At 45.6% G+C, this 238,980-nt stretch overlaps 4 protein-coding genes and 1 long non-coding RNA gene across 9 annotated transcripts; 3 read left to right on the plus strand and 2 right to left on the minus strand.

Annotated features, from left to right (window-relative positions):
- The first annotated feature begins 896 nt into the window (after positions 1 to 896).
- Positions 897 to 17,577, plus strand: LOC147102847 (uncharacterized). Of its 2 annotated transcripts, XM_085963732.1 has the most exons (6): positions 897 to 1,327; positions 5,374 to 5,520; positions 9,692 to 9,771; positions 11,165 to 11,544; positions 12,274 to 12,446; positions 17,444 to 17,577. In XM_085963732.1, exons 2-5 carry the CDS (start codon positions 5,465 to 5,467, stop codon positions 12,400 to 12,402), a joined length of 645 nt encoding a protein of 214 aa, XP_085819858.1. In that variant the 5' UTR covers positions 897 to 1,327; positions 5,374 to 5,464; the 3' UTR covers positions 12,403 to 12,446; positions 17,444 to 17,577. The 2 variants fall into 2 exon arrangements, with proteins under 2 accessions (XP_085819858.1, XP_085819857.1); XM_085963731.1 differs by lacking the exon at positions 17,444 to 17,577 and having other exon boundaries at positions 900 to 1,327; positions 12,274 to 17,372.
- A 10,968-nt stretch (positions 17,578 to 28,545) lies between these two features.
- On the plus strand, positions 28,546 to 41,572 carry LOC147102848 (uncharacterized). Its single transcript, XM_085963733.1, has 9 exons — positions 28,546 to 28,667; positions 29,083 to 29,202; positions 30,691 to 30,756; positions 31,786 to 31,905; positions 33,636 to 33,759; positions 35,133 to 35,157; positions 35,630 to 35,786; positions 36,233 to 36,400; positions 38,125 to 41,572. The coding sequence occupies exons 2-9, from the start codon at positions 29,194 to 29,196 to the stop codon at positions 38,839 to 38,841; spliced, it is 1,386 nt and encodes a 461-aa protein (XP_085819859.1). The 5' UTR covers positions 28,546 to 28,667; positions 29,083 to 29,193; the 3' UTR covers positions 38,842 to 41,572.
- Positions 41,573 to 57,221: 15,649 nt separating this feature from the next.
- On the minus strand, positions 57,222 to 70,661 carry LOC147102849 (uncharacterized). The gene is made up of 5 exons (XM_085963734.1): positions 70,330 to 70,661; positions 65,499 to 65,645; positions 61,413 to 61,492; positions 59,074 to 59,453; positions 57,222 to 58,348 (listed from the first exon to the last, which is right to left on the minus strand). Exons 2-5 carry the CDS (start codon positions 65,552 to 65,554, stop codon positions 58,220 to 58,222), a joined length of 645 nt encoding a protein of 214 aa, XP_085819860.1. The 5' UTR covers positions 65,555 to 65,645; positions 70,330 to 70,661; the 3' UTR covers positions 57,222 to 58,219.
- A 23,052-nt stretch (positions 70,662 to 93,713) lies between these two features.
- Positions 93,714 to 219,109, minus strand: tmc6b (transmembrane channel-like 6b). Of its 2 annotated transcripts, none has more exons than XM_085963736.1 (21): positions 218,597 to 219,109; positions 160,648 to 160,805; positions 156,351 to 156,496; positions 155,338 to 155,442; positions 153,463 to 153,618; positions 151,023 to 151,125; positions 145,081 to 145,174; positions 141,614 to 141,865; positions 139,430 to 139,605; positions 136,155 to 136,299; positions 134,013 to 134,168; positions 128,733 to 128,908; positions 124,620 to 124,704; positions 122,069 to 122,166; positions 120,638 to 120,733; positions 120,149 to 120,224; positions 119,686 to 119,819; positions 118,170 to 118,346; positions 101,268 to 101,346; positions 100,014 to 100,112; positions 93,714 to 96,198 (listed from the first exon to the last, which is right to left on the minus strand). In XM_085963736.1, exons 2-21 carry the CDS (start codon positions 160,701 to 160,703, stop codon positions 96,178 to 96,180), a joined length of 2,430 nt encoding a protein of 809 aa, XP_085819862.1. In that variant the 5' UTR covers positions 160,704 to 160,805; positions 218,597 to 219,109; the 3' UTR covers positions 93,714 to 96,177. The 2 variants fall into 2 exon arrangements, with proteins under 2 accessions (XP_085819862.1, XP_085819861.1); XM_085963735.1 differs by having other exon boundaries at positions 155,338 to 155,451; positions 218,597 to 219,108.
- Positions 174,262 to 184,706, plus strand: LOC147102851 (uncharacterized). 3 transcript variants are annotated; one of them, XR_015073130.1, is made up of 3 exons: positions 174,262 to 174,510; positions 177,128 to 177,210; positions 184,111 to 184,706. It is a non-coding gene; the product is annotated as an uncharacterized LOC147102851 (long non-coding RNA). The 3 variants fall into 3 exon arrangements; XR_015073131.1 differs by having other exon boundaries at positions 174,262 to 174,421; XR_015073132.1 differs by lacking the exon at positions 174,262 to 174,510 and adding an exon at positions 174,852 to 174,939.
- Positions 219,110 to 238,980: the final 19,871 nt, after the last annotated feature.

Here is a 238,980-nt window from a genome sequence, read left to right on the forward strand (position 1 = left end):
TAGGACTAGTAGAGACAAAAGACGGCTCTAGATTAGGTGTGAAATGCGCTGGCAGAATGAGAGACAGCTGCCACGTGGGAGAGAAAAAAAGGGGGAAGGGCCAAAACAAAGGTGTGGATAAAAAATATATGGAAGAATGTAATAGGGACCGAGGTTATGATCTGAAGTTGTTGGACTCGATATTGAGTCCGGAAGGCTGTAAGGTGCCTAATCGGAAGATGAGGTGCTGTTCCTCGAGCTTACGCTGGGTTTCCGTGGAACAATGCAAGAGGCCGAGTACGGTGAGGTCTGAGTGGGAATGGAGCGGTGAATTAAAATGACAGGCAACTGGAAGCTCACGTTCACCCTGACAGACTGAACGGAGGTGTTCCACAAAGCGGTCACCCAATCTGCGTTTGGTCTCCCCAATGTAGAGGAGACCACATCGTGAGCAGCAAATACAGTATACTAGATTGCAAGAAGTATAAGTAAATCGCTGTTTCATCTGGAAGGGGTGTTTGGGGCCCTGGACAATGGGAAGGGGGGAGGTATAAGGGCAGGTGTTGCATCTCCTGCACTTGCACAGGAAGGTGCCGGGCGAAGGGGAAGGGGTGCTGGAGGAGTGGACTGGGGTGTCTCGGAGGGAGCAGTCCCTATGGAATGCTGAAAGGGGAGTGGAGGGGAAGATGCGTTTGGTGGTGGGATCATGTTGGAGGTGGCGGAAATGGCGGAGGATGATCCGTTGAATGTGGAGGCTGGTGGGGTGGAAGGTGAGGACAAGGGGAACCCTATTGTGGTTCCGGGAGGGAGGGGCAGGGGTGACGGCAGAAGTGCAGGAGATAGAACGGACACGGTCGAGGGCCGTGTCAACCACGGTAGACGGTGGAAATGTGCGGATCTGCAATGTTGGAAATGTGCGGATCGGCAATGTTGGAAATGTGAGGATCGGCAGTGTTGGAAATGTGCGGATCGGCAACGTTGGAAATGTGCGGATCGGCAATGTTGGAAATGTGCGGATTGGCAATGTTGGAAATGTGTGGATCGGCAATGTTGGAAATGTGAGGATCGGCAATGTTGGAAATGTGAGAAATAACAGAAAACGCTGGAAAAACTCAGCAGGCCACGCAACATCCGTGGAAAGAGAAATGCAAGTCTCTGCAACGTAATGACGTAACAACGTATTTCAGCTTATTTCCAGCCACTTTGAGGCAGTTGGTAGTTGCGCCATTTTGAAGCATCAGGAACAGAGCTCGGCAGGCACAGTCCGGCAGCGGACAAAAGAAACAACAAGGAATGATTGTGAGAAGATTTTAAAACCTCACCGTGTCACTCTAGGTCTCCCATTAAGGTAATTAAATTGTTTTAAAATCGTGATTTACAAAAAAAATACATCGACTAAAGTTGTTGCGCACGCGGAAGCGCGGTGTTTTTTTTAAAAAAGAACTCCAATTTTAATCGCAGTTCAATACTTTTTCGCGTGTAATTTAATTATAGTTTTACCCCTTAAAAATAAAACTTTTTTTTCAATATAGATAAATACCACGATTGCGAGGGGGGGATGGTCAGCGGTCGATGGGTAGAAGGGCGCGCCGCACATGCGCGGTGCGGTCCGCCCAGCAGCGCCGCTGATTGTGAAACGTGGGTGCGACTGTTCACAAGGTCACAACTAGAAGGGCGGCGGTGGTAGATCAGCCTGTTTACCGGACCCAGGCAGTAGACTTCATTTAGAGGGCCTTCCCTTTTCTGATATTTCTCACTCACTGTTGGGAATCTTGTGTGCTCAATAAATACAGTGTCTGTTCCTCCCGACAACAGCAAGTCTGAAGTTAGTGTCAGTGCCACACTTGCATCCCAACCACGAAATATGGCTTAAATTAATCGATTCAGGGAGGGGGTGGCAGATTAGCCTTTTTATTGGATCCAGGCAGTAGACTTCCTTTCAGTTGGCTTTTTTGACCGTCCTTTCTCATTGTTGGCAATGGTTATGTGCTCAGTAAATCCAGTGAAGAGTTGGTTAAATGGAACAACCGGCTGGCTGTCTTTGATCCTCTCAACAGCAGCAAATCTCAAGTTAGTGTGTTAGTAGCACAGCTGCGTCACCACCACGAAATATGGCTTAAATTAATTGATTTGGGGTGAGGGTGTAACTTTTTTTAGGATATGGAAAAGTGGTTAAAATGAAGACCCATTGTTAGTATGGTATTTAAACAATGTAGTAACCAATTATTTCACAGTTGGTTCTTGTTTCTCCCCTGCCCCCACCCTTTCCCTTGATATACCACATGTGTCTAGATATGGTTGTGGCCAGGCAACGTGGTGAAACCGTTGCCACTTTTCAGAGTGACCACTAGAGGCGGGTGAGGGTACTGCAGAGGTTGAACCCTCTGGTTTTTCCCTTCTCAGCGTAACTACTCTGCATTTTTTAATGTGGCAGATCCCCACTTTTTTAACATGGCAAATCCACCCTTTGCTACTGATGAGTGTCTCCCCTTCCACTGGTATGGTTCCTATGGCTCAGCTGCTTCCTGGATAAATTTGCTACCCTAGGGAAGGGGGAAGAAGCCTCCTTGTACTTGTATCTATGCTTGTGTGTAGTGTGTGAAATGGCTTATTACACGAGGGCATTTATTGTGTTGATTTTATTCCCTTTTGAAGTACAGTCCCCACCACTTAACACCATCCCCGCTTATCGAGGACAAATACCTATATCGGGTGAATGGTGTTAACCATTTGCCATTGCTATAGGTGTCAATTAGAAAGGGATCGCATTAAGTGCACAGGCTAGTTCGGGCAGTTCAAGTAGCTGTTCCCACAATCTCTTGCTTTACAATCCCGGTTGTAAGTTCCAGGCTCTGTTTTACGAGTTCAAATATGAGCTTTAACTGCCTGTACTAACTTCCTCTTGTCCCGCGTTGCCCATCAGTTCCAGGATCTCGGCCCCGAGGCTTTCACTCGGGCTTGAGGGTCCTGATCCTTCTCGGCAGAAAAGTGTTTAATATCGTGCTTGCAAATTAGCTTAACATGTTAATATGCTGAAACTTCTAATGGTTGCAAAAGACTGAGGCAGGGCGTATCTGAGATTTAGCAGCTAAACTTCAGATAGTTCTAAAGGCTGACTGGTTCAGAAACATTTGATGAAGACAGCATGGAACTTAAAAAATAGAAATCAACAGCGAGTGATTACAGAGTGCTTTTTATTGCTGTGTGGGGAGATGGGATACATCAACATTTTCAGTTTTTATTTTAATCAGAAAACTGCAGTGTTATAAATGAAACTTGAGTGCTTTTTTGGTTACAATGGGGATTTTGTATCATTCAACTAATCTAAATCTTGTTTTACTTGTTTCATATTGGCCACCATTTTGTGGTAAGAATAGCAGGTGATGTACATTGTACAGGAAACTCTTTGGTATCCAGCACCGACGGGACCGGGATGGTGCTGGTTGATTAAAAATTCTGGATGACGGAGAGGGCTATCTACCGAGGCTATTTTTAACAAACAAAAATAAAAAAATCAAGAAGTGTGCAGTATACAGTAATTGGGTACTCAGCTACAGAATGTTGTGTTAAATGGATGGTGGAAGATGCTTGATTAAGTACAGTACTGCCAGTTGAGGGTAATCCATAACTCTTTATAATTACTTAACAGTAAAACAAAACTTATACAGTAAACGACTGTATACAGTACTGTAGTTGACTGTACACTTATTCCAGGTCAGCTGGTTCATCAGGAATATCCATGCCAGCTGGGTCATCAGGATCATGCACTTCAACAGATTCTTCAGGCACTTCCACTGCTTCAACTCTTTTTTGGAAGCTTTCCTAAACATGTCCCGGATGTCTGCTTGCTTAGTGGACTCTTGCCTTTTTAGAGTCAGACTCCTGTTATTAAGGTGTTCGGACTTTCGACAGCGCCAAGAAGCCGAGTAGTGGCAGTTTGGAGAACTACCCCCCACTGACTAACTCGGCCACCGCGGGAGACTCGGACTTGGCAACATTTCCGGTTATTGAGGTGTTGTTTTCGGAGTGAGAATTTTGCCGGTTAATAGAGAATTCCAGATATTTAGGTGCCGTTTAAACGAGAGTTTCCTGTACCTGTTAAACCCTACTTGTAATTTTGTTTCTAATTTAAATAACTAGCTAAGCATCATAAACCTGTTTAATTTAAAAGTATTTAGCTGAAGTATTCCTTCTGAAAATGTTTGTTTATTTTTGGAACTGTGGATTATAACAGTCTCATGGTATCTCCATGTATGAATAATTGTTGGTGGAATTGTCTGAGCAGCAGAGCGATATTAATTTTAGATTTAATTTAATTGCAGGTGAGTGCCAAAGACTTCAGAAATGTTTTTAAATTCTCCTTTCTGTGCTGTGGTTGCCTTTGCTTAGAGATTTATCAGAAGGTCTGCTTTTGGGTCTCTCGCTGCCATTGACTTGGGGTGAGAGGAGGAGTTGTTTGCTAGAAAATGCCTTCAAGTTTCTTAGCCATATTAACCTATTGTATGATAGCAAAATACTGTGGCTGCTGGAAATCTGAAATAACAGAAAATGCTGGAAAAACTCAGCAGGCCTGGCAACATCTGTGGAGAGAGAAATAGTCAACGTTTTGGGTCGAAACCCTTCGTCAGGACTGAGAGAAAACACAGGAAATGAAACCAATAGTTTTTATATAAAAAAAAAAAAAAAAAATTGGGGGTGGTTCGAAGCTGGCTTGAAATGCCATACGTTTTTATGCATTAACAGCTGATGGGACTATTTTCTCGTTAATTTCAAATGCCCTTATTACTATGTCAGTCAGTTTATTGGCATTTTCAACTTTTAAATTACTTTATCTCCTTTTAAGACCCACCTATCAACCAAGATTTGGTCACCCTTATCTCTGCTTTGGCTTGGTGTCTTGTTTTCCTTACACCTCCTGAAGTGCTTTGAGACATTTTCCTACCTTAAAGGTGCAATATAAATGCAAATTGTAGTACAGGAAACTTTCTGGTATCCGGCACGGACGGGACCGACGTGTTGCTGGTTCATCAACAATTCCGGATAACCGAACGCTATAGTAAAAGATACGGAGCTCAGCGCTCCGTATAAAGCAACAAACCCAGCTTCAAAACAATCGGCACAAGTTGCAAGCGCCTCTGTAGCTTAGCAACAGCTTCAGCTACACCCTTGCACAGCAACAAATGGAGTAATAAAAGTTATCTGAACCAACTCCTGAATTTTGCCGGTGGATAGAGCGTTCTGGTTATTTAGGGGCCGGTTAATCGAAAGTTTCCTGTAATTTAATTGTACATGGGGCACCTTCTAAATTAGTGATTCTTTGCTTTTTTTCCCCTGTGGTATTATGTTGGAATTTGCTGTTTCAGTATTTTACAAGCCTTTGTACTTATTCTACAGGGTGGTGTAAATATTTCTGCTGTGAAATTTATCCTTGCCTGCTTGGCTCAGTGAGCTACAGTTGCAAAGAGCATTGGAAAAATCTTCAAGCATGAACATTGTTGTGAAACCAGGTTTTGATGTTATTTCCTCTGGAGATAAAAATCGGTAAGTTTTTTTCAGATGAAAGAGCATAAGTATTGGGAATAGGAAAAGGCCATTCCTAAAGATAGCATGGTATAATCTTTTCAATGAGTAGATAATTTGAATCCTATTGCAGCTGAACCCATTATTTTTCACAAGCACATGTACAACAAGGGTGGTGGATAGAGATCTGGCCCTGCTACACTTGACTGGCTATTCCGCTTCCCCTCCTAGCCCAGGGGTTCTGGAGTAGTTTTGGGTTTTCTTTATTGTACAAGCTGAATTCGGGCTACCCAAGAAGAGAACAAGGGTCAAACACGGGACTGTGTGCTCTTTTCTACCCATTCCCAAATCTTCTGCCCCATCTTGTCTCCTGGAACAATGACTTGCCTTTAGTTTCACAGCGAATATTAACTTTGACTTTGGGAAGCAGTACTGCGGAACTAGATCATCTCCCTCTCTCCCTTCACTCACACCTGTCCAGTGACACTGGAAAGTAATCGAGCAATCCCTGGGGACATTGAGGCCAACAGTAATCATCCCTTTTCCCATGGAGTACACAATGTTTTGCCAGATTTGGTACTCTTGCCATTTCAGTACCCCACAGCAAGTCATGAATAAACTACTGCACCAAATACAGCAGGAATCGACAGGAAGCAGTGACTTTAGACATTGATACCTTTTGAAACTTAAATTACAAATGGAAAACCTCTATCAAGATTTATCAAAATACTTGTCTTCTAAAGTCCCGAATGTAGTGAGAAGAATGGGAGACAGAAAATGTTATCTAAATTAATCACCGAGACTGATGAAATCAATTTCTGTTGTTTTTGTCTGGGATCCTTGGGTTTTTACAGGTGAATGGGGGTTGCATTTCCTGAATCCATCTCTTCATTATTTGAGGCACTGATTTATGTTGACTCCATAAGTAACAGTTTATTACATGGGATTTTTTGGACTATTTACTGGTGCTTTGAATATCCTGGTCCACGATTTTTCTGAGAAAACTGCAAATGTAGTGTTTGCGAAGTGAGAAAGTATAATTTCTTGTGCTTGGTGACTGTATTGAAAAGCAATATAGAATTAAATGCTATCCCTGGAAGTGACTGGTTTGACCATGATGACCAGAATTAAGAATGCTGATCTCTCCAGGATACCAGCTATTGCCTGATGAGCTGAAGAACTGCATGTGAAAACCAAAACTGCCCTTTTATTTAAAAAAAAAAGGTAACTTCTTCCTCGGCTTTGAACAACTTCTTCCTTGAGATAGCTATTGATTACGAATGGGACTGGATGTTTGAGTGTTTAATGCATCTAAAGATAAGTCTCTTTGGAGAAATCAGAAGAATGATACTTAGAAATAATTCAGAAATGTATTAAACATCAAGCCATTACAAAGAACTGAGACTATCTTGAAGAATTCTGTATTTTGCACTTGTCTTGCTGTCTTATCCCAAAGAACAACTGAGCTGTTGTCTAATGGACTGACCTCCCAGCTTCTCCATCTGTTTCAACTCGTATTTCACCTGAAAAAAGTTCTACAGTGTTTGACCTATTCATGTTAGTCCAGCAGGTGGTGGTATAATAAACTGCACCATCTATTGATGTCCTCTGAAGATGAGAAATGTTAAAGATGATGAGAAGACAGAACAAAAGTAGATACCGCATTTGAGTTGGTGGTAAGGCTGCGCTCTGCTAAACCTACATTGGTATCGTCTTGTTAAATTTGAGTTTCAAAAGTGCATGTGATTCCCTGGACCCCTCTTCTTGCCAACTGTATACCTATCACCAAACTCCTTGACTCTCAAATCTCTGCCCGTCTCTCCAATTGGGTTTCCTCTCTGCCAAATCACCAAAACAGCCCTGACCAAAGTTACAAAAAGCTTCTTGTGACTAGTAAAGTGTCCTTGCAGCAAACTGCCTTGTAAATACATTTTTCTACAACCTTGTACTTTAGTTACTTTGTTCCTGTGATATACGCATGCGATTGTAGTATACATTTATTGTAATGAGTGGCGTTTATTGTAATGAATGTATTAATGGTAATATAAGGAATATACATTTGTCTCCATCAGGGCTACAAAAATATTATCTGTTCTTGGTTCTATTCATGCTCGATGTTGAGCATATATATTTGCCTAACTTGTAGTGTACCTGTTTCATTGTGTTTACAACTTCATGCGACCATTTTTAGTCCTAAGACTGAGTTGGTATGTTCTGTAAACCGCCTGCTGCTCCCAGTGTTGGTTACTGATTTGAGGAGGCAAGCTTCTGTGGAGCAAGATTAAAAGCACCATCCTTTTCATCCCTCTCCTCCACACCCCACATCAAGATAAAACATTGTTGTGAAGCACTGTGGATCCCCAGCTAACTTCCCCACAATTAAAGCAAATTTTATTGCCTCAACACAGAAACCTGGTGCCTCTGGAAGCAAATAACTTGCTATCTTTCCAATGTAAATGGAAATTAATTGATTACTACTGCAGATTAAATCGTAGACTGAACTTGTAAGAATGCATATAATTGGTGTTAATGGGCTTTAGGCTGGTGGTAGATGATCCCATTTTGTTGGAAACAGTTGATCAATTTATCCTTGAACTAAGGGTTTTGGTGGGGGGGGGGTGGAGAAACGGGTGGAGTTCTGCTGCTGTACCAAGTTTACAATTTTCAATGTGGCTAATCTAAGACTGTAAATTCACTTACTGTATCATGTCTTCTTGCAAGTATGCATGGGATTAAGATCATGCCCAATGCATTCTAATTCTGTTAAAGAATAAAAAGTGTTTGAGAGATGAGTTCAACTGAAGGGAGAGTATAGAATTGCTACTGTATATTGTGGCGGTACCACTGGTTGTCCCTTACATTGAGACACATAATTCCCTTTAACTTACCTTGCTGTATGTTTAACTTACATTTTGGGGCCGTTGCCCTTTTAACTTGCCTGTTGGGGCCATTGCCCCTTAAGGCGCGCCCTAACGCGCTGACGTCACGTCACGTATGACGTGATGTGCGTGCGCCGGCTCAGCCCGGCCTAGCGTCTTCGGCCTCAACGGCCAGCCGACAGGAGCGACGCGATCTTCCGCTCCTGCAGCAAGCACAGCCCGGCCTAGCGTCTTCGGCCTCAACGGCCAGCGACGCAACAACGCGCATCACGTGACGCCCAAAGCGCGGGAACACACACAGCAGAGCGTGATGACGTCATCACGCTCCCCACAGGACTGCGAACTCAGTCCTCGTGGAGTCCCTGCTGGGACAAGACCTACACCACGGTGCTCCTACAGTCAGCCATCTTACCTGCTATCTTACCTGCTGTAATTAGCCTGTTCCTGTAAATAAACAACTTATTTATAGTTCGTCGAAGTCAAACTCTTATTTAGTGGCGATCTACATGAACCGCTACAATATCTCCTTTAACTTTTGGTTTTTGTGCTACACTTTGCATGACTTGAATAGAAGTGAGATCAGTGAATATTTTGAGCGTGGATATTGTCCTATCTCCTGTTTTGTAAAAGTACAACAGTCTCTTGTACTTGTTCTGTTTTACTAATGAAGATCATTTTATTGTACAAGCTGAATAAAAATTTACCCCACTTTGTTTCTGGGTGTCCTCAAAGGCCCCTGTCCTTGTTTCTAAATTGTGACAATACAGTTTTAGGTTAATTCTGTGTGATGTCAGCGTGCTATTGTGCAAATCTGAAGCACAGTTCACAACAAAACTAGGGCTGGAATGAGTCGCACCCAGTTTGGTTTGTATTTTTGAGCTAGTTTTGTCTACTCGTTCCTAGCAAATGAAATAAAGTCCAGAAGTTCTTAGCATTTTGTTGTGGTAACCTCCTAACATACATCAGGATCTAAAGGAACAAATTAAATACAGTAGTTAGATTTGTGCCATGATCCCAATAATTGAAAGATTTAATCCTAAATACCCCCCCCCCCCCCATGAGAATGTTGTGCAATATAATTATTTTTGACTAATTGACTTGCGTTCATCCTCGCTAGCTATTTAGAATGTAGTCAATGTTTTACATCATATAAAATACATATATTTGTGACCCTGCTGCATTAGTTCACTGCTTTACATATACTGATAGAATACAGTTCAGGAAACTCCAGAGTTTGTGACTCCTGCAGCAGTTTCACAATTTTTTGTGTAGTGGTGTATAAATAAACTTTATTTTTGACTGTTCTTTATTAGGAAGGGCAGTATTGAGAACTTCGAAAAAACAAGACTGGGTGATCAATCTTGGATCAGAGATTTCTCCCAACTGAAGCCAGGTAAAGGACTTTCATCATTTATATAAAATGATGATTATTGTACATACTAAAGCCAGGTTGATTTCAGTTGTGTTCCTTTTAACAATAAATGTTGTGGTTGAATAAGTGCCTCCTTTACAGACTATTAAAATAAATTGATCTCTACTATTGCTGTCTTTCAAAAGGTGATGGCACTCTTTGGTAGAAGGTTGGAAATTCAAGCTCTACTTCAGGACTTGAGCAACTAATCTAGAAACACCAGTGCAATACTGACCAGGTGGACATTCAGGGTTGTTGGCACTATTTTGAGGAATATCTTTTTTGTTTATGGGACCTTGGTGTGTTCAAAATAACACTGAAGCACTATGGGATACCCTGACAGTGTGAAAGGGTGATTGAAGGTTTTTTATCTTTAAAAAAAAAATCCTTTTTCTGTCCATGCTCCTTCAATTGTAGAGATGAGAGTTTTTTCTTTTTCCTGCATGCTGCATTGTTCTTGGTGCACAAGAGTGATGTGTGGTGACTCACCTCAAATCTCCTTATGGGAGCCTTGACTTTCAGCTTAATAAACACACCTCTCGATCGACCCGACACACCTCTCTCGGTCGACCGACCGACCTCCCTCTCGGCCACCTAGCAACCCAGTGTCTAATTTTTCAATATACCACTACCGGAGCAACTAGGGATGGGCAATAAAGCTCAGCATTGCCAGAGACACCCGCATCCCAAGAATGAATAATATATTTATTATTCTCTGGGAAGCACTGGAATTTAATGGCTTTCAAGTACGTCGCCCAAGTGGCCATTCTTCATGAATGAACTTGCGCAGTGAGCATAGCATGGTTGGTACTGTTAGTGCCTAGTGGCCCACCTTGGGAGCATATTCTACATGTTGCGCCCCCCCTCCCCAAAAAGCTTCCTCATCTCCTTCCCTGAAGGTGGTCTAAAGTTGTGCTGGGATTTAGGTCTACAAGTGCCAGCAACCTTCTTGCAAAAAATGGCTGCTTTATAGTTAGTGCGGTAGCCTGTATTCCCCACTCATGATGGCGTCATGTGGCGCCTGATATCCACATATATTCCTTACAGGGATCACTGGCTGACAGTCAGAAGCAGACACGCTGGGTGATTAATCCTCCTTCATACCCCAACGCTACTCATTAAATTAAAGTACAGCACCTGATTGCTGCCCTAGCTGTAATTGGCTAGCTCACTTGGGGGGGGGGGGGCTTGCATTTATATAGCGCCTCTCAAGACCACTGGACGTCTAAAAGTGCTTTACAACCAATGCTCAGCACACAACAATCAAATTGCAATCTTTCTAAACGGCATGCTTCAGTACCATACCATGTCGTGCATTTCACCGCTGAGTGGGTATTTGACTTCAAAAATGTTCATTTGCTCTTGTTCAATCTAGGTGCAAGGTATCTACTGCTGGTAACCAACCAAGTGAGTAAACACAGAAGAAATTTGTGCCATCTTTCCAACGGCATGCCACTTCGAATTGGAGACCTGGATGACACGGTTTATTGGGGAAGGCCTGATATGCTTGAATCTTGGGAAGATCTCTACCTGCCAGAGAGAATGGACATGGTGGTCCTGGGTACGATTGATGGTCTTCCCTGCCTAGCTCCAGGACTTCAGCTCGTCATTCTTGCTGGAAAGGATGGTTCCGTATTTGCTTATGAAGAAGAAATTTTGTACAAAATTGCCAGTAGTTTACAAGAGCTCTTTGAGAAAGAAGTGATAATTCCTGGAACTGAGATCTATGAATATGGTAAAGGCTTCAGGCCCAAGGTAAATACTTCTGTTATGATACTGGGGTTCAGTTTTCTTGTACTCCAGGTATTGTGTGAAGGAAAGAGGATTATATTCAAAACCAGATTCAACATAATCCATGAAAAGGTTTTTTTTTTTTTAGGAAGGAACTTATGAACAGTTAAAATACTTTAACCTATTTTATATTGTATAAAGTTTAGCTTTACGTCCTTTCCTGAATGACTGACTAATTACATCGAGATCTGTGATTACCACTAGCATAATTTTATATTTATGCATTTAACAGCTGCGCATTGCAGTGCGGTAACTTGAACTCACCATTGCCAGGATGTAAGGAATGGAATTTATTATTGCAAATCCATGTTTATAATGCAACCCCATAATTCGGCAAAACAAGCATTCTAGCCCTGATTCTCAATTCGAAACCATTTTTGGAATTGGAGGTTCCCCTCCCACAGTTGTGCTTGGTGCAGTGTTGTTCCACTTTGTCGCCATTCTGCTCAGCTAAAGGCTGTTGTCCAAAAAACATCCCCTGCTATTGCTGATTCTTTAATTGGCTTTTGCCATAACAATTAAGCTTCATGTAGTTCATTTCAATATTCTTTTATTGGTGTATCTTCTGCAGTGCACTCTAGGACTAAAGTAACTGTATAATTGAGGTATATTCTTCATCATCATCTCACTATTTGAACCGCATAATGTGATCACCATAGAAATCTAACTCAAAGCTGTTTCAATTATTTCCAGACCAATGAAGAATATCTAGCAGCCCTAAAAGAAGCAGGATTGGAAAAGATTTCTCCAGACACAAAAGATTTCGTTAGCAGAAACGCATCTGAAATGAAGGAGCTGATTGATGATTTGAATTTCTTGTAATTTCTTAATCCTAGAGGGTTAACAAATTCATGGCATCCAGTCAGGTTTGTAACCCGTGCAGAGAATGCAAAACAAACTCCTTTTCTTCATAGAAAGACTTGCATTGATATAGCACCTTTTCACGACCTCCAGACATCCCAGCCAATGAAGTACCTTTTTGTAATGTAGGAAATAAGGCAGCCAATTCATGCACAGCAAGCTCTCTCTCACAGCACTGTGATATGACCAGAGAATGTTTTTTAGTGATGTTGATTTGAGGGATAAATATTGGCCAGGACACCGGTACCAATGCCCCTGCTGCTCTTTGACATAGTGGCCGTGGGATCTTTTACATCAACCTGAGAGCAGACAGGACCTCTGTTTAACATCTCACCTGAAAGAAGGCACCTCAGACAGTGCAGCACTCCAGTACTGCACTGGAGTGGGACTTGAACCCACAACCTTCTGACCTGGAGGTGAGCGTGCTGCCAAGTGAGCTACAGCTGATGTAAGAAAGCCTTCAAATATGCAGACTGGCTTTATTCCAATATCATGAGTTAAACATTTTACTTCTATTTGCTCTCTCCTTTCACTCCTATTTTCTTCCCCTTTTTTAACTTTTACTACTAATTGAAAGTTTTTTCCCTTTTTCAAGTATTCCTTTTTTCCTGAGCCTCTGCATTTTCCATGATTAATCTGAAGGTGGGATCCATGTTGTCTAATTGAGAGTAGACTTCAGTCCTTTCGCCTTGAGGTTTAGAGTGACTTGATCAAAGATTTTTCTGGACCAGGCTGGAGATGTCATTGTTTGAAGTACTTATTCGGCAGCAATGATTCGTTTTCTACATGGCCCTGTTTCTGGCGGGGGTGGAGATCACCCCTTTCAGTAGGTAAGTAATGCCGGGAATTTGGGACCAGAGTGATCTCCTGGACTGGTTTTGATCATCCAGATGGGTCGGAGAGGAATTTCCCAGATTCTTCCCCCCCCCCCCTCCCCCAAAATGGCCTGGGGTTTTTATCTTTTTTTGCCCCTCTTGGGAGATCACATGGTTTTGAGTGGCGTGTATATTGTGTGATACACAAGGTATCACAATTGTGTGGGACAAGCTGGATGGACCAGAGGGTCTTTACCTGTCATTGTTCGTAAGTTCCTATTGCAACAGTGACTACACTACAAAAAAGTACTTCATTGGCTGTAAAGCGTTTTGGGACGTCCTGTGGTGGTGAAAGGCGATATATAAATGCAAGTCTTTTTTCTTTTTTGCCCAATGATGATGAAGGAGCAGCGCTATAACTTGGGGAACTTGGAGGTGATGGTGTTCCCATGCGCCTGCTGCCCTTGTCTTTCTAGGTGATTGAGGCCGAGGGAGGTGCTGTTGAAGAAAGCCTTGGCGAGTTGCTGCAATGCATCTTGCAGATGGTGCACACTGCAGCAACGGTGCACTGGTGGTGGATGGGGTGCCAATCAGGCTTTGTCCTGGATGGTTTTGAGCTTCTTGTGGTGGTAGAGCGTCACTCATCCAGGCAAGTGGAGAGTATTCCATCACACACCTGACTTGTTCTTTGCAGATGGTGGAAAAGCTTTGGGGAATCTGGAGGTGCGACACTCCATAGAATACCCAGCCTCTGACATACTCTTGTAGCCACAGTATTTATGTGGCTGGTCCAGTTAAATTTCTGGTCAGTGGTGACCCCAGGATGTTGATCGTGGGGGATTTGACGATTGTAATGGCGCTGGTTAGACTCTTGTTTAAGATGGTCATTGCCTGGCACTTGTGTGACACATCTTATTTGCCACTTATCAGCCCAAGTCTGATTTGCACCCCATCCATCGCTATTCACAGTATTTATTAATGACTTAGATAATGGCATCGAAAGTCATGTATCCAAATTTGCCGATGAGACAAAGCTAGGTGGCATTGTAGGCAGTGTAGATGAAAGCGCAAAATTACAAAGGGATATTGACAATGGGCAAAACTCTAGCAAATGTGAGGGCATCCACTTTGGACCTAAAAAGGATAGAACCAGGTACTTTCTAAATGGTGCAAAGCTAAAAACCGTGGGGGTCCAGGTACATCGATTGTTAAAATGTCATGAACAGATACAGAAAATAATCAAAAAGGCTAATGAAATGCTGGCCTTTCTATCTAGAGGACTAGAATACAAGGGGGTAGAAGTTATGCTGCAGCTATACAAAACCCTGGTTAGACCACACCTGGAATACTGAGCAGTTCTGGGCACCACACCCTAGGAAGGATATATTGGCCTTCGAGGAAGTGCAGCGTAGATTCACCAGAATGATACCTGGACGGCAGGGGTTAAGTTATGAGGCGGGATTACAAAAATTAGGGTTGTATTCCCTAGAATTTAGAAAGTTAAGGGGTGATCTGATTGAAGTTTTCAGGATATTAAGGGGAACAGATAGGGTCGATAGAGAGAAACTCTTTCCACTGGTTGAAGCCTAGGACTAGGGGGGCATAGTCTAAAACTATAGAGCCTGACCTTTCAGGAGTGAAAATAGGAAACTCTTCTACACCACACAGGGAGGTAGAAGTTTTGAACTCTCTTCCGCAAAAGGCAATTGATGCTAGATCAATTAATTTTAAATCTGAGATTGATAGCTTGTTAACCGAAGGTATTGAGGGATATGTGCCAAAGGCGGGTATATGGAGTTAGGTCGCAGATCAGCCATGATCTCCTTGAATGGCGTAACAGGCTCGAGGGGCTGAATGGCCTACTCCTGTTCCTATGAATGTCGTCCTGGTCTTGCTGCATGTGTGAATGGACTGCTACATTATCTGAGGGAGCTGCAAATGGAACTGCACACTGCAGTCATCAGCGAGTGTTCCCACTTCTGATCTTACCCTGGAGGGAAGGTCATTGATGAAGCAGCTGAAGATGTTTAAGCCTAGGACACTGCTCTGAGGATGTCCTGGGACTGAGCTGATTGACCTCTAACAACCACCTTCCTTTGTGCTAGGTATGACTCCAGCCAGTGGAGAGTTTTCTCTTTTTTCCCCCCCCCCCCCCCCCCCCCCTCCTGGATTCCCATTGACTTCAGTTTTACTAGGGCTCCTTGATGCCACACTCTGTCAAGTGCAGTCACTCTCCCCTCACCTCTGGAATTCAGCTCTTTTGTCCATGTTGGGACCAAGGTTGTAATGTGGTCTGGAGCAGAGTGGTCCTAGCCACAGATTTATATCTTATCTCTCTGTCCGGCTATACAATCAAAAGTTAGAGCGTACCTACACATGTTATATCAAAAGAAAGCTTATTATTAGGGGGCTCTTTGTAGGCGTATTTACTTTTTCGTGTCACACACATTGTTTGGACAATATACAAAAAAGTTCAAAAATCCTACCTGTCATTAGCGTTGACTGACTTGCTGCTTGACCAATCCTACAGTTCACTCACCTGATGGTTGACCAATCAGTGCGTCACGGGCAGGTGCGTCACGGGCAGGTCCTAATCCTCCACTCTCCCTAAACTTCGCCGCCATTTTTTCCATCCCCACAGGGACAGCAGCACCAAAACAAACCCCCACATTCCGGATCCTGCTCCCGCCCCGCCGGAGCGGCAGGTAAGTTGGGCTCACTCGGGCCGTGCCTTGCAACCGCTCGGCCCGACACACACAGCGGTCAGGGGAGCCGCAGCGGTCAGCCGTGCGATCCGCGGGGGAGCTCGGCTCGGGTCCGTCTCGGCCTGACAGCCCAGCCGCGCCTCAACCGCTAGGCCCCACACGGCTGCTATCACAACGGCACCGGGCCTCAGGCGCTAGGCAGGGAGAGGGGAGGGAGGGAGAGGACAGCACAGGGAGACGAGGAGAGGGACAGACGGGCACGGAGACTGCGCGGCCCAAAATTGCCCTGGCAATGCCGGGCTCCCCTGCTAGTGTGTGTGTGTGTGTATATAATATATATAGTACTGTATATGTGTTTATAAAATAGTCAAGACAGTCCCTAAAATACTTGTGAATTCTTTAATGTAAAGAAAATTTGATGGTTATTTTGTGTTCTCCATTCATGTGATGTATAAAGTTAAAGCTTGACTGAAAATTGTATGAATATAATGGGTGCACACTTGGCACTATTGACTTTAATGGTATGTGCACACAACACTGCACATAAAGCAGGGTTGTGCAGTACAATTTTCTAATTCCCATCTTGACTAATTTGGCTATGTGGAAATTGAGACTGAAGTAGGCATTTCTACTTCCTTAACTGCAGCACATTGCTCACTTTTGTCATTTTGCATTTAGATCACTTCCTCAGAAGGAGGCACCTAATAGCAGAGAATCTTTACTGTACATCAATTAATGAGCCCTCACTGGGTCATGGAGTGACCAATTGCTATGCTGTTTTTTAGTGTTTCTTTATAAATCCCTATCTACAAATTTCCCAGGCCTCTGGCAATACTATTCATGAATGAGCTATTATGCATGTTTATCCCCCCCCCCCCCCCCCCGGAGCAGTGTAATATGGGGAATTCTAGCATGTGGATGTATAATATGCAAAATTCACAGGCAGGAAAAGACCAGCTGGTCCGCCAAGCCTGCCCAGCACTCACGATGACTGGATCATCGTGACTAGACACTTTCCTCCCTCCCCCCCCCCCCCCCCCCCCCCAACGCAGCCATGTAATCTCTTGATTCTATGGTGCGACAGATTGGGAGTTGTTTTGATTTATAATGCATTTATATAATGTATATAATTAGCTGATTATTTAATACCTGCTCCTGTTGGATTTTTAAAAATGTATTTGGGCTCTGCTGATTGCTCAGTTGTTAAAGAAACTAGGGGAAATGTTCCTGGATTGTTTGAGTATAATGGCTGGAATACCTATTAGAAAATCTGACTGAGAATTGCCCACCTGACATTGCACCCACTTAAACTAATGTGGAAAATGGGATGAGCTGTAAATAGTATGCAACCTAATTGGCGTGATTTTTTTTTTTTTTTTTTTTTGCTGTGTAAATAAAATGTTGAAATATACTGTTGTCTATTTATGTTCTATGTTCAGTGCTGGGAAAACTATTGGGATACATTTCTTTTGTTCTTCACAGATTTTCAACAGATCACGACACTAACTTTGTAAAGGAATCACTGGACAACTGAATCACTACATTTTTTTGGCAGCTGAATCCATTTTTCTTTTTTATAAATCATGATAATGCACCAAATGTATGACTGGGTGGCTGGTCTAGTTACAGTCCTGGTGTCAATGTTTGGGAGAGAGACAAAATTAATCAAGAAAAAGCATTCCAAGTTTAAAAATTATTTTAAAACATTCAGCTGAGATCTGGACATCCAACCACAAACATCTTAATGGTATAGTTCCTTGCATTGAATAAATCCAAACCAGTTCTATCCACTCATTGAAAATTGTGTTGATTGAATAATTTTAATTAAATTCTTGTGAAGTTGATACTTTTTGGGTATTAACATATTTTACAGACCGTATTAACATATTTTACAGACCTTACAAACCAAAAACCAAATTGTATAGTTTGACTCCTCCACAAACTGGCTTGGATTCTCCTCTGAATTACTGTCCACTTTAGGCTGCGAAACAGGAGAATGCGTTAAAGGCTACTGCCTCAATCTGTCACCAAAAACTGCACCGGAATTCACCCCAAACAAAATGCCAGTACCCTTTCAGGCCCATCACATGACTGTTCTGTCAGATTTAGATGGAGTGACTCTGGCTGTAATAGCAGCTGCAACATATCTGTGTGGCAGATACCACATTGATGGGGGCATTTTGTGTGATGTTCCTGTAGGTTGGTGTTCATTTGCCTGTGGAGTGATCTTTTTTAGTACTTTGGGGCTTTGGTCAAAGCATTGGCACTTACTCTGCTCAATATAGCATTACATAGAGGCTACAGCATAAAAAACAGGCCATTTGGCCCAACTGGTCTATGCTGGCATTAATGCTCCACACCCCTCTTTAAAGTTGGAGGCTCTTGGAGTTAGGCCTAATTGAACTTCTCATCATCCCTATACATAGACACTCGCCCCATAGCGTAAGGAGAACTGGAACAGAAGAACCTGCTGGCAGAGCAGAAATAAGAGCCCCAAACTTTCAATAAAGTAGCTTCACAGCTGTTCTATCTTTCTTACTCCACTCACACATGCATATACACACACACACACTTGCAAAGTCCTTCACGTTCCAAGATTTCTACCAAGTACTGCCTGAGAATTTTACAGCTCCCCAGTCATTCAACCCCCCAAAGTTGCAAGTGTACAGAAATTAACTCCGCTCTTGTGATCAGGCAGTGCTTACTTTAAAAAAAAAAACACATTCACCAGGGAGTGCCAGAGAAATGTTTCTTCCCTATATAACTAGAGTTCTGCCATTTATAGCTGGTGCAGATATGAATTGCTCACTCCACTACAGGCAATGGCTGGTATAAAGGGGTCAGTACTTTGACGGTATTCTACTTGTACTCCACTGTTTTCAGTGCAAGATACCCTTTAAAGAGGTGCTATTTACAGGTACTTATGATTGTTACAAAAGCAGAAAATGCTGGAAACACTCAGGTCAGGCAGCATCCGTGGAAAGCAACAAGTTTCAGGTCAATGACCTTTTCATCAGAACTGGAAGAAGTTAGAGATTAACAGTTTTATAAGCAAGTCTTCTTAGGCAGTCCCGAGGATGACTTGCTTCCATGTTAAAAAATGTGTTCTCAGGTGTCTTGAGTCCAATGTGGGACCTACAGTTTCTGTCACAGGTGGGGCAGACAGTGGTTGAAGGGGGTGGGTGGTGGGGGTGCTTGGGTTGACGTGCGCTGCCTGCGTTTGGCTTCCGCTTGCTCCCAGCGAAGAGACGCGAGGTGTTCGGCGCCTTCCCGGATGCTTCACTTTGTGCGGTCTTGGGCCAGGGATTCCCAGGTGTCAGTGGGGATGTTACGCTTTTTCAAGGAGGCTTTGAGGGTGTCCTTGAAGCGTTTCCTCTGCCCACCTGGGGCTCTCGTGCCGGAGCTCAGAGTAGAGCGCTTGTGTTGGGAATCACGTATCGGGCATGTGGACGATGTGGCCCGTCCATCGGAGCTGATCGAGCGTGGTCAAAGCTTCGATGCTGGGGATGTTGGCCTGAGCAAGAACACTGACGTTGGCGCGCCTATCCTGCCAATGGATTTGCAGGATCTTGTGGAGCCAGCATTGGTGGTACCTTTCCAGTGCTTTGAGGTACCTGCTGTACATGTTCCATGTCTCTGAGGCATACAGGAGGGCGGGTATCACTGCTGCTCTGTAGACCATGAGCTTACTGCTGGGTTTGAGGTCCTGGTCTTCAAACACTCTTCCTCAGGCAACCAAAGGCTGCACTGGCACACTGAAGGCGGTGTTGGACTTCATCGTCGACGTAGGCTCCCGAGGTATGGAAAGTGGTCCACGTTGGCCAAGGCCTTGTGGATTTTGATAATCGGGGGGGGGGTGCCAGTACTGTGTGGCAGGGGCAGGTTGGTAGAGGACCTTTGTCTTACGGATGTTTAGTGCAAGGCCCATGCTCTCGTATGCTTCGGTGAAGGTGTTGACGATGGTTTGGAGTTCGATTTCCGAGTATGCGCAGACGCAAGCGTACAGATAAGCAAGTACAGTGCCAGGGGGAAAGGAGGTGGGGGGTGGAGTGATTTAACAAAAGGGATATTAATGGGGCGAATAATAGATGTGTAAATGGTAACAGTAGAACTATTACCACCTATTGTCCCAGAGAATGGGAGTGGTGGTTATGATCTGATGTTGAATTCAATGTTCAGTGTGATTTGCCACATTGTGTCAGCCAGTGGGTGGGACTTCGAGCAAACAAAGTCTATTTACTCGGCAAACAAAATTTATTTACCGCTGTGATTATTTCCACGAACACCGGATCCCAGAGCCACGCATGCGGACTCGATTCCCCTTCTGTGCATGCGCGCTGTTTACCGAAGCTGTGCACACGCAGTACCCACCAGTTGCGGCCTGCACTGTTGCCCACATTTTCCTCGGCTCCGTAAGGAGAAGGTCATTGGCTCCGTTGGTGGATGGGATGGAAGGGAGTAAATTGGAGGGGTAGAGACGGGGAGGGAGGGAGAGGTCAGAAACTTGGGTGGGGGGGCGGGCAGAGCGAGATCCAGGTCTCCGGGGGGGGGGGGGGTGAGAATGTGATCCAGACGCTAAGATGGATCATTTTCTTCCAACCCTACACCCACACCACGTTCTCCCTCCTCCCCCCCAAGACCTGGTTGATTTTTCGGAAAGCTCGGCAAGTGACATTGGACTGGACAAAATTCAGAAGTCATGACATTGTCACTTCCCCTCATACCCAATAAACCTGTTAAAAATCCGTGACCCACACACAATGCCCCATCTATGTGGGGGGGGGGGGTGTGAGGTCAGGAACCCAAGGGGTTGGGGCGGGGTGAAGGTCAGAAACCGTGGGGATGGGGGGAGAGGAACTCGAGCAGGGGGAGAAGGTCAGGAACTTGGGCGGGGTGGGTGAAGAAGTTCAGGAACCCATGGGGCGGAATAGATCAGGAACTTGGGAGGGTCAGGAACTTGGGTGAGGAGGGGAGGTCAGGAACTTGGGTGAGGAGGGGAGGTCAGGAACTTGGGCAAGGTGGGGACACGATCTTGGGCAGGGGAGAAGGTCAGGAACTTGGGGGGGGGGGGGGTTAGGTCAGGAACTTGGCGGTGGGGGAAGGTCAGGAACTTGGGGGGGGGGGAGAAGGTCAGAAACTTGGGCAGTGGAAAAGGTCAAGAACTTGGGAGAGGGGAGGTCTGGAACTCGGGTTGGTGGGGTGGAGGTCAGGAACTTGGGCAGGGGAAGAAGGTCAGGAACTTGTTGGGAGGGAAAAGGTCAGAAACTCGAGGTGAAAGGTTAGGAACTTGTTGGGAGGGGGGCAGGAACTTGTTTACAGGGTGGGAGAAGACCTTAACCCACGAGGGCGAGCCCTGTCTGTTCTGTGTGAACTCTGTTCTATCTGGAGCCTGGCAGTCAGAACGGCTCAAATTACACTTTGCAAGTACTTGATTACTTAGGCAGGCAGGATCTAATTATACATTCCAGAGAAGCTTCTGGGTATGTCTTGTCCCCCGAGGGGACCAATCAGAAATTTGGTGTTGGACATATACGCGACCTTTATTTACTCGGCAAATAGAGCAGGTTGTCCAACAGTTTGTCTTGAATGTGTGATTTGATCCTGCTTGCTGGAGTAATCAAGATCTTTGCAATGTGTAATTTGATTCATTCATTGTGACAGCCAGTCTCCAGAGCTCACAGTGCTAACACTACTGCTTTCAGAGAACAGACAGGGCCCACCCTCCCGGGTTAGGAGCACTCACAGCACTTGCACTGCCGAGTTCAGATAGGAAGGGGTGAGGCCATGGAGGGATTTTAACATGAGGATGAGAATTTTAAAATCAAGGTGTTGGTGGACAATGTTCCCCCTAATTTTGGGGGGGGGGGTGGGGTGGTGCGGTCCTTTTCAAAATTTCACGCATGCACAAAATCTCCCATTCAAAAGCCGGTAAGCGGCCTGCGTGGGACTTCCAGACAGCCACGCAGCCCAGCGGGAATATTGTTGGTGGACCATGAGCCAATGTAGGCCAATGAGCACGGATGTGATAGGTGAATGGGACTTGCTGCCTGTTAGGATACGTGCAGCAGAGCTCACGTTCATTTGAGGATGGAAGATGGGAGGTTGGCCAGGAGAACATTGGAATAGACGAGTCCAGCAAATAACACGCAAATGTAGGGGCCTGAATTTGCGGTCGGAGGCTTCCCGCGGGGAAACGCCTCCGATCCAGAAATAAGATCTGCGCCTACCTTCTGCTGTGAAGGAATAAGCCATATTTCTGAAAGATACACCATAATATGAACAGAATTCTGATATTTATTAATGCATGATATACTGGGTTTAAAAATCTAAAGCCTCGGAGACACAGGCTGCAAACAGAAAACAGGCTTCTGAGATAAAGATCAGTTGTTTAACAAAGTTGTAAACATACAAGCTTTGAAATGAGAATTAGTTAAATATACTAAAACAATGACCCTATTGAAATGGCAGTTTGGCATCCAAAAGGTCTGGAGTTTGGAGGGAACACAATGAAATGCCCAGTTTAAAGTGTTAAAGAACTAACACGTGAAACAGAAACACAGAATATTAAAAAAACCATGTGCCTTTGAAAAGATGACATCAAGTAAAAGAAACACCTGCTGGTCAAATAGTTTTTTTGTTAAACTTGGAAGACAGGAAACATAAGATTAAATATGCAACCAATTGAGATAGCTAGAAAACAAGTAAACACTCAATCAAATATAATAGCAAAATACTGTGGATGCTGGAAATCTGAAATAACAACAGAAAATGCTGGAAATACTCAGCAGGCCAGGCAGCATCTGTGGAGAGAGAAACAGAGTTAACGTTTCAGGTCTGGGACCCTTCTATACATAGTAAATATGATACCAACAAGAACACGATACCAACAAGAACACTTTGAATATATGACTTCAATAGATACACCAAGCAATTACATTGTGTTTGTATTGAACTTGGAGCAGTTAGGAGACTCAACGTCTGCTAAAACCAGTAAAGCCAATATTAAGAATTGAATGGAAAACTTTCGGTAAGAATGGCATCAAACAGAAACCATTGCTGTCATACTGTTTTTATGATAGTTTTTGGAACACCTAAAGGTAAGAGACATAATTATGCATGCAATAGTTGAATTGACAGTAAGATAGAAAGCGTTCAATAGAGGTATCAATAAAGATAATTAGCTTACATCAGCAGAGAACTTCAAAGAATAAACCACTACAAAAAGGGTATAAAAGATAGACCTTTTCAAACAGAAAGTCAGAAGTCGCTGAACGGGCCAAGCGTTTCTCAACTTTACAGGCACCATCTGTAAGCTTTTAACTTTGAGTCTCGGGGATCAAACGGCACTATCATTTGATTTTGTTGGATGTTCTGAATTTAGAGATAAGTAAGAAATGTAGCGAAGTAAAGATTTGAGAATAAGGATATCTCAGAAATAAGAAATGTAAGCTATTTGTATTTTGAATTGTTAATGTTGCAACTGACTTGACAGCTGTTAAATGAATGTCGGCTCTTAAATAAAACTATATTTTTAGAATTGTCTCAAAGACTATTTCTGTATAAACTTGCGAACCCAATTTCTGTACACTCTTTTGTAAGGAGTTGCAGAATTCTGGGGGGTATTCCGGACCCTCATAATATCCGGAAGGTTACAGTCTAGTTAAACTTATTAAAAGTGCTATCTGGAGGACGGTAACATCTTCAGTCGTTCCTTTCCTTTAGGGAGAGACAGCCTGAACCTTTAGACCCATTTAAGTGTCTTATAGAATTCGGCTATCTCTAACTTTAGTTGAAGGTGAACGTCTGGGGAATACGCCTGATCTGGGGTAGCCCGAAAAGGGCTAGGGCTTGTAATTATCCCTTCACTGCCTCGGGATCCACGGAGACTCATGCTCCTGGGCCTCTATGCACAGACATGCGTAGAGGCTCACGTATCCCGGGGCACAGGTGGTTCGCAAGCGCCCCTGGGATCACGTGGGCCGGCCCAACCAATGAAAGAAGGGGATCCCCATTCATACTTATAGGGATTCTGTACGTATGGAATTCCTATAAGCATGAATAAGGATCACATAAAAAACACATTTACATATCAAATACATTTATTAAAAAATTACATATTTAAAATGAATTAAAATACAATTTAATTAAACATTTAAAACAAAAATTTAATTTTTTGAAAAATAAATTAGGGCTAAAAATAATCTTAACTTATTTTACAGGTATTTTAATGTTTAAATAAATAGCCCAACTCTCTGCCCGCGAATGCCATTTTCCCGGGCGAACACCCAAAACTTGCGGGGCCCTTATGGGTGTGTATGCACCACATACACACACATAGGCCCCGGAAAATACAGGCCTTTATGTTATGCATGTTGTAGGACCAACACCGATATGCTCTCATTTTTTAAAATTCCTTTATTTATTGCCCATCCCTAGTTGACTTTGAAAGGGTCATGATCTGCCTTCTTGAACTGCTGCGGTCTGGGTGGGTGGGAAGGAGAGGGACAAAGAGGGTGGGGTGGAAGAACATGATCTAGGCCTAACAGACGGCGGGAGAACTCATCTATCTTCCCATCTGTTGCTCTCATCCCTCCCCTCCCCCTTTAGACCTGGATCACGTTCTTCACCCCTCTCCGCACCCCTCTTCCCACTGTTCTCGCTGTGCTCCCCCCCCAACAAGTTCCTGACCTCCCCCCTCGAGTTCCTGACCTCCCCCACCCCCTAGTTCTTGACACCCACCCCCCCAAGAGTTCTGATCTTTTCCCCCTCCTCTCCAAGCTCGTCTCTCCCTTCTCCGAGCTCCTCTCCCTCCTTTGATCCCCTCCTTTCTTCTCCCCCAAGCTTTGATCTGCTCTCCTCTCTCCCCGCCTTCGATCCCCTCTCCTCTCTTCCCCTCTCCGATCCCATTTACCCCCTTCGATCCCTTCTCCTCACCCCCTGCAATCCACTCTCCCCCCCCCCCCCTTTAATCCCCTCTCCTCTCCACCCCACATCCGATCCCCTGACTTTCTCCGCATGGAGTTGAGGAAAGCGTGGTGGCGCTGGCAGCAGCCGCCGCACCGTTTAGATCGGGTCGCACATGCGCAGTACCAAATGGACGCACATGCACAAAAGCACTGTGTAAATAATCACTCTGAGTAGGGTATTCAAACAGCAAACTCCAGCTGTCTGGAGATAAAAACAGAAAATGCTGGAAATACTCAGCAGGTCAGGCCACATCTGTGGAGAGAGAAACGTTCCATGTCAATGCAGTTTGGAGAGTCTATTTAAACCGAGTTAATGTTCCAGGTTGATGCAGTCTGGAGAGTCTATTTAAACTGAGTTAATGTTCCAGGTCGATGCAGTCTGGAGAGTCTATTTAAACCGAGTTAATGTTCCAGGTTGATGCAGTCTGGAGAGTCTATTTAAACCGAGTTAATGTTCCAGGTCGATGCAGTCTGGAGAGTCTATTTAAACTGAGTTAATGTTCCAGGTCGATGCAGTCTGGAGAGTCTATTTAAACTGAGTTAATGTTCCAGGTCGATGCAGTTTGGAGAGTCTATTTAAACCGAGTTAATGTTCCAGGTTGATGCAGTTTGGAGAGTCTATTTAAACCGAGTTAATGTTCCAGGTTGATGCAGTCTGGAGAGTCTATTTAAACCGAGTTAATGTTCCAGGTCGATGCAGTTTGGAGAGTCTATTTAAACCGAGTTAATGTTCCAGGTCGATGCAGTCTGGAGAGTCTATTTAAACCGAGTTAATGTTCCAGGTTGATGCAGTTTGGAGAGTCTATTTAAACCGAGTTAATGTTCCAGGTTGATGCAGTCTGGAGAGTCTATTTAAACCGAGTTAATGTTCCAGGTCGATGCAGTCTGGAGAGTCTATTTAAACTGAGTTAATGTTCCAGGTTGATGCAGTTTGGAGAGTCTATTTAAACTGAGTTAATGTTCCAGGTTGATGCAGTTTGGAGAGTCTATTTAAACCGAGTTAATGTTCCAGGTTGATGCAGTCTGGAGAGTCTATTTAAACCGAGTTAATGTTCCAGGTCGATGCAGTCTGGAGAGTCTATTTAAACCGAGTTAATGTTCCAGGTTGATGCAGTCTGGAGAGTCTATTTAAACCGAGTTAATGTTCCAGGTTGATGCAATCTGGAGAGTCTATTTAAACCGAGTTAATGTTCCAGGTTGATGCAGTCTGGAGAGTCTATTTAAACTGAGTTAATGTTCCAGGTCGATGCAGTCTGGAGAGTCTATTTAAACCGAGTTAATGTTCCAGGTTGATGCAGTCTGGAGAGTCTATTTAAACCGAGTTAATGTTCCAGGTCGATGCAGTCTGGAGAGTCTATTTAAACCGAGTTAATGTTCCAGGTTGATGCAGTCTGGAGAGTTTATTTAAACCGAGTTAATGTTCCAGGTTGATGCAATCTGGAGAGTCTATTTAAACCGAGTTAATGTTCCAGGTTGATGCAATCTGGAGAGTCTATTTAAACCGAGTTAATGTTCCAGGTCGATGCAGTCTGGAGAGTCTATTTAAACAGAGTCTTTAGGAACTAGAGTAAACAGGACTGAACTATCCAATCATCTCCATTCTGGCCCGGAGTAGTGGTGTCACTCGATGCAGCCTCCAACGTTTAGGCCGGAAAGAAAGACTTCCATTTATGTCGCACCTCTTATGACCTCAGGATGCCCCAAAGTGCTTTACAGCCATTGAAGTAAACAGTGTAGGAAGCCGAGGGCAGAGTTGGGGGAGAATTGAAGTGGTGAGCGACGGGAAGTTTGGGGTCACGCTGGTGGACTGAACAGCGGTCAAAGCAATTGCCCGATTGCGTTTGATCTCCCCAATGTCGAGGAGACCCCATCATAAGCAGCGCCTACAGTGTATTAAGTTGGAAGAAGTACAAGTAAATCGCTGTTTCACCTGTCCTAATATCTCCTTATGTAGCTTGGTGTCAAATGTCGTTTGATAACGCTCCTGTGAAGTGCCGTAAGATGTTTTACTGTATTAAAAGCACTAAGTGCAAGTTGTTGTTAGGGCCTTGCAATATTTTATGAAAATACAAGAACTAAAACTATATAAATGCTGGAAATCTGAACTAAAAACAGAAAATGCAGGAAAAACTCAGCAGGTCAGGCGGCATCTGTGAAGAGAGAAACAGAGTTAATGTTTCAGGTCGATGACCTTTCGTCAGAACTGGAAAAAGTGAAAGATGTCAGGTTTTTAGCAAGTACAGAGGCAGGGAAAGGGGGGAGGGGAGGAAAGAACAAAAGGGAAGGTCTGTGGTAGGGTGGAAGGCAGGAGAGATTAAATGACAAAAGGGATGATGGTGCAAGGCAGAAAGGAATGGTCATGGGAAATGTAAAGGAACAAAAGATGGGTCTAGCGGTGATGTAAATGGGAATATCAGAATCACCAGCAACAGCTGCCATCTGAAAAAATGGGGGCCGAGGTTATGGTCTGAAATTGTTGAACTCTATGTTGAGTCCGGCAGGCTGTAAAGTGCCTAATAGAAAGATGAGGTGCTGTTCCTCGAGCTTACGTTGAGCTTCATTGGAACAGTGCAAGAGGCCGAGGGCGGTGAGGTCAGAGTGGGAGTGGAGCGGAGAATTAAAGTGACAGGCGACCGGACGCTCGGGGTCACTCTTACAGACTGAACGGAGGTGTTCCGCAAAGTGGTCACCCAATCTGCGTTTGGTCTCCCCAGTGCAGAGACCGCATCGTGAGCAGCGAATACAGTATACTAAATTGCAAGAAGTACAAGTAAATCGCTGTTTCACCTGGAAGGAGTGTTTGGGGCCCTGGATGGTGGGAAGGGTGGAGGAAAAAGGGCAGGTTTTGCATCTGCTGCACTTGCACGGGAAGGTGCTGTGGGGAGTGGGTGCTGTGGGTGATTAAGGAGTGGACCAGGGTGTCACGGAGGGAACATTCCCTTTGGAATGCTGAAAGGGGAGTGGAGGGGAAGATGTATTTAGTGGTGGGATCACGCTGGAGGTTGGCAGAAATGGCAGAGGATTGAATGTGGAGGCTGGTGGGGTGGAGGTGAGGACAAGGGGAACCCCATCGTGGTTCTGGGAGGGAGGGGAAGGGGTGAGAGTAGAAGTGCGGGAAATGGAGCGGACATGGTCAAGGGCCGTGTCACATCTGTTCTGACGATGCCACATTCCACACAAGCGCTTCCGATATGTCTTCCTTTTTCCTCAACTGAAGATTCCCCTGCACTGTAGTTGACAGGGCCCTCGACCGTGTCTGTTCCATTTCCCGCACTTCTGCTCTCACCCCTTCCCCTCCATGACATCGGGGAGACCAAATGCAGATTGGCCACTATATCTGGCCCCTGTATTCTGTACCTGTCTCCTGTTATTAATGGCCTTGTTTGACACTGGCCTTCAGTGTCCAATTTTTGAAAGATGTTCTATTCACTTGCATGCGTGCAATAATTCACTAAAGATAAATTTAAACGTAAATATTCCAACCCACCTTAACTCATTGACTCAGATTTTAAAATTAAATTATTCTGCAACGTGAACCATTTCACATGCCGAGTCTTTCATAAAGTGATTTCCCCCCCACCCGCCCTTCAGAATATTTGATAGGCGTCGTCACAGAGGCGGGACTTGTATTAGTTTCGTTTTCCTGGTTCTTACGCACTATTGTGTATTTGAATATCAAAAAGAAGGCTTGATTTCTCATTTCCGACTCTGGGTTCTTTCCGAAAGCTTCCACTGCACAGGTTAGTGATTCTTTACTTCAACTCAACACCTGAAACTTGTCACTTAGGACAGAGTGGACAATGTCACATACTGCGGGAGTGATTTGGAATTTCAGTGTCTTTTTCAAATAAGGTTTTTTTATATTACTCATTCTATATTTATGTAAATATGTTTAGCTGCATATGTAGCAACAAAATATATAAGAACCAATAAAGCTCTTTTCTGTTGGGTTATTTCCGGACTAACCCCGCTTCTAAACTTGTTGGAATTACAAAAACAATTTTAGGAAATAACAATGATGGCTGATTCACGGGGAAACAGATTTTGTATGAATACTTTACGGTATCAGATTTGAGATTCGGATTGAATTCATTGCTTATCGTTCTGCATTTGGCAAATACATTTGGCATTAAATGTTTTTTTCTTAATTGACAGCTGATTTTGCAGCAATGCTTATTTGGAATATTGGTGAAACGAGAGAGTATAATTAGCTTCAAAAGACTCATCAACTTGTTTCTCTTAAGGAGAAGATCCGTTTAATACAAAATGGCAGAGGTAAGCTTTCACTCTGGTGCCCTCATATGTTCTTCTCCATAAATTTATAAAACAGCTAAAACCGAGTCCTATCGCTTTTAATTTAGTAGCAGCGTGGACATTCGGTAATGCAATACCCAACTAAAGGTGGTCTTTCCGCCTGTGGCCTAAGTAATTCTCATTTTTAAAAAAATAATCTTTACTTTCAGGCATTTGTTTTGCTAACTTTCTCCCCACTTCTGAAGTTGGTGACTTGTTGCTGGGGAATGGTTCAGTGGTCACCAGGCGCCCTCTGGTGCGTGGCTCAAGTAACAGCAACATATTCAATCGCCACTCCTCACACAATGCACACCCGCACACTTTCAGCATGGGCCACCAAATGGCGATCGGGAGCAAGGTTTGCTCCTCCCCATCTCAGGGGTGCTGAGGCGATTGTAACTCTGGCGCACTCCTACTCTTCCTGGCACAGCCGTTTACCGGATTCCCCCACCAGAGGAAACATTTCTCACTACCCTGTCTCTGCCGTGGCTCAGTGGGTAGCACCCTCGACTCTGAGCCAGAAGGTTGTGGGCTTCATAGACCCATTTCAGAGACTTGAGCACAAAAATCTAGGCTGACAGTGCAGTGCTGAGGGAGTGCTGCACTGTCAGAGGTGACATCTTTCGGGTGAGACATTAAACCAAGGTCCCATCTGCTCTCTCAGGTGAACGTAAAAGATCCCATGGCACTATTTCGAAGAAGAGCAGGGGTGTTATATTGGTGTCCTGGCCAATATTTATCCCTCAATCAATATCACTAAAAACAGATTATCTGGTCATTATCACTTTGCTGTTTGTGGGAACTTGCTGTGTGCAAATTGGCTGCCGCGTTTCCTACATTACAACAATGACTACACTTAAAAAAAAAGTACTTCATTGGCTGTAAAGCGCTTTGGGACGCCCTGAGGTTGTGAAAGGTGCTATAGAAATGTAAGTCTTTTTTCCTTTCGAAATCCTAAAAACCTTAATCAAATCACCCCTTAACTTGCTATGTTCCAGGGAATGCAAGCCTAGTTTATGTAATCTCTCCTCATAATCTAGCCCTTGGAGCCCTGGTAACATTCTGGTGAATCTGCGCTGCCCTGCTTCCAAGGCCAATATATCCTTCTTAAGGTGCGGTGCCCAGAACTGTACACAGTGCTTCAGATGTGGTCTAACCAGGGCTTTGTGTAGCTGCAGCATAACTTCCTCCCCTGTATATTCTAGCCCTTTACACTTGGAGGTCAGACTGCTGGGATGCCAGGCTTCTCTGAAAATCCCACTAGTTTCTCCCAGCGTAGATCAATAGTGATTACACAGTTAATGGGTCCTTTAGTGCCATTTTAATATAGAAATAAATCTAGGAGAACAACACATCATTGATGGATCAGCTAGTCGTGAAATAGAAAAGAGCTTTAAATGAGTAGTAAGTCCTTTGGACTGAGTTACTTTTGATATTTCTCCCATTCATTATGTTACGTTTGTAATACAGAGAAATGATTACCAACCAGAAGACATTGACTGCTTTTACTTTCAATACAAGGCTCGCTGTAAAGAAGTAAGTTTTATTCATCGCTTTGTTGATGTAAATGACCAGAATATTTATTTTGTGCATTGAAACTTTCATGAGTAAATATTTGTTCTCAGGATATGGGCAATGCTGGCAAGGCCACAATTGTTGCCCATCCTCAGTTACCCTGAAGAGGCAGGAGTGCGCCTTCTCTTTGGACCATTGCAGGACTTCTAGTGTTCACACAATGGTATTACTGAACTTTGTAGCAATTGTTTACAACTGCAGGGACTTGCGAGGCCACGTCAGACTATTTTTCTGGTAGCTAGCGCACAAATTACCAAATTTATTGAATTTGAATTTCATAGCATGGCGGGGTGGGATTTGAACTTGCAACCCCTGGGCTGCTGGTACGGGTCATAGCTACTACGCTACCATACCTACCCATGATTGACGAGCTGGAGGCGTATTTCACTGGGTATATCATAAATGGTCTAGATACAGTGCAACCAAATCATTCCTTCAAAGTACACCAAGAAAATAGAATCAGAGGGAAAATGGAAGTGAGTGATTAGTAAATTTAGATCAAATAGCAGAAAAAATGATTTACTCAAAGCTGGAATATTTGGAATGATCTACCAAGCAAGGTAATAGAGACAAACCCAATGCAAAGGGAATAAAAGGGACAGAGGTTAAATGGGGTTTTCTCATCCCTGGGTTTTCTTATATTCTTCTAGTATGTACTTGATAGTTCAGTGATTGGAATTACTTAACCATCTACTTTCCTGAATTTAAATCATCTATGTGCTCAGTAAGTTAAGAATTGTTTATTGTTCTGTACATTTCTCCAATTCTGTGTTATAATATTCAATGTTAGATGTGTACAATCATCTATATGTCAAAAAGTCCCTGCTCATTTTGAAAAATAAATTTGTTATTGAAAAAGTTTTAATTAAATCTGCTTTATACTACTTCCTGTTAAACAGTACATATGAAGTAGATATTTTGGCTGGGAGTAATGTGATATCTTCAATGTTTCAGCATTTAATCTTAAATATCATAAATTTGATTTGACAGGAGCAATGTAGGTTTCTACACAGAGAGAGCTGTAAGTTATCAGAAGATGTCTGCCCAGAGTGGCATCACCAAAAGAAGTGCACAAACAGTGCCTGCCCCCAAAAACATTTAAATCGAGAGGTACTGCATGATTTGTTTGTTGCTGTTTTTATATATTGACAGTTTGAACCTGTGTTCTTTTTAAAGATATTTTCCTCCCAACCCAAAACCGATCTTCCAATGCCACACACTATCTACAGCCAACAAAATGGCAAGCAACCAGTTCCCAGGCCTCCATCAATGTCGCTCTAATACCAGCCACTGGGACGTGAATGATAACAGCCCATGACTGACTTTCCCATTGACTAACACCACCCCCAACAGCAACACGGCTGAAATCAGGAATTCAGCACTGTGGGAATTCCAGACATGAATCTACATTCCACCATTCTGTGGCACAGTCTGTTCGTTTTCCAATACACTCCGCCATCACATCACTGATGGCATCTCTAATATCTTATTATTTCCTCATTATTCTTTACAAAACCACTTGAAAATACTCTCCTGAATTATGGCAGCATTAATGTGCATGAACCGTGACTGACAGTGCAAGACCTAAAGAGATGAAATATTATATTTTGTAGAGTAATATATGATTAATTGTGTAGCACCAATGTTAATTTTATGAAAAAGCAACATAACAGTCATGAGTGAAGAGCCCATGAGTTTTGCCAGCTGTTTGAGTGAGCTAGTGGTTGGCATATGTTGTGTGACTGTCTTTTAATATGTGAAACACTGTCTTAATGAAAGGGGAATCAGGTCAGTTCAGTACAAATGTTAAGGATTCCAAAAACCGCCGTCATTGCACTATTGCTAAGAGGAAGATATGGCAAATATACAGTTTGTGTCAGTAAACACTAGTACCAGCAACAACAACTTCTATTTATATAGCGCCTTTAAAGCAGTAAAACATCCCAAGGCGCTTCACAGGAGTATTATAAAGCAAAAAATTTGACACCGAGCCACATAGGGAGAAATTCAGGCAGGTGACCAAAAGGAGTAGGTTTTATGGAGCATCTTAAAGGAGGAAAGAGAGGTAGCGAGGCGGAGAGGTTTAGGCAGGGAATTCCAGAGCTTAGGGCCTAGGCAACAGAAGGCGCGGCCACCGATGGTTGAGCGATTATAATCAGGGATCCTCAAGAGCGCAGAATTAGAGGAGCGCAGAAATCTCAGGGGGTTGTGGGGCTGGAGGAGATTAGAGATAGGAAGGGGCGAGGCCATGGAGGGATTTGAAAACAAGGATGAGAATTTTGAAATCGAGGCGTTGCTTAACCGGGAGCCAATGTAGGTCAGCGAGCACAGGGGTGATGGGTGAACGGGACTTGGTGCGAGTTAGGACACGGGCAGCCAAGTTTTGGATGACCTCAAGTTTGCGTAGGGTAGAATGTGGGAGGTCAGCCAGGAATGCGTTGGAATAGTCAAGTCTAGAGGTAACAAAGGCATGGATGAGGGTTTCAGCAGCGGATGAGCTGAGGCAAGGGCGGAGACGGGCGATGTTACGGAGGTGGAAGTAGGCGGTCTTTGTTATGCTGCGGATATGTGGTCGGAAGCTCATTTCAGGGTCAAATATGACACCAAGGCTGCGAACAGTGTGGTTCAGCCTCAGACGGATGTTAGGGAGAGGGATGGAGTCAGTGGCTAGGGAACGGAGTTTGTGGCGAGGACCGAAAACAGTGGCTTCGGTCTTCCCAATAGCAGCACACGTGGGCACGTAAATGAGATCAATCATGAAGTTAGTCATTTTATTTAGTAATTGCATTTGTTTTTAGGAGGAGGCTAGTGTGTAACAGGAAATGATTGTCTATTCACAGACCCTGAAGAAGTACTTCTTATGTGATAAAGAAAAGCTGAATAATTACTGTGAGCAGCAAAACTGCCGCAAGTACCATGAGAAAGTCAGCAACTTAAACAGAATTTACTGTTCTGCAATAAAAGGTACAGCTGTATTTGTATATATCTATGCACTGGTATTTTAATTTAATGGACTAGTAGCATTTAGCAGAAAGTGAACCTTTTCTGTCATTCTCCAGCTTTCACTCAGATATACTTAGAAACCAGAAGCTCCAGCTCATTCAAAGCTCTGTTCCTTGTATCCTGCCCTTCAGCAAGTATTCCTCACCATCACTTGTATCCTTGCTGACCTACACTGACTCAAATTTAACATTGTTATCCTTGTGATTAAATCCCTCCATGGCCTTGCTCCTCCCTCCTCTAGCCCTCCAACCCCCATTCCCTCAAAATCTCTGTTTCTGCGACTCTGGCCTCTTGTGCATCTCTTTCCTCCCTTTCAGCCACCTAGGCCCCACTGTCTCCAACTTCTTCCCTAAACCCCTCCAATCCTCGCTCCTCCTTTAAGGCTCTGCTTAAAACCCATGTCGTTGACCAATTTCTTGGTTATGCCTCCTAATCTCTCCTTTGTACTTTGCATCTATTTTACTTATATTTCTGTGAAGCGACTTGGGACATTCATGGTTTCTAAGTATATCTGAATGATAGCAAGTATCTTGCTGATAAGTCACTTCCCTACGTGTGAACAAAGTCAGAGGATCTCCCACGCCCTGCCTTAATCTAATGCAGATAAATTCAAAATATGAGTGACCTTCTGGTATAAATGCATTTACCTCTCAACCAGAAGGTCACACGATAACATCAAATTGTCTGCCACTTCAATCTGCCCACCTTAGATTAATGAGTGTCATTAGTTCTCAGCTGGCTACAAAGAACTCCATTTGGCAGATTCCATCAGAGATTCCATACTGGGGTCGGAAAAGCTGGCATTGTCCGCTCTGTGAGCTTTCTTTAGACCACCTACCCTCGCTGGTCATAGAGCGACATAGACTGTGGTCATTGATAGCTCCATGGCCTGCTCTATCCTACCTCACAGAGTTTGATATTGACCATCAATGGTTGCAGGTCAGAGGCAGTTTTTGCCTTTGAAGGTAAGGCGGCAGAGTATTATTTGGACATATGTTGCTCTTGGAGATTATTTTTATGATCTTTCAATCTAACAATGCACAATAAAAGATTATTTTTCTCCTTATTTTGCCCCAGATAGAAAAATCACAAGATGAATATCACAGGATATGATTCCTGTGTTGAAATGTTGTTCTTAGCTGTAAGAAATGTTTGTGCATCTACCAGGTTTTGTATTGAATAAAATTGCCACTGGGACACCAATAAATAGCTTTCAATCAGTTAAACGTTATCAGATCAGGATTTAATATTAAGTGTTTTATTGGTTGGTAGAAATTACTCACAATAAACTTATGGAATATTCAGCACTAATACAATCTGTTTTATCTTCCTAGTTCCAGTGTTAGCTGAAGAGAGAAGGTGAGATGGTTCACCATTTATATCTGTTTGACCATTTGAGTCCAGACTTTACATTGTTCAATGGAAAGTAAAGAAACCAATTTGCAATAATCTTGTATCTCAGTGAATTATGCTATGATATAGCACTGTGATGAATGTTTTAAATGGCAATGTAAAATTATTACAAAAGCAATATACTGTGGATGCTGGAAATTTGAGATATAAACAGAAAATGCTGGAAATACTCAGCAGGCCAGGCAGCATCTGTGGAAGGGAAACAGAGTTAATGTTTTGCCATGGTAGATACCTACAATCAATGTGCTCCATATTGTTTTTGCATTGTTTATCACACTGCAGGATGAACTATTATGAGACAAACAAGTGATAATCTACAGTTGATTACTGTGAAGTAATGTATTCAGTATATTCATTAATAAAATTGTGTTGTAAATGCAACTTTTGATATAGATTTCTGTGTTTTCTCTTTCACTAGAGTTGAATGTAATAATTTCATGAAAAAAAACTACACACAGACACAGTTCTCTCTGAAAAGTGCAAGCCAGTTTTTAAAAATAGCTGTGAAATTCATTCAGACTGCTGTTCAAGACGAGAAGCTGTCTGGGGACAGAGCGAAACAATACATTAAAGAGGTTTGGGTTTTGTTTTATCAGCACTGAAAAAGCATTTTGAAAGTTATTTTCTGTACTTATCAAAAACTTGCTTGAATTTCAACCAAAAAAATCAGTGCTATATCGATATATTCGCTGACTTCAGTGCGATCTTTGTTGGACAGAATTCCAATTTGAAACCATTATAACTTAAGTGTTAAGAATGTATTTTTAATTTCCTATAAATGCTCAGAAAATTTACCTTATTATTTCTATGAAACTTCTGTTTCTATGAAATGCGGAGACGTTATTGCATTTTTAACCTTTATGAGAGTGGGACAGTATAATTTCTTAATACAATTTCTCCCAACATCATTCACCTACCGTGGAACTAAAACACAGTTCCGTGCTCAAACTGCATCTTAACTTATAACAAAACCCAGAGAGTTGCTAGTACTCACTGAAATTTGTCATTCTTAATTTTGCAGATACTGCACACGATTCTTTTTTTATGTCATATTAACCAGCCTTCTTTTGAACCACGAGACCTATTGGAAAAATCGATGGAACTTTGGTCTCGCAAGCTTCCAGATGTCTTTGAACAATACAAAACTCATCTTCCAACTCGACCGCCTTACACAATTCTACTTGAAGCAGTGAGTACAAGTGGCAGCAATCTGTGCAACTAATGTATCACAGCACAGTTACAGATTCTGATCATTTTACTGGTCCCATTATTTCATAGCTTTATGGCAAATTTAAATAAACATTGTAAAAATTCTTAGTGCAGTTTGATAGGATAGGAGGGCATAGTAAGTGGGTGAAGCATGTTCCGGCTGCATAGTGACCAGTCCTTGGCTCACACCAACAGATCTACACCACTAACTCAGAAATTAATTTGGGAGAGAAAAAAAAAGAAAATGCCTTGATGTGTGTGGGAATTTTTTTAAGTCAGAGTTAATTCTACTGTAAAACATCAGGAAGGAACAGTGATGTACTGAATAGTGAGCATAAATTGAGACTTATAAAACTTGCATGAGGAGTACTTTTTGTTCTTAGCTGATGTGAAAGATAATTGGCCAGAATTTTTTGTCAGAATAACGGCTAATGGTGCTCACTGTTATTTGTGGGTAAATGGTACAGCAACCTCCGGCAGATACGCGGTTAAATGTGAATATCCAAAAGTTGCGTCGCTCCGCTGTTAGCTTCGCAAAAATGGCACCTCCCCCTTAGCCTCCCCTTTTTTTAGGAAATATCTGTATTTGCATATTAATTGCCCATTAAACTTGCCACAGAAAGTTGAATCTTGTCATTACAGGTCTAAATACCCTTTTAACAATATGATCGTTATTAAAAGCAAAGTACCCTTTTAACCATGTGATAAGTGTTAATGACTACCAATCATCCTCTCTGGCACTGAAAATTAACTATTACAAGTGTGGAGTCTACCTCCTTCAGGTTTTACATTTTTCGGGGAGATTTAAAAAATGTTAAATTTAAAAAAAAAAAAATTTATATGGTAAAAGCTCTATTTAAATGCATGTTACTGTTTTTGTTGAAGAACTTGCTATGTATTTCCAGCATTTCCTGTTAAAGATAGTTAGACATTTAGTAATTTTATGTTAATTAAACTGAGATTTAAACAATGAGTTTAACTAGTTTCTACCATAATACTACTTACAACCGAGTTGAAAATTTACCATGAGTCATTGATGTGACTGAGTGACACAGTGAATTAATCCACTGCCCTTTTAACTCTAAGAACTGGGTTCGATACTAGCCCAGACTGATTGGATGAATGTTTGCACAAAATAAATTGGGATACTTTCAGCCCAATTCTTACTCTGTGTGAGTACACAATACAAAACAGCACCAAAGGGAAATCTTAGTTAGAGAGGCCTCAGGATCATCCTCTGTGGGAAATGGAAATGTCACATTAATGTGAAGAGAGGTGGCGTGGTCTTCCTAGGCCAGGGCGAAGGCACATCCGCGGTGCAGAGCAGAGGAAGCTTACTTTGCAACTGACATTACTAGACCTACCTAGGAGTGTTTGAAACTGACACTGGGTACCTGAAATGAGAAACTCCAGTGCTAACATCCCACACGTTTATGGCACAAAAATCATCAAAGAAAACAATTATTTCATTAGCCACTAAACAAAGTTTATGATGAGCCTAGAAATTAGTTTGCAATATTACCTTACAAATGCTCCCTGCTGCATTAGTGGAGGTTCTAATCTATTTCAAATAAACTTGTTAAGACCGCCGTTAAAATAGTGGGCAAAGGAATGTGATATAAACATATTAAGTGTTCATCCACTAATATTGGGAACAGACATTTCTAGAATCTTGCAAGCTAAGAATTCTATCTTCTTTCTCAGGTGGTTGACTACAAAGGATCAAACAACACTAAAAGAATTTTAGATCTTCTGTCGAAGCTAAATAAAGAAATGATTGTGGAACAAAGTACTGAAGAATGCAGGAAGTGTGGGAATGGCCTTTGTTTTGTGTCAACAGTTATCAGCTGCTGTTTCTTCCAGGACTTGGACCACAGCACAAAGACCAACAATTATTTTGGTGCCTCAGTTTCATGTTTTGGAAAACATCAAAAAGAAATCATGATAGACATATTGTGCTACCGAACATGGAATGAAGACATTAGCTTGGCAGTGTGTATGGCTTTAGAATGTCATAGACAGGCTATTGAGTTTCGCCCTGAGGTGCATTCTATTGCTTACCCAATGAAAGATAGTTCTAACACACAGAGAGGAGTGCGCACAGCCAATGGTAACCATCAACAATATACTCTCATACCACCCTGCAGCAACTGCCTAGTCCTGTTCCCAGACATAGGAAATGATCGACAACAAAGAAACAATGACCATCAATTTTGGCAATACGGGAACTGTGCTGAGGTAGAATCTTTAAGCAGGCTTCTGAATGCCCACGGGGACATTTCCATGATATTACCCGCTCCTTCAGGGGATAGATTCACCTGGAGATCTCTTATTCTTAAAAGAAAAAGAAGACTTGTACATAACCTAAAATTATTCAAGTTTCAATTGGGAAATGATCTTTTATTTTACAGACCTTCTTAACTACAGAATACAGCTTAATGCTGGTTGACTTAATGTACGAGTGATTTGCGATTGTTAATCTTTAAAGTGCCAATTGGTTTGAAGACTTTCATGTTCCCTTAACCAACCATTATTTAAAGTTTGTAGCTCACAAACTGTGACACACAATATTACAGTAATAACGCTATTCAGATGTCTGGAATCCCCTTATTGCTGTAGTGTTGACCCTTTGCAACTAAAATAAACACTTAAAATACAATTTAAAGTTTAGAGTAAAATTTACATATTTTATACATTAAACTGGGATGAATTTCTGTGTTAGCATCTCTGCAACACTTTCAGCCCACTGCACTCTGAAATAAAAAATTAATTCCAGGTTCTGTAAGGGTTAATTAATTGATAATGTACTTTTATTTGTTTGAACAATTTTGTAAATTAACCCAAAATAAATATTCAAAATAAACACCAGAATTCTGAGGCTGCTGCTTGACGATAACTAAATGATAAAAGTCCTTCAAATTTCACTTGTGAATTTCTTGCTTAGACTGAGAAAGGAAACCTAATGCTATGTTTCTGGGTTTCTTTGCCCTTTGTACATTCTATTCTTTTGGTCTCTGTGTTTCAGGCAACTCTTGTAGGTGAGTCTGAGCTCCCTATGTCTTTTAGAGTATCTCCACTTCTCTTAAAATATCTCGGCAAAATATTGTAGCACATTAACGCTAATGAACAGAGAACCCATTTTTATGATAACTTAAGATACTAAACCTATCCTGTGTCTGCACGGGATCCCCGTTGATTTTGAAAGTGGTAGAATACCATTATACTAGAACTTGTTTTGGGCTTAAACTACCAAACAAATTCATTAAACAGCAATAGAACAAGTGAATAGTAGCAGTAACAAAGCATATTTTTATAGCAGTGGTTAAGCATTGCCAGCTCCTCGCATTGTAGAAAATGATAGTGTGCAACTCTGTGCTAAACCTATACTGTAATTTATTTTCTTATGTAGTGATTCTTCTTACCTTTTTTCTTATCAACTATGGAAGTTCTCTATCTCAAATAACTCTTCAGAAGTTTCAGACCAACTGTCTTCTTTTCAAAGGCTCCAGATCAAACTCACTGGGCTGGATTTTACTCACCGAGACGCGTTGGGGGCGAGACTGCTGCCTTCTGGGTGCTACTCCCACCCCCAGTGACGTCTGACAAACAGACGCTATTTTGCCCTGATTGGCCTTGTTAAGCCCGCCCTGCAGGCTTGCCGGCCAATTAAGAGAAAGCCGATGTGAGAAGACATCAGTTGATGATGCTTCATTGCCGGTTTTCTTAAAGGCATATGCAGCACATTTGTTTGACAGATGATTTGACAGTGTTTGACAGCATTGAGGTGCTGTCAAACACTGATAATCACTGTCCAAAGGTGAGCCCTTGCACCCAGGCTTTCCAATTACTCTCTCCTTAGGATAAAACCGATGGCAGCTGCAGCTGAGATTGCAGAAGCCATCTGTCACTTCTCCCGATGAGATGAGGCTACACAAACACTTCACAGCTTCTCACCTGCAGAAACATCTAACCACATTAAAAATTACTTTCCCAACATTTCCTTACCTCTGATACTAACCAGTGTCCCATTGCATCCTTCACACCACATCTGCAACTGTCATCCAAACACCAACATAACAACAGACCCACAGCATGCCTCACTTACCCTGGCCGGGTTCCCCGATGTCGGGAAGCCCGCAGCAACAGTCGAAAAATTGGAAAAAGCCTCTTAACTGCCTGTTAACTACCTGTTAACAGGAAGTTAAGTAGCTATAATCCTCTTCCCGCCGCTAGGAGTCGGGTCCCTGCGCAAATCGGGGACCCAACTCCCGGGAAGATTGGTTGGAGGTGGGTTGGGAGCGGGTTTGGGAGCCGCTCCCATTTTGGGGGTTTTCCCAGCAGTCCCGCCTCCAGACCTGCCTCCTCCGGGCTGGTAAAATGCAGCCCAGTGATTTGAAAAGTGCTGGAGAATATGCACCTTGAAATTCTAACCGTGGCTACAAACCAAACACATATTTTGAACAAATCACACAGAACATTTATAATTGAATTGACCGGCTTGGCTCCTCCCTCACTTGGACACTTATTTTACAGACAGATTGTAACAAAATGTAACAAACTGAGCTGGAACATTCTTCTCCGAGTGAAACTGGCTTCCAACCTATTTTTGTGCCATGACAGAATCTTATAAAACAATGCCAAGCTAAATATTAGGCAAGTCACACATAATTCTGCATTGCCTACACTTTAAACTATTATAATAATGGTTTTAAAAGGATTGCGCCTTTAAGGCAAGTGCTGCCCCTATTCCCAAGTTTCTCCTGCATGTGCAATTTTGAAGATTTTTCACATATTGTCATTATTGGATAAACTTATATTTTTACTATAGAATCGATTGTCTATATTTTTGAGGAATTTAGCGTGCTGTATTAAACTGTACAGGTATATTTATTTTGCTACTATGAATCCTTATCTCACTTTGAATTTTTTAATACTTCTGTAACTAATGGAGAACAAAATTGGAATGGCTGGGCACTCAAAGTGTCAACCTGCCCTGTTTCTGACAGAACACTATAGTATTCACTTTCTCCCATTTGTGCCGGTGGGGCAAGAATCTTATAATGAAAGCTAAAGCTATGATTGCACTTGCCTGAGTGCAGTTTGTAACCTGAGTGTTGTACTGTACATAAATAAAAATACACCTTTTGTTTTATCTTGTGTTTTTCATGTTGATTAGTACAAATGCATTGATCCTGTGTTGGAATTCTTCAATTGTTACATTTCAGGTGCTCAGTAATTCACTCAGGACAGTATGCAGTTTTAAAAGCAAGGAGGATTTACAACTCTTAGGCCCCTTAAGGTTCACAAGAAACACCCCTTAAATCTTTGTGGCATCTAAAAACACCCTTGTGTCTTCTCTAAGTACAAGTGGATGAAAATATGGTGAAGCTAAAACAAAACTCATAGATGTGTTGGATTGTCCTGAAAAATATTCAGAAATATCAAAGTTTATAATCCAACTGTACAAACTATGAGCAGGTGGAGACTGAGCTACAACACCACATCTTTACCTTTAGGATTTGAGTTTGAATTCAGGACATAAAGGCCCGGAAGTTGCGATCAGCGGCAAAGCGACGGGGCTCGCCACTGACCTCGAAGAAAGCGGCCCATAAATATCTAGCGATGTCTGTGGTGTGAATTTCAGCTCTCCCGACCTTTGAATCTGGCACCAAATCAAGCAACTCTCCAGCATCCAGCAACAGTGATGTCAGCAAGCAGGCTGAGCAGCCAATCACATTGAAGAATTCTCACAGACAGCAAACCAGGAAGTAAAATGCACTGATTATAATTTACTTTTTATAAACTTTACAGAGAGTGAAATAAAGATTGGGACATACACGTAGGATTAAAGTAAAAGCTGAAATATAAGCAAACTTTTAAAAAATTCTTATATTAAAAGCTATATAATTCTTATATTGGAAAAATTTGTCATTCCACAAATATAAAATTAGCTTTTCAGGGCCAGAGTGGTTGTGCAGCAGACAATATGCCATTAATAACCCAGTTACCACATAAAAAGTTACTGCACAAGATAAGAGCTCACGGGGTTGCGGGTAATATATTAGCATGGATAGAGGATTGGCTAACTAACAGAAAACAGAGTGTTGGGATAAATGGGTCATTTTCCGGTTGGCAAACTGTAACCAGTTAGGTGCCACAGGGATCAGTGCTGGGGCCTCAACTATTTACAATCTATATTAATGACTTGGATGAAGGGACCGAGTGTAATGTAGCCAAATTTGCTGATACAAAGATAGGTGGGAAAGCAAGTTGTGAAGAGGACACAAAGAATTTGCAAAGAGATATAGATAGGTAAGTGAGTGGGCAAAAATTTGGCAGATGGAGCATAATGTGGCAAAATGTGAGGTTATCCACTTTGGTAGGAAAAATAAAGCAAATTATTATTTAAATGGAGAGAGATTACAAAATGCTGCAGTACAGAGGGATCTAAATTCTATAGATTCTGGAACAGTTCCCATGGATTGGAGGGTAGCTAATGTAACCCCACTATTTAAAAAAGGTGGCAGAGAGAAAACGGGGAATTATAGACCGGTAAGCCTGACATCGGTAGTGGGGAAAATGCTAGAGTCCATTATAAAAGATGTAATAGCAGAGCACTTGGAAAACAGTGACAGGATCAGACAAAGTCAACATGGATTTACAAAAGGTAAATCATGCTTGACTAATCTGGAAATTTTTGAGGATGTAACTGGTAGAATAGATAAGGGAGAACCAGTGGATGTGTATTTGGACTTTCAGAAGGCTTTCGATAAGGTTCCGCATAAGAGATTAGTGGGCAAAGTTAAAGCACATGGGATTGGGGGTAAGGTACTAACTTGGATAGAGAACTGGTTGGCAGACAGGAAGCAAAGAGTTGGAATAAATGGGTCTTTTTCCGAGTGGCAGGCAGTGACTAGTGGGGTACCGCAGGGATCGGTGCTAGGACCCCAGCTGTTCACAATATATATTAATGATCTAGACGAGGGAACTAGATGTAATATCTCCAAGTTTGCAGACGACACAAAGCTGGGTGGGCGTGTGTGCTGTGAGGAGGATGCAGAGAAACTCCAGTATGATTTGGACAGGTTGGGCGATTGGGCAGATGCAGTATAATGTGGATAAATGCGAGGTTATCCACTTTGGTGGCAAAAACAGGAAGACAGATTATTTTCTGAACGGCAATAGATTGGGAAAAGGGGAAGTGCAAAGAGACCTGGGTGTCCTTGTGCACCAGTCGCTGAAGGTAAGCATGCAGGTGCAGCAGGTGGTTAAGAAGGCAAATGGTATGTTGGCCTTCATAGCGAGAGGGTTCAAGTACAGGAACAAGGATGTCTTGCTGCAGTTGTACAGGGCCTTGGTGAGACCACACCTTGAGTATTGTGTGCAGTTTTGGTCGCCTTATCTGAGGAAGGATGTTCTTGCCATGGAGGGAGTGCAGCGAAGATTCACCAGACTGATACCTGGGATGGCAGGAATGACGTATGAAGAGAGATTGGGTCGATTAGGCTTATATTCACTAGAGTTTAGAAGAATGAGAGATCTCATTGAAACTTATAAAATTCTAACAGGACTAGACAGACTAGATGCAGGAAGGATGTTCCCAATGGTGGGGGAGTCCAGAACCAGGGGTCACAGTCTAAGGGTAAGGGGTAAGCTATTTAGGACTGAGATGAGGAGGAATTTCTTCACCCAGGGAGTGGTGAACCTGTGGAATTCTCTACCGCAGAAGGCAGTTGAGGCCAATTCATTAAATATATTCAAGAAGGAGTTAGATATATTTCTTAAGGCTAAAGGGATCAAGGGATATGGGGAGAAAGCAGGGACAGGGTACTGAATTTGGATGATCAGCCATGATCACATTGAATGGTGGAGCAAGCTCGAGGGGCCAAATGGCCTACTCCTGCTCCTATCTTCTATGTTTCTATGTTAATCTACATATAGACTGGCCAAACCAAATTAGCAATAATACTGTGGAGGATGAATTCCTGGAGTGTGTACGAGATGGTTTTTTAGACCAGTACGTTGAGGAGCCAACTAGGGAACAGGCTATCCTAGATTGGGTATTGTGCAATGAGAAGGGGTTAATTAATAATCTCGTTGTGCGAGGTCCTTTAAGGAAGAGTGACCATAACATGATAGAATTCTTCATTAAGATGGAAAGTGAAGAATCCAATCCGAAACTAGGGTCCTAAATCTAAACAAAGGAAACTACGATGGTATGAGGAGTGAGTTGGCTATGATAGATTGGGGAGCTTCATTAAAAGGCATGACGGTGGATAGGCAATGGCTAACATTTAAGGAACGAATGCATGGATTGCAACATTCCTTTCTGGCACAAAAACACAAAAGGAAAAGCAACCCAACTATGGCTAACAAAATAAATTAAGGATAGTATTAGATCCAAAGAGGAGTCATATAAAGTTGCCAGAAAAAGTAGCAAAACTGAGGATTGGGAGCAGTTTAGAGTTCAGCAAAAAAGGACCAAGAGATTGATCAAGGGGAAAAATAGAGTATGAGAGTAAACTTGCAAGGAACATAAAAGTTGTCTGTAAAAGCTTCTACAAGTATGTAAAAAGAAAAAGATTAGTGAAGACAAATGTAGGTCCTTACAGTCAGAAACGGGAGAATTTATAATGGGGATCAAGGAAATGGCAGAGCAATTAAACAAATACTTTAGTTGTGTCTTCACAGAAGAGGACACAAATAACTTCCCAGAAATGCGAGGGAACCAAGGGTCTAGTGAGAAGAAGAAATTAAAGGAAATTAGTATTAGTAAAAAAATAGTGCTGGAGAAATTAATGGGACTGAAAGCTGATAAATCCCCAGGGCCTGATAATTTGCATCCCAGAGTGCTAAAAGAGGTAGCCATGGAAATAGTGGATGCATTGGTTGTCATCTTCCAAAATTCTATAGATTATGGAACAGTTCCTGCAGATTGGAGGGTGGCAAATATAACCCCACTATTTAAAAAAGGAAGGAGAGAGAAAACAGGGAACTACAGACCGGTTAGCCTAACATCAGTAGTAGAGAAAATGCTGGAGTCTATTACTGTATAAAGGATGTGATAACAGGACACTTAGAAAATATCAACAGGATTAGACAAAGTCAACATGGATTTATGAAAGGGAAATTGTGTTTGACAAAGCTACTGGAGTTTTTTGAGGATGTAACTGGTAGAATAGATAAGGGAGAACCAGTGGATGTGGTGTATTTGGATTTTCAGAAGGCCTTTGATAAAGTCCCACATAAGAGGTTAGTGTGCAAAATTAAAGCACATGGGATTGGGGGTAATATACTGGCATGGATTGAAAATTGGTTAACAGACAGGAAACAGAGTAGGAATAGATGGGTCTTTATCGGGGTGGTAGGCGGTGACTAGTGGGATACCGCAGGGATCAGTGCTTGGGCCCCAGCTATTCACAATATATATCAATGATTTGGATGAAGGAACCAAATGTAATATTTCCAAGTTTGCTAACGACACAAAACTAGGTGGGGTTGAGTTGTGAGGAGGATGCAAAGAGGCTTCAAGGCGATTTAGACAAGTTGAGTGAGTGGGCAAATACATGGCAGATGCAGTATAACGTGGATAAATATGAAGTTTTTCACTTCAGTAGGAAAAACAGAAAGGTAGAGTACTTTTAAATGGTGATAGATTGGGAAATGCTGATGTACAAAGGGAATAGGTGTCCATGTACAACAGTCACTGAAAGCAAACATGTAGGTGCAGCAAGCAGTTAGGAAGGCAAATGGTATGTTGGCCTTCATTGCAAGAGGATTTGAGTACAGGAGCAAGGATGTCTTACTACAGTTGTACAGGGCCTTGGTGAGACCACACCTGGAGTACTGTGTGCAGTTTTGGTCTCCTTACCTAAGAAAGGATATACTTGCCATAGAGGGAGTGCAGACTGATTCCTGGGATGACAGGACTGTCGTATGAGGAGAGATTGGGTCGACAAGGCCTGTATTTACTAGAGTTTAGAAGAATGAGAGGGGATCTCATTGAAACATATAACATTCTGACAGGGCTAGACAGACTGGATGCAGGGAGGATGTTTCCCCTGGCTGGGGGGGGGGGGGGGGTGTCTAGAACGAGGGGTCACAGTCTCAGGATACGGGGTAGGACATTTAGGACTGAGATGAGGAGAAACTTCTTCACTCAGAGAGTGGTGAACCTGTGGAATTCTCTACCACAGAAGGCTGTGGAGGCCAAGTCACTGAATATATTTAAGGAGATAAATAGATTTCTAGACACAAAAGGCATCAAGGGGTATGGGGAGAGAGTGGGAATATGGTATTGAGATAGAGGATCAACCATGATCGTATTAAATTGCAGAGCAGGCTCAAAGGGCCGAATGGCCTACACCTGCTTCTATGTTTCTATGTTTCTACGCTACACCCGCATCACCTTCTCCCTCCCCTCCCCCCAGACCTGGTTGATTTCTCGGAAAGCTTGTTTCGTGTGTGGCAAGTGACATCATTGGACTGGAGGAAATCCGGAAGTGAGGACGCTGTCACTATTCACTTCATACCCAATAAACCTGTTAACAATTCCTGACCCACACACAATGCCCCATCTATGGGGTGGGGGAGAGGAAGTCAGGAACTTGGGATGGGGGGTGGAGAAGAGGTCGGGAACTTGGGGGGGAAGAGGAGGTCAGGAACTTGGGGGGAGAGGTCAGGAACTGGGGCGGGGAGAGGAGGTCAGGAACTGGGGGGGAGAGGAGGTCAGGAACTGGGGGGGAGAGGAGGTCAGGAACTGGGGGGGGGAGGAGGTCAGGAACTGGGGGGGAGAGGAGGTCAGGAACTGGGGGGGAGAGGAGGTCAGGAACTGGGGGGGGGAGGAGGTCAGGAACTGGGGGGGAGAGGAGGTCAGGAACTTGGGGGGGAGGAGGTCAGGAACTAGGGGGAGAGGAGGTCAATAACTTGGGGGGAGAGGAGGTCAGGAACTGGGGGGGAGAGGAGGTCAGGAACTGGGGGGGAGAGGTCAGGAACTTAGGGGGGAGAGGAGGTCAGGAACTGGGGGGGAGAGGTCAGGAACTTGGGGGGGAGAGGAGGTCAGGAACTGGGGGGGAGAGGTCAGGAACTTGGGGGGGCGAGGAGGTCAGGAACTTGGGGGGGAGAGGAGGTCAGGAACTGGGGGGGAGAGGAGGTCAGGAACTGGGGGGGAGAGGAGGTCAGGAACTTGGGGGGGAGAGGAGGTCAGGAACTGGGGGGTGAGGAGGTCAGGAACTGGGGGGGAGAGGAGGTCAGGAACTTGGGGGGGAGAGGAGGTCAGGAACTGAGGGGGAGAGGAGGTCAGGAACTGGGGGGGAGAGGTCAGGAACTTGGGGGGGAGAGGAGGTCAGGAACTTGGGGGGGAGAGGAGGTCAAGAACTTGGGGGGGAGAGGAGGTCAAGAACTTGGGGGGGAGAGGAGGTCAGGAACTTGGGGGGGAGAGGAGGTCAGGAACTGAGGGGGAGAGGAGGTCAGGAACTGGGGGGGAGGGGAGGTCAGGAACTGGGGGGGAGAGGAGGTCAGGAACTGGGGGGGAGAGGAGGTCAGGAACTGGGGGGGAGAGGTCAGGAACTTGGGGGGGAGAGGAGGTCAGGAACTTGGGGGAGAGGAGGTCAATAACTTGGGGGGAGAGGTCAGGAACTGGGGGGGAGAGGAGGTCAATAACTTGGGGGGAGAGGAGGTCAGGAACTAGGGGGAGAGGAGGTCAGGAACTGGGGGGAGAGGAGGTCAGGAACTGGGGGGAGAGGAGGTCAGGAACTAGGGGGAGAGGAGGTCAATAACTTGGGGGGAGAGGTCAGGAACTGGGGGGGAGAGGAGGTCAATAACTTGGGGGGAGAGGAGGTCAGGAACTAGGGGGAGAGGAGGTCAGGAACTGGGGGGAGAGGAGGTCAGGAACTGGGGGGGAGAGGAGGTCAGGAACTGGGGGGGAGAGGAGGTCAATAACTTGGGGGGAGAGGTCAGGAACTAGGGGGAGAGGAGGTCAGGAACTAGGGGGAGAGGAGGTCAAGAACTTGGGGGGAGAGGAGGTCAATAACTGGGGGGGAGAGGAGGTCAAGAACTTGGGGGGGAGAGGAGGTCAAGAACTTGGGGGGAGAGGAGGTCAAGAACTTGGGGGGAGAGGAGGTCAATAACTGGGGGGGAGAGGAGGTCAAGAACTTGGGGGGGAGAGGAGGTCAAGAACTGGGGGGGAGAGGAGGTCAAGAACTTGGGGGGGAGAGGAGGTCAAGAACTGGGGGGGAGAGGAGGTCAAGAACTTGGGGGGAGAGGTCAGGAACCTGGCAGGGGAGAGGAGGTCAGGAACTTGGGGGGGGGGAGAGGAGGTCAGGAACTGGGGGTTGGGAGAGGTGGTAAGAAACTGGGGGTGGGGAGGAGGAGGTCAGAAACGGGGGCGGGGAGGAGAAGGTCAGAAACTGCAGGGGGGGAGGAGGAGGTCAAAAACGGGTGGGAGGCGGTTAGGAACCTGGGTGGGGTGGGGGGAGAGGCGGTCAGCAACTGGGGCGGGGCGGGGTGGGGGGGAAGGCGGTCAGGAACCTGGGTGGGGAGGGGGGAGGGAGGCGGTCAGGAACTTGGGCGGTAGGGGCAGGAACATGTTTGCGGGTGCAAGAAGGTCTTAACCTGCGAGGGTGAGCCCTTTCTGTCCCAAGTGAGCTCTGTTCTGTCTGGAGTAGGCAGACAGACTGGCTTGAAGTACACTTGGCAAAGTAACTAGTTACTTAGGCAGGGAGGATCTAATTACACGTTCCAGAGAAACTGCTGGGTGTATCTTGTCCTCCAAGGGGACAAATCAGCAATCAGGACTTGTCATCCAAAGGGACCAATCAGAGCTTTTGGGTGTTGCGAATAAACATGTCCTTTTTAAAAATTCATTCATGGGATGTGGGTGCTGCTGGCAAGGCCAGTATTTATTGCCCATCCCTCGTTGCTCTTGAGAAGGTGATGGTGAGTCGCCTTCTTGAACTGCTGCAGTCCGTGTGGTGAAGGTACTCCCACAGTCCTGGTCGGGAGGGAGTGCCGGGATTTTGACCCAGCAACGATGAAGGGACGGTGATATACTACCAAGTCAGGATGGTGTGTGACTTGGAGGGGAACTTGGAGGTGGTGGTGTTCCCATGCGCCTGCTGCCCTTGTCTTTCTAGGTGATAGAGGTTGCAGGTTTGGGAGGTGCTACCGAAGAAGCCTTGGCGAGTTGCTGCAGTGCATCTTGTAGATGGTACACACTGCAGCCACGGTATGCCGGTGGTGGAGGGAGTGAATGTTTAATGTGGTAGATGGGATGGCAATTAAATGGGCTGCTTTGTCCTGGATGGTGTCTAGCTTCTTGAGTGTTGTTGGAGCTGCACTCATCCAGACAAGTGGAGAGTATTCCATCACACTCCTTACTTGTGCCTTGTAGATGGTGGAAAGGCTTTGGGGATCAGGAGGTGAGACACTTGCTGCAGAATACCTAGCCTCTGACTGCTCTTTTTGCCACAGTATTTATGTGGCTGGTCCAGTTAAGTTTCTGGTCAGTGGTGACCTCCAGGATATTGATGGTGGGGGATTCGGCGATGGTAATGCCCTTAAATGTCAAGGGGCGGTGATTAGACTCTCGCATGTTGGAGATAGTCATTGCCTGGCACTTCTGTGGCGCGAATGTTACCTGCCACTTATCAGCCCAAGCCTGAATGTCATCCAGGTCTTGTTGTATGCGGGCATAGACTGCTTCATTATCTGAGGAGTTGTGAATAGCACTGAACACTGTGCAGTCATCAGCAAACATCCCCATTTCTGACCTTATGATGGAGGGAAGGTCATTGATGAAGCAGCTGAAGATGGTTGAGCCTAGGACACTTGCCTGAGGAACTCCTGCAACAATGGCCCAGAAATTCGGGTCGGGGGCTTCCCGTGGGTGCAAGCCCCCGACCTACACTTACCTAGCGCGCCGGCAGTTGACCTCTTGGCCTGCATGGAATTCCTCTCCGAGGCCTGTCCCAGAGGCCGGCGCGCTATGCTGGCATGTCCCAGGGGCGTAGTTAGTGCGAAGCGTCCCCTGGGATCACGTGAGCAACAGGCAGCCAATCGGAGCAGGGAATGCTCCATTCATAAGTCTTGACAGATAGACCTGTCAAAACGTATAAATGCTGAGGCTGTAAAACTGTACTTTACCTTCAAATAAATTTTTAAAAAAACATCACACTTTGTAAATAAACTATAAATGACATTAAATAACTATTTTAAACAAAAATTTAAATTTTTGAAAAAAGTTTTATAAAAAAACGGGGCTAAAAATAAACTTACCTTGCTTTAAAGTATTTAAAAGTAAAAAAACTGTGGAAAAAATGTTTTAATTTTAAATAATTGACCACTTACCTTTGAAAATGAAGTCCTTACGGCTGCTTTTTACATTTCTAAAATGTACAGACTTACCCGCACGTTAAAACCTGAAAAAAAAAGGAAGTTCAATGCGCACGCGCAGACTCCCGCGCGCACGCGTTCGACCTCTGAACCCCTTGGTTCAGAGGATCGGAAGTGCCGGTTTCCCGCGCATGCGTAGTGCATGCAAGATTCCGGCACTTCCTTCGGGTCCACGCGTGAGTACTCCGTCCGTACTCACGCGTTGGGACCCGAATTTCTGGGCCAATGTCTTGGGGCTGTGAAGATTGACTTCCAACCACCACGACCATCTTCCTTTGTGTTAGGTATGACTCCAGGCAGTGGAGAGTTTTCCCCCTGATTCCCATTGACTTCAGTTTTACTAGGGTTTCTTGATGCCACACTTGGTCAAATGCTGCCTTGATGTCAAGGGCAGTCACTCTCACCTCACCTCTGGAATTCATCTCCTTTGTCCATGTTTGAACCAAGGCTGTAATGAGGTCTGGACAGGACATATCTGGGCAATTTTCCAAATTGTCGGGGAGATGCCAGTGTTGTAGCTGTACTGGAACAGCTTGGCTAGAGGCACGGCTAGTTCTGGAGCACAAGTCTTCAGCACGACAGCTGGGATGTTGTTGGGGCCCATAGCCTTTGCTGTATCCAGTGCGCGCAGCCGTTTCTTGATATCACGTGGAGTGAATCGAATTGGCTGAAGACTGGCTTCTGTGATGGTGGGGACCTCAGGAGGAGGCCGATATGGATCATCCACTCGGCATTTCTGGCTGAAGATGGTTGCAAAAGCTTCAGCCTTGTCTTTTACACCCACGTGCTGGGCTCCACCATTATTGAGGATGGGTATATTCATGGAGCCTCCTCCTCCCGTTAGTTGTGTAATGGTCCACCACCATTCACGACTGGATTCGGCAGGACTGCAGAGCTTTGATCTGATCTGTTGATTGTGGGATCGCTTAGCTCTGTCTATAGCATGCTGCTTCCGCTTTTTAGCATGCACCTCATTCTTAGGTACGCCTGGTGCTGTTCCTGGCATGCTCTTCTACACTCCTTATTGAACCAGGGTTAGTCCCCTGCCTTGATGGTAATGGTAGAGTGAGGGATATGCCAGGCCATGAGGTTACAGATTGTGGTGGAATACAATTCTGCTGCTGCTGATGGCCCACAGCGTCTCATGGTTTTGAGCTGCTAGATCTGTTCTGAATCTGTCCCATTTAACACAGTGGTAGTGCCACATAACACGATGGAGGGTGTCCTCAGTGTGAAGACGGAACTGCTACCAATGCGGTCATGGACAAATGTATCTGCGACAGGTAGATTCGTGAAGACGAGGTCAAGTAGGTTTTTCCCCTCGTGTTGGTTCTCTCACCACCTGTCGCAGGCCCAGACTGGCAGTTATGTCTTTCAGGACTCGGCCAGCTCGGTCAGTAGTGCTGCTACCGAACCACTCTTGGTGATGGACATTGAAGTCCCCCACCCAGAGAACATTCTGTGCCCTTGCTACTCTCAGTGCTTCTTCAAAGTGGTGTTCAACATGGCGGAGTACTGATTCATCAGCTGAGGGAGGGCGGTAGGTGGTAATCAGCAAGAGGTTTCCTTAGCCATGCTTCACCTGAAGCCACGAGACTTCATGGGGTCCAGAGTCAATGTTGAGGACTCCCAAGGCCACTCCTTCCCGACTGTATACCACTGTGCCGCCACCCCTGGTGGGTTTGTCCCGCCGGTGGGACAGGACATACCCAGGGATGGTGATGGAGCAGTTTGGGCCATTGGCTGAAAGGTATGATTTGTGAGTATGACTATGTCAGGCTGTTGCTTGACTAGTCTGTGGAACAGTTCTCCCAATTTTGGCACTAGTCCCCAGATGTTGGTGATGAGGACTTTGCAGTGTCAACTGGGCTGTGTGTGCCTTTGTCGTGTCTGGTAGCCGGTGCCGAGGTCGATGCCGGGTGATCCAGTTTTATTCTTATTATTGTTTCTTGTAGCAGTTTGTTACAACTGAGTGGCTCACTAGCCATTTCAGAGGGCAGTTAAGAGTCAGCCACATTGCTGTGGATCTAGAGTCACATATAGGCCAGGCCAGGTAAGGACAGCAGATTTTCTTCCCTAAAGGGCATTACTGAACCAGATGGGTTTTTATGACAATCCGATAGTTTCACGGTTACCATTACTGATACTATCCTTTTATTCCAGATTTATTTAATTAACTGAATTTAAATTCCTCAACTGCCATGGCAGGATTTGAACTCATGTCTCTGGATCATTAGTCCAGGTCTCTGGATTACTAGCCCAGTGACATTACCACTATGCTACCATTCTGATGGGCAGGGGGAAAAAAATCACTTTATGAAAGACACAGCATGTTGAATAGGTTCATATTGCAGAATAATTTAATTTTAAAATCTGAGTCAATGAGTTATGGTGAATTGGAACATTTACATTTTCATTTCTCTTTAGTGATTTATTGCACTAATGCAAGTGAATAGAACATCTTTCAAAAATTGGACTCTGAAGGCCAGCGTCAAACAAGGCCATTAATAACAGGAGACAGGTACAGAATAGAGGGGCCAGATAGAGTGGCCAATCTGCATTTGGTCGCCCCGATGTCATGGAGGGGAAGGGGTGAGAGCAGAAGTGCGGGAAATGGAACAGACACGGTCGAGGGCCCTGTCAACTACAGTGCAGGGGAATCTTCAGTTGAGGAAAAAGACATATCGGAAGCGCTTGTGTGGAATGTGGCATCGTCAGAACAGATGTGACACGGCCCTAGACCCTGTCTGCTCCATTTCCCGCACTTCTACTCTCACCCCTTCCCCTCCCTCCCAGAACCATGATGGGGTTCCCCTTGTCCTCACCTCCACCCCACCAGCCTCCACATTCAATCCTCTGCCACCTCCAGCGTGATCCCACCACCAAATACATCTTCTCCTCCACTCCCCTTTCAGCATTCCAAAGGGAACGTTCCCTCCGCGACACCCTGGTCCACTCCTTGATCACCTCCAACACCCACTCCCCTTCCCACAGCACATTCCCGTGCAAGTGCAGGAGATGCAAAACCTGCCCTTTTACCTCCCCACTTCCCATTGTCCAGGGCCCCAAACACTCCTTCCAGGTGAAACAGCAATTTACTTGTACTTCTTGCAATTTAGTATACTGTATTCGCTGCTCATGATGTGGTCTCCTCTACACTGGGGAGACCAAACGCAGATTGGGTGACCACTTTGCGGAACACCTCCGTTCAGTCTGTATGCGTGACCCTGAGCCTCCGGTCGCCTGTCACTTTAATTCTCCAGACCACTCCCACTCTGACCTCGACCTCCTACACTGTTCCAATGAAGCTCAACATAAGCTCAGAAACACCACCTCATCTTTCTATTAGGCACTTTACAGCCTTCCGGACTCAATATTGAGTTCAACAATTTCAGACCATTACCTCTGCCCCCATTTTTTCAAGATGGCAGCTGTTGCTGGTGATTCTGATATTCCCATTTACATCTCCTCTAGACCCATCTTTTGTTCCTTTACATGTCCCATGATCATCTCTTTTCGCCTTACACCGTCATCCCTTTGTCATTTAATCTCTCCTGCCTTCCACCCTACCACAGACCTTCCCTTTTGTTCTTTCCTCCCCTCCCCCTTTTCCCTGCCTCTGTACTTGCTAAAAACTTGACATCTTTAACTTTTTCCAGTTCTGACGAAAGGTCATTGACCTGAAATGTTAACTGTTTCTCTCTCCACAGATGTGGCCTGACCTGCTGAGCATTTTCTGTTTTTATCTCCGGACAGCTGTAGTTTGCCGTTTGAATACCCTATTCGGAGTGGTTATTTCCACGGCGTTTTTGTGCATGTGCGCCCATTTGGTACTGCGCACGCGTACTTGATCTGGTCGCACATGCGCAGTACCAAACGGTGTGGCGGCTGCGGCCAGCACCACCCCACTTTCCTCAGCTCCATGCGGAGGTCAGGGGATTGGATGGGGGGGCGGGGCAAAGATGAGAGGGGATCGGAGGGAGGAGAGGGGAAGGTGGTCAGGAACTTTTGGGGGGGGGGGGGCGGAAGCACGTGATCCAGGTCTAAAGGGGCGGGATGAGGGATGAGAGCAAGAACGTGATACAGATGGGAAGATAGATGAGTTCTCCCGCCCTATTAGGTCTGGATCACGTTCTTCCACCCCACCCTCTTTACACCTGAACCACGTTATCCCTCTCCTTCCCCCCTACCCTCAGACTGCAATTCAAAAAGACAGCTCACAACCACCGTCTCAAGGGCAACTAGGGCTGGGAAATAAATAAATGAATTTTTAAAAATGAGTGTATTCGGTGCTGGTCTTACTACATGCATATTACATGTATGTGCTATTTGCCAGACTTGACTATTCCAATGTTCTCCTGGCCAGCCTCACTTACACATTCAAGACAAACTGTTAGGTCCCTTGGAGGACAAGACAAGCCCATCAGAAATCTGGTCTTGTCCTCTAAGGGGACCAATCAGAAATTTGGCATTGGGTCCCACTCTATATGCCGATTAAATACTTTGGTTGCTTTAAGTCCCACCCACCTCCAGTACATTGGTGACAAATGACACTGAATTCATCATCAGATCATAATCACCGATCTCATTTTCTGGGACAACAGGTGCTGGTAATGGTTCTACTGTTACCATTTACACATCCTCTAGTACTTCATTAATACCCCTCTTGCCTTGCCCCTTCATCCCTTTTGTTAATCACTCCTTCCCTCCACCCTATCACAGACCTACCCCCCACACCTTTACCCCTGGCTCTATACTTGCTTATAAACTGTTAATCTCTAACTTCTTCCAGTTCTGATGAAAGGCCATTGACCTGAAACTTGTTGCTCTCGACAGAAACGGCCTGACCCGAGTGTTTCCAGCATTTTCTGTTTTTGTAAGTCGTAAGTAACTGTAAATAGCACCTTTAAATAGCCCCTTGCACTGAAAGCAACAGTAGAACACTGTCAAAGTGCTACTGCCTTATACTGACCCCTTATATCAGCCATTGCCCGTAGTGGGCAATTCACATTTGCATAGCTATAAATGGCAGAACTCTAGTTATAGATAGGGAGAAACATTTCTCTGGCACGCCCAGCCAAGTAATTTTTCTTTTTAAAAAAGGTAACCTACTTTAACCACAAGAGTTGAGTAAATTTCTGTACGGTTTCAACTTCTGGGCGTTGAATGATGACTGGGCAACTTTAGACTTATCTCGAAGAACTTGGTAGAAATCTTCGGTGGTGAAGAACTTTGCAAGTGTGTGTGCAGGGGGAAATAAGAACAGGCAGGTGTGAAACTACTTTATTCAAAGTTTTGGGCACTTGTTGTTCTGGCAGCAGGTTCTTCCATTGCATTTGTCCGTGTGCCGTGGGGTGAGTGTCTATGTATAGGGAAGAGATGCCTTACTAAAGAGCCTCCAACACAACCTCTTCCAATGATGGGGTTAGATTTAGATGAAGAGGGGTGTGGAGCATTAACGCTACGTTCATCCTCTTTATAACATTAAAATAAATGTAATTCCCATAAAAATCCATGGTTAGAGTTCAATATGGCACTTTGAGCAGAGCTGAGCAACAGTAACAAATGTCTTGGCCTCATCCCCAAAGTACTAAAAAAAACACTACGCAAAGAAACACCAACTTACAGTAACAGTACATACACAAAATGTCCCCATCAATGCGGGATACCTTGCAGCCGCTCTTACTGCCAGAGTCACTCCATTTCAATGTGACAGAACAGGCTTGGTGATGGGCCTTAAAGGGTACTGGCATTTTTTGGGGGAAGTCAGGTGCAGTTTTTGGTGGCAGATTGAGGCAGTAGCCTTTAAGAACACATTCTCCTCGGTTTCACAGCCTAAAGCGGACAATAATTCAGAGGAGAATCGAGGCCAGAGAGAGATGCATTTTGTAGAAGAGTCAACTATACAATTTGGGTTGTAAAGTCTGTAAAATGTGTTAATACCCAAAAAGTATTGACTTCACAAGAATTTAATTAAAATGATTCAATCAACACAATTTTCAATGAGTAGATACACTGAATAAATCCAAAGCACTTGTAACGAACTATACCATTATTAAATTGTTTGTGGTTGGATGTCTAGATCTCAGCTGAATGGGTGTTAAAATAATTTTAAACTTAGAATATTGCTTTTACTTGATTATAATGTTTGGGAGAGAGACAGAATTAAACTTTGGTTTTGACACCAGGACTGTAGCTAGACCAGTCACACATTTGGTGCATTGTCATGATTAATAAAGTCTTTAAAAACCAAAAAAAAGTTTTTAAAAAAGCTATAAAATGTACAGATTCAGTTGTCCAGTGATTCCTTTACAAAGTAGTGATCTGTTGAAAATCTGTTAGGAAGAACAAAAGAAATGTATCCAACAGTTTTCCCAGCACTGAACAGAGAACATAAATAGATAAGTGTATTTCACATTAAAAAAATATTTTTTATTCACACAGCTGATTAGGTCGCATATCTTTACAGCTCAGCCCATTTTCCACATTAGTATAAGTGGGTGAAATGTCAGGTGGGCAATCCTGAATGCTAGATTTTCTAATAGGCATTATAGCCATTCAATGATTTATGCTCAAATTCCAGGAACATTTCCAGAGTTTCTTTAGCAACTGAGCAATCAGCAGATCCCCAATATATAAAAAAAATATCCAACTATTAAATCATCAGCTAATTATGCATCATACAGGAAACTTTCTGGTATCCGGCACTGACGGGACCGAGTTGGTGCCGTCCCATCAAAACTGCCGTATAAACCAGCGCTAATGTTAAAACATACGGAACAACAAACCCTGTAGCAACAGCTTCAAAACAGTCGGCCGCAGCTTAAAAGCGTCTCTGTAGCTAAGCAACAGCTTCAGCTAGACGCTTGGGAGCCACGACTGGAAAAAAAAAGCAAACGAGAAGTAAAAAAACTTATAGGAAACGGCTCCTGAATTTTGCCGGTAGATAGAGCTTTCCGGACATTTAACCTCTGGTTAAACAAAAGTTTCCTGTATAAAGTAATATAATAATAAATCAAAACAACTCCCTATCTGTCGCACCATAGAATCGAGAGATTACATGGCTGCGGGTGGGGGAGTGCCGAGTCACCATGATCGATCCAGCCATCCAGTGTGGGTCAGGCTTGGTTGGCTAGCCAGTCTTTTCCTGCCCATCAATTTCATCCATCCACATGCTCGGATTCCCCATATTACACTGCTCGGGGAAAGAGAAGAACACCACACGCAATAGCTCATTTCCTGCATTGCAAAAGTGCTTCATTGACTGGGAAGTTCGGAGTTCGTGAAAGGTGCTATATCAATGCAAGTCTTTCTTTCTATGAGGAGTAGCAGCTTGTTTTGCCATCTCTGCACGGGTTACAAACCTGACTGGATGCCATGAATTTGTTAACCCTCTAGGATTAAGAAATTACAAGAAAGTCAAATCATCAATCAGCTCCTTCATTTCAGATGCGTTTCTGCTAACAAAATCCTTTGTGTCTTGAGAAATCTTTTCCAATCCTGCTTCCTTTAGGGCTGCTAGATATTCTTCATTGGTCTGGAAATAATTGAAACAGCTTTGAGTTAGATTTCTATGGTTATTACATTATGCGGTTCAAATAGTGAGATGAAGAATATACCTCAATTATACAGTTACTTTAGTCCTAGAGTGCACTGTAGAAGATACCACAGCAGTAAAAGAATATTGAATGAACTACATGAAGCTTAATTGTTATGGCAAAAGCCAATTAAAGAATCAGCAATAGCAGGGGATGCTTTTTGGACAACAGCCTTTAGCTGAACAGAATGGCGACAAAGTGGAACAACACTGCACCAAGCACAACTGTGGGAGGGGAACCTCCAATTCCAAAAATAGTTTCAAATTGAGAATCAGGGCTAGAATGCTTGTTTTGCCAAATTATGGGGTTGCATTATAAACATGGACTTGCAATAAATTCCATTCCTTACATCCTGGCAATGGTGAGTTCACGTTACCGCACTGCAAAGCACAGCTGTTAAATGCATAAATATAAAATGATGCTAGTGGTAATCACAGATCTCGATGTAATTATTGTCATTCAGGCATATATAAAGGACGTAAAGCTAAACTTTATACAAAATATAAATGGTTAAAAGTAATTAACTGTTCAAAAGTTCCTTCCTAAAAATAATAACCTTTGCATGGATTATGTTGAATCTTGTTTTGAATATAATCCTCTTCCCTTCACACAATACCTGGAGTACAAGAAAACTGAACCCCAGTATCACAAAAGAAGTATTTACCTTGGGCCTGAAGCCTTTACCATATTCATAGATCTCAGTTCCAGGAATGATCACTTCTTCCTCAAAGAGCTCTTGTAAACTACTGGCAATTTTGAACAAAATTTCCTCTTCATAAGCAAATACGGAACCATTCTTTCCAGCAAGAATGACGAGCTGAAGTCCTGGAGCTAGGCAGGGAAGACCATCAATCGTACCCAGGACCACCATGTCCATTCTCTCTGGCAGGTAGAGATCTTCCCAAGATTCAAGCATATCAGGCCTTCCCCAATAAACCGTGTCATCCAGGTCTCCAATTCGAAGTGGCATTCCCTTAGAAAGTTGCGCAGTCTGTCCTCTGTGTTTACTCACTTTGTCGGTTACCAGCGGTAGATACCTTGCACCTAGATTGAACAATTCATGAATATTTCTGAAATTAAATACCTACTCAGTGGAGAAATGCACTACATGGTATGGTACCGAAGCATGCCGTTTAGAAAGATTGCAATTTGATTGTTGTGTGCTGATCATTGGTTGTAAAGCACTTTTAGACGTCCGGTCATCATGAAAGGCACTATATAAATGCAAGCCCCCCCCACCCCCCGCCCTCAAGTGAGCTAGCCAATTTCAGCTAGGGCAGCAATCAGGTGCTGTACTTTAATTTAATGAGTAGCGTTGGGGTATGGAGGAGGATAAATCACCCAGCGTGTCTGCTTCTGACTGTCAGCCAGTGATCCCTGTAAGGAATATATGTGGATATCAGGCGCCACATGACGCCATCATGAGTGGGGAATACAGGCTACCGCACTAACTATAAAGCAGCCATTTTTTGCAAGAAGGTTGCTGGCACTTGTAGACCTAAATCCCAGCACAACTTTAGACCACCTTCAGGGAAGGAGGTGAGGAAGCTTTTGGGGGGGGGGGGGGGGGGGGGGGGGGTGGGGGAACATGTAGAATTAGAATATGCTCCCAAGGTGGGCCACTAGGCACTAACAGTACCAACCATTCTATGTTCACTGTGCAAGTTCATTCATGAAGAATGGCCACTTGGGTGACGTACTTGAAAGCCATTAAATTCCAAGTGCTTCCCAGGGAATAGTAAATATATTATTCATTCTTGGGATGCGGGTGTCTCTGGCAATGCTGAGCTTTATTGCCCATCCCTAGTTGCTCCGGTAGTGGTATATTGAAAAATTAGACACTGGGTTGCTAGGTGGCCGAGAGGGAGGTCGGTCGGTCGACCGAGAGAGGTGTGTCGGGTCGATTGAGAGGTGTGTTTATTAAGCAGAAAGTCAAGGCTCCCATAAGGAGATTTGAGGTGAGTCACCACACATCACTCTTGTGCACCAAGAACAATGCAGCATGCAGGAAAAAGAAAAAACTCTCATCTCTACAATTGAAGGAGCATGGACAGAAAAAGGATTTTTTTTAAAGATAAAAAACCTTCAATCACCCTTTCACACTGTCAGGGTATCCAAGTGCTTCAGTGTTATATTGAACACGCCATGGTCCCATAAACAACAAATAAGATATTCTTCCTCAAAATAGTGCCAGCAACCCTGAATAAGAAGGTAAGAAATAGGAACAGGAGTAGGCCATTCGAGCCTGCTCCGCCATTCAATGAGATCATGGCTGATCTTCTGCCTCAACTCCATTCACCAGCCCTATCGCCATATCCCTGATTGCCCTTACTAGTCAGAAATCAATCGACTTCTGTTTTGAATATACCCAATGACTGAGCCTCCACAGCCCTCTGGGGTAGAAAATTCCAAAGATTCACCACCCTCTGTGAAGAAATTTCTTCTCAACTCAGTCCTGAATGGCCTTCCCTTTAACCTGAGGCTGTGGCCCCTGGTTCTAGACTCTCCAGTAAAGAAAAACATTCTCCCAGCATCCACCCTATCAAGCCCTGTAATAATTTTGTATGCTTCAATGAGACGCCCTCTCATTCTTCTGAATTCAAGAGAATACAGGCCTAGTTTACTCAATCTCTTCTCATACGACAGCCCCACCATCCCAGGAATCAATCTCGTGAACCTTCGTTGCACGCCCTCTATGGCAAGTATATCTTTCCGTAGGTAAGGAGACCAAAATTGTCCACCTGTTCAGTATTGCACTGGTGTTTCTAGATTAGGTGCTCAAGTCCTGAAGTAGTGTTTGAATTTACAACCTACTACCAAAGAACAAGAGTGCTATCACCTTTTGAAAGACAGCAATAGTAAAGAGTTCAATTTATTTTAATAGTCTGTAAAGGAGGCACTTAATTATTTAACCACATAACGTTTATTGTTAAAAGGAACACAACTGAAATCAGCCTGGCTTTAGTATGTACAATAATCATTTATATAAATGAAGTCCTTTACCTGGCTTCAGTTGGGAGAAATCTCTGATCCAAGACTGATCACCCGGTCTTGTTTTTTTGAAGTTCTCAATACTGTAATTCCTAATAAAGAACACTTAGTCAAAATAAAGTTTATATACACTGCACTATACAAAAAAAATTGTGAAACTGCTGCAGGAGCCACAAACTCTGGAGTTTCCTTAACTGTATTCTATCAGTATATGTAAAGCAGTGAACCAATGCAGCAGGATCACAAATATATGTATTTGCAACGTAAAACACTGACTACAGTCTAAATAGCTAGCGAGGATGAACATAAGTCAATTAGTCAAAAGTTAATTATACTGCATAACATTCTCTCATGGTGCGGTTAGGATTAAATATGATTATATCTTTCAATTATTGGGATCATGGCACAAATCTAACTACTGTATTTAATTTGTTCCTTTAGATCCTGATGTATGTTAGAGGTTACCACAACAAAATGCTAAGAACTTCTGGACTTTATTTCATTTGCTAGGAACGAGTAGACAAAACTAGCTCAAAAATACAAACCAAACTGGGTGCGGCTCATTCCAGCCCTAGTTTTGTTGTTAACTGTGCTTCAGATTTGCACAATAGCACGCTGACATCACACAGAATTAACCTAAAACTGTATTGTCACAATTTAGAAACAAGGACAGGGGCCTTTCAGGACACCCAGAAACAAAGTGGGGTAAATTTTTATTCAGCTTGTACAATAAAATGATCTTCATTAGTAAAACAGAACAAGTACAAGAGACAAAACAGGAGATAGGACAATATCCACAGATCTCACTTCTATTCATGTCATGCAAAGTGTAGCACAAAAACCAAAAGTAAGTTAAAGGAGATATACAGTATCAATTCTATACTCTCCCTTCAGTTGAACTCATCCCTCTAAAACTTTTTATTCTTTAACAGAATTAGAATGCATTGGGCATGATCTTAATCCCATGCATACTTGGAATAAGACATGATACAGTAAGTGAATTTACAGTCTTAGATTAACCACATTGAAAATTGTAAACTTGGTACAGCAGCAGAACTCCACCCGTTTCTCCACCCCCCCCCCCGACCAAAACCATTAGTTCAAGGATAAATTGATCAACTGTTTCCAACAAAATGGGATCATCTACCACCAGCCTAAAGCCCATTAACACCAATTATATGCATTCTTAAAGTTCAGTCTACAATTTAATCTGCAGTAGCGATCAATTATCTCTACCTACATTGGAAAGATAGCAAGTTATTTGCTTCCAGAGGGACCAGGTTTCTGTGTTGAGGCAATAAAATTTGCTTTAATTGTGGGGAAGTTAGCTGGGGAGCCACAGTGCTTCACAACAATGTTTTATCTTGATGTGGGGTGTGGAGGAGAGGGATGAAAAGGATGGTGCTTTTAATCTTGCTCCACAGAAGCTTGCCTCCTCAAACCAGTAACCAACACTGGGAGCAGCAGACGGTTTACAGAACATACCAACTCAGTCTTAGGACTAAAAATGGTCGCATGAAGTTGTAAACACAATGAAACAGGTACACTACAAGTTAGGCAAATATATATGCTCAACATCGAGCATGAATAGAACCAAGAACAGATAATATTTTTATAGCCCCGATGTTCACAAATGTATATTGCTTAGATTACCATTAATATATTCATTACAATAAATGTACACTACATTTTCTACAACAGCATGCATGTCACAGGAACAAAGTAACTACATATAAAATGTATTTACAAGGCAGTTTGCTGCAAGGGCACTTTAACATTTACACCAGCTAGTAGATGGCTGCACACAAACACAACAGTTGTTTGAAAAGCAGAGCACCTAATGAAATTAACTGTTTGCATGATTACCATCATTCAATTTCACAGCTATAGTTTTAGTCAAGAAAATGGATACAATCCAAACTAACCAAATAATTCTCAGTGAAATGTACCAGTCACATCAAGCTTTTTGTAACTTTGGTCAGGGCTGTTTGTGATTTGACAGAGAGGAAACCCAATTGGAGAGACGAGCACAGATTTGAGAGTCAAGGAGTTTGGTGATAGGGTTACAGTTGACAAGAGGGGTCCAGGGAATCACATGCACTTTTTGAAACTCAAATTTAACAAGACGATACTAATGTAGGTTTAGCAGAGCGCAGCCTTACCACCAACTCAAATGCGGTATCTACTTTTGTTCTGTCTTCTCATCATCTTTAACATTTCTCATCTTCAGAGGACATCAATAGATGGTGCAGTTTATTATACCACCACCTGCTGGACTAACATGAATAGGTCAAACACTGTAGAACCTTTTTCAGGTGAAATAAGAGTTGAAACAGATGGAGAAGCTGGGAGGTCAGTCCATTAGACAACAGCTCAGTTGTTCTTTGGGATAAGACAACAAGACAAGTGCAAAATACAGAATTCTTCAAGATAGTCTCAGTTCTTTGTAATGGCTTGATGTTTAATACATTTCTGAATTATTTCTAAGTATCATTCTTCTGATTTCTCCAAAGAGACTTATCTTTAGATGCATTAAACACTCAAACATCCAGTCCCATTCGTAATCAATAGCTATCTCAAGGAAAAAGTTGTTCAAAGCCGGGGAAGTTACTTTTTTTAAATAAAAGAAAAGGGCAGTTTTGGTTTTCACATGCAGTTCTTCAGCTCATCAGGGAATAGCTGGTATCCTGGAGAGATCAGCATTCTTAATTCTGGTCATCATGGTCAAACTAGTCACTTCCAGGGATAACATTTAATTCTATATTGCTTTTCAATAGTCACCAAGCACAAGAAATTATACTTTCTCACTTCGCAAACACTACGTTTGCAGTCGTCACAGAAAAATCGTGGACCAGGATATTCAAAGCACCAGTAAATAGTCCAAAAAATCCCATGTAATAAACTGTTACTTATGGAGTCAACATAAATCAGTGCCTCAAATAATGAAGAGATGGATTCAGGAAATGCAACCCCCATTCACTTGTAAAAACCCAAGGATCCCATACAAAAACAACAGAATTTGATTTCATCAGTCTCGGTGATTCATTTAGATAACATTTTCTGTCTCCCATTCTTCTCACTACATTCGGGACTTTAGAAGACAAGTATTTTGATAAATCTTGATAGAGGTTTTCCATTTGTAATTTAAGTTTCAAAAGGTATCAATGTCTAAAGTCACTGCTTCCCGTTGATTCCTGCTGTATTTGGTGCAGTAGTTTATTCATGACTTGCTGTGGGGTACTGAAATGGCAAGAGTACTAAATCTGGCAAAACACTGTACTCCATGGGAAAAAGGATGATTACTGTTGACCTCAATGTCCCCAGGGATTGCTCGATTACTTTCCAGTGTCACTGGACAGGTGTGAGTGAAGGAGAGAGGATCAAGTGCCGCAGTACTGCTTCCCAAAGTCTAAGTTAACAATCTCTGTGTGAGTTCACACATAAAGGATGGACACCTTGGCATTTAATAGTGGGTATTTGTGAAACTGAACACAAGTCATTGTTCCAGGAGACAAGATGGGGCAGAAGATTTGGGAATGGGTAGAAGAGAACATAGTCCCACGTTTGACCCTTGAACTAGAGTGGTGAACCTGTGGAATTCTCTACCGCAGAAGGCAGTGGAGGCCAATTCATTAAATATATTCAAGAAGGAGTTAGGTATATTTCTTAAGGCTAAAGGGATCAAGGGATGTGGGGAGAAGGCAAGGACAGGGTACTGAATTTGGATGATCAGCCATGATCTTGTTGAGTGGTGGAGCAAGCTCGAGGGGCCGAATGGCTTACTCCTGCGCCTATGTTTCTATGTATTCTCAGGTAGCCCGAGTTCAGCTTGTGCAGCAAAGAAAGCTCAAAACTGCTCCTACAACCCTTGGGCTTGGAGGGGAAGCGGAATAGCCAGACAAGTGTAATAGGGACAGATCTCTATCCACCTCCCTTGCTGTGCATGTGCTTGTGAAAAATGATGCGTTCAGCTGTAATAGGACTCAAAACATCTACTCATTTGCCAACTTTAGGATGGCCCATTGGGCCCAATAGCTTTTTCCTATTCCCAATACTCGTGCTCTTTCATCTGAAAATGTTTTTTAAAAAAAAACTTACCAATTTTTATCTCCCGAGGAAACAACACAAGAACCTGGTTTCACAACAATGGTCATGCTTGAAGTTTTTTCAAATGTTCTTTGCAACTGTAGCTCACTGAGCCAAGCAGGTAAGGATAAATTTCACAGCAGAAATATTTACACCACCCTGTAGAATAAGTGCAAAAGCTTGTAAAATACTGAAAGAGCAAATTTCAGCGTAACACCGGGGGTTGGGTGAAAAAGAATCACTCATTTAGAATGTGCCGCATATATAGAACACACCAAATACAATTAAATAGCTACAACAATTTGCATTTATATTGCACCTTTAAGGTAGGAACATGTCTCAAGGCACTTCAGGAGGTGTAAGGAAAACTAGACACCAAGCCAAAGCAGAGATAAGAAAGAGATCTTCCCTCCATAGCCGTCAACTTCACAGTCCCCAAACCCCGCTTCTACCTCCGTCCCAAGATCCACAAACAGGGCTGCCCCGGTAGACCCATCGTTTCAGCCTGTTCTTGCCCCACGGAACTAACTTCTTCCTGTCTCAACTAATTTTTTCTCCTTGTCCAGTCTCTTTCCACCTACATTCGCGACTCTTCTTCTGCCCCTTTAACAGTTTCCTGGCCCCAGCCGTCTCCTTTTCACCATGGATGTCCAATCCCTCGACAACTCCATCCCTCCCCAGGACGGCCTGAGAGGGTGCGCCGCTTCCTTGAACAGAGGCCCAACCAGTCCCCATCTACCACCACCACCACCCTCCCCTGGCTGAATATGTTCTCACATTGAACAACTTCTCCTTTGACTCCACTCACTTCCCCCAAATTAAAGGTGTTGCTATGGGAACCCGCATGGGCCCCAGCTATGCCTGCCTTTTCGTGAGATATGTGGAACATTCTTTGTTTCAGTCCGACTCAGGTCCCCGCCCTCACCTCTTTTTCTGGTACAAGAAACTCTCTTAACTGGCACCTAAATATCCAGAAATCTTTCTTAACCGGCAAAATTCAGGAGTAGGTTCAGGTAAGTTTTACTATATAGTAGTGGCCGTGTAACCGGGGTTTCTGCACCTGTGGCCGTGCAACAGGGACACCTGGATCTGTGGCCATGTAACCGGGACAGAGTGGCCGTGTACGGGGCTCTCGTACCTTGGTAAGTATACCCCTCTGTAATCCGGACTTTTTGATCAACCGGCACCACGCCGGTCCCGGATAAAAAAAAGTTTCCTGTACATTGATGACTGTATTGGTGCCGTTTCCTGCTCGCGCCTGAACTCGAAAATTTCATTCACTGTGCTTCCAATTTCCACCCTTCCCTCACCTTCACATGGTCCATCTCCGACTCTTCTCTTCCCTTCCTTGACTTCTCTGTCTCCATCTCTGGGGATAGGCTAGCATCAAACATCCACTATAAGCCACTGACTCCCACAGCTACCTGGACTACACTTCCTCCCACCCCACTTCCTGTAAGGACTCTTTTCCATTCTCCCAGTTTCTCTGTCTCCGTTGCATCTGTTCTGACGATGCCACCTTCTACACCAGTGCTTCCGATATGTCTTCCTTTTTCCTCAACCAAGGATTCCCCTCTACCGTGGTTGGCATGGCCCTCAACCGTGTCCGTTCCATTTCCCGCACTTCTGCTCTCGCCGCTTCTCCCTACCAGAACCAAGATAGGGTTCCCTTGTCCTCACCTTTCACCCCCCACCAGCCTCCACATTAAACGGATCATCCTCCGCCATTTCCGCCACCTCCAACGTGACCCCACCACCAAACACATCTTCCCCTCCCTTCAGCATTCCGAAGGGACTGCTCCCTCCGCAACACCCTGGTCTACTCCCCAATCAGCCCCTTCCATCCCCACGGCACCTTCCCGTGCAAGCGCAGGAGATGCAACTTCTGCCCTTTTACCCCCTCCTTTCCCCACTGTCCAGGGCCCCAAACACTCCTTCCAGGTGAAACAGCAATTTACTTGTACTTCTTGCAATTTAGTATACTGTATTCGCTGCTCACGATGCGGTCTCCTCTACATTGGGGAGACCAAACGTAGATTGGGTGACCACTTTGCGGAACACCTTCGTTCAGTCCGTGAGGGTGACCCCAAGCTTCCAGTCGCGCTTGTCACTTTAATTCTCTGCTCCACTTCCACTCTGACCTTGGCCTCTTGCACTGTTCCAATGAAGCTCAACGTAAGCTCAAGGAACAGCACCTCACAATTAGGCACTTTACAGCCTTCTGGACTCAACATTGAGTTCAACAATTTCAGACTAACCACCTCCCCCCCCCCCAAACCCATTTTTTCAGGCGGCAGCTGGTGATGATTCTGCCGTCCCCGTTTACAACATTTAATCTCTCCTGCCTTCAATCCTAGCAGACTGTCCCTTCAGTTCCTTCCTCCCCTCCACCCACCCCCACCCCTTTCCCTGCCTCTGCACCCGCTTAAAACCTGTTACATCTCCAACTTTTACCAGTTCTGACGAAGGGTCACAGACCTGAAACATTAACTCTGTTTCTCTCTCTACAGAGGCTGCCTGGCCTGCTGAGTGTTTCCAGCATTGTCTGTTATTTCAGAGATAAGAAAGGGTGACCAAAACTTGGTGAAAGAGGAGTTTTAAAGGAGGTGATAAATAATTTAAAAGATGAAAATGCCAATAAACTGACCAATATAGTACATAATAAGATCATTTGAATTTAATGAGAAAATAGTCCCACTGGCTGTCAATGCATAAAAATTTAGGACATTTCAGTCCAGTTTTGACCCCCCCAACCCAAGTTATTTTCTAAAACTTTTGCAAACTTTAGCCTGGATTAATTCAAATACATTTTCCATAGTCCAATAAATAACCCATCATACAATAGGTTAACATGGATAAGAAACTTGAATAAAGACTCAGCTTTTGATTTAGGTATTAACATGCTTTACCCAATTATAGCTAACTGCACTCACCAATTGGTGCAATTATTACACACGACATCAGGATTGCCTCGTGATTTTTAATTTATAGTAGTTTGTTTCTCAATTATAAATCACAGAATCATACAGCACAGCAGGAGGAAATAGCTATCCAATTAGTCCCATTCCCCTGTTCTCCTTTTCAAGTATTCATTCACTTCCCTCAGTTACTATTGAATTAGCTTTCTCCGCCCTTTTAGGCAGCACATTCCAGATCATAACTTGTAAAAAAGATATTACACTATTTATAGACACAATAGACATAATTTTTGCAAGTGACAAGCAACATGTTAAATACTTCCTTCCAAAAGAGGGAGATCTGACATGTACAGGCTGGCCAAATTCATCTTATTTCATATGTGCATATAATTATATTAGTTTTATGATATATAAACAGTTTGTAAAATAAAATGTTCATAAAAACATCCTAATTTTCTTCACAATAGTGGGTATTCTAGGCAGTTGTATGATTAGAGTTCATGCTTGCAATTGCCATTAAGTCAAGATGGCGACCGAGGCGGTCCGGAGGTACGCGCTCTCCCTGCTTCAGACGGCCCGCTTCCCCGCCGCCGGAGCGATGTGTTCGGCGAGTCAGGCGGAGGCAGCGCAGCAGCAACAGCCACGACGACCCGCTACAGCACGTCGGCCGGCAGCTCCTCGGCGGGAAGCTCGCAGTCTGACTGGGAGGAGGGAGAGCCGGGCATGGTGGCCAGAGGCCGGACCGTGAGAAGCAGGCCACCACATCGTGGAGCCGGCAACAGTGAGAGGAGGCCGCGGTGACAGAGTGGCTGAGGGACATCGCGTTCCCACTGCCATTGGATGCCATTGAATTGACTTTTCTGAACATGGCGCTGGAGAATAGCGACGTGTCTCTGTGAGCTCCCACAGCAGGAGTGATCGGGGAGTAAGCATTCCATTGTACTAGTTACATATGGCAAATAAATAAAATTGAAATTGAAGTAATTATCCCTCTCACTGGGCTAGTACCAGGGGCTGCTAACAGAAGACAAAGGCGGCTCCGAACAAACACAAAATCTCCTCTCACCTCTCCCCACATTGTTATAACCTATTGAATTCAGAGTTTCAAAAACAATTAAAAAATTCAAAAGGAATATTTTAGCTGAACACTTTTTAAAATTATTTGGTTGATGATGCTTGGCCAGTTATTTAAATTGGAAACATAAAATTACAAGTGGGGTTTAACAGGTACAATGTACATCACCTGCTATTCTTACCACAAAATGGTGGTTAATATGAAACAAATAAAACAAGGTTTAGATTAGCTGAACAATTCACAATCCCCAATCGCTTATAGTAGGCGCGTTGGTGTCAACGTGGACGCTGTAAACAAAAAAGCCCCCAAGTTCCCCCAGAACACTGCAGTTTTCTGATTAAAATGAAGACTGAAAATGTTGATCTCCCCACACAGCACCAAGATGATAAAAGCACTCTTAATTACTCGCTGTTTGCTTTCTATTCTTTTTCATCAAATGTTTCTGAACCCGTCAGCCTTTAAAACTGTCTGAAGTTTAGCTGCTTAATCTCAGATATGCCCTGCCTCAGTCTTTTGTAACCATCAGAAGCTTTGGCATATTAACATGTTCAGCTAATTTGCAAGCACGATATCAGACACTTTTCTGCTGAGCAGGATCAGGGCCCTCAAGCCCGAGATCCTGGAACTGGTGGGCAACGCGGGACAAGAGGAAATTAGTACAGTTAAAGCCCGTCTCGCAATCGCGGTATTTATCTATATTTAAAAAGTTTTATTTTTGGAGGGGTAAAACTGGAATTAAATTACACACGAAAGGTATTTAACTGCGATTAAAAGTGATTTTTTAAAAAACCGCGCTTCCGTCTGCGCTACAATTTTTTTTTAAATCACAATTTTAAAGCTATTTAATTACCTTAGCGGACAACCAGAATCACAGTGGGTTTTAAAAAATATTGAGAAGCCTTAGTTTGCTGTATTTTGTTCCGCCGTCCAGCCGCCCTTCCTGTTGTTCGCTCTTTCAGGCTCAAAATGGCGGCTGCTCCAGATTTTCAGCTGCGTCAAAGCGGCCGGAAATACGCATGTGTTACGCTGCAGAGCCTCACACTGGGGACGACGCTGATGAGTGATGTTTATTCTTTTGTCCGATCGCAGCCCTGCCTTCGATCTAGTTCCTTTTCTCTCCAGTTTTGAAGAAGGGTCAAACCCGAAACGTCAACTCAAATTTCTCTCCACAGATGTTGCCTGACCTGCTGAGTTTTTCCAGCATTTTCTGTTGTTATTGCTGATGAGTGATTGTTCATTGGAAGTTCCTGCGGTGTGATAAATCACTCGATCCCCCGCCAGGGCAAGAATTCACTCGTGCTGATTCATTTCATAGGAAGCCGCCGGAGTCAAGGTTGGCACGAAGAGTGATGCCGTGCAGAGTGAGGTCGATGATCGCATGTAAAAATCGGAAACGTCAACAGAAAATGTTGGGTTACACTCAGCATAGGAACAGGAGGAGGCCATTCAGCCCCTCGAGCCTGTTCCGCCATTCAATGAGATCATGCCCGATCTGTGACCTAACTCCATATACCTGTCTTTGGCCCATATCCCCTAATAGCTTTGGTTATCAAAAAGCTATCAATCTCAGATTTAAAATTAACAAATTGATCTAACATCAATTGCCGTTTGCGGAAGAGAGTTCCAGACCAGGTCTGTGGAGAGAGGAGAAAACTTTAACCTTTCAATTTAAAGCCTTGTTCCAGGTCTGCCTGGCTCGCTGAATGTTTCCAGTTTTTACTGCTTTTGTTGCATCAAGAATTTTTTTTTATTCGCTCCTGGGATGTAGCTGTCAATGGCACAGTCAGCATTTATTGCCCTTGAGAAGGTGCCTTCTTGATCTGCTGCAGTCCATGTGGTGAAGGTACTCCCACAGTGCTGTTAGGGAGGGAGTTCCAAGATTTTGACCCAGCAACAAGGAAGGAACAGCGATATATTTCCAAGTCAGGATGGTGTGTGATTTAGAGGGGAACTTGGAGGTGATGGTGTTCCCATGCACCTCCTGCCCTTGTCCTTCTAGGTGGTAGAGGTTGTGGGTTTGGGAGGTGCTGTCGAAGAAGCCTTGGCGAGTTGCTGCAGTGCATCTTGCAGATGGGTCACACTACAGCCACATTGTGGAGGGAATTAAAGTTTAAAGTGGTGGATGGGGTGCCAATTAAGTGGGTTGTTTTGTCCTGAATAGTGTCAAGCTTCTTAAGTGTTGTTGGAGCTGCAGTCATCCAGGCAAGTAGAGAGTATTCCATCACACTCCTGACTTGTGCCTTGTAGATGGTGGAAAGGCTTTGGGGAGTCAGAAGGTGAGACACTCGCCGCAGAATACCCAGCCTCTGACCTGCTCTTGTTGCCACAGTATTTATGTGGCTGGTCCAGTTAAGTTTCTGGTTAATGGTGACCCCCAGGATGTTGATGGTGGGGAATTCGACGATGATAATGCCGTTGAATGACAAGGAGCACTGGTTAGACGCTCTCTTGTTGGAGATAGTCATTGCCTGGCACTTGTGTGGTGCAAATGTTACTTGCCACTTACCAGCCCAAGCCTGAATGTCGTCTAGTTCTTGCTGCATGCAGGCATAGACTGCTTCATTATCTGAGGAGTTGCGAATGGAACTGAACACTATGCAGTCATCAGCAAACATCCCCACTTCTGACTCTATGATGGAGGGAAGGTCATTGATGAAGCAGCTGAAGATGGTTGGGTCTTGGACATTGCCCTGAGGAACCCCTGCAGCGATGTCCTGGGGCTGTGATGATTGACCTCCAACAACCAACTTCCTTTGTGCTAGGTATGACTCCAGCTAGTGGAGAGTTTTTCCCCTGATTTCCATTGACTTCAATTTTACTAGGGCTCCTTGATGCCATACTGAGTCAAATGCTGCCTTGATGCCAAGGGCAGCCACTCTCGCCTCACCTCTGGAATTCAGCTCTTTTGTCCATGTTTGGATCAAGGCTATAATGAGGTCTGGAGCCGAGTGGTCCTGGTGGAACCCAAACTGAGCATCGGTGAGCAGGTTATTGTTGAGTAAGCGCCGCTTGATAGCACTGTCAACGATAACTTGCATCACTTTGCTGATGATTGAGAGTAGACTGATGGGGTGGTAATTGCCCAGATTGGATTTGTCCTGCTTTTAGTGGGCAGGACATACCTGGACAATTTTCCACATTGTCGGGTAGATGCCAGTGTTGTAGCCATACTGTAACAGCTTGGCTAGAGGCGCGGCTAGTTCTGGAGCACAAGTCTTCAGCATGACAGCCGGGACCTTGTCGGGGCCCATAGCCTTTGCTGTATCCAGTGCACTCAGCCGCTTCTTGATAAGACGTGGAGTGAATCAAATTGGCTGAAGACTGGCATCTGTGATGGTGAGGACTTGAGGAGGCCAAGATGGATCATCCACTCTGCACTTCTGGTTGAAGATGGTTGCGAACGCTTCAGTCTTGGATTTTGCACTCACGTGCTGGGCTCCGCCATCATTGAAGATGGGGATGTTCATAGAACCTCCTCCTCCCATTAGTTGTTTAATTGTCTACCACCATTCATGGTTGGATATGGCAGGACTGCAGAGCTTTGATCTGATCAGCTGGTTGTGGGATCGCTTAGCTCTGTCAATAGCATGATGTTTCTGCTGTTTAGCATGTATGTAATGCTGTGTTATAGCTTCACCAGGTAGGCACTTCATTTTTACGTTAGTGCTGTTCCTGGCATGCTCTTCTACATTCCTCATTGAATCAGGGTTGGCCCCCTGGCTTGATGGTAATGGTAGAGTGAGTGATATGCCAGGTCATGTGGTTACAGATTGTGGTGGAATACAATTCTGCTGCTGCTGATGGCCCACAGCACCTCATGTTTGCCCAGTTCTGAGCTGCTACATCTGTTCTGAATCTACCCCATTTAGCATGGTGGTAGTGTCACACAGCACGATGGAGTGTGTCCTCAGTGTGAAGACGCGACTTCATCTCCAGAAGGTCAGTGCGGTGGTCACTCCTACCAGTATTGGACAGTTGCATCTGCAACAAGTAGATTGGTGAGAACGAGGTCAAGTAGGTTTTTCCCTCGTGTTGGTTTTCTCACCACCTGCCGCAGGCCCAGTCTGCCAGCTATGTCCTTCAGGACTCGGCCAGCTTGGTGAGTAGTGGTGCTACCGAGCCACTCTTGGTGATGGACTTTGAAGTCCCCCACCCAAGTATGTTCTGTGCCCTTGCTATCCTCAGTATTTCTTCTAATTGCATTTCAACATGGAGGAATCAGCAGGAGGCATTCGTCAGCTGAGGGAGGGCAGTAGGTGGTAATCAGCAGGCGGTTTCCTTGCCCATGTTTAACCTGATGACATGAGACTTTATGGGGCCCAGAGTCAATGTGTAGGACTCCCAGGACCACTCCTGACTGTGCCTGATTGTCCAGGAGTCTCCAGAAATTAATGATTAATCTCCTGGACACTGTTGTGAACAACCTGGATTTAAAAAAAAAAAAATTCTTTATAAACTTTCGTTTTTACTTAGAAACATACTGGAGATGGGGGAAAGGCTGTTTTGAGTGACAGGCAGGAATCATCCAATCAGGTAACAGAGTGTTGCTTTCCAATTGGTCTGGGTAGGTGGTGTGTTGCTAGGATTGACGTCTCGGGCAACTAATGGCAGGAGTGTGGGGGCGGGGTGATTGGAGTTGGCGGGCCACGTGATGAAACTTGGAACACGTCCAACCAGAGTTGGTAGCTCTCGGCTCAGTGACTGGTCGTATTCTTGCCTATGCAATGTCAGGTTATGGTTTCAAGCCCCACCCCACCAGTTCAGCACATAATCTCAGCTCGGTTCGAGTTGCTGCCGCTCAGATACTGAACTAAGGCGTCCCTGGTGTTGACCTGCCTTTACCTTGCACCACACCCCTGGGCCATTGGAGCTTGCTCTGCTTTGGTGGGATTTCATGATCCCCCTTTCCGACTTAATGAACCTGCTTTAACTATTCACACATTCTCCAGTTTGATATATCTCTCTTATTTCTCTCATCGTGCCTCCTTTTAACTCGCGCTATTATCCTTTCTGTCAATTAACCATCTGCTGTTCTCCACCAAACCAGTTTACAGCTCATCATTTTCTTTTCTTGTCTATGTGTCTTTCTTTCCCCCCCCCTCCCCTTTCTTTCACACTATTGCTTCTTGCAAGCCATTTATCTGTAATATTTTCTGGTACTGATGAAGGGACACGCCTGAAATGTTAACTTATCACCTCTGTGCAGATGCTGTGCCTGACCCGCTGAGTGTTTCCAGCAGTTTCTATTTTTGTTCCACCGAAACTGAGAAACTAGTCATTTATCTCATTGCTGTTTGGGGACATAACAGCAGTGACTGCACTTCAAAAGTAATCCATTAGCTGTGAAGCACTTTGGGACCGTCTGTGGATGTTGCAGGCGCTCTATACCGAGTTCTGATGAAAGGTCATCTCTCCACAGATGCTGCCTGACCAGAGTATTTCCAGCATTTTCTGTTTTCACTCTATAATGAATGTTTCAATTATTTGAAATCTTTAATTCTGAAGTAACAAATGTTATAAAATTAACCAGAATGCATTATTTTCAAAAGCATTTCATTTCAAGAAACCAATCATTTAAAGATTACAAATTGAAACAGGAAAACTGGCAAACATTTAACACTTGATACTCTTTTAAGTATATATAAAAAATAAATGTAACATTTGTTTTACCCAAGAGATAAATCATACCCTGGTTACATATTGATCTAGCTGTGCTATATATTAACACAGCATTTACAGTACACTGACAGCCTAGTTCTTCATATATTGACAGTAGTTTAACATGCTTCAAGATGGGGTGGGAGGACACAGCCTGATAGGGGATGCCCAGGGACTATCCAACCTTTTCTTGGATGTCTGTGGGTTGGGTCTCTTTGTACAGCTAGAAACAACAGTGGCGTGTTCTTCAGAGCATCAGCTGTCTCTCCTTCTGCAGGGTTTGCGAAAGGGAGCTTGTTCAGGCCTCTGGGAGAAGGTCCAGCCTGCTTGATACAAACAGTAGGCGCAGCACTGCGGGACCTGGAGCAGAGGGACACGGCACTTGCACAGGAGGCAAGCATCCAACAGGGCAGGGCTGTCGGAGCTTAGCTTGAGGCACAGGCTTTCACACGAAGAGCCCCCCCACCAACCCCCGGAGGCGTCGAGCAGAAGACTTGGACACTGATCTATTCAAATTCAAGAGAGATTCATTGCAAGATATTTAAATCTCCAACTGATAAATAGAAACACCATTTGCAGCTCTCAAAATATAACTATGCACAAGTGCGAACATTTCATTTAACAATTTGTACGGCCAAACGAAGTAACTTTTAAAAAAAATTAGCTAACTTGGCTGCATATTGTGACACCGCTAGTCCCGCCCCGAATTGAGATCTATTGATACCCTTACCTCATAAAAATAGTGGCCCGGAATTTGCGGTGGGCAATAACAGTGAACGAACAGCATTTGCTGTGATTACCCCTTTGAACCTGACCACAACTTCAGGATTTAGCGCATGCGCATCCTAACGTGGAAATCCTGAAGTTGCGGTCAGTCATTCATTGCTCCGACACTGGCTGCGCTGTGGACACCCCGCCCCCATAGATGGCAATCCGTGCAATCAAGTAAATCAGTAAAACTGACAAAACCTTCAGCTTTTCCGCGGTAGTATCGCTGTTAATTACCCCATTAAAAGTTAGACCCTTTTGGATTAGGTGTAACTGGAGTTTTAACAGCGTATTGACTGCTAAACAAACGTTACGGCCCTGAAAAACTAATTTTAATTTTGTGGAGTGTCAAATTTATCCATTTTAGTAAAAATAAAAAAAATTATAATTTAAATTTTTTTAAATGCTCTTTTTTCAGGTTTATCTTTTCACAGTGTGAGAACCTCAATCTTTGTTTTGATCTCTACAACATTTAAAAAAAGTTAGAATAAAAGGAGCTTATTCACTTCCTGGTTCCTGGTCTGTGAGAATTCTGCACTGTGATTGGCTGCTTAGACAACCTGTTGACATCACAGCAGCTTGCGTTAGGGATTTCCCATTAATTTACACGGATCTCAACTGAACGTCGGAAAAGCCGAACTTCTCGCCTCAGAGATCACGAGATCTTTGTGGGAAGCTTACTTCGGGGCCAGCGGCGAACACTTTGCTTTGTCGCTGACTGCAAATTATGGGACATTTTTATTTAACATAGGGCACCCCACAGCTGGAACATGAGCATCTGCAGGAGTATAGATTAATGAGAAATAGTCATTTAGAAGCTCTGTCATAACCTGAGAATCAGTTTGAATCTGTGCTATACCGTCTTTCAGTGGCCCTATACAATCTTTAATGGCCTTCTGACTCCTGACATTGCTGAAAAAGCTTTTACTATATTGAGGGTATTGTTAAAACTGAGGAAGACTGATAAAATTCAAGAAGATATTAATAAACTTGCAGAATGGTCATGTAATTAGTTTTAATATAGCTAAGTGTGAGGTGGTGCATTTTGGTAGGGAAATTAATGAGGCCATTTACTCCTTGGAAAAATTAAAGTCTAGAGGAGCAAATGGATCTTGGGATACAGGGGTCCAAATCACTAAAACGAGACACGCAGGTTAGTAAGGCCATAAAAAAAGCAAGAAGTCACACAACACCAGGTTATAGTCTAACAGCTGACGAAGGAGCAGCGCTCCGAAAGCCTGTGACTTCAAATAAAGCTGTTGGACTATAACCTGGTGTTGTGTGACTTCTTACATTTGTCCACCCCAGTCCAACTCCGGCATCTCCACACCATAAAAAAAGCAAACAAAGCACTGGGGTTCATTTCAAAAGGGATAGAATTGAAAAGCAGAAAAACGATGTTAAAATGTGTATATAAAACCATGACTGGACTACACTTAGAGTACTGTGCACAGTACTGGTCTCGATATTATAAAAATGATAGGGAGGCACTCGAGAAGATGCAAAAATGATTTACAAGGATAATACCAGAACTGAGAAGTTATACCTATCAGGAAGGACTGACCAGGCTGGGGCTCTTTATCACAAAGAGAGGGCTGAGGGATTACCTAATAGAGGTGTTTAAGATTATGAAAGGGTTTGATACGGTTGACGTAGAGAAGATGTTTCCACTTGTGGGGAGACCAAAACTAGGAGCCATAAATACAAGATTGTCTTAATAAATCCAATAGGGAATTCAGGTATGAAACTTCTTTCCCCAGAGATTGTAGAACTCACTACCAGAAAGAGTAGTTGAGGGGAAAAGCATAGATGCATTTAAGGGAAGCTAGATAAACACGAGGGAGAAAGGAATTGAAGATTATGCTGATGGGGTTAAATGAAAAGGGGTGTGAGGAGGCTCAAGTGGAGCATTAGCAGTGGCATTGATCAGTTGGGCCGAATGGCCTGTTTTGGTGCTGTGCATTCCAAGTAATATGCAGCCCACAAAGCACCAGTGCCTGCAGGCTCATGTCAATAATGGGCATACCCCGCCTGCAAAAACCTGTCCTGCAGCAACAAGCTGCTGCCCAAGTGTCAATTCATTTTAGTTCAAAAACAAGTGTCACGTGTCTTAATAAAACAGACCCGCCCACATGGAAAATGTCACTGATAAACAATTCCTGGGGCACAATCTCATAATTTAAACCATATTGTGAGGGAATTTCCCCTTCCCCCTGCCCCCCATGACGATTTTCTTCATTTTACTGTTTTCCCCCCTTTCTCTGCTTTTGCTCCTGTCTACAGAACATGCAAGAGGTGGGAGGATTAGGAAATGATCTGCTGCTTGGCCTCTGCCTCTGTTGTTGAGTCATTAGCTCGTGTACAGTACACCACAACACCCTGCCTTTTGATTTTTCTTTTATGCCTATTCAAATGCTATGAGTAAGATCATAAATTTACTGATCAAATGTGCAGGTATGAACCTGCACCTAGTCAGATGGAATGCTGCACCACACCTATTTTACTTCATCTGTGAAATACCACAAAAACGATATTTTAATGGAGAAAAAAAATTGGAATTTTATTTTTCAAGCTTGGTAATAATAAAGACTACAGGTTTAGCCGGGACAAGATTGTTCCTACCTTTACGGCAGGGAGGGATGTTTTCCCATCCAGATTGTTTCTCACAACCTACAGTCTTCCTTTCCCACAGAGTAATTAGTGCTATCCAGCTCATCCTATTTTAAATTATCTCCACCATTGGAGAATGTAATGTGTTCTGCAGATCTCCAGCTCAACGACTTAGTTTTCCTTTCACTGTGATCCCTGGAGAAACACCATGTTGATTATTAAGTACACTTACACTGCAGCTACTTGTCTGAACCTGGTAGCTATCACTCAGGTTCCAGCCAGGTAGGAATTGTAACCCGCACATCTACATATACACAGCTCTCTCTGGTTACTTAGCAATTTAAATGTTGAGAATCCCTGCTTTCTAAACATTAACATTTTCATCAGGTAGGTTTAAAAAGTGCCCGGGGTGTGATGGATCTCCCAAGCACTTTGTAAACCAGGTTTGCCATCACATTGGTAGCATAATGGTTATTGTTAGTGGACTAGTAATCCTGAGGCCTGGACTAATGAGCTAGAAAAGGTGAGTTCAAAGCGCACCTTGATAGTTGGGGAATTTAAACTCAGTTAATTAAATAAAACAAAGCTAGTATCAGTCATGGTGACCATGAAACTACCGGATTGTTGTAAAAACCCAACTTGTTCACTAATGTCCTCACCACCATCTTCTCAAGGGCAAACAGGGAAAGGCAATAAATGCTGGCCTTGCCAGCAACGCCCACATCCTGTGAATTACACCATGCAAAGCTCCTGTAGCGTGAGACTACCACCTCAAGGGAAATTGCTTAGTGCCAACACAAACCCTACAGTGTAAATGTATCCCGTGAGTGGATGTAATTTGAAATTCTTTGAATGTGAGAACCTGTTACACACTGCCATCAGCACAGAAAAATCACTTCTACTCTAATTTCATCTTAACAACTTCTTGAAGAGGTTCAGATAAATATTAAGGTTGCGATTTCACCTACCGAGGCGGGCTCAGTGCTGCCGAGGTAGGTGGCAGATTGCCACCCCACTCCCAGCTCCATCCCGCTCTGTGAGAAGAATTTAACCTTGATTGGGCTTGTTAAGCCTGCCCCGCGAGGTTCCTGGCCAATTAAAAGGAAGCGGATTTGATGATGCGTCATCCGTTGGCTTCCTTAAAGGGACCATGGCCACATTCATTAAGACAGATCAGCTGTCCCTCTTTTAATGGACCAAGTAAATTAAACAAATAAAATGTAAATAAACCTCTAAAACTTTAAATAACCCTTAGCAAATCAAATTAAAATTTGGTTGTCCAATCCAATTATGCACTCCAGTCCCCGCGGCGCCCACCGGTCACGGAAGTGCTCGAGCACGCCGGCGGACACCGCGTGCTCCATCTCCAGGGCCACCCGGGCGCGAACATGGCCGCGGAAGAGAGGGAGGCAATCTGGCTGGACGACCCCACAAATCAGCTGTCAGTGTTCTGTAGCATTGAGGTGCTGCAAACACTGACAAGCACTGCACAAAGGTGCATGGCTGCACCCAGGCTCTCCCATGACTCCCTCCATATGCTTATGGAGAGAGTCACAGCACGCAGGGAGGTTCTCGTCCCTTCCAATGGGCGGAAGAGACTTCCCCAGGACATCAACGCAGCCTGGTTGCACATTGCACAAGAGGGCACAAGTAGCAGGACCTGACTGCAGTGGCGCAAACCTTTCAATTATCTCAGTAGATTATGAAACATTAGTACAAAGCCACACTCAACCTCATCCTGCTGTGCCACTCATCACATTCCCATCACTCTGCCTTCCCTATCCTACTCCTGCACATGCTTAATCACACCAACTTACCTTGCACTTCTACCCATCCCTCTACATCATCCCAGCTATCGTGCTGAAGACTTGTGCTCCAGAACTAGCCACGCCTCTAGCCAAGCTGTTCCAGTACAGCTACAACACTGGCATCTATCCGACAATGTGGAAAACTGCCCAGGTATTGTCCACAAAAAGCAGGACAAATCCAACCTGGCCAATTACCGTCCCATCAGTCTACTCTCAATCATCAGCAAAGTGATGGAAGGTGTCATCGACAGTGCTATCAAGTGGCACTTACTCATCAAATACCTGCTCAGTTTGGGTTCAGCCAAGACCACTCGGCTCCCGACCTCATTACAGCCTTGGTCCAAACATGGAACAAGGAGCTGAATTCCAGAGTTGAGGTGAGAGTGACTGCCCTTGACATCAAGGCAGCATTTGAACGAGTGTGGCATCAAAGAACCCTAGTAAAACTGAAGTCAATGGGAATCTGGGGGGAAACGCTCCACTGGCTGGAGTCTTACCTAGCACAAAGGAAGAATGGTTGTGGTGGTTGAAGGTCAATCATCACAGCCCCAGGACATCGCTGCAGGAGTTCCGCAGGGCAGTGTCCTAGGCCCAACCATCTTCAGCTGCTTCATCAATGACATTCCCTCCAACATAAGGTCAGAAATGGGGATGTTCACTGATGACTGCACAGTGTTCAGCGCCATTCACAACTCCACAGACAATGAAGCAGTCCATGCCCACATGCAACAAGACCTGGATGACGTTCAGGCTTGGGCTGATAAGTGGCAGGTAACATTCGCACCACAGAAGTGCCAGGCAATGACTAAAATCTCCAACAAGCGAAAGTCTAACCACCTCCCCATGACATTTAGCGGCATTACCATTGCTGAATCCCCCACCATCAACATCCTGGGGGGGTCACCATTGACCAGAAACTTAACTGGATCAGCCACATAAATACTGTGGCAACAAGAGCAGGTCAGAGGCTAGGTATTCTGTGGTGAGTGTCTCACCTCCTGACTCCCCAAAGCCTTTCCACCATCTATAAGGCACAAGTCAGGAGTGTGATGGAATACTCTCCACTTGCCTGGATGAGTGCAGCTCCAACAACACTCAAGAAGCTCGACACCATCCAGGACAAGGTAGCCTGCTTGATTGGCACCCCATCCACCACCTTAAACATTCACTCCCTCCACCACCGGCGTACCGTGGCTGCAGTGTGTACCATCTACAAGATGCACTGCAGCAACTCGCCAAGGCTTCTTCGGCAGCACCTCCCAAACCCGTGACCTCTTCCACCTAGAAGGACAAGGGCAGCAGGCGCATGGGAACACCACCACCTCCAAGTTCCCCTCCAAGTCACACACCATCCTGACTTAGAAGTAGATCGCCGTCCCTTCATCGTCGCTGGATCAAAATCCTGGAACTCCCTACCTAACAGCACTGTGGGTGTACCTTCACCACACGGACTGCAGCGGTTCAAGAAGGCAGCTCACCACCACCTTCTCAAGGGCAATTAGGGATGGGCAATAAATGCTGGCTTTGCCAGTGATGCCCACATCCCATAAACAAATAAAAAATAAAATCCCCATCTCACTAGCCACCCCACACACACACCCTCATCCTTGTCCAATCATACCAACTAACAACACACAAGGATAGGCACTTGGGTGTTTTATCCAATGTTCATGTAAAGTTTCTGTTAATATGCTGTCAAACATTGAAATCTTTATTTTCCACACTTTGCCTTCTTGGACAGATTTGTGTGTACCTTTGGAAGTGGCTTAGTGAGTTGCAGTGAATGGTGAGACATAATGTTACCCCCCGCAATGGTGATGAATGGCTTGGGCATTGGAGGGATGCTTTATGTTGCTGGTGTGGGGTGGTGCCAAACTGGCGTATCTTGTGGCATGCAGGGTGTACAGCGTCAAGTGAAGTAAATCTGGCTATGGTGAGGCTATCCCTGGCCTCCCGGGCAGCAATGTGGTCGGGTGCTGATGCCATGTGTCTTGTGCAGCATCAGGTGATTGCAGAGCAGGTTGGTGTTGTTGTTGTTGGTGATGCTGGTGTGCCTGTTGGTGTTGGGGCAGATCGTGGTGGGATTCTGAGGACCAAAGTGAGATTTTTTCAAGTGCACCGATGCTGCTGGAATAGATGGCAGCTGACGTTGAGATGGTAGAAGCGATCTGTCAGTGGTGAGAGAGGTTGCTCCCGGAGGTGACACTGGATAGAGAGTTTACTCCAAACACTTCCAACCTGCATAAAGCTGAAAAGTGTATTCCAAATCCTGAAGGCTCCAGCGTCTAACATTGGAAAGTGAAGAGCTATGAAATGGTAGCTTTTATACCACTTTTGTAGCTGTCACCTATTCAGAGCAATGGAGAGTCAATGAAAACCCGACCTACTTACCTGACGTGATCCCCGAGCACTGTGAAACTCATCAAAAAGCTGGAAAAATGGTAAGTACATGGTAAAATGCTGTTTAAGTACCTTTTAACTACAGCAATTGGCTCCCCCGCCGCTTGGTGTCGGGTCTGTAAAGCACAGACAGACCCGGCACTTGGGAAACTGACGTGGAAGTGGGTTGACAGTGGGATCCCGACCAGCTGTCAATCTTTTCTATTTTGACAGCGGACCCGCTTCCAAACCCACCCTCTGAGTGCCGGCAAAATTCCGGCTTAAGCCTTTCGAGGCACAGGCACGATGGGCCAAATGGCCTCCTTCTGTGCTGCATCATTCTATGATATTACAGTTTGGCCAGCTGGGTGTCTGACATGCACAGAAACACATCACCATGCTCGAGAATCTCCAAACCTAGTTACTAAGAAACCTACACAGGTAGAGTTTCTGTTTGCGCAACATCAGATTCGCATTCTCTTCCAATTTATCTATTTTCAAGAAGCAAGTCTGATTTTACTTGGCTACAAGTGTGAATTTCCTTATTTATGCAGCAGCATAATTTGAACCGAAGTACTAATCCATTTGGGTGTGTAAGAGTGCAGTAACAACACATTGTTGTCCATGGTTGAGTAGATATGTGCAATCACTGTGGCTGACTATTTACCCTCCAGCTCAAGTTGATTTCACCATAGCAACAAAAGCCAAAGTCAACACTGCAGGCTGACAAGAAGGATATAACTCTACATTGGGAAGACCAAACGCAGATTGGGTGACCGCTTTGCGGAACACCTCCGTTCAGTCCATAAGGGGGACCCCGAGCTTCTGGTCGCCTGTCATTTCAATTCACTGCTCCACTCCCACTCAGACCTCACCGTTCACGGCCTCTTGCATTGTTCCATGAAAGCTCAGCGTAAGCTCAAGGAACAGCACCTCATCTCCCGATGCCTTTTCCTTTTTTTCTCTCTCCCACATGGCAGCTGTCTTTCACTCTGCCAGCGCATTTCACACTTCATCTAGAGCCATCTTTTGTTTCTTTACCTGTCCTATTACCATCTCGTCTCGCCTTGAATATCTCTTAATGTCTCTTCACCTCTCACAGACCTTCCCTTTTGTTCTTTCATCCCCTCCCCCATTTCCCAGCCCCCAAACTTGCTTTTTAATCTGTTTCATTTCCTGCTTTTTTCTCAGTTCTGACGAAGGGTCTTCGACCTGAAACATTAACTCTGTTTCTCTCTCCACAGATGTTGCCTGGCCTGCTGAGTTTTTCCAGCGTTTTCTGTTGTTATTTAGGATATAACCAGTGTTCTCTTGTTTCTAGTTATAACAGGCAATAATTGGGAGTGGAGGACAAAAGGAAGATCCTGACATAAATACAGTTTCAGTTTGTTTAGTCATCAAATTATCCCTAAGTTTGAATTAGTGCTTTATATAACCTACACAATAACTTGCATTTATATAGAAACATAGAAAAATAGGAGCAGGAGTAGGCCATTCGGCCCTTCGAGCCTGCTCTGCATTTCAATATGATCATGGTTGATCCTCTATCTCAATAATAGTGCCTTTAACACAGTAAAACATCCCAAGGCGCTTCACAGGAGCGTTATCAAACGTAATTTGACACCGAGCCTCATAAAGAGATATTAGGGCAGATGACAAGAGCTTGGTCAAAGAGGTAGGTTTTAAGGAGTGTCTTAAAGAATGAGAGAGGTAGAGAGGCAGAGAGGTTTAGGGAGGGAATTCCAGAGTTTAGCACCTAGGCAGCTGAATGCATAGCCACCAATAGTAGAGCGATTAAAATCAGGGATGCGCAAGAGGCCTGAATTGGAGGAGCGCATAGATCTCAGAGGGTTGTAGGGCTGGAGGAGGTTACAGAGATAGGATGGGGTGAGGCCATGGAGGGATTTGAAAATAAGGATGAACATTTTTTAAATCGAGGCATTGACGGACCGGGAGCCAATTTAGGTCAGCGAGGACAGGGATGAAGGGAGAACGGGACTTGCTGTGAGTTTGAATACGGGCAGCAGAGTTTTGGATGAGATCAAGTTTACAAAGGGTGCAATGTGGGATTCCAGCCAGGGGAGCATTCGTTTACACAGAGATATTCCTTTAACATATATTTAATATCGCAGATTTTGGAAACCATTGGTGCAGGGTTGGTGCTGTCTAACTTCATGTATTCTCCTGCACCCAATGACATTTTTGCTTTCTGTATCATTGCAAAATGATGCAATAGTTGCTTCAGAAGTTGTTTTTACACATTCTTCTGTTGAAATAAAGGGTTCTAGAAGTGCTTCAGCATTGCCTTTTTAAATTCAGATTTTGCTAGTCATTCCAGAACAGCAGCTTGAAACCATGTAGCAGGAATTGAGCAACTGTGATTAATTGTTGCCTAAAGGGTGCCCTGGATTGTGGAACAGGTACTGCGGTAACACTAATTTCACCCTAATTTCTGCAGTTTATCCATTTTATGTTCCCTGCACTTTACAAAACCACGAAGGAAACAACTGACCATTGAGATCTGAGGATATTTTGGTTTCAGAGAAAAAGAGATTTTCAGCACAAGGTTAATAAAAAATTATGCCAATTACTACAGAATGTCACCCATATTACAAGCCTCTTTTTAAGCACATAATACAAATGTATCCTATTCACAATATAAATCAGCATACTGGGGGTGTAAATATTGAGGAAGACTGTGACAAAATACAAGACATTAACAAACATGCAGAATGGGCATATAAATAGTAAATTAATTTCAATATAGGTAAGTGTGAGGTGGTGCATTCTGGTAGGAGGAATAAGGAGGCCACATACTCCTTGTTAAGTAAGAGTTGAAGTCAGGCAGAGGTGCAAAGGGATCGAGGGGTGCAGATACACAAATCATTAAAAGTAGCAACATAGGTTAACAAAGCCATAAAAAGTGCAAACAAAGCACTGGCGTACATTTCTAGAGGAATAGAATTCAAAAGCAGATAAGTTATGTAAAACTTTTATAGATCCTTGGTTAGGCCACACATGCCGAGTACTGTGCACAGTTCTGGTCTCCATATTACAAGAAGTATATAGAAGCACTGGAGAAAGTACAAAAAAGATTTACAAGGATGATACCAGATTTGAGATGGTAGTACTATCAGGAATGACTGAACAAGCACAGGGCTCTTTTCTTTAGAAGAGTGAAGACTGGGAGGTGACCTGATAGAGGTCTTTAAAATTATGAAGGGGTTTCAATAGGGTAAACATAGAGAAGATGTTTCCATTTGTGGAGGTGCCCAAAACTAGAGGACACCAATATAAGATAGTCACTAATAAAGCCAATAAGAAATTCAGGAGAAATGTCTTTACTCAGAGAGTGGAGAGAATGTGGAATTCACTAACATGAAGGCCGCGATTTTCTGCACGGAGGTGGGCTGGCGCCGGGAACGTTAGTCGGCAGGTTCCGGTCCAGCTGCCGGCTCCAGCCAACCTGCTGACACAAGTTTACATTAATTAGGCTCATTAAGCCCACCGTGTGCGTTACCCGTCCCGATCACAAGGTGCAGGTCTGCTGAGCTGCTCTGCTGACGCATTTGCAGCCGGTGTATTTAAGGCGGCCATTTCACAAATAGATCTCATGTCATTTCTGATGCTCCTGAGTGCTGGAGTTCTCCACAATGTCTGCAGAGAGACAAAAGGCAGCTCCCCGCTTTAACGAAGAATCCCTCCATGTTCTTGTGGAGGGAGTCAGAGGTCGTCGGGAGGTCCTATACCCAGGTGATGGCAGAAGGAAACCTCCTCAGCAGACAAAGGCAACCTGGCTGCACGTAGCTGAGGAGGTCAATGCCAGGTCCATGGTCAAACGCACCTGGGTTCAATGCAGGAAAAGGTTCAATGATCTCCTGCGTTCTGGAAAAGTGAGTATAAAAGCACTTACCTTAATTCTGTTGTGCCTGTCATCACATCCCCATCACTCTGCATTGGTAACCCAACATGCCTTGCACCATCACCCATCCCTCTCTCCCTATGTACAGAATCACTTCCTCATCTAACTAGGTACCCCTCACACTCATCCTCAAGGTTATGCAATGACAACTAACAACTCAAAAGGAGGGAACTTGGTAATGGGAACCCACTCCTTCACAGTCTCCCCCTAAACATCTATCCTATCCATTCATTACACTCATTCCATCATTCTCACTAAAACTCCACTTCTTTCCCTCATTGCAGGAAAAGAGAGCCCACAATGTACACCAGTCACTGAAGGCGAGCATGCAGGTGCAACAGGCGGTCAAGAAGGCAAACGGTATGCTGGCCTTCATAGCAAAAGGGTTAGAATACAGGAACAGGGATACCTTGCTGCAGCTGTACAGGGCACTGGTGAGACCACACCTCGAGTACTGTGTACAGTTTTGGTCGCCTCATCTGAGGAAGGATGTTCTTGCCATGGAGGGGGTGCAGCGGCGATTCACCAGGCTGATACCAGGAATGGCGGGAATGACCTATGAGGAGAGACTATGTAGTTTAGGGATGTACACACTGGAGTTTAGAAGATTGAGAGGGGACCTCATAGAAGTGTATAAAATTCTGACAGGTCTAGACAGACTGGATGCAGAAGGAATGTTTCCCTTGGCGGGTGAGAACAGAACTAGAGGACATAATTTAAGGATAAGGGCTAAACCATTTAGGACAGAGATGAGGGGGAATTTCTTCACTCAGAGAGTGGTGAACCTGTGGAACTCATTGCCACAGAGGGCAGTGTACGCCAGCTCATTAAATATATTTAAGAGGGAATTAGATATATTTCTACGGGCAAAAGGGGTTAAGGGTTACGGAGAGAAGGCGGGGACGGGATACTGAATTAAAGGATCAGCCATGATCTCATCGAATGGCGGAGCAGGCACGAAGGGCCGAATGGCCTACTCCTGCTCCTATCTTCTATGTATCTATGTATAAGAGGGAGAGGGAGAGAACAGGAGGAGGACCACCATCCTTCTCATAGCGCACCTATGCTGAGGAGGCCGCTCTCGACATTGCGGGATCAGTGGAACAGCTCAAAGTGGGGGACAGAGAGAGGGGCTTAGTAGAACAACCTGGTGACAGAATGCTTTTCCATCCATCTTATTTGGTTTCATGAGTATCACATATGGGATCTGATGTCAACAGAAATTGAATGTTCATCATGTGCACAATGGGATGTGTCTGTAATCTACATATCACATGTCTAACTCATGTCTTTACTCTCCCACAGGACCATCAAGAGCCCCCCTCCCTACTGTCCAGGAGGAAGAGCAGGAGGACTCCTTCGAGGATGCTGCATCCTCTGAGAGAGCAGCGTCATTAGAAATGAGCGCTCCCAGCACCAGCGCAGAGATGCACACCTTGGTGGGTTGTATGCGAGATAGAGTAGTTTTGTCACCTGGTGTATCACAACTCACGAGTGAGCAAGAGCAGATGGTGGAGACAGGGACAGCAGTCAAGAGTCCTCGTCTGAGGTCGCAGGATGCTCCTAACTCTGCTCAGCTGCATGTAGACGCTGAGCCTCGGGGGCTATCCAGAAAGAGACTGGTGCTGGAGTTTCAGGAACAAGTGCAGGAGGCTCTGACTGGGTTTGCAACCATGGTGACAGCGAGTGTGCAAAAAGTGGAGGAGTCCATCTTAAACATGAGCAGCGCCATGGTGTACGCAATAGCGAATGTAGGTACCGCCATGGAAAGGATGGCAACCTCCATGGAGGACATAAATTGGCAGACTCAAAACAACATGGTGACTCTTCTAAATAGATGGTCAGCTATGGAGGATAGATGGACATCATGGAGAGGAACCAGAGGTCCATGGATGTCCCCGTTATGAGGACTCAGTAAATAGATGTGTCCTCATGGCCCCACTGATGTGCAGCAACATTCTCTACATAAGAACATAAGAAATAGGAGCAGGAGTAGGCCATATGGCCCCTCAAGCCTGCTCCGCCAATCAATAAGATCATGGCTGATCTTGGGCTCAAAGCCACTTCCCTGCCCGCTCCCCATAACCCTTCACTCCCTTGCTAGCAGAGAAGTGTGGGTGGCCCATGAGAGGGATGATGGTGGGAGGTGACTAGTGGGGGCTCCTCTCCAAGCACTCACACTTCCATCCCCTTGCCAACCCCTCGGTCAGAACCCCAGATGACTACCCGAGCAGTGATGGCCGAGTCTGCCCCTGTGCAGCCGGAAGAGGAGCAGACTTTGGCGGGGCCTTCACAGGCTCCAAAACCCAGAGGATGACCGCCAACGGCGTCTAAGCAGGCACAGCAGGGAAGTGAGCAGGCTGTCTCTACATCTGCTGAAGCCACAGGGATAGCATCACGTAGAAGCATACGTAAGAGAAAGCTGACACATAAATAATCACAAGGGTACTTATTATGTCCATGTGTAATTGCGACACGGACTGCAGGAGTTGGTTATAACAGGTCTTTACTGAGTGGAGACAACCTGGAACTACTATGCAAAAGTTACTACACAGGCTTATATACAGGGGTGGTCACTACTGGTACTGCAGTATACAGGGGCTGCAGAATATAGTTCCTTCTGCAAAGTACCTACACTACAGTACTCACTTGGGTGTTCTGCTAGAATTCAATGTTAAGTTTCTGTTCTTTTATTCTGTTGGAATAAATTAATGCGGTATGAATGTTTGACATCGTTGCCATATGTGTACTCACAGTTTGAGGTGGCACAGTGAAGGGTGAGGGCGCCTTTTATGTCCAGCAATGCAGGTGACCGTGGATATAGAGTTAACACCACACACTTACAGCCTCAAGATAGAATGTGTCTCCCAAATCGTGAAATCAGCAACCTCTGACATTTGAAATTGAGCAGATGTGAGAGTGCAGCTTTTAGACTGCAGTTGCAGCTGTGAAGTATCCAGCTCGTTGGTCCTCCCGACACACTTACCTGGCATGATATCCGAACGCTGTGAAGCCCGTTGAAAATGTTGGAAAATTGGAAAAGGCCGTTAAAATAGCAGTTAATAAGCACTTAACAAGGAGTTAAGTGCCTTAAATCACTTACCCGCCGCTTGGTGTCGGGTCTGTTGTGAAATCGCAGACCCGACACTCTTGAAACTTACATGGAGGTAGGTTCGCGGTGGGTCCCACCGTCAATCATTGTAACTTTAAGAGCTGACCCGCCTCCAAACCCGCACTCTGAGCACTGGCAAAATCGCGGCCACTGAGTGGTTCAGGCGAATAGTATAGATGCATTTAATGGGAAACTGGGTAAGTACATGAGGGAGAAAGAAATAGAGGGATATGTTGATTGGGTGAGACAAAGTCAGGTGGGAGGAGGCTGGTGTGGAGCATAAACACCAGCATAGGCATGTTGGGCCAAATGGCCTGTTTCTGTGCTGTAAAGTTCTATGCAATGTATTTCTGTACAATAATGCTGTACTTTATAGTTTTGATTAATGAATTAATTGTGTGATGTGTAACATGGGAAGAAAAAGGAGGCTATATATTCTAGGTGTTACCATTTTAGAAGGAATAGAAGAGCAGAGAGACTCAGATGCACAGTAAGCTTTAAAAGTGGGCGTACATGTTGATGAAGGCGTTTTAAAAAAGCCTATGGAATCCTTAGTTTTATAAATACAGGAAACTCGATTTACCGGCACCTAAATAACCGGAAATCTAAGTTAACCAGCAAAATTCAGGAGTAGGTTCAGATAAGTTTTACTTCATATTAGTGGCCGTTCCTGGATCTGTGGCCATGTAGCCGGGGTCCCTGCACCTGTTGCTATGCAACAGGGACGCCTGGATCTGTGGCCGTGTACGGGGCTCTCGTACCTTTTACTATACCTCTCTGTAATCCGGACTTTTTGATAAACTGGCACCACGCCAGTCCCGTCGGTGCTGGATAAAAGAAGAGTTTCCTGTAAAGGCATTGAGTACCAAAGCAAAAATAGGTAATGCTAAATCTATACAAATCATTGGATACCATGGAGAGGGTACAGAACAAATTTATTAGGACGATTTTCGGATGAGAGACTTCACAGTTGTCATAAGATACTAGAAAAACTGAGGCTCTCTTCACTAAAATGAAGAAGGTGAAGAGGAGATCTAACAGAAAGGTTCTGATAAGGTAAATAGGGAAAAACTATTCCCACTGGTCAGGAATAATTGGAGGGCATAAATTTATGATCATTACCAAAAGAATGAAATGAGCAATTAGGAAATTGCTGGTTGTGAGAACATGGAATACCCTACCAGGAACAGTGGAGTTAGCAGAACAGATTAGCTTTTAAAAGGAAAGTGGATAAATATCTGGGGAAAAAAAGGTATAGGGAAGAGACAAAGAAGCGGGAGTAAGTGGGCCACTCTCAGAGCCGCACAAGCATGATGGGCTGAATGGCCTCTTTCTCTGCTGTAAAATAATACGATTCTGCAGGCTTCGATATTGCACAGTTAGCAGTGTAATATCTATTCTATTATGTACATTTACAACATGTTGCTATACATTGTTAAAAATGATTTCAATGAAGGCACAGTTAAGCAGAAGTGTCTTGGTCACAACTTTATAATTCCCTGCATGTTGATATAATCTCTGTGGTACATACAGTATATCAATATTTTGCATGCATCTCAGATGATTTTATTACCTATAACAAAGTGTGTCCTGGAAACTGAAGGCACACAGAGTACACCAGAAAACAAAGAAGCTATCCTACTCCTCTCCTACAATTGTAATTATTGCAAAAATACTAATTGTCACATCAGAGCGAGGAATGCATTTTTAACAGTATTTCGTTTCATAATTTAAAAAACCCATTATTTTCTAATCTGCTGCACACGTTTGCCATCTTTCCTGCCTGGAGGTTGGCAGATAAATCCTTGCAGGTCTACATAAACAGGTGCAAAACTGAAACTTTGGCATTTTGATCATTTCCCCCACATACACTCCTGAAAAGTACAACGGCCCACATTCTCGAGGCTTGTACAGAAAAAGCAAATACAATGCCATCCACAAGTCTGTATGCAAACAGGGGATTTGTGACAGCATATAGAATCACAGAAGGAAGCCATTCGCACCATCAAACCCGTGCCGGCTCTCTACAAGAGCACTTCAGCTGGTCCCACTCCCCCGCCCTTTCCCCACAGCCCTGCAAATTTTTCCCTTCAGGTACTTATCCAGCTCCCTTTTGAAAGCCATGATTGAATCTGCCTCCACCATCCTTTCAGGCAGTGCATTCCAGATCCTAACCACTCGCTGCTTAAAAAAGTTTTTCCTCATGTCGCCTTTGGTTCTTCTGCCAATCACCTTAAATTTGTGTCCTCTGGTTCTTGACCCTTCCGCCAATGGGAACAGTCTCACTCTATCTACTCTGTCTAGACCCCCTCATGATTTGGAACACCTCTATCAAATCTCCTCTCAACCTTCTCTGCTCTAAGGAGAACAACCCCAGCTTCTCCAGTCTATCCACGTAACTGAAGTTCCTCATCTCTGGAACCATGCTTGTAAATCTTTTCTGCACCCTCTCTAAGGCCTTCACATCATTCCTAAAGTGCAGTGCCCAGAATTGAACACAATACCCCAGTTGAGGTCGAACCAGTGTTTTATAAAGGTTCATCATAACTACCTTGCTTTTGTACTCTATGCCTCTATTTATGAAGCTCAGGATCCCGCATGCTTTTTGAACCACTTTCTCAACTTGCCCTGCCACCTTCAACAATTTGTGCACATGTACCCCCAGGTCTCTCTGTTCATGCACTTTTTTGGAGCACAACTTCCTCGAGAGCTACAAAGAGTTGCTGAGCTGCACACTGAGAGCCATTTGACCACTGAGTCAGCACAGACAGACGATCTTCAACCTTCTGACCATCACCTTGCTGTTGGTGAGCCTTGACAATGGGGAACCTTCCTGTGGGCACTTATTATGGGGGCTGCATTGGAGGGGAACGTCCTGCTGCTGAATCATCTGGAAAGGGCACTGAGACGCTGGGAGAGGAGGGCAGGCATGGCCAGACGGAGGAGGGCTAACAGACGTCGCCACAGCAGACCTTACGCTGGCAGGGTTTTCCGACAGCAGTTTTCCTACATGAACATGCCGGAGGAGCAGTGTGTCAGAAGGCTGCGATTTAGAAAGGAGGTGGTGACTGAGCTGTGCCAGCTGCTTCAGCCAGATCTGCAGCCTCAGATAAGGTGCAGGACATCTCTGTCGGTGGCTGAGAAGATGCCTGCTGGCCTGAACTTCTACGCGAGCGGCTCTTCTCAGGCTGCGCGTCATAGGCTGATCAGAAGTAGCTTCTAGGCCCCTCTCACGGAATGCTTGCTGCCATTCCAAGAACAGGAATGGAACCGATCTGATACCCCCAAGCCTGTGAAGGGCAAGATGCATGTATATAGCAGGCATGGCCATTGTAAATGAAGAAAGTGTTTCATTACACAAAATGTGGTTCCTTCAAACATGAGAAAGCTATGGCAACAGAAAGCAAAACTAATACACTGACACATAACTGCCTCTCACACCCGGGAGACTGTCCAAAACATAAATCACATTCCGACCATCTTCCTTGGCCTTGATTCCACTGCGCCAACCAAAGCATCCAATGCCCCATCAGTGAGGCGTTCCGCCCTCTGCCTCACCCTTTCCATGTCTTGCTAGGCTGGTGCGCCACAGGTAGGCTCCCACCGCTTTGAAGGCCTACAAGGCAGTGAGTGTGTCTGGTGATGCCAATTGACCTGCCCCTTTAAGAGCTGGCCGTCACCAGTGTGTCTCAGGGAAAGTGATTATTGACAGCACCCTCGCTGCGCCCCGCCACCGTGAAATTGGGTTGCGCCGCCGGGTTAGCGCCTTAGGAGTAGCGTGCAGCGCCTGATTTAGTGCCACAATCACCTTTAGGGGCGCTGCAACCCAATATCGCACTAGGTGGCGCTAAATTGCGCCTGGCGCTAAACTTTGCGAATCGCCAGGACTAGCGCCCTAAACGCGGCTATACCGAATTTCTAGGCCTATATCTTAAATGAGAAAATTGGAACCAAGTATTTCATAGACAACACTGATGCATATTTTCAAGTTTCAGTACATTTTAATAATTCAGTACATTTTAGTAATACAGGATGTATATTTGAGTTTAATTCAGTGGCACACCATGGTGTTCGACAATAGTGGATCATTTTACACTATGGACATTAAAAAAATCATAGTTCACTTTGGCCAGTGTTGAGCCTTATTTTGGTTTGGTTTGTACAGTACAACATTTCTGTTTGTTATAATTCAATAACAAATGGTACACTGAAAATACTCCATTATTTTACCCTTTATACAAATAAATATAAACATAGAAAAATGTAGTAAAAATAGACAGAAAATTTCCACACTCTATTAAACCTATATACATTGACTGCATGGTCCAGAATAATACCGTACTAAAAGTTTCATAAGAATGAACATTTTGAATCTGGTGTAAGTGGGAATTGGCTATTTAGGTGAATGTGAACCCATGCCCGTCGCCAATGTTCATTTCAATTTGGGCAGCTCAGTAGAACTTGGGTTTGTTATAGTCAGGCTCTCATTTTGATCTGATCACCGAGTGCAGATCTAAAGAAAAGAACAGTGATTTAACCATTTTGATTTGACCTGGTTTGATGTGCAGTTGTTTACTTGGAGTTCTGTAAACTCAGAACACACAATACAAACTGTACACAACTAGTGTTAAGTCATTTGCAGAAGTCCAAAACAAAACATGAAAGAAACTGTTTCCTATGATTGGATTTGACCTATCTATGAAAAAAAACAAAGTTTACGTTTTGCTTTGACATAAAACTGTCAGTCGGGTTAGGGAGCAGCATTTAGTAACACTGGGTCTGCCATCTTTTATCTCTTTTACTTGTCACTTCCCATTCACAGGTAGGCCAATGGACATCTGTCACTTTAGACACTGAACACATTCAACAAAATTAAAATTGTGATACTTTAAATATGTACAAGACCCTCCCCTTTAATGTGCAACTGACTTTTTACAATATATTGTATTAGCATCCATCGTATACACTTGAGGTACACACAAAAAAAAACATGATGTAGCACAGAACCCAATTTTGAAGTGTGCTATTGTGCAGTATTTACAACATAGGGGCAGTTCAGAATACCTCAAATAAATTAAAGCTTTCACTCCCCGGCTCAGACAGATAGTAAACAGCAAATAGTTAATTGTTCACCTAAACTTAGTTTAGTAGATCAGTACTTGACAAAGAAAGAAGCTGCAAGATCAGTTTCTTGCCAAAATGTGCATTACGCATCTGGGTTACAATAGCTTTTAATATAAATATAAACAGTTTAAAGAGTCAGCATTTCAAATTATCTTATAAAATTTTCAGTAAATACAAAGAATGTCTGACCTCCTGGCACATGGCTATCAACAGTACAACTAACAAAATTCACAGATGGCTGTGGAGGTATTTGTCAGATCAGTTATCCTGGTCTCCGCGGAGCACAAGGTGGGGCTTTAGTCCTGCTACAGTGGTCAGAATCTTAGTTCTGAATTTTAAAGGGACAAAAGATGAGCAACAATTTGCTCCATTTTATGTAAATGACAAATCTGAGAAAGTCTGTCAGTGCAACGCATCAATATTTTGTTCTTGGTCACTCTGAAGAGCGCATTCAATATTTGCATCTGTAATTACAAATGCAGCAAAAATATACCGGTGGAGATTAGATGAAGTCATCATCATGCTACATATAAGGTTACTTCTGTTTTTTTTAAAAAACCAAAAGCTAGAGCCTGATTTAGGCTACTGTTTTAAGGATAATGTTTTTAAGTGAATTGTAATCCACAGTATAAATGTGAAAGTCAGAACTTTTAAAGGTTTATCTATAATTTATTAGATTTGTTATGTCATGTTTTGCACTTTATATTTGGGCATCGCCATCCTGCGCTACAATAATGCCTGCCGCTGCACACTTCTACCACTAGATGGAGCTTCCTAAGCGCCAGACCCCTACAACATCACCAGTGCACTTTGAGGGAAATTCACTTGGTCCTGAATTTCTGTGGGCAAAACCACTGAATAGCCACTAGTTTTAAAAAATGTGTATCATTTCAGTTAAGAACATTATTCATAAATGGAAACTCTGAGGGAGTCTGCAGCCTTTCTGACTGACTGACTGACATTTGCCATCCAAGAAAGCATTTAAGTGAACGTTGGAAGCCAACTGACACAGTGAATAAAAATCCAGTGAAGCAAAGTGCAACAACGGTGGGATCAGTTTGTAATATTGTAGTAAAAGGTGCTTTGATGTGGTTGATGGGACACCGTGCAATTGGTTGTTGCTGCACTGATTCCAGTTTCGATTAATGCACTGTAGCTTTACCAACTTCAAGTGCAGACAGCCAAATAACCCAAAAAAAAAACAATTCCAGGCATCCCTTAATAATTCACAGAGTCAAGTTATATCAGCTGCTTTACTAGCTTTGCGTTGTTGGTTTTCTCTACAGCACCACTGGCAAAATGATTTCTTCTTCCCTTCTAGTCATGGTCAGGATGAACCTATTCAATGATACAGATGAGAAACATTTAGAGAAATGAACTGCAATACACTTACAAAGCCAGTAAAATTCTTAACCAAATACTGCTTGACGTAATAAAACTCACTACGCACTTGGTTTGAGCATAAAGCAAGGCTTTAATCAACTTGTTTCAGAACATGGAGGTCTAGTTGTACTTCACTAGTTCCTTCTCTTACAAAATGTCCCTGGATAGCTGGGGCCGACGCCCGAGTATTTATACTCCTTGGACGGCGCCACCAGCTGGCCGTCCAGCGTTATTTCATGAGTAGTTTCTTGATGAATGATGAGCTTTATAACACTGCTCATTTACCTATCAGAATAATTCTACTACCTTTGCACCAAATTAAAACAAAAATATTACGGGTACAGGAAACTTTGGTTTATCCGGAGGTTAACTGTCCGGAATGCTCGAGCCACCGGCAAAAATCAGGAGCCGTTTCGTTAGTTTTTTTTCTTTTCGTTGCTTTTTCTTTTCCACCAGTCAGGCTTTGCAAGGTCTCGCTGAAGCTGTTGCTAAGCTACAGAGACGCTTGCAAGGTACGGCCGACTGTTTAGAAGCTGTTGCTAAGCAACAGGGTTTGTTGCCAGATACGGAGCTCAAAATCTCCATATGTTTCAACATTAGCGCTGGTTTGTCCGGCAGTTTTGATGGGACGGCAACAGCTCGGTCCCGGATAGCACAAGTTTCCTGTAAAAGGTTTTTAAAAATGTAAGTCAGTATGGGGAAGTGGATGTCAGACAGACCCTCGACTTTTAACTCTGGGACCTGGATTCAAATTCTGATTGGATAAAAGCCACCTCTGTTGGATATAAGGATCCTTGGTGAAATCAGTTTTGATTTCAATGGAATGACAATATAGTGTGGGCGATCCGCTCCCCCAGGTTACCGCCTAGGCAGCAGAGATGAAAATTAACCCCAATGTGCTAACTTGCACATCACCTTCTCCCCAGAAAATGTATTCTTTACAGGAGAGCAAACATGTGCAGAGAGCGAAAAAACCCCACAATATCATTAGGTTTAGAGTAGTTATGGAAAGGGACAAAGAACAATCACCGTACCCAACTGGAAGAGGGCTAATTTCAGTGATCTGAAAGGGATCTGGCCCAGGTGGATTGGAAACAATGACTGGCAGGTAAAACAGTAAATGAGCCTTCAAGGAGGAGATAGTTCAGGTACAGACTAAACACATTCCTATGAGGGGGAAAGGAAGGGCATCCAATGCTAGAACTCTCTGGATGACTAAAGGTATTGAGATTAAAATGAAACAGAAAAAGGAGGTTTACAATAAATGTCAGGTTTAAAATACAGTAGAGAATTAAGCAGTGTCCAGAAAGTGCAGTGGAGAACCAAAAGAGGAAATAAGAGTGTGTATGAGAAAAGATTAGTGGATGACATAAAAGGGGACACTAAATCTTTTATAAACATATACAGGCAACTTTGGTTTATCCGGAGGTTGTATGGCCGGAAACCTCGATCTAACGGCAGAAATCAGCAGCCGTTTTGTTAGTTTTTTTTTCTTCTCCTAGCATTTTTTTTTTTAAACAGTCTCTGGAAAGCCTCTCTGAAGCTGTTGCTAAGCTACAGAGACGCTTCCAAGGTACGGGCCGACTGTTTACAAGCTGTTGCTAAGCAACAGCGTTTGTTGTCAGATACGGAGATGAAAACCTCCGTATCCTTCAACATTAGCGCTGGTCTGTCCGGAAGTTTTCATAGATCAGCATCACGCCGGTCCCGTCGGTGCCGGATATCGCGAAGTTTCCTGTAAATAGTAAAAGGGCAGTGAAAGAAAAGGTGGGGCTGATTAGAGATCAAAAGGATTAAATAGAGGGCAAGGCGGAGGTAATAAATGAATACTTTACATCTGCCTTCACAAAAGAGGATACTGCCAATGTCATAGTAGAGGAGGGGGGGATAGAGAAATTGGATAGGATAAAAATAGATAAAGAGGAGTTACTTAAAAGGCTGGCAGCACTCAAAGTAGGAAAGTCACCCGGTCCAGATAGGATGCATCTAGGTGGCTGAGGGAAGTATGGGTGGAAATAGCGGAGGCTCTAGCCACAATCTTTCAATCCTCCTTGGATATGGGAGTGGTGCCAGAAGACTGGAGGATTGCAAATGTTACACCCCTATTCAAAAAAGGAGAGAGATAAACCCGGTAACGACAAGCCAGTCAGCCTAACATCGGTGATGGGGAAACTTTTAGAAAGCATAGTCTGGGACAAAATTAATTGTCACTTAGAAAAATGTGGGTTAAAAAAAAGAGACAGCCAGTACGGTTTTGTTAACGGCAAATCATGTCCGACAAACTTGATTAAGTTCTTTGATGAAGTAACGGAGAGGGTTGATGAGGATAGTGCGATTGATGTTGTGTACATGGACTTTCAAAAGAAGTTTGATGAAGTGCCACATAATAGACTGGTTAGCAAAATCGAAGCAAATGGGTGGCAGATTGAATATGAAATTGGCTAAGAGACAGAAAGCAGAGAGTAATGGTGAACAGTTGTTTTTCATGCCGGAGGGAGGTTTATAGTGGTGTTCCCCAGGGGTTGGTATTAGGACCACTGCTGTTTTTGATGTATATTAGTAACCTGGACTTGGGTATAAAGGGTATAATTTCAAAGTTTGCATATGACACAAAATTTGGAAATGTAGTAGACAATGAGGAGGATAGTAATAGACTTCAGGAGGACATAGACAGACTGGTGAAATGGGCAGACACATCGCAGATGAAATTTAATGCAGAGATGTGTGAAGTGATGCATTTTGGAAGGAAGAATGAGGAGCGGCAATATAAACTAACTGGTACAATCTTAAAAGAGGTGCAGGAACAGAGAGACCTGGGGGTTCACACACACAAATCTTTGAAGGTGGCAGGACAAGTTGATAAGGCCGTTAAAGCATACGGGATCCCTGGCTTTATAAATAGAGACAGAACTACAAAAGCAAGCAAGTTGTGCTAAACCTTTATAAAGCACTGGTTAGTCATCAGCTGGAGCATTGCATCCAATTCTGGCACCACACTTTAGGAAGGATGTCAAGACCTTGGAGAAGGTGTGGAGGAGATTTACTAGAATGGTACCAGGGATGAGGAAATTCAGTTACGTGGAGAGACTAGAGAAGCTGGGGTTGTTCTCTTTAGAGCAGAGATGGTTAAGGGGAAATTTAAAAGAAATGTTCAAAATTATGAAGGGTTTTGATAGGAGTAAATAAAGAGAAATTGTTTCCATGGCAGGAGGGTCAGTAACCAGAACCATTCAAGATATTTGCCAAAAGAACCAGAGGGGAGATCAGGAAGAATTTTTTTTAATTTTTTTTTAATTTTTTTAATAAACACAGCAAGTTATGATCTGGAATGCACTGCCCGAAAGGGTGGTGGAGGCAGATTCAATCATAACTTTCAAAAGAGAATTGAATATATAGTTGAAAAAGTAAAAAAATTCCAGGGCTATGGGGAAAGAGCATGGGAGTGGGACTAATTGGATAGCTCTTTCAAAGAACCAACACAGGCCTGGACGGAATGGCCTCCTTCTGTGCTTTATGACTAATGGATGGAGAGAAGGAAGGGAAGGGAGAAAGACAGACAGACAGACAGACAGAAAGAATTTGCATTTTTATAGCACCTTTCACAACCGCAGGATGTGCTTTGCAGTCAATTAAATACTTTTGAAATGTAGTTACTGCTGTAGGAAACTAGGAAACAGAGTAGTGGGGCACTGAGCAGGATATACAAGATAATCAAAATCAAAGAAGCTATCTATAACTAAGCAAAACATCTAGAAAACAAATCTAGTTACCTCAACTTCCCGTTGTCTCTGCCTCTTCCTCTGAGGTTTAAATTTCTGTGTGTTGAAATCTTGGAGTTTACCAATAAGAAACTTTTTGTCATCTCCCTCCTGTGCCAAAAGAGAGTGTGTGTGTTATGTGACGACAGTACATTACAACTTAAATAATAATTTGGTAAAAATCTGCTACTGGTACAAAACAGATCATAATAATTTGGCAAATCTGAATGAGATCAGCATAGACTGGGAATTAAACCTAGAACCTTCCAAGTCTGTACTGAAACTCTCTCTTTAACTCAGTCATCAGGACAACACATGCCAGTGATTTAATTTGTGATCTAATGATGTGGAGCTTTGGTTTTCAACATGAAGACCCAGTGGCAATTCAGACCTGACAGTATTTATATTTGCAATAGTGACCACCATACCTAATTTAATAAGGGAGTACACTGCAAATCAAAAGAAAACCTTCAATTGAAAATATGAATTACTATTCCCCAAATTAAGTTAATAGATTCAACAGATGTGTTCAAATGTACAAGGGGTTTGATAGACTAAATAAGGAGAAACTGTTTCCACTGGTGGGTGGGTCAATAACCAGAGGACACCAGACTTAAGATAACTGGCAAAAGAACCAGAGGGGAGAGGAGGAGAATTTGTTTTTTTTTGCACAGCGAGTTATGATCTGGAATGCACTGCCTGAAAGGGTGGTGGAAGCAGATTCAAAGTAACTTTCAAAAAGGAATTGGATATATAGTTGAAAAGGAAAAATAGGCAGGGCTCTGGGGAAAGATTGGGGAACTAATTGGATAGCTCTTTTAAAGAGCCGGCACAGGCACGATGGGCTGAATGGCTCATCAAATTATCTCCTAAAGCAGAACAATACTTTCTCAACATAGAATCATACCTGTTCTATTTTGTAAATATTTCTAAATGTTTAAATCAAAATTTTAATGGGAAAGAAACTGAGAATGACTGCCACCAATGTACTGTATGAATGTTTAACATGCTCTTATCAAATTCCTTTCTCCACTACTATACCGATCCAACGATGTTCCATTTAAATGATTTAGGCAAGAATTTGATACGAGCACTGCAATGTTTATTGACAGTAATTTTTGACATTGTGCTTTAATTCATATACTTGGTAGATAATGTGGTTCTACCACCACCTATATATGCTAAATAAATAACCATTTCAGTGAAAGGATGTACAAGGTGAATAAAACAATCAAATGCACATTCATCAAAGAGTCAGATACTTACATTAATAATTTGTTCGTTTAATAATTTAATTATCTTCCTTTGACCATCCACAACTTGCCAGTGGAAATAAATCACTATACTGAAAGAAAAAATTAGAATGCTAATGTTGAACTTTAACACAAAACTTCAGTAACAGTGTGGAATCATGATATAGCTCTCTAACCAGTACACCACAATATACTGAATATATTGCCTTTATTTTTTCACAAGTACAACAGTCAGAAACCACAATCATTTTTTGGATCCAGTGTAATTTTTTCATGGTGTGTGACTCTGCCCAGATTCCATGTTTAAAGTTACAGCAGCAATTTACACTTTGTTTTTATTATGTTTTTATTATGTTGTAACTATAAATGCCAGTTACTAGTCATCACAAAGTTATAATTCTAAGAATTCATTCACGTAACACTTAATCAAATAAACTGATCATTGTGACCTACAACTTGGCAAGGGCAAACTATATCACATTGAAATGACCAGAATGTTCAGCTGTCTTTTGTTAAGTAATTCTGAGGAGTGCATTGTGGGGTTGGTTGTCTTCTGGGTTTCATACACGCTGCCCAAAGAGCTAATTGGAACTCATTTTACTGAGTTTGAAGGGGAAACATTATTTGGTACGATATGTTTAGACTTAAGCCACTTGTACATCTCCAAATGATTATTTTGGTGTCTAGTGGAGCATGGCAAAACCATAAACCCCATCTATGAAATGTTCAATTTATCCATACCCACCTTTATTGAGATCACTGCAGGAGGTGTGCCATACTAAATATAACAGATCAGTAAGATTTAAATATAATTTATTTTTGAAAATATTAATGAAAGCTGCTCTTACCACAGCATAGTCTTTTGGCCTGTGGATGAATCACTCTGATTCACTACCTTCCCTAAGTATTATTTTTCTATTGCAACCCTCATAGAAATACATAGAAGTTACAAAACCCAAATAAGCCATGTGGCCCAACCGGTTCTAGTTGGTGTTTACTCTCCACACAAGCAAATAGCCGAAAGCGTATTATCTACCCTGTTCTCATATCCCTCATCCAGCGATCCAATCTAATCTTGAATGTTGACAGAGTTTCTTCCTGAACCATGAACCCTGGAGCTGAACTCCACAGCCTCACAACTCCCGAAGTAAAGACGCTTCTCCTGTCTGTCATTTAAAATCTCACATTCAATCTTGTATTTTTGGCCCCTCGTTCTGGACCCAAGCACTGAAAACTTCTGTCTACCCTGTCTCATCCTTTCATAACTTTAAACACATCTATCATATCGCCCCATAATCGCCGTTGTTCTAGAGAAAAATGACACGACGTTTCAAGTCTTTCCTCATATTTGTATTTCCTTACACCAGATAGCATCCTAATAAATCTGCATTGTACCCCGTCTAAAGCCTCAATAATCTTCCTACAATGTGGAGCCCAATACTGCATACTTAATCATTATATATAAAACGATTGACTTGCATTTATATAGTGCCTTTCACAACCTCAAAACATACCAATGCGCTTTATAGTCAATGAAGTACTTTTGAAGTGTAGTCACTGTTGTAATGTATGAAATGCCAATATGCGCACAGCAAGCTCCCACAAACAGCAATGTGATAATGACTAGATAATTATTTTTTTTATTTGTTTTTTTTTCATGGGATCTGGGCGTCGCTGACAAGGCCAGCATTTATTGCCCATCCCTAATCAACCTTGAGAAGGTGGTGGTGAGCCGCCTTCTTGAACCGCTGCAGTCCATGTGGTGAAGGCGCTCCCAGTGCTGTTAGGGAGGGAGTTCCAGGATTTTGACCCAGCGACTAGGCAGGAACGGCAATCTATTTTCAAGTCAGGATGGTGTGTGACTTGGAGGGGAGCTTGCAGCTGGTGGTGTTCCCTGTTGCCCTTGTCCTTCTAGGTGGCAGAGACCGTGGTTTTGGGAGGTGCTGTTATTTTTTCTTACCAACATGCATCTCCTTTTACTTACTGATATTGAATTCCATCTGCTACTTTTAAGTCCGATCCCTCTTTTCTCCCTCCTTTGGTCTTCTAAAGAATGAATTATATATCCCATTTTTGTACCATCTGCAAATTTTGACATCACTTGCTCTAGGCACACTATTGAGTTGACCCCTCGCTCCTGGGCCCCGATCTCGCTCCTGGGTCCCGTCCTCCTTAACTTGGGGGAAAAATTCGGTATCGCCCCATTTGGGGCGCCGTTATCGGCCGTGCGCAAAGTTTAGCGCCTGGCGCTAATTATCGCCTTTGACAGCAAACTTGGCTTTTATTGCCCCTGGAGGTGATTGGAGCGCTAATTCACACCTGTCTTAAGGCGCAAATGCCACGGAGTGAGGCGCTACCTCAGAGTGCTGGCGAAGCGAGGAAGCGCAAATTAAAATAAACCTGCAAAGTGCTGCTCAGTACTCAAAACTCCTTCACACAGCATTGAATCTCTCCAGAAGTCTCTCTCTCTCTCTCTCTCTGACTGCGTGGTGCAAAAATGTCACCGACAAAAAATGGCAGGAAGCGGTCGCCTTTAAATAGCGCTCCCCCAGTCCCTTTCTGACAGCATAACGCTCCCCTCAACCTGTTGTTGCTAGCGGCAGGCGGTAAGGCAGGGGGCACCACTGAATATCCGGTCCGGGGCGCTAACGGGGCGTTGCACACTCGACTGACGTCACGATCTGCCGGCGCAGGAGATCGTGGCGGTACTGTTTAGCGCTGCCACAAAATGTCTAGTTAATTTCGCGAGCGGCACAAACATCGCCGTGCCCGGGCGCTAGTTGCTTTGCGCCCCAATTGGCGCCCTCTTAAGGCGCCAACGGGAGGCGCAAACAACTGACTTTTTCCCCCAGTGTGTCTCGCGGTGTCTCCTTCAATGAGTGTCCTCGCTCCTAGGCCTCGACCTCGCTCCTGGGTCCCACTCAAAGACCCTGCTAAGAAAGCCCTATTCAGCCTGTGCCTCACAACCAACCCGACGACTCCCAGTGATTCAGAGACACAGAGGGGTCGATTTTCTGGCAGCCGTCGGGCGGCTTTTCATGCGGCCGGGGGCCGAAAAATTGCTAAAAAAGCGGGTCGCGACCCCCCCCCCTGCCTATTCCCCGCCCCGTCCGACTTTCGGACTGCCGTTTCTCTCCGACCCGCTTCAGTCCCGCCCGTCGCTGGTGGGACTGGCCGTCGGAACAGTAATGATCAATTATCACCTTGTTTAAGCCGATTTTAGGGTGCCCTTACGACTTTCAGGGGTTCCCCACGCAAAACACGCTTGCGGGGAACCCCGCTGATGAAACCTGGCGTGAAGCTTGCCGGCTTGCTAGCTGTCAGCTGCAGGTCAGGGAAAGGTGCGATTTAAAGGGACAGCATTTGTATGTTGAAGGACCTTGTTGTTGCAGGTTTGGGGCTACTTCTTCAAGGCTTAGGCACAGCTGTGGAAGGTTGGAGCCTCACACACTTCTCCAATGTGATCTCCTGGGAGGCCGCTCTCGCCACCCTCACTCAGCGCTTCCTCAGCGGAGGCATCTACGAGAAGCATGGGACGCCTTTTTTTCCTTCCCTTCTTGCCATTAGAGGATCTCCAGCAGCAGAGGCGGCAGCAGCAGAACCAGGAACAGCAGGATGAGCACCAGGCTGCTGCTCACTCACCTGAAGCTGCACAGGCCAGAAGGGGCCAGCGCTTGGAAGCGGCTTGAGAGCACCTTGCTGCACTTCAGGGGGCCATGGGGACCCGTTTCTGCACTGGCAGTCCTACTCAGAAGGACTTCCATGAAGGTCTGGTTTCTCTGTTCAACAGATGGCCAACGCTCCTCAAGAGAGGTCATTCTCTTATGAGCATTCACCATGTTTTCCGTACCCTGGCGAGTTATCTCCTCCATGGAGGTTGCCAACCTTTCCATGGTGATGTGTTCATGTGCCAATGACTCCACAAAGGCTCTGCTCATGGTCGCTATGGACTCCTCCATTCGCTCCACACTCGCAGCGACCCTGGAGACAAAACCTGCCAGAGACTCCTGCATCTGTGCATGGAGATCCATCACCTCTTCTCTTGCGGATGGACCCAGAGGCAGAGGGTCGACATGCAGCACAGCTGAGCTGAGCTGGCAGAGTCCTGCGCCCTCCGACGAGGACTCTCCACTGCTGTCCCTGTCTCCGGAATCTGCTGAGGCTCACTTGTGAGCTGTGAAGCACCAGGTGACAACACTACTCTATGTCCCGAAGGTCCCCCCGAGGTGCGAGTGTCTGCGCTGGTGCTGGGTGCGCTTACTTCTGCTGACGCTGCGCCCTCAGAGGTTGGAGCTTCCTCTGAGGAGTCTGGCTGCACAGCCTCTTCCTCCTCCACAGTGGGGACGGGGGCTCTGGATGGTCCTGTGGGGGAGTAGAGGAAGGAGTTGGAGATGTGATGCCAAGGTGACATGCACATTCGAGTTGACATCTGCTGACACCTGCATCCATGTAGCCTTGATCTCAGTGGGAGGCCTCTTCCTGCCTGACCTAGGGAAGAGGACCTCCCTGTGGGCCCTAGCCCCATCCAATAATGCCTGCAGTGAAGCTTCATGTCGAATTTGGAGGCAGCTCGGGGTCTGGCACTGGCCACAGCTGCTGCAGGCTCCTCTGCCATCCTGTATGGTTCGTTTGGAAGCCTTCAGAGAATGCAGTGCTTGCTATGGACCTTGAAAGCACCACGAATGATGACATCACACTGTGGGGCTTTCTGACACGAATTGGACAATTAGCAAGGCTGCCCACATGCTGGGAATTAATTGGCCACTTGAGGGAAAATTGCGTGGAGTTGGCTGACACATTTTTTTGTGCGTCAGAAACCCCACATTCGGGGAAACCCGACCATTTCCCACACAAGCCGAAAATCGGGGCCAGAGTGTCCACAGCGCCTGGTCTGCACTCAAGGCCTCCATAATCAGCACCTGCGAAGAGATGCTGGGTCACTCGACCAGGAAACACAACGACTGGTTCGACGAGAACAACCAGGAGATCCAGGTGCTAATAAGCCACAAACACAAGGCATTCCTGATCTGGAAACAGTAACACAACTCGAGAGCAAGAAAGCAGCTCTAAAGACGCCTGAAGGCCAAGGTCCAACACAAAACTCGCGGCCTAAAGAACAGATGATGGGTGGAGAAAGCACAGGAGATCCAGCAGCTAGCCGACAACCACGACGTGTGTGGATTCATTAGCGCAGTCAAGACCACCTACGGCCCAAGCACCCAAGGTCCTACACCGCTGCGGGCCAAGAACGGAGAGGTACTCATCAAGGACAGGGAGGCAGTCAGTGCCCGCTGGAAGGAGCACTTTGAAGATCTCCTTAACCGAGACTCTGTCTTCGAGTGAGTGTCCTCAACTCCATCCTACAGCATGCTACCCACCACCACCTCAGCACAACCCCAGCCCGGCATGAGATTGAAAAGGCCATCCGCCAACTGAAGAACAACAAGGCCTCAGGAGCAGATGGAATCCCCGCTGAGGCGCTAAATCATGGCGGAGAAGCACTATTGGCGCGAATACATGAACTCATTTCTCTTATCTGGAAGGAGGCGAGCATGCCAGGGGATCTCAGAGACGCCGTAATCGTGACCATCTTCAAGAAAGATGACAAGTCCAATTGCGGTAATTACTTAGGAGTCTCCCTGCTGTCTGCCACAGGGAAAGTCATCGCAAGACTCCTCCTCAATTGCCTTCTCCCAGTAGCTGAAGAGCTCCTCCCAGAGTCGCAATGCGGATACCGCCCACTAAGGGGCACAATGGACATGATCTTCACCGCGCGTCAACTACAAGAGAAATGCAGGGAACAGCACCAACCACTGTACATGGCCTTCTTTGACCTCACAAAGGCCTTCGACACCGTCAACTGTGAGGGATTATGGAGTGTCCTCCTCAAATTCGGCTGCCCTCAAAAGTTTGTCACCATCCTCCGCCTACTTCATGACGACATGCAAGCCGTGATCCTGACTAACGGATCCACCACAGACCCAATTCACATATGGACCGGGGTCAAGCAAGGCTGTGTCATCGCACCAACTCTCTTCTTGATCTTCCTGGCTGCAATGCTCCATCTCACCCTCAGTAAGCTCCCCGCTGGAGTGGAGCTAAACTACAGAACAAACGGGAAACTGTTCAACCTCCGTCACCTCCAGTCCAGATCCAAGGTCGTCCCATCCTCTGTCATTGAATTACAGTATGCAGACGACGCTTGTGTCTGCGCTCACTCTGAGGCCCAACTCCAAACCATCGTCAACACCTTCACCAAAGCGTACGAGAGCAGGGGCCTTACACTAAACATCCGTAAGACAAAGGTCCTCTACCAACCTGCCCCCGCCACACAGTACTGCCCCCCGATTATCAAAATCCCCGACAAGGCCTTGCACAACGTGGACCACTTTCCATACCTCGGGAGCCTACTGTCAACAAGGGCATACGTCGATAACGAAGTCCAACACCGCCTTCAGTGTGCCAGTGCAGCCTTCGGTCGCCTGAGGAAGAGAGGGTTTGAAGACCAGGACCTCAAACCCAGCACCAAGCTCATGGTTTACAGTGATACACACTCTCCTGTATGCTTCAGAGACATGGACCATGTACAGCAGGCATCTCAAAGCACTGGCGAGGTACCACCAACGCTGTCTCCGCAAGATCCTGCAAATCCATTGGCAGGATAGGTGCACCGTCAGTGTACTCGCTCAGGCCAACATCCCCAGCATCGAAGCTTTGACCACGCTCGATCAGCTCCGATGGACGGGCCACATCGTCCGCATGCCCGATACAAGACTCCCAAAACAAGCGCTCTACTCGGAGCTCAGACACGGCAAGAGAGCCGCAGGTGGGCAGAGGAAACGCTTCAAGGACACCCTCAAAGCCGACTTTAAAAAGTGCAACATCGCCACCGACATCTGGGAATCCCTGGCCCAAGACCGCACAAAGTGGAGGGCAAGCATCCGGGAAGGCGCCGAACACCTTGCGTCTCTTCGCCGGGAGCAAGCGGAAGCCAAGCGCAAACAGCGGAAGGAGCGCACGTCACCCAAACACCCCACCCACCCGTTCAACCACCGTCTGCCCCACCTGTGACAGAGACTGTAGGTCCCGCATTGGACTCATCAGTCACCTGAGAACTCATTTTTAGTCTGGAAACAAGTCATCTTCGGTTCCGAGGGACTGCCCAAGAAGACCGATTTGAAACATTCACATGCTGCCACAGAATTTCTGGATTTCATAATTCTTCAGAAAGTGTTTCAGCATGTCTTACTGCCAAAGTTTTAGAATAACCAATATATTTCAAATTCAAATAGCAGCAAACTGGAATAGTACTGGCCGTACTGGCCATACACAAGTCTTTGTGAGTAGGCTGGATTTGAGAGAGTATTTTTGTTTTTAAAACCTGCTAAACCTCACACTGGTGCTTTATAATTGTTGCCGAGTTCTGTTGGGGTGTTGCATTCTGCTTGAAGTACAAAGCATTTTGAGGCTGAAGGTTTGTGTGGAATTTAGTATATTTGACGGTACACAGAGTGAGGATGCATTTACACTAGAACTATCGCACAGTGTTAAGTGGTTTTGCTTTTCGCTGATGCTGCAGTTATACAACACCAACAACTTGTATTTATATAGCGCTTTTAAAGTAGTAAAACGTCCCAAGGCGCTTCACAGGAGTATTTTAAGACAAAAAATTTGACACCGATCCACATAAGAACAAATTTCAGCAGGTGACCAAAAGCTTGGTCAAAGAGGTGGGTTTAAGGAGCGTCTTAAAAGGAGGAAAGAGGTAACGAGGCGGAGAGGTTTAGGGAGGGAATTCCAGAGCTTAAGGCCTCGGCAACAGAAGGCATGGCCACCAATGGTTGAGCGTTTATAATCAGGGATGCTCAAGAGGGCAGAATTAGAGGAGCGCAGATATCTCGGGGGGGGGGGTTCTGGGGCTGGAAGAGATTACAGAGATAGGAAGGGGCGAGGCCACGGAGGGATTTGAAAACAAGGATGGGAATTTTGAAATAGAGGTGTTGCTTAACTGGGAGCCAATGTAGGTCAGCGAGCACAGGGGTGATGGGTGAACGGGACTTGGTGCGAGTTAGGACACGGGCAGCCGAGTTTTGGATGACCTCAACTTTACGTAGGGTGGAATGTGGGAGGCCAGCCAGGAGTGCGTTGGAATAGTCAAGTCTAGAGGTAACAAAGGCATGGATGAGGGTTTCAGCAGCGGATAAGCTGAAGCAAGGGCGGAGACGGGCGATGTTACGTGGTGGAAATAGGCGGTCTTTGTTATGCTGCGGATATGTGGTCAGAAGCTCATTTCAGGGTCAAATATAATACCAAGGTTGCGAACAGTGTGGTTCAGCCTCAGACAGATGTTGGAGAGGGATGGAGTCAGTGGCTAGGGAACAGAGTTTCTGGCGGGGACCGAAAACAATGGCTTCGGTTTTCCCATTATTTAAATGGAAAAAATTTCTGCTCATCCAGTACTGGATGTCGGACAAGCAGTCTGACAATTTAGAGACCGTGGAGGGGTCGAGAGAAGAGGTAGTGAGGTAGAGCTGGGTGTCGTCAGCGTACATGTGGAAACTGATGCTGTGTTTTCGGATGATGTCGCCAAGGGGCAACATGTAGATGAGAAATAGAAGGGGGCCAAGGATAGATCCTTGGGGGACACCAGAGGTAACAATGCAGGAGCGGGAAGAGAAGCCATTGCAGGTGATTCTCTGGCTACGATTAGATAGATAAGAATGGAACCAGGCGAGTTGTGGTAAACCACTGTTAGGATCATGGGCGCCGCCATTTTGTCCGCCATCTTGGACGTCTCCAACTTCAACCACGGGGGACCCGGACTCAACCACCGCCTCATCGGACGACCACATCGACCCGCTCGACCATACGCTGGCCTCCGTGACGCTGGACCAATCTCTCCCTCATCAACTGTCCAGGTCCATGATGGACATTACGGTAAACGGCCGCGCCACTACCTGCCTTTTTGACAGCGGGAGCACGGAGAGCTTTATCCACCCCGACACGGTGCATAGTTACTCTCTCCCGGTCCTGCCGACGCGCCATCGGATCTCTTTGGCTTCCAAAGCCCAGTCAGCGGACGTCGTTGGCTACTGTGTAGTGACCCTTTCAGTACGGGGCACAGAATACAAAAATTTTAAACTTCTGGTCACGCCACATCTCTGCGCTGCCGTTCTACTGGGGTTGGATTTTCAGTGCCACCTTAAGAGTGTCACATTAGCGTACGACGGACCCCTCCCCCCACTCACAGTCTGCAGCCAGCAGCTTTTAAATCGCCCGCCGCGCACCATTTGCAGCCTCTCCACCCTTAAAGTCCCCCCCCCCACCTTGTTCGCTAACCTCACCCGCGACTGTAAGCCCATCGCTACCAAAAGCAGGCGTTACAGTGCCGGGGATAGGAGCTTCATTAAATCCGAGGTAGCGAGACTCCTGAAGGAAGGGATTATTGAAAGTAGCACCAGCCCATGGCGAGCACAAGTGGTGGTAGTGAAGACTGGCGAAAAACAGCGCCTGGTTATTGACTACAGCCAGACGATCAATCGCTGCACCCAGCTAGATGCATACCCACTCCCCCGCATATCTGACATGGTCAATCAGATAGCACAATACCGGGTGTTCTCGACGATTGATCTGAAGTCGGCATACCACCAGCTCCCCATCAGGGCTGAGGACCGCCAGTACACAGCTTTTGAAGCTGACGGTCGTCTCTACCACTTCCTCAGAGTTCCCTTCGGCGTCGCCAACGGGGTTTCAGTCTTCCAACGGGAGATGGACCGGATGGTTGACCAGAACGCGCTCCAGGCCACTTTCCCCTATCTAGACAACGTCACCATCTGCGGCCACGACCAGCAGGACCACGATGTTAATCTAGAGAAATTCCTCCGTACGACTCAATGGTTGAACCTAACATACAACACGGACAAGTGTATGTTTCGTACCATGCGCCTTGCCATTCTTGGCTGTGTAGTGGAGAACGGAGTCATCGGCCCCGACCCCGACAGGATGCGCCCCCTTATGGAGCTCCCCTCCCCCACTGCCAAAAAGCACTGAAGAGATGCCTAGGGTTTTTCTCGTACTATGCTCAGTGGGTGCCCAACTATGCGGACAAAGCCAGACCCCTCATCAAGTCCACCTCCTTCCCCCTGACAGCAGAGGCCTGTGCAGCCTTCACTCTCATAAAAAGAGATATTGCAAGGGCCACGATGCACGCAGTGGATGAGTCCATCACTTTCCAAGTGGAGAGCGACGCATCCGACTTTGCCCTAGCTGCAACCCTTAACCAGGCGGGGAGACCCGTGGCCTTTTTCTCAAGGACCCTCCAGGGCCCCGAGATTCGACACTCCTCTGTCGAAAAGGAGGCCCAGGCCATTGTGGAAGCTGTGCGACATTGGAGGCATTACCTGGCCGGAAAACGATTTACCCTGCTCACTGACCAGCGTTCAGTAGCTTTTATGTTTAATAATAAGCAGAGGGGCAAAATCAAGAATGACAAGATCTTGAGGTGGAGAATCGAACTCTCCACCTACAATTACGATATCTTGTACCGGCCCGGGAAACTCAATGAGCCCCCAGATGCCCTATCACGTGGTGCATGCGCCAACGCGCAGGTTGATAGACTGAAGACCCTCCACAATGACCTCTGCCACCCGGGGGTCACCAGGTTTTTTCACTTCATCAAATCCCGTAACCTGCCCTACTCCATCGAGGAGGTCAGGACCATGACCAGGAACTGCCAAATCTGTGCCGAGTGCAAACCGCATTTTTATAGGCCAGACAGAGCAAGCCTGATCAAAGCCACGCGTCCCTTTGAACGGCTGAGCGTCGATTTTAAAGGGCCCCTCCCCTCCTCCGACCGCAATGTGTACTTCCTCAACATAATTGATGAGTACTCCCGTTTCCCGTTTGCCATCCCTTGCTCAGACATGACCAGTACCACGGTCATTAAATGTCTGAATGACCTCTTCGCCTTGTTCGGTTTCCCTAGCTATATCCATAGCGACAGGGGCTCATCCTTTATGAGCGACGAACTTCGGCAGTACCTGCTCGCGAGAGGTATTGCTACAAGCAGGACCACCAGCTACAACCCCCGGGGGAATGGCCAGGTGGAAAGGGAGAATGCGACGGTCTGGAAGGCAGTCGTTTTAAACTTGAAATCTAAGGGCCTTCCGACCTCTCGCTGGCAGGAGGTCCTCCCTGCGGCGCTCCATTCCATTCGGTCACTGCTCTGTACAGCCACCAATGCTACCCCTCACGAGAGAATGTTCTCCTTCCCCAGGAAGTCCACATCGGGGATCTCGCTACCGACATGGCTGACTTCTCCAGGACCCGTCCTACTGCGGAAGCACGTGAGGTCCCATAAGACGGACCCCCTGGTTGAGAGGGTGAGCCTCCTCCATGCCAACCTTCAGTATGCTTACGTGGTGTACCCGGACGGGCGGGAGGACACAGTCTCCATACGAGACCTCGCACCTTCAGGTGCTCCCGAAACACCTCCCTCGCCACCCACCACTACCCACGCCTACCCCCAGTACGCTTACGTAGCGTACCCAGACGGGCGGGAGGACACAGCCTCCACACGAGATCTCGCACCTTCGGGTGCTCCCGAAACACTACCATTGCCATCCACTACTACCCACAACCCAACCCCGCTAGACGGCATGCCGCAGCCCCAGGACCCGTCATTGACCACCCAACCACTCAATGAGACGCCAGATTCAACGTTGGATGCTGCACCATCACCGCCGCCACCACGACGATCAGGACGGCATACAAGGCCACCTGATAGACTTACTTACACGAACCTTTAGTACACTTCACCCCGCCGGACTCAATTTTAAACAAGGGGTGAATGTGGTAAACCACTGTTATTGTTGTTCACCGTTGTTGTTGTTGACCGTTGTTGTTGTTGTTGCACACTGTTGTACCTATGCATGCCTCAGCATGTCTCTGCTGGCTCCGCCCCAGGCTCCACCCACAGGCCCAAGTATAAAGGTGACTACTCTGCAGCCCCCTGCCTTCTTGGAACCCAGTCAACCACGAGAGGCATGCTCTGTTCTTTGCTAATAAAAGCCTTTAGTTACTCTCCTAACTCTCCGTCTTTTATGAGTAATTGATAGCGCATCACGAGTGCAGTCCCACCCAGCTGGATGATGGTGGAAAGGAGTTGGAAAAGGATGGCGTGGTCAACTGTGTCAAAGGCTGCAGACAAGTCAAGAAGGATAATGAGGGATAGTTTCCCTTTGTCACAGTCACAAAAGGATGTCATTTGTGACTTTGATGAAAGCTGTTTCGGTACTGTGGCAAGGGCGGAATCCTGATTGGAGGGATTCAAACATGGAATTGCGACAAAGATGGGCACGGATTTGGGAGGCGACAACACATTCAAGGGCTTTGGAGAGGAAAGGGAGGTTGGAGATGGGGCGGTAGTTTGCAAGGACAGAGGGATCAAGGTTTGGTTTTTGAGGAGAGGGGTGATGATGGCAGATTTGAGGGAGAGGGGGACAGTACCTGAGGAGAGAGAACTGTTAACAATATCAGCTAACATGGGAGCCAGAAAAGGAAGTTGGGTGGTCAGCAGTTTGGTGGGAATAGGGTCGAGGGAGCAGGTGGGGGGTCTCATGGACAAGATGAGCGTGGAGGGGTCATAAGGGGAGATCGGGGAGAAACTGGAGAAAGATGTGAGTTCAGGGCTAGGACAGGGGGGAACCTTAGAGGGAGTTTGGCCCGATGGGCTAGGGGAAGGAAGGGAAGTGGCAGAATCAGCTGATCGGATGGTCTCAATCTTAGAGACAAAGAAGTCCATGAGCTCCTCACACTTGTTGTCGGAGGTGAGGATGGAGGAGAAAGGGGAAAGGGGTTTAAGAAGACGGTTAGCAGTAGAGAATAGGAGCCGGGGTTTATGTTTGCATTCCAGAATGATTCTGGAATAGTGAGCAATTTTGGCAGACGAGAGCAGGGCCCGATAGTGCTTTATGTGGTCCAGCCAGATCTGGCGGTGAATGGCTAAACCAGTTGTCTGCCATATCCGTTCAAGTCTGCGTCCCTTGGACTTAAGGGAGCGAAGATGAGAGCCGCACCGGGGGTACGGCCAGCGTGAGAGAGGGTAATTGCTTCAGTAGGGACTAGGGCATCAAAGGTGGTGGTGAGGGTGTGGTTGAGCAGATCGGTAGCTGCAGAAATGTCATGGTGAATGGAGGGCCAAAGGCTGGACAGTTGGGATTTCATAAATGCAGTTGTAAGAGAGTTGGGACAGAGCTTTTTCCAGGGGCGGACACAGAAGGAAGTAGGGTTGGGTGGGGGGGTGGAAGGGGGATGTGGGTGGAGAGCGATACGAGGAAATGGTCAGAGATGGCCTTATCTGTGATTGACACGATGGGAGTAGCGAGGCCACAAGAGATGGCAAGGTCGAGGGGGTGGCCGTGAATATGGGTTGGGGAGTTTACGTGGAGGGAGAGATTAAGGGAGAGTAGGAGGCTAGTGAACTCAGAGGAGAGAGAGCGTGATAAACTGAGATGGAGGTTGAAATCACTGAGGATGAGAAGTCGTTCGGTGCAGAGGCTGAGGGAGGAGAGCAGTGAAGATATCTCAGTGATAACATTTTTATCATACTTGGGTGGGCGGTAGAGAACAAGAGTTTTAAATGAGAGGTGAGGGGGTGGAATAAGGTGAGATGCTCAAAGAATGAGAAACTGCCGGAGGAATAGGGGGACAGACCAAGGTGTGATTTGGTGATGAGAGCCACACCACCACCACGGCAGTCTGAGCGGGGCAAGTGGTGGAAGGTATAGCCAGGTGGGGAGGCTTCATTTAAGGGTAAGGTGTCATCACCCCTCAACCAAGTTTCCGTCAGGGCCATGATGGTGATGCAATCATCCACGATAAGCTCATGGATGGCAAGGGCCTTGTTCGCAAGTGAATGGATGTTTTGGCGGGGGATGCAGAGAGGGTCGGTGATGTCTGCCCCACTGCCAGTGTCCACAGGGGCAGCTGGATGGGGAGGATATTGGCAAGATTAGCCCCCAGTGGGCGCGCTGGGTGGGTAGGTCGGTGAGAGAGTAGGATGGGACAGTTGGGGTTGCTGCTCGTAAGGCAGCAGCGACGAGTGCCTCGATGGGCCATTTGTAGGATGCCAAGAGAGGCACAGAGGGAAGCTGTGGGCTTATCTAAGAGGGAGTGAAGCCTGGGACGGCGGCAGGAGAGTAGGAAGGTCGAAGAGTAATGAAGGATTGGGGTACGGATTTGGGAGGGCAGTGTATCCAAGAGAGGAGAAATGAAAGGAGGCATGATGACAGGAGAGTGCGGTCAGGGAGGGATAGAGAGAAAAGGAAAATAGGGGGAAAAAGTGGAATGGCTCGGGTCCGGAGCAGCAGCCAAAGTACGCACGCGAATGGACACGGGAAAAGCTCAGGTTACATAGGCCTGTTTAAATGTAATAATTAATGGAATACCTATTTCCTGGTAGCAGGGAATAGTTTGGGGACAATAGTAGGGAGACCAGGGTCAAAGTCAGAGGTCCTACGGAAGTACAAAGCCGACGTGAGCAGGATGGGGCCGGTACGGAGCATCGACGAACCGCTGTCCAAAGCAGGTGGGTGAAGTCCAGAAGCTATTTGAAAGGTAGAGAATTCGAGGATGGAGGTTGTTGCTGTAGGAACGAGAGTCGGTAGCGATGCAGAAAGATGATGGCCAGATTGACACAAGTTGGACGTCACCGTAGATCAAAGCGGTGGAGAAAGAGTAAAACCACAAGCCAGCGACCAGAACAGCTGAAAACTGGTAGAACGAGTCACTGGACAGCAAGTGGAGCAACGGCTGCTACCTCAAAACCAGCAGAGCTGAAAAACCAATAGAACCAGTTCAACAGAGACACAGCCGCAGTTTAAAAGGTAAAAATCTTTTTGCAGCAGAGATAGAGACAAAGTGGGTAAGTCTTGCAGTGTAATCCAATGTAGTTCAAAGCAGAAACGTAGTCCAGAGAAGTCCAGGAGAGCGGAAACCAATTTGACAAAAGAACTCCGCAACTTAAGACTTGAAGTGACTGAAAAGCAGAACAGCGCCAGTCACCAAGTCAAACCATGTAGTCAACAAAGTCCTGTCTGCGAGGAATCCAGTGATAAAAGGTCAGGTTTCAGCAGAGTTCCAGCAGTTGAAAGAGCTCAGTGAGGACAAAGACACGCTGGGGGGGGTGGCCAATGGACTCTGCAGGGGTAGCTTTGAACTTGTAGTTTGGGCTGAAATGCCTTCAGTCTCAGAGGCAGGGTATCTTAAGCAATTGAAGAAAGGAGATTGGGGGGAAGAAAGGGTAAAGGATGGCAATGGATGGCCACCAATAGGGTTGAAGAGAAGAGCAGCTCAGAAGGGGCTGCCAGCCCAGGAGCCATCTTGGGAAGCTTATAGTGAAATCGTAGCCTGTATCAGAAGTCGTTACAATAGTGACTACAATTGAAAAGTACTTGATTGACTGTGAAGTGCTTTGGACTGTCCTGAAGAGGTGAAAGGTGATATCTATATGCAAGTTCTTGCTATTCTTAATTATGACTGCCCCACAAAAATATGTGTGATCACTCAAGTAATATAAAAGTGTTTGTAAGTGACTACTGTAGATGCACATTAGCACTCACAAAGATATCTGTGAAGGAGTTAGAGAAGCTTATGGACTTCAGAAAATACTAAAATATCACGGAAAGTACACACACACATAAACATTCAAATGCCATCAAAAAATAACAGGATCAGTTTTGAAAATTGGCCACGTGATTGAATCTTGACAGTGAAAGTCAGCAGGCTATTTGACAATGGGGGCATCACAGCCAGGTTCATCCCTGTCTTTACCCTACGTTCCCATCGAGGGAGCTGTTCTGCCAGTTCTAACTTGATGTCAATTTAGTACCTCATGTTGAGGATGAATACCAATACAGACTGGTTGGACCAAATGATATGTTTCCATGTTGTAAATTCTATGTTAAAAGCCCCCCCCCACAAAAACCATATGAAATGTGTGATGAGAATCAGAAAGTCAGTCCAAATCTGATTGTGCTCTTCCTCGTCTCTTCAGGCCTTCACTAAAATGTTACAAAACTTTTGAAATAAAAGAATGCTGCACCTGAGCAAGTTGAAGACTGTGAAGTGACTGAAATATTAAGCATACCATACTGCCGGCTGATTATCAGGTCAGTCACAAATGAAAATGTTCCTTATATTTGTTTCCTCAAATACATAATCCTCTGCTGCTGTTGTAATAAATTATATGTGAGAGGCACCACACTCAAAGTCAAACTTCACTTTCTTTGTGTATTACACAATTGCCTTTTGTGCTATCCTCTCCCCCTCCCATCAGTAAAAGTGCTAATGTGCACACACTGTGCTGCTGAGAATGGGGAGGGGCAGTATTAACACAGCATCTGAGGTGTTGCCACTGTGGTGTTAAGCAGCTCCTAGACTGCCCATGTTACTGCTTCCGAATGAAGTACACATACTGAATATTAACCAATTGATTGCCACTTTGAAATGGAATAAAATAAATCAATTCTCACTCAACATCTCTGGGCAGTTTCAAATCATAGATTTTGTGCTGTACAGCAAACCCAGGGAAAAAATGTTCTCTACTCTTATTGACTTGGGGGAAGCCATTTCCACCTCAAGGGGCCGAATGGCCTACTCCTGCTCCTATCTTCTATGTGTAATGTCTGCACCAATGTAACAAAATGACATAAAAATTTGAAGATATTTATCTCCTGATTTAACCATGGGTGTTCTACAAAGCAATGCTAATAACATTTCAAACAATGGAGATAGATTCTCAGCAATACTCATCAGTCCTAGTCAACACTTTTATAGTTTTATCAGCAGTGTTTGTAGGTATTGTAGAATATCAAGGCAGATCTTACAACTGAACTTGCGAAAAACTGAAACTTACAGCAGGATGCCTGATGCCAAGAGGAAGAAGAAAGGATTTTCCACCAAGTATCTGTGAATCCATGAGAACCAGAAAAACTTTGAATCTTCTTTCTCCAGCTGACGGACCCAGATCTTTGCAGAATCGTAGATGGTGTTCAGTGATCGGAAGGGACCACAAACTAGTGACGGCTTTATGCTAATTTAAAAAAAAAATCAAAGTCAGGCAACACTTGGTTGTGCTAATATGCACTGTCACAAGTAAATTTCAGAGGAATCCTGAAAAGTGGGAGATGGCAGTTAATGGTGAAGCTTGCCTTTATTTGGCTCGGTCATGATATACAACTTTTACTGGTGTTCTGTAAATTGCATAATGGTTGCATGGTTATAGTCAAGCCCCACTTAAACAATAATCATAGATTGAAATATGGGGTGAATGCTACCTTACATTAGGTAAAAAAGTCAGAAAAGGAATTAAAAAAAAAAAAATTCATTTATGTAGGTGTCGCTGGCAAGGCCAGCATTTATTGCCCATCCCTAATTGCCCTTGAGAAAGTGGTGGTGAGCCGCCTTCTTGAACCGCTGCAATCGTGTGGTGAAGGTGCTCCCACAGTGCCGTTAGGGAGGGAGTTCCAGGATTTTGATCCAGCGACAATGAAGGATCAGCGATATACTTCCAAGTCAGGATGGTGTGTGACTTGGAGGGGGTGGTGTTCCCATGTGCCTGCTGCCCTTGTCCTTCTAGGTGGAAGAGGTTGCAGGTTTGGGAGGTGCTGCCGAAGAAGCCTTGGCGAGTTGCTGCAGTGCATCTTGTAGATGGTACACACTGCAGCCACGGTATGCCAGCGGTGGAGGGAGTGAATGTTTAAGGTGGTGGATGGGGTGCCAATCAAGCGGGCTGCTTTGTCCTGGATGGTGTTGAGCTTCTTGAGTGTTGTTGGGACTGCACTCATCCATGTAAGTGGAGAGTATTCCATCACACTCCTGACTTGTGCCTTGTAGATGGTGGAAAGGCTTTGGAGAGACATATGGCTGGACAAATGTTAATTTTACACTGGTAATCAACAGACTGAAAATATCAATGATAAGTAACCTTTAAACTAATATGTAGCTATAAGACAACCAGGGCAGGCACAATAGCAGCAAATATTTTGCAATATAGCCACCAACCTCTGCCCCACTAAGTCAGCAGAACATGAACTTAGACTTCTCCAACCCTCACACATTTACAGCTCTGTAATTCAGCATGAGGAGGGAACGTTCCATGGAGAATCTCCATTTTCTAAAACTTGTAGGACTGCCCATGCAGTGACTTAGCTTAGAAGTGAAAAATTCAGCCAACATATTGTTAGGCAGATTGTAGTGCTGGCACCATTAAAATCTTAACGGCTCCAATAAAAACGTAGTTCCTAAATTTATATAGATGACTAGCAGATAGCACTAAAAATAAATTCTCTCTACTCCCCTTTTCTTATCTAGTTTTTGAATCATCACTTTCACAGGATTTTGACTACAAAATTAACCATGCCTGTACTTACTACCATATAGTATAGGAGTAAGCAACCGTCGCTCCAAGGAATGATGGGAAACACAGAAGACTAATAAAGATTGTCATCATATGAGATGCCCGCCAGAGTTTGCGTGGAGGCTGACAGTTCATCATCAAGCTGAGCTGAAAAAGACCCAGTAACTTTGTTAACATCAGTACAATGTGCCACACAAATCAATCTTCACAGTTTGGGCAACTGACTGAACATTTTGTAACTGCTGGACAAGCTTTGGTTCCCAAGCAACCGGTTTAAGAGTATGCACACCCAGCCCGGTTAATAAAGGCTGCCAACGATGGTTCCTAGTCAGGCTTTGAAGGGCAAACATGATCACAAATCAACTAACAACACAGACTTGAGAGTCAAAATAAATTCAAAGCAAAGGCGATTTCTAAGACTGGACAACTAAGCTAACTCCTATATATCCAAAATAGTCAGCAGTTGTAAAAGTTACCTTTTTAATGTAGAAGACAACAATAAATTTGATTATTTGAATTGCAGGCAGCAGTGGTGCAAACAGTAGACCCAACCTATAATATAAACAGAACTGAATTAACAGGATGTTCAATCATAATTCAATTCTCTATTTCCCCCCTCTCTTCTGAAAGATGGACTCATTAATGTGTTACAGTTGCACAGAACTGGCAGCCCTCTAATATCTTGTCTTCATTTGTGAGCCTAGCCAGTGAGTGACAGCGGGTTATTTGCACGAGGAGCATCACAGTCAAGCCCAATCCTGTACTCGCTTGACGTCTGTACACTTCCTGAGCAATGGTGAGGACGCTACAATCAGCTTCAGCCAGTAGTGCAGCGTCCCCACCATTGTCCACCTGAGAGCAACTAACTCAGCACAGACTGATTCAAAGTCGAGGTTGCCCCGAGTCCAGCAGGTGGTGCTATCAGTGTTCTAACATCAATGTAGCATGATCAAACATGTTAATACCATGTGAGAGTCTGTCCATAGATCAAATCCAACACATTCCTGGCGATGTCAAACTCAGGCTTTCTTTTCCTTTTCAGCAGTTTAATGCAAACTACCCTGGATATTGAAGGAAGGAGAAACATTCATTAAAATAATATTGTAGACTCCCCTCCAACCCTCCAACTTTACTGAACTGCTTTCCCTTCTGCACAAAATGATCATATCAATTAATCAATACTGACACAAGTTGGCATTTCAGACTCAGAGTCTAGGACTGCTCAGGATTCTTTGACAAGTTACTTCCAGTAAACAGAAAGATGGCTAGCAGCCAACCGCACTAAGGTTTATATCATATTCCAGCAATCTTCACTACATGTACAATCTTGAAACTTACTGGAGTCTCAATATTAATGTATCTTTTAAAAATCAATTGTGAAAGCAAGCATACTGCTTTGCAGCACTAATGTAAAGCAGTATTGTAGTGGAAATAAAGCTTCATATCCACTCCAGTGAGGTCTTGAGCTCAGCCTTCCTCCTGTGAAGAAGCAATGAGTCAAGTCCAGAGCATCTCCACTTCCCCCTCCTTGGGAGTGAAGGAAGAGGGAGTAGAACTGGATGGCGATTCTCCCTCAGGCCACTCTTGCACAGCTCCTAGCAGCTGGGGGAGGAACAGGCTGGACACTATTTTCTTTGATGCAGCAGGACTGTGGCTGGGAGGGGAGGGCAGTGATGTCAGAAAAGTACACTGATACACCCATAAAAAATTAGAATCACCCAGATTTTATTATGCACTTCTAATGATTTGCTTTGAATGTTTGGTTAAACTGGATGCAACATCAGGGACTTGGCCTGGAAATACTGCAAACTCAATAGTGTGAGGGAGCTATACCCTCACTCGGAGTTGAGACAATGCCATGACCAAAGGAACCTGTAATAGTGACACTAACTGGAGATCTTTCACATTGTTCGTGTCAGCTCCTGGCCAGTTTCCCAGCCCCTGATGCCACCTACCTTTGTAGTCTATAATCAATGAGCTACCTGATGAATCAACGGGAAAGCGCATTGACGCTTAATAAAACCTTTTACATTTGTTGTATTTCAATCAAATTTTGTGTAGCTCCTCTACTTTTTTTAATATAAAAAAGTGTGGACACGGCACCACGGAGTGGCCCATGCCTGCAGCATTCCACATGGTGAATACTGATCTCAGCTGTGTTGGTCTGGTGGAAGGGGAGGGGAGGAGCGGGAGGGGGAAACACACCAAAGACAAGGTACGGAAGAAAGGAAAAACTGGTAAATGCGTTACCCTAAGCCACTTTTGTATGCCTCTCTGTGTTAAAGCTACACCTTTCGTATCACAATTGGTTAAATGTTTGTGTGGCCTACAGAGTGTTAAAGCACACAAGTAAATATTAACAGATTCAAAAGTCTTCTCATAAATATAAAACTCACCTCCGGATATATTCTCCAAAAATTGTTTCCAGGACAATGAATATAAAATCTACCGCCACCAAGCGGTATAATTCTTGGCCTACAAAGGTTTCCCAGCACTAAAGCAAAAAAATAACAGGGCATGGATGTTAAGTATTTGACATTACACAAGACAAAATTCAAAATGCAAGTCCTACAGATATCCTATCCTCAAATTACAAAGGATTACAAATCACTTATTTCAAGATCAACTGTGACAATGGGCTGGATTTTGCAGGGGATCAGCGGGTATGATCGGTGGTGGGTCGGGTGGGAAAGTGTTTTTTTCCCCCCCCAGTGGTTCGGGACCCCGCTGTGAACCCACCACCATGCGCCTTTACCAAATGTTGGGTCTGTCAGTGCTGAACAGACCTGATACGCAGCGAAGGGGGAGGCAATTAAAATCGTTAGTGGCTTGTTTACAGCCGCTTAATGTTTTTTTCCAAGCTTTTTGGATTTGACAGGTCGCCCACCGGTTTCCTGCTGTGCCTAGACCTCGTCTGTGAAGCTGAGGCGGGAGGTCAGTGGCCATTGAATCAGCTGATGAATTGACAGTTTCAGATGTCAAGTCAAAGCTCCCAGCTGACTGAGAAATGTTCCCTTAACCACTAGCTTCTCATAACTGCATTTCCACTACAGTGTCAGGATGCTGCAAGTCTTTACACAAATCTCCTTCCAGTCTGACCTCATCACCTCTCCCACCATTGACAGATCGCTTCTGTCATCTCTACTTCACCTGCCATCTATTCCATCAGCATGGGTGCCCTTGAAACTCTCTCACCTTGGTCCTCAGAATCCCACCACGATCAGCCCCAACACCAGCAACAACACCAACCTTCTCTGCAATCAACTGATGCTGCACAGGACAGAGGGCGTCAGCATCTGACCACATTGCTGCCTGGGAGGCCGGGGATGGCCTTACCATGGCCAGATTTACTTCACTTGATGCTGTACACCCTGGCTGCCACATGATGCGCCAGGTTGGCACCACCCCACACCAACACCATAAAGCATCCCTACAATGCCCAAGCCATTCCTTTCACACTCATCACCATTGCAGCGGGTACCGTTATGTCTCACCATTCACTGCAACTGACTAAGCCACTTCCAAAGGTGAGCACAAATCTGTCCAAGAATGCAAAGTGTTGAAAATAAAGGTTTCAATGTTTGACACCACATTAACAGAAACTTTACATGAAGATTGCATAAAACATCCAAGCGGCTACCCTTGTGTGTTGTTAGTTGGTATGATTGCACTAGGATGAGGGTGAGTGTGAGGGGTGGCTAGTGAGATGGGGATGTGATAATGTAGATAGCGAGGGATGGGTGGAGGTGCAAGGTAAGTTGGTGTGAGTAAGGATGTGCAGGAGTAGGGTAGGGAAGGCAGAGTGATGGGGAACTGATGGGAGGCACAGCAGGATGAGGTTGAGTGTGGCTTTGCAGTAATGTTTCGTGATCTACTAAGATCATTGAAAAGTTTGCGCACTGCACCCAGGACCTCCTGAACACATCCTTGCTTGCGCCCTCCTCTGCAGTGTACAACCAGGCTGTGTTGGTCTCCCATGGGAAGGGAAGAGGACCTCCCTATGTGCTGTGACTCCCTCCATAAGCATATGGGAGGGAGTCATTGGAGAGCCTGGGTGCAGCTCTGCACCTCTGTGCAGTGCTCGTCAGTGTTTGCAGCACCTCAATGCTGTAGAACACTGACAGCACAAATGTCAAAAGAAAGTTGGCCATGGTCCCTTTAAGGAAACCGGCTGATGGCGAGTCATCAACTGACATCACCAGACCAGCTTCCTCTAATTGGCCGGAAAACACACTGGGCGGGCTTAACAAACCCAATCTCGGGAAATTCATTTCAGAAGCCGGGATGGAGACAACGCCACCGACATCGTCCGACACGGACCTGCCGAGGTTCATAAAATCCAGCCCAATGTTACATAAAGGTATTCAGAATTGACCATCTGGCCATTCTGTTCAAAAGGTGTTCTGTCTAAAAAAAAAAACCTGAGACATAGATCCTGATATTTATGGGGAGGGAGGGAGCAGGAGGGTTAGTTTTTCGGAAGAACGTGTTTCCCTCATGTCCTGCTGAATTTAATGGCCGGCCGGCTGGCTGGTGGACGGGTAGGCCTGTGGCATCAAGCCGCAGCCAGAGAGCGTAGAGGAGGGACATCGATGAGGATGCCCCAGTGAGATCAGGGAAGGAGGGGAGAAGAAATGATAGTTAAAAATGACCAAAAACAAGTAAAATGCCTTTTAATTTCAGCATGGCTTCATTTAAAAGTTGTGTAGATCTACGACTATAAATAAAGGCAAATTTGTGATGTTTGGAAAAATCCAGGTGGGTTCCAGTGGGCATGGTGTCTAAATAAAATTATCTACAGTACAAGTACCTTGTAATTCTTGGAACTGAAGTGAGGATATTAATGCTTAATGAAGACAGTCAAAAATGATTCAATTTTTTGTAAACAGCTGGTGCAGGAGTTTCAGTACTATTTTGGTTTAACTCATCCCCGTCTTTTTTACTTACTGATATTTCTGATATTTTTATAGTATTTCCTCCTATCCAGTGAAAACACAGCAGTCCGACAATCGACATCTTCAACAGCAAGTTTCTGTATTGAAACAAAATCACACACGAGAGGAAATAAAATTAACAATCCTGTCATTGGACCTTTAAAACGCAGGCCCTTTTGTTATTTGCATACAAGGTAAAGTAGTTTGGAATGACACTTCCTCTGGATTTACCGTCTCTAACAGAAGTGAGTTTCCATTCGACAGACCAATCCATAGTGTTGTTTACACAAACTATTTTACTGCACATTCTGAAGTTGGCTCAGGGTCACTTTGAATAATAAAAAGTTGCCATTATGTGCTGTGTTTCATATCTTAGGTTGTGGTTTATTTGTATATTTGCACCACATAAAAAGGACAATATCAGCAACAATTACTGAAAAATAAATCTTTTAGTGTTTGGAAGAAGCAGGTGAACTTGCATTTATATAGCACCTTTCACGACATCAGCCCATGAGGTACTTTTGAAGTGCAGTCACTGTTGTAATGTAGGAAAATGCAGCAGCCAATTTGCACACAGCAAGATCCCACAAATAGCAATGAGATAAGGGGCCAGATAATGGGGGAAAAAATTCAGGTTGTTTGCGCCTCCAGTTAGTGCCTTAAGAGGACACTAATGGGGTGCAAAGCAACTAGTGCCCGGGGCGCAGCGATGTTTGCGCCGCTCACGAAATTAACTAGACATTTTGCGGCGGCGCTAAACACTACCGCCACAATCTTCTGCGCCAGCAGATCGTAACGTCAGTCAAGTGCGCAATGCCCCGGTAGCACCCCGGACCAGATATTGAGTAGCGCCCCCTGCCTTACCGCCTGCCGCTAGCAATGACAGGTTGAGGGGAGCGTTTTGCAGTCAGGAAGGGACTGGGGGAGCGCTATTTAAAGGCGACCGCTTCCTGCCTTTTTTTGTTGGTGACATTTTTGCACCACGCATTGAGAGAGAGAGACTTCTGGAGAGATTCAACACTGTGTGAAGGGGTTTTGCATACTGAGCAGCACTTTGCAGGTTCATTTTGATTTGCCCTTCCTTGTATCTATTTAGAAGAGACTATGGGGGCTGCACTCCGAGCTCTTTCCCTGGGTCTCTCCATTGTTTTTTCCAGCAGATTTGATGTACAGGTCTCTCCAGGCCAAGATTCAAGCCTGCAATGAGCAGGATGTGGATGGAGAGCAAAATCAACCCTCCCCTTTAAGATAAAAAGAGAAAATGCTGGAGAAACTCAGCAGGTCTAAGAGAGAAACAGAGTTAACATTTCAGGTCGATGACCTTTTGTCGGAGCTCCCCTTTAAGAACTGGCCGGCGCCAGTGTGTGTGTGTTCCATTGCTGACTGACATCACATGAGCGTCGCCAGCGCTCTGAGGTAATGCCTCGCTCCTCAGCCTTTGGGCCTCAAGACAGGTGTGAAGCGCCTGATTTAGTGCTCCAATCACCTCCAGGGGCGATAAAAGCCAAGTTTGCCGTCGGAGGCGATAATTAGCGCCAGGTGCTAAACTTTGCACTCGGCCGATAATGGCACCCCAAACGAGGCGATACTGAATTTTTCCCCCAATGTGTTTTAGTAGTGTTCGTTGAGGGATACATGTTGGCCTGGACACCCGGAGAACTTCCTTGCTCTTCTTTGAATAGTGTCATGGGATCTTTGATATGCACCATGAGTGTGCAGATGGTTTTGTGTCTCATCTGAATGACAGCATCTCCAACAATGCAGCACGCCCTCGGTTTTTCACTGAAGTGTCAGCTTAGATTATGGGCTCAAGTCTCTGGAGTGGGGCTTAAACCTACAACCTACAAGCGTGCAAAATTAAGGCACATGGGATTGGGGGCAAGGTATTGACTTGGATAGAGAACTGGTTGGCGGACAGAAAGCAAAGAGTTGGAATAAACGGGTCATTTTCCGAGTGGCAGGCAGTGACTAGTGGGGTACCGCAAGGATCGGTCCTAGGACCCCAGCTGTTCACAATATATATTAATGATCTGGACGAGGGAATTGGATGTAATATCTCCAAATTTGCAGACGACACAAAGCTGGGTGGGAGGGTAAGCTGTGAGGAGGATGTCGTGAAACTCCAGTACGATTTGGACAGGTTGGGTGATTGGGCAGAAACATGGCAAATGCACTATAATGTGGATAAATGTGAGGTTATCCACTTTGGTGGCAAAAACAGGAAGGCAGATTATTATTTGAATGGCAATAGATTGGGAGAAGGGGAAGTGCAAAGAGACCTGGGTGTTCTTGTGCACCAGTCGCTGAAGGTAAGCATGCAGGTGCAGCAGGCGGTTAAGGCGGCAAATGGTATGTTTGGCCTTCGTAGCAAGAGGGTTCGAGTACAGGAACAAGGATGTCTTGCTACAGTTATACAGGGCCTTGGTGAGACCGCACCTCGAGTATTGTGTGCAGTTTTGGTCACCTTACCTGAGGAAGGACGTTCTTGCCATGGAGGGAGTGCAGCAAAGATTCACCAGGCTGATACCTGGGATGGCAGGAATGACGTATGAGGAGAGATTGTGTCGATTGGGCTTATACTCACTGGAGTTTAGAAGATTGAGAGGGGATCTCATCGAAACCTATAAAATTCTGTCAGCTCTGGACAGACTAGATGCAGGAAGGATGTTTATGATGGCCGGGGAGTCCAGAACCAGGGGTCATAGTCTAAGGATAAGGGGTAAGCCATTTAGGACTGAAATGAGGAGGAACTTCTTCACCCAGAGAGTGGTGAACCTGTGGAATTCTCTGCCACAGAGGGCGGTGGAGGCCAGTTCATTAAATATATTCAAGAAAGAGTTGGATATATTTCTTGAGGCTAAAGGGATCAAGGGATATGGGGAGAAGGCAGGGACAGGGTACTGAATTTGGATGATCAGCCATGATCTCATTGAATGGCGGAGCAGGCTCGAAGGGCCGAATGGCCTACTCCTGCTCCTATCTTCTATGTTTCTATGTTTCTGATCAGGGCACGAGTGCTACCACTGAGCAAAGGCTGACATTGCAAAACTAGTAAACATGCAAATTTTGCTTAATAGGCCTTGTGGTTTCATATCATTTAGTGATTGATTTTTCTGTAAATTCACCCTGTAGGTTCGCGCCACAGAAGGAGACAATTGTTTATACCCATCTTTATGTTTGTGGCTATAAGAAGTTAACCAGTGACTTACTGTCCATGGGCATGTCATTACCTGCAAAACTAAGTCACGCAGGGCTTCCACATAAAACTACTGCTGGTGCAGTTCCACAGAGCAAACAATGAAATTAAAACAAAGTCATATAAAGCAACAATAAACAATTCAAATTGAGATAAAATGGTAGCTTTAAATTGGAGACAAACACTGCAAATGTTAGAAATATGAAATAAAAACGAGACAATACAGGAAATGGAGAACACACTGTTCAGCATTTAAAAGAAATAAGTCAGTGTTTTCAGTGGGTCCCTTTGTCAGAACTATGTTTAATGAAGGGTTCCAGGTTAAATGTTAACCCATCTATATCTCTTGAATGCTGGACAACCTATTGTGCATTGTCAGCACTATCTAGTGCTAAAATGCAACTTAACAGCAGAGATCGCTGGTAAAATATATATTTGGGACTATCTTTTGGTCTTCTGTTGTTATTTTATGTGGCCAGTGGCAACATTTTGGATTCTCCCCCTCACATATCATAGATTTACAGCACCAGAGGTGGGCCACCACACGGTGCTCCAGTAATGGAGTGGTTTAACATTGTGGTTTTGTACACCCAAATTTCCATCTGGTGAATTCCCAATCTCAAGCTATCAGGTAGTGTGCAATATGATAACCATACACTTTTATACAGACACAGGTAAAAATCTGATCGTGTCATCCAGGACACTCACATGGCAAGAGAATGACACTGGTCGGGACTTTGGTAGCCAAGTCGTCCCCTGTCCTCTCATTTGGAGAATGCGTGTGCCTTAAAGTGGTGACGGTGGGGTGCCTTTTAAAAAGGGAAGAAAAATAACTTGCATACTGAGCAAAAATAAAACACAACGTAAAACCATGTTTGTAATTTTTGGAAGTTCCCAGCATTAGATAAAAAAAACCACAAGTGTTCCTACCTGGTAATGGAAACATAGATTTGTTGCTGTGGGAAGTCATATTTTTCCAGTAACCCAATTAGATTATAAATATATGGCATCACAAGATTAATAACCGACACAAGCACGGCAAGTGTTAGCAAGCTGCTCTCCAACTGCTTCTCAGACATTCCCTGTTGGATCTTTTTTGAATATTCCTAAAACAGAAAACATTTTATTTAACTCGGGACAGGATTTTAAAATCAGTCAAAAACACAAGAACAGCTTGAGTTCAAAACTTTAAAAAAAACCATAGTTACCTCAGTTTTATAAATAAATATAGCCTCTTTGAAATTTGGAAAACAAATTTGCAAAACCTGTAAAGTTGCTCATTTCACAGACAGAGTGAGACTTTTCAGTATGTCATAATTTTGGTTACTTGTATAAATAAGAATGGCAATCTACAATTCTTTGCAAGACAGGTACTGTTTCCAGATCCTATTTATTTTAAATCGGAAGGGACAAGGTAGAAATTCTCATCCGGCTTTGTAGCTTCAAATTATAGAATGGCCAAAATAACTTAAGGACGGGTGAAGAGAGAGTTCTTATAAAATCACCAGTATTATCATGATTTCTCCTGCAAGGCCTAAATATGTTCATCTATTAAGTTTTGATGGACCATAATATAAATGAATATATTTATCAAAGGCAAGATAAAATATAAAACCCTGAAAGGGTTTTGGAACTCTGGGCAGATCCCAGGAAGGGAAGGGGGGGGGGGGGGGGTGGAGAAAATTGGTAAGAAAAAGAAAATTAACAAAAAAATGACTGAAATCTTCTTTGCCAATCACAAATTTACATCAGTAATATTTCATTATCAGTCCTGTCACATGATGTCAAATCAATACTAATCATGTATCACAATGAGCTTGACTTGACTTTTCCACAGTTCGATTGAATTCAGAAGTTTTTCCTTTGTTTGGCATGGACTGTGAATCACAAGGTTACAACATAATCTCAGAGACCAGAGGATCTTGGAAATCATTTAACCTTCACTCTTGTGGTTTATGACACTCTCAAGCCCTTTTTCATGCTATAATCATGTAATTCATTATTCAATGAATGAATGGAATCAGGCACAGATTGTCATTTATGATAAGAAACTAGCAATAAAATTCAAGCCACAAGTTATAACCCATTATTAGAGTATAAAAGAACATTTTAACAGTACAGATTTATTAGATTCACCGCTTTACAAGTGTCAGATTTAAAACTTTTAGCATACATCAACAGATGTTATGTAAATGATACAGTTACATTCTTTCTAAATCTTTACTGAAGCATTGATGGAGTAATTGATGAACCCACTCTGCAATTGAAGGTGCACTCTTTCTTCTACATACCTCATCAAGTCAAAATGTAAAACATTAACAGACATCACCACCATTTAGCAAGGTCACAGAACTAGGCCAATTGCCTCTTTCCATTCTGCGACCAGGAACTGAGGGGATCTTTTAGCATCAATTTAATTCCATTCCATCATGAACTTTGCCCAATCAGCAAATCCTGTCAAAATTATCAGTAGTAGGGATCTTAACAGTGTTAGTTCTACTGAAAAAGCAGGAGATACAAGAACTAAAATTCTTTATTCTCTTCAGTTGGCAAAGAGCAGGCACCGTCTCTAACACTATATTGTACTTATAACCATTCAAGCTATGTTCTCACAACTTAGTACAGTATATCAACATTTTAAACTTTTCAGCTTTAGAATATATAGCAGAATGTTAATAGTTTCTACTGATTGTATAACAACTCTGATCTACTGTAATAATATTATGACACTTCCTCTTTTCTCTCACAAAGCTGTATGATAACACTTACCATAATGCTAGGGTCATGCAAAGGAGGCACTGGTAATTAGTTTGAATGGCAAAATATAGACATTATTAAAGAATGGAAACTGTAGATGCAGAGTGTCCACATATATTAATTTGGGATTGTATGCAACACATTCTTGTGAAGCTATCAAGTTGCATGTTTCTGCTTTTTAATATCAATTAACCTACTGCATAGGATATAGGCACAGAAACAGGCCATTTGGCCCAACCAGTCCATGCCAGCGTTTATGCTCCACTCGAGCCTCCTCCAGTCTTTCCTCATCTAAATCTATTAGCATAACCCTCTATTCCCTTCTCCCTCATATGCTATCTAGCCTCGCCTTAAATGCATCTATACTATTCACTTCAACCACTTCCTGATGTAGCGAGTTTCACATTCTCACCACTCTCTGGGTAAAGAAATTTCTTCTGAATTCCCTATTGGATTTCTTGGTGACTATCTTATATTGATGGCCTTTAGTTATGCTCTTCCCCACAAGTGGAAACATTCTCTCTGTGTCGACTCTATCAAAACCTTTCATAATGTTAAAGACCTGCAATTAGGTCACCCCTCAGCCTTCTCTTTTCAAGAGAAAAGAGACACAGCCTGTTCATTCTTTACTGATAGGTATAACCTCACATTTCTGGTATCATCCTTGTAAATCTTTTTTGCACCCTCTCCAGTGCCTCTATATCCTTTTATAATATGGCGACCAGAATTGTACACAGTACTCCAAGTGTGCTCTAACCAAGGTTCGATACAAGTTTAGCATAACTTCACTAATTTTCAATTCTATCCCTCTAAAAATAAACCTGTGTGCTTGGTTTGCTTTTTGTATGGCCTTATTAATCTGCGTCACTACTTTTAGTGATTTGTGAATTTGTACTCAGAGATCTATGATGTTAAACTGTCTTGAAGTACATTCCCAACCACCTATTTTCCATCACACACAAGTTATTTTATTTTTCTTCTTATCCTTAGCTCCTCCAGGGCTTTGTAGCATTTCCAAAGCTAAGAAAATGTTTACAGGCCACTTGGTCCGAGGCCTCGGTCAATGGTCACCTTGAGCTGGCCACATGGTGGTGTCACAGTGCGGCCAAAGGGACTGTTAGCCCCCCCACTCCGCTAAATTTCCCTCAGTTGCTCCCAAAAAGTACAACTCAGATCAGATGCATCACCTAGTGACAACACATTCTGATGTGCTGCGACACCACACACCGAGCCATCTCCAAGTATCACGTCCCTCAGGGTTGGAAAAAGAAAACTGAAGAGAAGAACAGAAATTCTTCAAAATTTGCAGTATTTTTCTGACTGTTCGATTTACTGCCTCTCTCTTCCAGGATTGCCAACCAAGTTCTGTTCCTCTTGTTACTGTATTTTTCAATTGTTGCTTTTTTCCCCAAACCGAACAAAAATGCTTTTCTTTTTGTTTTCAATTCTTATGAAGGGTTGCACCCAAGCACAAACTTGTCTTTTCTCTTTCGATGCTGTGCATTTTCTTCTTATGTTTCAGATTTCTAGTATTTCTGGAACACAAATCTTTGCTGCTATGTTCCTATACTTCATATGAATATACTGCACTTATTGATGTTGGTATATTCTGTCAACATAATACCTTCCGGATGTATTTACAGAGTAATGGAATAATGTGGGGGTGATTACAAGGCAGGAATTTTATCAAGAAGTTTAGGTGAAGTAATGAAACACAGAAGTAAACCAGTGTAGTTTACAATCACTTTCTAAATTCCAAGATATGATTATTGCCTCACTTCACAGTACGTATTACATACACCATGAAAACACACCATGACTTTATTCAATGTTTGCTGATTTTTTTTGCCCAATAGTGGGTGTCATGTGCAATGTAAATTGCCATTATACTTTACATGCTAGATTAGCCATGATCTGATTACAGCTGATTATACAAGGAGTATTGGGAGACATTTCAACGAGATAGTGATGCAGTTCAGTATATATCTTGCATGAAGATTCAGACTCTGTCCAGGGTCAAATCTACAATTACGGCTGCAAAGAGATTTAGCAATTACTTTGCAATACCCGATTAGACATTGTACCTGCAAACAGGGGTGCAGTAGACTATGTGAAACTAATTGGCTCAGTTGCAAGATTTGGCTCAGTTGGTTAAGGCAGTGAGTTTATGTAAACTAATCTCACCTGGGGAGGCCGTGGGGCACTACAATCAGTTGGTCAGGGGAGGAATACGTTTGCTAGGGTTCTTGCTCCTGATCACTGTTTTATCATCCCTGGTAGACACAGGATCAGGCTTGGCAGTGGTGCTCCCATACTTCACGAACCTGCTGACACTCTCGGTCTCGGCTTAAATATGAAGAACATTGGCCATTTGTGTGAGGTGCCAGAGGGTGCCTTGTGCACCCAAGCAAGGAGTCAATGGCTTCAGAATAGGATTAGAGGAGCATATTGATTGGGAAAAAAATGGAAGAATTTTTACTTTTAAAAGTGATCATATTTATTAGCATAGTAGTCATGCAAAAAATTCATCTCAGTTTGTTTTTTATCTGATGCCCTCCATTTTGGAACTCACACAAAAATCTTTTATTTGTATTTTTTCTCTTAGATTTATAAACTTTTTTTTTAAAGTAGGTACTGGCTTCCAGCCAGCCTTCTCCAGAAGAACGAGTACATATTTCTCAATGACTGTCTCCAACATTGGTCTATGCTCAAGCAAGATGATGAACTTAGATCGAGCTGTTTTCTCTCCCTCTCTCCCCATCCTCCTCCCTCACTACCGCAATGAGAACTTGCCTCGGTACAAAATCCCACTTTGAGAGTTGACCCGGTTTAAAAATAAATGAAACTTGCTACAAATGTGTCTGAGTGATTGGAGTACAGTATAGTCTTGGGGTTAGCACCAGTGATCAAACAATTCCGAGAATACAATCTTAACTGTGGCACTGCTGGTCTGCCTGGTTATGCAGCTACAGGAAACTTTGTGCGATCCGGCACCGACCTGTTGCCGTCCCATCAAAACTGCCGGACAAACCAGCGCTAATGTTGAAACATACGGAGATTTTGAGCTCCGTATCTGGCAACAAACCCTGTTGCTTAAGCTTTTAAACAGTCGGCCGTACCTTGCAAGCGTCTCTGTAGCTTAGCAACAGCTTCAGCGAGACCTTGCAGAGCCTGACTGGTGAAAAAAAAAGCAACGAAAAGAAAAAAAACCTAACCAAACGGCTCCTGATTTTTGCCGGTGGCTCGAGCATTCCAGACAGTTAACCTCCGGATAAACCAAAGTTTCCTGTAATATAAAAACCAATACCCTACAGAAGCTTAAAAACGATCAGACGATTTCCCCGCTAGCTAGAGAAATTAGTTTGTCCTGACTCAACGTTTAATGATCATGCTGGGATATTTATAGACAACTAGCCAATGATTGACAGTGCCTCATGTGAACAGGAAACCCACCTCCAGCAGGTTTTCAGAGTAATAGTAAACTCCAACGGCGCATCCAACAGCACTCCCCAAGGACAGCATCCAGCCCAGAATGTGAACTGACAGATTAGCAAACCACTGACAAATGCTCAAGCGAGTAGTACGGAAAGTATGCACAGTAAGAAATTCCTGATTGAGAAATAAAAAAGATCAGTAGCATTTTAACAAGAATATATTGCATGTGTAGTTATGATATTCTTTAACTGAACCACTCAAAGTACAGCAATACTTCCATGCTCGTTTATTCCTAAATTCTCACTGTCTTGAAATCAAGACAAACGCACAGTTTTGCACTCAAACTCATTCTTCCTCTGGTTCTCCAATCTGAAGCTCCTTACCATCCGCAGTCTTTCCTTCTTACAAGAAACTTTCTGGTATCCAGCACGGACGGGACCGACGTGGTGCCGGTTCATCAACAATTCCGGATAACCGAACGCTATAGTAAAAGATACGGAGCTCAGAGCTCCGTATAAAGCAACAAACCCAGCTTCAAAACAATCGGCACAAGTTGCAAGCGTCTCTGTAGCTTAGCAACAGCTTCAGCTACACCCTTGCACAGCCACAAATGGAGTAATAAAAGTAATACAAGTAATCCGAACCGACTCCTGAATTTTGCCAGTGGATAGAGCGTTCCGGTTATTCGAAAGTTTCCTGTACTATAATGGCAAGGTTTCTAAAATCCACGCGTGGCACCACCTAATCACCATTTCCTGATTTACCTAATCTCAAATTAATTTCAACCTTGCTGATGTCCGGCACTATGAACTTTCAACCTTCACCTTGGCTTCACAATTATTTCTGGTAAGTGCCAGCTGGTACCAAGACATTCTTGCAGTCCCGAACATAAAATGGTGATATAATAATTTGGCTACCTATAAAGACAACAATATGGGGGTGGAGGGAAGAGGGTGACATTCCCTTCGATAGGACACAGATTTCTTGAACATTCAAAAAAATAATAATTTTACAACAAATTAAATCACTGTCTTGAGCGACTGCCACAGCGGCATGCTAGATATTTTAATTACATTGCCCGTTACGATTAAAAATGAATGGAGAATTAATGGAACCAAAAGGGGGTTTTGGAAAAGTAGCCGCAGAAGTCGGGACAAAAGTTAAGAGGTCTCATATGATAATTGCGTCAGGAGGTCTGGTACCAGATTACTAATCCTCCCCCAATCCCCTTTGTCATCGGTCATCTTGTGCAATGTGAGAAAGGAGAATGGTCTGTACTGGAGACTGTTAACACCCTGATCTGCTTCACACAAGCAATTGGGAAGGCAAATGGCATGTTGGCCTTTACTGCAAGGGGGTTGGAGTACAAAAGTAAGGAAGTGTTACTACAATTGTAGACCACACCTGGAATACTGTGCACAGTTTTAGTCTCCTTATCTGTGGAAGGATATACTTGCCTTAGGAATGGTGTAACGAAGGTTCGCTAGATTGATCCCTGGGATGAGTGGACTGTCCTATGAGGAGAGGTTGAGTAGATTGGGCCTAAACTCTTTCGAGTAATCTGATTGAAACATAAATGATTCTGAGAGGGACTGACAGGGTAGATGCTAAGAGGTTATTTCCCCTGGCTGGAGTGTCTAGAACTAGGGGGCATAGTCTCAGGATAAGGGGTTGGCCAGTTAAGACTGAGATGAGGAGGAATTTCTTCACTCAGAGGGTTGAGAATCTTTGGAATTCTCTACCCCAAAGGGCTGTGGATGCTGAATCGTTGAGTATATTCAAGGCTGATAGCGCTGGATTTTTGGACTCTAGGGGAATCAAAGGATATGGAGATCGGGCAGGAAAGTGGAGTGGAGGTCGAAGATCAGCCATGATCTTATTGAATGGTGGAGCAGGCTTGAGGGGCCGTGTGGCCTACTCCTGCTCCTTATTCTTATGTTCTTATTCACACAATAATGGTAAATAACCCAGAGTCACAGGTAGACCTAAGGCTCAAACATGTGACTTTCTAGTTGAGAATCAAGCATGCCAAACTACCAGACCGACTCGTGTGGACATCACCCTTACATTTTATGGAGCTTGATTCTAACAGCAGCCATTATTTGCAAGCATCTAATTCACTCACGCACTACAATATTTAACATTAAGCCACAAACTCACCTTTAGCTGGGTGCTGATGTTCTCGTACTGTATCTCAACTGACAGTTTCTGAGTCACCTTAAAATCCCATGAGCAGAACACTTTCACTGCCAGATTACCGTAGGTACTGCCCACTCTGTAACTCTCTCCAAAAGCTTTGGACAAGCTAAAAAGATTAAATTCAAAAGTTATTCTAAAGCTGCCACAAGCTGTAAAACCATTTCTGTATTGTACAAGGTAGGCTTCAATTTTTCTCATTGAGTGAAGCTTAAGCTGATCCATTTAATCTCAAAAACCCATTCTAAATTCACAATCATTTGTTGGAACCCATGGTCACATCATGTAAGGCGCCTAGCTCAACCCTTAAAACCCTCAATTTGCCCTTAAAAGGATCGGTCAAATCTAAAGCACATGTTCATAGCCATCTTGAAATTGGATTTGCTATTTTGTGATTCCACTCCATCAGTGTGAGGGGACAGCTTAAACCTTTCATCCTTCCTCTCCTACACACAATTCCTAGGAACTTAGGATGTTGCTGCACAGAATTTACACTGATACAGAAAAAAGTAGGTTTATATCACTCCTATTCTCATGGTCCTTACTGGCCTGATTTTCAGCAAGAGACAGCATTCTGGACCCTCCCTCAGCTACACTCATCCCCACAATATTACCAGCGTAGCTGTTGAACAAAAACAATAGTTTCCCACATTATCACCCAATAACATATGTGTATAATGGCGAATTGTGACTACACTTTTGGCTGGACCTGCCACATATAGTGGCTAGGGTTTTAAACAACAGAGAAGAAACTATTTTTTTCAAAATTAAGTTTGTAGTGTCTCACTTATTCTTAAAAAAAACCCAGCAGTATTCGTGCCTGGTTGGGTGTAAACTTAGAGGTGAGGTAGTGACTTAGAGATGAGGTGGTGATTTCTATTCTACAGTAAAATGTAAAGAACAATTTGATAACTATGAATCTTATTGAATGGCGGAGCCGACTCAAGGGGCCGTATGGCCTACTCCTGCTCCTAATTCTTATGAATGGTAATTAACTGACACTTGATACTGCTGCTTATTCTGGGAAATTAAGCCAAATGGAATGCAGAAGTGCTGTCCCAAATGTAAACATAGAAAAGAATGGAGCTGGAGACTTATAGCGCATTTATACTCAATGTGTTGCTCACAGCAACTCCAAAAACCAACGGTAAATTGTGAACATAACCAGCACTGTGGTTGTACCATTGGAGACTGTGTGCACCACCAAAACTTCAACCTCCACCTCTGACAGCAGCCTAAATACAAAGTGGGGTGCTTTTAGAGGTACGGGCAGCCAAGTTGTTTGGACACGAGATGGTATAGTGGCTGAAACCCCACAAGGTTCTATCACTGCTGTCCTGTATGGACATTCTCCAACAACACAGAGAAAGTTATCAGGCTCAGCAAAATAGTCCATGTTTGTGACTTTAAAGAAACTACGCTTTCCAAACTGCTTTTTAACATGGATCTGGCACTGTAGAAACTGCCTTACAATATTACTAAGATGTTTTCCACAGCAGCAAGCAGAACAGGCAGTACCGACAGCCTAGTTCAGAAAGCAGTTATTGAATATAAAACACAGCAGTTCAGATATATAGGGCTGGATTTTATGAATGGAGACGTGTTGGAGGTGGGACTGCTGCTTGCCGGGTTTCAGTCCCGCCTCCATCAGCTTCTGGCCAACCAGCGGGATTTTCCCCTGATTGACCTTGTTAAGCCCGCCCGGCGGGCTCAGCAGGCCAATTAGGGGGCAGTCAGTCAGTGACAGAGCACGTCAACGTATGACGTGTCATCTGTCAAGAATTATTGAAAGAAGAAACGTCATTGTTTGACAACTCTGTGAAGCTGTCAAACACTGACATTCTGTGTAGTTTGATGATGATATACCTATCAATTCATCCAATGAAAAGCGACGAGTTAGGAAAGTAACTATAGGTTTTTATTGGCTAAATAACAGAGCCCACCCTCGTGGGTGATCGGATACAACAAGGAGGAATGCCAGCCAGTCGACTACCTTTATACCTGGGCAGGTAGGTGGAGTCATGGGCGGAGTCAGCAGTGGTCAGCCCAGGTATATCAGCGTGACAAGAGGCGACCTCGTATAGTGATACAACAGTGTGAACAGTGATAACCATAGAGTAACGATATAACAGTGATAACTATAGTGTAACAATAGTGAACGATAAAAGTGGTTTACCACAGATGAGTCCTTGTGTTCAGGACTCATCAAACCTTTCTACTTTGCAGAAATCAGCTGGCTGTTGGATCGGAGGATGTAACAGCCAGTCTGTGATCTCTACAATGGAGATGTCTTTACTCCGGCTCCACAGTGGCTGAAGGCTATAGGTAGAAACAAAGGTAAGTTAACATTTTCTAACACTTTACACTTACCTCACATACTTACCACTCCACACTTGCACCCATCACTCACCTCTACATCGCACTTTCAGACCCCTCCGACCCCCGCAGACCTCCTACACCCCGGCGGGGTTCCCCCAGGTTGGGAAGCCCGCACTTCAGGACAAAAAATGGGGATAATCCTATTTTCTGCCCGTTAACTACCTGTTAACAGGCAGTTAATAGGCTTTAATCCCTTCCCGCCTCCAAGGAGACGGGACCCAGGGCGGGACGGCTTCCTGGCAAGAAGGCACGGAGGCGGGTCAAATTCTGCCACTTTCCCGGCAGTCCCGCCTCCATACCCGCCTCCTCGAGGCTGAGAAAATCCAGCCCATAAATACAAACATTAAAACAGGTAGTCAATGTTGGTAAAGACCAAATAAGCAACTCAAGAATCAGTGATCAAGGCAGCCGCACGATCCTCCAATCTGCAGAGACGACATGTGCCTGAACCATTTTGAACGAGGTCTCATGGAGGAGTAATTACTTTCCTGCACATTTTGCATTATATAATCAATAATTAGGGGCCCCTTTGATCTACAGTCCAACTGTCCAAAATCAGTTCTGATGAAAGGTCAGCAACCTGAAATGTTAACTCTGTTTCTCTCTCCACTGATGCTGCCTGACCTGCTGAGTGTCTCCAGCATTTTCTGTTCTTATTTCAGATTGCCAACATCTGCAGAATTTTGCTCTTGTCCAATTGCAAGATCCCTGTCATGTAAATGTATGTAAATTAGAAAGCAACCCCAAATTATCAAAGCATTCATCTCCCGTGAAATGTGAAAAATAAGAAGTCCACTGCATTGGCTGGACTGTAGAGTTTTAGCATTTGAGTAACATACAAGTAAAAAAAGGTATTTTACCAATGGACCAGGATGATGCAGGTGATGAAGAAAGAAGCTCCAAGAGTGTAGACATAGGCTATCGGCATATTATACGGAATATTAGGAGCACTAGTGTTGTATCCCACACTGTGCAAGATATTCCACGTGCTGTTTGTATAATATCCATAGTACAGAACTGTGTCTGTGAAATAACCCTAAACAAAAAAAGAAATGTTAATTAAATCACAAATTAAACAGCCTATGACTACACTGTATGGGTGCTAAACTCAGTTTGCTATTTTTGCAGCAACAAAGAACATGCACTTCCCTTTATAACTGTATGTAACTCCTCAAAGGGGCATTTCTACATCGGAAGTCCTGTGTTTTGTTCCTCCAGAGCCACTAATATTAAACAGTCGGGCAGCATTGTGCTGGGTTCCCAGGCTGGGTAACCGTGCTCTCTCATTAAGAGCAGTGGGATCTAGATACCACACTCTCGAGATAGAAAACCAGTGACAATCAAAATAGGTTTTCATATTTTCACTTTTTTTTATTTTTTAAAAACAGATTTTCCCCACATTTGATCTCATTAAATTAACTGCACCACACGTATTCCTAAAGAAAGCAACAAGATGGGAAGAAAGAAAGAAAAAAGGAAAGAAAAAAGAGGAAGGAAAAAAGACTTGCATTGATATAGCACCTTTCACGACCAGCGGACGTCTCGAAGCGCTTTACAGCCAATGAAGTACTTTTTGAAGTGGAGTCACTGTTGTAATGTGGGAAATGTGGCAGCCAATTTGCGCACAGCAAGCTCCTACAAACAGCAATGTGATAATGACCAGATAATCTGTTTTTGTTATGTTGGTTGAGGGATAAATATTGGCCAGGACACCGGGGATAACTCCCCTGCTCGTCTTCGAAATAGTGCCATGGGATCTTTTACGTCCACCTGAGAGCGCAGACGGGGCCTCGGTTTAATGTCTCATCTGAAAGACGGCACCTCCGACAGTGCAGCACTCCCTCAGCACTGTACTGGAGTGTCAGCCTAGCTTTATGCGCCCAAGTCCCTGGAGTGGGACTTGAACCCACAACCTTCTGACTCAGAGGCGAGTGTGCTACCAACTGAGCCATGGCTGACACTGTGCAAGAACGAAATAGGTTGATTCGACCCAATAATTTTTTCTTACCCACCCCACCACCCGACCCATATAAGGGTGCCGTTTACTTCAGTAATTTCACCTCCCCTCCAGATAGCTCAGCTAAGATCTGCAATGTACTTATTGGGGAATTACGGGCATAATTCTACACCCTATCACCATTACTGGGAGTATCAGATCATCACCAGAATCAGATTTTGCTACAAGTAAGCCGTGAAAGTTTAAATATCTGACCACCCTCGCTGAAAACTTTGCATCCATGCATACATTTAATTTCTTTCCCGTCCCTCGCATTCATTTCTACAGCACAACATTGCCGATAAAAGCATGATTTCTTCTTAAATGTTGGCGACAGGCACAGTACAAGTGTCGAGTTCTAAGGTGGCTTTGTACTCTTTCATCCGGTCTGCTCATTTACTCACCCACTAATGAATCACAATGACATAAACATCTTAAAATGTATTCACTCTCTATTTAGTCAAACACAAATATATTGTGAGCCACTTAATAAGGTTTACTACTGTACTATTATAGTTTGAATCATGCTGCAATTTTAGGTTTAACAATGAAAACAAGAACCCTGAGAACAAATTTAGTTCTAATAGTTTTAAGTCCGCTTTTGTTTTAACACTATTTTCTCTTTTCCTTTAGTCTTGGTACACCGCACACCATTTCTTCAGAGGAGAAAGCTGGCAGACAACCCGCTCCCAGGTTTCTATCAATATCACTCTGTGATCCGCTGGAAGGAAGTATGCAAGAACTGGAAGGATTGTTACCCTCTAATTTTCCCTCTGGTAGGAAAACACTTGGCTTCCCCTTGCCCCGCCACCTCATATTTAACCCAACAAAGATTATTAACTCTTTACCAAAACTACCACAGTATGTTAATACACCAAAGCATACCACCTAAGAAGAATTCAGAATCAAAAAATCAGGTTCTTTTGCTTGTAGTACACATGTTTTTAATGCAATACTTTGAGAACACTGTACTACATATGGTGTGTCAATAACAAAATTAACTCTAAAGGAACGCTGTTTCACATCAGGTGTGTTTTAGTTCACTTACAGTGCCAGTCAGGAGCTCTGACCCCATGAAGTTTCCTTTTGTCATTTCAGGAGGGTGAGTAGCTTGCGGAATAACAATGAATAAAAGGTTCATGACAAGGAGGAAAGCATTGAATATCAGCAGCATCTTGAGGAAGATGAAGTATGAAAGCACACCCATGCCGAAGCGACCACTGATCTGTTTCTGGGCAATCTGCCACAACTGAAGTGAATGCAGAAAGGAGAGAAATCCATACCAGCACCGCCTGACAGCCTAATAATGAAACACAAAAAATGTGGTTAAACAGCCTGTAGAGGGGAATAAGCTTTTTAACTGATGATGAAACATTACCAGAAAATTGATAGGGTAATATCGACAGTACACTCAGGAACAATTGCATATATATTTATATAAAGAAATCACATTTGGAGAAACCTTTAACATTTTGAGGAAGTAATATTTTCTACAGCTGCAGATTCAAATGTGTTTGCATTCTGATGTCATTTTAATTTTTAAAAATTATCCAAATGTTACATTGGCCAATTGAGTGTAAATTATTGTTTAAGAGGGGCAAGAGAGGTTGGTTGGAATTGACAATCACTTGGGAGGTCTCCCTCATGATGAGGCAAAGATTTTCCAAGCCTCTCTACAGCCAGAATTGTTTCAACACCACAGGGTATTTTGTTGAGAAAATCATGGCCTAGAAATTGGACCACGCAGCACCTGTTTATCAGGTGAAAAATGGGGGCTTAAGCATCCAATATGTACGATGCATGTCCGCGTGCCAGGTATGCGCCGCCGCCATATTGGTTAGGGTACTCTGTAGTCATCCAGGGTGCCCATCTGAAATAGGTGGTAAGCTCAATGCCTATGCAAATTGGGGGACCAAGGTCCATATCAGGCCCCTTTCTGCAAATGGTTCGCGCCTGACTGCAGCATGCACCGTGCATGCTATGGTCAGCTATATCAGGCGCACAGCGGCCAAACCAACAGTCTTCATGGGACCACTGGAGGCTGCCACCAAAATGGTAAGCGGCAAATGTTTCACTTACCCAGTATGTGGAGCCAGAAGGAGTGGAAGTGCTCATTCTAGCTCCAGGCTAAAATCGCGGGCCATTGCCAGCCACCGCTGGCACCCACTCCTTCCCAGACTTACGGCTACTCCATCTTCACTTTCTTCACGACCGACATACTGCCTCTTGGGGCACAAAAGGCACCCCCAGCCGGCTGCGTCTTTATGATGCAGGAAGACCGACTGTGCATGATCCCCATGCTCATCTGTTTTGGCGTGGCAGTTTTCGTTTGCCAGTATGTCTTCAAACTAGTCTTTATGCCAATCTAGAGGTACCAAACCAGGCGTGGTTAGTACTGTTTGCGGTGCATCCCCAGTGGCTATAGATTGGGAGGTGGAAGGCTGCTGAGCTTCCACTGAGGATAATTATGATAGCTGTGGTGGGCAGCCTCCAGCAGCTCTGGTGGGCAGCCTCCAGCAGCTCTGGGCCTTGAGTGCCTGGCTATTGACTGCAGCATCTCGCTGTGGGCCAGGGTTGTCTGATCCAGCTGGCTGTGGTGAAGTGCCTGGTAAGGGAGCAGACATTCTTTCATTCTAAGCGAGGACAGCAGGTGTCTCTCCTATGGAGCCAATGTCACTCTCATGGAACTGCACCTTAGCACTCCTACTTCTCTGCGCGAGAGCAGTGTGCAGGAGTGAGGTGACGCTCTGAAAGCCCCCATCAATGCTGGTCCCCAAAGCCAAGATGGCAACAGCTGCCATGGAGGCTGTCAGAGCTGGTACCAGATGCTCTATCATGGTGGGCTAGGGTCTGTTCGAGTGACACTGCATCATTCGGAAAGCTACCCTCCTCTTCCTGCACTGGAGCAAGGGCCTCAGCATTTTCAGTATCTGAAATGAAAGACAGGGACAAGGTCTAGCTTTTGTGTGATGGGAAAGCAGAGAGAATTGAGTGGCTGCTGAAAACAGTTGTGGTTTTGTCACAAAGTGTGCGTAGGGTGAGGCAGAAATGAGAAAGTTGGGTCAAGTGTGAAGAGATGGTGCGCGATGTCTCCTCCAGTGTTGCCATTTGCTATGGCTATGACTCAACCCTGCCTGTGATGTCCAGCACATTCTGCTCGAGTGGAGAGAGGGTGTGCGGGCTGCCTCTGGCTTCTTTGGTCACCGTCTGCTGCCTGATGTTGTGTATGACCTTCTCCTGCAAGAAAGAAGGGCATGTGTTAGTGACAACCTCGTGAGCTCTTTGGAGAATGTGCCTGTCATAGTCGAATAGTGCAGATGTTGTGTGCAAGATGTGAGGTGTGGGGAAGGGAGGGTTGCAATAATGGTGAGAGTAGGAGGCGGAGAGTGTTTGAGCAAGAGGAGAAGAGGTGGAATGAAGTGTGGTGCAGTGATTGTGGGAGAGTGAAGGGAAGCAGCAGAGGGGAGTGTTGAGAGTGGTGTGGCTGCAGGTGAGAGGACAGAGTAACTGATGCGAAAGGTTAGATTCTTACCTTTACAACTCTGCTGAGATCATTAAACATTTTCCAGCATTGCAGCCATGTCCTGTGAGCTAAGACCCTGAATTGACCTCCTCAGTGTCGTCTTCCCATTGATGACGGAGGTGTTGCCTGGAGGGCTTTCTGCCCTGCCCCCAGGAGGGGAACAGGATCTTCATCCTACTGTCCATTGCCTGGATCAGGGCCTTCAATGCTGCATCAGAGAACCTATGGGACCTCTCTGGACCTACAGCCATTTTTGCAACTTTCTGAACCTTTCCTGCTGGCTGCAGCCACAGTCACAGTCCATCTCCCCTTCAAGGCTGCCTTTAAGTGGCGTCAGAGACGCACGGATCTGGCATCCCTCCCCCCAAAACAGGCAGCGGGGGAAATGCCTGATGCATGATAATGCTGTCCCGGCATGAATGCCTCGCGGTCCGTGTGCCTGTGTCCCTGTTTTTGGGCGCGATTGAATTTCTTGGCCAGAGTTTGTTTGCAACTGAAGTCACCTCTTTTAGAACAAAATATTTCTCTCACTTTTTCTTTTGGACAGTCTGGGATTTAAAAAAGACTTAAGCCAGTTTTCACATTAAGAAAGGCACCAACATTTTGTTCCTGTCAATTACCATTGTGACGTGCCTTGGGGCATATTTTACATTGAAGGCCGGTATCAGTGCAAATTGCTGCTGATGGCCCTGTGCTGACACAACTTATTCTGAGAAAGTTCTTGTAGGAGGGAAAAATTGTCAGTCCCAAAAGAGAAAGTACACAATGTGTGGAAGCAGTCATAACTTAGTAATAACACGGAGTTTATGGCTTTGCATAATGCTGCTGATTAATATTTTGTGGTTCTGTATACTACCACAATCATTTCCTCATGTGTTGCTCATCAGAGTGGAAAATTATTTTCCAAGATAGAAATAAATATTAAAAAGCACAAATATCTAATATCCATCGGGTTTGACAGTTTTTAAACAAAAACATTTTCAGCTGCTTACAATGATCACGCTGTACATTGTGCGACTCCAACAAGATAGATGATTCTTTTCAAGGGGGCCGTCAATGCTGTCCCTACAGCTTGATGTCATTTGCCTGTAGGAAAACACAGGGGGAGAAATTGGGTGAGTAGCGCCACTTGTTAGCGCCTAAAGAGGCAGGCAGTGGCTGTAGCGCCACTGGCTGCGCCTCCCGCGATATTGAGTTGGGGCGATAATGGTGGCGTTAGCCTTTTGCGCTGCGCCGCCACCGATGACGTCATCGGTGTGCGCAGCGCCCCATTCGCGATATTTGGTAGCGAACGCCGCAGTTGCACCGTTCGCTACCCGCGCCCGGTTCACGGGGCCTTACTGTGCCAGCAGCGGCGCAAGTTAAGGTGGAGGTGCGGGGCGGCCGCCTTTTTCGGCGGCCGCCTGCCAGCACCTCCGTCCCCGGCCTCCTAACCCCACCATCCCCCCCACGGCATTGCCAGCTGTTTCCCGAGAGCCCGGCACTTCTCCTTGGTGCCGGGCTCATTTGCCGGCACTCACTAGCGGGGATCGCGCTGTTGCAGGCACCTCCCCCTTAACAGTGGGAGGAAGGCCTGCAGTACTGCAGCGTGCCGTGCCGCAGCGTGTGGCACGTTGCGCTGCGATATTCAGTTTCAGCGCCCCAAGAGGGATGCGGAGCACCTCGAGCCTCGCCCCGTGTCCGTCGAGGGGCAATGAAACTGAATATCTGACGATCGCTGAAGCTTCGAACGCTGCGCTAAATCCTGCGCTCAGGTGACTTTTGCGCCACTTTGGCGCCCCAACCCAATTTCTAGGCCACAGAATTATTAGGGGAGTATAGGCCCTCAAAGAAGTTAAAACCACAAACCTCCTCAATTCATCAAAGAACATTTTTGGCCCATTTGTAGCCCCTCTTTGGGTTACTTTCTACCACTGAAAGCACAGCCCAGTAACTTGTAGCCAAGTCTCTCTGCAAATGATTCCCTTGATCAAGAACAGTCCTTGGTCTCTCTTCATCCATGTAGGAAAGTTTCAAGTTACACTTGGAACCCACTCCCCTCACCCTCTGACATCACAGATGAGACTGCGCAGTTGCATGTGATGCTATTCTTTAGTAATATCACATTACACACCCAAAGGTTGAGCTCACCGTCACAATTTCTTTCCAATATTTTAGTTTGTGTGTAATTTTACTTCCTTGTAAATTGGTCAGCCTGGCTTTGGCATCTTTGCTGTCCGGAAGGCAGCAACATCCGTGCAGGGAAGTGGAATGCTCCGTCCACTTTTGTCACCAGTGTTTACATCACACACACTAAGCTGCAGAGCGATGCGGCCTTCACTCTGTTCCTGCAATGTGTGGCAACGCAACGTTCCCTCGAAACTGCGCGGCTGCACAGCTCTCAGCCGGTCCCACGCAGCCCGGGACCACCGGCTTTGCTAATGTTAAATTTTGCGCGTGCGTGAAACTGTGAATGAGCCGCGCAGCTCCTTCAAGGGTCCGCGCAGCCAAAAAAAATATTATGGGGGGGGGGGGGGGGGGGGGCATTATTCCAACGCCCGAGCACTCCCAATGCATTATGTTTCCATTTCCCACACCAGTAATAATTATGTACTTCCTAATAGCTAGAAATTCCTCCGTGCCTTACAGCTAAACCACAAAGTCATGTACCCACTATGATCTTGCCTGTTAGTGGCAATTTAGGGACTTTTTTTTGCTGTAGGTCCACTGACATTATGGAATGGATCGAGATTGTCTAAACTTGTTTTATACAGAACCCTTGCAGCTTGAACGTTGAATTCAAACCTAGCCCAGCCAGCTGAAATTAAGTCCCAGCTAAGCTAAGACTGCTGCGGAGACATGAAAGAGAATATTGTATTGATTCTTTCGCTCTGTAAAGCATTAAAAATTCAGTTCTTAAAAGCCTGTGTGAATCCTATTTGCTTGGCAGTGAAAATCCTTGGTGCAATGGTTAGTTCTGAGGCAAAAGGACTGCTGAGCTTTTTATTGGTTATATAAATGGGCTATTGGCATTGTAGTGAAAAATTAATCTGATAAATGAAAGCCCGATACTAAATCAGTTCCAGCATGTCTGAAGGAAAAGGACTCTTAAAAAGGACACATTGTAAAAGACCACACAGCAAGGGGATAGATCGCCATCACCAAGGAGTCCAGGCCAGCTGGAGGCTATTTGAATACCTACATACAGTAGGTTGTGGACACTGAGAAAAAACAAGTGACGGGTCAATCAATCATGGGTTGTGTTTGTAGGAACCTATTCTTGACAAGCCACCATGGTTCTATGTTTGAAAGGTCTTTTACTCAACAGATTTCAGTGTGGAAAGAGACACAGCTCCACTGCGACTGTTCCAACCTCGCCTTTCGCTTCCTGGCGAAGCCACCTCACCTGGTATCTTCCTGACTGCTTGCTACCTCACAGCTTCATGCCTGATGCAGATTGTCTGTGAAGCAGATAACCTGACTACAGCAGAAAGCCACGCTACACTACGACAGTGTCCATCAAAATACTTAGAATCTTCCCGACAAGCCTGAGCCAAGCATGAGTATATAACTTTCATTATGGGGTTAGTCCAAGGTCGACATTTGATTTCCAAAAGGTTATGCATTTTGGAAATTCAGAAGGTTTTGTTGTATTGTTAATCCAATTCTAATTCGTGCATAAACCAAGTGTTGTTTAAATTCTAATGTCAATTTTCCACTGCATTAATAATATGATTGTTTTCTTCATGAACCCATGGTTTGTGCCTGAAGTTTCTTTAGGAAAAAGAGCTCATTAAGTTAAAATTAAAATTAAATCTTGGAGATAAAAAGGCAATTCCCCAAATAAAAGTGTAAAATCACTTTGCACCTTTTTGCTCCTACAACATGATGAGCTTTTTATTAAGTGACTGCAACATCAGTGGTGCAGAATAGAAGAGGAAAAGGGCTTAATTTCAACTTGACTGAAATGTATCACCTTCTATAAATGTTCCTTACAATTTTCATTTCCCCAAATTTTCTTGCGTCCCCTCCTGACAGTAATAACTCATGCACAGCTGCTGACAGTTTCAGAATATTGCCCAATGGGTCATTTCCATATGTATGCGGAAGTCTCGAGTATCAACTGGTATTTTGGTCGAGAGTGTTGCAGCCAAGCAAGAGCCCCATTTCACCTCACTTTTCAGCAGAATTACTATCAGGAATCATTACTCTGGTTGATTATTTCCTTTTGCTTAGTCTAGGTTCATGAGTCCATCTGTTATTGCCCTACCTTTGCCCAGCTAACTCAGTGCAAACAAGAGATCAAACCTAGGGCCTTCTTGGTCTGTCAGGCTCAGTACCAGACACAGCATTTGCTAACTGGGTCACAGATGTAACCACCCCATGATATCTAAGGTAATGTTCATGGAACTCCCCATACCTTTCACTGTGTCCAGCCTTGCTTTGAGTTCGAGTTACGTTTTCAGTAATGTTCCCAGGAAAGAAACAGCAAACCCTTTCTGGTAATTTTATTTAAGCTACTGAAATTGATCCTACATCTCAGTCATGTTAAGACAATTTCTACCATTTTTTTCCTCAAAGTATTTAGGGAAAAAAAGTTACATTTAAGCATTTTTTTTTAAAACCCTTTTTTTTAAAAAAAAAGGCAGAGATGAAATGTGGTTAAAATGCTAATGACTATGAAGTCGTTTCCCCAAAGACATGTCAACAAAACACAATTTGTTAGCCTGTCTTGAAGATCTATAATGATCTCACATCGAATGTGTTCGAAGATCCCTCATCCTATCCTCTTGGATTATAAACAAAGGCGATCAATACAAAACAAGAGACAGGCAGAGACAGTCCTGTTTTTAAACAGAAAGCTATGAGGGAAAGCATTCGCCAGGCTCAGACGGTTGGAATGCAAGACAGTAGTCAGAAATTATTTTGTTTAAGTCAAGCAAGACCATCCACTGATACAGGGAAGTGCAGCTTGTTCCTTATTTTGTGTTGCTGTGCTAAGAAAATTGCACTGATTGAAATAAGTGAGCCTGATCATTACTGTTGCTCTGTATGTTTACTTGCAGTGAAATAAAGCAGCATAATGATGCAAACTGGCCTCATCTTACTAAGGCCTAGAAATTCAGTATAGCCACGTTTGGGGCGCTACAGCCGGGCGGCCGCTAAAGTTTGCGCCCGGTGCAACTTCGCGCCACCTTCGCCGATATTCAGTGGCATCGCCCCAAGAGGTTGCTGCTGCGCTAAAACAGGCGATGCACGACTATCATTAGGCGCTAAGCCGGCGGCCCGGGGCGATACCCCCGAGGGCGGGCGCAGCGCAGGTGCGGCGAGTTGCTGATTGACGGCAGACACTCTGGCGCCGGTGAGCTCTTAAAGGGGGAGGGCGGATTTGTTTGACTGCCACTCTCTCACGGCGTCTCTGAGCCCTTTGAATGCAATGGAGAAGGCCAACGTTTGCACCCATTGCAGCCCCCATTATATGTTTCCAATCAATGATATGGCTCTGAAGTTAAAGACAAGTGCAAAGCTGTGGCCTGGAGCCACAAGTACCTGTGCGAGTGTTGAGCCAAACCAGAAAGCTCTCTACATTTGTCTCTCACAAAGAAGGAGTTTTGCAAAATGGCTGCCTTTTCTACTGCAGGAGGAGTGCCCTTTAATTTGCGCCCCCCGTGCCCCGCAGCGACTGGGAACCGTTCCCCTCTACCAGTCGCTAGGGGCGCCAGGCGCACAATAGGCCGGCGCCACTGAATTTCCGGTTTGGGGCGCACAAAGGGCATTGCATGATGAAATGACGTCAGGATCAGCGCGCGCAAAGGCTTTGCGCCGCCGCTAAATCTTTACTGAAGTTGGGGAGAGGCGCAGATCGCGCTGCGCCCGGCCGCTAGCCGCCTAGCGCCCCACATCTCCTCCTCCTAAGGCGCTAGCGGCTGGCGCAAACAACTGAATTTCTAGGCCTAAGTGTTTTCTTGCTCTGTCTTTGAAAAGATAGGAACACATGCAAAAGACTTGAATGCCCAGGTCACATTACAAGGGGTTGCTACTGTTATACCCCTAGGTTACACTATCCTACTGTTAGATATGCGCACACCCCTAATAATATAATAAGATTGCTTATGGGAGTGACTCGCACCGCTGTACCTGAAAGAATATCCAAGTTAAGACCCTTAACATGTACAACCTTCACTGGCTCCCTCTCTAATCTTTATGAGTAATCCAGCATCACAACATACCTCGATTTAAGCTTAAAATATTAAATGAATTTATTAAACCAACAATGAATACGTGAATAACCAAAATGATATATTTACAGGATGAATTCTATAATTGTATTATAACATCTATCTTCTTGAGTTGGTAAAATAATAAAAAATCATAACGCTAAGCATTAAACTAACCCTTTGTAAAACAACTTTTGAATTTATAGTTTATTTTCCCTGAATTTTGTGAGAGCCTGTAGTAATCTAAACTGTTTTTCGGAAATTTTGATTTGTCTTTCTTCTGGGAGATTTAATCAGACCAGCTCCTTTTCTGAACACATTTTCAAACTGATTCCAGATTCCAACAGATTTGCACTTCTATATATCCCAGGAGAATGTTACTGTGTCTTCCTGGATTTTGAATATGTGACCACTCAAATTTAACGAGGAACTCTCAGTCACATACAAACTGAACCAATCACGCACCACTAAATTCCTCTCTCTAGTCTGCACCCAGTGAACTTTGCAACACTGCATCAAAATAAGATTAGTACAGGAATTTGAATTACTGTACAGACCTTCCCCGCCCCACCCCAAACCACCTATGTACTGTGACTGGATTTAAAGAAGCAACTACCAAACCAAAGCTAGACAAAATTTTTTGTCATAGCCATCTTCTGTATGGTACAAAGAACAGAGGCTTGAAAAGTACAGCAGTTTGGTACTGCTCATCGCAGGACCCGTGTGGTATGTCTGACCTGAGTTCCCGTTTCATGGCGAGGTTCAGTGGTATACCCTGCAACATCTTAGTACGTTCACCCCCTGCCATTTGCTGCAATTCAGCCAACAGCTTTTTCTTTTCTGAAATACAGAAATCAAACATGACATATCCATTCCTTTCAGTCTTTGCAGCATCAAAACAGCAAACCAGTCAATACTCATAAATCAAGACCAGGAAAATCCCTTCACTCTGAGGAATGAAAGCGTTTTCCATTAAAAAAATATGTTCCAACTTTTCTCAATCATAACTACTGAAAATTACTTCGGAAATTCCCAATAATGTTAAGAGCTTGGTGTAGCAACAGGTCATTCCGTGACTTTGCACTGTGTCACAACATTTTGGGACAAAATGTATTTTTTACGGGAACCCTGACCTACAAATACTGATTTCTTTGCCACTGAGAAACCATTACATTAGCTGTTGAGATTTGAAGTGAAAAAACATTTCAACAAATTCAATCCATGTCAAGGAGATCATGCTGTTAAGAGTCTCTTAATGCAAATGCCAGCTGGGTCAGATGGACATTAAGGGAGTTCTTTTTCAGACCTGCACAAAACTTTCCATATTTACTGGGTGGACTGGCAATAAATGAAACTGGGTTAGACGAGGCCTCACTGTTACAAGATTTTAGCTGGAGAGATTGCTCCAATTCAATGCTTAGCCCTAGAATTACAGGCTATCTGAATTTGGGTCTTTTAGATGAGCTGAATTCAAATGTTTTCAATTTTCTAAAGGCCACAATTGTAAATGGAATGCTGAGCCTGTCTAAAGCTATCAGCCTTGAGCAACAGCTAATGTCTCTGGGTTTGATCTATTTTCTTTCTTTTTAAAAACTAGGCAAAACTGGGGACATATGCAAATTCTCTGAACCACTTTGCTTTTTCATCCAAGTGAACCACATGAAGGTAAATAATCCCAGAATGATTAAGCAGTTGTGTTTAATGAAACATTACTCGTAGAAACACAACCTGGCCCTATTTACACAAACAAATAAACATAGTTGCCAGTAAATAATGAAGCTCTCAACTTTCATAGATTGGTACCAAAACTACAAATTATGTGATGTGCCACACATATGGAATTATTCCTTTAACAAGGTGATTAAATGAGGAAAAACCATATACAAGAAAACCAGAGGATCATTTGCCCCAAAATGGGCACTCCTGCTCTGTTTCTGTTATTTAACTTTGGACTAAGCAGGGTTTGGGGGCATTGAACTTCCCAATTTGAAGCTGCACCTCTGAAGTTAGTGTGTTCATTCCTTGATTAGCCCCTTTGGTGTATATGAACTTGCATTAACAGCTCCATTAAACTAGATGTCAAAAGGTTTTGTTACATATTGTTGCAGTAATTGATATCTCTTTTTTTTCAGCTTACTATTCAAGGGAACATTTTTTCAATAATTGTCAAAGTTACCAATGTCAACACTACATAGCGGGAAATTTCTTTGGGTGGAAAAAGAGGAAATCGATTACAAATCCCTTACATAGCATTTTTTTCAAAAGCAGGATGCAAGCAATAATGAGCTACAGTTATCTAACACTCACAGGAATTTGGCAAAGTCAGAGCTTTTATATCACTAAATGTTCCTACGTTAAGCAGAACCTAAATTCCACTTTATTCAAACTGCAATGGTACTCCTTTACATTTTTACAAAGAGACCTACTGGACACCAAAAGCCAACAACTGAATAATCATATGGTCAGTTTGATCTTTTACAGTGAACAGACCCACTCTGTCTACAGGGTTATTGTTTAAAGGCCGTGGAAAGCCAAAGCTTAGTACCTACATTTTTTCTTACAATTTCCATTTTTCCCCCCACTCTCCTCTTTTAGGCTGAGTATGTCTCCCTGGCTGAAGGACAGACAAATAACCCACTTGTCGGATTGTGTCAATGCTGCTGTGTAATTGATGTTAAGAGAACACCACAAGAGCAACTCTGACTTTCCCTCCCTTTCTTTGGAGTCACAGCTGGCCTCCTCTCATTGGTACTGCCAGGTTTGGGAACTCACACTTGGGACACAAACCTGCATCACACTGCTCCACAACACATTATAATGGACACAGAGTGCTGACCTATTTTAAATTATTTTATCAGGAGATTCATTGTAAAAAGAAAGGGTCACAGAAAGTGATAAAGCAGCCATACAATGTGCCCCAAATTTGATCTAATCACCTAACAAGAGATACAACAATGTGTTAAACAATTTTGCCACTGCCAAAGTATTAACTATTCTCCAAGTGTGCTATCCCACCATGTAGCAAGACGAAGTACTGACAAAGTTCACCAAGTCATGGTGCTGGTTTCATAATAAGGCACCAATTTTCATAAAATAGCAAAATTAGAACATTGCATCACTCAAGTCAAGATTTCCTCTTTAATCACCATAAAATTTTACTCTTGCACTAATACTTGCCTGATTCTTCTTCATAATTCTCATCTAATGCAGCTACATCCCGTATGCTTGGTCTCATAGATCGAGGCATGTCTTTCAGAGCAGGCCGAGCCCTTTTTCGCCGTAATCTTAATGTACGATTGTAGTATTCAGAAATAATTGCACCTCTGGAACGACCTGTAAAGTGACATGAAATTCAGTTGCTAATATTGTCCTGGTGATTTCAATGACTTTGAAAAACAAGAACGTTAGCCTTGAAGAACAAACATGTATATTAATTCCTTCATAGCCTTCTGGCTCGCACACACTGGTCTTGGTCTGAGGGGCTAGGAAGATTGTAGACATTTTTACAGCCCCCAACAGTGCTCGGACACTGGCTGTTAATAGATGAAGTGTGGCTGGAGATGGATCCTGTACCCAGTTTTCCCTTTCTCCCTTGTGTCATTTCTTTTCAGTACAATGAATTGGTTAATCACTGTCTGGGGAGAAACCCAAGTGGGACTGTGAGCAGAGCCTTCTGTACCCACCTGTGACTATACACTGACTTCAAAAGGCTACTTCTTATTGTATCATTGTACAATTTTTGAACTTCCTACAACGTCACTTACTCAATGACCGATTTAGTGAGCTAAGTGCAAAAGTATGAATCTTTTATTGTGGACTCACACCTATGAGGAACTATTGTAGCACTAGATTTATGCTCAGAGTGGACACATTAATCTGAATCAAACCAGTGAAAGTTTCTGAAATTGCCCCATTTTATATTGCCAGATGATTTGATGAACAGATTTTTTTTTAAAACAGGGCAGTGAACCATAAATATGACAACCCTGTCTTTTGCTTCCTTTTTATTCGTAGCAGGGAGAAATCTCTGAAGTACAGGTATTATTGACCCCAGGATTTGTACAGAAGAACAAAGTGCTGAAACTACAAGTCAAACTTATCAAAACACCATCACCACAAAAGTAAAGTAAAAACAATGACCAGATATGTACTGCCAAAAAACAACATGGATAGGTCAATGTGCCAGTCTGATTTTACAGACATTATTGGTATGATTCGAGGACTGAAGTTAATATTGTGCCTTGTGGGCACTTTCCATCATAATAGTCTTCCAAGCACCTTCCAGAGAGATAAGGATATATGGCCTAGAAATTCAGTGGGCTGCGCCACCAGTTTGCGCCCAAAGAGGGCACTCAGTGGCTTTAGCGCCACTGGCCACACCTCCTGCGATATTTAGCGGGGCGCTAATGGCGGCGTTAGCCTGTAGCGCTGCGCCGCCACCGATGACGTCATCGGTGTGCGCAGCGCCCCGATGACCATATTTGGTCGCGCCCGCCTCTTTAACGCCGGTCGCAAATAGCGACCGGTTCACAGGGCCTACCTGTGGCGGTAGTGGCGCTGGTTAAGGTGGAGGTGCGGGCGGCCGCCTGCCAGCACCTCCGTCCCTGGCCTCCTACACCCCCCCCTCGCGGCATTGCCGGCTGTTTCCCGAGAGCCCGGCACTTCTCCTTGGTGCCGGGCTCATTTGCCGGCACTCGCGAGCGGGGATCGCGCTGTTGCAGGCACCTCCCCCTTAACAGTGGGAGGAAGGCCTGCAGTACCGCAGCGTGCCGTGCTGCAGCGGCCCTTAGCGCGGCGATATTCAGGGTGTGCGCCCCAAGCGGGGCGCGGGGAGCCTCGAGTAGCGGCCCGCTTCCGTTTGGGGCGCAGAAACTGAATATCCGGATGGCGCAAGTGGCTCCGCTCGCAGCGGTAATTCCAGCGCCCAGGCGAGCTTGGCGCCCCAAACGGCGGCCAACTGAATTTTTAGCCCTATGTATTTACATAAAATGATAAAACGCAAAATACAGCTCGTTCAAATAAACCAGTACAATGAAGAATGTTAACAATCACCTATAGTTCTGCTAGGCATGAAGGAGAGCACTTTCAAGGTAGCAGGATCATAACAGCAGTCATCATTGGGTGTGCCTTGTGTACGAGGGGGTGATCTGAAATAACCTAAATTTTCTGAACAAAATCAGAACATAAATCATTTGCAGCCAACACAAGCAGAGCTTATTTTCTTTTCTTTTGGAAATATCCTCTCCATCGCGAATATTGCCTAGTACCACCCCTGTAACATTGTCTGCCTCCACCCCATCTTAGCCCATCTACAGCTGAAACCCTCATCCAGGCCTTTGTCAGCTCCAAACCTGACTATTCCAATGTTCTCCTGACTGGGCTCCCACCCTCTGTATACTTCAAATCATTCAAAACTCTGCTGCCTGTATCCTATCCAGCTCACTCAACACTTCTGTCGCAGCTGACTTACATTGGCTCTCAGCCCCCAATACATCAAATGTAAAATTCTCATTCTCATGTTTAAATCCCTTCATGACCTTGTCTCCTTCCTGTCACTGTAACATCCTCTAGCTCTACAACCCTCCAAGAACTCTCCATTCCTCAGGTTCTAGCACCCTGTGCATCCTTCCCTCCCTTCACCCCATCATTGTCAGCCATGCGGTCAGTCTTCTCGGCCCTTGTGCTTTGGAATTCCTTCCAGAAACCCCTCAGCCTCTCCACCTCCCTCCTCCTTTACGACCCTCCTTAAAACCCACCTCTTTGACCAAGCTTTTAGTCTTCCCTCCGAATACCTCCTTCTTTGGCTCAACGTTTATCTTTCTATGATTACACCCCTGTGAAGCATACACATTATATTTCTACATTAAAGATGCTATATAAATTCATATTCTTGCTGTTGGAACAAAATTGGTTTGCATATGAAGAAAGTAAATGCTCGGCATATATGTTACAGCCTTCAACTCTGATGATAATTGTTAGGCTTGTAAATATAAAAACACACAAGAGACAGGAAATTATTGTTTAATAATCCATGAACAACACTGAAATGTTCTGAATCTCATTACCTATCCCTGCACCCGGCAGATCCTCCAGCTCAATCATCACTGACGGTTCATATTCTAGAGCGCTCTGCTCGGAGATAAGACGGACAAAAGAATTGTGGACCAAATCTTCTTCAAAGCAGGACTCCGGAGAAGCAGGATCATAATCACTGGAGTAAAAAAACATTTTTTCATTGGAAGTACCACCCCTATTGGATTCTCAAAACAATAAAATGTTTAATTTTTTTTTAAGAAGCAACAGTCTTGTCATGCCCAACACAAAAACCAGGTCCCAGTTCAGTTTCTCTGAACTGAAGCGAGACCTGTTTGGAAAGTAGTCTGGGACAACGTGACTTGGGTGAATGTTGGAGCCGTTTATTGTCACACGACTTATGCTTAGGATTTCTGCTGTGCCTCATGTGGTTTTACAAAATGAACATGAGTTACACCAGGCATTCTCGAAATGGACTAATCGACCAAACACACACATATTAACGTGTCATCACAGAAGCAAGCAGCAACAGCGAGTTGTTGAAGTCAGTCCAAATAATACAGCTTTGGACCATTTTATGAAATGGTTAACAGATAAACTGGTCAGTTGGAGTTCCTTGGATTGGATTTCCTTACAGAACTTTAAAAAAAAAGGAATGCACAAGCACCCCTTGGAAGGGGAGTAGCAATCCAATCCCGGCCAGTTAGTGTCTTTCTCAGAATTACTATTCAAGGAGCTTCACCTTTCAGCTGCACCGCTGGCAGTACGAGAAAACTGTACTTAACTAGTACGACACAAAGTGTTGGAGTCTTCTATCCATAAAAACTTTTGAAATTCACACTCACCTTTAAGAGGTCAGTCTGCCAGACAGTGATACTTTATTCAAACAACGGGCAGGAAGCCCTCCTACATAACCACAAAAGGATGCCAATGGCCACCATTGGTGCTTGTCTAGACCAGTCTGCTTTAGGAGTATCCTGATTAAATTATATCATTAATAGCCTGGTGATGCATGTTAATCATTTCTAGCATACACCTGCTTATACTCAAAATGTCCTGACTGGACTGGCTGGTTCCTTATGCACTTCATGCAGAGCTGAAAGAATCAAAGCAGTTTTCTCAGCGCACAGTTGCAGAAGCCATTTCGAGAGTGGCAACTTCCTTAAAATAACTGATTTTTAAGCCAAGGTGAAGTACAGAGAGAAAAATCCATAAACTACTGACAAAAACATCCCTACGCCCTGTCGAGAAGTTCTTCATTGGTAAGATTACCGTGGAACTGCAAGAGCCATACACATCCCATCTTGCTCAGGCACAAGCTAGGGACACTGACAGACAAAATATCTGATTGAGGGAGGGAATTTGAAGGCTGGAGATGAGAAAGTTAAGGCACATGGGATTGGGGGCAAGGTACTGACTTGGATAGAGAACTGGTTGGCAGACAGAAAGCAAAGAGTTGGAATAAACGGGTCTTTTTCTGAGTGGCAGGCAGTGACTAGTGGGGTACCGCAGGGATCGGTCCTTGGACCCCAGCTATTCACAATATATATTAATTAATGATCTAGACAAGGGAACTAGATGTAATATCTCCAAATTTGCAGATGACACAAAGCTGGGTGGGTGTGTGTGCTGTGAGGAGGATGCCGAGAAACTCCAGGATGATTTGGATAGGTTGGGTGATTGGGCAGAAGCATGGCAGATGCAATATAACGTGGATAAATGTGAGGTTATCCATTTTGGTAGCAAAAACAGGAAGGCAGATTATCTGAATGGCAACAGATTGGCAGAAGGGGAAGTGCAACAAGACCTGGGTGTCCTTGTGCACCAGTCGCTGAAGGTAAGCCTGCAGGTGCAGCAGGCGGTTAAGAAGGCAAATGGTATGTTGGCCTTCGTGGCGAGAGGGTTTGAGTACAAGAACAAGGATGTCTTGCTGCAGTTGTACAGGGCCTTGGTGAGACCACACCTTGAGTATTGAGTATTGTGTGCAGTTTTGGTCGCCTTATCTGAGGAAGGATTTTCTTGCCATGGAAGGAGTTCAGCGAAGATTCACCAGGCTGATACCTGGGATAGCAGGAATGACGTATGGGGAGAGATTGGGTCGATTGGGCTTGTACTCGCTGGAGTTTAGAAGAATGAGAGGGGATCTCATCGAAACTTATAAAATTCTAACAGGACTAGACAGACTAGATGCTGGAAGGAAGTTCCCGATGGTCGGGGAGTCCAGAACCAGGGGTCACAGTCTAAGGATAAGGGGTAGGCCATTTAGGACAAAAATGAGGAGGAATTTCTTCACCCAGAGAGTGGTGAACCTGTGGAATTCTCTACCACAGAGGGCGGTGGAGGCCAATTCATTAAATATATTCAAGAAGGAGTTGGATATATTTCTCAAGGCTAAAGGGATCAAGGGGTATGGGGAGAAAGCAGGGACCAGGTACTGAATTTGGATGATCAGCCATGATCTCACTGAATGGCGGAGCAGGCTCGAGGGACCGAATGGCCTACTCATGCTCCTATCTTCTATGTTTCTAAAGGGATCACTTATCAGACAAGTGTTCTTATCATCCAAGATAGAGACTTGCTTACAGTTCAAGTCTGAACTTCCTTTTGGTGGGTGGCGGGGGGAAGGAAACCAACGTGATGGGGAAATTTCAGGGAACACTTACAAAAGACCACAAGATAGATGGACACCTCCGAATACTGGGGCAAGTGCATGGGTGGCAGGAGAGGAAAGAAGAGACTGGTGAACTGGTTGAGGCGGGGGAGGACTTCATCCCAGTTCTTAGCAGAAACAAATACACTTTATTTTGAGTAATGAGTTTAAATTAATCGCAATCATAAAATATCCCTTGCCTACATAGAATAACTATTAACAGTGACGTGGTGCCACCCTCAATAAATAAAGGCCAAAAGGCTCTCAAGTCTATCAGATCACTTGAAGTCTGCCCCTACATGAAAGATAATCATCTCTTTAAAGAACATAAGAACACAAGAAATAGGAGCAGGAGTAGACCATTTGGCCTTTCGAGTCTGCTCCGCCATTCAATGAGATCATGGCTGATCTTCTACCTCAACGCCACTTTCCTGCACTATCCCATATCCCTTGATTCCCTTAATATTCAAAAATCTATCGATCTCTGTCTTTAATATACTCAACGACTGAGCCTCCACAGCCCTCTGGGGTAGAGAATTCCAAAGATTCACCACCCTCAGTGAAGAAATTTCTCCTCATCTCAGTCCTAAATGGCCAACCCCTTATTCTGAGACTGTGACCCCTGGTTCTAGACTCCCCAACCAGGGAAAACATCCTCCCTGCATCTACCCTGTCAAGCCCTGTAAGACTTTTGTATGTTTCAATGAGATCACCTCTCATTCTTCTAAACTCTAGAGAATATAGGCCTAGTCTACTCAATCTCTCCTCATAGGACAATCCCCCATCCCAGGAATCAGTCTGGTGAACCTTCGTTGCACTCCCTCAATGGCAAGTATATCCTTCTTTAGGTAAGGAGACCAAAACTGTACACAATACTCCAGGTGTGGTCTCACCAGGGCCCTATATAATTACAGTAAGACATCTTTATTCTTATACTCAAATCCTCTTGTAATAAAGGCCAACATACCATTTGCTTTCCTAATTGCTTGCTGTACCTGCATGTTAACTTTCAGTGATTTGTGTACAAGGACACCCAGGTCCCTCTGAACACCAACATTTCCCAATCTCTCACCATTTAAAAAATACTCTGCTTTTCTATTTTTCCTACCAAAGTGGATAACTTCACATTATATTCAATTTGCTATGTTCTTGTCCACTCACTTAGCCAGTCTATATCTCCTTGAAGCCTCTTTGCATCCTCCTCACAACTTACATTCCCACCTAGCTTTGTATCATCAGCAAAGTTAAAGATTTGACCCGTATCATTACTGACAGTTCTACATTGATAGAAACATAGAAGATAGGAGCAGGAGTAGGCCATTCGGCCCCTCGAGCCTGCTCCGCCATTCAATGCGATCATGGCTGATCATCCAAATTCAGTACCCGGTCCCTGCTTTCTCCCCATACCCCTTGATCCCTTTAGCCTTGAGAAATATATCCAACTCCTTCTTAAATATATTTAATGTATTGGCCTCAACTGCCTTCTGTGGTAGAGAATTCCACAGGTTCACCACTCTCTGGGTGAAGAAATTCGTCCTCATTTCTGTCCTAAATGGCTTACCCCTTATCCTTAGACTGTGACCTGGAATTATAATCTCATTTGGGATCATTTGAATACCTGAATTGGGTCATTTCTCCTGGAAACAGGAAGCAACTCACCACAAGAACAAATTACTCACCTGGTCCCTGGCACACTATCAGAAATATCTAGATCAAAATTCATACTGTGCGCCATGGTGTTTAAGCGATCCCTTAAGGTCTGTCGTTGGACAAGGTTAATGGTTGCTTAATCAGCTTCTGGCGCCTTCAATGAGCCACTTCATAGCTTTTTTGCCACCTAATGGAACAAAAAGAATGAAAAAGATGCTTCATTATGTTTCTGCAGATCAAAATAGATGTTTCATTATGTATCAGCAGATCTAAAAAGACCCTTCAGTGTGTACCTCTCCCATCACACAACAATGAATTGGGTCACAACCTGTACTATATGGTGCCTTTAATGTAAAAAAAAAGTCCCACAATGTTTCAGAGGACTAATAATAGACGTTGAACCAAAGAAAGAGATGTGTCCATTACAGACCTACTGAAATCATAATCCTAGCTGTTGGTTGCTCTATTCAGATCACGAGTATGCGAAAAAAGAGTTTTAGTGAAGAATTGGTGATATTTTGCCTCAGCCATGTATATGTCTCATAGAAGCACTGTTTTCACATTTATTATTTGACAGAAATAGTGAAAGAATCTTTTTTTTAAAAATTGGTCAACATCAAATTAAGCATGTTTCTAGTTCATTCAATTACACAAGGAAAGCATAAAATTATTGCAATCTTAAAAAGATGGAAAGCAATGTAAGAGATGAAGAGTCGCGTGAAAATGTTTTTTTCCATAAAAATTGCAAATAAAAATAGGCTTCATCTCTAGAACGATTCTGCTCAGATTCCCGAAGCAATATTATAACGGAATTAAACATGGAAACATTTTATGGAGATATCGGGCTGGATTTTGCGGTAGAAAAAAGCGGTACGGCTAACAGTGCCCAGGCTAAAAGTGTAAATCAGGCAGCAACCTCCGGCAACTACACATGCGCAGGTAAACACGGAAATCAGGAAGTTGCTGTCCGAGTTGCCGTGCTCCTCCAGAAGCTTCACTACAATAGTATCTCGCCGAGAGGCTCGGCGTTGAAATACATGAAGTTGCGGTACTTATGTGATAGATACCCACTAAACTCACCAGAAAATGTTAGGGCTTGTCCATTCCAATGTAGGTAAATTTTTAACGGTGTGATACGTCTTAATTACTGCCAAACAACCTCTCTGGCACTGAACATTTTACAAGTATGGAGTTTCATTCCTTTAGATTTGAATTATTGTTGGAGATCGTAAGAAATTTTAATTTTTTTTTTGCTTTTTCTTTCTGTCACTTATTTCTCTCTCTTAATCCCATCTTTTCTTTCCCTCTCTTTATTTCACTGTCTGCACCTGATTTGACATTGAATTAATTATTCGAACTTACATTTCCTGGTTGAGACTGCGCTGCTCATGAATGATTCTTCAATCTGATTGGTTATTGGAGACACACAGTTGCTTGCCCTGTTCACACAGGTCCCGTAGAAAGCGTGTGGGAAAGTGCAAGCGTAATTAGTTCGACACAGAGCAAAATCCGGCCCAACGATTCCAATGAGATAAAAATAAGTGTTATATTGCTGCCATTCCTTTTTATAGTGAAATATGAAAACTGCACTCAAAAATGTCTAATTTAGTACTGAAACAGCCAACTTCCTTTAAAGACTGCTATTGTACTTACTTTAGTGCATACAAACCTGCATAACTCTGTAGCAAGTTTTCTTACAAACATTTTCAAGTCGTTTCGCAGAGTATGTACAATCCCAAAAGAACAAACTCCATTCTAGCAACCTGGAATGAATCTGACCTTTTTGACAGGGTCTGTATTTTCAGTAGTTATCTATAAATATTTAATTTACAGGTTCAAAGACCCACAACACTATTTTTTAGCAGGAGCTGACATTTAGTGACAACTCAGTGAGGAAGTAACAAAGCCATCAACAAACTGCCTTCACTAACCAACACAGTTATGCTGCAAAACATAAAAGGCAAGAACTACTAGCTTGAAGAGTACTTACTGCCCAACATGAAGGCAACACTTAGCTGAAGTAAATAACATCTGAACTGCAACATTGCCCAAACATTTCATTGTTTTTAGTATTCTATGGACTGCAAGTAGCAGAGGTGCATAAACCATCTTAAAACTTTAAATTCGAGAAGGAAATCTTTATCAGCTGCAGGAAAGTAGCTGTGTGACTTCCTGTTGTTATCTGCTGTATTACCTTCCTGACTAGCTATACATGATGACGTCTTACGAATCTTTGTATGTGGAGTTTAATCTTACAATCTTTTACTTGCAATTGTTTATTTTCTGTCAGGATATTAGCTGTCCCTATATAAGTATTGCACGACATTTAAATGCAAGTAATATATCAGGTCCCTTCTCATAGCTGTGATAATCCTAAACCAGAGCACCTCTGATAATTACGTTAGATTAACTGGAAAAAGAATTTTTAAAAATACATCAAGATTTGTATTTTGAGAAAGTTAATTAACTCCAAGAAAATATAAAACATGATTAGGATTGCGATACCATGAACATATAGCAACTTAATGCTGACTGTCCTGTACTATTCTCAAGAATAAATTAATATAGCACAAACAAGGCGGCTCTAATAAATGCCTAGTGGGTTATACACGAGAATACAAAAAAAACTGACAACAGGGTCAAACCCACTGAGCTGTTCGTTGATGATCAGCGTAAAGAACTCATGAGGAATTGACTTAAACAGTTTAGCCTGTGAGCTAGATGATGAGTTCTTTTTTTAAATTGTATGTTTTCTCACCCACCCATTCAGATGTTGCTGGGTAAGGCACCTCCTAGAGTTGACCTGTGCCTAAAGCTTCTGTCAAGACTGCTCTAAGTTAACAAACCAGGAGCAGCACAATTGCCCTTCAGACATCCCCCCCCGACAACAGCTCCACTTCGCCCATCCCCCACCACGACGTGGTCGAGAACTGGAAGTGTTGAGACTGAACTTGCGCTTTACCAGCCTGACACCATATGCTGGCATTACCCAACCAGGCTGCAGACTGATCCGGTCTTAAAGAGAACCCCTGGAGCTTGCAAACAGAAGGGCTGAGGATTAGCAAAACCCTTTATGTTGCTGCAATTTTTTAAAAAAGTTTTCTTTAAGCAACGATCGTCACTCATTTGAGTTTTGAAGTTCTCATTAAAACAGACTCACACAATCAAAGCCAAACACACACTGTAGTGGTTTAGATTTAATTCCTTTTTTTCTAAGGAGTGATACTGGGCAACAGTTCAACTATTTCAATTAATTCTAAAACCCATTTTTTTTGCCTGTACAAAGGACACAAAGGAGGAGCTATGCGAATAATGCAGGTGCACTGGATGACGTACTACACCAGATTACTAACCGGATAACAAAGAGCCAACAACAGGTCACATATAGGCAAATATATAGCTATATGGGTCTGAGAACATAAGATAAAGTGTGCACCTTTGTCTGACTTGGTACGAACTATTAATTGCCCCACATCACCTTTAAAGTTGTACTTAAAAATAAAAAAAAAAATCAGATAAACAGACCGTAAGTCTGCAGCCCAATAGTGTAAAATGCAATTGCAGGTTTCAATGCTACACCAGTGACTAACACTGGGCGACTCTTTACCCTTCCCCACATCTAAAATAGAATGCATTATAATGATCTGTATTGATAGGAAAGCCGATTATTTGCATCTTGTGTACAGAATCCCCATAAGCAATTTTTTTTAAAAAGCAAACTACCTGGATGCTTAAATCAGGCTGAACTGTGACGGTTCTGCCAAAATAAAATAACTCATTTTTCATTTTGTGCAACCTCTGCGGTACATTTTTAAGGCAATTTTTCACACAAATTATTCAGAATAATTCCAGACCAGGAGCGACCCAGACTGGCTGAGGCACCCCAGAAAGGAGTTCCTTTCAGACTTCCCAAGGACTAATGATTAGTACATGCAGCTACTTTTTGTGATTTCCACACTTGCACACTAAAACCTGCACCTGTATTTTTTTTTTTATAAAGTGAAACCCTAGCCTCACATTTTAAATTTTTTTTAAATCAGAGCACAGGACTTAGTGTTGGTGAGTTAGTAGACTGTCCTTTCACCTCTGGGACCTGGGTTCTCTCTGCTGGCTGCAAAGGTCCTATGTGAAATAAGTTTGTGCAATCTCAACTGAGCTCGAAAGAAAGGCCACATGGATGGTTGGTGTAAAAAATGAAAAATGTCACATTTAGTACAGTAAGGAAGGCTTCTGAGATTTGGAGTAGACCCATGCTGTTGGGTCAGAGTAGAGTATGCTTTGCTAATCTGTGCCACATCTGACCTGGAAATGCTTGACTGATTTGTCTGAAATAGGAAAGCACCAACAACGCTCACAAAAACATTGAAACGTTAAGCTAAAAAGAGGATAAGATGCCAGGACCTAATAGGATTTAAAAAAAAATATTTGTTTTTATGGGATGTGGGGGTCGCTGGCAAGGCCAGCATTTATTGCCTATCCCTAGTTGCCCTTGAGAAGGTGGTGGTCAGCCGCCTTCTTGAACCGCTGCAGTCCGTATGGTGAAGGTACTCCCACAGTGCTGTTAGGTAGGGAGTTCCAGGATTTTGACCCAGCGACGATGAAGGATCGGCGATATACTTCTAAGTCAGGATGATGTGTGACTTGGAGGTGGTGGTGTTCCCATGCGTCTGCTGCTCTTGTCCTAGGTGGAAGAGGTCACGGGTTTGGGAGGTGCTGCCGAGGAAGCCTTGGCGAGTTGCTGCAGCCACGGTACGCCGGTGGTGGAGGGAGTGAATGTTTAAGGTGGTGGATGGGGTGCCAATCAAGCGGGCTGCTTTGTACTGGATGGTGTCGAGCTTCTTGAGTGTTGTTGGAGCTGCACTCATCCAGGCAAGTGGAGAGTATTCCATCACAATCCTTACATGTGCCTTGTAGATGGTAGAAAGCCTTTGGGGAGTCAGGAGGTGAGACAGTCGCCGCAGAATACCCAGCCTCTGACCTGCTCTTATTGCCACAGTATTTATGTGACTGGTCCAGTTTCTGGTCAATGGTGACCCCCCAGGATGTTGGTGGTGGGGGATTCGGCGATACTAATGCCATTGAATGTCAAGGGGCAGCGGTTAGACTCTCGCTTGTTGGAGATACTCATTGCCTGGCACGTCTGTGGTACGAATGTTACCTGCCACTTATCAGCCCAAGCCTGAACGTCCAGGTCTTGTTGCATGCGAGCATGGACTGCTTCATTACCTGAAGAGTTGTGAATGGCACTGAACACTGTGCAGTCATCAGCAAACATCCCCATTTCTGACCTTATCCAGCACTCTGCTTTGTAAGCATTTTCCTCCACATCCCACCTTACCTTTACTTCCCTTGCACCCTTACCAATCCATCTCTCTCTCTGTACTGAATCACTTCACCATCCTGCCTATGCACGCCTCACACTCGCTCTCACTGTTGTGCACTGCCAACAACTAACAACGCACAGGGAGCTAGCTTCCTCTTGGCACCTCACTCCATCTTGGTCTCCCTCCAAGCTTCTATGTTAGGGATTCTTCACACTCGCTCCATCACTGCGGTTGAAACTCCGCTTGTGTACCTCCTTGCAGGAAAAGATAAGGAGAGAGCACAGACAGGAGGAGGCACACCTACCCTTGCAACATTGACAAGTGCTGAGGAGGCAGTGCACAAAATAGTCGGAGGTGGCGAGGATCTGGAAGTGGGCGATGGAGAGACGGGTGCACTAGACGAAGCTGGTGACAGAATAGAGTTTCATCCTTCTCATTTACATTTCATGATTGACTGCAATGGCATATGATGTTCATAGAGATTCCCTTTGTATCATCTGCACAATAGGATGTGTCTGCTGCATCAAAATCAGATGTCTAACTCATGCTTTTACTTTCCCACAGAAACATCGAGAGCCACCCTCCCCACTGTCCAGGAGGAAGAGCCAGGCGACTCCTCAGAGGAACCTGCACCAGGACTCAGCGCACCCAGCACCAGCGCAGAAATGACCACCTTGGCGGGGCCCTCACGGCTTAGAGTAGTGTTGTCACCTGGTGTATCACAGCTCACAAGTGAGCATCAGCAGATGGTGGAGACAGCAGCAGTTGTGGAGAGTCCTCGTTCGGAGGTCGCAGGACTCTCCTAGCTCTGCTCAGCTGCATGCAGACGCTCTACCTCTGGGGCCATCCAGAAAGAGAGTGGTTCGGGAATTTCAGGAACAAGTGCAGGAGTCTCTGGAAGGGTTTGCCTCCAGGGTAAGTGCGAGTGTGCAGAGAATGGAGGAGTCTATCTCTAAAATGTGGCACTGCCGTTGTGGAGGCAATGGCGCATGAACGTACCGCCATGGAGAGGATGGCAACCTCCATGGAGGACGTAAGTCGCCAGAGTTAACGAAAGCATGGTGACTGCTCAAAATAGATTGTCATCTCTGGAGGAGAGATGGGCAGCTATTGAGCAGAGACACCAGAGCTTCATGGACGTCCTTGTTATGAGGACCGCCAGTACAGATACGGGTCCTCATGGCCCCCCTGATGTGCAGCAAGGTGCTCTCCAGACACTTGCTAGCACTGAAGTGCGGCTGACCCATGAGAGGGATGTTAGTGACCAATTTGCAGCCCCAGGAAGAGCAGACTACTGAAGAGCCCTCCCAGGCTCCCAAATCCAGAGGACGCCCGCCAAAGGTGTCTAAGCAGGCGCAGCCTCCAAGTGAGCAAGGTGCCTCCACATCTGCTGAAGCCACAGGGGAAGCACCACGTAGAAGCACGCGTAAGAGGAAGGTAAAACACAAATAGTCAGAAGGAGACTCACTTGGGTGTTTTGTCATGATTTTTCTGCTTCTACTTAAGCGTTTGCATTGCAGTCCTTTTGTCAATGTAGTAAACAAAAGTGATGGCAAACAGTTGAATGTGTGGCCTGTGTTTTATGGGAAATGGCAAATGCGCATTGAGGGCTCAGGGCGACTTGCATTTGTAATGATGATGGTGAAAGTGATAGGAAAGAACTGGTTATAGCAGAGATGATGTATGACATTGGAGAAAGGTCGCCTACAATTAGAGAGCCATATGGTAGCCACCTATGGTTGAAGAGTAAGCTTATGTGAATGTGGCATGGCAGTGTGCATCCCTTGCTTGACGGGCAGTAGTGAACTGGAAAAATGCTGCTTTTGTCACAACAGGGCCCGCAAGGCGCACCTCTTCCTCCTCCTCTTTCTCTTCTTCGTGTAAGATTTGCAAAATTTCTGCATTTCCTCGAAGGCCGTTATTAATAAACGGGACCCTGCGTGGACATTTTAAATCAAAAAGGGTACCCAAGATGGCGTCCGTGCCTCGTGGCAGAAAGCCTATGGGATTTTAAAATGGACTCTGCAACGCAGACAGCTTGTGGATCGAAACCCAAGCTGCAGTAATAAACGGGACCCTGCGTGGACATTTTAAATCAAAAAGGGTACCCAAGATGGCGTCCGTGCCTCGTGGCAGAAAGCTTGTGGGATTTTAAAATGGACTCTGCAACGCAGACAGCTTGTGGATCGAAACCCAAGCTGCAGTTTTCTGTGAAGAGAGACTTTGTATTTTGAAACCAGACAGGACTCTGAATTATGTATTAGACTGAATTGTTGGCAACTCTAAATTCAGTTTAGGCCTATAGTTAAGGCCATCAAACAGTCTACATATATAATCGGAAACAGATTAAGGGAGCCATCAAGGCCGGACAGGCCCATCAAGGAACATTCATGACAATACAAGTCAATTATCGGGCCAGTAGATGCGATTACCGGCCAGCTACAAAGTTAGCATGGATTGCTACCATTATTTAAAATAGCCCGCCAAGATTAAGACAAAGAACTAACCTGAGTTGGCGCGCAGATAAGGGTTTTCAAAAGGAGTATAAATGAAGGCCCCCGGGTAGCAATCGCTCTTCTCTTCTCTCTCCGCTCTTCGGCCCCTCGCCCTCGTGGCTGTCGCTCTTTCCCCGTCCCGTGCTTACCCCCTGGCCTTTGCCCGTGCCTTTTTGCCACTCCATCTGGAAACCGCCCCGGCACTGCATTGGGCGGACACGGACAATTCAGGCCAGGCGAGGCGGGACGCGACGAGGGGAGGAGGGAAGACCACCTGAAGGAGACGAACTGAGGAGATGAACTGAGGAGACGAACTGAGGAGACGCTTCGAATTATTGGGCCTTCAGCCTCAGCCGACCTGCGAATATCTGCACACCAACTCAAACTGTCGGCTGACGACGAAGAATCATCCCTGCAAGGTAAAGTATCCAAACAGAGACTTTAACTTTGGGGTACCCGAACCTGGACAACGCCCTTGCAGCGCCCGGAGACCACGTGACGACGGCAGGCTCCAGAGAGCACCAAGAGCGAATCCCGAACCCCGCCGCTGTTTTGAGTCCAACAAACCCTTTTGATTGGTGAGCATGAAGTTCTGACCCCTCATAGCTTAATCTAGTTAGGTATAGGGGGTGGGATAAGGATAAAGGGATTGTTAAGATAGTTGTTTTCCCTCTGTAATGAAATCTGTTTGTCTTGATCCTGTATTCGTTTTGCACTCATGTATATTACCCTCCCCCACTGTGTATAGTTTCACTTCCTCTTTCCTGACTAACCTGGGAGGTTCCAGGTCTTGGCTCTTGGCTCCGCCCCTGACTTCTCTTACATAAAGATCCCAGGATCTGTATGACTCATTCCTGTGAACCAGTCGGCGTGTTGAGATGTTGGCTTTTAATCACTAAGATCAGAGCTAACTTGTTTAAGTCTATAACTTCTAGTTTTGTGGTTATTGAAGGCCCATCAATTTTAATCACTAAAGAATACTAGGATGGATCGACTCCTAAAACCAGAGCATCTGGACTTGGATCCACATTCTGCTGAAGCATCAAATCAATTTGGACATTGGCTCAAATGCTTCAAACTCTTCGCGGGGGCCTCATCCGCTAGCGAGGTAGATAAACTGAGTCTACTGACTACTCGCGTAAGTCATCGGATTTATTCGTTCATCCGGGACACCACCTCTTAAACGGAGGCCATCACTATCCTGAAGGCTCAATACCAGAGGCCGGTAAATGAAGTGTACGCCAGACATCTGCTGGCTACACACAGGCAGCGACCAGAGGAATCAATGGACGATTTCTTACAGGGCCTAAAGGACCTGGACCGGGACTGTAACTGCAAGGCCGTGACGGCCAACGCGTACTCTGACGAATTGGTCCGCGATTCCTTCATCACAGGCCTCAAATCGAATTATATCCAGCAGAGACTGCTGGAGAAGGAGGTCCTGGACTTAAAAAAGGTACTGGCCACTGCGCGATCGCTGGACGTGGCCCAGAGAAACTCTGACTCTTATTCTTCCGGCCATGCGGCCCTCACTGCCTCGTGCGCGCTGAGGGGGCCGCCATCTTGGAATCAGCCATCTTCCCCATCCAGGTCTCAGACCAGCTCTACGCTGCTGGAGTCCCCACACAGAAGTTCACCCAGGAGTCCTACTACAGCGGCAATGTCTCAAGGCCCGAAATGCTACTTCTGCGGCCAGGCCAAGCACCCCAGACAACGATGCCCAGCGAAGGACGCTACATGCTTCAAATGTAAGAAAAAGGGGCATTTTAGCAAAAAGTCTGCAGGGGGAATCCGATTTCCAACTCCGTCACCGCCTCGTGCGTGCTGTGCGGGCCGCCATCTTGGGATCCGCCATCTTTTCCCGACTCAACGGCCGCCCAGGGCCCAACAGTGGCTTCGATCACGGTGGATCAATCCAGGCCACACCCGTTGACAAAATCCATGATGGACATACAGGTAAACGGGAATTTAACGAAATGTTTAATTGACTGTGGGAGTACCGAGAGTTTTATCCACCCTAGCCTGGTACGGCGGCACTCATTAACGGTAACCCCTACACGGAGCAGAATTGCTATGGCTGCTAAGCCCCACACTTCGGACATTTTGGGCTACTGTGTGGTAACACTGACTGTAAATGGCACGGACTACAAGGATTTTAAACTCCTCGTGATGCCAGAACTCTGTGTTAATGTAATTTTGGGCCTGGACTTCCAGTGCCACCACGAAAGTGTCACGCTAGCATATGGCGGGTCCCAGCCACCACTCACAGTCTGTGGCCTATCAACCTTAAAAATCAGCCCGCCCTCTTTATTCGCTAATCTTGCTCTGAACTGTAGGCCCATAGCGACCAAAAGTAGACGGTACAGTCTGGAAGACAGACACTTTATCAAGGCGGAAGTGGACAGACTCCTGCGGGAAGGCATTATTGAATGCAGTACCAGTCCGTGGCGTGCCCAAGTAGTCATAGTTAAAAATAGCGAAAAGAAACGGATGGTAATTGACTACAGCCAGACTGTTAATATTTATACCCAGCTGGACGCCTACCCTTTACCCCGCATATCAGAAATGGTCAACCAGATTACGCAATACCGTGTCTTCTCGACTATCGACCTCAAATCCGCGTATCACCAGCGCCCCATTAGAACGGAGGACCGCCCATACACCGCCTTCGAGGCGAACGGGCGCCTCTACCATTTTCTCAGCGTGCCCTTCGGGGTAACAAATGGGGTCTCGGTCTTCCAACGCGAGATGGACCGCATGGTTGACGAGAATAAACTACAAGCTACCTACCCCTATCTGGACAATGTCGCTATCTGCGGGCACAACCAGCAAGACCACGATCTAAATCTTGCGAGATTTTTAAAAACTGCCCTAAAGCTGAATCTAACCTACAACAAAGACAAATGTGTCTTCAACACAACCCGTCTCTGTATCCTCGGCTGTGTGGTGGAAGATGGGGTAATTGGACCGGACCCTGACCGATTACGCCCCCTAAAGGAACTGCCCCTGCCACACAATCCCAAAGCTTTAAAAAGGTGCCTGGGATTTTTTTCGTATTATGCCCAATGGGATAAGGCCCAACCCCTCATTAAATCGACGTCCTTCCCACTATCAGCTGAAGCTCGGGAGGCTTTCACCAGTATTAAACAGGACATTGAAAGGGCTGCAGTGTGTGCAGTGGACGAATGCATTCCCTTTCAAGTCGAAAGCGATGCGTCAGACTTTGCCTTAGCTGCGACCCTCAATCAGGCTGGGAGACCTGTGGCCTTCTTCTCCCGAACCCTTCAGGGACCTGAAATCAGGCACTCTTCTGTCGAGAAGGAGGCACAGGCTATAGTGGAGGCAGTGCGGCACTGGAGACACTACCTAGCCGGCAAACGTTTCACCCTGCTCACCGACCAGCGGTCGGTGGCTTTCATGTTTAATAACAAAGGGGGAAAATCAAGAATGACAAAATACTCAGGTGGAGGATCGAACTATCCACGTTCGACTATGATATTATGTACAGGCCGGGAGCCCTTAATGAACCCCCAGACGCCCTATCGCGGGGAATGTGTGCCAGCATTCATACGGACAAATTACAGGGTCTCCACAACGACCTCTGTCACCCAGGGGTCACCCGACTATACCATTTTATAAAGTCCCGCAATCTGCCCCACTCCATCGAGGAGGTCAGGGCAATGACCAGAGCCTGCCGCATCTGTGCGGAATGCAAGCCTCGTTTCTACAGGCCTGACCGTGCACACCTCATCAAAGCCACACGGCCATTCGAGCGCCTAAGTCTGGACTTCAAGGGACCCCTTCCCTCTGCCGACCGTAACGTATACTTCCTCAATATCATTGATGAATATTCCCGCTTCCCCTTCGCCATTCCCTGCCCAGACATGGCCAGTGCCATGGTCATCAAGTGTCTCTGTAATCTATTCTGCATGTTTGGCATGCCGAACTACATACACAGCGATAGGGGGACGTCATTCATGAGTGACGAGCTGCGCCAGTTCTTGCTCTCGAAGGGGATAGCCACTAGCAGAACCACTAGCTACAACCCCCGGGGTAATGGGCAAGTGGAAAGGGAGAATGCTACTGTTTGGAAGGCTGTCACGTTAGCCTTAAAGTCAAAAGGCCTTCCGACCTCCCGCTGGCAGGAAGTCCTCCCAGACGTGCTCCACTCCATAAGGTCTCTGTTATGTACTGCCACTAACACTACCCCTCACGAAAAGATGTTCGTTTTCCCCTGGAAATCCACCTCGGGCATATCTCTAGCCGCATGGCTGACGTCTCCGGGGACAGTACTATTGCGGAAGCACGTGAGAGGCCATAAAACGGACCCCCTTGTGGAAAAGGTACAGCTCCTCCATGCAAACCCTCAGTACGCCTATATCGAATACTCTGACGGGCGAGAGGACACTGTTTCCATAAAAGACCTCGCTCCCTCGGGGAGCGGAGAGAACGATGGGAGACTACCCGATGAATACCTACACTACAAAGAGACAGGACGCCCAGAGGTATCAATACCCAACTTTAACCTGGAGGACACTGCAGATAACCTGGAAGGCACTGCGGAGGCCCGGACAGCGGAGGAACCAGAATCCACTCCCCTAGAGGCACCCCAACTGGCTTTGCGCCAAATCACTGAGAACTGCAAAACCTCCTGACAGACTCACTTATACCAACTTTTAAGAAACATCACCCCGATGGACTAAATCTATAGAAGGGGTGAATGTAATGAAATCTGTTTGTCTTGATTCTGTATTCATTTTGCACTCATGTATATTACCCTCCCCCACTGTGTACAGTTTCACTTCCTCTTTCCCGACTAACCTGGGAGGTTCCAGGTCTTGGCTCCGCCCCTGACTTCTCTTACATAAAGATCCCAGGATCTGTATGACTCATTCCTGTGAACCAGTCGGCGTGTTGAGATGTTAGCTCTGATCTTAGTGATTAAAAGCCAACTTGTTTAAGTCTATAACTTCTAGTTTTGTGGTTATTGAAGGCCCATCACCCTCGATGTGCCGTGTGTTCCCCATTCCCTGTATAAGTATAGTTATTCTGTTGTATTTTTGCCTGTAGAAGTGTACACTGGTAATTTTCCATAAGATTGTATCAGTTTTTTTCTCTTCAATAAAATCTCGGTTTTGTTTGCATCCAACCACCTGGCTACTCGAGTCTTCTCTGTACCGCCGCCTTGTACCTAGTCCGGTCTCTAGAACCCAGGGGCGTGGGAGCAATTTGAACCACTCACAAAACAGTCAGAGGCATAACTGACTGGGCGCACGCGCCAAACACCACCACACGCCACCCCCTTACACTCATCATCCTCCTCTTCTTCCTCGTCCTCCTCCTCCTCTTCTTCTTCCGAGGAAGCTGTGCGCTGAGTCACGCGGCTGCTGCTCCTCTGATTATGATGACCAGGATGAGAGGAAATAAATGGAGCCCTTAGCGCTGGTAGATAGCTCAGTCAAGGAATGGAGGTTGTGAGCGCTCAGACAAAGTGGCCAGAGGGTGTTCCAAGGAGCTGACATGGCAGACGGATGTCAGACTCTAACCTCAGAAGATTAGTTGAGCACCAAAATGTCTCCCAAACCTCAAGCCACTAAGTTGTGGCATGTGAAAGAACGAGACATTGCAGGAGCGCTTTAAAGCTGCTCGAGCAGCTGGCAACTATTGAGGTCCGTGGTGAACATGCCTCCATTCACCAGGCGTCTTTTGATGAAGGCGGGCAGCATCTTGAAAAACCACGAAAATATGACCAGCCCTTTAAAATAGGATTAACCAGGCAGTTAACGACCTGTTAACTGCCTTAACAACCTGTCCCGGCGTTTGGTGTCGGGTCAGTTCGGGAGCGGCTGACCTGACATTTCCGAGAGTTGTGTGGAGGCGGGATGGAGACTGGTTCACAGCCCGCCTCCAAACCCGCCCCCTCAGAGGAATATAATTCATGAACCAAGAGTCGAGATGTAATGGTGAATCGATACAAAACCTGCGTAAGACCACAAACAACAACAGAAAATGCTGCAAACACTCAGCAGGCCAGGAAGCATCCTTGGAGAGAGAAAGAGAGATAACGTTTCAGGTCTGTGACCCTTCGTCAGAACTGGAAATAGTTAGAGATGTGACAGGTTTGAAGCAGGTGCAGAGGCAGGGAAAGTGGGGGGGGGAGGAAAGAACAAAAGGGACGGTCTGTGATAGGGTGGAAGGCAGGAGAGATTAAATGTTGCAAATGGGAATCATCAACAGCCGCTGCCTGAAGCTTTGTTTATGCAGAAGGTTGTGAGGCTGTGAAATGCACTATTGGAGTTAATGGCCCAGAAATTCGGGTCTCCACGGGTGAGTACGCACAGGGTACTCACCCGTAGGAAGTGCCGGTTTCGTGCATGCACTGCGCATGCGCGGGAAACCGGCACTTCCGTTCCTCTGAAAGGTTGAACGCGTGCACGGGAGAGGCTGCACGTGCGCATCAAACTTAGGTTTGGTTTTTTTTAAAACAGGTTTTTCCGTGAGGGTAAGTCTGCAGAATTTACACATAAAAAGCAGGCGTAAGGCCTGCTTTTTACAAGTGGTGAATTAATTAAAATTAAAACATTTTTTCCACAGGTTTATTATTTTTAAATACTTTAAAGCGAGGTAAGTTTATTTTTAGCCCCGTTAGAAAATAAAATTATTTTTTTCAAAAATTTAAATTATTATTTAAAATAGTTATTTCATGTAATTTATAGTTTATTTAAAAAATGTGATGTTTTTTAAAAATTTATTTGAAGGTTTAGTGCTATTTTGGGGCCATAGTATTTCTAAGTCTTGACAGCACTTCCTGTCAAGACTTATGAATGGAGCATTCCCTGCTCCGATTGGCTGCCCATGGCCCACGTGATCCCAGGGGACGCTTCGAACTAACTGTGCCCCTGGGATACGCAAGCACTGCGCGCCGGCAGCTGGACCAGGCCCCGGATCGGAATCCCACGGGGCCCTACAGCTCAACGGCCGGCGCGCAAGGTAAGTGCAGATCGGGGGCTTACACCCGCGGGAAGCCCCCGACCCGAATTTCTGGGCCAATGATTGAAGCAGAGACCATGACGACATTCAAGAACAGGTTAGAAGGGGCAGAGGTTATGGTCTGAAATTGTTGAACTCAATGTTGAGTCCAGAATTTTTCCTCCCCTCCCCCCTTTCCCTGCCTCTGCACCTGCGTAATATGTTACATCTCTAACTTTTTCTAGTTCTGAAACATTAACTCTCTTTCTCTTTCCACGGATGCTGCCTGACCTGCTGAGTGCTTCCAGCATTTTCTGTTGGTATTTCAGATTTCCAGCATCCGTAGTATTTTGCTATTGTCTTAGTAAGACCACAGTTGGAGTACTGTGTACAGTTTTGGGCTGCACACTATAGAAAGGATATCGAGGCAATAGAGGGTACACTGCAGATTCACTATGATATTGCCTGGTATGAGCAAGACAAATATAAAGACAGACTTGGAAAATTGTGGTTGTTTCCACTAGAACAGAGGGAGATTATTGGGCGATTTGATAGAGGTGTTTAAAATTATGAAGGAATGGGACAGAGTAGATCTAAACAGCCAGTTACCAGTGATTGAGAGGTCTAGTACAAGGGGATATAGATTGAATGCAAAAGGTTTAAGACAGAGATCAGGAGAAGCTTTGTTTATGCAGAAGGTTGTGAGGCTGTGAAATGCACTATTGGAGTTAATGGTTGAAGCAGAGACCATAACAACATTCAAGAACAGGTTAGACAGGTGGTTGAAGGAATGTGGGATCAGGACGGGCACATGGAATTAGCACTATTGCTCATGTAGAGGATAAACATCAACACAGACAGGTTGAGCCTCTTGGTGCTCAGCTAAAGAGGAAAGGTAACTAAAAGCTTGATCAAATAGATGGGTTTTAAGGAGTGTCTCAAAAGAGGAGAGGAGTTTAGGGAGAGCGGGATGCACAAAAGGCCAAAAAGTCAGATGAAGGGAGGGTTCATAGAGGGGGGAGGGGACTGGAGAAGGGTACAGAGATAGAGATGGATGAGGCCATGAAAGAACTTAAACCCGAGGATGATCATTTTAAATTGAAGACTTTGGGAACTTGGAGCCAATGTAGGTCATCAAAGACAGGAGTGAAGGGTATGCAGGATCTGGTATGGGCCAGGATATGGACAGAAGTGATTTGGATGAGTTGAAGTTTACAATGGCCTGAGACAATGGCGAGGTTGCTGCAGCGGTGGATGCCTCAATGAGCCTTTTGGAGAATGCCCAGAGAGGCACAGAGGGCAGCTGGGGGCTTATCCAAGGGGGATTCAAGCCTGGAAATGCAGCAGGTGAGTCGGAAAGCAAAAGGGTAGTGTTGGATTGGGGTAGGAATTGGGAGGGGAGAAACAAAAGGGTGATGGGAAGGGGAAGAGATGGGAGAGAAAGGCCCAAAAGTAGTCAAGAGTGGAAAAAGGAGATAGCAGTAATGGGCTTGTGTTCAGAGCGGCAGCCAACATCTGCACCCAAATGGACACAGAGGGAATTCAGGTTACATAGGCATGGCAGAAGCAAGTCTTGATCATAAACAGAGGACCTTCCCCTTTGCTCCCCTTTACATCACGTTGCACATGCTACACTGTATACCTTAATGTTACAATAAAATATTATATCAAGTTACCCAGGTTTTTCAATTTTTTCCCCATATTTTCCTCCCCTCCTGCAGGCACACTCTTCTCTGGGGTATGGTTACATGGCACCTTGCACCCTCTGGTACCTTGCTCAAATGACTTATATGCAAGCTAAAGTGTGAGTATTAATAGACTATTCCTTCATGTGTAGGGGTGGGCAGAAATCAGACCAGATGCCAATCTTATTGTGCACTTTCAGCAGGAGTCACTGGATAGCAGTCAGGAATGGGAACCCTGGCGACTTTCCCCTTTCCGAACCTAGCAGGGCCCCTACTACAATTCCTGCCGGGATCAACACAGGTCAGGGATCAAGCCTGGGACATGCCTGGTCCATTTGGGTCAGCTACTCACTGGAAAAAACTGAGTGAACCAGCCAAATTAAAGCTACAAGCAGTTCCAGAAGACAATTAATTAAGTTTTATTACTGCACCAGTTATACATTTATAGAAATGTATCAGTTTCTATGTTGCTAAAATTAACTTTTTAAAAGAGTAAAAATTTTGCAGTAACTGCCTACCATCAATGGTTGAAAGTGTGGATACTGTCTCATTTTATTTTTAAATGAAGCTGACAAATCATCTTGCATCTCATTGTATTTTATCCACCCCTTTCACCTCTCTGTGCTCACTAATTTGCTTCCCATTGCTACTTTTCTTATGCTGTCTTCTATTGCTTTTCCCCCTCCCACTCTCATCACTGTTTCTTCTTTATCTACACTCCTTTTTTTCCCCCCAGAGCAATCCTCTTATTTAACTGAACATTTGTGTTTTTTGCCCACAACAATGGAGTGGAGAAATGTTGACTTTACAGAACAGAAAAATACAAATACAACTGTAAATGTGTCCTTTTTAAGTTCATTAGAACAGTGTCGTCCAATAAATTGACCACTAGCCACTAACTTCAGGAAGTCCATGTGCTAGCTGCGGATTCTTACTCAATGCAAGTTTTGTCAAAATAACTCAAGCCCACTGATACGCTTATCAATTACTTCATAAAAGGTGATGAGTCGAAGAAGAGATGAATAAGGCTTTTATTAGCTAAGAAGAGACCATGCTTCTTCGTGAGTGACTGAACAAGTCTGAACGAAACCCACACAGTGGTGGGTGGAGTCAGCTGAGGCATGCCTCCATACACAGCGCCACCCAGAGGTGGCAATATACAATAGTGGTTTACCACATTCACCCCTTGTTTAATGTGAAGTCCGGCGGGGTGAAGGGTACTACAAGTTAAGTCTATCAGGAGGCCTTGTCTGACGTCCTGATCGTCGTGGTGGCGGCGGTGGTGTTGCAGCATCCGACGTCGGGTCTGGTGTCTGGGTGGTTGGCGAAGATTCCTGGGGCTTTGGCATGCCGTCTGCAGGGGTTGGGTTGGGAGGGGTGGTGGGGGATAACAGTGGTAAGGGGGATAACGGTGGTAAGGGGGATAACGGTGGTAATTCAGGGGTACCCGAGGGTGCGAGATCTCGTATGGAGACCGTGTCCTCCCGCCCGTCTGGGTATGTCACCCAGGCATACTGGGGGTTGGCGTGCAGGAGGTGCACCCGCTCGACCAGGGGGTCCGTTTTATGCGTCCTCACGTGCCTCCGCAGTAGGACGGGCCCAGGAGAAGTCAACCATGCCGGTAGCGAGGTTCCCGATGTAGACTTCCGGGGGAAAACGAACATTTTCTCATGGGTCGCATTAGTGGCAGTACAAAGCAGTGACCGAATGGAGTGAAGCGCTGCAGGGAGGACCTCCTGCCAGCGGGAGGTCGGAAGGCCCTTAGATTTTAGTGCTAAGAGGACTGCCTTCCAAACCGTCGCGTTCTCCCTTTCCACCTGGCCGTTCCCCCGGGGGTTGTAACTGGTGGTCCTGCTCGTGGCGATACCTCTTGTTAGCAGGTACTGCCGAAGTTCGTCGCTCATGAACGATGAGCCCCTGTCGCTATGTATATAGCTGGGGAACCCGAACAGAGCGAAGATGTCATTCAGACACTTGATGACCGTGGTACTGGTCATGTCTGGGCAAGGGATGGCAAAGGGGAAACGGGAGTACTCATCAACTATGTTGAGGAAGTACACATTGCGGTCAGCGGAGGGGAGGGGCCCTTTAAAATCAACGCTCAGGCGTTCGAAGGGGCGGGTGGCCTTGATCAGGCTTGCTCTGTCCGGCCTATAGAAGTGTGGTTTGCACTCGGCGCAGATTTGGCAGCTCTTGGTCATGGTCCTGACCTCCTCGATGGAGTAGGGCAGGTTACGGGATTTGATAAAATGGAAAAACCTGGTGACCCCCGGGTGGCAGAGGTCATTGTGGAGGGACTGCAGCCTATCACTCTGCGCGTTGGCGCATGTACCACGTGATAGGGCATCTGGGGGCTCATTGAGTTTCCCTGGCCGATACAAGATATCATAATTGTAGGTGGAGAGTTCGATTCTCCACCTCAAGATCTTGTCGTTCTTGATTTTACCCCTCTGCTTATTATTAAACATAAAAGCTACTGAACGCTGGTCAGTGAGCAGGGTAAATCGTTTCCCGGCCAGGTAATGCCTCCAGTGACGCACCGCTTCTACAATAGCCTGGGCCTCCTTTTCGACGGAGGAGTGTCTCGTCTCGGGGCCCTGGAGGGTCCTTGAGAAAAAGGCCACGGGTCTGCCCGCCTGGTTAAGGGTCGCGGCTAGGGCGAAGTCGGAGGCATCGCTCTCCACTTGGAAGGGGATGGACTCATCCACCGCGTGCATTGCGGCCTTCGCGATATCGTTCTTGATAAGAGTGAAGGCTGCACACGCCTCTGGTGTCAGGGGGAAGGAGGTGGCTTTGATGAGGGGCCTGGCTTTGTCTGCATAGAGGGGCACCCACTGGGCGTAGTAGGAGAAAAACCCCAGGCATCTCTTCAGTGCTTTTTGGCAGTGGGGAAGGGGTAGCTCCATTAGGGGGCGCATTCTGTCGGGGTCGGGCCCGATGACTCCGTTCTCCACCACGCAGCCGAGGATGGCCAGGCGCTTGGTGTGAAACATACATTTTTCCTTATTGTACGTTAGGTTCAGCCGTTGGGCCGTACGGAGGAAATTTGCTAGATTAACGTCGTGGTCCTGCTGGTCGTGGCCGCAGATGGTGACGTTATCCAAATAGGGGAAGGTTGCCCGCAGCGCGTTCTGGTCAACCATTCGGTCCATCTCCCTTTGGAAGACCGAAACCCCGTTGGTGACGCCGAAGGGGACCCTAAGGAAGTGGTAGAGGCGGCCGTTTGCCTCGAAGGCAGTATACTGGCGGTCCTCATGGCGGATGGGCAGCTGGTGGTACGCTGACTTAAGGTCGATGGTGGAGAATACTTTGTATTGCGCAATCTGATTGACCATATCAGATATGCGAGGGAGGGGGTACGCGTCCAGCTGGGTGTACCGGTTTATGGTTTGGCTGTAGTCGATTACCATGCGGCGTTTTGCAGTGGTTTTAACGACTACAACCTGGGCTCGCCAGGGGCTAGTGCTACCTTCGATAATGCCCTCCTTCAAGAGCCGCTCCACCTCAGAGCTGATAAAAGCTCTGTCCCCGGCACTGTACCGCCTGCTTTTGGTAGCGATGGGTTTACAGTCGCGGGTGAGGTTAGCGAACAGGGGAGGGGGGGGGGACTTTTAATGTGGAAAGGCTGCAGGTGGTTTGCAGCGGGCGATTTAAAAGTTGTTGGTTGCAGACTGTGAGTGGGGGGAGGGGTCCACCGTATGCTAGTGTGACACTCAAGGTGGCACTGAAAATCCAACCCTAGCAGGACGGCAGCGCAAAGACGGGGCAGGACTAGCAGTTTAAATTTTTGATATTCAGTGCCCCCTACTGACAGGGTCACCACACAGTAGCCGCTGATGTCCATTGACTGGGACTTGGACGCCATAGAAATGCGATGGTGCGTTGTCAGAATCGTGAGGGAGTGGCTACGTACCGTGTCGGGGTGGACGAAACTCTCTGTGCTCCCGCTGTCGATCAGGCAACTGGTGGCGCGGCCGTTTACCGCGATATCCATCATGGAGCTGGATAGATGGTGAGGGTGGCCTTGATCCAGCGTCACGGAGGCCAGTATGTGGCTTAGTGAGTCACTATAGTCATCCGCCGAGACGGTGGTCGGTTCCGGTGACGAAATGGCGGTTGAGTGCGTTGGATACGATGGCGGCGGATGCCATGCGGCCGGGGGTACACAAAATGGCGGATAAGATGGCTGCTCCCACGGCCCGCACGCTGCGCTGCTGGCTGGCTTCCCCTTGCAGGCGTTAGCGTAATGGCCTTTCTTCCCGCAGCCCGAGCAGGTAGCTGTCTTAGCTGGGCAGTGCGCTCTGGGATGTTTTAACTGGCCACAGAAATAGCATTTTTGGGCCTGGTTACTGGGCATCGAAGCAGTTCTTACCGGAGGCTGCTGTCTCGGTTGGGTCGCTGCAGCGGTTGGTGCCGGGGGCGGCGGTCCCGTGTCCCACGGTTTCGATTGCCATGTCTCGGCGCCGTTACGGGGGTATGCCTCGAGGTTTCGGTGGGCCTCCTCTAACGAGAGCACAAGGGCAATGGCCGTCTTCAGGTCGGGTTCCTTGCTTTCTAGCAGTCTCTGCCGGGTGTGGTCTGACTGGAGGCCCCTGACGAAGGCATCACAGGCGAGTCCCTGCGCGTGCTCCACAGCCGTTACCACTTTACAATCGCAGTCTCTGCAGAGTGCCAGTAGCGCCCGTGCAAATGCCCCTACCGATTCTCCCGGTTGCTGCCTGCGGGATCCCAAGAGGTGTCGGGCGTAAATTGTGTTCACTGGGCGCGTATATTGCCCTTTTAGTAGCTCGAGGGCCGCCACGTACGTATTAGAGTCCCGGATTAGCATATATACTTGATGGCTCACCTGGGCGGTCAAAATTTTCAGTTTGTGATCCTCCTCTGTAACCTGTGAGATTGCGAGGAAGGATTCAAAGCAGCTCAGCCAGTGTTCAAACTTGGCTGATGCACCCACATCTTGAGGGTCGAGGTCCAGGCGTGGTGGTCTGAGGGCTCTCAGCAATGTCTGCTGTATCCGTTGCTGTTGTTGCTCCTCAGGTGTCGCCATTTAACTTTTAGCTAATAAAATTGATACGCTTATCAATTACTTCATAAAAGGTGATGAGTCGAAGAAGAGATGACGAGTCGAAAGAAGAGATGAATAAGGCTTTTATTAGCTAAGAAGAGACCATGCTTCTTCGTGAGTGACTGAACAAGTCTGAACGAAACCCACACAGTGGTGGGTGGAGTCAGCTGAGGCATGCCTCCATACACAGCGCCACCCAGAGGTGGCAATATACAATAGAGTGGTTTACCACACCCACAAAATAAATGGAAGACAATAGGCCACAATTTGCTGTGGCAAGGCCTTGAACAGCATCTGCCGTTAGTTAGACTTGCCCTTGCACGTTTTAAGTTTTTACATTTTTTGCGTGGCAAGTTGCTGAAAGTGCGAGCTGATAACGGCGCAGCGAGAGAAACCCCGGTATCTGGGACCTGAGGGAACAGGACAAGCAACTGTGCATCTCCTTAACCAATGAGACTGAAGGAATGTGAAATCAACAGTGCAAGAGCTGAGAATGAAGTGTAAATTAGAGTGGGTGAATTCACTGTCAAATCAGATACAGAAAGATAAAAAGAGAGGGAAAGAGAGATTGGATTAAGAGAGGAGACAGAAAGGAAAAGTTAAAAAAAATTAATTTTACATTTTACATTTTTAAAATCTCCAACAATTAAATGAGACTCCACACTTGTAATAGTTAATTTTCAGTGCCAGAGTGGTTGACTGCCAGTAATTAACACTTATCACATCGTTAAAGGGTACTTCACAGAATCACAGAATCCCCACAGTGCAGATAGAGGCCATTTCGGCCCATCGAGCCTGCACCGACACATATCCCACCCTATCCCCGTAACCCCACGTATTTAATCCCCTAACACTAAGGGTCAATTTATCATAGCCAAATCAACCTAACCCGCACATCTTAGACTTGAAATGGACACTTTCTATAATGAGTTTAGTTTGTATCTGCCGTGCAAATACAGCAATTTCATGCTGTTCAATTCATTTCAACGTTGAGGCAGACAGCGAGATGCCACTTTTGCCAAGCTCTTTCCTCCTTCAAGATGCTCCTTACAACCTACCTCTTTGACCAAGCTTTTGGTCATCAGTCTCAATATCTCCTCACGTGGCTCGGTGTCAAATTTCATTTGATGACGCTCCTGTGAAGTGGCTTGGGATGTTTTACTATGTTAAAGGCGCTGTATAAATGCAAGTTGTTGTTGAGGTAAATCATGGGTGAACGTCGTTACCAAAAGAAAAGGCACGGATGACTGATCAGAATTCAACCATGAAATTGGGTTCTTGTAATATTTTTCTCTTCTTGGATATAAATGACAAGTAGATTACAGAATTCTGCTTTTCATGATGTGAATTTTGGAAGTAGACTGAGTTTAATGATATTGCTGCTTTAACCCAACCTCTTCACTGTCAGTAAATGCCTTCTTCCTTTCAGTGTCTGGAATTTGTTTGGGCTTGTCAGGAAGTGGTCTGCTTCATCCATTGTCTCTGTCAATATGATTTTGCAGCATGTACAGCATCTATGATGATGTGTGTATGTGGGTGTACTAGATAGGGTTGTGATTACTCAGCACCGACCTTCCACTCTTCGTCAGCCTGAGTGTTTATGATTTTAAAAAACAAATATGCCCTCTATTCATATTGCTCAGATTACAGCTGTAGCCAGTGCTCGCAGGGTTAGCTGAGACTTCCTGCTGACATAGGGAACAGACATAATGTTTTTATAACTCGAGGGATGTGGTTTCTGAGTGCTGTATGTATTCGGAGTGTGTGCGTGTATACACATTAGGATTTCAGTAACTAGTAAATATGAATTAGATGGAGATCGGATGTTTTTTTTTAAAAATTCCTCTCTGGACACGATCCCTGCACTTGCTTAAAAGTTGTTGATCTCGAACATCTGCCAGTTTTGATGAAAGGTCATTGGCCTAAAGCATTAACTTTGTTTCTCTCTCCACAGATGCTGCCTGACCTGCTGAGTATTTCCAGCATTTCCTGCTCTTATTTTTAATAAAACTGATGTTAAGAAGAACTTCTTCACTCAAAAACTGCTAAATCTGTGGAATATAATGAGAGCGATATTCAAAAGACGGCTAGATGTCATAACGGGTGAGCTTGGAGGGCCCAAAGGAGCTTTTTACTCATGCTCGAGTTTCCTTACATTAACATATTAATCACAGTACGTGTGCGGTTGGACAGGACTCGAGACAGTACAAGGTGCTGGCTGCACTGATGACAGGGACTTCAACAGAGTATTCAAACCAAATATTTCAAAAGTAAAACTTTCAAACTTCATTCTGCAAAAAGTCTAGTCTGGTGGATTTTGATGATGTTATTATACAGACCAGGTTGAGAATGTGATTTTTTTTTTCTCCAGCACATTACAAGAACTTAAGCTTACAACAGTCCCATATCCCGAGCACACTTCCTGTAAACTACAAACCTTGCTTTCTTCTGTTTACACAGGAGTACAAACACAGCAAGAAAGAAGGTTAAAAACTGTTTTTAATCTGTTTGCAACTTTTGACTCAAGAAGTTGGTAAAAATTGAAGCTTGTCCCTTTGCGTATCCCGTGCCTTTTTGTGCTTTCTCTCCAGTTCTTTTCATTGAGCAACAAAGGTAAAACAATTATTTTTTTTTCCTTTCTGCATTACATCGGCTCTGGATGTCACATTGCCATCTGGAGTTTTTTCAGGCAGCAACATTTCTCTATTAGATGGTAAGGTGCTTTGGGGGACAGTGACACAGTAAGCTCTCCTCCTTCCCCCACACACTTTGCAATATATGGAACCGAGTACATCTTGGTCTACATTGGAACAAAGAACACAGGGCTGGATATTCCGATCCCTACGGGTGGGTACGCGCTGTGAACTCACCCGCAGGGACATCGGAAATGCTGGTTTTAGGCATGCACTGCGCATGCGCTGGAAACCGGCATTTCCGATCTGTCAAAAAAGCTCTTGACAGATCCTCCGGCTGCCCTGGAGAAGGGCCTCCACGGGCAGATAGTTCCGCCTTTTGGAGACCCTCCGCCCGCAGAAAACACTTACAAAATTCTTGCGCCTGGTAAAAGGCATAAGGTCTGCTTTTACCAGGATAAGAGTTGAAAAAAGTCAACTCCACCCAGACCTCATGCCTGATTACAGTATCATGGACCCCACCACCCGTTGCTTATCTAGTTTAAGGAACACTACATTTCCTCCTGTGACTCCTGGGGGAGGGGAGAAATAAATCATGCGGTTCTGTTACTGTCTTGATAACTCTCAAACTTCCAGGTCTGTCCCATTCAAAAATTATTTAGGAATTTAAATGATAGTTTCTGTAGTTATAAAACCCGCTGTGAATTTAATTTGCACAACAGGTCATGTTATATTGCTCTTTAACATACCACTTATATAGATTTTATTAAGAACACAGACACAAATCCGCCACATTGAAAATACACTTGTCTGCAAGAATAACTGAAAAAAGGTACATGCTAGAATTTCTGGAAGTTAATGGTTTGGAAAAGTTCTGCACAAAAAGAAAATATTCTGGCATTTGTAATTGCCGCACAATCACAATTTAGAATCCATATTTTAACTCAACAGCCAGGACATCTCCCTCCCGTCGACACCATTCTCTGGTTCACGGTTACATGTCCGTGTCTCAGTCTCCGTTAACTTTGAATCCCACTGACGCCAAAAAAAGCAACTGCATTCCATAGCAGAAGCAGGAATGAATAGGAAATATTTCAGAGGTATTGGGGGGTGGGAAGGGGGAGCGAAATTCAAACACTCCTTGGCACTCAAGGGGGAAAAACTCGGTACCTTAATGCCGATAATGGTAGAGCATTATCGCCGGGGCGAGGCGAATTCATCACCGCACGCCAAATCCCGCCACCCCCCCCCCCCCCGCCATGCTATCACTAACAGTTATCGCCGGGAGCCTCAACGCCAGGTGGATCGTGACGTCAGTGAGTGTGCAACGCTCACTGACCGCCCAATCTGCAAAATTGATTATCGCCACCTACTTTAGCACTTGGAGGAAACAGCAACAGGGAGCTGGTGTGAAGCACCAGAAAGCCGGCTCCAGGGACATTATTTAAAGGGATCATCGCTAATGAGTCACGGCTGTAGGTTAGTGGAGTGTCAGTGCTTTCTTGTCAGTTTCACACACTGCATAATTCCATGATTTCAAGGTTATTGTTGGGAGTGTTGTCGTAACTAAAAAGTAGCTACATATATTCTTTAAAAAAATCAAAGTGCTACACTTGGTTACATTAATGGGGGCTGTATTGGCAGTCAACCTCGCCCTCCAGGATCTACGGCGGAGCAGAGGCAGCGAGAAAGACTGGAACATGTGGTCAGAGAGAGGAGGGCCATGAGGACCCTCAACAGGAGGCCTTACCCTCTGTGGGTATTCCGAGAACAATTCTCCTACCTCCAATTAAGCGAGGAGCAATGTATTAGAAGGCTCTGCTTCACCACAGAAGTGGTCACAGAGCTCTCCCACCTCCTGCAACCAGACTTCCAGCCTCAGATCAGGGTGACCACGGCGCTCTCAGTGGCAGTCAAGGTCACCGTCGCCGTCAATCTCTTTGCCAGTGGATCAATCCAGTCTGCAACTGATATAGCTGACATCTTGCAGTTCGTCATCCATCGCTGAATCTGGGAGGGCACAGAGGCGCTCTACATTTCCTTTCCCATCATCAGAGAGAAGCAGGGCAAGCGTGCATGTGGCTTTGCCAGAATAGCGGGATTCCCCATGGTGTAAGGCACCATTGACTGCACCCACGTGGCTTTGCGAGCACCGCATAACAATCTTGAGATCTTCCATAACCGCAAAGACTACCACTCACTTCATGTGCAGTTGGTGGCCAACTACAGACAGCTAATCCTCAATGTCAATGCCTGCTATCCTAGCAGCAGGCACGATGCCTTCATCCTGTGCCAGCACTCTCCCAGTCACCACGTCAAGTTCGTGACTGGCTGGTCGGAGACAAGGGCTATGCGCTCTACACCTGGCTCATGACTCCCCTCCACAACCCCAACGATCCTGCCCAGCAGTCATATAATGAGAGCCACGCTGCCACCAGGAACATCATCGAGCAGACCATCAGCCTGCTAAAGCAAAGGTTCCGCTGCCTTGACTGCTGGGGAGGAGCCCTCCAGTACTCGGCTGAGTGGGTGTCCCATTTCGTGGTGGTCTGCTGCATGCTCCACAACTTGGCCATCATGAGGGCCCAGCCCTTGCCACCAGGGTTTGCAGGACCACCTCAGAGGTAGAGGGAAAGGAGGAGGACGACGAGGACGATGAGGAAGACAAGGAGAACGACGAGGAGGAACAGGAACGAGGGAGGAGGCAGCAATTCAATTGGCCTTCTAGAAGGGCGGTCCGTGATCGCCTCATCAGACTGCGGTTCGAATGAATTAAACCCCAGATCCCCATTGCTCACCAATCCCCATCATTCCATCCCGGTCACAGGCCATATCACAGCGCAAAGCTGAAATGAGAGCCACCACAAAAGAATTGAAACTGAATTAATACATTTATCAATAATCAGTGTGTGGTAAACCACTGTTTGTATTCCACTGTGTACATGTCTGTACATGCCTCGGCTGACTCCTCCCACGAGTCCAGGTATAAAGGTGACTGCGCCACAGTCCCTCTGTATTCTGGACTGGTCGACCACTCGAGGCACACCTTCATTCTCTTGTTAATAAAAGCCTGTTAGTTACTCGCTTAACCTCAGTCTTTTGAGTGATTGATAGCGCATCAATTTTATTAACAAGATTTTTTATAATGGAGAAGATCCTCACACCAGCATGCCTAGACTTAGACCACCGGGAGGCGGATGCATCCACCAAGTTTGCTCACTGGCTTAGGGGCTTTGAAAAATTCCTGATCGCCTCTGCTGCAACAGTCAAATCGGATGAGGACAAACTGGATGTCCTGACCTCCAAAGTGAACCACCGAGCGTACTCGGTCATCCAGGACGCGACCTCGTACACGGCTGCTATCAAGCTCCTCAAGGACCAGTACACGCGCCCAGTGAACGAGGTGTACGCCAGGCACCTCCTGGGGAGTCGTAAACAACAACCTGGGGAATCGACCGAGGAATACCTTCAGGCACTGTCTGTGCTTGGCCGGGCCTGTGGTTGTAAGGATGTAAAGGCCGCCGTGTTCACAGAGGAACTTATCCGGGACGCTTTTGTAGCGGGCCACAGGTCCAATTACACCCGACAGCGACTGTTGGAGCAGAGTGACCTCGACCTCAACAAGGCCTCTGAACTCGCACTATCATTGGACGCAGCCTACCGGGGCATGGATGCCTACTCCTCTGCACCATGGACGCCGTGGGGAACGACAGCCTGGGACACGGTAGGACCGTCTCATAGCGCCGTGCCACCCCAGCCACATCCCAGCAATGGCCCAACTACCGCAGCAGTGTCCCAAGGCCAGAAATGCTACTTCTGTGGCCAGGCCAAACACCCCAGAGCGCGCTGCCCGGCGAAAAATGCGATCTGCTCGGGCTGCGGGAAGAAGGGACACTACGCCAGCGTCTGCAGGGCCAAAGCCACCCTGAACCCCAGCAGCGCCGCGTGTGGGCCGTCATCTTGGGCCTCCCCAGCCATGTGCGAACCACCAGAACAGCAGCCATTTTGGACGCCTCCAGCCACATGGGGATCATGGACGCCGCCATCTTGGATGCCAGCCGGGATGCAGCAGGCCCCCAACACCGCCTCATCTGATACCCGCAACGACACACCGACCCCTACGCTGGCCTCCGTTACGCTGGACCAAGCGAGACCGCACCAACTGGCCCGGTCCACAATGGACATTAAGGTAAATGGTCACGAAACAATCTGCCTTTTTGACTCTGGGAGCACGGAGAGCTTCATCCACCCCGACACGGTGCGGCGTTACTCTCTCCCAGTCCTGCCTGCGCACCAGCGGATTTCTATGGCCTCCGAGTCCCAGTCGGCGGACATTGGCGGCTACTGCGTGGTGACACTCTTAGTAGACGGGACTGTGTACGATAATTTTAAACTTCTGGTCCTGCCCCACCTCTGCGCTGCCGTTCTACTGGGGTTAGATTTTCAGTGCCACCTTAAAAGTGTTACGATGGCGTACGGTGGACCCCTCCCCCCACTCACAGTCCGCAGCCAGCAGCTTCCAAATTGCCCGCCGCGCACCAGGTGCAACCTCTCCACACTCAGAGTCACCCCCCCCCCCCACCCACTGTTTGCTAACCTCACCCCCGACTGTAAGCCCATCGCCACAAAGAGCAGGCGATACAGTGCCGGGGACAGGGTTTTCATTAAAACCGAAGTGGAGCGGCTCCTGAAGGAGGGGATTATTGAGGGCAGCACCAGCCCCTGGCGAGCCCAGGTTGTGGTCATTAAGACCGGCGAGAAGCAGCGCCTGGTCATCGACTACAGCCAGACAATAAATCGCTACACCCTGCTGGACGCTTACCCACTCCCCCGCATAGCTGATATGGTCAACCAGATCGCGCAGTACCGCGTCTTCTCGACCATTGACCTGAAATCAGCGTACCACCAGCTCCCTATCCGCCCTGAGGACCGCCAGTATACTGCCTTTGAGGCAAACGGCCGCCTCTATCACTTCCTTAGGGTTCCCTTTGGCGTCACCAACGGGGTCTCCGTCTTCCAAAGGGAGATGGACCGGATGGTCGATCAAAATGCGTTGCAGGCCACTTTCCCATATCTGGCCAATGTGACCATCTGCGGCCATGACTTGCAGGACCATGACGCAAACCTCGAAAAATTCCTCTGCACCGCCCAACTCCTGAACCTGACGTATAACAAGGAGAAGTGCATATTCCGCACAACCCGCCTCGCCATCCTTGGCTGTGTTGTGGAACACGGAGTCATCGGTCCCGACCGGATGCGTCCCCTTATGGAACTCCCACTGCCCCACTGCCTCAAGGCCCTGAAGCGGTGCCTAGGGTTTTTCTCCTATTACACTCAGTGGGTCCCCTACTATGCGGACAAGGCCCGTCCGCTGATCAAGTCCACCTCTTTTCCCTTGACGGCAGAGACCCGCTTAGTCTCCCACCGTATCAAGGAAGACATTGCCAAAGCCACCATGCACGCAGTGGACGAATCCATCCCCTTCCAGGTGGAAAGCGACGCGTCTGACTTTGCCCTGGCCGCTACCCTTAATCAGGCGGGGAGACCCGTGGCCTTCTTTTCACGAACCCTCCAGGGCCCGGAGACCAGACACTCCGCTGTTGAGAAGGAGGCCCAGGCTATTGTGGAGGCTGTGCGTCATTGGAGGCACTACCTGGCCGGAAAACGATTTACCCTGCTCACTGACCAGCGTTCAGTTGCTTTTATGTTTAACAACAAGCAGAGGGGCAAAATCAAAAACGACAAGATCTTGAGGTGGAGAATCGAACTTTCCACCTACAATTACGAGATCTTGTACCGGCCCGGGAAGCTCAATGAACCCTCGGATGCTCTATCGCGTGGCACCTGCGCCAGCGCGCAGATCGATAGACTGCGAGCCCTCCACAATGACCTCTGCCACCCGGGGGTCACCAGGTTCTTCCACTTCATCAAGGCCCGCAACCTGCCTTACTCCATTGAGGAGGTCAGGACCATGACCAGGAACTGCCAAGTCTGCGCTGAGTGCAAACCACACTTTTATAGACCAGACAGGGCTCACCTGATAAAAGCCACTCGCCCCTTCGAGCGCCTGAGCGTTGATTTTAAAGGGCCTCTCCCCTCCTCCGACCGTAATGTGTACTTCCTCAACATTATTGATGAGTACTCCCGTTTCCCGTTCGCCATCCCCTGCCCGGACATGACCAGTGCCACGGTCATTAAATGTCTGAACGACCTCTTCACCTTGTTCGGTTTCCCCAGCTATATCCATAGTGACCGGGGCTCATCGTTTATGAGCGACGAACTCCGCCAGTACCTGCTCGCTAGGGGTATTGCCACAAGCAGGACCACCAGTTACAACCCCCGGGGGAACGGACAGGTGGAAAGAGAGAATGCGACAGTTTGGAAGGCCGCCCTGCTAGCCTTAAAGTCTAGGGGCCTTCCGACCTCCCGCTGGCAGGATGTGCTCCCCGATGCGCTCCACTCTATTCGGTCACTGCTCTGCACTGCCACTAACGCCACCCCTCATGAGAAAATGTTTGTCTTCCCAAGGAAGTCCACATCGGGGACATCGCTACCGCCATGGCTGACGTCCGCAGGGCCGGTCCTACTGAGAAGACACGTGAGGACCCATAAAACGTACCCCCTGGTCGAGAGGGTCGACCTCCTCCACGCCAACCCCCAGTACGCTTACATTGCGTACCCGGACGGGCGGGAGGACACAGTCTCCATACGAGACCTCGCACCCTCAGGGGCCCCAGTAACCCACTACCCACTACCACCCCGCCCCCACGATCCAATATCCAACCCCAGCAGATGGCACGCCTGGGCCCCGCGACCCGCTCGACACCCACGAGGACTACACACCAGTGCCCCAGCCTACGCGGGACTAGACGCCGGAAGCTTCACTACCCCTGCCGTCGCCACGTCGATCACAGCGGCAGACAAGACCTCCGGAGAGACTCCAATACACAAACTTGTAATACACTTCACCCCGCCGGACTCATTTTTAAACAAGGGGTGAATGTGGTAAACCACTGTTTGTATTCCACTGTGTACATGTCTGTACATGCCTCGGCTGACTCCTCCCACGAGTCCAGGTATAAAGGTGACTGCTCCACAGTCCCTCTGTATTCTGGACTGGTCGACCACTCGAGGCACACCTTCATTCTCTTGTTAATAAAAGCCTGTTAGTTACTCGCTTAACCTCAGTCTTTTGAGTGATTGATAGCGCATCACAGTGAACACATATTTACAACAAAAATATTAACTATTCACCCTGTGCAATTCCTTAGTGCCTCTCGTTAGTGTGCCTTTGCCTACTCTAGTGCTCCTACAAAGTGTTAGCCCAGTGGCTGCAGCAGGGCTGGTGGAAGGCTGCTGAGTGTCCGTGCAGGAGACTACAGATGGCCTTGCAGGATGCCCTCGACCAGCCTTGAGCCTGGAAGGCCCAGTTGTAGACTGCACCACCTCAGTATGGGTAGCAGCAGTCTGGGCTGGCTGGATGACAGGCAGCGACAAGGGAAATGGCAGAGTGGCAGTGGTGAGAGAGGACAGCAAGTTCCTGCTCTACTGACCCACTGCCACTTCCCGGGGCAACACCTCAGCATCCCTAGCAATCTGTTGGAGCACAGATTGCTGGCCTGCTGAGAAACTGTAAAAGCCCCGGTCGACGGTGGTAGACCCAGCCACGATGGCAGCAGTCAGAGTTTGTGTGGCATCAAGCTGAGATTGCATGAGAGCAGTCTGAGATTGAATGCTACCAAGCATAGACTGCATTACAGCACTAAGACGTTGCGTCACTTCTGCCTGTGCTGCTCCGGTGCTTGCTCATTATCTGAAAGCATAAAGGCACAAGAGTTAAGGTGAGGGGAGGGGGGGGGCGGGGGGCGCAGGAAGGGAGAAATGCATGCATATAGCATGATTAGCTGGAAAGTGTAAAATGCTTGTGGGGTGAGGGGGAAGTGGGATGCGAGAAGGAGTAGGGATGAATATACAGTTGACATCACCGGTGGCCACAGCGCCCACCACCTGGCGCCCAATAATCTGCAGCACTCTATTTTCCAGCGCAGACAATGTTTGGGTGTCAGGTTGTCCCTGCCTGTGCACCCCTGCTCCCTCCTGTTGTGAGCCACCTTGGCCTGCAAGAGAAAGGCAAGCGTGTGAGTGTGGAGCAGTGTGTTTGGGCGGTGTGCCTGCCATAGTTGAATAGCTGTCGTTGTGTGCACAGTGAGAGATGTAGGGTGAGTGTTGGTAGGTAGAGATTGTTGGTGGGTGAGTGCTGCGGGTATGGTGCTTTGGGCAGTGTGTGAAGACTGTGGTTCAGATGGTGGTACGTAGCATTTGTAAAGCAGAGTGAGGGCGTTAAATTTCTTCCTGCACGGTGTGTGGATCCTGGGGGACCACAGTGCTGCCCGAGATGTGCTGCGTTACCTCCCTCCACATGGTGCGGAAGACTTGCGGCAAGGGCCTCCTGCCACTTGCCGGGTAGAGCGCCGCCCTCCGTCTCTCCACAGCGAACGCCAACTCCTCCAATGCTTGATCGCTGAATCTGCGGGCTCTCTCCCTGGGGCGTGGATCTGCCATGAGTACAGCTGCTTCAGTCCTCCGGCTTCTTCTCCTTGACCTGCTACCACTTTCAGAGACAGCTGCATAGCCAGCAATGCTGAGAATTAGGTCCTGCAGCATCAATGAACCTCCCCTTTAAAAACTGGAAAAAGCCTGTAGCAATCATGACTTGTGATTAGACTGCACCCGATATTGGTCCAACGCCAATGAGCTTGGGCTTAAAGACTTGAATTAGTACTCCAATCATTTCTTTGAGCAGTGTGCACGAATTTTGGGTGCAGTCTAAAGCATTAGCATCTGGTGCTAATTCTCCAACTTTTCTAATGATACTGCCCATTTCTGGGCTATAATGAATTTCTAGCCCCAAATCTTTAAAAGAGGAAAATAAAGGTAGACAATCAACGTTCACTGAAATCGGTATTGCAGAGAGTGCACAATTAGGAACCAGTGGCATTCCATGTTTAAGACAGAATTTTTGAGCTCTCAAATTACACTTGGGGAACAAGCTGGGTATCCAACTGTTCCTCACTTTGTGTCTTCCAGTTCTCATTGTTTTAATGGCACAAATTAAAATCACATAGGAAAATACAATTTGCTTGAATGGGTTACAACAGTAAAATTTAAAAGATTGCAGCATTTTTGGAAATGTTTCAAAATGCAACTATATCGTTTATTGGAATACAGCTGCATTTAATATTATTGGCTATCAAATGTAAAAGCATAAAGTTACATAAATCCTCTCAGGAGCATTAGTCAGGCTCTCCAGGGTATTTTAGGTAATTTGTTGTTATAAATCTGATTGCTGATGAGCTACAGAAACAATATTTAGGGCTGTTTTTTTTTTACCCAAGGCTACAAAAATACAATACTCTGCACCAATACAAACATTTACCCAAATGAGTAACAGAAACTTACTGATGTTAATTAAAATACAGAAAGATTTTTTCTGCAAGTCCCCTAAATAACTGTACAGAATGGAACTGTCTCCTTTGTTTCAGTTTAAACTAAATTCATCAGGTTTGTGTTGGAACAGCAGCTGCAGTAGGGTGGGGGAGAACTCACTCCACACCCTTCCCCGAAATGGAATAATTGAGACTCCGCAAGCCATACTTGCTTTTCCTCATTTAGGTACGGAATCGATTGCAGGACAAAAACTTCCCCAAGTGCAAACTGTTCAAATAGAAGATTCCACAACAAGATACTGTACCGACAGGTATTTTAAAATAAGGGCTCAATAATGGTGGATGGTTGATCTCGTCAATAAAATGTCAGGTATGAGTCAGTGATCATTATCTGCAGACGATTACTGGAACAGACATGTTCCTTCAATCGGTTTCGCAAGGGTGTTATTCTTAGAAGAATTATTCTGAACAACTTTACTTTGGTAGAAACACTTTACATATAGATTACTGTCACACGGAAACAATCAAATCAGTTTCCTTGCCGAAATGAAATACTCCATATTTTATGGAAGGAAACATATCTCCACAGGTATGTAATGCGCTTAAAGCACAGAAATAACAAACCTGATTTTGCTGACTTGCTGCAGTAGTTTTTCTTTCTGTTAAAGACTTGCTGCTGCTGGGATCATGTACAGACACAATATTCAGCTTTTCTCTTTTGAGAGCCAACCATTATTCTCAATTAATACTCCAAATATTCACATTTGTTTACTAAATAAATAATCCTTCGGTATAAAACACCTTGAAACACCAATCAAACGGGCAACTGTTATTGGAATGTTCACCCTCAGGGTGCCAAAAACATCCGGCATGAAACTTGCGTCACAGTTCAACTCAGATGATGACATTTAAATTTGTTCTCAGTACTCAGGCTGAGGTGATTGTGCTATTTCCTTTCAAACAGCGTGACAGTTTTGGCTGCAGTTTTATGTCAGAAAATTATTTTTAAAATCCCCATTCTTTTTGTAACAGCTAATCCTTTTAGTACTGAAGAAAATTATGGACAAGACTGTTCATTAAATATATAAAAAGACATATAATAGTTAATTTTGTCTTTAAAAAAAAAATGCATTACACATATCACACACATTGTGGTGTTCTCATGGTGGCCTGCTCTCAGTTTTGTTGAAAAGATTCGTGTCTCTCCAATTTTCACACGGCCGTTGCTACTGCTAACCCACTTTCAAGATGGGCAGATCTGGGAATTTGCCAAGCGCACAACTACAGGTTAAATCTACTTCCCTCCACTCTGTGGTACAGTGTGTTTTAGTGCACCACAGAGTGAAACTTGGCTACCACTTCCCCCTTCTCTGGCTGTTTTCCAAAAAGCACAGTCCTCTCGAACACTGACCCTTCTTTGCACATAGGAGTTCAAATGCATTATTACAGCCATTATTTATTACAGAAAGGCAAGAGGACATGAAGTGCAGCGAAGATTCACCAGACTGATACCCGGGATGGCAGGAATGACGTATGAGGAGAGATTGGGTCGATTGGGCTTATACTCGCTGGAGTTTAGAAGAATGAGAGGGGATCTCATTGAAACTTATAAAATTCTAACAGGACTAGACAGACTAGATGCAGGAAGGATGTTCCCGATGGCGGGGGAGTCCAGAACCAGGGGTCACAGTCTTAGGATAAGGGGTAAGCCATTTAGGACTCAGATGAGGAGGAATTTCTTCACCCAGAGAGTGGGGAACCTGTGGAATTCTCTACCACACAAGGCAGTTGAGGCCAATTCATTAAATATATTCTTCAAGAAGGAGTTTGATATATTTCTTGAGGCTAAGGGGATCAAGGGATATGGGGAGAAAGCAGGGACAGGGTACTGAATTTGGATGATCAGCCATGATCTCATTAAATGGCGGAGCGGGCTCGTGGGTCCAAATGGCCTACTCCTGCTCCTATCTTCTATGTTTCTATGTAAGTGAATTAGGCAATGGGAAATCTGTGATTCCGTCAATGATGCCATGCATAATTTAACTGTCCTCCCAGTAACCGCCACGGTCAAATTCATGACACATCTATCCCGTTTGTTTTTATTAGTTCCTTCTTTCCCCAGCTGTAACCTTATTTCTTTTCCTCTCAGTTTAGGATTACCAACCTTCCCAGATTGTCCGGACGACTCCCGGAATGGTGCATGAATCTCATGGGCACTCCTGCTAGCAACCCGAGAGAACTTCGCCCTTTAAATTTCTCACCACAGCAGCAGTGCCCCCTTTCCCCCACCCTTCCGTGATGTCACCGGCTGCTGCCTCAGGGAGACCTGCAGCTGGGTGACATCAACCCCGCTGCCAGAGAGAGAGAAGGCCCCACTTAGGGGGTGACAGGAAACGGGACCAGCTGATGGAGAAACAGCCGGGACCCTGGTGGTAGAGCGAGAGAGAGAGAGTGAGGTGGAGAGACGGATTGGGGAGAGGAGCGGAGCGGGGCCGATTTAGAAAATGATGAATAGCGACTAGGAGGCAGGGGCATCGGATTTGGGAGTGGTGGGGAGGGGTTTATCGGGGGAGAATGACTGGGGAATGAGGATCAAGAATAGGAGGAGGAGAGGGAGACTAGGGGGTCAAGGAAGAGACGGGGGAATGGGGTGGGTATGAGGCCCAGCATTTCCTGCAGAACTGATAACAACAGCAGCAATGTAATGAGTGGGAGCAATGCTGAGAGAGGAGCAGTAAACTTGGGAACATTACTTTTGGGTAAATAGTGAAAAATTGTTACCACTGATGGGAGAATAGGGAACAAGAGGATGAGACCAAGGATTCCCACTGGAAGAAGCAAGGAAAGAAGGGAGAAGGGTTTTTGAACTGAGGCTTATGGGTGCTTCACCACAAAGGGCTAGTAACGCAGGGACGAGTTCATCATTTAAAAGGGAATCGGATAAGTACAGGTATTTGAAAAGGAAAAATAAAACAGGGTTTGGGGGGAGAAATGGGGTTACAGGAGAGAGCACCAGTAGCAACACAAGCCTCCTCCTGTGGTCTAATTTCATTCTAGGAAACTCTCCTTTATTGAGTCCGAACCCAGGGAGTGTGTGAACAGGGACCAGGGAGTGGTTTAGAAATGTTGGTGCTGAGCAGAGTTCAGGACGATGTGCTGTGAGAGAAATGCCCCAAAGACTGAACCTGCTGCTCTTTGTGCAATCTCTTGGTTTGGTTCAAGTCGGTCTGTGCTGCCGGGTTTTGGCCCGTGAAGTTCAAATACAGGTTGGCTCTGACTGAGGCTCCAAGTTCAGAGTTGTCAACTTGACACAGAACCCGAGTCCAAGGAGACAGGGAGAGAGACAGGGCTCGTTAAAAGTGGCATCAACTGGGGAGCCAAACCGCACCTTGTGCACTGCGGGGGTTGTAGTAACAGGGTGACTGTCAGTGGGTTATAGGAATACTACTAGTTACAGGTAGGCTATTGGGGCATTGTACCTATTACTATCAGTGGATTATTGCATTATTGTTGGTTATGAGGAAAACCAGAGTGTTACCAGTATTATTATTTATCAGTTCAATTTCAGTGAGTTACGATTCGTTACTGGTGGAATCAAAGTTCCTTCCACCTCTGGTTTCTTCCCTGTGGATCCCTCCCGCACCCTTGGTTTCCCCTCTTCACCTGCACGCAGGTGTCCTCCTTGTTCTCGGAACTCCAATACAACAGCTGCTGGCACGAACCCGCGAGCAAAGGTACTCAACGACAGGGGATGCAACTTTTAAAAAAAAAAGTTAAATGCAGTTACATTTGCAGACATCACGAGATAGGCCTCCAGGAATGGGTCCAACTAGATTGGTCAACCCTACCCTCAGCTGCATCCTGTTGTTACAAGAGCCTATAAATATCTGTAAACTTGTCTAAAAAATGTAATAAGTGAGGGGTTAATGCTGCAAAAAAAATTAACCTTTTTTTCTAATTCTTTTCTTTTAAAAAAAGGGGAAAGCAAAATAACAGTGGCATTTTAGTGAGAGTTTAACAGTGGTCACATTTTCCACAAGAGTATAATTAATAAGTGTCTTAGCCTTTGATCTAACCCCAAGTTAATTACTGCCCCAGTAAGAGCCAAAGGACAAGAAGCATAGAGAATAAATGTGTGACGCTAACCAAACGAAATACAGAAACAATCGTCACCAGTAATCTTTAGACAGTGCATACAACACCCATTATAAACTAACTGGTGTTCACTATGAAAATTTTCAACCAAACTTTTCAAGCAAGCTACAAATCATTCAAGCTGTTAAGTGTATCTAATGGCTACCCTTGTCCATTATTCCATCACTTCAACTTTCTGCTGTCTTCTCTGGCACTTTCCCATGCAACACAGCATGTGCAACACCTGGCTATTCATCACCTTCCAAACCATTGTCCAAAGTCCCAAATACTCCATCCATGTGATAAAGTAATTTACATGTGCCTCCTCCGCTGTATGCTCTCCTCTACATCCGGAAGAACAAACACAGACTTGGTGACTGCTTGACTGAACACTTCATTCCCCTGAGCTCACTACTGTAACTATACCTCCCAGTCCCACTCTAACCTTTTCTGTGGCTTTTTGCACTTTTCCGACCAAGCACAATGCAAGCTTCAGGAAAAGTATCTGATCTTTCCCCAGGGCAGTCAGCAAACCTCTGGTCTTAATATTGACTTGACTAACTTCGGGGAACCCAAAAATTCGGGCCCATAAATACAAGACAGTCACCAATAAATCGGTGGTGTGGAGATGCCGGTGTTGGACTGGGGTGGACAAATGTAAGAAGTCACACAACACCAGATTATAGTCCAACAGTTTTATTTGAAATCACAAGCTTTCGGAGCGCTGCTCCTTCGTCAGGTGAAGTGGAGAAATGCATAAAGACACAGCTTATATAGTCAGAGAATAATGCCAGATGATTACAGGTAATCTTTCTAACTGCCATTTATCACACCTCGGCAGAGAGATAATCACAGCAATCAAAGGTGTGAATGGTGTCCAAACAGGTCAGTCAGGAAAACATTACATCAAAGAACATATAAATCTAATAGAAAATTCAGTAACTTCTTTACGCAGAATGTGGAACTTATGACCACAAAGGAGTAGTTAAGGCGAATAGCATAGATGCATTTAAGGAGAAGCTAGATAAACACACGGGAGAGAAAGGAATAGAAGGTGATGCTGATAGGGTTGGATGAAAAGGGGTGGGAGGAGGCTCGTGTAGAACATAAAGACCAGCATGGACCAGTTGGGCTAAATGGCCTGTTTCTGTGCTGAAAATTCTATGTAATTCGATGTAACAATGTCTTGTAAATTGCATGAAGGGTGCCTTCGAGATCCCAAGGAGGAATGCCCAATAAACTGCCGAAAATGTACCTAAAATGGAGTGCAGCTTAAAAGCTGACCACACAAAATGGAAGTCTGTAGTGGAACTGAATGCTGGGAAATGGCTGGAAAGTGAAGCTAATTCAAGCCATGGAAGATCCCAGGTAATCAGGCCATAAAATCTCAAGGTTGATTACGCCATGAAGGCTTATTTATACAACAGACATTCCTTACTCGTCTTAAAGGCCATTATCCCTGGAATCAAACACTTAAAAAGAACACTACTTCCGGGGATAGAGATATCACATCGCCCCAAGAAAAAACCCCTCAAGAATAGCTCTTAGTGGGACAGAAACATGTCACATCCTTCATATTTGTATGATGACACACCTTTGAAGGATAAGTTGGGAAAAAGAGATACAAAGTCCGTCCTGCTGTGGATAAGACCATGCTTCAGTGGATCAGTGACTTTTAGAGGAGCTTCACATTTATCAGGGATGATTGGCAGAAGGAGGGGGCATAAATTTTTAGCACATGTTTCACTTTGATTGGTTAATTGACTGCAAGAAACTTCTAAGAACATAGGAACAGGAGTAGATTATTTAGCCCCGCGAGCCAGTTCCGCCATTCAATGAGATCATGGCTGGTCTGTAACCCAACTCCATCCACCTGCCTTTGCCCCATATCCCTTAATACCTTCGGTTAACAAAAATCTATCAATCTCAAATTTAAAATTAACATTTGACTTTGCATCAACTGCTGTTTGCGAAAGAGAGTTCCAAACTTCTACCACCCTTAGCGTGAAGAAGTGTTTCCTCACTTCACTCCTGAAAGGTCTGGCTCTAATTTTTCTGCTATGCCCCCTAGTCCTAGACTCCCCAACCAGCGGAAATAGTTACTCTCTACCTCCCCTATCAGTGCCCCTTAATATCTTTAAAACTTCAATCAAATCACCCCATAACTTTCTAAATTCCAGGGAATACAATCCTAGTTTTTGTAATCTCTCCTCATAATTTAACCCTTGGAGTCCAGGTATCATTCTGGTAAACCTATACTGCACTCCCTCCAAGGACAATATATCCTTCCTAAGGTGTGTGGTGTTAAGGTGTGTGGTGCCCAGAACTGAACACACCACTCCAGTTGTGGTCTAACTAGGGATTTCTCTTTGAAATTAGGATACACAAATCGAGGACTTTGCACCCCTCCAATCAATAGTAGTTATTAGTCAGTAGAAATTGTAACAGTAGCAGTCTATAGTTTGTATAGTAGGAAAGGTGCCATCTCTTTGTTAGATTCTCAATCTCTTTGCCAGAAGTGGTTTCTCTTTATAATTATCAAAAGATCAACTTCTGCAAAAACATTTACCTCACAGATGCATAAGGTACTTTTACAGGTACAAGTATATTGAGGACAGTGAGTAAAAGTTAGAGAAATTGTAGATATACTCGCCAGTTACAGGCAGAATTATGTGTATCGCTCAACTGTACAAGTGTCTGAGATGAAGAGTGAGAGGCAGGCCAGTTAGCCGATATAGTCATTCATGAGAAGGTGGGAAGCCAGAACCGAGAACTCAAGTCGGGCCCACTGAATGGGGCTCATCGACTCAACGCTCCAGAAGCTAACACCTGTGTCCCAAGGAAGACGTTTGACTCAGCCACACTGCCCATAAGGACAATGTCGTATAAGCTCCGGAAATATTGCGAACCATGCTCATAGACCCAGAGTTAGCTGATAAGTTAATAGACTGGCTTTTTAATCCTGTCAGCTACTGTATATAGAGATTTAACCCTAAATTAACCACACCCATTGTAACAATCATAGACTCGGATTGCTACTATAATTAATGCTCAGCGTCCGTTAATGCTGACTAGCAGTGATACCCTAAATTGCAACCTCTGTTATTCATTTACTACATTACTCTTTCCATTAATGATTTGCTATTCAAAATTGTTAGATGACCTTGACTACGTCTATTCATATCTAGTAAGTGCTTGTATACCCAATCGGAAAATTTAAAGTCAAGGATAATGTCGGAGTTTGGGAGGACTGAGGGACAAAAAGTCTCATTGGCTACTTAACTTACCTTAATTTTAACGATTTCAGAATAATACATCAATTTCAAAGTTACAGGACCTTGGCTCCAGAAATGCTCCGGTTAAACTGGATGCTTCTGTTGTGAATAAATTTCTGCTCTAAACAGACAAGTTTCTTGGCTTTCAAGTCTGTAACATAAGAAATAGGAGCAGGAGTTGGCCATTCGGCCCCTCGAGCCTGCTCCACCATTCAATAAGGTCATGGTTGATCTTCGACCTCATCTCCACTTTTCTGAACTATCCCCATATCCCTTGATTCCCTTAATATTCAAAAATCTATCGATCTCTGTCTTGAATATACTCAACGGCTGAGCCTCCACCGCCCCCTGGGGCAGAGAATTCCAAAGATTCACCACCCTCTGAGTGAAGACATTTCTCCTCATCTCGGTCCTAAATGGCCGACCCCTTATTCTGAGACTGTGACCCCTGGTTCTAGACTCCCCACCAGGGGAACCATCCTCCCTGCATCTACCCTGTCAAACCCTGTAAGAATTTTGTATGTTTCAATGAGATCACCTCTCATTCTTCTAAACCCTAGAGAATATAGGCCCAGTCTACTCAATCTGTCCTCATAGGACAATCCCCCCATCCCAGGAACCAGTCTGGTGAACCTTCATTGCACTCCCTCTACAGCAAATATATCCTTCCTTAGGTAAGGAGACCAAAACTGTACACAATACTCCAGGTGTGGTCTCACCAGGGCCCTATATAACTCCAGTAACTGAAGCTTGTTAATGTTTTTTTAAAACTCCACAAGGTCCATATCCGAAGTTAGATCAAGAGGTAAATATATATGCTCCCAACCATGAGGTTTGAAAGAGTTCACTACAGTGAGGCGATTATCATATTCATATCTTCAAAGCACAGCAAGAATAGTTGCTCCAAATCGTCCCATATTAAGACACTTTGCCAAGATCCAATGAAACCAGACTTTGCAAAAAACATATAGGCAATGAGCATCACATATGATCTTTCATATGGTGTGTACTGAAAACCTAACAAAAGGATTTTGTATTGACATACAATGGAGATGATTGAAATCCCATACAGAACTGGTTGAAGTTAGCAATGTGCAATAAGAGATATTTTTGTATAAATATGCCCAGCAAACACAAGCCAGTATGGTGGCTTCCAAAAACAATTTGACTCACGTATTAACTAGAACTTTTGTTTTAAATAAAAAGAAACTACCAGGTTAACTGTGGGTAAAACTGAACGGGTCACTTTCCACTGTAGTGAGGATTTGTCAGTGGAAACTTGAGCAAAGGCACTGGCATAATAGGGTGCAGGGAGTGACAATAATAAAAGGGCAGATGTCTCACAGAATTAACTTTCAACGTTACTAGAGAAAAGAGAATATTGGAGAATTTGTGCAGAACAGCTAAGAAGCAAGACCAGTGCTTCCCCATGGCCTAAAGCTCCAATAACCCTGGGCCAGCAGGTGATCATCATCTATGCATATGAGCTTTGATTATACAATGGACAGACTAACAACAACAACTTGTATTTATATAGTGCCTTTAACATAGTAAAACATCCCAAGGTGCTTCACAGGAGTATTATAAGACAAAGAAATTGACACCGAGCCACATAAGGAGAAATTAGGGCAGGTGACCTAAAGCTTGGTCAAAGAGGTAGGTTTTAAGGAGTGTCTTAAAGGAGGAAAGAGAGGTAGAGGCAGAGAGGTTTAGGCAGGGAATTCCAGAGCTTAGGGCCTAGGCAACAGAAGGCACGGCCACCAATGGTGGAGCGATTATAATCTGGGATGCTCAAGAGGGCAGAATTAGAGGAGCGCAGATATCTCGGGGGGTTGGGGGGCTGAAGGAGATTACAGAGATAGGGAGGGGCGAGGCCATGGAGGGATTTGAAAACAAGGATGAGAATTTTGAAATTGAGGCACTGCTTAACCAGGAGCCAATATAGGTCAGCGAGCACAGGGGTAATAGGTGAACAGGACTTGGTGCGAGTCAGGACACGGGCAGCCAAGTTTTGGATGACCTCAAGTTTACGTAGGGTAGAATGTGGGAGGCAGGCCAGGAGTGCGTTGGAATAGTCAAGTCTAGAGGTAACAAAGGCATGGATGAGGGTTTCAGCAGCGGATGAGCTGAGGCAAGGGCGGAGACAGCCGATATCATGGAGGTGGAGATAGGCGGTCTTTGTTATACTGCGGATATGTGGTCAGAAGCTCATTTCAGGGTCAAATATGACACCAAGGTGGCGAGCAGTGTAGTTCAGCCTCAGACAGATGTTAGGGAGAGGGATGGAGTCAGTGGCTAGAGAACAGAGTTTGTGGCGGGGACTGAAAACAATGGCTTCGGTCTTCCCAATATTTAATTGGAGAAAATTTCTGCTCATCCAGGACTGTGATGGGACAACACTGGGACAGGATTCCACAGGCAGAAGGAGCTGTGCACATTTGAAGATAAGGACATTACCATTTTCCTCTTTCTTAAGTTGTAACCCGAATAGCCACGTCTGGTGGATGAGAGAAAACTGGAACAAAGAAAATAAGAAAATCTGTACCTGTGCTCAAAGTTAACTACCTGTATGTTAGTTAGCTGAACAAGTACTGGGGGCTCAAGCAAAAAAAAGCCTCCTCAAATGTTTTCTAATTAAAAAGAGTGTGATTGGGTTAAGTCTCTCGAGTTCATGAGGGAAGACACACCCTGTGAGCAACGAGGAGAAAAATGTGTTTCCTATTTAGTAGTTTTGTTTGCGGGTTGGCAGGACATCAAGCATGTCGTTTCTGCTTTTGTATGGTTTGTCCCTTATCTTAAAGAGACACTGTCAATATGGCAAAGCATTTAATAATTTTTATGCAGAGGGAAGGGCATGATGATGTGATTGTCACTGCAAGCGTCCTGCATTTTTTAATTTCTTCGGTATTAAAAAACACAGGAAAGTTGCATTGAAAAGACTCTCAGCGCAGTGAACCAGTTGTAGCAGTTAATCTATTGTTCTTGCTCCTGAATAGTCTAAACCGCACCTTTAAATAAGATTTGCATTTCAAATGCGCACGGTGACAATTTTTTTTAAAATGGAGGCTTGTGTTTTTGCACAACATAACTAAATAATAAATCTGGCTACAAGAAACAGACAGATGAAAAACAAGTGCAGAATAATGTTTATTTCATCAAAGTGAGATCTGCTCAATGTGAGGTATATTCAGTTTTAGAACTTTGAACCCAATATTAGCAGACAGTTAAGATACAGCAGAGAACAGTGGTAGCATACTACACTTTTCACAGAATCTCTCAATAATCTGCCTCAGTGCCACCTGAGCATGCCTTACTGAGTGACTTCCATCTTCCAAGCCAGCCATTAAGATTGCTGAATCAGTGGCAATTATGGCCAGGTTTCTGGTATAGTCCCATGCGTGCTTGGAATTGGGTTTCATTTGGAGCCGTGGGAGTCAGGATCAAAGTCCCCTTTACAATTGATCAGTGTGCTCTATATCAAGCCAGTCTCAAGGATGACAGTGTTATAACCTAATTCTCCACCCAGCCTGCGAATGCATCGCCACTTTTAATTCTTCACCCATACAGACGTACTACAAGGATCAAGAGACCAAGTGTAAGAAGGCAGCTGATTGACCAACCACTAAAGTTGACATGCTACAGCTGGATATGTCCAGCAAGTAATCACTTCCAAACTCTTAACACCTTTGTCATATATTTCCTATGCCTCAATGTGCCCTGACAAAGCCAAAAAGTTGACAATGTTTTCCATTTTCCAAAACAGTCATTAAGATTGCTAAATCAGTGGCAATTATGGCCAGGTTTCTGGTATAGCCCCAAGTGTGCTTGGAATTGGGATGAGACAGCCCAGCATTCAAAATACACTTCTTTAAAAAAAAATGAATGGTGTTATTAATTTCAGGTTAAACCACAAACTGCAAGAAAAAGAAAACCATACAAACATAAAATGACATCCATTCTAACAGGCCCTCAAGATTGTATTTGTAAAGTAAATAGCTAATTGTGCATTACAGGTTTATTTTCTTATTTGAGAAAGTGGGACAGAGTAAGTTAGAGCTGGGGAGGAGTAGTTTATGGAAGTAATAATCGAAACTATTGAAAACCAAGCACTCTTTGCCACACACTTGAATTGAGAAGCTTACTATGCATGAAAGATGTGGGTCATCGTAGATGTAAATTGTCTGGGGGAGGGGTACATTTGCATGAAGTGAAGTGACTAATTGAGCCCCTCGAGAAATTAATTGCCAGACTGGAGGACCAACTAGCTACAGTGGAGCGTACTTTTCATGATAGGGTCATCATTGAGATATAGCAAGCAGTAGCATACAGATGGCAATCCCTATGGGATATAAAAAGAGTAGGCAGAAACAGAACGAACCTTTGGAACTACTGAAACCAGGCTACAGGAAGAAAGACACTGAAAAGAAGGAAATAGGAATTGGCACAGAGTCTGTTTGGGTGGATCTTGATGTTAGAAAATTAAAATGTTACAGGCCACCACAAATTAAACTGAGGTGAACGTACTGCTGTGAGAGGTCATAAAAAAATTATCTATGCCAAGGCCTCCACTGCAAAGGAGCCCAACCTACAGACAACCGCACAGAAAGGCTCACCAGTCAACCATTAGCTCGTATGAGGAAAAGGATTTATTTTCCTAATTTTCCATCCTTTTCTTAGTCTCAAGTGAGATGAAGAAACCTATCCTTCCCCCACTGCCTGAGGGAGACCACATTCAAGGTCAGCCAAAACTGGGAAATCATTTTTTTTTTTTTTAATTAGATCATGTGGTTCTGGTTTTAATAATCTTGGACTTGTTTGCAAACTGATGTTCTTGGACATTACAGTACCATGGAGCCACTGATGTGAAAACTATCAAAACAAATGACAAAGTTGTTAAAAGTTCGATTTCACATTTCACCTTTATGTCTCTCTCCACTATTCTTGTTACCCCAGATTTTGTGGCTAAGCTTTTAAAAATTGACGCCAGAAATGAAAGAACTTTAAAGTCAAAAAGTACTTACAAAATTTCTTGAAGTCTACTGAAGAATTGTTCACGAAAACATGCATCTACACATCCACTTTAACAAGTTAACGCAGCCAGACAAATACAGGAAGACAAATAAGTCAACGGGCGACTCGTGTTTGAACATTCCTGCTGTTGCATAATATTGTTTCAACATGTCTGCCTCACCTCTCGCTCATTGCTAATCGATGACTATGAGCTCTAAAGGCACAGTCAGTCACACCTTTGAGTAATCAGAAATGAAATACTATTGTCGCTTTCCCAATTATAATATTTTTACTTTCTCAAAGTAGTCAAAGATTAAAAACAAAAATTAATTACAGCTTAATCCAAAATTACTGCTACTGTGGAACTCGCTACCACAAGGAGTAGTTGTGGTGAATAGCAGAGATACATTTCAGGGGGTGTTAGATAAGCACGAGAGAGAGAAAGGAATAGAAGATGGAGAGAGGTGGGAGGAGGCTCGTGTGGAGCATAAACACCGCATGGGCCTGTTGGGCCGAATGGCTGGTTTCTGTGCTGTAAATACTTGGTAATTGTAATACTTTTTGCACTGCAAATGCCCATATCGTAAACACATGAAAAAATTGTAAGCAAATATACGCAAAACTCTCGTGGTGGCGAGATTGTAATTCAAGTTGGGCAACATAACAGGGTCTTACCAGCTGCACTGTGCATCCTACAGTTACTGGTCTCAATAAGACCACAGCCCTACTTCCCTGGTACATTTTCTCAACAAGCGTCAATTATGCTGCGTACAACTGAACATCTACTCAGTTCTGATGAAAGGTCATCGACCTGAAACGCTGACTCTGGTTCTCTCTCCACAGATGCTGCCTGACCTGCTGAGCGTTCCCAGCATTTTCTGTTTTTATTTCAGATTTCCAGCATCCACAATATTTTGCTTTTGATTTACTCGGGCCTCACCTTTTTCATCCTTCCTTACTTACTTACACAAGTACATCTCCTATTCCAGAAAATAAAAATGCCTCCGTGTTCAGAATCAGTTAGCGCATTTAGTCTGGGAGAAACAGAACAGGACAGGTTACTGAATCCAGAGGCCAGGACTAAGAATCCAGAGAATGCGAGCTCAAACCTCACCATGGCAGTTTGAGGGTTTGAACTTAATCTAAAAGAAATACGTGATGCAGAAGGAGGAGTTTAAAGAATAAAATCTTTAAACTGATTTCTAAATGATGGGTTCATCGAGCACTCATTGAAACCATCTCAACTGGCTTTAAGCTTGAGCACGTATTTGCCTATCCCTACCTCTCTTCCCTCATCCCTTAATAAAAGGCCCAATAGGAAGATCCAATGTTCGATTCCAGGCCTGTGCAGAGTTAGCAGATCTCAACTAATGCAACAACAGTGGCATAACAATCAACTTCAATGTTCACAGGCTAGGAAAGGAAAGAACAAATCTATGTTCTCTCTCCTGATCACTATCCGGAGAATGCAAATATGAATGTCATATTAGGACAGATTAGACTTGGCTGTGATGGATGCATAGTTGAAGGGCCGGCCAACATTCACTCTGGGCAATTTTGACCTAGTGCGATAATGTAAAACGGGCGATAGCGAATCGGCAACCCGTTTCACATCGCTCCTGAATGCTGCCGATTTTCTTTCACCCGTTTTACATTATCGCACAACGGCAAAGCTACCCCCACTACGCGAAGCACCTTAAGGCGTTTTTCCTTCGTTAAAGGCGCTATATAAATGCAAGTTCTTGTTATCAGGCTCACACAGGAAGAAAGGTGCTGCAGGGGTGTAAGTGCCTGGGGAATTGTACCCCAGAAATGAGGGTGTCTTCAGGGGGAAAGTGGGAAGGCAACTTGAGGGTTAGTTACCTTCTTCAGTACCAAGTACTCCTAAATGAGCTATGACACTGATTAACTGCAGAGTACAGCTGCCGCAACATTGCGCTTTAGCCCCTCTATTATCACACCCGCCACCCCACCCCCAAATACCCCACATCAGGGAGAGCTCGCTTCCATGAGACATGCTCACAGCCTTTGTGTGGGATTTCTCATTAGTGGTGAATTGCAGGCGACTTTGTGCTGTAGATTTACACTCAATTGGAACTAGGTTCAGCCTGCCTGAACTCAAAATTACATGCATCTCTTCCAGCCTAAACAGAACCCAGCGGTGAAAATGACAGTGTTTAAACAAGCTGAATCGCCCAGAATTATCATCATCATCATGTCGGAAGACTCTACTGTTCCAATTATATTCCCACTGTCAGATTCTAGCGATCTGCTCAATTGACAGCGCCATCTATTTAACACATGCTTGCCTCCTGAAATAAAAAAAGAGAAAATGCTGGAAATACTCAGCAGGTCAGGCAGCATCTGTGGAGAGAGAAACAGATGACGTTTCAGGTCGATGACCCTTCATCAGAACTGGTCATTCCCCTGACCATACCTGCTGACCTTGGAATGCGGGATCTATGCTTTCAATACTGTGGTGTCAATACAGGAACCTTGCCCAACGTCTTGCTTCCTGTTTAAGATGCACTTCAAAATGCTCAGACAATTGTGCATGCTCATTATAATGCTCCTTATCGACTTGTTTGCACAACATGGTTCTATTGCAAATAATACTGTAAAACTTGCAATTTTCTTCTGTATTCTGCTGATTACACATTTCCCCTCACACAATTCCTGATGTGGTGCTGGATATGTGCCCAGTGGATGTAAAGGAAGAACTTGTATTTATAGTGTGCCTTTTGTATCCTCAGGACATCTCAAAGTGCTTCACAGCCAATGAATTATTCTTGAAGTGTGGTTAAACGTGGCTGGCAATTTGTGCACAAGGTCCTATAAACCGTAATGTGATGCTTGACCAGTTAATCTGTTTTGGTGGCGTCGGTTGGTGGCTGAATGTTGGCCAGAGCACCAGGAGACATTGTAGCACTTCTAGATACAGGAAACTTTGGTTTATCCGGAGGTTGTATGTCCAGAATACTCGATCTAATGGCAAAAATCAGGAGCCGTTTTCTTTAAGGTTTTTTTAGATCTCGTTCCTTTATTTTTTCCCCAGTCAGCCACTGCAAGGTCTGTAGCTATAGCAACAGCTTCAGCTAGAGACGCTTGCAGCTGCAGCCGGCTCTTTAGAAGCTGTTGCTAAGCAACAGTGTTTGTTGTCAGATACGGAGATGAAAACCTCCGTATGCTTCAACATTAACTTTGTATGTCCGGTAGTTTTGATAGATCGGCAACACGCCGGTCCCGTATATCACAAAGTTTCCTGTACTGCACTCAAGGGTCAGCCTAGATTATGTGCTCAAGTCCCTGAAGTAATCTTCAACCGACAGCCTTCTGACTCACAGGCAAGAGTGCTGCCAATGAGCCAACTGTTGAAAAGTGTCACACTCGCCTTTCATTCTGTGCACACTTCTTGATTTGATTGATGTGCAAAGCATCATTAGACCTGACCAGGATAAAACTTGTGTGAGAATAATTCCTGCGTTTGAAACCAAATTTAAAGGCAGCGTTTACAGAGTCATTTTAATAGTTATAGAAATCATCTACCAGTTTGAAGCTTTCAAAGAAGTTTAAAGGAAAGAAACCCTGTATCTCTTCTCTGTACAGGCCACTTTTGGAAACTCCCAACAGTGGCTCCCTCTGAAAGAGCAGGTTTTAGTTGATAGGGAGGCCACATCCTGAACGTCATATGAGCCAAGTGGAAAAAAAAGAACACAATCCGGAAAGAGTAAAATACATTTGCTCTTGATAAAAGGGTAGCAATCTTCCTAGAAAGCTTAACCCCTTTTACCAGCATGACAAGCACAAGGGCCTCATGATCCTTTCCTGGCAAGGCATCACTACAATAGAAACAAGAGCATTTATTGGTCTGCAAAGAGAACTTAACTTCAAAGTCTCAGTGTTGCTGCCTTTGTAAACTGATTCTCGATGAAGCACCCCTACCGAAAGATTTAGCACTATACTGTAGGTACCTTCTACCACCTTCTCCAATTGCCAAGAAGTGCATCAATGGGCTTTACCAGAAGATTATACTGTGATTACAATCAGCTTCACTTATGGACCAGTTTTACTGAGGATTTTGCACTGACTTAATGCAATTTTTACATCTCACAGATGCAGAATGTGTAGCACAAGTGCAATTTTTGCAAAACCAAGCCAAGCTCAGGTCACTTATCCTGTACGTAATCTTACAACACTTAGGCTTCACAGTATGTCAGCTTTTTTAAAACGTTGAATTTTAAACTTCCAAAGCACACCAGCGGTGATATTTCTTACCATTCACTCAGCTCTCTTGCAAGTTCATATTTTTTTCAGCCAATGCCAGGACACCATCGTTGACAGGACTCTGCTTTCCCCTGACCAGACTGCAATGTGAGTGGGGCAGTACAACTCAATGCTCTCCACTCACAGTGCTCTCAAAGTGAGATCAAGCCTGCAGTGTAACTGCAATAATTAGTAAATACTTTAGTGCAGTAGAAGTTACAAACTCAAAGCCATTTTATGTCGTACACTGTGCGTATCACAACATTTAATCGCAATATAGGCACAATATTAAATATCGAGTCAGGCGAATAAAATTCTGTGGAAAATAGGTTGTTCACTTAGAAACGGACTGTACTGAGCAGAGGCAAGATAAAAGTAGAGGGTTTTTTAAACGACAAAAGAGTGATTGTTTACAAAAGGTTCTCTCTCAGCACACCCCACAGGCTTCTTCTTAGGAAATATTTCTCAACAAAACACTATAGTGTCCTTATCTTGGTGGTCCCCTGACAAAATATACTTACCATCTGCAGATTTTTGGTAATATGTCCAAATTATGGCCAGCAAGTTGCAAAGACCTTTTTTTTTGCTGAGGTAGGACTTCCCAGCACCAGCCTCTCATCCTGCTGCACAATGTGATCAGTGGAATGTCGGTGCAGCTGCATTAACCCCTTCAGCACTTTTCCCATCTCTGGATTGTTAAATATCAAAATTATTTGAACGTGATTGAAACATTAGCAAAGTAGTAAAGGCCAATTTAAAATAGGATTTTTTTTTTCCCCCTTAAGGACCAAAGTTGCAGTGTTTTCTTTGGCTACCCATGCAGTACTGCCCAAGCACAGAGCTCAATATCACAACAAAATAATACTGTGTTTCAAAGCTGCAGCATAATCGTGGTATCCCTACCCACAACGTCAAAAACATTCAGAGCCATGCACTGTATACCAAACTGAGCTGCAGCCAGAGACTACTGGATATCATACAAGTTTCTAACATCATTGAATCCTCCACAGACTGTAGATGGGCTCTCAGTGCACAGCGCTAATGAGTGCTTGGGTTTTTTTGGCTACGGCAGCTCTTCCCATCAATGTCAAGTGTGACATTAACAATGGAAGAAAACCTTGTGCATCACATTTGATTTCGAGGTCAAATAGAACCATTTATAAAATGCGTAACCTTTGATCCAGTTTAAGTTTTGTGGATATTACATCAGAAGTAGGTCTGCTTTATCCACATGAAAAAAAAGCCGTTAACAGGATAAGTTCAATATGAATAAGAGCGGTAATGCCCCTTTTTAATGCACAATCATTCTTAGTCAAGTAGAATTTGGTGCATTCTGCAACTGGAAGCATTCAGAAATCAGGCACAAACAAAATGTAGTGTGAAATGGGACATTTTTATAATCCAATAAAAAAGGCCAGTGACATTTTGGGTTTTATAAATAAGGGCAAAAAGCACATGGCAAAGAGTTAATGATAGAATACTGTGCATAGTTTTGAGCACCACATTATACAAAGGAGATTAAAGCCATAGAGTGTGTGCAGCATAGATTCACCATGATGATACAGGGCTATAAGAAAGCAGGGCAGTGGGATTAGTTTTGGAGTGCTTTAGCAAAGAGCTGTCAGACACAATGGCTGCCTTCTGTGCTGTAAAGTTCTAATGCTTATGTATACATAATTGACAAAATATTCACTGATTTTAATATTCCAGTCATTTCCCTCGAGTTAAACTCTGCAGGATTTCAGGTTTAAAGTTAATCGTATCCTCTTAAGGTTGTGGAAGCCATTTTGTACGGCAGCCAATATTTATTTCAGATGCTCTAAGTGTTTGCGGCAAAAAATAAAATCAGCTTTCGGACTGATAAACTGTCAGGTACCAGGCTTCGTTCAGCACATGTATTCACACTATAAAAACTTGATTACAACTGAAGACAATATTAAGGCCATAAAATTATTTGCTGTTTCGTATGGGAAAGAATCATGACCGATCAGACAGCCTGTTATTATATCCATATACTTTCTATGTTGTTGTGCATCAAGGAAGTGAGTCAGCTTTCCCTTACTATGGATTAGTTAGAACGTTGGATGCTATGGGGTCAATTCTCCTGTTCCGTCCTGCGCCTGAGTGCGAGTCAGTCGAGGCGTATCCAAAGCCTGTTCTGTCTGCCCTGACGTGAATCTGCCGGTATTTGTGGGTTCAGGTCAATAGCAAAGACCCAAAGCAATCCAGGCACAGACTCGTCCCCCCGCAGGGCCTTACATCTGGAAAAGGCTACAGCAGCTGTTGCAACCCTGAGAAGCCTGAAGCAGCGGCAATGTTTTTTGCAATCCAAAAGCAGCCGCAATGAAGCCTCTCATGCTGACCCCCATCCTGCTGACCCTGAATGATAAAGGAAACTACCTTCTTTGGTCTTCGTTGTCTGTCCATCTCCGATTCTCTATGCCCTACGTTTTTTTGGACACCCCTCAAAATGGGCACCCTTCCAGCATTTTGGGGGGGGGGGGGGAGAAAATGAGGTAGAAAGGCCAGCTGCACCCTCTCCTGCCTCATTACCACCCCTGCTCTTTGCTTACATCTGCTGCAGAAGCAAGCACTTTACCCACAGGGTAATCCAGAAGTCCCTGGGCAATGTAAAGGGGGCAAACACCTGGTGTTGGGAGGGGGGGGGGGGGTTCTTCCCACTTTTCCTGTCCTTTGCGCCTAGGAACTGAGCATTCCCCAGATGCAGTGGACGGGAAAAACTGGCTCTGATGATTCATGCATGCTCAGACGATCAGGGTGTGGGGCAGTCTTGATGGACCAGCTGCTTTTTTTCCCCTGCCTGTCGATTTTGTATGTTCGTATGTAATATATAAACTACAAGCTGCTTTATATCACTCCTTAAATGTGGAATAGGTGCGGAATTGACTTCAGTCTGTGAAATCTGCAATGCTCAATATCACAACTAGACACCTTGCAGAATCAGCTACAAAGTTCAGCTCTCTACCATTGATGAGTGGTTCTCTATTATCTTCAATCACTGCTCTCATATTGTACGGTGCAAGCATTGATATCATCAGTGGAGCAGGTAGAGATCCTGCATTAAGTAAACACACAAGAGTTTCACATATCTGTTCTCTCAGAGGGCGTGCTTACTTTTTTTTATAAAGAAGATGCAGCATCAAGTAAACCATGCTACTAAGTAGAACATGGGAATAGACCTGATGGGCAGTCTATTTTACCGCAACGAGAAACAGCTTTACACTTCAAATGTAAGATCACAATAATGAAACTGCACACTACCAAGATTGGAAGAGGAGTGTAACAATTCAATGCCGAGTTCAACAAACCAGATATGATGTGGCTAAACACACTGATGCACTGCCACTCTTAGCATGTTGTTTCACAGTGGCAGCATGCGGGTTCACACTCAGAACTACCAATCTAGACTATGCCATGATTGGAGTGCCGAGCACAGGTTGGGAACACCTCAGGCTGCCCTCAGGAACCTCGTAAGAACTGGTTACGGTCACATGTCAGACCTCTAAGTCAGGGAATCGTGTACGTCAACTGATGAAAACCAAAACCAAAAGAGGCCATTTGACTTTTTACTTTGTAGACATGTTCTTGATTTCAACAGCTGTTAGCTTGGGCATTATATGACTGACACAGTGAACAAGTCAGCTGAATAAACTGCATAATGGATTTCCCCTCTCAAAGTGATTTGTAATTGTGGTTTTATTGCACAACACATGATTATGGACAACACTCCTTAGGACTGTGGACAATTGGGTCGATTCAGTCCTTTAAGCTTTGTTTTGCCAACACTGGGCAATTGAGTTTGCATCTCTTTCTGCATAACTTATATCCTCAAAATAAATCCACATTCAAACAAAGTTAATTCATGGCCCAGTTGCACTGTGGGTATTGCTTTGGAACTATGGAGGCACAAAGCATTTATACTGTCTGCTTCTACTGAAGGTCGAGGGTCAGAAGGGTTCGGCGTCTTCAGTAAATGACCCGTGAACTGAACCGTTTTAATTTATGGGACCGGGGAGTTAACAACCAATTTAATTTCAATAGTATAGGATGTTACAGCTATTTAACAAACCTACCAGTAGCTGAAGTGTGTATCCAGTGCAAACTGAGGTGTCAGTGCAACAGTTAATAAACACCAATCTAGGTTTGAGATAAGAATTGATATTTTAAAAGCTTCCATAAAAACACAACAGTTATGACCTTATTATGCCCGTGTGAATACTAATTAGTTAGATCTGTTACAAATATGCCGTTCTGCATGCCAAGTAAAGGACCATCAAAAAGCTGATACATTTCAATCCACCATACATTCACAGTTTATTGGAAGTGAATCAATTTATATTGCAAAAGCAGAACAGCACTCACAAAATTTAAAGGAAAGGTTTTTTTAAATTTAAATCCAACTTGGGTTGTGGGGTCCACACAGAAGATATTAATCTCTCCTTTCGCTTCTCAGATACCAACAGACTTGCAATGTAGTTCCAGCATTTTATTTCAGGATTTCCAGTTTCTTTTTTATCATCTTCCCATGATGGGTCATGCATAAATTCACAGCTTGACAAGAGGACCGAGCTGTGTAGATGAGAAGGGTTCAAGTTTCAATCCCAGGCCACACTGAGTTAGTTAATCTCAGTTATTACAACGAGGAATCCCAACCATTTGCCTCAGTGTTCTCTGGGAAGCAGGTTTGGGATAGAGTTCTCAGTTATGGTCAGTGGCTGGGTCCTAATGTGGTTTGCCAGGATCTCGTTACCAAACCCATTTTACTGAACTGCCAGTTTTGTACTTTCCCCCACCCCTGGAAAGCAGATACAAGACCTGGCTAAAACATAGCGTCTCAAGGGGGTGGAGTCTGCAAGTAACAAAGACCTGACAATCTCCACCTAAGATTCAGACCAATAATCCACTTCTTTTGTATCAAGGAATAAGCTCCATTTCATACCACACATTATGTGCTGGTTATTTTTCAGTTGGAAGTGTTGTCACATGACCATGGATGAACTTCAGGTAGCAAATGTTTACCGTGACCTACACCTCAAAGCACTGGAGAGGTACCACCAACACTGCCTCCGCAAGATCCTGCAAATCCATTGGCAGGACAGGCGCACCAAAGTCAGTGTTCTCGCTCAGGCCAACACCCCCAGCATCAGGGCTTTGACCACGCTCGATCAGCTCCAATGGACGGGTCACATCGTCCGCATGCCCGATACGAGACTCTCAAAACAAGCACTCTACTCGGAGCTCCGACACGGCAAGAGAGCCCCAAGTGGGCAGAGGAAACGCTTCAATGACACCCTCAAAGCCTCCTTGAAAAAGTGCAACACCCCCACCGACACCTGGGAATACCTGGCCCAAGACCGCACAAAATGGAGGAGAAGCATCCGGGAAGGCGCCGAACACCTGAGTCTCTTCGCCGGGAGCAAGCGGAAGCCAAGCGGAGGCAGCGCACGTCAACCCAAGCACCCCACCCACCCGCCCCTTCAACCACCGTCTGCCCCACCTGTGACAGAGACTGTAGGCCCCGCATTGGACTCATCAGTCACCTGCGAACTCATTTTTAATGTGGAAGCAAGTCATCCTCGGTTCCGAGGGACTGCCTAAGAAGACTGTGACCTACTGAACGTTTGATCTGGCACACTTTAGACATTAGCCAATTGCAAGTCCATGCCCATCATTTTGTGTTTGCGGAATGGGAATCTGTGGCAGGACTTTAAAGCAGTATTCTACCAGCTTGCTTTGCCAAAACCATCATTACAAATTAAAAGAGGAGTTATGTGAAATAGTTTTAAATTATTCAAAAGTTTTTAAGAAGTGTTTCTTAATCTCCCTCCTCAGATGATGGTTCTTGCCATGAACATTTGTTTTTATGATAAACACTGTTTGCTCTGAAGGCACTGGAGTATAATATGACAATACTTGTCTAAGACAAGTGCAGTCATGCAATGTGAAATTGTAAAAAAAACAGATCCTATTGCTTTTGGCTGGCTCTGTTAATTCAACTTCACTACAGCCAACTAGCAGTTTACAATGATATATAAAATGGCCAGCAGCCCAGACTTGACAAATGATTAAGTTTTATGCTGCTAATTTCAGAACTGATGTCTCTGCATGAATGAAATGCAAACTTTTGTGCAAGTGTGCATTAAATTCCACCTATAATCTATAATGCTAAACATGACAAGTGCAGAATGTGCTTTAATGCTCAACAGGCCATGTGAACCACACCTCAGAACTCTCTGGCAGCTATAAATTAAAACGTACATTTAAATTCTTGTGGCTAAATATCACATAAGCTTAATTCTTTAGCAAAAGAGCTGGATAAATATCTTGTTAGGTAAAGGATTGAAGATTATAAGGATAAGCATAAAAAATGATGAAATATTCCCTGCAATAGGTTAGTTGCCGAGTTACTGGGAGTAGGGAAGGTCTTTCCGTGGAAAGCGAACAGCCAAGCATATATTATTTAAAATGAAAGGCCAGTTATTCAGGACTTTCACTCAATTATGTTCAAGGGCAAGAAACTTTCAAGAACAATTTTCATGCAATTAAGTAAGTTGCATAGGGTATCTTGTTTAGTCAGCAGAACGAGTGGGGCGTATTCCTTTTTTTTACTATCCTTATGGGTGAGACAAAGTGGCTGTGAGGGATCTTCAGTGTGACTAAAGAACCACTGCAAACTATGCACCTACAGTGCCTTACTTTCTTAACACTCGAGATTGTTTGTAGAATTGGGTGGCGAGAGTATTCCATGCATTGTTCAAAATTGTGGCACTAAACACAGTCGGGGTATTATTTATTTGACTTAAACTGTAAAGACCGTACATGTTACAACAGATGTTATTCTTTATAATAACCAGTAATTTCCAGGATCATTTTTTTAAATTTTTTTTAAAAGAACATAATGAACAGGCAACGAGCATTGAGCCTATCTAACCTGCTCCCTTCTAATTTGGGAACACAGGATCAATCCTGGTACGCTGCTCATCTGATATATATATTCTGTTCTCAAAGCTGCTATTGTTTCACATCCTGTGTAGATTTCTGTTTGGTTTATATATTAGGTGGAATCAAACAAAATGGTAAAGCCACCTTTATTATACAGGTATAACAACAGAAAATGCTGGAAAAACTCAGCAGGCCAGGCAACATCCGTGGAGAGAAAATAGAGTCAACGTTTCGGGTCAAAACCCTTTGTCACCCTTATACAGGTATCTGCCAGACCTATTGTGCCTATTAATACCATATTTTCTTGAAGTATTATCTGTCATGCAATTAGTGATTGGCATGAAGTTAACCACGTCTGTGCTGCAAATGCCATCAGGCAGCACATTGCTGGTTTTCTTGAACCGCCATTGGGCAACAGGTCAACTTGTATTGGCACAGGGGCGAGGGCCTCGAATGGCCTCCTTCTGTGCTGCAAGATTCTATGATCAATTAAAACCATTTCTGGTTTCTTGCCAAGCGTTATAACTAACACAGCTGTCGTCCAGATAACAACACGTTATTTACAGTGGTCTGCTGCTCCTTTTACCCTTTTGTAACCATGAAGCACATTAATCGACCTCAACAGGTTTTAACCCTGCACTCCTCCGTTCAGGCTGCCAAGTTTCCAAAGCTAACTGGTCATTTGTAAAAACTTCCAATTAAAACAAAAAGTTCACCTGCTCAGAAAAAAAACCTCCGAATTTAAAGATGCATTTGTTGATCGAGAATTGGAGTCAGGAAGCCTTGCCCTCCGAACTTTGCCCCCCTTCACCTCTTGTCTGTGGTTAAAAGGCGACGTTTGTGAGGTGCAACGAAAGAAATCTTTGGGATCCAGGTCGCACCGAAACAAATGAAGAGCGCAGCCCGCTAAGAAAAAAGCTTCGAAGTCACTGAGCGGAGTGCAAGATTGTGTCCGAGATTAATTGTTTCTTTTACATTGTTCACCAGCCCCTCGCCAGCTTCGAATACAGAGTGTCCTCGGTCGCTCTTACCTCAGGAGATTGTTGTAACTACTCTCTGTCCCCCTCACGGGTTCCCAGCTGGGACTCTGTAACTCTTCGATACTCTTGTCGCTATTACTTTGTTGCAATGCGCGGCCAGCGGCACCTGTTCCCGCCGCGGCCACCAGCGGCGCTCTGCACACAGCTCCCGCTCCAGGCTCCTGGGACATGTAGTCCAGGCCTGCTTGCTCAGAGCTGCACCATACATTTCTCGGTCTCCCCAGGGTCCTGTTTGCAATTGCATCGGGATGACTTGTCTACTTTTTGTTTTTTATTATATATATAATAATAAAGACTTGCATTTTTTAAAATTAAAAACAGAAAATGCCGGAAATACTCAGCATCTGTGGAGAGACTCAGCCGGACCCTGACCAGCCCCAGACCAACACAGCCGTCCAAACACCAATCCGAGTGAACCAAATCATTAAAAAATGCAAAGAAACCTACCTGGAACATTGGAACAAAATAACCGAAAGCCAAAGCAGATTAGAATGTTACCGGGCCCTAAAAAGAGAATATAAACTGGCAGACTACCTCACGACCATCAGAGACACAAAACAGAGACAGACCCTCACCAGGTACAGACTAAGCGACCACCAACTGGAAATTGAAAAAGGCAGATACAAGAAATCCTGGCAGCCTAGAGAGAATAGAATATGCGATCAATGTCTGGCTGGCGAGGTTGAAACAGAAATGCATTTCCTCCTAAAATGCGAAAAATTCAACACATCAAGAAACATATTATTCAACAAGCTAAGCCAAACAACCCCAGATTTCAAGGAATTGGATGATCTGTCAAAATTGAGATTAGTCCTAGGAGAAGGAGACAGACCATACCTTGGGGCCAAATATGTAACAACATGTCACAACCTGAGGACTGTTTAAAATTAAGACTGTTTAAAATTAATATTGAACGTACCAAATGAAGTACAAAGACTGTTTAAAATTAATATTGTTTAAAAGTAATATTGTATGTACCCAACAAATGTCAAATCGATTGACACCTACAGAATGTTAGAAAACTGTACCTTTTTGCAATGTAAGCTTTGGCAATATGGTTCTCTGTAAACTTTCATGCCAATAAAGCATTTGAATTGAATTGAATTGGAATTGATTAAGGTGTGGCGTACGGATCACAGAAAGGACACAATCCGCTTTTCGGTCCGTAGACTATAAATCAGGCATCATGCCTTTAAGAAGGATCACACCTTTAAGAAACTCGATCTGCAACATAGTTAAGCCCAGAGCGAGGTAGGAGCAGTCGAAGCTGTGGACTGATGAAAGGCAGTCGGACTTGGTGTAGTCTCTGACGCCATTTTTGTGTTCAACATGCAGTCTCAACAATTAAACCTTTTCTGTTGAACCTCTCCGAGTTCAGTATTTTTTGCTAGGAGTACGTAGACTCCTACATTGGTGACCCCGACGCTCAGGACGACTCCTAAGCGTAACCATGGCTGACACAAACGCAGTTTCTGTGAAGCTGCCGGAGTTCTGGGAGAACCTAGCCACCGCCTGGTTCCTTCAAGCCGAATCGCAATTCCGACTCCGCGGCATCACCACTGACGCAACGATGTACAACTACCTCCTCGCCTCCCTGGGCAGCTCCACAATCACGAAAGTCTGGACAGCACTACAAAACCCTTCGGAGGAAGGCAAGTACACACATCTCAAGGCCGCGCTCCTTAAAAAATTCACAGCCTCCCAATTCGTGCGCAACTGCCACCTCCTCGACCTCCCGGGCCTCAGTGACTCCACGCCGTCAGACTTGCTCTCACACATGCTTGCTCTGACCGACGAGAAACCGCCCGGCTCCCTCTTCTGCACGCTCTTTATCCGCCAACTACCTCCCAGCATCCGCCCGGCGATCGTGGCGTCCAGCCTCACGGACCTCGAGGCCCTGGTTGATGAAGCCGATAAGCTCCTGTCCGCCGGCTCCAACCACGCCGTCACCCCCGACCTGGCCTCCGCAGCGTCGGCGTGCGCTCCACCCTCTATTGCGTGGCCACACAGCTTGGCGACGAGGCCCCCCAGGCCCCTACGTCCCCCAAGCCCTCCGACCCAGGGCTACTGCTACTTCCATACCCGGTTCGGCGCACGGGCATGCCACTGCAGCCATCCCTGCACGTTTCCAACCGCCCCCACACCGGCCTACACGATGGCCGTGGGGCAAGCAGGCGCGCTGCTGTACGTTACGGACAGCGCCTCCGGACACCGTTTCCTATGCAACACAGGCGCGCAGCACAGCATCATCCCCGCGTCCGCCCTCGAGAGCCAGTGAGGCGGCCGCGGCCCTGCGCTGGCTGCCGCCAACGGCACCGACATCCGGACGTACGGCACCCGCACCGTCACCATCGACCTCGCAGGCCGCCGCTACCACTGGGAGTTTATCACCGCCAAGGTGCTCTCCCCGCTCCTCGGTGCGGATTTCCTGTGCGCCCACGGCCTGTTGGTCGACATGCCTCGGCGCCGCCTCATGGACATGAACACCATGTCACCTATCCCAGGCGCCATGGCACCCCCCCAACCCGCTGAAATGGCGTGGCAGTGCCGCGCCCGCTCAATGGACGACTACTCAGCACTCCTGGCTGAGTTCCCAGCCCTCACCAACCCGACCTTCTCCGCGAAAGTTGCTAAGCACGGGGTAGAACACTTCATCCCCACCACAGGCCCACCGGTGTATGCCCACGCCCGCAGGCTGGACCCGGCCAAGCTGGAGATCACGCGGGCCGAGTTCGCCACAGTGGAACAGCTCAGCATCATCCACCGCTCCAACAGCCCCTGGGCCTCCCTGATATACCTATCAATCCGTCCAATGAAAAGCGACGAGTTAAGAAAGTAACTATAGGTTTTTATTGACTAAATAACAGAGCCCACCCTCGTGGGTGATCGGATCCAAGAAGGAGGAATACCAGCCAGTCGACCACCTTTATACCTGGGCAGGTAGGTGGAGCCATGGGCGGAGTCGGCAGTGGTCAGCCCAGGTATAGCAGCGTGACAAGAGGCGACCTCGTACAGTGATACAACAATGTGAACAGTGATAACTATAGGGAAACGATCTAACAGTGATAACTATAGTGTAACGATAGTGAACGGTAAAAGTCGTTTCCCACATTCACCCCTTGTTTAGATTTGAGTCCGGCGGGGTGAAGTGTACTACCAGTTCTGGTATGTCAGTCTGTCCGGAGGCCTCGTAAGCCTGTCTGATCGTCGCAGCAGCGGTGTTGCGTTCTCCGGTGTTAATGCTGGTGTCTGCGAGGTAGGCGAAGGCTCTTGGGGTTCCAGCGTACCGTCTACCTGGGCTGGAATTGGGGGGGTGGTGGGGGGGGGGTAACGGTGGTGTCTCCGGAGTGCCCGAGGGTGCGAGGTCTCGTAAGGAGACTGTGTCCTCCCGCCCGTCTGGGTGTGCCACGTAGGCGTACTGGGGGTTGGCGTGCAGGAGGTTCACCCTCTCGACCAGGGGGTCCGTTTTATGGGCCCTCACATGCTTTCGCAGCAAGACAGGCCCCGGAGAGGTCAGCCAGGTTGGTAGCGTGGTTCCCGTAGTCGACTTCCTGGGGAAAACAAACATTCGTTCATGGGGGGTGGCGTTAATGGCAGTGCAAAGTAGTGACCGGGTGGAATGCAGCGCCGCCGGGAGGACCTCCTGCCAGTGAGAGGTTGGGAGGCCCTTAGACTTTAAGGCTAAGAGGACGGCCTTCCATACCGTCGCGTTCTCTCTTTCCACCTGGCCGTTCCCTCGGGGGTTGTAGCTGGTGGTCCTGCTAGTGGCGATGCCTCTCGCTAGTAGGAACTGACGGAGTTCCTCGCTCATGGAGGAGGCGCCCCGGTCACTATGTATATAGTTTGGGAACCCGAACAAGGCAAAGAGGTCGTTCAGGCATTTAACGACCGTGGTGCTGGTCATGTCTGGGCAGGGGAAGGCAAAGGGGAAACGGGAGTACTCATCAACAATGTTGAGGAAGTACACATTACGGTCAGAGGACGGGAGGGGCCCCTTAAAATCGATGCTCAAGCGCTCGAAGGGGCGGGTGGCCTTGATCAGGCTTGCTCTGTCCGGCCTAAAGAAGTGCGGTTTGCACTCGGCACAGGTCTGACAGTTCCTGGTCATGGTCCTGACCTCCTCGATGGAGTAGGTCAGGTTGCGGGCCTTAATGAAGTGGTAAAGCCTGGTGACCCCGGGGTGGCAGAGGTCGTTGTGGAGGGTCTGAAGTCTATCAATTTGCGCGTTGGCGCATGTAATTTGCGATAGAGCGTCAGGGGGTTCGTTCAGCTTACTAGGCCGGTACAAGATATCATAATCGTAGGTGGATAGCTCGATTCTCCACCTCAAGATCTTGTCGTTCTTGATTTTACCCCTCAGCTTGTTATTAAACATAAAAGCGACCAAACGCTGGTCGGTGAGGAGGGTAAATCGCTTGCCTGCGAGGTAATGCCTCCAGCGGCGTACCGCCTCCACAATCGCCTGGGCCTCCTTCTTGACCGAAGAGTGTCGGATCTCAGGGCCCTGTAGGGTCCTTGAGAAGAAGGCCACCGGTCTTCCCTCCTGGTTGAGGGTAGCGGCTAGGGCGAAGTCGGATGCATCGCTCTCGACTTGGAAGGGGATGGACTCATCCACTGCGTGCATAGTGGCCTTAGCAATGTCTCCCCTGATGAGGGAGAAGGCCGCGCGCGCTTCTTCCGTAAGGGGGAAGGAGGTGGACTTCATGAGGGGTCTGGCTTTGTCCGCATAATTCGGCACCCATTGGGCATAGTAGGCGAAGAGCCCCAGGGTTCTCTTCAGCGCCTTTGGACAGTGGGGAAGGGGTAGCTCCATGAGGGGACGCATTCTTTCGGGATCGGGGCCGATGATTCCGTTCTCTACTACGCAGCCGAGGATGGCAAGGCGCGAGGTGTTAAACACACATTTCTCCTTATTGTAGGTGAGGTTCAGCCGTTGGGCCGTACGGAGGAATCTTTCCAGATTAGCGTCATGGTCTTGCCGGTCGCGGCCGCAGATGGTGACGTTATCTAGATAGGGGAACGTGGCTTGCAGCCCGTTCTGGTCAACCATCCGGTCCATCTCCCTTTGGAAGACCGAAACCCCGTTGGTGACGCCGAAGGGGACCCTAAGGAAGTGGTAGAGGCGGCCATTCGCCTCGAAGGCGGTATACTGGCGGTCCTCGGGGCGGATAGGGAGTTGGTGGTAGGCCGACTTAAGGTCGATGGTAGAGAATACCCGGTATTGAGCAATCTGATTGACCATATCAGATATGCGGGGAAGGGGGTATGCATCCAGCTGGGTGTACCGGTTTATGGTTTGGCTGTAGTCGATGACCAGGCGGTTTTTATTGCCGGTCTTAACGACTACAACCTGGGCACGCCAGGGGCTGCTGCTCCCCTCGATGATGCCCTCCTTCAGGAGACGCTGCACCTCAGAGCTAATGAAAGCTCTGTCCCCGGCGCTGTACCGCCTGCTCTTGGTAGCGACGGGTTTGCAGTCGGGGGTGAGGTTAGCGAACAGGGAAGGTGGCGGGACCTTGAGGGTGGATAGGCCGCAGGTGTTACGCGGTGGGCGATTTAAAGGCTGCTGGTTGTCGACTGTGAGCGGGGGGAGGGGTCCCCCGTATGCTAGAGTGACGCTTTGGAGGTGGGATTGAAAATCCAGCCCTAGTAGGACGGCAGCGCATAGCTGGGGCAGGACGAGGAGTTTAAAGTTTTTATACTCCGTGCCCTTAACCGACAGGGTCACAACACAGTAGCCGCTGATGTCTGTGGCGTGGGACCTCGATGCCATCGAGATCCGGTTGCGCGTTGGCTGGACAGTGAGGGAGTAGTGGCTCACCGTGTCTGGATGTATGAAGCTCTCCGTGCTTCCGCTGTCGAACAGGCAGGTCGTGGCGTGGCCGTCTACTTTGATGTCCATCATTGACTTGGACAGATGATGCGGGCGAGCTTGGTCCAGTGTGACGGAGGCTAGTGTGTGGCTGAGCGGGTCGCTGTAGTCTGTGGGCGAAGCGGTCGTCAGGTCTGGAGGTAAGGTGGCGGTCGAGCGTGGTGGGTAAAATGGAGGCGCCCACGAGGTTGGGCAAAATGGCGGAGAAGATGGCTGCCCCCACAACCCACATGAGGCACTGCTGGCGTCGGTTGCCTGGATCAAAGATGGCCGCCCCATTGCTCACACGAGGGGATGCTGGCATCTGTGGCCTTGATAAAAGATGGCCGCCCCCACAGTTCGCATGAGGCACTGCTGGCCTCTGCTGCTCTCCCTCTGCAGGCCTTCACGAAGTGGCCTTTCTTCAGGCAGCTGGAGCATGTCGCGTTTTTGGCTGGGCAGCGCGACCTCGGGTGTTTCGCCTGCCCACAGAAGAAGCAGCCGGTGGCCCAGTCGCGGGGGTCCGAAGTCGCAGCCGGTACCGGGGGTGGCGGTCCCGATCGGGTCCGGGACACCGACGCTGAGGTAGGTCCCGGGGGCGGCGCTACGAGGGGTATTGCGGTCGGGGTCGGGCCCGAGTCCCAGAGTCGCGAACTGTACCTGGAATACACCTCGAGGTCCCGCTGGGTCACTTCTAGGGAGTAGGCCAAGGCTGCAGCTGTGTTCAGGTCGAGGTCCTTTGATTCCAGCAGTCTCTGCCGTGAGTAGTCGGACCGAAGGCCTTTCACGAAGGCATCGCGGATGTTATCTTCAGTGTTTTCTGCAGCCGATACTGCTTTAAAGTCACAGTCCCTGCCGAGTGTTCGTAGCGCCCGTAAAAATTCAGCTACAGACTCTCCTGGCTGTTGCGGGCGGGATCTTAGGAGGTGTCTGGCATACATGGAATTTACCGGGCTCCGGTACTGCTGTTTCAGTAGGTTGATAGCGGCCTCGTAAGTAGTAATGTCCTGGATGAGTGCGTATACTTTAGGGCTCGCTTGGGCGGTCAGAACTCTTAGTTTGGATCTCTGAGGGACGCCGGATTCTTCCAGGTAGGATTCGAAGCAGCACAGCCAGTGTTTGAAGTCGAGGGCTGCGTTTGTTGCTTGTGGGTTTAGATCCAGGTGCGGTGGTTTGAGGGCTCGCAGCCAAGCCGGCTGCTGTGGCTGTTGTAGCTGGGTGTCTGGCTGGTCGTTTGGCTGCTCCGTTGACTGGTTGTTTGGCTGCTCAAGTGACGACATTTTAAAATTTAGTCAATAAAATTGATATACCTATCAATCCGTCCAATGAAAAGCGACGAGTTAAGAAAGTAACTATAGGTTTTTATTGACTAAATAACAGAGCCCACCCTCGTGGGTGATCGGATCCAAGAAGGAGGAATACCAGCCAGTCGACCACTTTTATACCTGGGCAGGTAGGTGGAGCCATGGGCGGAGTCGGCAGTGGTCAGCCCAGGTATAGCAGCGTGACAAGAGGCGACCTCATACAGTGATACAACAATGTGAACAGTGATAACTATAGGGAAACGATCTAACAGTGATAACTATAGTGTAACAATAGTGAACGGTAAAAGTGGTTTACCACACTCCCCACTCCACATCGTCACCAAACCTGATGGGGGATGGCGCCCCTGCGGGGACTACCGGCGCCTAAACGACGCCACCACGCTGGATCGGTACTCCATACTGTGGTAAACCACTGTTATTGTTGTTCACCGTTGTTGTTGTTGCACACTGCTGTACCTATGCATGCCTCAACATGTCTCGGCTGGCTCCACCCACAGGCACCAGGTATAAAGGTGATTGACCTGCAGCCCCCTGCCTTCTTGGAACCCAGTCAACCACGAGAGGCATGCTCTGTTCTTTGCTAATAAAAGCCTTTAGTTACTCTCCTAACTCTCCATCTTTTATGAGTAATTGATAGCGCGTCAATTTTATTAGCAAAAACAAAATGTCGACAAACGCTGAGCAGCAGGCTGCTGCACCAAACGCTGAGCAGCAGGAGCTGCTGCGAGCCCTCAGACCAACATGCCTGGACCTAGACCCCCAAGAAGCGGGTTCAGCTACCAAATTCACGCATTGGCTGCGTTGCTTCGAGGCCTACCCGCAAGCCTCAACTGTGACCCTGGACGAAAACAAGTTGGAAATCCTGGCCTCAAAGGTGAGCCACCAAGTTTATACAATAATCCAGGACGCGACGACCTACGCGGCGGCTATCGATCTGCTAAAAGGGCAATACGCACGCCCGGTAAATACGGTCTATGCCAGGCACCTCTTAAGATCCCGCAGACAGCAGCCCGGGGAATCGGTGGAGGCCTTCCTACGGGCACTACGGATACTCGGCCGAGACTGCGATTGCAAAGAAGTATCAGCCGCAGCACACACGGAGGGACTGATCCGAGATGCTTTCGTTGCGGGTCTAAGGTCCGACTACTCCCAGCAGAGACTGTTGGAAAAGGGAGAAATGGACCTGAGAAAGGCAGTGTCCCTCGCGCTCTCGCTCGACGCGGCCCACAGGAATATGGACGCCTTCTCCCCTAACCGCTCCGCAACGTGGACGCCACAACCTTGGGTCATGGGACCGCCACCTTCAACTGCTGCTGCGATGTCCAAGGCACAGAAATGTTATTTTTGTGGCCAGGCAAAACACCCCAGAGCACGCTGCCCGGCGAGAAACGCTACCTGCTCCGGCTGCGGGAAGAAAGGACACTATGTCAGCGCCTGCAAAGGTAAAACCGCTAACGCCAGCAGTGCCGCGTGCGAACCGTGGGGGCAGCCATCTTGTCCGCCATCTTGGGCTCCCCCAGCCGCATGGGGATCGGGACCATGGGCGCCGCCATTTTGTCCGCCATCTCGGACGTCTCCAACTTCAACCACGGGGGACCCGGACTCAACCACCGCCTCATCTGACGACCACATCGACTCGCTCGACCATACGCTGGCCTCCGTGACGCTGGACCAATCTCTCCCTCATCAACTGTCCAGGTCCATGATGGACATTATGGTAAACGGCCGCGGCACTACCTGCCTTTTTGACAGCGGGAGCACGGAGAGCTTTATCCACCCCGACACGGTGCGCAGTTACTCTCTCCCGGTCCTGCCGACGCGACATCGGATCTCTTTGGCTTCCAAAGCCCAGTCAGCGGACGTCGGTGGCTACTGTGTAGTGACCCTTTCAGTAAGGGGCACAGAATACAAAAATTTTAAACTCCTGGTCCTGCCCCATCTTTGCGCTGCCGTTCTACTGGGGTTGGATTTTCAGTGCCACCTTAAGAGTGTCACATTAGCGTACGACGGACCCCTCCCCCCACTCACAGTCTGCAGCCAGCAGCTTTTAAATCGCCCGCCGCGCACCATTTGCAGCCTCTCCACCCTTAAAGTCCCCCCCCTCCACCTTGTTCGCTAACCTCACCCGCGACTGTAAGCCCATCGCTACCAAAAGCAGGCGTTACAGTGCCGGGGATAGGAGCTTCATTAAATCCGAGGTAGCAAGACTCCTGAAGGAAAGGATTATTGAAAGTAGCACCAACCCATGGCGAGCACAAGTGGTGGTAGTGAAGACTGGCGAAAAACAGCACCTAGTTATTGACTACAGCCAGACGATCAATTGCTACACCCAGCTAGATGCATACCCACTCCCCTGCATATCTGACATGGTCAATCAGATAGCACAATACCGGGTGTTCTCGACGATTGATCTGAAGTCGGCATACCACCAGCTCCCCATCAGGGCTGAGGACCGCCAGTACACAGCTTTTGAAGCTGACGGTCGTCTCTACCACTTCCTCAGAGTTCCCTTCGGCGTCACCAACGGGGTTTCAGTCTTCCAACGGGAGATGGACCGGATGGTTGACCAGAACGCGCTCCAGGCCACTTTCCCCTATCTAGACAACGTCACCATCTGCGGCCGCGACCAGCAGGACCATGATGTTAATCTAGAGAAATTCCTCCGTACGGCCCAGCGGCTGTACCTAACATACAACAAGGACAAATGTATGTTTCGTACCAAGCGCCTTGCCATTCTTGGCTGTGTAGTGGAGAACGGAGTCATCGGCCCCGACCCCGACAGGATGCGCCCCCTTATGGAGCTCCCCCTCCCCCACTGCCAAAAAGCACTGAAGAGATGCCTAGGGTTTTTCTCGTACTATGCTCAGTGGGTGCCCAACTATGCGGACAAAGCCAGACCCCTCATCAAGTCCACCTCCTTCCCCCTGACAGCAGAGGCCTGTGCAGCCTTCACTCTCATAAAAGGAGATATTGCGAAGGCCACAATGCACGCAGTGGATGAGTCCACCCCTTTCCAAGTGGAGAGCGACGCATCCGACTTTGCCCTAGCTGCAACCCTTAACCAGGCGGGGAGACCCGTGGCCTTTTTCTCAAGGACCCTCCAGGGCCCCGAGATTCGACACTCCTCTGTCGAAAAGGAGGCCCAGGCCATTGTGGAAGCTGTGCGACATTGGAGGCATTACCTGGCCGGAAAACGATTTACCCTGCTCACTGACCAGCGTTCAGTAGCTTTTATGTTTAATAATAAGCAGAGGGGCAAAATCAAGAACGACAAGATCTTGAGGTGGAGAATCGAACTCTCCACCTACAATTACGATATCTTGTACCGGCCCGGGAAACTCAATGAGCCCCCAGATGCCCTATCACGTGGTACATGCGCCAACGCGCAGGTCGATAGACTGAAGACCCTCCACAATGACCTCTGCCACCCGGGGGTCACCAGGTTTTTTCACTTCATCAAATCCCGTAACCTGCCCTACTCCATCAAGGAGGTCAGGACCATGACCAGGAACTGCCAAATCTGTGCCGAGTGCAAACCGCATTTTTATAGGCCAGACAGAGCAAGCCTGATCAAAGCCACGCACCCCTTTGAACGGCTGAGCATCGATTTTAAAGGGCCCCTCCCCTCCTCCGACACAAGGTGTACTTCCTCAACATAATTGATGAGTACTCCCGTTTCCCGTTTGCCATCCCTTGCTCAGACATGACCAGTACCACGGTCATTAAATGTCTGAATGACCTTTTCGCCTTGTTCGGTTTCCCTAGCTATATTCATAGCGACAGGGGCTCATCCTTTATGAGCGACGAACTCCGGCAGTACCTGCTCTCGAGAGGTATCGCTACAAGCAGGACCACCAGCTACAACCCCCGGGGGAATGGCCAGGTGGAAAGGGAGAATGCGACGGTCTGGAAGGCAGTCCTTTTAAACTTGAAATCTAAGGGCCTTCCGACCTCTCGCTGGCAGGAAGTCCTCCCTGCGGCGCTCCATTCCATTCGGTCACTGCTCTGTACAGCCACCAATGCTACCCCTCACGAGAGAATGTTCTCCTTCCCCAGGAAGTCCACATCGGGGATCTCGTTACCGACATGGCTGACTTCTCCAGGACCCGTCCTACTGCGGAAGCACGTGAGGTCCCATAAGACGGACCCCCTAGTCGAGAGGGTGAGCCTCCTCCATGCCAACCCTCAGTATGCTTACGTGGTGTACCCGGACGGGCGGGAGAACACAGTCTCCATACGAGACCTCGCACCTTCGGGTGCTCCCGAAACACCCCCCTCGCCACCCACCACTACCCACGCCTACCCCCAGTACGCTTATGTAGCGCACCCGGACGGGCGGGAGGACACAGCCACCACACGATATCTCGCACCTTTGGGTGCCCCTGAAACACTACCATTGCCATCCACCACTACCCACAACCCAACCCCGCTAGACGGCATGCCGCAGCCCCAGGACCCGTCATTGACCACCCAACCACTCAATGAGACGCCAGATTCAACGTTGGATGCTGCACCATCACCGCCGCCACCACGACAATCAGGACGGCATACAAGGCCACCTGATAGACTTACTTACACGAACCTTTAGTACACTTCTTCCCGCCGGACTCAATTTTAAACAAGGGGTGAATGTGGTAAACCACTGTTATTGTTGTTCACCGTTGTTGTTGTTGTTGCACACTGCTGTACCTATGCATGCCTCAACATGTCTCGGCTGGCTCCACCCACAGGCACCAGGTATAAAGGTGATTGACCTGCAGCCCCCTGCCTTCTTGGAACCCAGTCAACCACGAGAGGCATGCTCTGTTCTTTGCTAATAAAAGCCTTTAGTTACTCTCCTAACTCTCCGTCTTTTATGAGTAATTGATAGCGCATCACATACCACACATTCAAGACTTCTCGGCTAGACTGGCCGGCCGCTCAGTCTTCTCCAAAGTCGACCTGGTGCGCGGTTACCATCAGGTGCTAGTCCACCCCACGGATGTTCCCAAGACGGCCATAATCACCGCTTTTGGACTATTCGAGTTCCTCCGAATGCCCTTCGGCCTCAAAAACGCGGCCCAGGCCTTCCAGCGGCTCATGGACTCAGTCCTCCGGGACCTGAAGTTCCTTTTTGTCTACCTGGATGACATCCTGGTAGCTAGTTCCTCCAAGCAGGAACACATCGAGCACCTCCGCACCCTGTTCCAGTGGCTCAGTGAGCACGGGCTCAACATCAGCCCAGCCAAGTGCCAATTCGGCCTCAGCAGGATCGAATTCCTCGGCCACCACATCACGCAGGACGGAGCCATTCCCCTGCCCACCAAGGTGCAAGCCGTCCAGCAGTTCCCCCGGCCTACCACCATCAAAGGCCTCCAGGAGTTCTTGGGGATGATCAACTTTTACAACCGCTTCATTCCCGGAGCGGCCTCCCTCATGCGGCCCCTATACGAAGCCCTCCGGGGTAAGAAAGACAGAATGGCGATCAAGTGGTCGGCGGACATGTTGACCGCTTTCGACTCGACCAAAAAGGCGCTCGCCGACGCCACCATGCTCACTCACCCACAGCCCAACGCCAGGGTGGCCCTCACCACGGACGCCTCCGACCACACGGTCGGCGCCGTGTACGAACAGTGGGTCGACGGGGCCTGGCAACCGCTGGCCTTTTTCAGCCACCAACTGCGCCCCCCGGAGGCCAAATACAGCGCCTTTGACCGCGAGCTCCTCGCACTGTACCTGGCAGTCCGCCATTTTAGACTTCTTCTGGAGGGCCGCCCCTTCACCGCGTTTGTCGACCACAAACCCCTGACATTCGCGATGGCGAAATCGGCGGACCCGTGGTCAGCCAGGCAACAACGCCAGCTCGCCGCGGTGTCTGAATTCACCACGGACATCCGGCACATCTCCGGTCGAGACAACGTGGTGGCCGACTGCCTATCCCGCCCCGCCGTCCACGGCGCCCACCTGGCAGTGGACTATGCTCAACTGGCAGCGGAGCAACGCACCGACCCCGATCTTCTCTCCGCGTCCACAACCCTTCCAGGGCTGCGACTGACCGACGTCGCCTGCGGCCCGTCTGCCATTCCAGCCAAATGCGACACCTCCTTGGCGCAACCCCGCCCCGTAGTCCCGGCGTCCTGGCGAAAACGGGTGTTCGACATCGTCCACGGCCTCTCACACCCCGGCACCCGCGCGTCCATTAGACTGGTGGCCAACCGATTTGTCTGGCGCAGCCTGCGCAAAGATGTGCGCGTCTGGTCCAGATCCTGCATAGCTTGCCAGCGTGCCAAAATCCACCAGCACATCAAAGCCCCACTCGAGGAGTTCACCGTGCCAGAAAGAAGGTTTGACCACGTCCACATCGACCTCGTCGACCCCCTGCCGCCATCACAAGGTCACATGCACCTGCTGACAATCGTGGACCGTACCACCCGCTGGCCCGAGGCCATTCCACTGACGTCCACCACCACCGCCGACATCGCGAGGGCGTTCGTCGGTACCTGGGTCGCTCGGTTCGGCGTCCCCTCCGACATGACGTCGGATAGAGGCCCGCAGTTCACCTCTGATCTGTGGGCCGCCATCGCCCGAAACCTCGGGGTGGCCGTTCACCACACCACGGCTTACCACCCCCAAGCCAACGGACTGTGCGAGCGATTCCACAGGTCCATGAAGGCGTCCCTCCGCGCCAGCCTCGAGGACGAGGCTTGGATCGACCGCCTCCTGTGGGTGCTACTTGGCCTACGCTCCGCGGTCAAGGAAGACCTGCAAGCCTCGGCGGCGGAACTCGTGTACGGCCAGCCGCTGCGCGTACCCAGAGAGTTCCTGCCCACCGCCACGAACCCCTGGTCGGCTGACCAGCAACGCCGCGCTTTCGCCAACCGAGCACAACAGTTCGCTCCGGTACCCACCGGCCGGCACGGCGAACCAACAACCCGCGTACCACCTAGCCTGCACATGGCCAAATTTGTTTTCGTGTGCCATGACGCCCACCGAGGACCTCTATGGCCCCCATACGATGGACCCTACAAGGTACTCCAGACGGGGAACAAGTTCTTCCTCCTCGAAGTGGGCGGCAGAACTGACAAGGTGTCGGTCGACCGGCTCAAGCTGGCGCACCTAGAGCCCGATGAACCCATTCAGGTGGGCCAACCCCCACCGCGGGGCAGACCGCCTAAGAGCCCGACGCATCCGACCGCCCCGCTCCCGACACCAACCGCCAAGAGCCGTTCCGGCCGTGCCATCAAGCCGCCACGCCGATTCGTACACTCCCAACTAGCAGATTCTGAGGGGAGCTGTGTGGCGTACCGATCACAGAAAGGACACAATCCGCTTTTCGGTCCGTAGACTATAAGTCAGGCGTCATGCCTTTAAGAAGGATCACACCTTTAAGAAACTCGATCTGCAACATAGTTAAGCCCAGAGCGGGGGAGGAGCAGTCGAAGCTGTGGACTGATGAAAGGCAGTCGGACTTGTTGTAGTCTCTGATGCCATTTTTGTGTTCAACATGCAGTCTCAACAATTAAACCTTTTCTGTTGAACCTCTCCGAGTTCAGTATTTTTTGCTAGGAGTACGTAGACTCCTACAAAGGTTTCAAGACCTTTCACGACCTCAGGCCATCCCAAAGCGCTTTACAGCCAATGAAGTATTTTTTGAAATAACAACAGAAAATGCTGGAAAAACTGAGCAGGCCAGGCAACATCCGTGGAGAGAAATTAGAGTTGACGTGGGTTTCGACCCAAAACGTCAACTCTAATTTCTCTCCACGGATGTTGCCTGGCCTGCTGAGTTTTTCCAGCATTTTCTGTTGTTATTTCGGATTTCCAGCATCTGCAGTATTTTGCTGTCTAAGTATTTTTTGAAGTGTGTTCACTGTTGGAGTAGGGAAGGGCAAGGGTCGTCAAGTGTAGTAATATACAGACAAGTTGGTTTATTATTATAATAATTGACAAAGGGAGGCACATTAGGTTTAACAGGACGTGTCCACCCCTTCAGAAAGGAAGAAAATTGGAAAAATAAATTTCACCTTTGTAATGTATGTACCTTTAAGGGGAGAACTACTTTTTACAGCTCCTGTATACTGTAGTACCGGCAGTGACCACACCTGTCTATAAACCCTGAGTAGGGATCTGTACAGTTAGTTTTTAGAGTAACCCTCATCCAGTAAACACCTGTTGATTGTTCCCTGCAGTCTCTTGTCTAATTATTGAAGGACACAACATCAAGATACACGGATCTAACATTGGCGACGAGAAGATTCAAACCTACCTGCAACTCTGCATCACCTCCCAGGGATTTGCTCCTGGAGAACAGTGAAAGAAGAAGGCCGAGTCCAGAAGCACGGGCGTCGACCACGGGAAACCCCCCAGTCATCCAGCGGAGATTTGAGCATCGCAGGGGAGGCTGTCGAGAGCCGGGCTTGGTTCTCCAGTCACGGTGGTCCAGCGAAACGGGCTGGCAACAGGTACGGCGCAGACCCTTCCCGGACAGCGGCAGCTAGAGCTGACCGACGGCACAGAAAAAAGCCGAGCAGCGTCGATGGGAGAAGAGAGAGGGTAGAGCGCACAGGGCGCAGCCGGTGTTCAGGACCGAGTGGCATGAACGAGAGAGAGCAGAGCGCAGCCGGTGTTCAAGGGCCGAGCAGCGTCAGCGGGGAAGAAAGGAAAGTGCGGGAGACGCCATTTTGAGCCACAGCGGAGAAGAAGGGAGAGCACGGGAGATGCCATTTTGAGCCAGTCTAACCACACCCAGGGATGCCGAAGAGTGGCAGTGTCACAGCGTTTGACAATGAAGTCGAAGATTGGACGACATATGTCGAACACATAGAAGTGTACTGCAAGGCGAATGAAGTGCCAGATGACAGGAAAGCGCTGGTATTGTTGAATTCAATGGGTGCAAAAACGTATGGCTTACTGCGAAACCTAGTAACCCCAGAGAAGCCAGTGGAAAAGGATTTTGAAAACATAGTGTCAATCCTACAGGACCACTTAAACCCCACACCGCTGCTGATAGCAGAAAGATTTACGTTTCACAAAAGGAACCAGCATAAAGATGAAAGTAATGCTGAGTTTTTAACGGAACTGCACAAGCTATCAAAACACTGCCAGTTTGGAACGGGACTAGCAGATACTTTAAGGGACAAGTTTGTGTGTGGGCTTCAAAGTGAAGGAACCCAGAAACGGCTTCTATCAGAAAAGGATCTTACGCTGGACAAGGCTTTCAGCATTGCAGTATCACATGAAGCAGCAGCACGGGGCGCGGCAGAGATACAACGGAGGCCGCAAGAATATGGCACAAATGAAATGTCATACGGAACAGTGAAGTGTTTTCACTGCGGCAGAACAACACACGACCATAAGGATTGCTGGTTAAAGGACAAAGTGTGCAGACAGTGTGGGAAAGTAGGACACATAGCAAGAGTCTGCAGGTCGGGAAAGAAAACCAGCAGCAAGAAATCTCCACAGGAGAAGTACAAGAAGGTACATAAGGCGACGGAGAGTAGTTCAGATGAACAGAAAAGTGACACAGACTCCGGAAGCAAGGAGCTGGGTTGTCTGAAACTAAATAATGTGATCAAAACGGAGGATCACCAAATTATCTGGGTCACGCTCAAGATAGCCAGAGTCCAAGTGAAAATGGAATTGGACACAGGATCAGCCCTAACAGTCATAAACCGAAGGGACTACAAGCGGCTATTTTCACATATACCCTTGAGAGATACAGAGATTGTCTTGAAGACGTACATGGGGCAAAAAGTCTACCCCAAAGGAAAAATAAGGGTGAGCGTTATATATAACGGCAAGGAAACACCAAAAATGGACCTATATGTATTGCCAGATGGCGGACCACCACTACTAGGACGTGAATGGATCCAGAAGATACAGCTAGATTGGCATTCCATACAAGCACTAACTGTAGATGCCAAAAAGGATGACGACGTCACACCTGGACGACTGTCAAAAATGCTAACTGACGCACAAGAAGTGTTCCAGGAGGGACTCGGAACACTAAAAGGCATAACAGCGACGATCAAAATAGAGGAAAATGCAAGCGCAAAGTTTTTTAAGGCCAGACCAGTGCCTTATGCGATCCGCCCAGCCGTCGAAGCAGAGCTGGAAGGTTTGGAACGTTCAGGAGTACTGTCCAAAGTGGACTGGAGAGAGTGGGCTACACCCATCATTCCTGTAATGAAGAGGTCGTTGAGTAATACGCCTGGGGAACCAAAGAAGGTTCGCATCTGTGGGGACTTTAAGGTGACAGTGAACCCAGTCCTTCACACGGTACAATATCCGCTTCCACGGATTGAAGATATTTTCGCCTCGCCATCTGGAGGGAAACGCTTCACTAAGATTGATCTGGCCCAGGCGTACCTGCAAATGGAGGTAGAAGAAGCCTCGAAACAGTACCTCACGATCAACACTCATAAAGGTCTCTACCAATACAACCGGCTGGTGTTCGGGGTAGCATCAGCTCCGGCTATTTGGCAAAAGGCAATGGATCAAGTCCTGCAAGGGATTCCAGGGACCCAGTGTTATTTGGACGACATCCTGGTCACGAGCGAAAATGACAGTGATCACCTCGCCAACCTGGAGCAGGTGCTCACTAGATTGAAGGAATATGGGCTCCGAGCTAATCGCCACAAATGTGAGTTTTTCCAGAAGTAGATCTCGTATTGTGGCCACGTTATTGATGAAGAGGGGTTACATAAGTCCCCTGAAAAGATTGAGGCAGTAGTCAAGGCTCCAGCACCGGAAACTGTGTCACAACTGAGGTCGTTCCTCGGGCTGGTAAACTACTACCATAAGTTCTTGCCGAATTTCTCTACAGTTCTACACCCTCTGAACACCCTACTGCAAACGGGGGTACCATGGAAGTGGAGTGACGAATGTAAACGAGCTTTCCAGAAGAGCAAAGCATTGATCACATCAAAAGAGGTGTTGGCTCATTTCAACCCAGCACTACCAATTCAGTTGGCGTGTGATGCATCACCCTATGGCATTGGAGCGGTGCTGTCGCACAAATTCCCGGACGGCTCGGGGAGGCCAGTAGCCTTTGCGTCTCGGTCACTAACCTCAGCCGAGCGTAACTATGCCCAGATTGACAGGGAGGCCCTCAGCCTAGTGTGGGGAGTGAAAAAGTTCAATCACTATCTGCACGGGCAGAAGTTCACCTTGCTGACTGACCACCAACCACTTGTCTCCATCTTTAATCCAAAGAAGGGCGTTCCGGTGATGACTGCGCAACGGCTACAAAGATGGTCCCTTTTTCTAGGGGCGAACCAATATGAAATCGAGTATAAGGGCACGAAACAGCATGGAAACGCTGATGGGCTATCACGCCTGCCACTGCCTACTGCGGAGGAAGCACCAGCAGTGGACCCTGTCAAAATATTTCATTCGACTATAATTGAACGCTTGCCAGTAACTAACGCTGATATAGAGAAGGGGACCCGAAATGACCCGACACTGTCTCGGGTATATGACTTGACGGTGAAGGGATGGCCAACACATGGCGACTCACTGTTGCCAGCATTCTCATCCAGAAGAGAACAGCTGTCATTATGCCAGGGGACCTTGATGTGTGGATCCCGAGTGGTAATTCCACCCAAGTTAAGGGAGCGAGTGCTCAATGAGCTCCACGAAGGCCATCTGGGAGGGGTGAAAATGAAAAGCCTTGCTAGGGCTTATGTGTGGTGGCCGGGGATCGATCAGCAAATCGAGCACCTGACGAAGAGCTGCTCAGGATGCCAGAAGGTCCAAAATGCACCACCACATGCCCCTCTACACCCATGGGAGTGGCCCTCATCTCCATGGCAACGGGTGCATATTGATTTTGCTGGTCCATTCATGGACTCAATGTTTTTAATAGCCGTGGATGCGCACGCGAAATGGCCTGAGGTGATCAAAATGTCCTCTACCACCACGGAGAAAACTATTGCAGTCCTACGGACCATATTTGCCAGGAACGGCTTGCCAGAGCAGATTTGCTCTGATAACGGACCACAGTTTGTGTCCGAAGAGTTTTGAAGATTTATGAAAAGGAATGGGGTAAGGCATTACACATCCGCCCCCTATCATCCAGCCACAAATGGATTGGTTGAGAGGTTCATACAAACCTTTAAAAAAGCAGTAAGGGCCATGTGCGATGACGACATTCAACTGCAGCATAAGGTGGACAATTTCCTGTTAGCCTACAGAAATGCGACACATGCAGTCACCAACCAGGCCCTGGCCATGATGTTCTTTAACCGAAGGTTGAGATTTCGTCTGGATTTGCTCAGACCAAATGTACGAAGAGATGTTGAGAATAAGCAATTCCAGCACATCAATGAGAAGCCGACAAGGAGCTTCAATGTAGGGCAACCAGTCTTGGCCCGTGACTACCGAACAGAGAAATGGCAACCAGGAACGATATGCACAAGGCAGGGGCCACTAATGTACACAGTGGATGTTGGGGAGAACATTGTGAGACGCCATGTTGACCAGATCCTAGAGTCACAGTAACGAGTCAACCCCATGTCTCGCCCATACGTACCTGGTATAAACCCGACATACAGGTAGCATCTACCCCAGAAACAGTAGCATCGGAAGCTGATGAACCAACCGACGACAGGGGACCAGAATCGCCTCCGCACCAAGAGCAAGACACTCAGGAAAGGCGCTATCCAGAAAGGATCAGGAAGCCTCCCGAAAGACTGAATTTATAAATAGACTATTTTCAGTTAATGTTGCATGTTAAAAGTGTTAATTGTAATTAGTTGATATTTAATTGTTAAATGAATGTTATGGTACTGTTAATCTAAAAGGGGAGGAATTGTAATGTATGTACCTTTAAGGGGAGAACTGCTTTTTACAGCTCCTGTATACTGTAGTACCGGCAGTGACCACACCTGTATATAAACCCTGAG

Source organism: Somniosus microcephalus, chromosome 21 (assembly GCF_052327205.1).
Source record: "Somniosus microcephalus isolate GS21.2 chromosome 21, FLI_Smic_1.0, whole genome shotgun sequence".
NCBI lineage: Eukaryota > Metazoa > Chordata > Chondrichthyes > Squaliformes > Somniosidae > Somniosus > Somniosus microcephalus.

Excerpts from the sequence above, each read along its gene's own strand:
- tmc6b (XM_085963735.1), bottom strand. The coding sequence starts at position 160,703 with ATGGCGCACAGTATGAATTTTGATCTAGATATTTCTGATAGTGTGCCA. Across the intron at positions 124,705-128,732 it reads ATCTATGTTTCCATTACCAG|AAACTTGCTGTTGAAGATGT; the intron begins GTAGGAACACTT and ends GTTTCAATACAG. Across the intron at positions 122,167-124,619 it reads TAAAAATATCAGAAATATCA|TGCTGGGAAACCTTTGTAGG; the intron begins GTAAGTAAAAAA and ends TTTTTGCTTTAG.
- LOC147102849 (XM_085963734.1), bottom strand. The coding sequence starts at position 65,554 with ATGACCATTGTTGTGAAACCAGGTTCTTGTGTTGTTTCCTCGGGAGAT. Across the intron at positions 59,454-61,412 it reads TTTCTCCCAACTGAAGCCAG|GTGCAAGGTATCTACCGCTG; the intron begins GTAAAGGACTTC and ends TGTTCAATCTAG. Across the intron at positions 58,349-59,073 it reads GTAAAGGCTTCAGGCCCAAG|ACCAATGAAGAATATCTAGC; the intron begins GTAAATACTTCT and ends AATTATTTCCAG.
- LOC147102847 (XM_085963732.1), top strand. The coding sequence starts at position 5,465 with ATGAACATTGTTGTGAAACCAGGTTTTGATGTTATTTCCTCTGGAGAT. Across the intron at positions 5,521-9,691 it reads TCCTCTGGAGATAAAAATCG|GAAGGGCAGTATTGAGAACT; the intron begins GTAAGTTTTTTT and ends GTTCTTTATTAG. Across the intron at positions 9,772-11,164 it reads TTTCTCCCAACTGAAGCCAG|GTGCAAGGTATCTACTGCTG; the intron begins GTAAAGGACTTT and ends TGTTCAATCTAG.
- LOC147102848 (XM_085963733.1), top strand. Across the intron at positions 30,757-31,785 it reads ACAAGGCTCGCTGTAAAGAA|GAGCAATGTAGGTTTCTACA; the intron begins GTAAGTTTTATT and ends TTGATTTGACAG. Across the intron at positions 33,760-35,132 it reads TTACTGTTCTGCAATAAAAG|TTCCAGTGTTAGCTGAAGAG; the intron begins GTACAGCTGTAT and ends TTATCTTCCTAG.